Source organism: Coloeus monedula (assembly GCF_965178545.1).
Source record: "Coloeus monedula genome assembly, chromosome: 3".
NCBI lineage: Eukaryota > Metazoa > Chordata > Aves > Passeriformes > Corvidae > Coloeus > Coloeus monedula.
In genome coordinates this window covers 48,260,109-48,540,215 of record NC_138783.1, presented here as the reverse complement: position 1 = coordinate 48,540,215, position 280,107 = coordinate 48,260,109, and the positions used below count along the sequence as shown (strand labels likewise).

The window sequence follows — 280,107 nt, the reverse complement described above, 5'->3', positions numbered from 1 at the left end:
CTTGCTAATAATGCAAGTCAGCTCACCTACTTGTGCTTCTGGGAAGAGCACATGGGGTACATGGCTGCTGCTTTCATGTCACAGGTGAATACTTGAGCTATTTAAGATTTTTATTTCCATATCAAACTTGGCTGAAACCAGCCAAAAGGAGTTAGGAATCCAAGAGACTCAAAAGACAAGTAATATTTTACGGCGTGACTCTTGGGGATGGTGCTGTGCAGGGCCAGGAGCTGGACTCAGTGATCCTTGTGGGTCCCTTCCAACTCAGCCTATTCTGTGATTCTGATTCACTTTCATCTGAAAAGCAAGCCTCAGCCCAAGCTCCCTTCACTCCATCTCACCTGATAGGCCTGATCCTTTGCCACACTGAGTGCTGCCTCCTCATTTACACCCAAAAGTACGTGTAGATGAATGTTATCACAGCTTCTCACAGGTTCTCTTCTCACTGACCACATCTCCACTTCGGACACCTGGAAAGGGTGCTGGTACCTGGTGGAGTTAATGGCCAGTTTTCTTGGGAAGAAAGAAGGTGGAATAGAACCAAGAGAGTGTGCTGATACAACAACAGCATGGGAAAATATAGTATGGATGGGAAAGAAAAAAAAAAAAGAATAAGAAAATATTAAACAAAACTAGAAGGAAATTCTAGGATGAGGTAAAATAAATCCACTATTAATCTGATGCATACTTGCATCCTTCTATTAGAAACCACAGTGCACAGGCCAGGAAAAAAAGGTGTGTATATAATGTTCAGGTATTCCTTCCCAAGGATTAACCATTTGCTGAGAGGAATACTGTTCATTTCATTTCCAATAAGGAGAGCATTTGTACTTATAAAAAGAATCTCAGGGCAGGAGGTGAGAGGACATCTGGCAGTGGTCCTTATCCCTTAAGTGGTCTCCAGGCTAGAAATCAGGTTTGAAGTAAATAAACAAACCTGAGCAGGAGCATGCTCATCTAAATGCTCTTAAAAATGAGCAGTATGTATAGCTCCTAATTACAGTGACTGACATCTGCTTTGTCCTTACTGAGTGACAACTGAGAAAGTCTCTTCCCAAAAACACTTTTGACATTATCGACATAATCAGAAGTCATCCCAATATATGCAGGCAATTAGTGATAACCACATTTCAAGTAAGAAGGAAATCTACCACAAGTGTCAATATTCATCTGGAGAGTACGAATCTTTGAGTCATATTTAAATGAGTTTCCTTAATTAAACTGACAATGAAGTCAAGTTCATGTTTATGAAAGTGCACCTCTTCCTCTATCATCACAGGTTAAAGATTCTCTGGAACATTCTCTCCTTTCTTTATTAACAGCTTGTAAAATTGAACCAAGTTTGCTTTTCTGCAGGCTTGTGCCTATCATCATATGTGGGCTCACCCACATGTTTTGGATGCTCACAAAAAGAGAACCCATGCTTTGAAAAGCTGCAGCACTGCTGAGTCTGATGTAAGTAGGGGCAGGTATGAGTCTTGCCCTGCACTGATGGGCTACTGCCTGTCAGGGTATGATATAACATTGCCTGCAAGTGCACAGATCTACACTTAGATTAGCTTCTATATTTCAAAATCACATAAAAATTATATATAAAAAGATTAAGCCATGTATGAAAAGATAATATTATTGTTAGGGTAGAATTTTATAGCATTCATAAAAAGGGGCAACTCTGGTATCGAATGGCTGTGTAGCTGCACTTGCTTTCAGTTTTCAAAATATGGTGCTTATTAGCCAGAAACTATCTGATAACCAAATAAAAATGCAGAAACAGTTGCCTAAATCTGTAAATGCTGGACTTTCCTGCACAGATTTATTAAATTGAAAGTATGAATAAGGCTATCTGAGCTAATAGTTGTTTCTGCAGAGATCTGGGGAATTTTTAATGTGTCCGAGATATTAGCTCTCTGGCTAAACTGGTCTTACATACTCAGCTCAGCCTGCCTTGAGCCCGGATGATTTAAAAAGAACTATAACCTAGGATGGAATTGCAAGTCAGATCTAGGGCATCTGTGCCTGGGGTATTGTTACATTGTCTACAAGCATCATTCAATCTCCCTCTGCTGTCTGCATTCGGTCCTTGTAAATAAAGTAAATAGTGCCTCCAGCTTAGGCTTCGCTTTTTCAATCTTGAGTCTCAAAGCTGACAACAAATAGGAGGTATGCATTATCAACAACAGTCTGCTGAAATCTTGATGGAGCTATTCAAAGCAATTTTTATGTGAGAGACTGTGTTTGAGATAGGAACCTGCCAGGCCAAAGGGCAGGCTACTCTTTCTCCACCCAACACAAATCTCTCCGTTAACATTTCAATAAATGCTGCTCCTCAGTCGCCTCCTGGGAAAGGATCAGGATCCAGGACAACAGCTCTTTTTAGGGATTGTAGGAAAGAGCACATTTTAACTAAGTAATAGTTTTCTTTCAATTCTGAAGATGAGTCTGGAGTGGTTCATGCCCTGAGTACGTAATCATCTCTAGCTTTACATTTCCTGATGGATTTCTCTCTTTACACAGACTTGCATCTATTTTCAAATAATTGCCATCTCCTTTTCCTGTCCTTGAAAACTAGCTCTTGTGTAAGCTACAGTCAAATTCTATCTTCCCTTCATACAGTGTGTCATGTTGTAATTTTCTTAAACCAGCTGATGAGAGGCATTAGACACCGTTCACAGGTGATAAAGAGCCTGTTTCAAAGCTTTGTCAATTTAATTTTTACTTGTTAATTAGAACCAAAACTTTAATAAAATGTCAGCTAAGCTACGTTGATGGAGGGGAATATTCAGTTCGTTGAGTTGCTGGAGAATTCCTAACTATGGCTACACGGCTAACCGTAGATAGGAGGGCATGGTTGATACCCCAGGTCAAAAATACATCCCGGTATAAGCTGCAGAATGCCTGCAGGTACCTGAGCTGCTCCGCGGGGAACTTTCGGGATCTTCCAAACCGTTACCAGTCAGCAGAGGGCAACACAGTCACAAAAACAGGAAAAAGCTTCACAGGCTTTTCACAAACGTGTAACTCAAACCCTCGGTTCCCTCTGCTAACGCGAGCAGGATCAGGTTCCAGCCTACTGCAGCCAAGGATGAAACATTTTGTACAAAACCCTCTTTTCCCCAAATAGAGCTGATAAGCAAATGAAAGGACACATAATAAGTAAACCAACTACAGTTGTCAAAATCCCAGTAGAATAATTCAGAATTTCTGTGTGAAAACCAAGGAATAACTGATTACAGCAAAACCTGTGAGCTGGCTACACACTTTTTATATGTAAATTCAGCACGGGGATAGGATACGGGACAGACTGTAAGCTGGAGAGCTAAACAAATGGAAATTCTGGTGTGACCTTAAAAAGAAAGTTGTCAGAAAGGACTTTTCACTCTTGATGGCAATGTCACAAATACTGCACCAGACCCTGAGGTTCCAAAGTTTGGCACAATATGCTCTACACCTATGTGGTACCCTGGCACCCAAGGGGCAGTAGTATGGAGGGGTTTAGTCCCACTCTGCACCTGGGTTTTCCTTTATGGAGGGTGGAATTTGTGTCAGACTGGGGTCGAGGTGAAACAGACACACACAAAATGAGGAAGGTCAGCAGAGCTGCAACAGAAACAACAGATGGGAAACATGGCAGGACAGAGGCATCCACTGGAGATTTCTGACCTTTTATTTAAAATAGTCACTGCCTGTATACCAAGTCTCTGGGAATATGAAAACTGTATCAGCTTGGATCAAATATCAGTTATGCTCTTCTGACAATGACCAGAAGTAGATACCTAAAGAAATATTTAAGCAAGGAAATGCCTGTAGAGATACTGCCCAGAACATCCTGCCAACCAGTCACAACCTGCAGGGCAGGGACTGGCTGGACCATGTGGGCTGTGTTTGTGTTTACCAGGCCTTCACTGATTTCTCTGATGAGTCTTTAAATGCATGAAGACCTTTATCACTCTCTAATTCCTGTGGCAAGGAGTTCACAGAGCCCATAGACTGTTGAAGTATCACTTTGGGTTGTGCCCTGAAACTGCTTACCCACTGGTTTCCCTCATGTGCTTGCACTGGAAGGAGTGCTGAAAACTGCCTCCTGTTCCCTATTGTCCCAGCACTTAGAGGCTGCCTTCCTCTCTCCAAGGTCACCTCTTTTCCAGCTAGAAGAGCTGTACTGTTTATTTCTTGTAGAAAAGAAGCTCCATTCCTTTGACCACTTTTGACATCCTGCTCTGAACATTTTCCAGTCCTAATCCAATTCTTTTGAGACGCAGCTGAACTTTCTACTTCTGTATTGCAGGGAATGACTGTGAACTGTACTAAAATAACAACTGTAATTGAAGATTACTAAGGTACAACAGTATTCAGCTGCCTATCTGCCTTGTCACGATGCAGCAGAGATGTACAATAAATACTGCTATAACTTAAACAAATGACAATCAGAAGTCAAATGAAACTATTGAAAATCAGAAGATGATGAAAATCACTCCATCTTCTTTACTCCCCACCCTGGAGAGGAAAACCCTCACAAATGATTGCCTCCTTCCAATTCTGCAACACAGCATGCCGTATCTTATTCTAATGGCATCTCTTCTGATCTCCCATAGTCAGAGTGGCAGTTTCAGGTTTCCAAGCCATGCACAGCTCTCTTTTCTCATCATGAATTCTGCCTTTCCAGCATAACAGACATAATGTGGTTACTATGGAATTAAGTTTGCCTTTTGCTGTGTAAAGATGATGGGCTTTCTCATTCAGCAGCATGCTGTTCCATGGTCAGGGCCTGGAAGGGCCTCCAGCACCTGGCACACCAGAGGTAGCTGATGTTCCTCCTTCAGGTCTTTATGATCCAATTTGCATTTTCCATACATATTCTTTCCGAACAACCACTCGCTCTTTTATGTTTTTAATTTCTCTTCATGAAACACAGTCGGCCACTATGGGTTCTTGAACAGACTTTTCCATTTCTGGAATGGGGAAAAGCACGAATGTAAAATCTGTAGCTTTGGTAGTTACGCATCTGCTCCTTCTGACTGCAAGCACTTATGCAAACCCCGTGGCAGCCTTTAGGTTTGCTACATCTCCCCTACATCCCGGGACAGAGCAAGTCTGCTGCAATACGGCGCCAACCTTTTGCAGTGGAGTAGGAGGGATTCATGTTGCCGCAGGTGGGTGGATATTCCACAGGCTGCTCTCTTAGATCAATACTACCAGCCAGGATTATTTGGTATCCAGGAATAAAGTCTCCCTGTGGCTGAATGTATTGCCAACACACGCAGCATGCGAGGGGCTCACATGGTTTGCCTGAGCCAGAGCCGTGCTGCGGAACACGGACACACGGGTCCAGCCCCGGAGCGCCTGGAGGAAGTGAAAGCCTCTCCTCCAGGCACGGAAGGTGTCCATTCTTGTCCCAGATAAGGAGCGGGCTGTAGCGGCGCTGCGGCGCGGCGGGGATGCGGGCCGGCCGTGTCTGCAGGCGGGCAGCTGCGCGCGGCTCCACACGTACCGGGAGAGCGGAGGAAGCATTTCCTCTGCTCGCTCCCAGCCCCTGCACGCAGCCCGAGGATGAATCACGAGCCTACAACTGCAAGATACCAGCGAGTTTTTTCAGCTTCCTGGATGCCTCAGCCCCAAAAGAAAGCACTGAGCTGGTGGTGCTCTGCACTCTCAAGCTCTGTAAAAAATATACATATGCACGTTCCATTTTGCTGTCCCTTATGGCAGGAGGAGTGAAGGCAGAAAAAAGCAGCAATTCCACAGATGAGTTATGAGGAGGCTGAAAAAACACTGCAACTCACAAATCTAATTTTCCGAACTGTATGGCTTTTGAAATCCCTTTCAGAGATGACACTGGACAGTTTCAAAACTGATTGAGTGTTACATTGTTGACTGCCAGGAATAGCATCCCACTGGATCAAAAGAACAGGCAGCCTCATCAAAGAAAGACCAGACACAAGGGATTACACCTCACATGTCTCTGGAAACCCACCTATGAAATCAAAAGAAAACTAAAGGTTGTCAGGGGGCCTATGCTCAAATTTTATGGTCTTCCAGGATTGAAATATCAGGTTCCAACCTAAACTGTATAAAAGCACCACAATTTTCAGCTAGAAAAAGCTATCAGCTGATATGCAGCTGCTTGACTAGAAAACACTGATTTTTGTCATAGAAGGGGTAGGAAACAGTTAAAGTAACTCTGGGTGGTTATTTCTTAAAAAAAAAAAAATAATCATCCTACAAAACAAGTTAAACCTGCTTGAGTGATTAACAAGTAGAGAATCCAGGGTCAGGTTTTGTAAGGCCTGTTCTGCAGCCAGCTGCCCATGGACTGGGTGGGCTTGGGAGAGCAGAGCTGAAGTGTGTCCCCTGATGCAGCATATCTGGAGAGCATGATGGTGCAGGAGACTGATACACAGGGTAACACGGTCTCTGAAAGGTGATCTTACATTAATAGTCTTGAATCAGCAATCGTAAAGCCAAAATCTTCTTAGATATCAACAACCATGAGAATTCAAGACACCTGGCAGAACATTTTAGGATTTGATCATTGCAGCCTAGGTAGGTCAGAAGAAAGTTGTGAAATGTCAGAGTGAGATATCTCCCAACTCCTTACGTGAAACCCACAACAGAATCCCTGTTTAGATGAGCTCTGGCCAATACTGGAGTCAAAAGTACCTTCGGTGCTTTTTTCATTTCTGGAAAGATCTGTGGGGGAGGAAAAGGCTGTCCTGGGAAGTAGAAGCAAGTGGCTACACAACAGTACTTGCCACAGTGAATTAGGCAGCCGCCCATATGGCCAATTCAGAAAAACAAGTATCCCCTAGTGAGCCACAGTGCTGCTACATGACAAGGACAGCCTTTCCAGCAATCAGCTGATACAGGAGAGAGCTTTCTCTCAGTCTCTGCTTTGCTCTCAGCCTCAGGCTTTGGTGGGATGGTGACAAAGACACATTTTAAAATGTATGTATACATTCTTTCACATGGAAGTATATGAAATACTTACTTACATTTAAGGTGAATTTAAGGCTATTTGAGGTGAAAACCAAATATACTATGTGTGACCTAACATATTTTTATTTATATGTGAAAACTGTTGGCAGCAGTGTGGAGGCTGCTCTGTGCATGTGCTCCCCAAGGAGAGGGAATGGTCCTTTGGTTAGAGAAAAAAATTAAGACTGTCTTGTACTATCCTTTGGAGATTTTTAATTTGAATATCTTCATTGTAACTCCCTCTCCACGAAGGGAGATGGCAGTTTCAGTTAGACTGCCAGCAGTGTTTAGACTTATGCCCAGCACAAGGACCTAGATATGTCCGTGTGGGCATGTAGAATCAAGAGAAAGGAAAACAAAATGAGAAAGGTCCCAGCATTTACCTGTGGTGCCTCATTGCCTTCCCACTGAGGCAGCTGTGGGCTTGTGCTGGCAGAAGCATGGCTGAGGCATCAGAGGGACAGGACGCAGCAGTGGGAGGCAGTGTTGCATCATCCACATTTAAAGTTGCTCTGTTTTTCCTTCATAAACCGGGGAAAAGCACAGCTCTTAAAAGCAATTCAGAGGAGAAGACTGTGTTCAACTGTCTTTATTTTACCAGTGGGACCTTTCAGCTTTCCTACCCTATTTGAAACTATATGCTTTAGTGCTCCAAAGTCATTTTGGAAAGGGGAAAGTGTGCATCAAGCTGCATAACTTCTGCAGCAGAGAGGTCAGGAGTTGGTTTTGCATAAAGATTATGTTATCCAGTTCATGGGGAACTGTTACTGCCAGGCAGCTTCAGAGATGGAAATGGAATGGATTAGACAGATCTTATTGCTCCTGATCACATCAGTGCTGATGAACAGAAAATTTGCTTTACAGTTGCACAACCAATTAATCTAACTCCAGCCCCCTAGAAACAGGACTCCACTGTAAATCAGTCATCAGCACTCCCTTCATGATCAGTGGCAAATGGCAGGTGCTGTCAGGCAGGGTTTCACTCCCCATGGTAGCAGCCCCTGTCCTGAGACGCCACACAGCCACTGTCAGAGCAGCACCCAAAATCTGGTATTGCTCAGCTGAAGAGCCTGCAGCCAAAGAAGCTGAACACGGTGAACTCCCCAGAAGCACTTCCTGAAGTTCAAATAATTCCATTTATTTTTCATTTATAGTTGATAATCCCAAGTGCAGCTTTAAGAATGCTAGGGTCATGCAGCTCACTGTGACACATTTGCTATATTTTGTTTTCCTGGAATTATATAGCCTTTACTTCTCTCGCAGTATCTTTCCTGCATATCCAGGATTGATGCATCAGATAGAAGAACCCCAGAACCACAGTCAGGCTTTTTGTCCTTCTTTGGGATTCAGGGCAGAGAACAAAGCTACCGAGAATTGAGCCCTAGAGCCATTAAATATTAATTACTTGTGAGGTTTTTTTTTGTTTATTGCAGTTTGGTTAATTTGTACCCAGCTGATGAAAAATCACTCTTCCCAAAAATAAATCACTTTAATAACTTAATGCCAGACCATGAAATAGGATGTGTAATAATCTACCTCATCCTTTATTCAGCTGGAGGATAAAATAACCACAAAACAAAAACCCAAAACACCACAAAGTGCTTTGTTTTTCTGCTCCATCCATGTCACTGTTTGCTGGGCTCATTTGCCTGCAGGCTCTAGAGACACTGTTTCAACTTTCTTGCCTAAACAAGCTTCAGTCCTTGGGAGCAGGCAAACACTGCTCTTTGAGACAGTGAGCACTCCACAGTGATTCTGAGCTGGGCTCTGCCCGTGATGCTGAGGAGGTTACTGGGTCTCCAAAACACCTCCTTCCAGGTTCTGGTCCTTTGTGTGCACTCCTCAGAGCCACTGGGCTAGAGCTGCCTGGTTCAGCTGAACTGCCTTTCCAAGTCAATGCTACAGAGCTGCACACCCATCAAGGGAGACAGAAGCTCAGGCAGCAAACACAGACCATGAGTGACTGGATGTGTCTGCTGGCAACAATTTTTGAATGTTCAGTTCCGTCACAGCTGCTAGAAGTCAGGGGGGTGTTGATTCTAGAGCGGGCAGAGAGAAGGAATGATAGCAGTGTAACCTATAACTAGGTATACCTTATAAAAGGATCAGCTCTCTGAATCTATGGCCAAATTACTTCTCTAGCTTTTCAGGTAAGTATTTTGCACAGCTGAGAAATCCCTGACTCCTAAATTCCTCCCTTTCCCCTGTCACACGACCACAGTTGCTTTGTATTTGGAAGCCCATCTGAATTTCATAACCAATAATTTTGTCACTTATTAGCATAATCGTTCACATAAATAGACTGCTTGCATATGAATGCAACCATCATCATCACCCTTCACCTTAAGCAGGCAAGATGAGTGCAGTGGGTCCGCACTGATCATCCTGCAGATTGTTTTTCAGCCTTGAAAAACTCTTTTTCTTTGAGAAAGGATCCTGCTGTAATTAGCAGTGTACTGATATATGGCAGCTGCTGTCTCAAAGAAGTTGCCATGCCAAAAAGATCTGACATGTATTTTTAGACAACACTTCAGGGTAAATCAACAGCCAGGTAGTTTCCAGGTACCTATGATACCACTGCTTCCCTATCGAAAATGAAAGTCTGAACAGTAAAAGAACAGCTGATTGACTTTCATAACTTTTGTGTCAGATCACTAGTGATACACAACATGGAAAGTGGGATTCTTATGCATTACTTCTCCTTCTGCTCCAAAGCACGTATGACTCCAGCTCCAGCCTTCAAATGCACATTTTCACAGACTCATTGTCTCAAACGTGCCTGTGCCCCGTTAAATTCCCAGCTGTAGCACTGAAACGTGTGCTCCAGAGAGTCTGCCTGGCACTGGTCTCGCATCCTTTCAGTATGTATATGAAGGAGGCAACAAGAATAGTGCCAGATGGCAATGGCAATGGAAATGATATGACGTACATATGTGATGAAATTTTCTTTCTTTTTTTTTTTTCCTTGTGAATAAAGCATCTTGTGAAAAGAGGAATTAGATGCAGTATTTATAAGTCCTTCATAAACATCCCCAAATTCCAAGCAGAAGACAAAAGGCATGAATCATATCACAGCAGGCACTATAGCTGGGGAAGTGGCCTTTATGAAGATTGCTTCCGTAATTTGGGCTCCAGAATGAAAGAGAGCTGCTCTTAGGAGATCTGTAGGAAGTTGATAATGGCTTATTTAATTGTAGTATCACTAATAAAATCTGTGTTTTCATCAGGAACATTTCCTTAGCTAAAAATGCCATGATTCTTCAACTGTAGTTTGATCCTGTTCATTTTGTCTATAAATGATATAATGCCAAAAAAATAGATTAGGACATTATAGTTTCCTTTAAAAGGAAACTTTCAGACTGTGGCTGCAATCCACACCATACAAGATGATAATCCCATAATAACTGACTTGGTATGCAGAAATAAAACAATTACTCATAAACCAGAGATCATAAAGCAAGGAAATTTGTTCTCCATCAATTATAGAGGAAATGAGACCATAATTTGCTCTTTATGACTTGACAGCTAAAAATCTCCCATTAATTGACTCCTGTCATTAAAGGAATTCTCCCCCTGCATAATTCTCCATCAGTTTTGGTGGCAGTTTTATGCTCTTAACCTATTTGGTGACATTGAACTTGCATTGTATTCCTTGGACCAGAAGAATGTCACCCCATTTATATTAGTCATGGGAAAATCCCGAAATAGAAAGGATGTGGTCTGAAGCAGCTCCTGATGTCTACACTGAAAAGTGTAAGACCGTCTAGATTCACAGGACTGATGGACACCAGCTATCAAATCAGAGGGATCTACACATACCAGTCATTTTCAGATGCATCTGACTTCAGACAACCACAGTGGAAAATAGCAGCTATCAATATAATTTAAAAATAAAATATAAACTGCTAACCTACCTGTTTTCCCCATTATTAAACAGCAAAAGTTTGGCAAAGCTGACAGCAGATCTCAGATCATTCAGCAATGCCAGCCCTGATTTGTAGATAGACTTTTTTCCTACTGAAAGCAGGCAGGGAACTTTTGGAAAGCATATAGTTAGTGGCATTAATGAGCAGTATGTATTGCTGCACTCACACATCTGTGAGTACATTCCCTGTACACCTACAAGAGAAGAACACAGGCCCCTGTAAATCACAGGAAGGTGTAAGGCAGTGATGGCCAACAAATACCCAATGACTAGGTGCTGATAATAGCATAATCATCAGCCCTGATGCTGGCTTTGTGCCTTGTTTTGTGGGCCCTCCAAGGCCTAGTTTGTCGTTTCCTCACCTTTGTATCATTAACCTCCAGTGCAGAGGCTGCAGCTGGAGCCAGAAGATGAACAGAGGGCACAAAAGATGTGTGGATCAAAAGGTGAAGAAACTCTTCTTCCTGAACACAGACATTTTGGCACAATCCACCTTACCCTGTTTAAGGTGCTCAGCAGCTGGGCATCACTTCATAGCATTTTCCACTAGAGAAGTGCTCAAGGTCAGGGCAGAAAGACAGGCAGAATTCAGTGAGGAATCCTGCACAGTACCACTGCCTTGGTGGCTAAGCATCAGGAAAGCCAGGCAGAAGAGAATACAATGAGATTTTAATGGGAATATATCACTTCCAGCTTGTTAGGACTGCAGTCCAGCCAAGGGAAGATAAGGCTGGAGCATTCCTTTGCATTTCACCATCAAATCAAAGAACTGCAAATGACAGCTGACAACAGCTTTAAGGGGAAAAATGGATGAAAGCAGAGCTTTCTCAAGCAAAGCTTCAAAGCATGAAAGGCAAAAAAAATCCCAGAGCTGTCTAGTTACAAGCAGTATCAGACTGCCTGCAGATGACTCCAGACAATAACAGTAGCCTCAAGGGGACAGGCAAGACAGGATATCATGATAGCTGCAAAATCAAATATTGCCAGATACTACCATCCCAGTCCCACATAGGGAATAGCTGGAATGATAACCAGGGCTCCCTCATAGCCATTTTACGTACTGTGTGATATTGCATAGCATTCAGGAAATTGGAGCAAATTTGATCACATTCAACATTGTACATATTTTCATCAGTAGAGAAAAAAATTCTAAAGACAATATTTTGAAAAATGAGAAATTCCAAGTACAATCAGAAAATAAAGACTGTCAGTTTTTGCTGGCTGAAGGAATGATTGATAGGAAAAAAAATTACTTCAGGGAATAATTATTACCTTGATTTCAGTTTTGTTATCTAGCTGATAAGACACAGCAACTGAGACAGGCTTGCTGTGATAATGCTGGCAGGGTCACAACACTGAGGATGACAGCTTATTTTCTCATGACTTCTTAACATACAGAGGATTGTCTTACTGATAGACATTAATATGACAATGCTGCAGCTGCCTCCATCAGATGTGTTCCCCAGGGTTGTTGAAGCATCTGTTACTTTTCACCTTTCTGAAGTAATTTCAATTGTCTTCTACCTGCAGGCTCATCATTCTGCTGAGATATTTCTACACTATGTCCATTATTGAAGGGCAATGTATAAACATATCATCAACAAGCAACAGCCACTCGCTTTGTCTTTCTAAATTCCTTTATCACTACAGAACACATTAATGCATTGTAATAGCTACACTTGTGACCTAATCTGCATCCATTGCATTCCTTCTATTATGTGCAGTGATGATACAGTTGTTGCACAGCTATCATTGCTAATATCCATGAAATATCACAAAGTCTCTCTTTTTTTTTTTTTTTTCTTTTTTTATACAGGACCAATAGATCTAGAAATCCCACCTTGCTCAGATTTTTTTTCCATCACAAATTCATCTTTGGAAAGAATTTTCATTACATTTTAACAATCTTTTTCCTCATATGCTGCTCAAAAATAGTGTTATTGTTCAACAGCCTTTCATCATTCATTAGAAGATTGGTGGGAGAAGGTGTGGGGGGGAGGGGAGGGGAGGGGAGGGGAGGGGAGGGGAGGGGAGGGGAGGGGAGGGGAGGGGAGGGGAGGGGAGGGGAGGGGAAGCAGAAGAGGAACCTCTATCTCACATGCTTCCCCTTAAATTTCCTGGAGTTATCCTCAGTTTTCTGACCTTCCCTGCATCCTCTTAAAACTTGCTTCTTGCAAGAAGTCTGGCCACTGAAATGGATGTAATCAAAGAAGAATTTTCAGAACTTCAGTCTCCTGTATGGTAGTAGGCATGATTCTTTACATTTTATTATAAATTCCCATCATTTACTATGGGATTTCACATTACCCAATTCTGAAACTGGGCTGAATTTTCTACTCACTTAGAAACAAAATCCACTCTTGAAATTCTAGGAATAGTATCATTCTCTCTCTCATACAGTGTTTCCTGAACCCTGTAAGTACACCCATTTCTTCAGTTGTGCTCATTAAATAGGTGATTAGTATAATGGGTTTGTAAGAGTCTGAGGTGATTCCACAAAAAAAAGTATAACATATTTTATGTTGAGTTCAGTATGAATGAACTGTGAAATTGTATTTGACTTTGAAGAATTGCACTAGGATGGAGAATTAAATCAGTCTTTAATCAGTAATTTCAGGACGCTTACTTATTAAAAATATGTATTTTGCTACCTTCAATTAAAGAATGCTTGAGGCTACATTCATTTTAGCAGCTTTTCAAAGACAGGTAAATAGTAGCAATCTTACTAAGAAAGAAGAATCAGATATAGTGCAAATTAGTTAAAATACTGGTACCAAATTTTCTTCAGAAAATGTAAGAATGAGGATGAAGTCAATCTCACCTCACCCCAATCATCCCAAAATTGAGGTAGTCTATACCACATGCCCAGGGAACAGCATGGGGAGAAGAGAGATGGGAACCCCCAGGCAACCCAGCTCCACCTCAACCACTTTTTACCTCTCTTCATCCAAGATCTGACAAGCAGCCAATAAACAGCACACAGCACATTGCCTGTGCTTTGCATATGACCAAAAGAAATGAAAAGTGCAAATGACACTGCAACAGCAATCATGTCAGATCTCCTGCAACCATGAGCTGAATTTGCTCACAGCAACAAGGAACAATTTCCAGAGAGGGCCTCAGTGTAACAGCCAGTGAAGGTACAGTTTATTGAAAAGTTTCAGTACCTTTAACCACAAGCCTTGCTGTCACATCATGAAAAAAAGTGGTATTTAACTTACAGGGCAAAGGAAGATAGCCTGTGGCTGTCATATAGGCAAAGCATTGGAGTGGTTTGGTCAGACACTATCTGATCTGCCATAAATTGTATCAGTGTAAAGTAGCATTAGTGGTTTGGATTGGGATGAGGCATGCTAAAATTGAATTTCCTCTTTTATTAAACCAAGGCCTGAGGACAGTAACAGTGACAGTCAGAAGGGATTCTCTTATTCAGACATTAAAAAGAAATAGCTGAGCTTGGAGATGAGATATCACAAATCAATCGCTACTCAATTCACACAGTAAATAAGCAAAGATCTTTTAAATAGTTACATTTGTTGTCAATATCTTCTAAACATGCCAAAAAGCCAGGCCAAAGAAACACAACTCAGCTGCCACCATCTCATGAACCCAAGCTTACAGGTGGGTTGTTTGTAGACATGAGCAAGGCTGGTACCTCCTGTGCTGACAGAGCTCTTCTGGAGCCCCAGAGGAGTGCCAGCCCCTCAAGAAACACAAAGACAAGCAACAAAGGGGGAGGGGGCTCTCTACCAGATCAGTCTTGTAAAAACTAAACAAAAGCCACTGTCAGGAAATTTGAAATAGAAAGGACAAACTTCAAGCTGTGATATTTCTGAGCATGCATCCATTCCTCTCTTAAAATATTTACAGGGGGTTTTATAAAACAACAGTATTGTGATGTCAGTCCAGTCCTCAGAAAGTTTGAAAGGAAAGATGAGGGGAAAAAGAGGGTATTTCAAGTACTCACTGCTTCACATTACTGGCTTTTCTGAGGTAAACATTATTTACATTTGAATACAGTATGTATATTTGAGTATACATATATCTATGGTATTGTAAATCTGTTTTATGAATCTATTTGAATCACTGAAGATATTTAGTGATGTCTTGACTAATGTGTTTTTGTTTCAAAAATAATAGAAATATTCAGTTTTGAAAGAGGAACTTTTCCCATGCTGCCCTGGAGAATACATGCAAATTCAGGCTCAAAATATTATACCTGCAAAGGGTTTTCTTGCCAGTGTAGAATAAACAGAGCTTATTCAAGTTAAAAAAAAAAAAAAAAAAAAAAAGATGTGAGAAGGCATAATCACTTCAACACAGAGACTGGATTGCCAGTGTTGAAATGGGTGTGGATGGAGCAGGACAGGCAGAGAGCGAAACCAGCATAAAACAATAGGGAAGCTAAAGACACTGGCTGGTTTCATGGAGAGCAGCTTGAGTTGCATGGCTTTTTGGTTTCCATCTCTTTTTCATGCTTCCAAGCTTCACTCACCTGACATCCGCAAAGAGCTGGAAACAATTACTGAGGGAGGCCCAGCTGCTTCTTTGAGGTGTCAATGTTGCGGAATAAGGCAAGGAAATAACAGTAAGTATTCCCAGGCTTCAGGCATGCCAGGGAGACGAGAGTTCCCAAGGCCATCACAAGGCCTCAGCTAAAGACAAGTGGTCAGAGGAGAGAGGATGTAGGAAGCTGGGCATAAAATGCACCAAAGGAGGGTATGGGGTAGCAGGGAGTATGGAGTGGCAAAGAGGAAAACCATCACAACACAGTCAACGAGAACTGGCAGCAGAGAAGAAAAGAAAAAGAAAAAAGATCTTCAAAAGTCACGCAGTACTTTTTCTGTTTGCCAAATTAATTTTGCAATTAAATCCCTAAGTGCTTTATTAGCTGTTCTTTTTCCTATTAAGCAGTTTTAGCAGCCATGGGCATGCCATACAAATCCAGTCAGGGAAAGCAGAGAGCCCTGTTATGAACAGGAGTTTCAGTGTCTGTAAGGCACACTGTCACTATCAACTCCGTTATGCAAAAACACTCGATAACTGGTTTCCAGTTGCCCCACCACAAACCTAATTTTTGAAAGAGAAAGAAGGTGAAACTTGCTGCTCACAGTGAGACAAGCTCAAAGCTCAGCAAGTTCTGATCAGGCTAAGAAAGTCCATTTCAAAGCTATCTAAAAAATACTTGTACCTTCTCATAGAAAAAACAACCACCCCCAGGCTCATGCAAAAAAAAAAATAAGTTTTTCCAGGATATTATGTAAAGTCATATATTTATACAGCTGAATAATACAGGGCAAAACTGCCTGTAAGTAAATGTTATAGCCCAAAGTGTGCATTTTCATGCACATTTATCTGAGCAGCTTCTCCTTTTTGTTAATTCATAAAGCCTTTGCCTTGTATGCTCCCATTTTTATGCTCCTGGTTTTCATGAAATCTTTCCAAAATGCTAGCTCTATTCTTCTATCAGCACTGCAGTCCTACTGAAATAAGTATGGCCATATCGAGTAAACAAAAGTTCACCTAGTTCAAATTCCCTTCTCTAGCAGTGGCAAAAAACAGATGCTCAGAAAACAGGTTAAAGAACATTTGCTGACTGTTCTCAGGATACCTTCCCTGCTCCCAGGAATCAGCAGTTCAGGAACTTCTTGAACCAGGTTATTGGGTTTAATAGGTCCCTGAAGGACCTATTTAAGGTGCTTAACCTGAGCCTTCACACTTATCATTCAATTGGCTAAACTCAACACCTCCCCTTTATGAGCTCCAATTTCCAAAGGAATGGAGCTGTGTTATTATTTACTTTCCCTGTGGGAGCAATAAATAGCCTTTAACAGTATTCTAGAAGAAATTAATTTATGATGATGCCTAAAGCTGGATCCAAGTGCCGTAATATTTTCAGCAATATTGGCCCATCTTCCTGTATAAGAAATCTTGCAAGGAACTTGTCTGAAAACAATACATGACAAATCTGCTTCAGGAATTGTGATAATCAGAAAGAACCCGGGGAATTTTCTGGTGCTGTTCTATGGTATTTAAGAGACCACCAGGAGATGTACTGTCCCTGCAACTATTAAAAAAAAAAAAAAAAGTGTAATTGGGATAAATACCCAGAGAAAGAAGGTGAAATATAAAGCAGAATCATACCAGGAAAGGAATTATTTAAATTAAAGTAACAGGACATATTGAACATCACTTTGCAGATCTTTCTGAACAGATCTGGGCAGATGTTTGGAAAATCTGGGAAATGGTATAATTAGGTATTTCTGATGTATAGGAATAAGGACTGATAATTGTGTCCCCTGCTGCTTTGAATGTCAAGAATAGTTTTGGTGGTCAGTTGGTGGAGGAAAAATGCCATTACCACCTAAACCACAGCAAAGCAGTCTTAAGCCCTGCTTCCTCTAAAACCTTTCACAGGTTCACCTTTGAGACCATTTTCTTTTTCCCCAAGAATCTAGAACTGGAAAGAGCACATGAAATCCCTGTCTGGGATACAGACAGAGCCTCACTCACCCTAATTCAAACTCCTTCAAGTGATGAAGCCTTTGTCACTGATCTCAGGAGCTCATGCTCGACTGCACAGGTTCAAGCCTGATGCACAGTCCTGTGGGAGAACAGCAGCAAATCTCTCACTGACTTTGAAAGATGAGAACAGCTCGGCATCTGTCACCACCTTCCTGGTGATACTCAGCTTAAATACTTGTACCCTAAACACACTGCATTCTGCTTTGTATCCTAAACACACTGCATTCTGCTTAGTGGTCTTTGTGAAGCTCCTCAAAAAGCTGCTGCTTTTCTTGAGGGCAACAGTACATGATGAGTCCTGATCTCTGAAAAGGGAATGAAGATGGCCAGTCCCAACAACTTACTACGAATGAAAAGCACTTTCATTTAGCAAACGGGGAAAGCACTTTGCTCTAGCAAAATTTTAAGAATATATGAAATTTAATAGCCTCCTGCAACAGAACAGCATGTGACTCAGAGGCAGCCACTCCAGCTCCGCCTCAGCTGCTTACTTTCAGTTCCTCGTTAAGGAACTGTTTACTCTAAATAAATGGAAATTTTAAAAAGTAAAGAAACCTGCTGTTTCAGATTAAAATATGCGTCTAGGCAGAAGGATGCCTCTGTCCACTTCTGCAAACGGGTGAAGTGAAATAGAGACGGAAGAGACGAGCACTTTGCTAAGTCACGGTAACCAGGGCTATCTCCAGCGCGCTGCTGCTGATCATCGCCACGCAATACACAGCTCCGAAGGGAGGGGACAGGGAGTGGCAGGCAGCACAGCATTACCAGCACCACGAGTTATTTTTCAAAGCACGACTAAGGTTCTGAACTGGAGCTGTTAAATGGCTCACTAGAAATTCTGTATTAAGCAATGCAGTCAGACGCAAACAACTTAAATCAGCTATCTACAGTGAAGAGCTAACACATGCCCAGTACATAAATTTGGTTGAAAGCAAAACAGGAAGGAAAACAAAAGCCCAAATCACCTCAAACAGAACCAAGCAGCAGCATAAAATAAATTTCAAATCCTCAAGTAGTCTGAAAGCCAGTCACAGCAGATCTAGTAGCTCTTGTAGTTTTGCTTAGGACTGGGCAAAATCACAATGGGCTGTCTGCACAAACTGCACCTGAACACAGCATGAAGGGAGCTGCTAAATTCTCCACTGAGTCATCTAAACAGAAAAGCCACCAGTGTGAAGGGCTTTCAATTGAAATATCTAAATCTGAGATATGAAATGACCAGAGATGAGCAAGGAGGACTTGCAAATACATGAGTATGAGAGGAAAATAACTGAAAAGCAAAACCACTAAATAAACCACACCATTTAGAAATAGTTGCTGTTCTGTGGTGTGTGAGATGAGCGGCCAGCAAGAACACCAGTTCAGTTAAAACTGTCTTATTCAGAAAAAATAAATATATCCTGATGCCTTACATATGCTTGAGGATTCAAACAAGCACAAATTTTCAACACAACACTTTAGAAGAGTAAGAAGTGCCATATGGCATGGAGACTACAGATAGCAGTAGGGCTGGTGCTGTGACAGAGGTGTTCAGAACACCCCATTTTCAGGAACACAAAGTCAGTGGGATGTCATTGCCCACACCTTTGCAGTTACATCTAAACTTAGGTATGTCGCTGCAGAATTACATTACTTACTCTCGTCTCTTTCTCCCAGTGGCAAGATTTGGAGAACTTCCTTCATATATCTTTGTTTGCCCTGCTCATGGGCATGACACACAATATGAAAGGTTTCTGCAGAACTGCATTTTGTATAAAACAGACTCTCTGCCAAAAATGTGTTTCTCTTCCCTTTTCAGGTTCCTTTTTTTAATTCGTGTTAGCCGTTGTTATTAAGATAGCCTTGAAAACATGAGTTGAACATTAGTAGAAACAGTACAGTAATGTTAGTCTGTAATCCATAAATGACATGTAGAGGGCTAAGGTTCTCAGTAGATTGTTAACACAGTAAATTAAAGCCAACTCAATTTTAAAAAGTATTTAACTTCTTAGAAGGCAATTTAAATCACATTTTACATGGCAATATTATTTATTAAGGCACTATTGATGTCTTCAGTATATCAAAATGTTTCAGCAAAGCATTGCTCCAAAATGTCTTCATCTTCATCAAAAGAATCTCCTAGGAAAAAAATGTTTACAGTATCAATGATTTGTGTGAACATAATTCCTTAAAGTGCACCAGGCTTTATCTGAACATTTATATCACTGAAGGTAACAATGTCTTTGACTAGTGCTGGTGGGATCTCTCAAAAGTCCCCTAATGTTCTGAACTTTAAACTTTATTGCATGCCTCTCTTTTTGCATGCCTTGACAGATAAGCAACATACCACCTTCAAAGATCAGTAATTTGTTTGGGCTTTAGATTTTTTTTTATTGGAAGCTTAGAAAGTGCTCCCTGAAAGTCTGACCTCTACAATGAATACATGTGCTCCTTTAGTTCTTCACACATTGAGGATGTCAAAAACAAAATGCAAACCAGTGCAAACTGCAGAGCTGCAGCCACCAAGTGCCCGTGACCTTTGTGAAGCCTGTTCATGGGCATGTCACTCAATTTGGGCCAGTGTGAATACTGGTGGCAGGGGAGAGAGAAAGCTAGCTTGCCATGCATTGTGTTATTTGGAAATGCTCAACTTCAAAGAATAAGCATCACCCAGCTAAGTCTGATCTTAAAAGTCCAATCATATCTATTGCTTTTAGTTCCCCTTGCAGGGGGGGCCTGGAAACAAATGAGGGCCAAGTCTGTTCCAATGTACATGCCTGAGGGGAATATGTTGTGTCAGCACTGGAAGATATTCATGAACAGGCTTCAAGCTGTTGCACAAAGGTAAAAGGTGCTTTGAGGTGACCAGCTCAGGCTGCAGCTTTACCTTCAGCACTGGTGAGATCACAACTTTGCTGGAGTCACTTGGCTCTGCAAACCCAAGTCCAAACTTAAACACAGTTACTAGGAAGGAGAGAAGCAGAGGACCTCTCCAGAACACAGATCCAGAGCTCCACTCTTTGGCACTGGAAAGGCTATCCTGAAAGGAACTGTGCTTTAAAACAAGTTTGGCCAGCAACCTGGACTGCACTCAAGACATTTCTGTTCCTTCGTAAGTGACACGCTCTTCAGCACAGCTGGATCTGGCAAGAAACTTAATGGGGCTCTGGACAATATCCCTCTGTGGAACAAAAGAAAGTTCCAACAGGCTTAAAATTCCTTCTTCACCCTGCTCAAGAAAGTGTTAACAGCTGGATGAGTGACCTGAACAGCCCCTCTCACCTAGCAGCCTCACATTATTGTTTTGGCTTTACCTTATGACAAACAAAATGCTGTCACAGGATGAGTCAGACTTTGGACTTGGACGGGTTGAGGAGAAGGACACCACTCTCTACAAGCTGATCTCATGCCAGAGCAGCACTTTTTTTGAATCAGTCTGCCTGTGCGCCTCTGTGAGCAAGCCTATATGCTAGACCAAAGAAGCTCAAGTAAATGATCAAGGCCGCTGAGACTGTACATTGGGTTGATCCTATGTTAAGAAGTACTTGACAAGCCAGTGTTGTCCCTAAAGTTGGGACTGAATGATGTGTCACATGGCAGTAAACAAGTTAAAGCATTACTCAAGATCATATGACCCATTTACAGATAATCTGTCTTCAAATCACTTTATCAAGGAACTCAATTTTTATGAAGTTTCATGCCCTTATTTTAAGAGAGCAAATACATCAGGGAAACTTTGAAGTTCTGATGTGCAAAAGGGACTTTTTGCTGTACTTGTAATGGAGAACCACTATTTAAGACTGAAAGGAGGTCCTTTGGGAATCCCCAGCTATGGCACCTCTCCTTGGTGTACCACACCTGTGACAAGAATCATTACTCGGTGTTGTCTTGGGAGGACAGTGCAGCAGCTGCCAGGGCGTGCTCCCTGTGCTGTGTACAGCAGGGTGGGCAGAGGCTGCATCTGAACCGCACAACTGCAGGTCCGCAGCAGCACAGCCCTTCATGTGGAGCTGCAGTACGTGCCCCAGCAGCTGTTCTTACAGGGACACAGGCCACGAGGCCTTTCCCTTGACACTCGGCACCAGCTATGCCAGACCCGGAGAGAATGAGATCTATCTCTTCCCGGCAGTGCTGGGTTAATGGTTACACTTCATGATATTTAAAGGTCTTTTCCAACCTAAACGACTCTGTAATTCTCATAATGAAAGACCAGATGGTGGCTAAGAGATGTTGCTTTTACACACGCTGACAAGCCGAGAGCACACGGAAGGGGAGCAGCTATAATAAAACCTCTATGCTGTATCAGCTGAGAGCGGAGCGCACGGCAGCACGCAGGAGCAGCACGCCGCGGGCTCCTCTTCGGGCAGGGACGGCCACTTCGGCGCTGTGCAGGGTCGCGGTGCTAAACGAGGCCAGGGATGCCGCTGATCACGCAGATCCTCGTTGTGTAAGCAGCCCAACACGCCGCGGGCCCGGGGAGCGCTGAGCGGCGGCGTGCGGCGCGGTGCTGAAATGGCCACGGTGCGGATGCGTCCCGACCCCTGGCAGCGGCCCCGGCGGGGGACAAACAAACACCGCGGCGGGTGGCACCCGCGGGCACAGGGACCCCGCTCCGCCCACGGGCCGCGGCCCCGCCCGCCGCAGCCCCGCCCGCGGGCCGAGACAGGGACACCGGGCAGAGATGGCGGCACCCGGCCTCCTCCTCTCGGCGGCCGCGGCCGGGGGGGCGGTGACGGTGCGGCGGGGACACTCCTCCGCTGAGGGACGCGGCCGCCCCCGTCCCGCCTCCCGGTGTCACGGCACTGCGGGCCGGGCCGGTGCGCAGGGCGGGCGGCGGGGGCACCCCGGCGGGGCACGGCGGGGCGGGGGCGCTGCCGGGGCCGGTGCGCTCCGGGACAGCGGGGCTGGTGGAGGGTCCCTCCCCGTGCATGGGGCTGCCAGAGTGCCCGCGGCCGCTCAGGTGTTTCGCTTTCACCTCGTGAGCACTTGCGGTTTGTTTTCTGGTGCAGGGTTTGAAGCCCAGACCCAGAAATGAAGAAGGTTCTGTGCGTGGAGCCCGTCATTTTCATCTACGTTTTTGCGTCTTTCCTGACGATCCCGCTGGTGGAGCAGTTCATCTACCGGCGGCTGTGGGAGCAGGAGTACAACTCCACTTTCGTGAGCGACAGCAATGTCAGTCACTGCGAGCAGAATAAGAGCAGCCCGGCTTATATCAAACAGAAGGCAAGTGACGGGGGAGGAATAATAATTGTAAATAAACTTGCAGCCAGGAGGTGCTGCCTCAGTATAACCTCCTGTTTTATAACCTTAACCTTTAATGCTCCGGAAAGCCGTGGTTTTGTAACCTGCTCTCACTTGACTGTCTCCTCGCTCTAGTGTCATGCTGTAGGTAGTGAGAGTGCTTTAAAGACAAAGATTTGTCTGCAGGAAGATGCTGAGATAAACTCGTATTTTAGCGGGAGTTGAAAATCGCCTGAGAGAATGGGGACCAAATTAGCATTGGGCTGACATTGCAGCGAGTACAACTGGAGGCTCCTCCTCCCACGACCATTGTGCCTGTTGTGTTTGTGAGCCATCCGTTGTCTCTGTGGCTCCTACTATGCTTTGTAACCATGTGAAGTTTAGCACATGCCCTGTCGTTTTGAGGAATAAGATCTAGCTTAAAATATATGTGTTTCAGAGGAATTACAAGAATGAAGAATGGGGGAAATTAAAATAAAGATTTTTGCGGTTTTAAAACGTGGGAAAAAAATTAACTGATCTTTGCATAATCAAATACAGTTGATGGTTTGCCATTCAGAGTACTAGTCTGCCTTGTTGGAATAGAAAGACGTCAAGATGTCAGGATCCCATGGTCAGTTACATTTTTAGCACTTTCCCATAGCTCAACATGCTAGATAGCTAGTTGCTGATTGGCACCTCTTCCACTGCACTTCCCCTGCAGTTTTAATGCTACACTTAAGCAGAGCTAACTGTGAGCTGCCAGCAGAAGAGATGGTCATTCTCCATTTCCCTTTCCCGTCTCCTGCCATGTGTTGTATCTCACAGTTCCGCAGTTACAGGTTATGGTTTGGATTTGAGTGGGGCACTGATTCAACAGAAAGCTCATCTCCTATTTTGGGTTTTTTGCTTTTTGAGTGTTGGGTTTTTTTCTGAAGCAGTACACTGTTCTGGCACGCTCAGTGGCCACATGATTGATGTGTCTAACATGGGAATAGCAGAGGGAGCATATTTTCAGAAGAGGTGCAATAGAACCATGCTTGTCAACAACAATTGGCAGTTGAGTTGGATAAAGTGAAAGATGAAACCACTGTAGGGTCAGAAAAGTAAATGACTCAGAGTATAAATTATACAGAAGTTGGGGTTACAGAAACAGTCAGCTGGCATTCCCTAACACTGCTGAAAAGGTGGTAGGTACTTTTTTGAAAATTTTTGCTCACATCCCTTATTTGGATCTCTGATGTGCTGCATATGGGCAAGACTCAATGCCTGAGCTTATCTGCCTCATTTGTCATATATAAAAGGACATTGTTAACGGTACATGCTTCCAGTGAAGGTGATCAAAGAAATAATTCAGGACTTGTAGTGTGGTGTAGGTTCTTTGTCATGTGACAGAAGCTGGTCTTAGTAGAAAGAATGTGAAAGTAAAAAGGTCAATAAATTGCAGTCCAACACTGGCTGGACTGACCCATGGAGGTAATTACCAATTACTGTCTGAGTAAAGCTTGTATGTTACTCCCACAAAGTGTTTTTTAGTATTATCCATTTAGCATTAGCATTTGGGGCTGTGTCTGGCAATTTTCTCCAAGAACATCATACATGGTGCATACAATTCTAATTGCAGAGCCCATCAAGCAATCTAGGTTACAAATACATCTTTGCATTTTGCAACCCCCTCAGATTCAACCTGATTTTCAAACTGCCATCACTTATAGTTTAGGATATAAGACTTTGTATTTCTTTTTGCAAAACACTAAAGCAGAGTGCTTAATTTCTCTAATTTTTTTTATTAGATAGCATCTCTGGTGTGATGGCAAATTCACACTTTACAGGTCGTTTGGTTACAAAGTACAGCTAATTTGAGAACATGAGTCCTTCGAGACAGCGGTTGAATAATGGCCAACAGAACTTCTTCGTTTCCCTGTCCTGCCAAATTTCCATTCCCTGCATTTCAGTGATTGCCAGTAGGGCATGAGCTTTTGAACAATTACGCTCTTGTCTGGATGCCTTGCTGCATTTTTATACCACATTAGTTACCATAGCGTAAGAATTTAAATGCTCAAAACACGCATTAATTTAAGTGCAAATGGGCCTCTGTGCTGAGTAATAGTCCTGTGTATGGGCCAAAGGGTAGATCCAGAGACTTCATTCCGAACCCTTTCGCAAGGAAGTGTGAAGTAGGTGTTCTGGATCTTCCAAGACTTTCCTAACTGAATTAGGTTTATAGGTGTTGTAGCTTCTGCTGTAAGGCCCTGTTTGGCATTAATGTATAAAGAACATCTCTCTTAATAGCTAATTTAGTGTAAGTCCTTATATTCTGAGGATGAAAAAGCTTTATACTAATCTCACCTATTTCAAAGCAAAATGTAAAAGGAAATTGAAGACAAAAATCACTTGGAGCCTGCAAAAAAGGTAGAATATAATTCAAAGTGGTTAGTCTTTGCAGAATTTAGATTAATTCTTAACTACAATTTGAAAAAAAATAGTCATCTTGTATTAAAGTGAGTTCAAAGTAATCTGAATACAAGATGAAGCATTCTGATCACTGACTTGGATAATCCTTTTTTAATACCTCAGAAAGAGCTATATTATTAATCATTAAACATTATTTATCATTCCATTTATTTATTATCCAATCCATGCATTTCCCCTTGCTACTCAGTAATATTTTATCTTACGAGCCTGTCAATTTATCATGTCCTGTATATTGTTCAATCTCAGGTGCTGCACTTCTCTCTTAATTTATATCCTTGTATAAATTACTTGCTTCTTCATTTTCATTCTTTTAATTTTGAAATAGGTGATTTTATTATCCATTTCTGTCCACCATGAGTAATCTTTCAGAGTAGAGTGAATTTGCAGATTAAAACACTAGACCTTTCTCTTCAAATATATGTAGTTCCATTGATTATTTAATGGAGTTATGTGATTTTAAAGCAGCTGAAGGTGTGACCTATCATTTTCTATATTCTTTTCCTTTGGCTTTATAAAACCATAGAGTGGGCAGTTGCATACCTTACACTCTAAATGGATTTTTCCTGTACTTAAGTCTTTAGTCTTCTTGTCAGTAGACATCAAGATTTTTTATGCCAGCAAGTTCATGGTAACGTGTGGTATCTGGATGTGTAGCCATGTTTTTTATGTTGCACAACTTCTTCCAAAATAAGGACACCCAAGTATTTTTTTTTTTAATTTATTCGTTCAGCTTTACACTTCATTATGGTTTGGCAATAATATTTGTATTATGTGGATAATGTAGGTTGAGATTATACATATTAACTTTTATTTTTAATGTAGTAGCATTTGTTTGATGCTCATCTCTTTGAACATGACGATCCTAGTAAAGTCATGTCTGCAACTGTATAGAGTTCTCTTTGTCAGCAGCAGAGGAATTAAAGATCAGAACATTTTCCATCTCAGTTTGTTCAGTCTTCATGGTTTTGACCCTTCAAGGGTGACAACAGTGCTGGCCAGTGGACAGGACGTCTTGAATCCTAAGGCAGTCAGACACCATAAGGGAAGAGAGCACTTCAGAGTGCTGAGGATCTTGAAGGCTTTCTTTGAGAACCTCAGGTTCAGTTGAATTTTCCTCTTGCAATAAAACCTGGTATCTTGTAAACAAATGAAGACATTAAATTAGAAACTCATGGTCTCTGTCTGTAAATAAAAATATGAATTTATAAAGCATTCAGCAGCTTTTAAAATTGCCCGAAGTACATTCCCATACGTTTTAGAGGTTTTTGATCATTTTGGATGCTGCTCAGTCAGGATTATGTTAGCTACAGAGGAGATGCTTGAAACGTGGAGTAGAGATGGCTTGAATACAGGTTGAGAATGGCGTGGGCAGACTTGCACAGCTGTACCTGTTGCTGACTGAAGAGCATAATGCCTGCCCAAGTCAGTGTTATGCGTCAGAAAACTCCAAGAAAACTTTCAGCATGACTTTACTCTCTGCATCTGAAAGTTTAACTTAGAGAGTATAAAGGGCTTGTGTGAATAAAGTTGCTTCCTTTTTCCCTGCTGCTCTTCTGTCTGATCAGGTGGTTGTCTCTAAAGGGCTGTTGTGGCTGCTCTCTTGTCAGGTCTGCATCTGTGCATTAAAAACAAGATCTGAATTAGCTTGCTGAGTGTCCTTTAGCAGCTGGCTTCATAACAATCTTCTTTCTTTAATGAAACTTTCTTGAGTTCTTTTTTTCTGCAGCCATTCATGCTCTGTTAAATGGTTGGTTTTCAGCTACATTTTATTTTTATGCTTCTGTTAAAATGAACTCTGAAATTTTTCCCATAGTGGGTGTTTACAGTTTATTTTTTATAGTGTTAGCTGCTGTTCCTTTTGTGAATACCTGCTGTGGTGTATCTGTAGAGAAATCAATGATTTGGATAGTTTCTGAACCCAGAGCTTTACAGTGTTTGCAAAATCAATTAATTCACATATCTCTGAGTCAGTATAATACTTAAAGTGGCATTTCACATTTTTCACTGTTATTACTGTTTGTAGAAGTAGTAGTAGTAACATTGTACAGTGGGATGTCAGAGCAAATCCTGATCTGTTTACTTGCATAATATGCTTTAGTCCATGAATTGTTTCTTGTAACCCCCTCAGTAGAATTATTTGGGAGGAAAAATTATCTCCAGTGAGGAGGAAGCATGGGGTGTGTTCCTTAATCAAAGACTGGTTTACTACTGATTTCTGGGCAGTATTAAAATTGCCCAGTGCCCTTTTGCCATACCCTGTATTGAAGGAGATACTTGCAGTTTAAGATACTTACAGTTCTTTTAAGTGCATGTTCAGAAGAATTGTCTTCTCGTCTGCATTGAAACTTCTCTGTCAACACACTAATGTGTCTTAAACACTAAGTTCTGGTTTGAAATGTAACAAGGAATGTTTGAGGAATATTGAAGATCAAATTACAAAAGCAGCAATCTGAATATGCAATTCCTTTGTATTAGTGATCACTGTAATATAATGCATTCTTATATAGTAATGCACTGTATTTCATTATAGCCTAATATAATGTCATATAATCTTATAAAATTACATTGTATGTATTCTGTTTTATAATAGTATAATTTATGATCTATAAACATGTACAGTGATATTAATTATATTGCATACTAATAATTATGTATGTAATATTGTTACAGAATTTTTTCCCAATGTATTATAGTATTTACAATTATTTTTATTTTCTCTTTGCAGGAAGTTCAAGAAAAAGCCTCTGTTTTTAATGTGCAGTTGGACTTAACTAGGGCCATTCCCAGCCTTTTAGTTGCCTTTGTTATTGTAGCTAATGGGGATCGCCAGGGACACAAAAGGTCTTTATTTTTACCATCAGTGGGAGCTTTGATTTCTGGTATAAGCTTCACTGCAATATCATATTTTTCCTTGTCACTCTCTGTCCTGTTTGCAGTCGCATTTATTACTGGACTGTTTGGGAGTATGGCAACTTTCCTTGGAGGAGGCTTTGCTTACATAGCAGAGGAGTGTCATGATGAGAAGCAGAAAACAACACGAATAGCTGTAGTGGATATGATTTTTGGAGTTGTATCTGGATTGGCAGGACTGTCATCTGGCTACTTTCTAAGAGGAATAGGCTTTTCATGGACATTTGTGATAGCGTCTCTGCTCCATGTCATTAATATCATCTATATTGTATTTTTTCTGGAAGATACTGTAGGCATGTCTCAATTCCAGCATGAGGCACCAGTATCCTGGAAAGAACTTTTTAGGGCGACATTTTCTGGAGTGTACATGCTTTTTAAAACTGCCCCTTACAAAAAGAGAATTTTAATAATTGTGTTACTTTTTACATTTATGACTTATTTTTTTACTCTGCTGGGTGGGAGTTCACTTTTTACACTGTATGAACTGGATGAGCCGCTCTGCTGGAATGAAGTATACATTGGATATGGAGCAGCTGCATTCACTTCTGTCTCTCTGACCAGCTTTATAGGAGTTTACTTACTTTCCAAATGTCTCAAAGACATTTATATTGTCTTTATTGGGATATTTTCTTACATTGGAGGAATGATCATGGCTGCCTTTGCCAAAACTACCCTGCTCATGTTTTTAGGTGAGTTCAGAATCGGTTGTTCTGTGGTCAACAATATATATGAAAATACTGCTGTGTTACTTGTAGCGAATGCAGGTGTTGGATATTGAACATAACACCTTGAAAGGGTCATAGAGAGGTAAAATACACATGGTTGATCAGACTGATCTAGGATTTGATTAAAAGATTAACTGTGTGGAGAAACGATGGAATTACTTGCTTATGATTTGGTTTTAGTGCAATAGAAATATATTTGATTTATTAATTTCCCTGTGCTTGGATAATTGTGTCTCAGTGCATATCCAGTCTGACTTTTCTGTTGCCTTTTACTATTTGGGGAACTAAGCGTTCAAAAGTATATGACTGACACATTTGCAATATATTTGTAAAATCCTGTATTTTAATTACTTCAATGTCTCATGACTGCTTTACAGTGAGAGTGCCATCATTGTTTTGCTTTATGCCTATTCCTGTTCTCCGATCCATGCTGTCAAAAGTGGTTCTCACTGGTGAACAGGGTAAGTAGAATTTGGTTTTGAACAATAAAATAATATCGTGCTTCAGAACAGAGCTGTATGAAGATTACCTTTAAACAAACAGATCTGTATTGGTATTTTGAGACTGCTTTTCTTTCAAGTTCCATATAATATGACCCTGTGTCTTGACATGAATGGCTTCTGGTTCTGAATTTAATATAAACAACATTGTGTTAAAAACTACTGCAAGTTTCAACCTTCAAACGAAATACTGCTCTTTAAGACCATGGGGAACTTGAAGCAGAAGAATGCTCAAGAATTATACAAGTCTGATTTCACAAGGGCTTCTGCATTTACAAGATTTTGACATGCAGCAAAAGATATATTTCTGTTACTTAGTCAATGTCACACCTACTAATTTAGAAAGGTAAGCAGTAGGTGGTCAATCTTCAAAGCACTTGGAAACAACTGGACTTAGATCCTCAGCTATGGAGGAACCCAGCTTCATGCCTGTGGCTTCTAAACATGTCCCAAGAAATGTAACATATTACTTCTCAAAGTCCTTTCCTTATGGAACACAGAAAAAAGCATGTCAGTCCTCAAAATATGGCTATAATATCCCGTATTTTGCTTTTGGGGAGCATCTATTTTCTGGATTTTGAGAAATACCCACTTTCTATAAACATTTTCCTGAGTTGCTTTGTTTAATTTTTTAAAATATTAATCTTTGTACACTAAAACAAAGATCTCCTTGTACTAGCTGTGCTAACATACATGTTTGGTATTGCAGTTTCTTGGCATTCTTCACAGCTTTGGCTACTTGAGTAGTCTGATGCAGGAATCAGGTTCCATCCTTTTCTGCTTACCTAGTGTGATTTTGGTTATGGTCCTGTGATGACTGTGAATGCAGCTTGGGAATATGCATTCAACGAGACATTCATGGGATAGACTGCCACCCCAAAGGGTAGTTCAGTCCAAAAAATGTTGTTTGTTTCTTTTCAAAAATGAGAAGGCGATGGTTATAAGCTGAACCAGCAGTCCTGGTTGAATCAGTCTTTTCCACATAAAAGAGTGAAGATTAGAGAAGGAAGAAACAAGAAAAGGAAAAGTAAGAATGAAGAAGAAAACTGGAAGGGGTAAAGGGTGGAGATACAACAATGGAGATACAATGGTTAGTGAGGATGAACAGGTTAAACTTCATGTGATAAGCAAATCCAAGAAAGTAGGCATGGTAACACAGTAACATGTGAAGAAAATAGTTTGAAATGAAAAGAAAAAATAGTTTCCGTCAGCAAAATATGTTGTTTATTTGGTTTTTTTTTTCATTTAAAAAAACTGGCATTTTGTAAGAGTTGCCATAGAAGACACTTTCATAGCAAAATATGATCCTCTAGTGCTTCTAACTTGCATACTTGGAAAAATACTGTCAACAGATGTATCTTTTGAACCATATTTAAAACCTTTAGTACTTTGAAGAGTTTTTGGTTTATTTTGTTTTGTTAACTCACCCATTTACTTTTGGCAGGTGCTGTGTTTGCTTGTATTGCCTGTTTAGAAGCTGTGACCGGCACTATCTCACTTTCGGTTTTTAATATTCTCTATGCAACTACTGTTGCATGGTTTTCAGGCTTTAGCTTCCTCCTATCTGCAGGCCTTTGTCTAATTCCACTGTCTGTCCTGTGGTAAGTATGGATGAGGAGGGTTCTTTGACTGCCTTTGTCAGTGATTTCTATTTTGACGTGAACTGAAGCTGAATGGTTTAGTGTGGTAGTTCTCAAACTTTCCTGTCTGCTAGTGTGCTGTAGTGGCTCTAGTTTCACACCTTTTCCCTGATCCAGCTACCTTCCAACAGCTCTGTGCTGTGAATTTCCCCCAAATTGAAGTCTATCCTGAATGTACTGCCAGTGGGATACACCACAGCCTTGACTGCACGTGTGCCTTTCCTTGGTTTGAGACCTTTACATGGTCTTTCTTACAGGAAAGCCTTTCCCACAGATCACATGAAAGGCATAAGCTTAATTTTGCAATCTGAGCTCTTCTAGATGCTAATGAGGGTTATAAACATGACCAGTCACCCACTGGGTTTAATCGAAAGCTATATATCCTGGTCTTTGGTCATGGGTACCTTGTGATCCAGAGCCATTAAAATCTGTCAAAGATTTTAAAGCCCAAAAGGATAAACCTCTAAACATGTTTAAAAAATAGGCCTCTATAGCAGTTGTTTCTAATCATAATCTATTGACTCCCTAGTAATACTGACAGGGAAGTATCATTCACGAGTACTCATAAAGTAAAGGTCACTTTACATTATTTCTAGTATAAATATTACTTTTTACGATGCTGAAAAAAAATCAAAATGACAGAAGAATTGCTTTTCATTAGCTAGATTTACAGGTGGGGGAAAGATGTTTTTCTTAAGAGGGTGGCATTCTGGCTGGAGACTTGTATATTTTTTCCTAATACTTAGACTTCACCTCAGCTGCCTTTTATCTCTGCATCAGCTGCATTTTAAGATTGAAATAGGCAGTGAGAATGCTGTAGATTTAGAACATTTCACATAATTTCAAATCTATTCCTGCTTCATTATAATGCTTTACACAGTCTTTACAGATAAGCTACACTAATGGTAATGATGGTAGCAGGTAGTGATGGGTCTTAGACCTGAGGGAATTGAAGCAAAAGGGTCTTGTGTGTGTGAGTACAGTACTTTCCAGTAAAGTAACAAAATAATTGAGAAATTCAGTTACATTAACAAAGGCACAGTAAGTACTTGTTCTATTAAATATTATCTTTAGTTTAGTTCCGTGTCGTAAGGTAGAGAAAGTTTCTGTTAAGAAAGCAAACTACTGCAGAAAAGGTAACAGATATTTACCATCAATTAGTCCATCATGCAATCAGTATTGTAGTACATCATCGCCATAAATATTTGAAAGTTATTTTTCTTTACCTTCTGTCATTAGTTCCAGATATCTGACCCTTTGAATACCCTCTCTTTGCACCTTTCTTTTTAGCATGTCATGTGGTGTTACAGATGGAGAGCAGAAAGGGTAGTTGTTCCAGTCTGGAAGAGGCAGAGTGGTTTAGTACTGTTCTCAAAGGTAGCAGTAATGATATTGTCTGATTTGTGTAATTAGGGCAAGTAGTGTCATTGCTTTTGTTTACTAAGACACATCAACAGTTTGGTGCCACAGAGCATGGCTGTAGAGTGCTAGCCAATGTGTTTGTTGGTGCTGAATCAGCATGCTGTACTGAACTATCTCAACTAAAGATACCTGTCCTATCTTTGTCTTACAGCTGGCTTCTGTGCACAAGCTGGAATGGGGAGGACTTGGCTCTGCTGGTACCTGAAGAAGTATCCAGCATAGAGAGTGCTGATAGTTGAACAAAGGATCCACACACCTGGGATTTCTAATCTGACATGCAGTAGCAGAGATCGTTATGTCACACAGAAACCACAGAGATAACACAATCTCCAAGTGGCCCTGCAGCAATAAGCACTAAATTGGTACCACTCAATACCCAGACTCTTTTTAGCACTTGACTAAAGCTACCTCTTAACTATGCAAATAGGCTGGCAGTTGAGATTAATGCTGCTTCAGCATGAAGAAAAAAATAAGGTAGGATGGTACTTTTTCCACTTACCCTTTCTCAAGTTTGAGAATGGCAGCTGTGGGTTGTGATACATCTTGTATCACTCTAATTTGGGTGACAGAGATAAGCCTATCAACTCACAGGACGCTAGCAGTTCTGCTGGAGTCATTGGAGCTTGTGCCAGCTGAGGATGTGGTCCACTGTGTACATCTTGAAAGGCCTGTCTTAACAGTGAAGCCCCTACACTGTCTAAAATTAGTAAACTAAAAAATAGGTTTTTTTCAGAAAGCAAGCAAACTGGAGGCAGTACTTATGCTTGCTGTAAGTACACTTAACTGTTCTGCAGCTAGCAGAGTGTGTAAGTTTAACATATGTGTGGACCTTGCCTGTGACTTAGTTCTTGAAATGGATTTTCACACAGAACTGTCAGGAACACACTGCACACTTGCAGAGTGTGAAGTTCAGCCTAAACATACATTTTGCAGAGGCCATATTGCACATTTATCGTTTTCCATATCTTAAGGACTGCTTACAGACGTCTTTTTGTCCCAGAGATAGTTCTTGTTTTCTAGTGAAGTTGGTACTTGGCTTAAATGTTTCTTTTAGTGAAAAGCTGTGATAGCATTTCTTACCAATAGATCTTTATTTTTTAACAACCCTGAAATGAGGTGACAAAATCAGAATCGTGAATCTAATCATCTTGCCATGAATGCAGCATAATTTATGAGCACTTCAAAAGCACTTTTAATCTTCAAAGCACTTTACAAATGCTATTCAAAACGTCCTTCCATAATAGATAGTATCCTCCCTGTTGCACAGAGAAATTAACAGAGGACAAGTGACATGCCCAGAGCCCTAGTGCAAACTGGTGAAGAGTGGCAAACCTAGGAATCAGTTTCAGCACTGATTCCTCACATTTTCCCTTAAGATCTTTAAGTAGAAATTATCCTGAGTATTAGGTTCTGGAATGCACAGCACAGCAGAAGTGTGAACACCATGCTAAGGACCACTCCCATCTGTTGATTTTGTTAGGAGTTTGACAGCCAATACTGTTCTGATCTCTCAAAGCTGTGTGTCTCTTGTCCCCCAAAACAGATAGGTAGAGAAAGCAAAACAATGTAAACTGGTTGCCATTTAGAGAATGAAAACTCTACAAAAGCAACTACAATGACTTCACATGCACACAGCATAGGATAAAAATGCAGCACATAGCATGTGCTGTATAACTGATGAGCTCTTTACAGCCACTGATATCCCATCCTATTAACGGAGTACTCCTGCAGAACTCCTCAGTGGTACTCCACCAAGAGTAGTAATACCAAATCATGATGATACTATTGTAGATCGTTTGTAATGGAATGATTGCATTGTTTCCAAATTATGTATCATGATCACAGAGAAGCCTGGAAGAAGGTTCAAATAAATTAAAGGAGAGCTTACTCTATTCAGGAGACCACTGTCTACTCATCACAGGTGAAAACAGGGCCATTTATCCAGGCCAGAGGGAACATGCTAACACCTCTAGCTGGCTCTTACACTCCTGACATGAGCTACAAAATAAAACTGCTTACTGCCTTTGAGGTGGCCAATTTACTGCCAACTTGTTGGAAACATGAGCTGAATTCTACAGTAACTAGTGGGTCCAAAACATAATGAGTACTTGTAAAGAGATTAAGAAAACACTGATGTAAAGGATTTCAGCACAAACACGACATTGTCTTCCTTGCCTCTTCATTAATGCAGTTACGTAAGGCTTTATGAAAGTAACTATTTCATGCAAAACTGCCTGGAAATAAAAACACAGATGCAGAAGGGGTGTGTACCTTCACTTTCTCCAGTGCACACCTCTTCTAGCACTCGGAAGCTCACATCAAAGCAAGCCAGTTCCACAGTGGTGGTGTGTCAGTCCAACTGAGGACAAGCATGTACAGTTCAGGAATGGCTTTGTTATGATTTGATTTTACTGTACAAAGTACATGCTGTTTGCAAAGTGTTTCTGGTAGATGGAGCATTTAGAACTGGCTATAAATTTAAGTCAAAACACATGGAGGATATGGACTGTATTTTTAAAATGTCTAGCACAGTGCAAGCTGAGCAACCAATTACTAATATGCTTCAGACTATTAAAGCAAAATCTTCTAAGTTTATAATAATTTCTTTATTTGTGTATAAATACAAATTATTTTGACATAATAATAAAATTTGGGTTTTTAAACTCTGCTGCATGTGTAGTTCTTGCACTTTTAAATTTTGTTTTGACAAATGGCCAATGGCAGGGCTGGTAGAGGATTGTTGGTGTAAACAATCAGGAGCAGCACTATGGTATAATCTATTTTTTATGGTCATAACAAATGAACAGCAGAGCAGGAAAATGTGCTTTGGCTTCCCTCCTGCACCTGGGGAGAGGAAAGAATACTGCCCATAACATCAGGACCAAGAGGAGGTCGGGAGTTGCAGAGTAGGGATAGCACTGGCACCTGCAAGAAGTCATGGTAGGGGCTTGTGTTGCACCTGCCAGACCACCAGAGCTGGAAGTGCCTTCCTCCTCTTACCCTGGCCAGATCTGTCCTAGCTCATCACACCCCACTTGGCTGCCTCTGTGGGTTACTGTGTGCAGCACCTGCTTTACAGAATGAGGCTTGTACAGAATGGGAAGAATAGGTTAGGGCAAGAGGGCCGGTCCACAGTCCAACCACCTGCAGCACTGAGAAAGTGTAACCCTTCCTTTTTACCTCAAAAGCTTTTTGCCTCAGTCCTGCTTGACTCACACTTCTCTATGAGCAGCATCAATTCTTGCATGGGCCTCTTACACATACTGTTTACTTTCCAGCCTGGCTAACCCCTAGGATTAGCTTCCTTACAGACACAATGAACAATGCAACTTCCTGGCTCTGAATAGGGCTTGATCTTACCCATGATTATTAAAAAGTATACTAATCATTGAACAAAACCCCCTAGAAACTGCATGCAGCCTCCTAATCTGCTTCTGGTTTTACACTGCGCTAATGAGAAACTCTAGTAAATTACTTGTCTTGATGTAGTTTTGCTCAGATGGAACAGCATCCAACTTTGAACCAACACTAGAAAAGGCCAACCAACTCAGTACACTGAAGTGGGGAGCTATAAGGTACCAGTAACTGTGTACAATTGTTGGATGGCTCCCTGTTTTCTTGAACAGTGCTGGTAAGATGGCAGACCTCCGAAAAATTCATGCCAGCACCTTTAGCTTGTCCTAGACCTGGCAATGCAATCCCTCAGCTTTTCTGGCCTGAGCCTTGAGCAATACAAAGCCTACTGAACCCCAAGCTTGCTTTATAACAACAGTTTAGTTTTGCTTTACACAAAACTGCAGAGGAACTTGTCAATTATAAAACAGCAGCCAATTCTGATACTTAATAAAGACTATCAGCTCACAGAAGGACAAGGACAGCTGTAGAAAACAAAAATGTGAGTAGGTCTACGCTTACATGTTCAATTTATTGGTCCTATGTTTAACCTCCCTAAGGAAAAAAAACCCAACAAATTAAACAGCTTGTACTGCATAGCACAAGCCTCTAATCTCTACAAGTCTCAAGTGAAAGACAATGTCAGAAGCTTGACTTATTAAATGAAACAAGTTTATATATAAAACCAAATAAAACCCATCACTGAAGTAAGTCGTACGATCATCTTAATGTTTCCAAAATGCTGCAACATTTTGCACATAAAAGCACTATAAAATTTACAGGACAGAAACTAGAGGCTTTGGCCCACATGGATAGGGGATTTGTAGTAGCTATAAGCCCACTGAAAAGCAAAAGAGATGTTTGCAGCTGTGGTAAGAGGTTTATAGCAACATTCCTCCTAAAATTATCTACAACAGAACACTAATTACATTTAACCAAGTCATTAAAACCTGCTGAATAAAGATAGTTCCTGTTTTAGAAATACTGTTTCAAGTTCTTCATATCTGACAACAGATAACATTTTTTGAACCACAGACTTTTTTTCCTAATAAACCACATTGTATTAGCTGCCTTGTAGGATTGATATAACATATACAAATGTATGACACCAGAAATAGTTGTTACAACCCTGAATTTAAAAAATAAAAACACTCAAGCACACAAAAACCCTTCCAGTGGTCTGCTCCTTTAAAATGCGTATTTAAGTATAAATCTCTCATTCTTCCTTAATTAAGATCTGATTTTTGTAAACCCACAAATAATTATTTCTGTATGTGTACCACCGTATCTTCACGTTCTTACTGCAGCAGCTTTATTACTTTCATAATTCTGCATTCTTTCTGAATACTAAAATACCTAGACCTGGGAGCGCTCTTTTGGATTATGTTCACAAACAGATTTTAAAACATCTCTTTAAACCCCAAGTGGAACTTGCTTCCACTTTCAGAAACCAAAATACCCTCTCAGAGACACATTAACCCCATTACAGCAGTATTTCCAATGCTACACAAAAGCTTAAGGGCTCACTAATAAACAGCTGTCAACAGAGGGATACAACGTATGTAACAGGACACCACTAGCAATGCCAAAGTTGAAGACCTTTAAAGATACTGCAATAAAAAGGGACAACACTGTGTCATGAATCAGAGATTCTTAATTTAGGATTAAATATATTTTGGAACGCAACAGCATTTATAGCAAACTTTTATTCAATAGTTTAAAAAGTGTATGGAAATTTTCATGAACAAAGAGTTACGCAACGGAAAATACCTTCCTCTTCCTCCATTAAATGCATTTACCACAGTAGTCAGTTTTAAAATGCGTGGGTATTTTTGAATTTCTTGCATACATACTTAGAATTTCCATATTTAAGAAGCTATTGTCCTGAGCAGTTCATGAAAAGGCATTATTTAAACTACCTAGTTACAGGACATTTGTATGATTGATAACAAGCACAGAACAATTTATAGACTTTAAACATTTAATGTGCCTTTTCATTAAGGAAGGCAAGTGATAACTAGGCCTGCTTAACACTGTGAGTGTCAATTTAGTACCATGTACTTCAATCTGCACTAGAAAGACACACACAAAACATTTTTGTGAAGTGTATTTTGTTACAATAAACCGAGCTTGTGCTCCATCATCATGTGTGGTTCTCCCATAACCTCACTCTGGGAAGGATCTGGAAAAAGAAAAGTTGACAGCATGAGGCCTTTATCAAGCTACAAAGACCAACAACAATTAATGATGGTGAACATTTTTTTTCATTATAATGCTTAGTGCAACAGTTACTTGATTGATTTTTGACAGTGTTACAGAGTGTAGATCTGTAACTCAGAAGTCTCTATCCAAAGCATTGATCAGAGAACAAACACATACATTGTGGAACAGCTTGTCATAAGGACACACACATTTCAAGTAAAACTAACCAGTTTTATGTAAGCACATACTCCTACTGCCTGAATCTCAAAGGGATTACACTACAAGTTTAGTGTTTGAGAAAACTCAAGTGTGACCGAACGTTTTCTCCATTGTTGGCCTACACCTCTTTCCAATACAGCTTCCCTGCACAATAGGAGTTCACAGTTCTCCCTTCTGTTAGCTGGGACATACTCCTGGTTTCTCTTCTCCACCCAGCTGCCTAGTTTCACAGAAATTCTACATCTGTAAGTATCTCTGAGATTTCCTCCATTCTGTACAGTATAATTGACATTAGCCACTGTACTCAAAGGCTAACAAGGAATGTGCAGAAGACACAAGAGAGACCAATACTGACAGTATGAATTTCTTTTCCATACAAAAAAATTAAAAAACAAACAAACAAAGAAAATGAAGAAACAAACCCAGGGCCAGAACCCAGGTTGTGACTGGGAGAAGTACTTCTTTATGGGTATATCAATCATGTTTTCCTTCCATAAATAAGACATATTAATGCCTCAGATTCCTCCAGAGACAACAAAAATATCTAATCCACTTCCACCTGATAAATATAGCCTTCTCAAAAACACTTGTGACCCACTCACTCCTCAGCACTCCATAAAAAACTAACAGCTTGTTGTGAGCAATGGTAAATGACCAAATTTCTACAAATTATGTTCAGCATTGCTCTACCCCCATGGAACCACAAAAGCCCAAGATTCCTTCCCTTGGTCCCTGCATACCCATCTCAGAAAATAACCCCAGATTTACACCATGTGTCTAGATTCAGATTTGTTCCTCCATTATTTCCAGCTTTGTATCTCCCCAGCCATTTCCATTCTCCAATCCCACTTCCATGATACTCTCTGCCTCCTTCCAAGTCCTAACTACAGCTAGAAATATTTTGCTCAAAAGCCGTTTTTCCAGGTTTGTTCTATTCCACCCATACTAAAAGTCAGCAGACCACCGCACAAGTGCAGCCTGTTCAGCTCATTTGAGGGAGCCTTTCCCCTGCTGAGTGTCTGTTTAATTAGTTCTGTATCTCTTCTCTAACACCTCTTCTTAATTACAGAACTTAAAAAATTTTGCAACCTCTGCTTGTCAAAATCTGCACAAGTACTTCAGAAGTTTCTGAGGAAAGAGCATGTATAATCTACTCCTTTAGGAACCCAGCCTACAAGCAAATACTGTCTTGCTCAGTATTTCAGAGTAATTGCCACATAACTTACAGCTGAACCACATTTATTTCTCCTTCCCCAGTGCTTCTTTGCTTTTAGGATTTAATTTTGTTCTTTGTATTTTGGGAGTTTAATTCTCTTGTTCAGTACAGGCAAAGAACTTCACGGCTCCCAAATTTTACCTTTAATTGTTTCCATAACACTAAAGCCAGAATGTATTTACCATTAAGGATATCCTCAAAACCAATGCATTCATCATTTCCCCTCAAAATATCCATTGCCATGTTTGAGCTGTGAAGAAATGGGAGACGCTGGACCTGTAAAAAGAATTCAAGCAAGAGTTCAAGTTTCTGCGAGTCTGAAATTGAAAGGGTTCATATTTGGATTTCTCAGTCTGGGAAAAGTCAACAGGCAGAAAAAACAACACTGAAATAAGAGAACTACTGGCACACAGACACACAAATACCATCTTCCTTTGGTTATCTAATTGAAAAGAATACCCTTCAAATAGATTTTTAGCTTTCACTGTGGTGTAGCTACTACAGCAAGTACTACACTTCAAAAAAATAAAGAAGTACTTACTTTCTCCTCTGTAAAGCTCCTCTCACATAAAGCTGAGGAGCTTCACTGCAAACCTCCACACCCTGAGGTCAGTACTGGGTGACTGATGTATACTGCAGAGTTTGGAAACTACATTCTAAGCCTCCGACATCTCTGACACAAGTCAGGAATACAAGTGAAAGAGCTATATTGACGTTCACATTCAAATATAATCCCCCTTTTAACTAATCTAAATCATAATTACGTCTCTGATCTCAACCAATTCTTAAGCTTCAAGTCCGGTCCCAGTTACTTTCAACACTCTTCTGTACCCTTCACCCACAGTATTTCCAAAAAATTTTCAAGTGGCCCACACAGAATTCAGAGCATAAATATTCTGAGAATGCATTCAACGTTACAAGAGATACTTCTGTTAAACCACAAGAAAACTTGTATATCCAACACGAATCTGGTAGAGAAAAACCTTCTGATCACCGTATTTCTCCCACCCATCTCCCAAAACCACTTCTGGAAGACCCACTAACAGGATATCCTCACCTCCCTCCCTCTCTGCAATGTGCTAATGTACATTAGGAAGAAGATTCCTCAAGACAGCACAGCTGAGACCAAGGGATGTTTTCGTAAGTCACATCCTGACTTTTACATCTTCAGGACCACTAACTTCTGTGAAGCTTAATGCAGCTCACTATGGTTTAGTAGCACCTGATCACTCAAAGGGAGTACAAAATTGCTCTAACTCACTTGGAAAAGCTACTCTTAGTAGCTTGACTACTTTCAAGAAGACAAAAAAGTTTACTAGGACCAATGAGTTTTCTGTTTCCCTTTCTCCAGCTACCCTCAATCCTAAGAGAAAAGAAGAAAAAGGAGACAGACTGAGCTTCTCAATTAAGAGTTAAAACCTTTGAACTTAACTCCCTGTAGACCTCCCTTGATCTTACAACAAAGGCTGCGGAACAATAAGCACATAGCAAATTCTCTGTTTCAGGTTTCACATTACCTCTGTATCTACTCCCAAATCACTACCTGCTTCAGACCCCTAAGTCTCTTTTCCCTACAGGTGCAGAGATTCCTTCCCATGAAGGTCATACATTCTGCAGAGGAAAGTATTAATTTTAGGAATCAAGACTCAATTCCTCCTGCTTTTCTCTGAAGGCTTACAGGAAGCTAGTTCAGAGACTACAGCAGTTACCACTTCATCAAATAACTAATAAAACAACAGCAGCTAAAAGGCTTTAGCATATTGACTGTTCTAAAAATTAGTAACTGCACTGTTTGGTTCACTGTTTTTAACAGCAGTTTCTTAATATGAATTAACTTATTTTGGAAACGTTAAGTTTTCTCAACATCTCAACAAAGAAAGATGTGCCTCTGACAGCATGTTCCAAAATAAACATTTTTTGAAATGGCTTAAGTTACACCAGTTGGATAAAAATACCTACCTGTTTCACTGCTCTGAATTCCATCTGCAGCTTTAAAGGTGCATGGATTCCTTGAACATTTCTCAGTCTGGCAAAGTTGGTTTTATCTTGGTTTAACTGGAACTGCCACAAACAATATTGGTTTTTATTTTAGAAAAAGTTACTTTCAAGTACAGCCATAGAAGAAATTTGTGACATCCTACTTAAAATAACCTACTTACTAAATTTGTATGTAAAAAATCATTAATACTATCAAAAATGTCTCAAGTGTAGAGGAAAGAAAGTGCTCCAGTAAGATTTGTTCTATGAAGCTGTAATTGGTTTTTGCTGGATTTTATTCCAAATTAAGAGCAGCAATTTTATTTTGTTATTTTTTATAATCAGGACATGTAACACCACCAAGTGGTATAGTTTTGCACTACTTTACTACAATATTGTCTGGATGAACAGGAAGCTAAGTCCAGTTTAAAGATCACAAAAGCCAATTTGATGTCATTGTTAGTCATCAAAAACTATTTGAAAACACTTGATATACTTCTTTTCTGATCAAGCAGGAAAACAGAGCACCACTTACACTCCTTATGATTGTGAAAAGTAAATGAAAACTCATTTTTACCAAATGCTCTCAAAGTGATCAGTAAGTCAAAGAAAATCTATTTAGTAGAGGCTTTTTAAAGAATAAGTGGTCACTCATGCATACTGGAGTACAAAGTAGTAAGTTATACTTAATATCAAACCTAAGCATAAATAATCAAAAAAATACAAACCTCTAATTTTAAAATCTGTACTCCACCACCATGACAAAAGACTCTTAGTATGAGAACATCAACCCATTTATGAGAAGCGATCTCAAAAACCAACAGGAAAATACAAGTCAAAGGCATAACAAGCATTTTCTTCGTAACAACTGTACTGAAAGCTCTTCAAAAGTTAGCAGAAAATACTATTTATATGCCTCATCCTAACCGTATAATTCTGGTTACATTATTTTTCCGTTTCTTTTATTTTATAGAGATAAGGATTTTTGGATAGCAGAAACATTTGGTTTCTACCAATGCTACTTGAATAACCTTTTTAACATTTTTAGCAGTAAAAACAACCATAACTATCTCAGGCTAAGCTACGTCTTTTCCCATTCAAATATACATGAAAATAATTCTTAAACTGGCCTTAAACTTACAGAAAATTTAACCACATGTGGGAGAAGCAATTTAAAAGATTCACATACTTCTTAGGGGATAATGTGGCCTGTTTTATTTCTGTGCCTTTTTGTCTCTTCAGCATCTTTTAATTATGCAGGTTTTATATAGCAAAAGAGACTTATCAGAGTTTATAAAGAGTTAAAACTAAGCTACAGCAATCAGTTAAAAAAAATCAATTGACAAATAGCTCTGAAACATTTATAGTATTTATAAATAAGCTCATGAAGTTGGTGTCACAATAACATCACCCTGTTAATGCAAGGCAACACTAACACTGGCTAAAATTAAAACATATTAGACATTACAGTCAGACCTTGTCACGATGCTTAACCTAGCACTTTGGAACGTTCTATCAAAATAATGTCTTTGCTTCAGGATAGTTTGATACATCATATCTTCTGTGCTGACAAAACAGGCACCACAGACATTCAGTTCAACCAGCAAGTCCGGTCTCCTTCTACCTTTGACAGACCACTTCAGAATGTCCACAAGTGATGACTGAGCCAGACCAGATTGCAAACACTTAATGGCAAACTGCAGGTGTAAAATGTCTAGATGGGATCAAGCAATTTATTGAAAAATAAATTTTCACAGGCTGTGTTCACAGGCTGAAAGTCTGAGAATGAAGATACATGGTAAATCTACAGACAAAATTGGAGGATCTGCCTTCCAGAAGTGACAGGTACGCCCCTGGCCTACCTATGGAGGCTGCACACACACTTTTAGATGACTAAACCTGACCACACACAAGTCCCTACTTGGAAGGCTGCTTATGCACTTGAACTGGAGAGATATAAAGGAAGAGATTAACAACATAGAGATTTGTCAACTATTGTTGAACATCTTCATTCTCTTAAGACCCTGCTCATTATTTGTTACTGCACAAAGCAGTCCAGATAACCACATTGTTAATTTACACTTTGTAATTAGTTAAGTGTGAAGATGGCTACATTTGATGTTAAACTTACATTCTTTTCTGTCAGCTCCAGTGGGTGGCTGGGCAACAATTCATTTTTCACACTTGTAAAGCTAGAAGAATAAGTAGAAAAGACATTAACTTCAAATTAATTGGGATATAGTTTTTTAAATTGCATTTCAATTTAAAAATTGTATCTAAGATACAAACACCAGCCCACAGAGACACACAAGTAGCAAAGTCTGAACCACAGAAAAAAGAGATAGTGAAGCAGCAAGTAAAACCTCTAACTACAGCACTACCAGAAGAAAAAGCTTCAGACATCCTTTATGCTTGACAAAATAGAATGTGTTTTTCTTTCGTGATTCCTTTCAGAAAGAGATGAAAATATTAATAAATGAAAACATTACATGTTTAATTATGCCCAAGCTACACTGTATCTTATTTTGAAGTCTCCAAGCTTTCGCAATGGAATATTGTACATACCTTCCCCCCCTAATGCCAGTTGTATGACATTTAAAATTCCATGAACTTATTTTGGATTCACTACCCAAGACAGAGACCTAAGTTTTGAACTCAGGTAAAAATGGCAAACTCCAAACTATTTTTATTATATTACTTTTGAGTTTTGTCCCAATGCTGAAATTAACCATTTCCCACACTGTTATGACACACTTACATAAATGTATATTAAAACTATCAGACGTTTCACAATTATCAATACTTTGCTGTTTCTTTTCCGAAGAACAGTAAAAGAGTTTTGTAAAAGCCTGTTTGTAACACACCCTCCAAGAAACTTGTGTAAAAAGCCAACCTTTAGCATATACCGAAGTTCACCACTGTCTGTGACACAATTCAGCAAGCAAAAGTAAAGCGTACCCTCTGCGCAGAAGATCATGACCTTCAAATAGCCCTGAGGCTGCAACGTCTGTAAATGAGATACTATCCTTCAACAGAGAAGCAGTGCCTCTGGAATTCTGGAACAAAAAGAAAAAAAAAAAAAAAAAGAAAAAAAGGTGGGAGGATTACTTCAACAGAACCAGGCCACTTTTGTATGGGCCACCAGGCCAGGCAAATGAAAGGAAGTGCTCAAAGTCTCCTTAAAGTACTCCTGGACAAGCCCTAGACTTTAGGAGTTTCTTTAAAATAGAGACGAAACAAAAGCACAAACAAACACCCCAAAACATAAACCCCACACTAATATAAAATTCTTTCAGAGAGTCTGACAAAAACTAAAGGTACTGACAACATTTTTGGATCTCATTGACCCAGATCAAGTTAAACTCACACTATACCCCCTGTTTGTTCCCACCCTGGTCTGCAGGGATGGAAAGGAAAGAGGCAAGTCCTGACAGCTGACAGGACAGAAAGGAGCATTCTTTCATTTACTGCAATACTGACACAATTAAGATCAAATCGAATTTAGCCATGGTTTGAGACTGCCATAAGGAGGACAAGGTGCAGTCTAGTATGCCAGTTAACTGAAAGAAAAAAGGAAAATAGTAACTTGTAGCGGATCACCAGAAATCCACAGTATTACTAAGTACTATTTACTAGTAAACTAGGCCACTAATTTCACTCTAACCTAACCGATTTTACTGAAGTGATTTTAGGATTGCTCATAAAAATTGCTCCACCAGTAGGGCAATGTCTAATAAACAGCAGAAGGTGACAGGAATAATCTCTGGAAGGTGACAGTGACGAGCATTTCAGTGCAAGGGTTTCCTCCAGCAGCACTGTCAGATCCAACAGAAAGCTCATGCTTACAGTTAAGATCTTTTGCACCAACATGTGAGCTTTCAGTAACATAAGAGCTATAAGACAGCCCTCCTGTAGTTACATGCGTATAAAGCGTCTACCAGTTTACACACTCAGAACTGACCAGACCCTTGTGAGACTGCTGTAAATGAAAGGATTAAAGAGATACGATACCTGGGGGACGTGACAAGAGGGAAGATCAAAGTTAAAGTCACGGAGAAAACCACGTAACACTCCCCAAAAGCAGCACTCTCGAGTCACACCAGTGCCCGGCCCGTCTGAGGCGATCCCAGCACCGCTGCCCACCGCGGAGGGCTGAGGCGTGACCTCCCTCCCGGAGAGCTGCGCCGCACGAAGCCGCAGGCTGCGGGAGGCTGGGCTCCCTGTCCCGCCCCGCTCCCAGGGAAGGGCTTTAACCACAGCCGCCACGCACCCTTCGCGCCCATGAGGAAGCCCGCCATGGCCGCACCGGACCCCCGTGACTCAGCACGGTCCCGCCGCCCCCGGGGACACCGAGAGGGTGAGGGGAGGGGGGGGCTAGCAGAGGTGGCGGGGTGGGAGGCCTAGTCCGAGCCAGTCCGGCGTAAGGACACCCCCGCCTGCCCTCCCGCCCGCCCAGCTCCGCCGCCGCCCGCACTCACCATCTTGAGCCCCCACCGCGCGCAGCCACTTCCGCCGCCGCCGCCCGCTCACTTCCGCCCCTCCCCGCCCCGCGTCAGCCGTGAGGGGGCGGGGCCGCGCGGGGGGCGGGAGCGGGTGCGCTGAGGGGGCGGGGACTGATGGCGGCTGCCCCTCCCCGCCCTCAGGGGCGGTGTGAGAGGTGAGGGGTTCGTGTCCCGGCCTGTCCCTTCCTGGGCCGTGGCTTCCGTGCTCGCAGGGCTGTTTCTTGTAGGCCGAACGCACCGTTCACAGAAGCACAGAATCGGTTAGGTTGGAAAAGACCTATGAGAGCAGCGAGTCCAACCTATGACCAAACACTGCCGTGCCAACGGCATCGTGGTACTGAGTGCCACATCCCGTCCTTCCTTAGGCACTTCCAGAGACGGTGACTCCACCACCTCCCTCGGCAGCCCATTCCAATGTTAAATCACCCTTTCTGTGAAGAAATGCTTCCTCATATCCAACCTGAACCTCTCCTGACAAAACTTGAGACGATTTCCTCTTGTCCTGTCTCTTGTTATCTGGGAGAAGAGGCCAACCTTGCCTGGCTGCATCTTCCTTTAAGGCAGTCGCAGAGAGCAGTGAGGTCACCCCTGAACCTCCTCTTCTTCAGGCTAAAACTCCAGGCCGTTCTCACATGCCAGCAAAGCCCAGCTGTCTCAGTGCCACTGTGGCCCCAAGCAGGAGCTGGAGTTGACTAACACCTTCCCATAGCGGACCAAGGCAGCCATGTCTGTGGTGTCTGGTGTGGGGAGCTTTTCTTGGTCAAACCCATCCTGTCCTGCTCGGCTACAGGCAGCAAAAGCTGCTCGGGTGACACCAACAGCATCACAGTGCTGACAGCCTGAGGTGGTGAAACCAGGCAGTGATGCTTCCAGTGGTAAACACGGCCTCAAGCTCTGGCCTGGCCATGGAACCCTCCTGGGCATTGCTCTGCAAACAGGAGGTGTCAGCATGAACTGTCCTGGCAGGGACCTCAGGCAGCCCTCAGGCCTTGTCCTCAGAGACCAACAGGCCGCAGCAGGTTAATCTTCCTAAGTGAGTTTTGAGAATGGTGGATAAACGCTGCTGTGTTAGTAGGCAGGTACTAACAGCCACAGTATCTGCATGATAACAGAATTAGTATTAGCTTGCACTTAAAGAACTTTGAAAGATTTTCTGTGAATCACGAGAGAGTTTTCCACATACTTCAATGCATAGCTCCACATGTGTATCTGGGATATCTGTTTTATATGTTTCTTCCGAGACCTGTAGCTCATTCAAACCTTTAACCTTTTAATTTGGGTTACCCTTAGTAACCTAAATTGAGCTGCTGTTTTAAATTTCATATGTGGTAATTAAACACCATCTCTCTCTCACACACACACATGCACATACACACACAGAGGCAGTATTTAAGTAGGAATTTTATATATGTTTTAATGGCACTCAGATTTGAAAAAACCAAAAAAAAAGACTGAAAAATTAATACACTTTATAATCCATTTTCCTCTTTCTTGTGCAAAATCTATACACCTCTTAAACCGCTCCCTACCCCCGCATTCTCAACCCAAGTTCTGGCCCTTTGTATTCAGGTCTTAGGTTTAAAGCAAAAACTTCAAAAGATTGAGAATGGAGGACTGGAGTTTTTAAAAGAATTTTTAGGAAAATGAGTACCACAAAGGTTTCTCTGATCTTATAATTATAATGGGTACTTGGTTATTGTGGTGCTGGATTCATTATTATAGAATAGATGTGAATACAAAAAACAAATCAAGTTCCTGTTTAACTGCAGCTTACAGAAAGCTAGGTTTTGTCACTAAATGTATTTATTTATTGACTGAGTTTGTTGATCAGGATATGACTGTAGAGATGAAACATCTAACTTTCAAAGTCATTCTTGCAGGACGCAGACAGGATGCAATCACTCCATGTACATTTTTGACATCACTGTGATCCAGTCTAGGCTGCATAACATAAAAGGACATACATTGCAAGAAAGAACTGGTTTTCCTTTAGAGGCTTTCACACTAGGGAAAACTTCCAGACATAAACACAAATCACACACATATTTTTCTCATCAGATTACCAAGTATTTCAAATTGGAGCAAGGCTTGATTTCTTTCACAACCAACTTTGCTTTAATGATCTTACAGTGAGCATCTCAACAGTGGGTGGTTGGGTGCCTCTCTGCAGCCCTGCTGCAAGTAAACAGGAGTTACATGAGCAATTGTCAGGCTGGCCAAACGTGTGATCAGAAGTGAGAGCCCATGGTGAGCGATGAGCACTTTGACCGCTCAGAAGCAGTGGGTATGGCTGCTCAGCGTGTTGCAGGTGATTTCAAGGCTGCCACCAGCACCGGGGTCACCAAAGTGCAGACAGGAGCCCATAGGCACTGCACCAGGCACAGCAGCCCCAGCACACAGTGCCCTGTGTGCTGAAGCCTCCCTGCTGGGGAGTGGTGCTGGCTGCAGGGCTGGATGCTCTGCCTCAAGGCATCTCCCTGGCAGATGGTAACGTGATAGAAAGTGAGATGCAGTGACTGCAATTGCTAAAGGGGCCTTCTTGTCTGGGGACACTCTTTTAAGAGGATGTGGGCATGTTAAAATTAGTGTGAAAGTACCTATGGCTTCTCAAAATTGGTTACTTCCATAAAGTTAGGATGTTGAATTTCACATTGCCTTTAAAGATAAACTCCAAAATTTTTTTTTTTTGAGAATTTTTTTTCATCACTTTGTGTAGAAGAGGTCTGAAATGTATGACTGTTTCAAGTATTTTTTGGATATTTTTTACCACAGCATTTTTGGAATGTCAAATCTGATCTTTTTGGTTTAGCTACAGGACTTCACTGAAGATTCGAGCTATTCTTAGACTATGGATACTTTTATCTTTTAGAAATGAGGGAAGTGTTTCCTCTTTTTTTAAAAAATGATAGTGTTCAAATGGTCTTTTATCAGTTAAATTGATATTAAAAACCAAAAAACCTCAGTAAACAAAGTTTAGACAGCCTGACCTAAAGCAAATTCTGGTTCCATTTACTTAGCTTTCTTTTGCCTGGATCCCAGCATGGCATAATTTTGTGGAAGGTCTGTACATTTCCCACTGAAGCCTCCGGAAGAAAGGTGGATTCAAAAATTGTCACACAGAGGCACAACATTAGCTCAAAACCTGCTTTAACATAGCAGTAGAGTTCCCAGAAGAGAGCTACCTAACCCTAACCCCAACCCTAAAGATTTTTGTGGGTGGGGCAAAGGCTGCCACATACCAGCCTCCTCTACCTGTGGAAGAGGGGACCTGCAGAAGCCAGTTCTCTTCTGGGAACTGTACTGCTATATTAAAGCATATTTTGAGCTCATGTGTCCTGATTTTCCGCTAAATTAGGTTGTACTTTTTACCTCTCCCATTCCCAGAGCTTTGTTGTGTGTAAGGGTTGAAAGATGGAAATAACTATTGATTTACAACATCACTCCTACTTAATAGTAGCAAAAGGAGTATGTTCTCCAAGGAATTTGTCTTTATATCCATGTTTTTTAATATTGATGCAGCTTTGCCACTTTTCAAAATATAATTCCTTTGACATATCAGTGTCAGCAATCTGTTCTGACTACGTGAACCTCTATCAGAAGAAAACCTTTATCCTGTGGGACTGGGAAACTCTTTCACTGGTTTCTGTCAACAGCCAGTTATAATTTGTTAAAGTGAAAGTACTTTTTATTTGTTTTTAATCAAATCAAATAAACACATTTTCTTTGATCTTTAAGAACTCCTTTCTTGTTAACTTGCTTTATACTTTTATGTTTTGGATTCATTGTAAATCTAATTATTTAAAAAGTTATTTTGTTTTACATTATTAAACCTTTTCTGAATTTAAGATAAACAGGGGCATGTTTTGTTAAAGATTAAAAATAAATTTCACACAAAACTGCAAAACGTAGCAAAGATAATAACGTGTAGGCGTCAGAGTGTTCCAAAACAAGACTCTCTAGGGGCTCTTCTGAACACAGGCTTCGTTAAAACCATGTTCTGAAAGGGCTCAGGAAACCCCTGTCTCTAACCCACCCTTTCCTGAAGCTGGTGAAAGTATTTAGAAAAAAGTTACTGTTGCAGGGAGACAAAAAAAAAAAAAAAAAGAAAATCCCACGTATTGCTGAAGGAGATTGTTTTTTCCTGTTTGTTTATCAGCAAAATCTACAATTTGTAGGAATTTGTAGGATCTTCTTTAGTCAAAACTTTCCCATCCTCATGGTTCAAAAGCAGCAAGCAGTCCAATAGGTGACCAGAAAGAGAACATTGGGATCTCTATGTGAATGTAGATTTTTTAACATGCTGTAGCATCTAGGCATCTCGTGGGGAAATAATACTAACAATCCCTCGTTTCGTTATTTAATTTATAAGTCATCAGTGAAATTTAAGTGAAAAGATAATATATCTGTATAAGTGTGTTCAGTTCCTTTTTTGGTAAGTCAGACAAGGGAAGCCAGCTGTTTTTTTAATCCAAGTAATGTGCTTGGATTAAAAAAGGCGTCCTTGTTCTGTAGAAGTGATGACTTATTTTGTAGCTTGTCAGTGCTTCTGTAAGTCTAGGAGTACTTTATTTGTACTAATCCGTTGTTTGTACTCTGCGAAATCTGGGCTTCCCTGCCCTCTTTGTGCAGACTCTGAAAAGCAGGATGCTGCACTGGGAGAGCCGGTCACTAGGGGATGCTCAGTACCCAAACACCCCGCGCCTGCCTCCCTCAGCGCTTGCCAGCCGCCTCTGCTCAGACTCGCTCAGATGCTCCTAGCTGGGTTTGAGTACTTTTTCACTCGCAGTGCTGTGAGAATTATGAGAAAACAAGGTCAAAAGATAAAAAGCAAGTATGTGCAACAGCTGAATCTATATGGGCAATACTTGACAGAATGCTGGTAGGCTTATTTCCCAGTTAATGGATTGATAACTATTTTCAGTAAGCTCTGTTACCTCCCTGTGACAATATTAAACCCTTCAGCCTGAGTCCAGCGTTTAACCAAGCCAGTGTTCACGTAGTCAGGACCTCACTGCTGAGGTCTGAAACCAGGTCCCTCATGAGAATTCAAAGGAAAATATTTTTGTCTTTCCCCTTAATCTGGAGTGATTTGTCTCTCAGAAGCACACCCGCTCTGAACATATAGGTGAGACTGAGAGCACATTTCCTGCGAGAGTGTCTTCCTACAGGAAACCTTGAATTTAATTAATGGTAGTCACAGCTGAAAGAATTGAATGGAACATTACTTCCTAGTCCTGCTACTGTGCAGGAAAAAAAATCACACAAGAGTTTGCCAAAATGCCTAGCAGCAAAAGGGGACTCTGAGACTGCTCTGACTCATAGCTATATCCATTAAGCAGCTAAATAATCAGAAGTCACCTTAATTTCCTCCTCTGGCTGAATACAATAAATGAACCCATGATCACCAAACTGAAAATTTGGCATTCTGCACAGAAAACAGGCATTTTCAGCAAAAATATATGCATCAGTAAGAATATTTTTTCTTTTGCCTCTAAGAAGCTGTCAATCAAAAATTTTCTCCATGTGCATTTTCTGTTATTTTAAAAATGAAATTGTGACAAAGTTTCTGATCCAGCCACAATGTGCTACGTAAGAATTAGGCACATGGATATCATGGTGGCATCTGGCTTAAAAATAGTTAAAGGCTTGAATCTTCAAAGGCAATTATGTGTTGAACTCCTCAGGATGTGAGCCAGCCAGTGCCTAGGTTTAGCCAGCAAAATCAGAAGTAGGTCTAGAGCTTCTCAAACATTGGCCAGGCTTGGGTTTAGGTTCAAATCTGATGACTCATTTCTGAGAAAACTACAGTTTGCTTGCTTGTAGGGAGACAGAGGTCATAGCTTACAGTAAGCTCACATGCAAGCCCTGACACCCATAGAGGGCTTGCTCGACTTACAGAGGGTTCCACACAAGTGAAGTGATCCCACAGACTGGAGATTGGAGTTCACTGAGGGAGCAAAATACAACATTGTTTTTGTAATGGAAAGCTATTGCACTGTTTCTGCAGGAAAAGCTCTTATTGCATTTAACAATATTATATTGTAAAGGGTGTTGGTTGGTAGTTAATTGTTTCTAAGGAGAAAATAATGTATTGCAAATTTTTTTGTTGTTCCTACTTTTTTTTTTTTGGGGGGGGGGGGAACTGTTAGTATACATTTTCCATGGATGATTTTATTTGTACTTCCTTACTGCAGGTTTTCCACATAATGGGCCTAACTTGTTTTGCTCTTTGTATTGCATCTCTTAATTCTGAGTCTTTACAGCTACCTGTTCTATGGCATGAATTACTTTTTTGTTATATGTGTCATACTAACAGCTTAAGTCATGTTCCTGTGCTCCAGTTTATTGCTGTAGATGCTGATCGTGTGTTGCTGGAACTTTGTTACAATAAGATTTCCTATTGAGTTTATACCACATCATGCTTGTGACGGAAACTGTCAGTGAATTCAAAGAGTGGCAGCTTTATACTTATTAAGTACAGAATATTGCAGCGAAGAGCCAATACAAATTTTTTTGCACAAAGTTATTGAAGCACATACCATTACAAAGTTGTTAAGAAAGTTTTGAATTTAACATATTGAACTGAAACTAAAGAGAAAGGAAATAAATTAAGATAATGCCACTGGGTAAACTCTCTATTTTTAGCTCTATTATTGCAAACAAAGATTGTGGATCAGCTTCAGAGTGTCCTTCAATGGAAAAGAAAGAAAGAAAGAAAGAAAGAAAGAAAGAAAGAAAGAAAGAAAGAAAGAAAGAAAGAAAGAAAGAAAGAAAGAAAGAAAGAAAGAAAGAAAGAAAGAAAGAAAGAAAGAAAGAGAAAAGAAAGAGAAAGAGCAAAAGAGAGAAAGACAAAAAAAGAAAAATAATAAAAAAAAATAATAATTAGATTTAGGCTGGAACAAAGAAGATGCAAATTAACTGTGAAAACTTGTGTGGTTTCTTCTTCTTCTGAAGGACTTTTTTAAGTTTAGAAAGATTACCGGAAAAACAAACCCCAAGCCATTTATTCAAAGAAGCAAACAGTCCTAAAAGGGTTTGGGAAATATATACAGTGGACTTTTCAAGACAGACTGTCATATCCTCCTCTGAGGGTAAATTTGCGTGAATACCTTTGTGGTGAAGGATCAGAGTGGGCAGATCAAAGCAATATACAAGCTCAAGGGAGATGAGGAGGGGGAAGGAGGTCGACATTTGGATTCAAGGGCTCCTCTTGGCTTACTGAGTCCAGTCCACTGATGTTACAAAGAGCCATGCTATATAATTATTTTCATAACATCTTAATAAACTTGAATATTAAGTTAACTTGATCCCATTCCTCTTCCTTCTTCCCTGACTGTTCTTATTATGAGAAGTTGTGCTTGAACCTCATTGTTCTGGTCATGAAAACTTCGTGTCTGGACAGAAATCATTCAGAGCCAGTTTATACCTATTTGTTCTGGTGGCTTTTAGTTCACATGGTACTTCCTCCCTGAAGAGGACACAAAAACTCTGCATCATCTGTTCCTTTGATAATCCCAACAACCCTTCCCAGATCACGCTCCAATTTCACATTCTTGAACATGAGTAGTCTAGCAGAGATGAGGTCACATCAGTGCATACACAGCTACAGTAATACAATTCTTCTCATACCGTTTAGGATCACATTTGGGTTTTTTTATAATTGCTTCACACTGATGCTTCATAGGATACTCTCAGGCTTTCTCTTCACCACAGGTGTTTAATTGATAAGCACTTAGTTTGCTGTGGGAAGTCTTGTTTTTAATCTTTAGTCAAAAATCTTGTTTTATTCTGTTGCATTTCTATTATTCTCATGTAGTTCATGTGTGATTAGTCTGATGTTCCTCTGGTTTGAGACTTCATAACTTTCTGGGCTGTCATTAACTTTAATTACCATATTTCTATTTCTTGAGGGACCATCAGCTATGGAAATATGAAAAAAGATTGATCCTAAAAATAGATCCCAAGGAACTCCAGTATATGCCGAATCATCGCATTTCAAGGCACTTCATTGTAGTCTTCTGAGTAAAGTTCTATTCAAATTTCAATTCTACCATTAACACCTTTCTTCTCAATCTTAAACATTTTTCCTTATGATGTTGTATCAAGTACTAAACTAAAATTACACTAGATGAGAGCTGTACTTTACTATTTTCAAAACTTCCTTTTCATAGTCAAGGAAGGATATCTTATTGCAATGATGCAGCCTCCTCTTGAAAGTTGACATTTTTTTCAGTCTGTGTTATTTTCCAATCACTCAATGCCTAATTACCCTCTCCTTCAAAGTTTATTATAAAATTATGCATATTGTTTGAATCAGATTATTGACTCTACTGTTGTCTAAAATACTCCTTCCCTCTCTTTCCTAAATAAAGCTCCTAAGTGTACCACAAACTAACAGATAAAACCAATATTTGTAAGATTTATTGAAAACCCTTATTGTAAGATTTGTGATTGCTGTGCTGATTCTTTGAGAACTGAGGATGAAAATCACCTAAGCTATGACATTTTGGCTATTTGGCTCTTAAAATTTTTCTGCCATCTTGGAAATAGATATTCCCAGTTCTACAGATTTCTTCAATATTGCCACTCAGTCTTGCTGCAATGTCATACCTTCTCATTCTGTTTGAAAACTGAGGAAGAATACTCTTTTTGGTGGCTCTTCCCTGGCTAGAAATTGGATCTACACCAAATTTCAAGAATGGCTATATCTGCACTAAAATGATGGTTATTATCTTTTCCAGATTTGATTTTCCCTCTAGATTCCTACTAAAGCTGATTGCAGTAAGAGCTATAGATTTTGTCTTTTCTTTGGGAATAACACACTGACCATCCTGAAAAGATAAAAAAATCCTTTGAAAAAAGAGAGGAAGGAAGAGTGTCTGGAGCCTTCTCCTCTGGGATATTTATGTCTAAAGAGCAAAAATAAGGATCATACCCTAAATGATGTGCTGGATTGTATCCTCTCAGTGCACAAAATTTAGCTAAACGAGGCCAGATTTTTCTTTTTGTAGTAGACAGGGGATATGTGCGTCCGCTCTGTGTCCAAAAGAAACAACCTACTTTTCATTACATGTTGAAAATTAGTACTTGGATTGGGTGATAAGGTGTTTCAACTATTCTCTCTCTCTCTGAATGGTAGATGTTTTTGAATATGCTTCTATTCTGTCTTATTTCATACCCATTTTCATGAACACAAGACTAAAGCACCAGGCCTCACCATATAGATGTAATAACTACACTATGGTAGTGTTGGTCACAAGGATTCTTAAAACAAAGTATATCCAGTGTGCTTCCAAAACTCTAAAGATCAGAATTTTTCCAATCTTTAAATGAAGAGACAATTGTAAGCATCAGGTGTACTTAGCATTTTGCATTACTCTTATTTAGGTCAGCCTGCCGACATGTTTATTCCCTGAAGCAGTGCTCAGATCCAGGCTAAAATATGTGCTTCTCCACATTCCTGGGTGGTTTTCAAAGACAGACTGAAAACAACACTCATTCCTTGGTACACATTCCTGAAGGTCTACTAACTGGAGCCCACCAATTCATCCATTAATAATGAGAGGGTGACTGGGCATTGGAATGGGCTGCCCAGGGAGGTGGTGGAGTCACCATCCCTAGAGGTGTTTAAGGGAAGACTGGCTGTGGCACTCAGTGCCATGGTCTGGTTGAGAAGGTGGTGTTAAGTCACAGGTTGAAATTGGTGATCTCAAAGGTCTTTTCTAACCTACTTGATTCTGTGATTCTGTGATCTCAACTAGCTTCTTACTAGTCTGGTAGTGAGAAGCTAATGCAGTAATCTACTATTCTGTTTCAATGCCACACTTCCCAACACTTTTTCTGGCAGGTTTCCTTAAAGCCTGTGAAATTATTCATCCATCATTTCATACCTAATATGCCATGAGATCATACCTTTAGTCTAATGTCAGATATTATGGAAAAAAATCTGCTGTTAGTTGATATCTTCATCTTCTCTGCTTCCAGTGGCAACTCACACATGTAAGGACTGATAACTTACTGAGTTTGGTATCACTGTAGTTTCCCGAAAAGTTGCCCCAGATTCCAGAAGAAGAAGAGAATTCCTCTGAAGGAAGATTACAGAGATAAGGAGCATGAAGTGATGTGTTTGGCCCTCATTCTAGATACACTTATCTATTATTAACTACTGTCTGGCATATTTGAACATAATAAGATGTGAATGTTAGGCGATAAGAAGGAGAAGAGTAGATTTCAGGATTATTTCTCTGTTCAAAGGCTTTGACATCTGTCCTACCCCCCACTTCCTTTCCTAGCATTTGAAACCACAAGATACTGAGTTATGATAATACATTAGCCTTTCTAATACTGCTAAAATAATTCTATTATTGGAAGATAATGAAGAAAGAAACTCAACCCAATACATTTATTCAGCAGTTAAAAGCCACAGCAATAATTATGGAAGAGAACTCCTTGAACCTCCATCTGTGTTTATTCACAATGAAATATTAAGAAAACATAGCTGTCTTGTAGCCAAAGGAAGGATGTCATGTGCTTACTTACTGAAACAAGAAAGCTAAAAAACAGTTTTCCATTGTCTCCCACTCACATATTTCTCTTGCTTTTCTTAATTTTCCTGTAGTAAAACATAACTTGCTGACTTTGCAAAATACGTTATTAAAATTTAGGAAAACATTTCCTATTTTCTGCCATGAATTCTGTGAACACAAGCGTGCCAGATTTTCCTCGAAGCTTTGAGAGTCCAGGGAGTCAGTGTCTAAGTATGGAGTCATGGCATGTGTTATCAGGTTATCTCTATATTCTCTTACTTTCTTTATCTTTTCCAGAACATGGAGCCTTTTTCTTCTCTTGGAATGCATACTCCACTTTGGCTTTCTTCCTTACCAGCAGTGAAATCCATATTACAGGTGTACTTTAAAAGCTCTTTAAAGAGCTTTTCAAGCACAAGAGAAGCAGAAGAGAAAAAAATAAAGACACAAAGTATTTGCTTCTTGATGACAAGAATACAATCTTCTAGGTGAAGATTGTACAAAAAGTCATTTATAACAGGCTATGAGCCTTAATTACAGAGTTTGTAGGTAGGTAATGTTTAGTTCTCACACCGTAGCCTCTTCCTTCCTCTCCAGATCACTGTTCCTTGGAGCTCACAATGTGTCTGCATTTTCCTAAAAAATCATTGTATCTTCCTCTCCAGGAAGTGGCTTGTTCTTTTATAGCAAAGCCAATCTTTGTCCTCTTTAAAGGCCATATATCCTCTGCTGTCTAGGGACAACACCCCTGGACACATCTGTCTAGACATGCTAGAGTATGCCTTCCCTCTTCCTATACTGAAGGACTGACATTCCCTTTAAACAGACTTTAGAGCTAACTTCTTGTGCCCATGCAGATGCAGAACTGATTTTGAGGGGTATTTGTCCTTACAACAGTTGTTTTCATAAACATGCCTGTAAGATGAACCACAATTTTTCATAATAAGCCTGTATGGGTCACTGCTCATCCATTCTTTCCCATGCTATAAAGCACAAGAAAACAAAATAAAATACATCATGGGGGTTTTTTTTGAGTAAGCTGGACCCTAAGATTTCAAGAATAAAGGACAGCCTATTCATTCCCTGTTGATTCTTTGTGGTCCACTGGTAGGGAATGTGGGGTGTCCTATAAATGTTATTTGATAAAAGCTGAGGCTAGGCACCCTGCTGTTTTTAAGGATCATGCTGAGACGAACTGCTGGTAGGATATGCAAGAGAGCAGATTTGTTTATCCTTATTTCTCCGCTCACATCCCTGAGCACACATGGCTGCTGTTTTTGTTTTGACTAATTTTGACTTTTTTAAATGTGAGAAAAGTGGTTAAAATGAAGTCATCCCTGTCTGAAGTTGGGACTCGTGTGAAACAGTGGAAATGCTGACAGGCCTCTGGAGCAGAGTGAATAGCTGTCCTCCAGGGCTGGATGCTCTCCTGCCCTCCCAGTCCCATTCATAGAGTTGTTCTCAAGGAAGAGGAAACCAGGCAATGGCATAAGAAAGCCCACATGCTTCACACACTCTAGCTCATTGGGATTGCCTAATTTTGTAGCAACCGAGAATCTGGTGAAAAGTTGCAGTGATACATTTGCTTTTCTTATGCGCTTGAATCTACCTTATGATTTTCCCAAGAGCCAATCACTATGGGTTTAAGCATTTTGAATCACATCTGGTCATTAAGGTCTGCAAGGAATGACAGTGGATTCTGATCATTTTGTGTCCCTGATGTTACTTATCCGTGAATACATAGATTTTGCTGGTTTCTTAAGCTAGAAGTAATTTTCTTCCCATTCAGGTTTTCTGTTATTTAAAAAAAAAAGTAAAAAAATGTTGTTCATCGATAATAGTTATTTCTATTTGTGTGAAATATGCAGGCATCACAATATAAGACAAGGGTCACAGTCTACTAGGTAATGTGCATAGAGAGAATGAAAAGATCATTTTTACTGTAAGATGTTTATACTTCAAGCTTAAGAAAAGTCAAGAGATGGAGCTTGTAGACCAGCCCTACAACCTTTAATTTTTTGTGTCATAGCTGAGTGATGTGGATTTAAAATGCCCTTGGGAATACAGACACATGCTTATAAGAATGTAAGCCAGTCTGTGGTATAAGATATTCACATCATGGGTAGGAAGGCTCTGCAGAGGGATCTGGACAGGCCAGATTGATGAGCCAATGCCGCTTGTATGAGGTTCACCAAGACCAAGCACTTGGTCCTGCTCTTGGGTCACAACAACCTCATGCAGTACTATAGACTGGGGGCAGTGGCTGGAAAGCTGCCCGGCAGAAAAGGACCTGGGAGTGCTGGTCAATGGCAGCTGAACGTGATCCAGCTGTGTGCAGGGGGCCAAGAAGGCCATTGGCATCCTGGCCTGGATCGGCAATGGTGTGACCAGCAGGACCAGGGCAGTGACAGTCCCCTGTCTTTGGCACTGGTAAGGCCACACCTCAAATTCAGTGTTCAGTTCTGGGCCCCTCACTACAAGGACATGGAGGTGCTGGAACGTGTCCAGAGAAGGGCAACAGAGCTGGGGAGAAGTCCAGAACACAAGTCTGATGAGCAGCAACTGAGGGAGCTGGGGTTGTTTAGCCTGGAGAAAAGGAGGCTCAGGGGGACCTTATTGCTCTCTACAACAGCCTGAAAGGAGGGTGCAGCCAGGTGGGGGTCAGCCTCTTCTCCAAGGTAACAAGTGACAGGACAAGAGGAAATGGCCTCAAGTTGGCCAGGGAGGTTTAGACTGAATATTAGGAAAAACGTCTTCTCTGAAAGGATTGTCAGACACTGAAAGAGGGTACCCCAGGGAAGTGGTTGAGTCACAATCCCTGGAAGTATTAGAAAAATGTGTTGATGTGGCACTTGGATATGTGATACAGTGGTGGAGTTGGCAGTGCTGGGTTAATGGTTGGACTCAATGATCTTAAAGGTCCTTTCAAGCCTAATGATTCTATAACCATCTTTAGCTAACTAAATTAAGTCAGGCAAACTGTAATTCCAGGAAGAATGTCAAAGTGGAAGATATCAGCAGAGAAAGCTGTGATGGGACACTCTAGAAGCATGGTTAGGAAACTAATCTTGGCAGCAGATAAATTGGTAAATTAATTTGCTTTTTGAGACAACTCCTTACATTTATATCAATAATAAAGTTGTTGGGAGAAGAGTTTCACTCCAAGATAGATTTTTTCTTTTACTGAATTCAGGCTTGTGGGTAGAGTTTCACTTTTGCTTCTCTTATATATTGCTTCACCTACTGACTCACCTGGGGAATAATCTCATTGGGATTTGTGGAAAATGCAGGCAGACAGACCACCACTTAGAAATACAGGGCATGGCGTCTACTAAGTGTTGTATGGAAGAAGTCATGTCTCATTTTTGTGGTGATCATGGCACTCAAAGAGTGCAGCGCAAAGAGATTTCTGCTGTTTAAAAAACTTGCAAAGATCTCTGTGTTTGTAAGCAGTCAATGTACTTAGGACAGTTCCAGAGGCATTTTTTCCCAAGAATCGTTCATATTTAGCCCAAGTTTAATTGGAACCATTTGTTTCTCATCCAGAATCTTATTTCTTGGGAGTCATTGGGACAGCTGTATGATTTTAATGATCTAGTTTTTAAATACAGAGATTACAATGTGGTTTTGTCAATTCATTATTGGCAACGATGCCAAAAAAACCCATCACCAAGTGCAATTATTAAGACCCTGAGGAAAAGAAAGATCCATCCTATTTTTTTATTCTCTTCTGGTTAATGCTACTTCTGAAGGCTTGAGGAAGAAGTTTTGCATCATATCTTCCTAGGTGAGACTCTAATAACCAAATCCAGATGTCTACATAATAGATTACTGGAGCTAAACCTCCGAGCTTTCCTGTCCATGATGCTCTTATGGCACAGCTTGTCTTACAGTAATACAAATGATTCAGAACTTAAGGAGATGCATCTTCTCCTTTGCCCCATTGGAATCCACTTGTGCACTTTCCTTAAGTATTATTGAAGGATTCACAAAATCTAAGTATTCACAGATTTATCCTTTTACTTAATAAATCAGCAGCTGACTTATAGTAAGATTAAGATATTTGCCCCATATCAAAAAAGCCTATGAAAAATGTTGTAAATGACAAATGATCTCCTTGGTTCCAGTCTGGCAGGCTAGACAGAACATCCTTCCCATTTTCAGACAATTTGGAACCTGTATATAGTCACTCTCTATGTCCTGCAGCTATATTTTTCTCTTGATTCTGCTTCAGCAATAACTCAAACACATACTTAAAGGCCACTAAAACTAAACTGGATTTCAACATGTCTTCCTGCATTGTGTTTCTCTCATGATCCTGTAAATCATATCATCATATAATAATTTCAGTTCAAGGGACCTTAGGACCTCATTTGGCCTAATGAGCCAGGGCCTTGACTACCTTTGAGGATGAGGTTTCTGCAGCAGCCTCTTCTCCCACCTGGCACCTCATTAGGAAGATATTTTCCTTATATCTAATAATATCTAATAATTGCTCCCCAGCTGCAACTTGCCTCTATGAGAAGAATCTATTTTCTATAACCACCCATAAATCAGTTGTAGACAACAATCAGATCTCTCCTTTGGCTTCTGTTCTCCAGGCTGAGTGAACCCAGTTCTCTCATTCTCACTTCTTACGTCATGTACTCACCCCTTTAAACATTTTGGTAGCCTTTCTACTGTTCTTGCTCTAGTTTGCCCTTCTTGTACTGAAGATCCCCATACTGGACACAACAGATCAGATTTCTCTCATATACATGGAACAGAGGAGGACACCACTCTGCTCAGTCTGCTGGCTGTGACTGATGCAGCTTGTGGCTCTTGTTCAGTGCTGCACAGCAATACTGATGCAGAGCAAGAAACATGGAAGAGTGGGCACAAATCACAAGCACTAAGCAGGTCCTGCATTTATTTATAACCATGTGAGATTTCTGGTTTTTGCCTGAGGGCTGACTCCTGCCATAAGCAATGAGAAAATCAGAATGGGAAAGATCCACAAATTCAGCAAACACTGACTGCCTTTAAACTTTGGTTCAAAACCCTTTTTAGTTTCAATACTGCATTTGATGATTTATTCATTAGTTTGTCACTGCTTAATGCAACATATTACTTTAATGTGTGCCTTCCAAGTGTCTCCACTGAGCCACAGATTTTTCTCACTAACATTTGTGAAAAGTGCTGAATGCTTTGGGTAAAGGATGTGCTCAGTTGAATTTGGCAAACTCCAGTATCTCAGACAAAAATCAATTTGTGGTGCACCTGTTTTACATTTGGGGATTCACACCAGCAAAAAAGTATGCCTTCATGGTGTGTAGGTTCAATTTTGAGTGATACAGCTTCATTTTACCAGATTATAAGCCCTGTGTAGGAGACCAAACCATGAAATCAATCAGAAATTATGCCATTAGTCTCTTTATATAGTTGCTGGTTAATGATTGTTTTGACCTCTCTGACATTTAAAGCTAGAGAAAAATGGGATAAAAGAGAAGGAGAACACTAGAAGATGTTAAAGCTAACAGAAAAATATGAATAGGGTTCTTAAAAAACTAATCCAATGGATGGGCAAATTCAAAATTAGCAGTAGCTAGGATCCAGTTTTTCATCCCTGACCACTACTGAGTAGAGTTTCCTGGCTGGGAGTTCAGACATACTCTTTGATTCACCTGCAATCCTGCAGCCAGACAAAGCCAAAACATATTCGAATGAGCTCTATGCTCCAAACTCTCACTGAATTCCTGTCCAGTATGTACAAGATTTTCCTAAATCAAGCTCTGAAGAAGTGCACAGACTGGAGTGACACATGCCCTACTCCAGTGAGTTTCTATCACCAACTGTTGCGTTCACTGTTTAAATAAAGTTCATTCTCTTTTGGATGACTTGGCAAACATTTAAGGCTCTTTTAAATGCTTAGTATTTGCCTGTAAACACACGTGTCAATTTTTAGGGGGTGGGTTTAGTTATTGTTCATAGCCTTTTGTGGCCTCTGACTGACATTTCCTATTATTTAAACAGCTAATTAGTCCCTTTTTTATTAGGTGTAAATGTGTTTCCATGCTTTGACTGGCAAACACTAATCTCTGAACTTCAGTAGCATGTAGGAATTTATTGCCTGTTAATTGTGCCCTAGGGCATAGTGACTTTTAAAAGTGAAATAACAATCGTTACTTCTCCATATATATTACTGCAGTGCCTGAATTGTTGTAACATATGTTCAGTTGGATTATCAGTCATACACAGGGCAGCCATTCAAAACTATACTGATTTTTCAAACAAGACGGAGGTTCAGATATTAATACTAAAAAAATACAATATCTGGTTGTTACACTTCAGTTCACAAGTGATTTCTTTCAAATGGCTTTACCATTTTTTAATTTCTGTCTATCCTAGTGACAGTATGAGTGCCAAATTGTGTGGGTGTTACCTGATTTTACCCTTTACATGTAATGATTTTAAATCCTTTTACATTCTGCTGCTTCTGTAAGGGCTTACTTTTCATTATACTATATACTTGAGATATTTTCTATGTTCTGTGTCAGCAAATGTGCTTCTCAATGTGTGATTCAGTGATAACACACTGAGTTTTCATTTCACTTATCAACACATTTGCCTTTTTGTCATAAAAGCTGAAAGCTTTGTGGGATCTTATTCAGCCACCCACTTCCTTCTACAGGCCTTTTCTCAGAAACAATAAAATTAGTCAAGATTCCTCTTATTTGTCTTGAAATATATTCCTTAGTGTGACAATGAAGTCATGCAAAGGTTCATTATCAGTTTAGGGCTAATTTAATATTTATTCTCTTTATTTTCTAAGCTAATGTGCATCCTTGAAAAACATACCAGGTGGAAAACTCTGAAGGGACTAAAAGAATGGCACTGTACTCGTAGTGCTGAATGTTTTGGTCAAGGACTTCCGATGCAAGATACTATAGTATCAAATTAATGCATGCTTACACATTTTGGAATCCAAACGTGATTCCCTTAGAACTCCTAAGGAAATGACTCCGTAACTGTGAGTGATTAGATACAATATAGAGACTGTGTGTGTGATTGGAAGGGGAAGCAGTGTCCTTGATTGCTCAGTTTTATTCTTTTTGGGCTCCATTCCCAAGCATCTAAAAATATTCTGTCCTGATCCCTTTTATTCTGAGGCTATATCCTACTTGTTACTTCAGCTCCCACTTCCTTTTGGCTTACCTTCTTTTCATTCTGACCCCAAAAGATATACTGTGTAAAATTGCTTCAAACACAGATATCTAAAACCAGACCACCCAGTGGGTAACTGTGTCCTGTTGTTCCAAAGGAGGAACATTTGTACCTTCCATTAACTTCATTTAACAATGTCAATTCTTAGCACCTTTAAATGAAGGAAATGTATATTGATGCTAAGACAAGAACCTCAGTATGAACTTTTTATCCTGTGTCACACTTACAAGTCTTTTTCAGAAGACTTGAAGAGTCCACAAGCAGAAAGAGAAATGTATACTCCATATTAATCCCTCAGCTGGGCTAAAGTAGACTGTGCCTCTGCTTTCTGTTCAGAAAAAACCACCAATATTTTGATGGTAAATTTTTTTTCCAAATAATTCTATATTACTACTTACCTATTGCAATGCTGCTCTGGAAAGCTTTGGAAGGATGAGTTTCAATGGGCAAAAGAATGTTGTTTGAAAAATGAACTTGCTAAAGTTTTGCCCATGTGTTCACAGAGATGCCACACAATTTTACATGTACTACAGAGTGTACAGAAGGATGAAATCATCATAAACAGACAGATCTTGAACAGTAAGTTGCATTATCTGAGTGAAAGGGAATAGGGAATGAAGTCATACTGAATAGTTAAAAATAGAGTCAGTATAAGCACAAAAATGATCAGCAGGAGATACTGTAAATTTTTAAGAATACTTTTCAAGAATACTTTTCCCAGTTTCCTTTCACAAACGTACTTTTTGCACCTAATAGAAGTGTGCTTGCCTTTAGATCAGCAGTACAGGAGGAAAAAAAATGAAAATTGAAAAAGTTTCAGGAGGGTTAGAGAAACATTGTTCTTTTGCAGCCATGTTACAGGACAGAAGAGCACATCTTGCCAGTCCTGAGGGACAGCTGCAGATGGAGCTTGGTGCAAGGTACTTCTGCACTCAGTGGGCTGGATTGTGTCTCATAGGGGTATTGGTCAGGGCTGGAGACTGACTCTGAGATCAGTGGCTGGGTGCGGTGAGGCTGCATACAGCGTATCCAAGAGTTGGTCAGGGAAACAAAACCCTCTAAGCTCCTTGAAAGTCTTGTAAACTCCATTTTCATTCTTGGATCATTTTGTTTTAACTTATTTTGTTAATGGTCCAAAAGTCTGAGATCAAGCAATTACTACTTTCAGTAGCAGGAATGTTAGGGCAATTCTATTGTTACTGCGTGGGCTGGGACAGAATTGTTATACTTCTCCTCAAGTTTCTTCCTCCTTAGTGTAACAGCTTCCATGCTATCACCAGTATCTCTGTGGTTTACAGCCTTTCCCACTATTGCAGTCCTATCTCCTGATATTACTGTCATTTCTGGCTTCCCTGTCACTCCTACTCAAGAAATGATGAAGTAACTACTATATTTACCAATTGTCAGAGATTACTTTGTTGCCTAATTTTGCGGGCAGCTTACATGCCAGTCTCCAAAAGTCTTGAATTTCAGACCCTGCTGATTTCTGAAAACCAGATTCACTTAATAAATTTTTGTTGGGCATTTATAATTAGGATGCCCAACACCACTACTTCAGTGGTGGAAATTCTGGCTGTGATAGGCGTGTTTCTTTCCTGAATAAGCATTTTGACATAGGACAGCTGATTGACAAGGTTAATTGACAAGGTTGACAGGTTACTGATAAGATCCTTCAAGGATACAGAAGCCCATGTTATGATTGTTTTCTTCTCTATATGGCTACTTCTTGTGCTCTGTGAAGATTCTCACAGCTCCTCCACCAAAGTACATGGACCCAGAGGAATATCCACCATTACTTTATGATCCACTGCTTTAAAGATCCATTGCTTTAGTCAGCCTTTGAGTTATTGTGATAGAGAGGGTGAGATAAGTTTGTTATCAATTTTTGTATTTACTGAAGTCTGGGCTTGGCATAACCTTGTTTCAATTATAAGACAGAGGAGTCATGTTTTGTCTTTCAATAATGGCTTTGATTCTGGCTGGTTGCATAAAACCCTGTTGAATAAGAAAGTCAGGTTAAGTTAGGGGAGGTAATTCGACAGCAACCTGGGTCTGTGAATGACTCCAGTCTTCCTTGGCTAGAAAGGCATATATAGCTTTTGCTCTTGAGCTTTTCCTAAAAAAAAAAAAAAATTAGAAAAAAAATTAATTAATTTTTAAAAAAGAAAGAAAAGATAAATGATTGGAGGTAAGTAGGTATTAAAATAAACCACATTAGTATAAATTGTGCTAATTTTCTAAATTTTCTCTTGTTCTATGTTGGTAACCTGTTCTGCAAGTTCTGTTTGTGGTGCTCAGGAGTGCGTCACTAACTGCAATGGGTTCAATGAAATTCTGGGGTTGGAATAGAAGAATATGACTACTTTCTTAGTTGTTTCCAGCAACTTCCAGTAGCCTGAGCAGAAGAAAAATATTTAAGGTATTCTCCATCATTCTTCTTAGAAAAACATACTGACAAAGGATTGGTTCATCTGCCTGCTATTAACTGTCATATCGCCAAAACAATTGATTTTTATGCAACTATTTTTTAAAACTTTCCTGCTTCTACAGCATTAACTCCTGTTACATCCTTTGATTCTGGTGCTAGTGTTATTTTTCTTTCCCTGTGATTAGTTAATGACTACTTCCATTTCTGCAGCAGTCATGTTACTATTGTTTCTCTGTCATTGTGCCCAGGCCCAGTGCTATCTGTCAACACATTTCATGTTTTGTTTTTTTAATTGGTAGCTGGAAACACACAGTAGAAAAGCACAAAGTGATGTATTGGAAAATGGTCTGTGTGATAGCTTTGAGGAACTACTCTATAAAGCTGTTAAAAACAATTTAAAAGGCTTAAATATTTAAAACATTAACATTTAAAAGAGTGAAGTGAATTATGACCTGGACATTTTTCCTCTGAAATTGCAGAAACTAGAGAGATTGAAAAAAAGATGAATTTATGGTTATGATACTTAAGCCAGATGGCAAGGGCTCTATTTTCTGTTCCATGACAGAGGTTTTTTTTTTTTAATGATAGAATTATATTTCAATTTTCTTGTTCTTCTATTTCTTTCAAAAAGACAGGAAGATGTCAGGTCCCTTTCAGCTGCTTCAATTAGAATTATTGATTTCCCAGCAAGTATAACTTAAGTCCAGATATATAAGCATAATGTGAAAGGAGAAAACAATAAAAGGAAGCAATACCCCTTCTAGATAAAGTTAAAAGTTTCTATTAGATAAAAAACCAAAGCACTAGGAAGAAGAGAGAAGAAATATATGGAAAATGTCACCAAAGAAGTGAAGGAAAGAAAAGTGAAATGGACTTTCAGATCAGCAGCCTTTTGACTTGCAAATTCATACTAAATAAGATGAGACCTTGGAAATGGTTAAAAAAAAACCCCAACAGAATGAAACTATAGACAAAACACTCTTAAAGAGTGCCAACTGAAAATGAAACAGTGTACTATACACTGTCACGTTTCCCAGCACAATAGAAGTGAAAGATGCCAAAAAGAAAAAAAAAAATAGAAAGGTGCAGGTGAGGATTAACTTATGGGGAAACACTTAAATGTCCTGATGGTTGCGATGAGGAAACATCATTAAGTCTCTGTTCTCTGAAATAAAAGGAAGTTGTAAACACAATGACAAAGAAATGTGAGTGAAGTGACTGTGGCATCTGACTGTGTGCTACACACTGCTCAGAGGCAGACAAGCCTTCTACAGTACTACCCAAAGCAGAATAAAGGAAACAACTGCCGACAAATAAGGGAAGCAGAGATTCAATTTCTCAAAGGAATATCAGTTCTTCCTCCACAATTCCTCAAGCAACTGCTTGTAGGTTAATTTTAATCCTGGAAACAGTAAAGTACAGAGTCATTTTAATTTCCGTATCTATGCCAGAAGACCACATGCGTTCTCCACTCAAGCAGGCAAGTCAAATGAATCAGGGGAAAAAAAACATAAAAGCAGTTTAGCCAACTTTTTACTGAATTAAGTGAAAAGCTCTGTAACAACACCTCTAGTGATTGTCTTTTATGCCTAAAAGTTTGGGTATTCTCTGCATTAGAAAACACTGACAAGCCCAGAAACAGAGTGCTAAATGGAGGGGGAGAAAAAAAGCAGCAGCAGATGTTCCTCATACAGTTTATAGGTTTAAAGACAGCATTTAAGCAATCACCACCCTAATAAATTTGGGAATACCTTAGGTGTTATGATAAGGCCTTTTAACAAGGAATGTCATCAAAGTTTTATGTATGGAAGTAGAAGTTGTGTTCAGTTTAGATTTCAGCAGGAATAGAAATCAGTATCAGTTACTTAACTACTACTTCTGGTTTGAATTGTTGCTGACTTCACTGTGAAAAAGCATAAGTGGGCACAGAATGGATACTTCTAGAAAGTATTGATTGTGCTGGCAACACAGCATAATAAACTGACAGAAGAAGGTTTTCAGCACAAGAAAAAAAGACAGGAGAACCAGTACCAGAGATTTTAAACTCATTTTCTGAGAAAGGAAAAAGATTCAGGAAGCCTTTCAGTTTTCTTGCCTTCTGGGAAGTATGTTTCTAGTTGACAATAAAGCAACTGCATTCACCATCTTCAACAAGACTTGGTTGCTGAAATAGGCAGGCAAAAGGCCTTCCAACTTAACTGTTATTCCACCTTTGCTTAGGAGAACGTCCTAAGGAAAAAAACTATGTCTCCACAAGACAAAAGCATCCAGAAGGTAGATCCTCCTTGTAGAAACCAGGCCAAGTCCATGGAGCACTTTGCAGTAGAGTGTTTAAGTTCAGAAATAACATCAACCAAACATGACTGTACTGTTTCCAGATCTATGCTGGCTCTATTCAGTCAGCTCAACCCATTAATCTCCTTAGTATTTCCAGTTCAAAAGTTAGCAGTACTACCGGGATGAATTGAGGTCTGTCTGCATCCTTTGGTGCAGTTGTGGTTGGGTGCCTACTTTGGTCCATGTGGCTTGTGATTTCTGTTGGCTCACTCCAGGCCTTCAAAGGTGTGCAGACAGTAGAAAATATCAGTTACAAGGATTTAGTCTAAATCTAGGCCTAAATGCCTTTGCAAGTAAATTCCTTAGAAAATGCCAGGTATTAAGTGGCATTGAATCACAACACATTTCAAAAGCATTCAACAATGTCTTGGCTAGAAAAGAAGATAGAAGTATCTGAAGCATGCTAAGAAAGAAGCCTGAGGGACAACTCAGTTGTCCAAACATTGGCATCTGGTCATTGTACACAGCCCAGGGAATCCCTTCTGGATTCTGGCCATTGCTTCTGAGAGGCGTGGGCTCTCTGCACCCATGCAGCTCTGGGTGGACAGCTCACATGCCACAGGTTTTTACAAGTAGGATTAGACACCTGTGTTTGGCCCTGTGTGGGGGCCAAAATGGTAGGGTTGCTTAAGGAACATGAAGTATCTGAAGATTTGTCTCCTCAGCAGGGCTGAAGGAAGAAATAATTCACATTATGAGTCTTCAAGGAGCACTCTGTCCTGGTCAGAAGGGCTGGCAAAGACTTTTCAAGCCCTCAGTACATGTGGTCACTGAAAAGTAGGCTGGCTCAGAAATGAGTATGTTGCTCATTTTCAAAAAGTTGCAGAAGTTCATCTGTTGCCAAAGCATTCACTTTCAGAACCTCCTATTTGTTTTTGAATAGACTAGGTTTTTGCAAGCACCTTGCATTTTGTTTCTCTTGTGCAGCCATCTTTTGAAAAAGTAGGCAAATTTTGGTGGTTGAAAAACTATTTCAGTTTCATTTTTAGAGGTTTGTCTCCTGGACCTACAGTATATTTTGTTTTGGTTTGTCTTGCAATTGTCTTTTCTGCAGAAAGCTCTTCTCTCTTTGCTTGGCCAGATCTAGATTTTATTCCCTGTAGTTGCAAGTCTCACATTACAAAGCTATCTGTATATATATATACATACATATATATATATATATATATATATATATATGAGAGACCAGAAAATCCCCAATAAAACCAACTTTCAAAATTTAGTATTTTTGTACATAAGGCTTAAAATAACTTATGACAACCTGTGAGTCAACCTGTGAGTCAATCACAACTTCATGGAACCAGGAAGCAGAAAAATACAGCAACCTACGTTCTGAGCAAATTCCTCAGAAATATCTGCTGTAAGTTTGGCAATCATACATTGGCCATGACTTAGGGGGGAAAAAAAAAAAAAAAGAAGATGCATTCAGAATCTCAGAATTGTCGTGACCCATCAGTGTGAAACTGCCATGAAAAGGCATAGTGTTTTTGCATGTTTGGCAATTGAGTTTAAACTGGGATAGCTGCAGGGAATGTCTGTGGAAGCACTTCTGTCCTGTGAAAAGAGGCAATTCTAGTAAAAATAAAGTTGATTCTTTGTCTCACTTAAGTATTTATCAAGGAATAAATACCTGTAAATACAATTAAGCTTGAAGGGAAAGTCAGCATGAAACCAGGAAAATGTAATCTCAGCAGGAATTAACTTGGGCTGGAAATCGGAAGAAATTCTCTAAAGTAGGGGAATAAGTTTCTGTGACAGCAAACAATCTAAGCAATTAGCATTGTTTTTTAAAGAAATGAGAGTTGTATGAGCAACACAAATACCTACATGGTTCTTACCTCAACAAAAAGGTTCCTCCTCCCTTTGGAATCTGTTGACCAGTTTGAACTGAAACTGATACAAAGGAATAGGCTTTAAAAGTAATTATATTCCTAAAAATTTCGTGAAAATAAGGGCTAGGTAAAGAGAACCTGTATGAGAAGCAATAGAGGGAAAGTCTTTAGCGTGAATTCATGGTCTTATTAGTCACCAGCATGCCCCTGAGCTCACTAGGGCATTTAAAAGCCATGGGAAAGGCATTGAGCAGAACCCACACTTTCTCAAGTACAGGATCCTCACACTACACTGGAAAACAAGTCTCAGTAGTTCCTCTGATCACATGTAGTGCATTTCGAACACTGGAGCCTGGTACACACTGAAAGGGTTTGAACAATGTGTTTCTCTGCAGAGGGTCTGGTTTTGATGACTTCACCAAGAGAATATATTTTCTGGCCCAGTCACTCATGCTGTGTGAAATTAGACACATAATTTCATTTTGACTTCTTATATTTACCCTTCACAAAGCAGTCAAACTGACACCTTCAGCTGAATCGTACTTTAAAGTGTTTGAATTAGATGTGTTACTAACAGCAGCTTTTTTTTTTTTTTTTTGAGTCATATTAATGATGAACAGTTATTGATTTTCCCCCGTCTGGATGCAACAATAATTTCAAGCACTCTGAATTTTTTAAAAAGGTTTGTACTGTTCTGAGAAATTACAGGTAGAGGGGAGATTACCTTTTGGGTGTTTTTCTGATTCACAATAATGACATATTTCTGTGGCAACTTCAACAATAGCTTTCATGGAACAGGAAATACAAAGTGTTTATTTTTAGGTGTTCATTTGGTATGTCCTATCCCTTAGGGCTGTGCCTATTTCCTCTCTTAATAAGCCTCATCCATCTCTCAAAAATTATGGACATCTTCGTTTCTGGCTGAGTCCAATGTAAAGCGGATGACTAGCCATTTCCCAAGGTTCTGAAGTCACAAGCATGCTTTGTGTTTTGCCTTGAGGAGGTCCTACACATACAGACATGGATGAGTGCAAGGAAAGGATCCCTCCCATTTCCAACCTGTTCCCAACAGAGACCCAAGCCGGCAGCTAAAGTGTTTTTCCATGGCTTGGTGACAGATGTTAGCAGGTAGCAAACTTTTTTCCATGGCTTGGTGACAGATGTTACCATAGGCATTGTCTGATACTCAGTGACCAGCCACCACCAAAGGGGCAGGAGTGACAAACTTTTAACATTACAAATTTACTTCTTTGGTCAAGCCTGAAAACCCCTTGAAAGCAGAAGGTGGCTGGTGTAGTAGCGTGATCTTGTGCTCATGGCAATCTCCCCGTTGTTCCCGCTACTGTGTCAGACGTACTTGCTGTTTCTTCAGCGGTTTCTCGGCTGTGAAATCTTGTAAGCAGAAACTTTTCTCCTTGTGGTCCTTCTCCCAGTGAACTCCTAACTCCCGACTTGGACTTGTGAGTATGCAGATGTTGAATAACAGTAGTAGCTACAGCAGCAGCAATAATAAAGGAAAGTTTAGCGCTTTGCCTGTGTCAGACTGTGGGTACTTACGTGATCTCTGTTACACAAATCGTGAGCAACTTTGTAGATTATCAGCGGTATTTAGACAACTACATCCCTCATTCTGATGGGAGTTAGGCACTTCAATGCCTTTAAGGATTTGTGCCTCTGGGGCTTTTTCCAGATAACAGAAGTCTATGGCAGAGTTGGTGGGAGATAAACTTGAATTGCTCACATCTAAGGGCTGGGGGAAGGGCAGGCACTAACTCCGACAGAACGAGCGCAGCTTTTCCTGCCTGCGGCATTCCTGGCCTTTATAGAAAGCCTGAAAGGAGCATGGAGAGCGGGCATGCTGACTACCTTAAAAATGACTGTCTGAGGTTAGACGGGAGCTAAGGACCACGGACGAGAGTTGGGCACGGCGTTGCAAACTGTAACATAACCCAAACCTACGTCTCTGTGAAGGGGTGCAAGGGAGTGTGTGAGTACAGCCGCAGGGTTGCAAGGCCGCCAGTGACATTCAGCACCTTTCATAACCAGTTGTACTCAGCAGTGAACACCCTGCAAGCTACTGGAAACCCGGATGATCTGTTTTACATTAGGGTTTTTTTTCTGTTATGCTTTCACAACGAAGGAGACACAAAAAATGGGCAACATTTAGTTTTGTGGGGGTTTTTTTGGGGTTTTTTTTGTTGTTTTTTTTTTTAAAGGACTCTGCTCTTTGGACATAGGAAATCCCATTCTGTTTTTGTATAGAAAAGTTTCTAAATAATTCTTGAAGGTTCCTCATATTCTCTTTCCCTAAATTTCCTTTAACTCAGCCTATCTACATGTGTAAAGAGGAACATTATGTTTTCTTTTCGATTGTGAGCAGGCAGATTTAAAGAAAATGATTTGCATTTTCTCATAATGAGCCACTGTCAGTCATTAGTCGGCCAAAGTGTTTCCATCCTGCAGGCAGCCAGATGCCAGAAAACACTCAAAGCAAGAGACTGACCCTGCTGCTCTTACTGGACATAGACTTCCCTTGGAAATGGGTTTTGTATTCCACTAAGAAAGGCAGGAACTAGCCTTTAATAAGAGCTAATAAGAAAGTTTATAAGAACTATTTTAAGAATAAGAATTGTTCTTTCCAATCCTCTCTTAAGGAAAGATTCACTCTAAAAATTGTTTAACTGGCGATAGCATCAGCAACATTGAATCTATCCGTATATCCAAAAGAATCTATGTACCCCCTCTTTTGGATTGACGTGATCCTTCTAGAGTAGGAATAAAATGTCTTTATTACTTATTTAAGGGAAAGCAAGCCACGATATTTTTAAAGCCTGTGACAGGAAAGCATGTGTCCCAAACTGCTTTTGGAAACGCTGCGGCTCTTCCTCAGATGTTACTTATCTTTTCCTGCTAAGAAACTGCTGGGACTTGCAGCTGGCGTGAGCACCGTGTACCCTGTGTCCAGGTCGGTGCGGAGATGGAGCCCGTCCGCGGGGGGGATTCGGGGCATCCACACCCCAGGAGCCGTGCGGGCTGGCCGCCCCCGGCTCCCCGGGCGCCCGTAACGGGAGGCGCCGGCAGCGCCCGGCTCCCACCCGGGAGCGCCGGTATCGCCGTGCAGCCGCGTTCCCGAAGCCAGGGCCGGCCGCCGGGAGCCAGGGCAGCCCCAGCACTGACGGGGAAGGCATTAGCTCCTTCCCGGTGACCGAGGCTTTGTAATATATTTACATTAGACCGGGGTTAAGTGAGGGGGAGGAGGAGGAGGAAGAGCCTCCTAATCCCTGGTGTCTTTGTTCCGGCTTGCACACATCGGAAGCGGGGCCGAAGCCGTGTGATCGCTTTGCATGTAAGAGTAAAGACATTTGCAGGCACTTTTACGCATCCTGGCCTCCTGAGCGGAACTAGAGGAACGGCGAGGGACACCCCGGTACCTTGCTCCGCCGCCGCATCCCTCCCAGCTCCCAGCCCGCACCCGCTTTTCTCTCCACAACCCTCTCACCCCCACCCACCCCCCCAAGATCAAAAGCTCCTTGCTGTTGCAAAAGGACTATTTTCTCAGGCGCCCTTCCCCACCACGCTTTGTGAAAAGGACAATAGACTCCTGTGTCAGTGCTGTTGGCACCAGCCTTGCATAATACAGGAAGCAGCATTTCCTTTCGGGGGTGGAAAATTAACTTGGACCGCGCGTTTCTCTTTTTATTGCTGACCGTACACACCCCGGGAAATTCGGCTCGCAGGCTCTCGGGAAGGGAAGCGGCAGCAGCCTCTTCTCCGCATCCTCCCCGGCGCAGGAGGAGACCCGAGCGCGGCTCCGCTGCCGCGGTGGGAGCGCGGCCCGCCCCGCCCCGCCGCCCCCGCTCCGCCCGCCGCGGCGGGGAGTGCCCGGGCGGTGCCTCTTCCCCACGCCCGCCGCCGCTCCCGCCCCGCGCAGCGCCCCGGAGCTCCCTCTGTCCCGGCGTCTGCCTTGGGCTGAAGGTGGCACGGCGACGCACAGCCTCTCCTTCTCTGGGAGTGACAACGCAGCCTGCTTAGCTCCTTAGGGAAGGAAAAAAACCCAAACAAAAAAACCACACCAAAAATAAGGGTGTGTTTCCAGTTGGGAGAGGTAAAAAAGCCAAACTGAGAGCTCTGCCCTTTGGCAGCTCATGGTACCCGTAGCCTGATTCCACAAAATAGGTTTTAATCGGTTTCTTCTAAGGATGTTAGCCTTTGCACAATGGCTGTCCGAGGAAAGCCACACACTTGTTAATAAAACATTTGAATGCCTTTCTAATCCAGCTCTCCCCAGGAGAGATTATAGGGTTAAAAAAGACATAGCCCTGTAAAGATATAGATCTTTGGGGCAAATTTGACTGCAAAAAGACTGTGTGTGCGTAAAATATAATACACATTCCATAACTGTCCCTCAAATGATGTTATAGTCTTCACTGCCTTGTGGTGCTCAGGCAAAAGTTGGTTTGGATTCCGTGACTGCAGCCCAGTTCTGGCTTCTCCGTCTTCCCTTTGCCCACTATTGGGACTGAGGAAAAGTCAGTGCAAACTCTGACGATCTCAAGAGAACTCCTGTCACCAAAATCTTCTGGTCTGCTCTTCTTGTCTATCCCCTTTTTTTTGCCAGCAACAACCTAAACCTTAGTTTCAGGGGATGACTTGGTATCTTTGCAAGGTAAGGACATACATGAACCGTATCAGCAGGTCCTGGTACTTGTGAGGTTAGTTTGTGCACAGATCATTCTCCCTCCAAGACCTGTAATGGATTCTGTGTGCTGGACCTAGTGACATGAGATCACTCCCAGATGACATTTGTAAGCACCAGTTGGGCAGCTCTGAGGCTTGTCGAGTCAGCAGACAACCCTTTTCTGATCCCCCATTCATGCTGATCTGCCAGTTAAGGTTTTCCTGCACCGAAGGAAGCAAAGATACTCATTTCATAGCATGGAAATGACACTGTTGCATCACTGATGTAATGACTGCCCACATCACCATGAGTATCCCATGCAACTAGAAGTGAAACAATCTTTTAACTATTCCTGTCAGCTAGTTTAATTGTTTTAACACTTCTATGGTTTTTTAAAGGGTTTTTTTTTTTTTCCAAGGAAGTGTTCTGTGGAAAAGAGCTATCTTAAGACTGTTGTCTTGAAAATCTCAATTATGACTAGGAAATGAAAGAAAAGAATTTTAGTGCATTTTGGAGGAAGCTTTTACTCCCACTGGTCCAGTGGAGCTCTCCTTAGTCTTACTCTGTACAATATCATCCTTGCTACTTGCAGATGGAGCCAGAGATATCTCTGATGTGGTTTTGGGCAAACAGTGCAGCTAGAGACAGCTATGTGAGGTTCTGAGCAAACATTGTAGTGGGTCTTTTTTCTTTCCACCTGTCCAGTAGACTTGCATTGCTACTGATTTAACCCAGTTTAGCCCTGGACCCAGAGTTCCAAACTTGTGTCCTGAATCCTGTCTCCTGAAATGCCTTTCCTTGTGGTTGTGTAAGTGAACCAGCACATGGAGCATGGAGTACACTGATCCTGCTATTCGGGGCACATGTTGTGCAACCATATGCATTACTCTGGTGCTGGACCTTGACGGTGCTGTATGCATCCCACATTTCCCGGTACAGCTCCCAAGACACTTCTGTGAACACCATTTCTGTGGCCAGATAACGGTTTGCTTTTGTTCACATTTTGTATGTGATTTGTTCCAAAACAATCAGGCCATAGGCATGTGTGCACATCACTGAGTCACCAGCTTCTCTGTGAGCAGCAGCTGTGTGGGCTCCCAGCATGGAGGCCTGGTTTGTGTTACGGTGAGGGAAACACTAAACCTCTGGGGGTTGGTGCTTGGAGTGGTAAGAGGAAAAGAGCTCTACGTTGTAAGTTTGGTTTTCTTTTCATGGCCCAATATTTTCTTGGGTTGTTTTCCCTTTTTGGTTTGGTTTCATGGTTCTTTTGCTGACCTTCTGGTTGTCTTTCCCACTGAAAGGCAGTGACCTTGGCCCCATTCCACAGGGAGGATCTGCAGTCAATCCTTTCATGTGGTCTTGACTCTTTCTAAACACTTATCCTGGTACATTCATGTACTTATGGCTCCAGGAAAGGCATATGTATATCCTCTTGGATAAAGAGAAGAAAAAATGGTTGGGAACTAAATTTCAGATGCCTGGGAGATTAAGCCAAGAGCACTACGTCACCACCACACCAACCCTGCTATGCTGAAAGTAGCTCATTCCCATAATGATGCAGGTGTGAGTGTGAGTGCATGTGAGTGAGGTCCAGCATACAGTGGAAATGCTTACTAGTATTCTTCTATTGTACTTGTGTTTTTCAGGGGCAAAAAAAATCTTGTTCCACTCTTTTTTTTCCAGTTCAGTAAAATATTGCTGAATGCATATATAAAACCAATTGTGTAGTGTTTTGTAAGAAAATGTGCATTGTAGCAGATTTTGCTTTTAGTAAGGGGTTGAAATCACTGGCATTCTGCTGTATGGTCCTGACCGAAAGAGGAGATGTGGGCAGACCAAAATCATGTTGGATGTGCCAGAGACCAGTGAGGGCCGACTGATTCTTAAGTGAGCCAAGGTCAGTAAAACAGGAGATGAGAGCAGTTGCCACACCAGCAAGGAGCCAGAATGTGGAATGATATGTTTGGGTCAGGATCAGGTCCAGAGACAGTGATCAGGGTCAGACCCTGTCTGGTGATTCCCCAGTAGGGCCCCAGTGGTGGTACAAGTCTGGGCACAGATGTACCTGTGTGAGCTGTGGTGCAGCATAAGCAGGGATCAGCAGTATGGCTTCAGGTTCAAAGCAGCTCCCAAGAGCAGCAGGGGCAGACTCCCTCCTCTGGCTATCTCCACATCACCTACTGCCGGTGAAGGCGGTGACCTTGTACTGGACCAGCTGAGCTCCAGCCACTGCAAATCCTGGAAGGGGATACTCTCCATGCCCAAGTATTCCAAACTTCCCAATAAAATACCAGGTAACCTAGTTAATTGCTTATACCAGTTAACTAATTACAATGAAAAATGAGCAGCATCAAATTACATGCTCCCATTGCCTCTACTTTCTTGTTATAGTTAGACAGCTGCCTGCTTTGCCTGCCCTCAGAAATTAACCTAAGTTTGATGCAGGTGAACACTGACTGGATACAGAGTCAAGAGTCTATACAACGTAAGGTAAAGCTCAGCCTTGCTGAGGGAAAGCACCACCACAGCTGTAGTTTATGCTTCTGCATACATTTACCTGTGCATGTGCCCGGGGAGCAGGTGTAAGTAGCTGTCTCAGTAAACACCACAGTACAGAGAAGAAGTCTCAGCTTCTGCTTCTCACAGTCCATGAGAAAACTAAGGATAATGATGACGGTAAATGGGATTTAGTTGATAGTGTGCTTCTTGAACTCTGTTCCTGCCAGAGGATGTCAAAATAATGGTGATTGGAAACACCTCATTGAAAAGAGAGAGGAAAAGAGTCAGAAGGAAGGTCTTGGGTAGAGCAGACCCAGTCCATCTCACCTCACATCTTGCTCCAGGTTACAGTCTCCCCAGTAGTTGGATCAGTACAGAAAGCACCAATACTCTTCTAGTCCTCACAGTTCACTGCATCTCCCATTGTATGGATGTGCTTGCTGTAAGCTGTGCCAGTAAAATCATCCGGGTTATGTGACTCTCCATAGAAAGCATGCAAGTTACATCCTGGATTATTTCATCAAACTGTTTTAAATTGAACCCCAGAAACTGTCCTAAGCCTCAAAAATAGATACCAGTGGAATTGACAAAGGACTATGGGGATGGAGGACAATGGACAGGGAGCATTGGAACCTTTCACACTGGTTCTGCAAAAATTTTAATGTTTTCAGGTGATCACCTGAAATAGTGCTTTGATTAAATTTTCAATCCTGGAAGCACCCAGTCATCTTAAATGAAGTTGGCAGATGCAGATTCTGCAGAAGATCTGCAGAGGGAGATCCAGTCTGCTCTGCTTTGACATCTTTCCTTCTCTCCTGACAGCAAGAGCTTGGGACCACCTCAAGGACAGTCTAGTGTGTTCCTGTGAGGTGTCTACCTCTCTGCTGTGCTTACAACAGACACCATGCAGTCCCTCAGCTGTAACTCTGACCCACACAGTCTTCTTCTATGGGCAGGCACCTGCTGTTGCAGGTGCTGGTGGTGTCCTTTTGTATAACGCTCTGAACATTGGAACCAGTGCCACAGGGAACTATTCTGAGCATTGGTGCAAAGAAGGAATTGTTTCCATGACCAGAAAGAGTCAGGTCATGTTGGGAGGGTATCAGCTTCTGGTATGAATGAGATTTTCCAGGCTCTTTATTTTTGCCAGGTCCACAGGAACTGTCCAAGCAATTCCTCCCAGAAGACTTGGCTAAAGCCTTAACCAAGGAAGTTCAAGTGCCCTATTTCGATTCAGGAATAGAAACCACAACCTCAGAATGTGTCCCAGTGACTTGACTAAGTCACATCCATAGGGGAGTAGCCACTCCATCTAACTCCTGAAGCTAGACATGCAAGAGAGAGAGAGCATCGCCCTGGCTGAGTATTCAGCTATGAAAAGTCCGATGTGCTCAGGGTGATGTCTCTGTTCCTTTGTTGTGGTAGTCTGCTGCTCAATGTGGACCTAAGGTCTGAGTGCCTTGATTACCCATCTTCTCAATTAGCTTTCCTATTGCTCATTTTCTATGTTGTTCCAATGAGTTTGTTGGCCAGGAAGGGGCAAGGGATGCAAATTGGAGAGTTGGTGCTTTTCCTGCCTGACAACTTGATGATTTTAGTGTCATATGTGTGGGTTGTTCAAGCAAAAGCCTCAGAGCAGAGTAAAATTCAACAGTGCAAGGTACTGCTTGGGCTGCAAGTGAACACTGAAAACAAATATTGTCTACTGTGAAGGCTGTTTCCTCTCTCTCTTTTTCAGCTTCTCTAGTGCTGGAGATTGAGCAGATGATCAGTCTTGCAAAATGTTTGCCTGATATGTTTCAGAGGGCTTACTCTCAGCTGCTAAATTTGGCTGATTTCCTTCCTAGTATTTAGTAATAGTATTTTTAACAAATGCTAGAAAAATGTAAATTTCCACATTTCAGAGCTGAAGGGAACATAACAACTGTTATGTATCTGTTATTCATAGAAACATAAAATCATTGAATATTCTGAATTGGAAGGGACATGCAAGAATCATCAAGTCCAACTCCTGGCCTTGAACAGGACATCCTAAGAATCACACTATGTGCCTGAGAACATTGTCCAAACACTTCTTGAGCTCTGGCAGGCTTGGTGTGGTGGGGAAGCTGTTTCAGTGCCCAGACACCCTTTGGGTGAAGAACCTTTTCCGAATATCCCGCCTAAACCTCCCATGACATTCCCATGGGGCCTATTACTGGTCACCAGAAAGAAGATCTAAGCTCCTGCCCCTCCTCTTCATCTTGTAAGCAACAGACCACTATGAAGTCTCTCCTCATTCTTCTCTTCTCTAGGCTGAACAAACAAGTCACTTGAGCTGCTCTTCCTAAGTCTTGCTCTTGAGGCCATTCACCATTTTTGTCCCATTCCACCAGACATACTCTAATAGTTTGATGTCCTTCTTACATTGTATCACCCAAAACTGCCCCAAGGACTTGAGGTGAGATCACACCAGTGCATAGCAGGTCGGGACAATCCCCTCCCTTGCCTGGCTGGCAATGCTGTGCCTGACACCCGCCCAGGATATGTTTGGCCTCCTAGCTGCCAGGACTCACTGATACGAGTCACTAATGTGAGTCACGCTGCAGACCAGTCTTATATTCAACTTGCCATTGACCTTTCCTGTGGCGCTGATCTCCAGCAGAACCTGACAGACTTGTAGTTATCAGGGTCATCTTTCTTGCCCTTCTTGAAGCCTAGGACATTTGCCAGCTTCCAGATGAGTGGGACTTCTCCAGATACATGCTCGTGCTCCCCAGGGGCTCTCTGTGAGAGAGTGGGGGCAGCGCTGTCACTCCTGGCTCTGTCCTGTGCTGAGTCAGCCTCTCTTGTGCAAGCTGCTGGTTCCATGTGGGCCTGTCTTGGGTTTCCCCTGGCTCTAGAAACTCGCCCTATTCTCCACAATCCCCTGCTCCGCTGTGAGATATGCTTGTACCAGAGCTGTTTGCCTCAGTGAGTAATGGTTGAATTCCAATAATAAATTTGTCCTCACATAGGCCACCCACTACTTAGGATCAAACCAAGGCCTAAGAGTCTGGTACGAAGAGATCATATTGCCTGCTGGATAGAGCTTTGCCTGAGACGGATCTATGACTCTCTCCTTAGTGTTTGTCCAGCCACAGCACACAAACTACTCTTCAAAGGTAGTTTGCACCCTACTAGGTGTTGCAAATTGCATGGTAGTACACAAAAAAAAAATCAAGTATATTCCACGCAGCCCTCCTTTTCACACACACATTGCCCATCTGTCCAGATGTTTCGAGCTAGGTGTTCAGACTGTTTCATCCACTTTCAGGCACAAGCTTCCTACTGTACCTTCATTCTGCTTTATGAGAATATCTGCTTCTTCTTTCTTCCCCATATCTCACTACTAGGGTCTTTTCAGTCTACAAGCTCCGCATCTCATCTCTCCCTGACCTTAACATATAAAAGAGTGAAAAGAGATTAGGAGTAGATCTTCAGGTTTGGCCTCCCTGGTCCTCAGCTACTTGAGTGGATCAGGAGCTGATGACATCTGTTGGAGAAGGAAGAAGCTATGTCTTGCCAAAGAAATGTGGTCTTTGGAGGGCCATGACTGAATGCAGCTGTGATGTAGGAGGTGTGAAGAGGATGGGGAGGATCTGGTGTGGCACGGCTGCTGAGCTTGTGATGGGGCCTGCATCATCTCAGACTCAGCATGTACTCAGCACTGGGTTCACCAAAGGCAGGCACAAACTGTTCCCTGAGGTCCTTCCATAGGGGGCCCTTGCTCCTAGGGGGTCTAAGCTGTCAGGATGCCCAGTGTCCTCGTTCTTGTTGGTCTGTCCTCCCTGGCTGACTGTTTTCCCAGCTGCTGTCCTCTCCAGTGGAGGAGGCGACTTCATGTGAGTCATTCCCTTCGGGAAAGAAACCTCTGGGTTCTCCCCCCCATGGTGTGAGCAGCTGAGGGGGAAGGTATCCATGGCTATTTTATTTTCAAGGTCTCAGCTGGGGGCAGGAAGATTGGAAAATGCAGACTTAAATTTGTAGCTTAGGGTGTAATTTATGAATAGGAGTTGAACAGACTCGTGCAGGAAATATTCTCAGAGACTTTAAACTTTAAAGCTAAACAGTTCTTAAGTTAAAAACAACATCAACTTCTTATTTTTTTTTCTTGCACAGGATGGATGGTCTGGTGGGACACAGGAGGTCTGAGTTCTATTTGTGTCTCCTGTCACCAGCTTCCTATGACCTTGGACTAGCTGCCTAACCTCTCTCTGCGCCTCCGTTTCCTTCGTTGTAGAAGGGGGATGATCACATTTACCTGCCCCATGCCGACACTCTTGTGAATTATTTCATAGCATAAAAATATAGGGAGGGTCAAACTGAAGATCTGACTCACACAACAGCCTTTCTCTGGCTACACAGGGAAAAAGTGGAAGCACAGGGCTTGAGTTTTGCTGTCATGGGCTCTCTTCTCATCTTTCACAAAATAAAACATGCATGTGAAATGTGAGGTATGTGCATAGGGGGGAAGAAATATATTTCCAGCGCTGCCCTGGGTGTTATAGGGTCAGTGAAGGCCAGCAGGAGAGCTGGCAGGGCAGACTCCCTAAGCATCCTCAGCCAGTGCTGCCCCTTCCTGGCTTCCCTGCTCTGAGTGCTCTCAGTGCTGCTGGCCGGGGACCCGTGCTGGTCTGGGTCAGGCCACGCACAGGGCGATTTGCCCCGCGGCTCTCCCTCCCCAGAGAAGGTGGGAAGCAGAGCCCCGGGCCCCCGGGGCACGGTCAGCGCTTTTGGGCGCTCCGAGCATCGTGCCCGGTAGCCGGGGAACGGCTGTAAATGGCCCCCGCCCGAGCTGGCACCCGGCTCAGCCGCCGGTGACGGGACGCGGCGCTGTCGAGGTTTTCCTGCGGAGCCGGAGAGGGGCTCCGCGGGACCGGGACCCCACCGCTCAGCATTTGGTCCAGGAATCGCAAGTCCACTCCATGCTCTCCCCACGGGAGCCCAGCGACCTGCGAGCGACGAGTCGCGCTGCCCGCCCCAGCAGCGCTGCGGCCGCGGCGGCTGGAAGCAGCCCAGCGCCGGGCTCCGGCGGGACGGCACGGCCGGGCTCCCGGGGGCCGGGGGCGGACGGGGGCGGACGGGGCCGGGACACCCGCGGGGCAGCGACACCGTGCCCGCCGACGGCCGGGCGGGCGAGCGGGCGGGGGACGCATCCCGGGGAGGGCGTGCTCCCGGCGGAGGATGTGGGCGGGGGGGGCGGAGGGGTGCTCGGCGAGGGGTGGAGAAGTTATAAATTAGCGAGGCTGGGGCTGGCGGGTATCTGATGCCCGTGGGAGGTGAAGCTGGCAGGGCGGCCCGCAGCGGATACTCCGTTTCCGCAGTCGGGGCGGGCGGGTAGGACTCGGGGGCTGCTGGATGCGGATTCCGCGCCGCACTGTGCCGTTATCTCTGCCACCGCGGGAAGCGCCCGGGACCGAGGAAAGCCCGTCGGAGTCCAGCCGGCGCCTCTGCCCCTGCCTCGCCGTCGTCGGCAGGGAAAAAGCCCTGCGTTCCCGCAGGCAGGACCATGCCCTGCCAGCTGCTCTCAGGGACCGTGCTGCTGGGAGCCGCCCTCCTGCTCGCAGGTAAGGGATCGCCGGGACGCGCTGTTCCAGTCAGACCCCGTTCTGCGCCGAGCTCTCCGCGACGGGCCCCCCGTCTCGTCGGCTGGGCCTCCCGCGCCCCTGACCTGTCCCGCAACACCCCGCCTGTCAGCTGGAGCCGGCGGGCACCTGCCTCCCCTTCGCCCTTCTCCTCTGGACAGGGCCGGGGAAGTGATCCCTGCTTTCCAGGGAGCGGCGAAACGCCGCATCCCCGAGCGGTCGTTATCCTCCGAATCCCGTCGGCGTGCCCCGGGACCAGGTCCCCGGAGGGCCCGGCGATGCGGAGCCGCGGTGCCTCTCCTCCTCCAGGCAAGGCAGTGGTGTCCTGGAGGCGAGCCGCTCCTGGGCACAGGGGACCGCCGTACATCATCGGGAGTTGTCCGAACCGGTGCACCACGGAAAGAGAGCATGTCTTGGCTGCAGGGCACGCTTCTTTCCTCCGTATCTTGTTTTCAAGTGTCCCAGCTCTGCCCTTGAAGCGGCAAAGGTGTACCTTCTCTTCGCAAAAATCCGGGTCCTGCTGCCTCCCGCCCGAGCAGGTCGGCGGAGCACCGGTGGCGCTGCCCGCGGGGGTGGCCGCGGGGTTTTACTGGAGAGTGGGATGGAGCTGCTCTCCCATGCCTGCATCCCTCAATGATGCGTGTACTGGGATGGATCCTTGTAGATTTGATGTTCTTAATTAAGTTTAATTTATCTTTGAGCCAAGAGCCAGTCCCCGTGGGCCGGAGCGCCGTGGTGGGCAGTGCGTCCTAGTGTTGCGTGGCTGGTCACCTGGGAGCAGGGGTGCGTAGTGGCCGGGCAAAGGCTGGTCCCGCGTGCGGTCATCGCTCCGCGGGCCGCTGACCTGCGGGGATGCGCCGCGGAGAGGGGCGGATCGGCGGCCTGTCCGCGCACGGGCTCCCCGTGTCCCGCCCCGGGGCAGCGCGCACGGCCGCGGGCCGCTCCCGCGGGGACGGCGCTCGGCAGAAAGGGGCTGGCGACCGGCGAGGAGCGGGAACAAACCCCGGGCGGGGAAGCGAAAAGCCGAGCTCCCCGCGGGACAGCCGTCGAGGGCAGCGTTCCTGCGGTCAGCGGCGCGCCCGCCCGGCCACGCTGCCCCGCCCGAGTGCCGGGGGCTCGGTCTGCTCCGCGCCGCTGAGCCCACGGGAGCGGTCCCGCTGCCTGAGGCTTCCCGGGAGGAGGGCTGGCGGGGTCGCTCCGACGAGACGTTTTCCTGCTCGGGAAGTGCTGATTCATCAGCTTTAACAGAGATATATAGGTATTCTACTTTTTTTTTCTCTTTCTTTTCCCCAGGAAAGCGCTAGTTTCCCCACATTATTTGTCTCCGCCTAGGAGGTTCTTATGCCCAAGATGAAATAGGCACAGGCATGGGACACTCACCCTGGATACAGGAAATGTGGGTTCAGATCCTTGCCAGGCTTCCTTCACAGCTTGAGTTTGAACTTCAGCGTCCTGCTCCCACGTGGGCTCCTGCAGCGACCAGCTACGCTAGGGGACTCGCTTCCTCTTTCCTGTCGGAAAGGTTTTCCATTGTGCAGATCATGGCAAACCCACTGCCCAGGGAGAGGGTGGACTCTGTGAGCCAGGGGCTGTGAGAAAGACCCTGGATCACCTTCCTGTTCATGTGCACCCTAGACCTATCCTGGTGGGAAAAGCTTGGCTTACTTAGGAGACAACCTGGGGCTCTGGATGCTGGGGACAAGCATCCCATCGTGATGGTTGGCTCAGGTACTGTAGGCATTGGAAAGTTACTTCTCTGTAGTTTGGCTGAGTGCCCTTACAACCGTTTTGCTGGAAATTCATATCCCGCCCATGTACAAGAGATTGTGCTCAAATCAGAATTTAAATTTTTTCAGACTCATTGATTTTGTTGCTTTTTTTGCTTGTTTTCTAGAAAAGCATTCTTGCTCAGCTTTGTTTGGACATTTCAAATAGGTTGACCATGCTTCTTCTGGGCCACTGGCAAAGCTCTCCATAGTTGCGTTTGCATGGAGAATTTCAAAGTTATTGTTGCAGTTGTGGAATGTTTTGTACCATACATCTCTCTGTGCTTTTCTTCCAATTTCACCCTTCTTCACTGCTTATTTACCTACAGTTCTTACTCAGGCTGCCCAGCACTTCCCATTTCCAGTGTTCTTGATGAAATTCAGTTCATCACTGGTCCTGTCTTGTAATTCAGTCTCTGCAGGTGTCTGCTGAGCTTCCGTTTACTGACGGGTTCTAGAGGAGTTTCTCGGAAACAGTCAGTGGCTCAGAAAGAACCTAAAAAGACCTCCATAAGGAGGTGACAGAAGGAGGTCTTTCAGCTCCTATATGCCTACTTAATAATTTAAATTTCCCAAAAGCAACATGCAGCCTACAAGCTTTGAGAGTACCCATTTGAAAAATGAGATTAAGGAAATTAAATTCATTTGACATGTGAGTGTTGGGCACTTCAGGTCTCTTGTGCACATGCATATTTTGGTTAACTTGGGAAAGAACAACACTTTTTTTCTGGGTTTTGCATAGTACTCACATAGATTTTCTTTATATCTTAAATATATTTATTCCACAGATTGTATTGCATAAGCTTGCTAATGACTGTACACATAATGGTCAACATGAAAATGTGGTTGCTGTATTAAGTTCAATCTCCCAGTCCTCAACTTTGTATTACTATAATGTTAATCACTAACATTTGGGATTGTGAAGGACTGTGTTTAAATCCTGAAAACATCAGACTCTGCAGCCTGGATCAAGGCTTATGCACCATGTTTTCAGAAATATAAACTGGTGATTTAGCTGTGTTTCTGGCTACCACATAGAAGTGGTACCTCACAATTAGCAGCTAGAAGGTAAATAGACTCTATTACAGTCTTATCTGTGAACAGCACTATATGATCTCAGTTATTTCAGCTGGAACTAGAGCATCAAAATCCCCAGTGGACTTTTCAATTTCATGGTCAGCTGGAAAAAATGAAGGAAGAAATTCCAGGTCAAATCTAATCAGTGCTGACGTTAACTTCTTGCAATAACTAACCTGTCTTCTCTGAAAATGCTGTTCAGATGGAAGCTCATATGTTAAGGTTTCAATTTGGTTTGAGTACTTGCTGAAACAACTACACAGACAGAATAGTCCAGTTTGGGGTTAGGGCTGGAGTTGTTAAAAAAGTTCAGACAAACTGGCTTTCCCACTTCTTCTGCACCTTCATAGAAATGGGGCTCCCTTAAAAATTCCAAACTCTGTCCACATAAAGCAGAAGAGTTAGACACTGCTTTACAATGGAGATTTTAAAAAAATATGTGTATGGGGATAAAGCACCAAACTTTTTTAACATAGCTAAAGAAAATCACTTACACAGTTTACTGATGTTTTACCAGACAGACTGATGTTTTACTCATATGCTCCACACAAAGCTAGATTTCATTCTCTTAAAACTGGTGTAAATCTGGAGCAACTCCTTTGGGCTAGGCTAGCATCTTCTAGATTTACAGTTTGTGCTGGACAAAATCAGGACTTGACCTGTTCCGTAGTAAAGATCTTCATATCCAGAAGCACCCAGTATATTTAGAACCCTAAAAATTTGCCACTGGGGAGATTTGAGAGGTTTTTTGGTGGTGTTGGGGTTTTTTTTAACATCGGAACAGTAAAAAACAAGCTGTCTATTTTTTGTCAGATGCTTCAAAGACTGAAACCCGTAGCACTTCACACTGGGTGTATAGGACAAAAGGAAATTGTCCGGATTTGCAGCACAGTTGATAAGTCCTTACACTTTATGTGGTTTGGAAACTTCCAACACACTGTTTATCAGCTTGCTGGTTTTCATGTTCGACTGAGATTGGGAAAGGAAGAAGCTCAGCAGATGAGGGTTAAGGTTCAGTGTTTCAGAAGTCCGTGTCCAGAGGGGCTGTGGTGGGGCTTCAGCAGCAAAATTGTTCCTTTGAATCCCCCAGAGTCAGGGTTTGGGGCTTCTTGCTGCAGCCCCAGAGGGAATGGAAAGCGAGACGGCTGCAAGAGTAGGTTTTGCATGAAATGCCCACTCATGGTCACCTCTGCTCTTGGAGACAAGTCTTTCCTATTGGTGTGAGACCTTCAAGAGGAAAACTGCTCCCTCCAACAACATGCTTCATCTTTAAATCTCATCCCTGCCCCAGTAGTCTCTTTTTTTCCCCCTCTATCAATATTTGTGAGAATGTAGAGAAATATTTCTGTAGAAGTTTGAGTATGAATTCTACCCACAGACAGAACCAGGCTCTTTTCTCTTTGCCCTTGTGATGCATCCTTACTGCACATATTCCTGCAACTGGGAAGCAACCTTTCCCAAGCATCCTCAGCTGGGAATGGTCTGACTTCTTGATGCATCACAGGAGACTGCTTATCCTAAAATTGGTCCAGTGATTGTCAGGAAGGTGCCCACACAGTTTTCTCCTACTGAGATGCAGAAGTTCAGCTTCATTCCCCTATGGCTGGAGATCAGCGCTGCATAAATCCTGATGCTTGAAAGAAAAAACTATGCTGCAAGCAGGAGCTGGAAAAGGGAAAATGTAGTCGTTAGTGCTCTCTCCAAAGCCAAGCATGGCATAATATCATGCTTTTGTGACCAGCAGAATGAGCTCATGATGGAACTAAGCGAAGTGCTAACAGATTGAGAAACCAACAGTGGGGGTAAAGAGATTTGAAACTGTAGATTTCAGAGATACTTTTGTCTGAAACTTAAGTCTTGAGCCATTGAGATGTATGGAGAAACTTGGACAGGGAATGTGAATGACTGTTTCTTCTGTATTAAGTCATGTTTGCATTTGGGGTATATTTTGTGTGGCACAGTGAGTGGAGATGTGCCAGATTAAAGATGAAGAGAAGGATGATTTAGCTTGTGCTCCATCAGTGTATTCAAGAATGTTATAGATGCTTGTGCAATAGTTAATTAATTCATTAATCATCTTTCTTGGACTTTGGTTTGTCCTGTGTTAATGCAGATGCAAAAGGTTCATGTTCATGGTGAGTTGATTTTGCTCTCTGTTGTTTTTCCCTCAAATCACAGTTGATTTGTCATTACCAAAATCCATATCCACAATGTTAAGTCACCCCTGTAACATACTTAGAGCATAATCCAGTGTGATGTTGTTAACACTGATTTCTCTTGGCATGACTTTTCTGGGTGGTGGGGCTGCTTTTCCAGCATTCACTGATATGTGGCACTAAGCACATGTGCAATACTTCTTTTTGAGATGTATTCCTTCTTTTGGAGCTATGGCCTTGAAACAAGGTTCTCTTTTCTGGTGGAGCACCTGAAGGATGGGCAAGGAGCTAGAAGGCAGCTGCTTCTAGGATTTCAGTGGGTTGAAGATGCTGTGACATTATTCCCACTCTGTGCTTGGGTGCGGGTGAAGCAGGCAGGGCACAGTGGTCCTGGAGAGCTGGGGACCTGTGAGCAGATGTTTCTCCTCCTCAGATGTTCTCTCAGGAAGCCTGTGCTCTGGGAACAGACCCCCTGCTTAGTGCGTGGGGAGCGACAAGGGATGAGTGTGAGGGCATTTCTTGAGAGGAATTTCACAACTTCACATAGCTCGCTTAAGCGTCCTTCCTGTGGGATTCTGCCTTGACACAGAGTGAAGGAATTCACCTCTTTTGTTCCCATTGTCATTCCTCTGTGGAAAAACCTCTCATCAGGATCACCATAGACTAATGTTAACAGAAGCGTGAGAGTTGCCATCCTGGATCAGACAAGGGCTCTATTTAGCTTCATGTCTTGTCTTTACTGGTGTCCAACATCCGATCTTCAGGGAAGGTCCAAGAAGCCTTGCAGGAAGCAGTTATCTGATAAAATTCTCAAGAGGGGAATTTTTTTTTTGTAGTATGATCTAAAATTCAATATTATTTCATAAGAAACCATGGGATTGAGGGTCGAGGAAACTAAAATTTTGTTGTTGTCTATGTTTATGCAGGTGGATATTACATAGTAGAATTAAATCATGTTAAATTGTATAATACAGAGAATTTTCTTGTTCTGTTGTGCTGAAAGTGTTTGGGGTGAAACCCCACCTTTCTTTGTCTCATGCAGTGCTGCAATTGACAGTCATCCTAATCTATTTTATAAGTATTATTGGTTATCATTTCCCAATGTAATTGAGCTACAGGCACGCTTGCCAGAAGATTTCTCCATGTGCATGTACCTTAGAGTTGGTGCTTTAGATGTCATTCAACAGCAAAGTGGGTTTTCCTCCCAAGCCATTGCAAGGGACTCCTCTGTGCAGGCTGTTCCAGTTCCTCTCACCTCTCTATTTTAATTTGTTGTGCTTCATTATATATTTGCTTTTGTTTTGAACCCAGGGGCTTTGCTTGCAGCTCTGTTTTATAGGTTTAAGTGGGGTGGATGGAAAGTCAGTTCCTGACTTTTCTTTTTGTCTTGGAGCACTACAGGGCAGTTCAGCTGTAATGATGGAGCTTTGGAAATAATAAACAGCAGCCTTCAGCAAGGTGGAACTCCATCAATTTTGCTTTGTATTTCTTTTACATAGTTGCTAATTTGTTTCTTTGCTTACAATTTAGTGATTACTGAAGCCCCAGATGAGTTTGACAGACCTGTGTTGCTGGCTGAGCAGGTAGATTACTGGCAGGTAGGCAGTTTGTCTGTCTTTATGAAAGTCTTCCCATTCAGTCCTAGTGTATTACTTTATTTGTCCTGCCAAGTAATCTGTTACAAATTTTAAGTATCTAACTGGCAAAGAAATTTAGTTTCGCCAAGAAAATGTACACTTTAAATTCTTAGGAATTCTGAATTATTTTCATGTCAATTTTAGTGTACTTGCTTTCTCTTTATACCATATCAGCACTTTTCTACTCACTAATTAATGAGATAAACTTTTCTGAAGAATATTGAGCTGATGATTATGTGCTAGGATCTGTAAGGGTGGATTAGAGCAGAGGCACAGTACTTGCTGACACATGTCAGTCAGTAGATCTGATGTCTCACGGGCGTGGCCTGGATGGGACTCCCTGCGCTGTGTAAGCAGCACAGACTGAATGGTGTGTGGAGGCATGAAACAAGACCCCTGGGTGAGTGCCACTGGCTGATCACACGGCATCCTTTTTGGCTGGACAGATGGCAGATTCACAACCGCTTCTCATCTGAATGGCCTGAGCCGGGCCTCTATGCAGGGGACAAGACAGGCACATCAAGGTGGAGGGGCATGAGAGCCACATGGATTTGTGCTGAATGTGGCTGTGAAAGTGTTGCTATAGCCTAGCTCTGCTGTTACCAGCCTCAGCTGACCTGTTTTGTTTTGTTTTTAAGCTGGGCATTTACTCTGTTGGAGTGAAGACCAGACTAAGGTGGACACAACTGTGGTATTTCTCTTCTCAACGCACATCACATATATGTGTGTGTTTTGCCTCCTGGGTGTGGTTTACCAAAGTGATGATCCCACAAGAGTTCATAATGGAGGTGTCAGACTGTGCATTTGGATATCCGTTTCAAATTCCGTATGCCCAATGGGAAATAAAAAGTTTATGGTTATGGCTGGTTTTACTTCTTCTCTGTAAATATGTCCTCCTTATCTAGCTGATGAAATGAGTACCTGCCTCGGGCTAGATGCTCATTTCAGATCCTATATTCTAGAGATACTGCAACTTGATGGATGCAGCAGGAAACCAAATTTATTTTTCTCTCAGGTTCTCTGGCTGTTTAATATTGAAAATTACTTTTCATTGGCATTATATGAAGTGCCTGTGCTCAGGCATGGAAGTCACCTGGTGAGTTTAGGGCTTCTGATGAGCTGGTGAAACAAATGCCTTCAAGCGGGTCTTATGGGAAAGAGAACACTGAACTGCATGGCCTTGGTTGCCCAGGTATGATGGGAAATGTTAATAATTTCAATTGGTAGTAACTGGAATGAAATTTTATGTCAAATAACCAGCTGAGATTTCAGTTTGTTTAATTTCTACATCTGAATTTTTAAATGAACAGCCCCTCCCTGCTCTTTAATAGAATGGCTTTACCACAAGCTTCTATAAAACCAGCCTGACCTAGCTAGGGCAAATACTGGCAAAATGTTTGGCAATTATTGGGGAAATACATATTTGTTTACATTTGCAGCTATTGGCCACATCAGCATGGTAGTGTACTGCTCAGGGGTGTTAATGAAGTGTTATCAGAACTATTGTGCTATTTTTAGCAACCGGGTGTTTTGCTTTGCCTCTGTAACATTTACTTATATCGGTGTGTACACTAATCTAGGAACAGCAGATGCATACAGAGAGTAAACAAATTATAACTTGCCCTGAGATCTAGAGCTAAAAACGAAGTGACACGCTTGTTCGAATACCTTTCTATGCCTATGAAGGCCTGTTTTGGGCAGTTGCACATCCATTTTCCCTGCAGACTGATTTTTAATTCCACAGCATGGAGTCATGGCCAAGGCTTTTAGTCTGCTCAGAAATCATTTAATCTACTGTTACAAATCCTATGCTGTTCAGACTCTATTATGATGTGTATTATAGAGCAGACCAGCTTTGCCATCCATTAACCTATCAATTTTTTTGGCTGGCTCTTACGTCCTGGTGGTACTTTAAATTCTTAATTATAGTTGAGATTGATCAAACTTAAGCATTTGATCCAGAAATCACTTGGCATGTGTTGCATAACATCAGACTGGATAAATGGAATGTCCTTTTTGGACCTGAAAGGGATGAGCAAATGAATTGATCATTTTTGTGCATCTGTGTGTACTTTGTAAGTAAATGGCATCCAATAGTTTTCCTGGTCTTGAATGCAAAAGAGAAGAAAGTTTCAGTCACCACAGGGATATGTGCAAGTGATGGCTCTGTTAAGGAGTGATACAGCCTGAGCTGCTGCTTCTACCCTGAGGGTGTTTCTGTCTGCCAGCTGTGTGGTGCCTCTTTGCACAGGAACCAACAGGAAACAAGTACAAAACTACCTCTGAGTCCAGGGACCTGTATCTGTTAACACTTGTAAATCCCCATGGCTCTTAATTGACCTGCAAAGTTCTGCTTCAGTAGAAACAGTGGTTACATTTTGCTGCTTCAGATCATGAGTTTGCTCATCTGGACTGTTGTCAGTGTCAGCTTGGGACAAAGGCATGCCTCCTTGCTCTCACAGTTAAGCTGCCCTAGTTTCTCTTCTGCAGGCTTCAGGTGTGAAGCTTGGATTTACTTCAAAAAAGTGCTGTGAAATGAATGGAGACTTAAATGGCATCTGAAAGACCTGGAGATACTACTTGGAGTCTCAGGGTGGCTCATGGTTTGACACTGTAGGTCTTTCCCGGAGACTGTTTCTAAGTGCAGGCAATGGAGAGGGTGCTTTTACCCCCGGGAACAGGAACCAGGCTGTGCTGCCTTCTTTGTCTGTACCTGAGCATCAAAAATCCAGGTGACAGATGAGATGGGGGCTATTGATGCCATGGGGTTAGAAGAGTGTCTCCTTCAAGTAGCATTTCTTCCCAGCCACCAGCACTCACAGAAGTAGGAAGCTTCATTATCCAGGGTGCTCCCTTCTCCCTCTAGTCCTGCAGCAGGACCAGGCCAGACAGTCATACTCTGAACAGGAAAACAAAATTTTCTTTTCCATTCACCACACAAATTTTAAGACAATTCTCCCTAAAAGTTCTCCTGTTTTAATAAATGCAAGTATTAATGCTGATGAGAATCTCAGTGTTGATTAAACTAGAAGGACCTGTTGGTCAAGGCTTCTTCATGTGGTCAGATGTAAATCAGAACTTTAAGTGGCTCTTAAGAGTTGACCATTAGTTCGTCTCTCTCTATATCTTTTTTTTTCTTTAATAGAGTGAATTCATGTAATGATGTAATTGCAATTATTATGGATAGGTACAACTGTTTGACCAAGAAAAGAGTTATATTTACTTACAGAATGTCTTGAAGAACCTTTAAAAGATATGGTAATACAATAGATTGTCAAGAATAGCTCTGAAATAAAGAAAACTACTCATATCCCAGGTTTCCTTACACAATGGAGTAAAGCCATATGCTCCATTTGAGGTTAGCTGATGGCCATGTTCTGGTTAAGGTGCTGCTGCAGATCAGAGTCAGCTCATTTTCGCTGGAGATGCACTGAAGGTCGACCCACTGGGTACTGCCATGTTCCTTTACGTTTCGTTTGGATTCTGCAATTGCTTATTAGTTGCACACATGTGGGTATTCCCAGTCCCATCAGTGGAATGACTCATAAGGAAGTGCTCATATGCATGAGTAAAGTCCTGGGCTGCGTTTGAACTGAATGACAGATGTTTTAAGCAGCACAGACAGGAGAAGACCCTAATAAGAAATCACGTGAGCTCTCCTTCCAATGCAGGAGTGTCGTCTACCAAATGCATTTTTGCTGAATATTTGAATCAGGAGTAAATGATAGTTGATGGTAAAACCCTCAAAGGCTTCGTTATGTTTCACAAGGGGTAAAACACGTGCAAATCCAACAGTGACTGAAACAATTACTTCATGATGGATAACTTTATTGCCCACAGATGGCACTTTAAACCCAGAAGGTCAGATTCTTTGTACACGCTGAAGTTGCAAAGATAAACTGGTCATTCTCCTTAATCTCTCACTGTGCAGGTGAAAAAAAGATTAGTCAGCATGTTGAGGATAGCTGGAGTGGCTGGAAGAAAGTTACAGTCCCAAATTATGGAAAAGATGTTAGAAAGTCATCAAGCCTGTCAACTTCAAGGAAATTTATAATAACTTCTAATATTGTAAATGTTTTTAACTAGGTTTTAAAGCTAGCTTTTAGATTTGCTTTCTTTAGTCAAAGGTAGCAGAAATTCTCAGTGTATGAAAAGAAATTTAAAAATAGAAACTGGGAAAATCTGAATGGGAATAATAACCCAGATCATGGTCCCAATTTTATGTTCAGCAAATCTATCATTTTAAAGAGAAAACAAGATTTAGCAGAAATCAGTGGAGGGTTCATCATGGGTCCATGGTTACTCATTTGTCTGTAGAACTGGACACACATTGTATTGGAAAAATATATGCATGTTCATCTATTTTATCTTTTTTTTCATGACTTGTGATCAGTGGGTTTTTTGGTTAACAAATAATTCAAATTTTTATTTACTTAATTTGGAAGACAATCAGCTTTTTTTGAAAGGCAGAAGATAATTGAAGAAAGCTTTTTTTTTTCCCCTTGCAAATTACAGATTGCTCTCTGTTTTCATAAAAAATATTTTTCTTTCCTTTTCTTTACTTAGAATGGCTAACTTTTGCAATCTAAATTAATGTTTGCTCATTAATTAAGCAACCCCATTGACTGACTTTCACATATATCTAATAAGCCTTCCATAACAAATAAAACACACCAAAAAAAAATCATCCCTTTCCCCATGGGAGGAGATTCCTCAGTTATCAGGATTAATTAGTTCTCTTGTTGTCACATGAAAAGAAGTTGCACCCCTCAATGTAGGTCATTGTGAGGGTAGGCTGCTGACGGTCGCTTAGTGACAGGCACAATGATAAGTGAATGTGTCCTGTTGAGCCATGACCCTTCAGAAAAGACAGTGTCAAGTAAAATGCCCACAGAAGGTACATAGAAGGCATAATCTGCTTCTAAATATTGACAGTAGGAATTTCCCTGCTATTCTCCTTCCTTTTTCTTTCCTGGCAAACACGTCAAACTCTATTGCATTTGTGCTTTGCATCAGTTTTGAAGCATTTAAAAACGTAAGGAACCTAATGACCCATGAATAGATAGGATGTCAAATAAAGCTATTTTTCTTCAAGACATAGCATCTTGCTGGTAAAAGCATTGTCTCCCATACTTGTAAAAGCAACAATATTGGCTTGAAATAAGACTTCAGTTTTTTGTCACTGAAAAACTAAATAAATGAATACATAACATGGCTTGTATCTCTTGCCAAATACACTGACATTAAGTCTTCAATGTTAATATGATTAACTACTGGAGTTAAGTGTCTAAAATGTACTTGAAATCAATGATGAAATGCTGGCTTGTGTCAATGGGAGCAGAGTTAGACAAACACTAAGCACTCCTTAAGATCCCACACACTGTGCTGTCTTTTAGATATATGTAAAATGTGTAAAAGGGCAAAAGCTCGAGTATGTATCCAGTATGTTTGGGTTTCTTTTTCTGCCTACGAGATGGGGTGAAAAGGTAGGTGGTTTTGTTACATTTTTTCTTTGATTTTAGTAACTCTGAGGCAGATCTGACATACAGGCTTCCAGGCTGCTTTGTTTTTTATGCTTCATTTAGGATAGATCTTAAGATTTTCATGTCTTTGTTTATGTCACTGTAAAGTTACGAAGAGAAAAAACCTTTTAACATTTATGATGGTTTCTTGCTCATCACCTTTGGCAGACTTTGAGAACAACAGCAGCCCACATTCCCAGGGCTGGTCTCCTGGTCTCAGCATGGGTCAGACGTGGGCACGGTGCTGCATGACTGGCTTTGCTCCTGGGCATGGTGCCGGTGCCAGTGCCGAGCAAAGCCAAGCGCTCAGCACTGCAGGCATGGCCAGGCACCGCAGACTTGCTCTCCTGTCTTGCTGTCAACACCTGTCACTCACATGTATTTTTCCACTTTCCCACCAGTTTTACACAGGAAGCAACCTACACATTGCTCTCTAGCAACTAGGTTGAGTGTTGCAGCTCTAGCAGCTGGGCTTTGATCCCGATGGTTTCCTCTGGCAGACCATCGTTCATGTTTTTTTCATATATATTGAACTGCTTGTAAACACTGTTGCATGCTTTCACCTTTTCCAGAGCCTCAAATCAGGAGCAGTTCAGGGAAGCTTGAGGTCAAGTGTCCCCCTGAAGTAAAAACCAAATTCGTAAAGCTGAATATACATGCTGCCTTCTTGGGAGAGCATCTGACCCTTCAATTCTGGGATGACAAGAGGAATGCAAATGAAATGAGGGAATGTGGGAGTTTCACAAAACCATCAAATTGTTTAGCTGGAGGATGTTGACAAATCCTCTCAACTAGAGTGCCTTGGTTGCTCTCCAAGAAGCTGCCTAGGCTGTTGTAACATCTTATCTCAATTTCTCAGTGATTAGCCTCAGAGGCATTGTTTCAGAACAGTGAATGAGAAGACTCACAGACTGTAAGTATCTATGGGATAGTATCCCATAAAAGCACAGTGTGCACTTTGGGGGAACCAGCACTTCAGTGTTGAGATTCCTAAAGGGCAGGTGAGAAAGATGTATGTTTGCAATATATATCACACAACAAGTTGCTTCTTCAGTGATTTGCTGCATCAGTTTTCTCCCCTCTTAATAGCTGGCAGAATATATTATTTTCTAGTTAGAAATATGATTGTCTAGACAGATCTCAGGGGAAGTCTGTGAGTAAGTACTGTCTCACCATTTAAATCTATGCTGTTATTTGTGGTGCAGTCCAGAAGGCATCTTTGTTCTGAAAATTTGTTATGCCCTTGCTTGCAGCTTGTGCAAGTGAGCCATAATTCAGTTTATATTTATGTTCAAGTGTACCCTTTAAATCTTGCTTTGAGTAGGCACAGATGATAGAATATATGGGAAAACTACTGGAGCCACAGCTTCAATAAGATATACAGGGCTAAAAAGAAAGCTCCTGAATTTGGAGCACCCATTGACTTTGAAGTGTTTATACATCCAAATTTTTGTCACCAATCTCAGCTGGAACTGGTGTCCAAAAGTTCCTTCTCTAGTCAACAAAAGAGGGAGGTGTTTCTGATGGGTGTTATGTAGCCACCAAGTAAGGTTCATGTATTTCTGCTATGTTTGTTGCATACAGCTGTTCATACTTGGCTGTGGCAGGAACCGCTTGGAAGAACCTAAAATAGCTGAGCTCAAACTGTACTTGACTGAGTTCTAGCAGAAAGATATGCATTACCCTTGGCCATGAGATGCTGCTTCTCCCATATGTTGGCAAAGTAATACTTTCTCTTGGAGTGAAGTGGTTTGAGGTAGTTTCTTTTGCTCTCTCTCAAGGCTGAAATCTTTACAAATTACACTTGAGTCCCAATTAGACTAAAACTGGTTTTCAACTTTCAACTGTTTTGAAATATTTTCATGTTATGTTCCCAGCTTCCGGAACATTTTACTGTTAGTGCAAGGGCAATGGGATGCATCAAGCACTGTTTCTTCTCTAAGGCATGCTCTTCTGTCAGCTTGCCATGGAAGCTTTTGTGGCCATAGCCTATTATGGGGCAAAGATAAAACACAGTGTCTTTCCAGTCAGCACCTCCTGACTTGGTGAGAGGGAAGATCTCGTGTTCTTCTGGTTTTCTGACCATGGGGCTTTTTCATGGTCTTCCTAAAAATGGCTCCACATGGCCTTTGTGAAGCCCACCTGGATGTTTTCAAGTGTCCTAAGCCACCTTGTATTACACTGACACCAAGGGTTTCACCCATGCCAGAATGGTGTGGCCATGACAACATGCTTTGTTGCTTTCTTGCTTTCTCAAATAGGCAGCAAATCTGGTCTGGAAGGTGTCTTGATCTTGTTCTCAAAATTTACTGTAAACCTCTACCTTTTGACACTGCTTCACTGACAGGAAGCCCACCCCTGGCGAAGGACCATAGGTAACAGTGCTGTGACCTTCAGTCAGGAAGGGAAGATCCTTAATGCCCTGTCACTCCTTCCACATGAGTTCCAGCTTTGCAGCGAGCTGAGTGGGATTTCGGTATCTTAGAAGCCAGTCTGTGGCTCTTACCATGGGAGTGGCTGACTTTTACCCTTCCCATTGAAGGGGCTGCCATGGCTGTATTTCCTGAGGAAATGCAGCCAGTGGTGCCCAGGGGCACACTTCCTTGGTTAGATGTGTAGTCATGAGGTCCTGAAGTTTCTTCATGCTAGGTTCAGTGAAAAACTTGAGAGCAAAGTCATTGACAGATAGCTTTCAATTCTATTTTCTTTCCGGAGTAGTGCTGCTGGAAGGTTATTTGGGTCCTGAGTCAGGGCAACAGGACTTCGCTCAAAGGAAGAGAGTATGTGTGGTGAGAGAAGCACACAGTTTTCTTTTCCTTTCCAGTATAACAGCACAAATGTGAGTGGGCTGGAAGTAGAATTATTTGTCTTTGTTAATGTTTTGTTTTTTCCTTTGTTTTTCTAGGATCTAGTTCAGGATCAAAACTAAAAGTTCCTGAGCTGAGTATAAATGGCATACAGCACGTTGTTCAAGCTGGCCAGACTTTAAATCTCACCTGCAGGTAACCAGCTGAGTTGGATTCTGATAATTTGGCAGGGAGGCCATACACCTGACACTTTCTTTTTTTTGTAACTGAAATTAGAAAAAAAATTAAACCTTATGCTGTGGGGAAAGGTGGGGAGTGAACTTCAATGGCAATTGTTTAATAGTTCTTTGTTGTTTCTGTTGTTGTTTTTGGAAAACAAGATAAAAGAGAACCCCATAAATAGCCTGATATAATAAAAAAGAAAGCTTGGGAACTGAAGCTATATAATTGCAGCCCAACATAATTGTTTCTGCTTCCTTATCTGTATTTGCAGGGGGGAAATGGTTCATTCATGGTCTTTGCCTGAAACTCTTAGCAAGGATAGCAAAAGGCTGAAAGTAATTAAATATGCCTGTGGAAGGAATGGGAAGCAGTCCTGCAGCAGTCTGACCTTGAGCAGAACTCAAGCAAGTGACACTGGAAACTACAGCTGCAAATACCCAACAAGTCCAGCGAAAAAGAAGAAGGAATCTACAGTCTATGTATTTATTAATGGTAAGATGAAGTTTTTCTAACACTTCTTGGTACTTGCTCTTCAATACAACAAGGTGGATAAGTAAGGCAGTTCAGCTGTGGCTGAGTTTTGAATGACATTTTCAGCCTTGAAAAATGTTAATTTACCAATTAATGTATAAAATTTTCTTTCCCAGTACTTGCAAATACAAATGGTAGTCTTTTATCTGTTAGGAAAAAAAAAGAAGCAAGAAAAAGACCCAATCCAGTCACTTGTCTAGAGTAAACAGGAGTCCAGATGGAAGTGGACTACAAGCAAATATGTGAAATGGGTATCACAAACCATATCCTACATGACTGGATGAGATGCAATTTCTAGGCCGCTGAAGGATGCTAAAGCTGTCTATCCAGATCACTGACTTGCCTCATGCAGCAGAAAATTACTATTTGCATATGAAACTGTATTCAAAAATGTTCTCTGTAGTCCATGTCACACAGATTGAAAAAATCTAGAATAAATGGAATCAAATTAAACACAGAGCTGTGTTCAGCAAACAAGTATTTTGTAATGTATGGGAAGTGCTGGAATTAGGTCAGTTAGACTATAAAAGAAATTGCTTTCTGATCCTGTTTCCTTCTAGGGTATTAATCAGACACTTCTGAGAAGAGTTGAATTCAATAGACACAGCAATAAAAGAACAAATTATAGACACTTTAGGGATTTAATTAATACTTTAATTTTTCCTTATTCTTACAGAGTAAAATTAATAGATTACTGTAGTATTTCAGGATTCACAGATTTTGAAAGCCCATATTACAGAGAACGTGCAACTGGAAGTTTTCCAAATTCTGGGTCTGCTGCATCTAATGAGTTCACATCAGAGTGAATTAGCCTTTGTCTTCATTTTGTGACATGAAGAGTGAGACTGGCACTGTGAAAAAGCAGAATGAAGTGGACCTCTCACTACACTGATAGAAAATAAGATAGCTCCCCCCATTATTGTGTGTTGCTTTATTGAACACTATTGGCTATTTCATGCTGTTCATCCTACTTTCCTTAATCAGAAGTATGCTGCAGTGTTTTTGTTGCCCAGCTCTTTTCATTTAATTCTCTGTAAATCCAACAACAGATGCATCCATGGAAGAATAGCCAAAATAGGATATTCATTTAGTGACCAACAGCCTGCAACCTAGGAAAACACACAATTTCCTTGGATTCCCTTTATAATTTCCCATCATGGGACCTTCTTGAACCTCCCACCTTGGATGTCATTCCTGTCTGAGACCTATCCACAATCGTCTCCCTTCACCACATGAGAAGAACCTCTCTGATAAACTGAATTTAGGATACAAGAGATGCCTTTGCATTCTCTTGGTCTCTTACCCGTTCGAAGAGTTAATTTTTCTGTATCCTAAATTTTTACAAATGAGAGGCACAACTGGTCTTTCTAACTCTTCACTGCTTCCCAAGTCGTATGTGGCTTGCCTGCATCTGAAAGGCACCTTCAATTAGATGACAGTGAACCAAGGTTATCTACAGAATTCACATGGTGATGGAAGAATCATTGCAGAAATAGCTTTAGGACAGCCCGCGCCACTGCCTGTCCTCCTATCCCCTCTAATCAGTTAAAGAAGGCTGCCTAAGTGTCTTGGTTTCGTTGGTTTTTCAAGGACATTCAGTCATAAATCTTGATGTCACTGTTGAAGAGACGGCTAGATTTTTTAATTCCTCTAACCTTAATTACCAAAAACATAGTATAATGTTTCAGGAACAAACCTGTAGCAACCTTAGACCTCTCTGGCATGTTATTTTTCTGAATTTGACTATCATTTTAATTGAAAACCAATTTCTTAATATTTAAGTGTTAATTCTGTCCCAGGAAATACACTTGAAAGTTAGAGAAAACTATGGATAATGAGGGAGGCTGCAAGGTTACTGTTCATGCAAATGGCTGTTGAAAGTGTCACTTTGCCCTAAGGTGAAGGAAGGTATATTAGTCTTCCAAAACTTTCCAGTTCCAGGAAGAATTGTTGAGTAAGTTGGAAAGAAACAAGATACTGAGTATCAAAACTCACCCTTTCTGATAAGTGTAGTGTCAGAAAAAGTATTTTCTTTCTCTGTGCTATCTCATTATATCTATCTCTTCTCTATCTGTCTCTTAATATGAGTCCCTGTTTCTCTGAACATGCATGAAATTCATTATCTAGCTCAAGTGGGGTTGAGATGGGGGTAACAAAATCCGCTGTGAAGATTATCTTTCCTGAGTTTAGTTTTACTTTGCATTAATTTGTGAGTGTTTAGGAAATAAACATTTGTGAAATTTGGGTCCCTCCTAGTTTTGTATTGTTTCCTGTGGCAGGACGCTGTGTCAGTCCATTTCCCATATTAGCTCCATGTGCATCACCAAGGTGCCTGTTTCCCATGTCTTAGCATGTGGCCGATGAGAACAAATAGTTGCTATTTACAAACACAGAATCTGAATCAGGAAAGTTGATATTGTTTGTACAGGAAGTCATCACTTATTGTTTTAAAAATGTTATTCATTTCCGTAATTGGAGTGATACTGAATATGAACTGGATTTTAAAAAAAAGCCCAAAGACCAGACCACAATAAAGCCAGTAAGTCCTTTGGTTCAGTAATGAGTGTATGCTACAGCAGAAAATGAGCTGGTATAGAGAAAAACAAGACACAGGACAATGAGGATGTTGCAAGTCCCACAGGCCCCAGGATGACTTGAAGCATTTCTGAAGTCCTGCTTCTGGGGATGAAGGAGAGGCAGGCTGGTGACTTGCCTTGGAGGAGCTAATCCTGTCACCACCCTTCTTTCAGCTGGAGAGGTCACTACTGAGTTGCAGTGGGGAGCGAGTCCACAGTGTCTCGGCAACTCTTGACCCCACACAGCTCAGGAATTGAGACATTAAGAGAGGGAAATAAATTCTCTTAAGAGTCTTCAACTTTGCCACAAGAAAACTGATGGCCTGACTTCCCCCACAAGCCATGGGAAAAATCTGAAATGCAGCAAAGCCTCTTTGCCAATTTCTTCACTGTCTCGGACCCAAAACTGCTCAGAGCTTTGTTTTGTAAGGGAACTGCAGCCTAATAGTAAAAAGGAAAAGATTTGCAATGAACGCTCACTTCATACATTGCAGTGAGGCATGGGGAATTTTCTGCTTGAAAAGAGATAATGGTGGAATAAAGACATTTAAGAAACACCAAATTATCAGCAGGCCATTCTGAATCCTATGTAAATTTCCCTTGGGACAGTACTAAGGGCTTTTCTTTCTGTCTGCTTTGTCCCAATATCTCCAAGGAACTTTTCAATTGCTGGATCTCATTCACTCTCTTCAAAAATGTATAGTACTCTTAATTCTCTACTCTCATAATTTCTTGCCTTTGAACAATTGCCCCCCTGGTATGACAGAGGAAAAGCAAGTTCAATTACATTGATATATCAAAGTTAGATTTTTGCATGAAGGGTTGCTATTTTCTGTGATGAAGACAGATTTTGGCTAGTAATATACAAGAGTAAAATCTTAATTCTGCTGCAACAGAGAACAGAATTCTTCTTGAAGTAAAATTGTATTTGGCTATAGGGCAGTAGCCCATTTCTTAGTCAGTGTTCTCCCTCTCCTTGTCTTTTCTCATGATCCTGCTGTGTATGTCTTCTGGTCACCTACTTTTCCTCGCAGAATGAGATGTGCTTTAAAATCATATCTGTAGGCTGAGTCAGTCGTCTATTCTCTTCCTATACTTAACAGAGAACAAAAGGAGCTTCTGGTATGTGCTTTTCATCATTGACTTTTCAAGAAATCTGGGAAACAAGCTTAGAATAAATTCCTTGCTTTGAGATGATTTAAGTCAGGTGAGATAAACCAGAGCTGTGTAATTAAAGGTGCAGGTCCTAAGAGTAGTTGTGCTCACCAAAGCCTAGAATGTTAGACATGCCTACTAGTTTTATGTGTTTGGCTTGATATGTGTCTTGGGCTCAGCAGTCCAAAATGAAGGGCTTTATCATTAGGCAATTGTTCAAAATGTAAGCCTTTGAAATCCCAAAACATCCGGGATTCTGAGCTCATTTTCAAACTCTAAAGTTGTATGCTGCAGGTTCTGAGTGTATTAGAACTTCCCGGGCATGTCCCTGGAAGGTCCTCCTGCTGACAGATAGCTGGATCCAGCCCCAGAACTGACATGCATTTGAGATTTAGCTTGAATGGATTGACTCCTGTAATCCTAAAGATATTATTGTTGCAGAACATGGAGGGTATCCAAAGAGTTCTCCAAAAGGGTCTCTTTAGATCAGAAGTATCGAAGTCAAAATAATTCAGCAGGTAAAAAAAGCAGTAAGACACAACACCCTGAGAGCTAACAGAAAGGGAGATTTTTCTTCTTTTTCCTTTTTCTTCTTATTCACAAATAACGCACTGATAAAAGAACCTGCTAAGGCCTGGGAAACTCTTCCTCCCTGGTGCCTTTTTTCTGTCTTTGCTTTTGGCACAGTTTAACATATGAGCAGTATGGTTTTGGCTTACACCGGCGGAGTCAATACTATGATAGCGCTTCTGTTATGAAGAGGAAACTCGTTGGGATTAAACTATGTTGCAGCTGTATCAAGTATGTGGACACATTTTTAGTTTCTAATGAGGTTCCTGTTACAAAACAGAGACCTCTAGGACTTGCTGACGTCAATCGCCTGTAATTGCCGTGCTTTTGTCATTGAGTGTACATGGACTTCATATCACGGGATACTGTGTGGAGTGGAGCATGTGTGGACACTTTGGCAGCATCAAACGCTCTGCACTCACCCCCTGTGGTCCTTCTCCCTCACCAAGGCTCATAGCTCCTACTGAAACAAATACCTTCCCAGGGTGAGACATCACAATGGAGGGATACATTTGAAAGAGCGTTCCTAGTATCCATTAGCCTTTCTAGGGATTGTTTGCTGAACATAGTAATAGCTCTAGCGCGGATTTCCTGGCTAATATGACTATTTTTCCTGAAGATTTCTAACTGTGTTTCATTTGTGCCATGGTCCTATGTTGATGATAGCATAGTATAACTAGTCTCAAAGGAAAACAAACCAATCTTGCCTAAAAATTCTTGTACAATTGTAGTAGGAATTCTTTCTGTCTGAATGTGCTCTAGATATAAATTAATAATCATATAAGTCCAGGTAAAAAAAAGCAAAACAAAAAAGGAGGGTGATACTTATGTCTCAAGTTTTCTTTCAAGGTTTAGACACGCTTTGTTTTGGAAGAGTGTTATTTTGCAAGTAAGAAGAGGCAAGAGTGGAACAACCTTTCTTCCAGAATAACACAGACAAAAGGGGATAGTTTTTCTTTAAGGAAATAATGCATTTGAGCTGGTTCAACAGATACATTTCCTAGGGCATGATTCATCTCATTTTAAAGCAGATGTCTAAAACAGGTCAGATGAGTCCCATTGCAAAATTCCCCTGTCTCACCAGGACAACACTAATGGTTTGGCTCCTAGCTCAGTGAGAAATGTCTATATTGTAGATGTGCAAATGAGGCTGGAATGACTCTTGGTGCAAAAGATTCTTTTGGAATTACTTCTGAACATCCCCAATAGTTTATCTGGGATAAATAAAGTTAAGGAGGTTTAATCCCTACGATGGAAGGAGAATGTGGCAACTGGCCCATGAACTTCAATGAAGTCTGCATGTCTGTTCGTTCCTAAATATTGTGGTTCTTTTCACATGCATGAGGGGAAAGGTTGTTATGTGGATGTGATGATAATATTTCACCTCTTTTAGCCTGAAAAAAATCTTAATGATGAGCCAAGTGTAAGTAGGCATTTTGGAAGAACTTCAGAGGATAAACTTTTAGAGATTTCAAGGAGCTTAGATTTTCCTGTGGTGACTTCTCTTCTTGCAAATGTATATATAAGTCCTCTGACTTACATAGCTCAGATTGTTAAAAACAAAACAAACCCATGAACAGTAGCTGAAGCCTGTGGAAAGAAAAACCGTCTCCATCTTTTCGGAATTTGGCATTTCAGTGTTGGCTGATTTAGTTGTTTGTGCAAACCCCATAAATAGCCTAGACAGGTTACTGATACCAGACATAATATTGCTTGTGCTAAGTCTCTTATCAAGTTTTTATCTGGCTGCCAACTAGCTTAGTAAAAAGCTGCTATTTATGCTCTTTAACAATATAGCAAATGACCTTCATGGATTTTGTGATTTCATGAGTGCTCTGTGTGGGTTCATGTTGATTGCAACTGAGAGATATTGTAAGGAACACAGCCAACCCAGCACACAGTCATTCATTCTAGGCACAATTTAAAAATACACTAAGCTGACTTTTAAAGTAACCTTTAACATATGTAAATATTCTGGCTGTCCAGCTTTCATTTTGCTACCCTCACAGGCAGCTCTGAATAAAACCAACCAAAACAAACCAACAAACCAAATCAATGATTCATAAAAATAAGGTCAACCCCCTTAGATCTTCCATTCCAAATTCCAGTGAAGCTGAATGTACCTGGATGTGGTCTTCAGGATAGGTCAGTCTGTGATGTTCCTTTTATGTCTAGAGCTTTCTGAATATAGAATTAGTGGAGCTGGCCCAAAAGACTGCTGATGGAAGATTAAGTCATGCCAGATGTGCTTCCAACCAGCTACATGGGGAAGGATGGCATTTACCTCCCCTCAGGAGGAAATTGAGAAGAAATGTAGTGGGAGCTAGTGGCAATAGCTGGGGTTGTGATGGGAAGGAAGGAGGAAAAAAAAGGCAAGGAGAGCTATTGCTTGGGGGACAGAAGAATTCCATGTTGTTGGCAAACCCTGCTGATGTGGTATAACCTGCCCTGGTGCTGCCGTGTGTTCAGCTTTGCCTGATCCAGGCTCATAAAGCCCTCACCAGATTCTCATCTGCAGGCACTAAGAGTATTCCATTATGGCCTTTAAGGTGGAAGGAGAATAAAATTCAAAGGGAATCAAGAAAAGCCTCCGTGCTCATTACGAAAAAAAACTGTGCTAGGAAAACATGATGTGTATTTCTTTTAATCAAAAGCAGGAAGACATTTGGAGCACTCGGGGCCATCGATTGCCCTCTGGCCCATGGCGGAAGTCCCTGGTGATGTCAATGGGAGCTCTGCACGCGAATAGCGGGGGCACGGCGACGCCTTGGCGCACACGGCAGGGAGTGTACCAGGAGAGGCTGTGACTGAGCTTTGCAGCCTACCAAGGGCAACCAGAGCGCTTAGTCCAATTTTATACAGCACTTTGTTGACTTCTCCAGGCGTGGACATGTATTTCCACTGAAGAAGAAGAAGAAAGAAAAGCCAAACATGGTGTTTTATGCTGGTTTCCTGTCCTTGCCTTTGGGCGGGCAGGAATCCTGCAAGGTCTGAGCTGCACAACCCCCACTGCTTCGATATTGGCATCAGTCAGTGGTGATACTCTGTCTGCAGACAGCACTGCAGTCCCCAGAACAGCTCTTCCTCACACTTACAATGATCTGGAGATTATGGTACAGGAAACCACTTTGCAAAGCTTGCTGGTTTCGGGCAGGAGCTCTTAATTTTGTGACAAAGACAAATGAGTCTTTGGGGAGTAGTAAATCAGTTTGTCTGGTGATGTTAAGGGGCAGGTGACCTCTTCTGTGGCTGCAGCCCCTGAAACAAAAAAGGTTCTTTTCCCTGTGCTACAAACAGGTTCATTCTTGGTCTTTCCTTGAATCGTACTGCAGAGGAAACGTCGGCCTAACAAGTCCTCAGGGCATTTTTTATTACATATGCATCCTCTATTACTCATAAGTTCCTTTCGCTATCTCAGTGGACATTAATACCTATTATTAAATAATACTTTGTGACTTTCATTTCAGAAAGTTTGTATAACAGTTTCATTAAATGACTTTAAGAAAACTTTTTTCTGTATCCTGGAGCACATTTGAGATCCTCTGCATTAGGATTTTTACCAGTATAAATTAGAGCAGAATCTGTTTTTCTTCCTGTTTGATGTCTCAAACAAAAATATTATTACACATAGTAAGAGAAGAGGATCCTAAGGGCAGAACAGTTTGATGACACTGGAAAGTGCGTATTATGCTTTTGAAAGACAGGCAAAAGTAACTTACTTGAAGAACTATTTAAGTGAACATAGGTCAATATGCAGAAGTTTGGGGCCAGAACACTTGAATCAAGAGTTGCAGTTTGAGGTTTTATAAGGGATCGGTTCTTGCTAGCTTTACTAATTTCTTATCCAAGAAAGATTTCCATTGTTATTTCTAAGATTTTTGACTGAGTGAAAATAATGGGATTTGCCTGAAAAAACAGAGCTGTAGATAAGCACAGAATTAAGATCTGAATGTTCCACTTTTTTTAGGAGTTAAAAACCAAATCTTATGTGAATTTGGAGGTAGTCTATCTGCAATGTGAGTCAAACTGAAACTTCAGATCTGAACACCTGCAAAGAAGATTTGGAGCCAGAGCCTGTGGCTTGAGCCCCTCTTTGTTAAGTGGTCCAAACAATAGCAGCAGCAATGTTCCCTGTTCCCAGCGCAAGCTATTTATGACAATGCCTTTTGTTAAAGGGATTGTTCAAGGGACGGTAAATTACTCTGCCAAGCTTTAGTTATTGAGTCAAGAGGAATTAATGTTTTCCTGGAATTTTCATTTACCTTGTCACATAAAAAAGAGACACATAGGTATTGTGATAGTGGGAAGGAGGAGAATAATTAACTCTCTCTAGTCCGTATCCTCTGAGATGAAAATATGGCTAGATAATCACAGTAGATTCTTTCTCCTGATGCAGTCAATGTGAATTTTTCCTATCAATTTCCTTGCAGACAGCAGGATGGTGTGCTTTGTAGGGGGTTCCTGATAAGTGGATTTCAGCTCACTTCCCATATCGTTACTTTTCCTGGTGATAATAAAATACAAGTGCCATGAAGCAAGAAACACATACCTCAGCAGTAGAGATGTTGCTGTACTGGAAAAAGTGTGCTTCCACTGTCCTGAAATTTAAAGAAGACTTCAAAGTACTGATACTGATATTGAATGATACATATATTTTCAAATATTTAATAATAGTTTGATGAACATGTTTAAACAAAAGTAAACGGATGATTGATTTCAGCACTTTTTTAGCTTTCATTACGGACAGGGCTAGTCTGTTTTTTAAGACCGTATGCACTGTTACAATTCCCATACACTGTCTTGAGATTTCACATATTAACCTTTATTTTTCTTCTTTTGCAGATACAACCAATCCGTTTGTAGAGATGCACAGTGATATCCCTAAAATAATAAATATGGCTGTAGGAAGAGAAATGATCATTCCATGCAGAGTCACAGCACCAAACATTGCTGTTACTTTAAAAAAGGTACCTCTATCCAAGCGTGCTCTGAAAGTGTTACTGTGGATGATGTTTTAGTTTTTTTACAGCTATTGTAATGCTTTTGAAATATTTTAACAATTTAATATTTCTCATGCAACGTTTCTGGGTGTCAGTGTGTTCAGAAATATGTCAACCCTGGAGGCTTCATTTTGTGTCGCACAGAAGGGCTTCATCAAATCTCCTGTAAAAGGCAGGAATTTTCTGAAGGATCTTAAACTTCTCATACTTCTTTATTAAATCCTCACTGGCAAAGGTTTCTTAAGCCCAGGAAGGAATTTCTTGTTAGGAGAAGAGATTTCCTCCCACCTCTTCCCCTGCCCTTCCTCCCTTTTCCTCTTCTGTCCTCTGGAACAGCTGGTGAGTCCCTGGAGACTTGCTGTGGCTGTACAAGGATCTCTGCAAGCCTTTGCCCTACCTCACACCCACCAGTGATTTTGCTACTTCCCTTTACATATGAGTGCACTTAGAAAAGGGATGGCTTTTTGTTGTGGGGAAACTTTGCAGGGAAACTGCAGAGTTTGATGTGGCAGGACTAGTTATAGAAAAAAAATAGACATTTCCATGTTTTGGGAAAAACATTAGTCTAGGTCCCTTAAGAGTTACATGGACAGCTAACTGAATCATATGTATGTAGTAAAGTACCTGTTATCAAGACAGAGAATGGGGCATTTTTTAAAGTTACCTTTTTTTTTTTTTTGCTTAAAAATTAGGTGGAGGTGGCAATGAAGTTTTATTTTCTAAATAAAGGGAGCTATGCACATAGTGGCAATGAAAGTTCATCACTGTTAAAAGGAAAAGAGGTTTGTCTCTTTGTAGAATAACATACAGTTGCCAAACAATACCACCGTAAGATACTTGTTTAGTGCAGTAGAAGTCTTTGGTTATTCTTTGACTGCAGAGTTTTACACCAGCCACAGATTTTACCAATTCTATCAAGTTCTGCTTTGCTAATATAGATACTGACTTTTCTCCTTGGTTTTTACCTGTTAAATCCCATGAAAGAGAAAAAAATGCAAAGAAAAGAAAGTGATCTGACCCAGGATGTTGCCCTGTGAGTGTAAGTACACACCCACACAAACACACACATGGTTCTCCTGCAAGAAGATGCATAAGACTGTGTGGCAATAGAATCAAAAGGAAGTGAGACTTAGCATTCCATAGAAGGGGTGTTGTAAAGTGGGAATTTATTTGGGCACTGTAGTGTTGCATCTGAAATCTCAGCATATTAGATTTCTACCTGAGAAAACTCCTGTCAAGTTTCTCTAATTAAGCAACATTTAAGAAAATTCTCCTTATTTGGAGAAGATTGAGACATAGCTACTCTCTTTTACTCATATCAACTTGCCTTTAGCCTGGGATTGTGGTGTAAGGCACAGCTTTACACCATCAGAACCAGATGTAATACGCTCAAAAGGAGAAAGAGGAGGTGGAGCCAAGTCTTGAAAGAAAGGATTGGTTGCTTACATGTTTTGCATTCCAGGAAAAATAAATGTGTTCCCTAATTAATCCTAGAATTTCCTGAAGCATGTAAGTTACAATGCATTACATCATGTCTTTATTTATCTTCTATGACACCCTTATATGAAGATTCCAGCAAGGTTTTACTCACACAGCCATTAAGAGATGTGTTAAATGCATTCCACAGCTGCAGGCATACTACTTCTGGAGAAACAGCAAGAGCTATTTTGTGTTTTCCAGCAGTGATAAAGGAAGAAGTTGGTGTCCCCAGAAAATCCCAGCTCAATTGTCATTAGGTTCTGCCTTCTATACTGCCAGGAAGTAAAAATATGAAATATTTTAAATAATCTCTCTCTTCTGGAAGGATTCCCTACAGTTGCATGAGCACTGCCTCCAGCATTTGTTCCTTTGCAGTGCCACTTCTTAGTTTTAGTGGACCAATGTGGGAAAGGTTTATTATTCATCTTCAACACCACAAATTATTATTTTACTTGAACTGCATCTTTAGTCAAACTTTTTAAGATGCTGTGTTGTTTTCATTTTCAAGCTGAACATCTGTGCAAATTGTTAGTTTTATAGCATGGAAATCAAATACAACAGAGGAGGGGGGTCTTCAAAACTCAAGAAGCTAATAAAACATGGACTGGGAAATGGGAATGAAGCTTTTAATTCCTCACTCAAGTTCAGCCTTCAGGTCCTGCTGTAACCTTTACAGGCAGCAGCTGATGGGCTTTTCTCTTCCTTATCATATGAAGAATTGTGAAATCAGTTTATAGTTTTGATCTAATGATTAATAGTTAGATATTCAGAGTCTCTGAAACCATCATTCCTATCAACATGATTCTAGCAGCCTCATTCAGGATCCTTAAAATAAGACAGTTTTTTGCAAGTAAGGTGTGCACTTCTCTTCTCTTGCCTCTTCATTTGCTCTTATCTTGCCAAATGGAGAAAGTATCACCTTTTAGTACAATAATTTAATCCATCTGTTTGCTATCCTTTTGGATTCTCTATCATAAAAACAATGACATTCATGGGAATAGAAGTAGATAAGCTCCAGTATAAGGAATAAAACCTGGAAAAAAAACCCAAGGAATGCCGCAAATCACATATCTGGACAATCTGAATTCTTAATAATGCCACCTCATCCTTCCCAAGTTGGTGAAAAGGGAAACATGAAAGAAAAGAGAAGAATTCAAGACTCTAATATATATTTTTAATAACCTTTTAGTTGTCTCTTTCCAATACAATCTGCCTTTGGAGATGTGGAGAACTACAGCTTGACTTTAACTCTTGACCATATGTACATATGCAGTATGTGGCAGTACTGTGTTAGTGCCACCAGGTACCAAAAACTTTCAGCAAAGATTGAGCAAAGAAGGCGGCACAACCTATACCAAAAAAAGTTTCATTTGAAGCAAAGTACAAAGAAGGTAAAAGGCCAAGAATGCACTGGGAGCCACAGTGATATTGTCCACACAGATTAGCATGTGGACAATAAATTCCATGTTTACTGCAGCCGTCGCAACAAGCTGATTCTTTGAATCGCATTGATTCCCATCTGCAGGCTATTATTGTAGCTGAATTTATCCTCTGCTGCTTCAGTGGAAGTCTCACTGTTCCAGCATGATGTTTCTTCATAGGTTTTCTACTTCTCTCTGTGATGACCAAATGGCCAAGACTTTGAGTTACACTGGTTGTGCTCTGCATAGGGGTGGGACCAGATGACCTCTGGAGGTGCCGTCCAACCTAAATTATTGTGTGATTCTGGGATCCTCTGTCCTGTACCATCCGTGCAGTGATCAGCATGGTGATGAGATCGTGTTTCTAGTTGATGGCCTGAAAGCTGGTTCAGGGCAGAGCAAAACAACTGTGGTTCTCTGAGAGTGGGAAAGAGGTCATTTGAACTAGTGGAGTTGGCAGAGAACAGCATGGAGAAGAGCTGGGTAAGAAACTGAAGCAAGCAGGAAGAGAGGGTAGAGCTGTGAAGGGCTGTAGGGTGAGCGCCCAGCCACCACCCATGTTCTCATCTAAGACAAAGTCCTGGTATTTCCACCCTCTAAAAGGGACTTGGTGCAGTATCTTGGGGTTTTCCCCCTTGAGATTTGGTCAGAGACCGGCTATGTCACAGGGGTCTTTTGCTAGTCAGAGACCTCAGTTTTCCAAAGTTTTCCATAGAATAACTTAGTGTTGCATTATGCTTTCATGGGTGACTGAGTGAAACTTCTTAGTCTCAGAGCTGCAAAAATATTTAAAAAAAAATATGTAGCTCTAGTGGTTTTAAGAGGTGTCAGATGAGTAAACTGTACAGGTAAAGATCTGCCTCCAGAGCAAGTAAGCCTGCTAGATATCCAGACAACTCACAAAATTACATGTTGCAAAACAGGACTCTTCTGGGTGTTTTGGTTACTTTTCTATTCCTGGAGTAAGGCTAATACAAAGTCAGTAATCCATCAATTAAGTAATGAATGTGCAGTGAATGCATTCACTGGGAAATACAAGTCTAGGAAGGCTCTGACCCTCTGGCTTCGCTTTCTTCATGAAAGCCTATACAGAAATAAGCTCAGAAATTGTTTGATTTCCACCAAAGCAGCAAGAGGATAAATCCAATTGAAACTCTTGAAAACATAACTATGAACTAGTTATACCGAAGTTGAAAATTTGTTTTGTTTAGAACAGGAATGGCAGCAGAGCTTGTAGGGACCAAGATGTTGTTGAATGGTAGCCAGCAGGCTGTAATGTAATGGGCTTTACTCGTGTGTGTGCTACACACACTTCCCAGTGATTTGCATGCTTATTATAGCATCTTATCAGCTGTTGTAAAGATAAGGAATTCTACCACGTCATTTTGTGCTCTGTATTTATTGTTCTCTGTATTCATTTGATTCACCGTGCACTCAGTTATTTTGGAGGAAATGGGATGAGATGAGTGAATGTGAACTCAAGGGTGGCTTTCTGCATAGGCAGGCAGCATCAAGGGTGCCATATTTTAGATGGAAACTGTATCATGCTGGAAGGAGAGACATTCATGCTTCCCCCAGCCTCTGACAACCACCCATGATGGCTTTGCTTGTAGGAAGGAATGGGCTGTCCAACGCATAAGTCCCCTGCTCAAATAAAGGGGAAAAAAGAGATGAAGGGACACAGTGAGACTGTTGCACAGTGGGAAGTGATGGGCTGCAAGGTGCTCAGTTGATCCAGGGATCTTTCCTTGGGACCATAATTCATTTGAACTCTGCTCTGTGCCATCTTTAAAAAGATATTCTTTTTACCAAAAAAACAGGTCTTACCAAAGTAGAGTCACAACCAGACTTTGTACTCATGGCTGATCTCTGTGCTCTCCAAATGGTGGCATTTATTCCATCAATAATGTGTAACAAATAGCATGATCCAAAACAAGAGGTTTTGTCTGAGTTTCAATTGCTGTGTCAAGCTTTACTTTTCAGGGTTTTTATGATACCTTATTAAAATGGGGCTTAAAGTGCCAAGGATCATAATGTAGAAGATAACATGTACTGCTGACAAAGTAAACACGTGATCCCGCATGGCAATAATTTTTTTGCTTGTTTTTTAAGTCTTTGAGGTAACATAAATACGACATGCATGGAATTGAATCCTGGCAGGAATTTGTTAAAGCCACAAAATGACAGCAAATTAAGTCAATTTGTCATCTCCATTGAAAAATATGTGTTTGTTTCTCCATGGCAAAACCAGGCTACTTAATTGCAAAGGTTCAGAGAGATGAGCACTTTAGCTGCCAACCAGGAGCCAACAGAATAGCGGCCCAAGTGCTGAAGCTAATGATAGTGCCAATCTATTTTGTCATAAATTACATCCTGTTATAAATAATGAAATCTTGGAAACAAATGCAACGTCCGCATTCTTCACCCACATTTTTCCTCTATTTTGTGATGAAAATGTGACTTGAAAAACCCACATCGTTAAATGTCATCCTTTTCATGTTGATTGGCATTTTTTGGGTGCTTTTTTCCCCCATCCCTTTTTACTAGGCTACTTTGATTAAAGAGTAGACATGAGGATGATCTGTTTTTGTGATGCACGTTTGGCACTTCCAGATCCCACGAGAAACCCTAATTCCTGATGGCAAGACAATAATCTGGGACAGCATGCAAGGCTTCAGAATACCTAAGGCAACTTACAAATTCATTGGGCTCCTGAGCTGTGAGACAACCGTCGGTGGGCACACGTACAGCACGAAGTACCTAACGCATAGAGAAAGTAGGTGGCATTCTCCACTCCCTGTCTCTCAGAAAGCACCCTGCCCTGCTGGCATTACTAATTCTTCTCCCTCTTTGTCACATGCAGCCAACACAATTTTTGATGTTCAGTTAAGCACCCCGCGTCTTGTCAAGCTGCTGAAGGGAGACAGCCTGGCAATTAACTGCACTGTCACTGCAGCCTGGAACACCAGAGTGCAGATGACATGGACTTACCCTGGAGAGGTGAGTGCTGTGGTTGGAAAGGAGAAACCAGAGGTTTCCCACAGATCACACTGCATCCAGCATCCTGGGAGGAATTCTGCTTTGGAATGCTTGCCGTTTTTTGCATTCCATCATTTTGACCCTTGCTGACATGTCTCTTAATGTTTCTTTTTTTTTCTTTCTGATGCTTAATTTCATAAGTAAACATGTTTACACAATGTGCTCTGGTTATATTGCATAATCACGAGCGAATGCTAGAATTGTTTCATCTCTGGGAGCTTCCTTTCGACCTGGTGAAACGAGAGAAATTTATCACCCCATCCCAGGCAGGGGCTCTCTCTTGTGACAGAAAAGTTTTCAGTGAGGCTGTCTTCTCAACACATTCATTTCAAAGACTGGCAGACAGTCAGGCACCCAGTTTGAGCATGTTTAGAAAAGATATTTTGATTTAGCTAGCCAAAATCTCATTTGTTAAGTGTCACACGAACAATCTTCTTGTTTTGACAACTACAGGAATGATCTTGAATGTGCTTCTCCACCCCCCACATTGGGACCATCCTCATAAATATTTGTCACTTACAGAATAACTGCCAGGGAGTCCGTGTAAAACTGATAAGAAATTTGACATTAGCTTAAGGTTTACAACTCCCATTCCTTTCATGTCAGTTTGATTTATGCTGGTGATTCAAGTCAAGATCATTTATTTTGTCACTCATTGTATCTAATCACAGGCTGAAATTATGATTGCATTATATAGGGAAGATTAATGCAATTGTTTATTGCTTACTGTGGCCATTTTCCCTGGCATTTTTTCACCTCAGAAATAAACAACTTAGCAACAAGAAATGCTCCAAATATATTATATTGCGCATTGCTGCCCTACCAAGCCCTATCTGGGCACCACACTTGTGAAATTGTGCTTTGTTTTTATTTAGATGGTAACTGAAGGGTGCTCAGTGTTTGTAAGACATCAACAATGTCCTGGGTTAAATAAACTTTGAGGCCAAATGCTGAGGGGGAGTTGCAGGAAATAACTCCTCAGAGTCGCATTATCTTCAGTTCCACCCTGCTATTCCCTTGCCAAATCTAGTCCCTTTTCCGTCTGTAGCGTTTCCAGAATTCTCCCCTCCTTGCATTAATGTCCTTTTCTTCTATGTGTCTGCTTCCTATGGCACTGAATCCAGGCACCAAACTATGTGCTGCTCTTCATATCATGGCTTCAGAGATTTTTTGGAGCAGTGCTGGACAATGGCCATGGGGAGCTGGACGTGTTGATATGACAGGCTGCGCAAAAGGGAGGATCTTCCTCTGGAAAGTACTAGTTTGGATGCTATGACAACTTGGGTGAAGACAGGGATGAATTGCCCAATAATGTTACTTACATTTTTTATTGTTAACCCTCTGGAAATGTTAAGCATCTTTTGTGTGTCTGTGCTGTAAAAAGGCATCTGGGATTTTTTTATTAAGTTATGGTGGTGGTATAGCAAAATAAAAATCTTAATAATCATGAAAATTGGTTTGATTAAGCTCTTTCTTGTTAATTTCTTTTGCTTCTATAGACAAGGAGAAGAGGTTCTGTAACACAGCGTATTGACCAGAAGAATGCAGAGGCCAACATCTTTTACAGCATCCTCGTTGTCGACAGAGTGCGGGATGTTGATAAAGGCCAGTACACCTGCCACGTGAAGAGCGGGCCTTCGATCAAGGCTGTCAACACAACAGTCATTGTTTATGGTAAGAAGTGGTGCAGATTTGTAGAATACTCAATGCTCTTGTACCAAGGTCTGTCACGTGATAGTTTTACATAGGGACACAATTGGTAGTACATTCATCATGGACAGAAGAAGGGAAACGAGGGAAGGAGGCCCTCCAGGAGGGAAAACATGCACCATTTCTTCCATGGGTGCTTTGTACTGTTGGCAATGGACATGCTAATGTTCAATTTGATCACTTTTGTTTGTTAAATACTGTGATGGCACTGTCCTTAGTTCTAGCACATACAATCAGGGAAAGTATAGTTTGGGGGGAAAAAGAAGGTACAAGCTGAATTTAAATAGAAGAGTCCCACTTCCTCTTCTGTAGTACTTATGCATTGCTTTCTATGAAAAAATGAAGAAGAAATAAATACCCTAGCTCTGCATGGAGCTAGTAGCTGGTAGACCATTCAAAAAATGCAAATCTTTAATATGGTTTTACAGCAGGACCCTTAATCAAGTTCCCTGTGGTTTGCCTGGGCCTTCTGTGAAATCTGGAAATTTCTGGTATTATTTCAAATGTATATGAATAAGGACTTTTTTGCACTGGGACTCTTTGGGAAGCGACCTTCTTTGGGACATCCTGTTACAATTAGAACTATCCGGGATCTTTGGACCACCATTGGTATTAAAGACCAAGTGGCTGGTGGGTGTCCTCTACAACAGATGACTCATGGTTAGAGTATTGATTTGTTACATATTTTCAGTGGTATATCTTTTCTCTCTTACCTAGAAGTGTGGACTAGGCACCTGGTGTTGGTATTCTTAGAGAGCTATTCCAGACCATTTTCTCTATTTAATTTCTGGAATAAGCCACTGGGAGCATAGGATGAACCATGGTACCCACTTACTGTATCTTAAACAGATAAACTGAACCTGTCAGAAACTGAATTTTAGATTAAAGTCAGAGAAGTTGGGACTGTTGAAGTCAGCCTGTATTCACATAAGCAGCCCCATCTACAGGATGCCCATATTAGAAAGAGCCTGTGTGAATAAAGGTTTGCAGAATCAGGGCTGTACCTCTATAACTTGACTTGTGTAATTATACTACTTATTTGTCTTGTGCATATTATTTTCAATGTATGTGGTAAGTGTGATTAAATGTTGAGCTTGTTTCATGGATATCCACCATCCTTATGCAGTCCATCCTGTGAGTAAATATTGCACCATAGATACTATCAAAAGGATACTTGAACATTTTTTATACTTTGAATGTTTTATTTTGCACAAGTTGGCAGGGGAAAAGAGATATTTTCCAATGTATTGTGTGAATTTTGTGTTTTATTGCCCCTGGTAAAAGCCATCAACTTGCCAGAGACTTGCAGATATGGGGCAGAGCAATTGGAAAAGAGCAAATTCCAGCAGGTTGAGATTATTCCAGTGAAGTGACAAAGATTTGTTTGTTTGATGAAACAGCTTCTTTACCAATGATAAAGAAAGTTTCTGCCTTTTCCTTTGCTATTTCTCTGAAGGTCCCTTAAATCCTCTCTGGCAGAATATTTTCTTTTGGAACATTCATTGATTCTTGGCCTGTAGGAGAAGAAAGGTCATCTGATTATCCTCAATTTGGCCTCCCACATACCACAGATCACTTTATCTCTTGTGCCTTTTTTCCTGGCTGGAGCACAGTGTGAATTTGGCTAGAGTGTATCTTCTCTAAGTAGATTCATGCCCTGGGAACTGCATCTGAGTTTCTTGTATATTTGTGGTATTCTTTTCTATTTTATAGATCTTTAGGAGGTTAGGCTCTATTCTTGCTGTTGACATGTGAGAGCATCAAAATTATTAAAGATAATTTTTATTTGGAGTCGCATTTTCTTTAGTGGAGCTACTCTTTTTGCAGGATGAAAATAAGTAATACAAAGCACTTTTTTATTTTGTTTAAGATAAAATGTTCATTAATTTGAAACGTCGAAGGAAAACTGCGCTGGAGGCTGTAGCTGGAAGAAAATCCTATCGTTTGTCAATGAAAGTGAAGGCATTTCCCTCTCCAGAGGTTATATGGTAGGACAACAGTTACTTCCACATAGGCATCCTGGACCTCTTTTTATAATAGAGTTGGGGAGGTTTTTTTAAAGTTTTTCAGTTGCTCGGGATTCTAACAATTTATGAGAACATTATCTCCATTTTGCAAGTGCATGAAAGGAGATACAGAAAGTTTAAAGCTGAGATCCTCAAATAGGTTGGGTATGTCTCCTCCCGAAATCAGTGGGCGCTCCACAGCTAAATATCTTGACTGAAGTGTTACATCCAGCTTCCCTCAGACCTAGATATGAAACCTGAACTTGCTTTTCAGACAGTAAGAGAGAGAAAAGAAGGCTTTCATTAAAATAAACAATTGACTTGAGTCATACAGACATGCACTGTTAGGCAAAACAATGGAAGTTGGTATTATTATGTGGTGACCTGCAGGTTGTAGATCTAATTCAGCAGAGCATTCACTGGATCATTCATTTTGTCTCATGTATCCTGTGCTAAGAAATTTTTTGAACAGTTTTTTTTTATTAATCCAAACCACTTCTATATGTAACAACGTTATCTATTCATGATCTCAAGGGTTTTTTTTTTTGTTTAAATAATTTTAAACACCAGTAGCTCTGGCTCAATTCATTGCATTTTAACAAAGGATTTATGACAAGACTGATTAAGAAAACAAACCATACATATGTGAACAGTGGGAGTTCATGTTACAGCCAGGAATTACTTTTGCTCCAAAAGTGTTGTCTTGTTACACAAAACCTTTACATTTATGGCTCCATGTGGAAAACTAAGGGGTGAGTGTGACACTGATGCCAGCCATTTATACGTCATTTTCTGTTTCTCCAGTGTTTGAGCTTATTGATTACACATATAGGTCTGAAACTTCTCAACTAAAAAAATCTCCAAACGTTAAAAATTTAAAAAAAAATTTTAATTTAAAATTGAGTTTGGTCAAACATTGGAACAAGTAGTCCAGAGTGGTGCTGGAGTCTCCATTCTTGGAGATACACAAAACCATGTTGAAAATGGTCTTGGGCAACCTTCTGACCTTGCTTTGTATAGGGCGTTAGACTACATCACCTCTGAAGGCTTTTTTGGCTGCAACTCTTCTGTGGTTCTGTAAAATACAGATACAGTGAAATGCCTAAACCCATAAGTCCTTTGACCAAATTTTAGTGCTCCTCTAATAACATTAAGAGTTTTCTGTGAATACTTACTAAAAGCTGTGAATCATTTCCATCAAGTCCATCATCTTAATGAATCTCAGTTGCACCCTCCTACTAACATCATGTTAACCTTCTTGCAACTGTTAAAATATGCTTTAGACTGTACTTTAGACTTTGAATAAAAATGTGTTACTTCAGGAATCTGTGTGTGAGCAACAGTTAGTACTTTCTATGTTGATTTTCTGTTATCTTTAAAAACATTCACTTGATAGCAGGATATCTGATTCTCGAGTGCTTATCTAATCTACTTACTCTTCCTCTTCCTAAAATCACAGCTGTGCTTAGGCTACTGTAATACTTTGTCCCAGGATGTATTCTGAGGTCATAGAGAAAGGGCCAGTGCAAGATGATGCAATCTTTATTTCTGTGACTGACTCTTAGCCAAAATGGTTGTCTTTTAGACTAAATGGCAGCACAACCATGGACAGCTGGGATCTTCAGAGACAGAGTTGCAATTTTCAGCAACTCTCAAATACCATAGAGCCCTGTCAGATTCTTATCAATTTTAATATACAGAATAGTATTCTCTAAAGTGGTTTACAAATATCAGCAATCTTATTTGAAAGGAAAGGACAAGCCTCTGGTAAACAGAATCTCAGACTGTGAACCCAATCCTTTCCCAAAGATTGAGGAATATGATGTAACATGGGTGGTTTAAGCAGAAATATTTTTTGGAATCTTGATTTCTGGAATTCCATGAAACAGGTTAAAAGATGGGCTACCTGCTGCTGAAAAATGTGCCCGGTACGTCGTTAAAGACTATTCGTTAGTCATCAAGGATGTTGCTGAGGAGGATGCTGGAAACTACACCATAATATTGAGCATTCCACAGTGGAACTTGTCAAAGAATCTTACAGTCACTCTTACGGTAAATGGTAAGTTTGCAACACGTTCCCATGCTTCTCCTGAACATGTAAATGCTCAATTTTTTTTGAGCTGGATTGTCACCATTCTTGAACGCATCAGGTCATTGTGGGCTTTCTTACTGACTTCATGGACCCAAACCCAAGCCTCACATGCAGGGTGAAAGACCAGTCTTTGAACCAGAAGATAGACACTGGTTTTCATCAGAAGTGTTTCTGTCCTCCACAGCCACATACTTGTTTCTGATGACTTAAATGTGTCACTAACCACTTGTCTGACTTGACTTAGGACTGCTGTTTTTCTTTGTTCTCCTGGGGATTTTTCTTGCTACTCACACTGCAGGAATGTAGTATTTTTATAAACATGCAATATATTGGAAATAAGCTGGTTTTAATTGCTTTCCAATTTTTACTCTTTCCAGTGAAACCGCAGATATATGAAAAGGCTGTGTCATCATTCCCTGATCCCAATCTGCGTTTACTAGGCAGCAAACAAGTGCTGACATGCACTGTGTATGGTATTCCTCCACCTAAAGTTACATGGATGTGGTACCCCTGTAAACAAAACCATTCTAAAACAAGGTAGGACAACTTCTTTACTTTTATTTAGCATGTCTTCCATTATTATTACACTTAAATATTTTTTTACAAGCATAAAGTTGGCTGTAAACATTGTTTAGTTAATAGAAATTATCTACTTTTTATCAATGTATTTTTTAATGGGCATATAGTCACAATGCAATTTTTTCTCCTTATTTGAAGATGGAGGGCAGAGTGGTTATTTGGTATTGCTGTTTGGGTTTATTTATGGTTCACACCTATTCATGCATGCAATATTGGTCCAGAAGTGATAATTGCTTTTTCATTTTCATGGGAGAAGACAATGTCTTGCAAAGTTCACATGCTTTCACGTGGAGGAGTTTTCCTCCATGCTTTTCTCCATGAACAGTGATTCCTATATGTGGCTTCTTTTGAAATTAACAGAAAACATCTCAGAAACTTTTTCCATTATGAAGGTCACATCTGTCCTGTGATGTTTAGTCATATATTCAGTTCAGCAAGCTAAATGGGCCCAGCATTCTACAGATGATATTTAAACAGGGTAAAGAATAAATGGCACCATGTAAGCTTACTTGATGCTGAGGTGGTGCTCAGCTAATCCTCTTTTTACATTTTAGTTTTCTTTTGAACTCTGTTTCTTATGATTAGGAGTTTGTGTTGACTCACTTATCCAAAGCTCTTCCTGCATCATGAAATCTGACACAAACTTAATGATTAACACCCAACCTCCACAGTGGCATTATCCTTCAGTTGCTATTGGAAGGTTCAAACAAGCAAGGTATTTGAATCACAGCCCAATGAAGATATTTAAAAACCTAACAAGTTTAAGAGACAACATTTTCTCAGTCTCAGTTGAGGAATAATCACATTCCATAGGATGTCAGTTTTTTAGCACTTTCATAGAATTGGGATTTAGTGCCAATCCAGACAAATATTTAAGTACATGCTTAATTGCAAGGGTACAAGACATGTCATTCAACCAAATAGGACATCTCAATACTAAGGGTCTCAATACTAAACATCTCAAACTAAGGATACTTATAAGTGTTTTGATGTCAGTGAGAGAGTGGTCAGCACTTCCTAGAAGCCCATGTTATTTTTCCCACTATGTCTTTGGGATTATGGCTGTGCCCTTCTCACCAAGAGGTGGCACTAGCAATCTCTCCTCTTCCTTGAATAGGTATTACCTGAAATCTTCCATTTCAAGGACAGGTGAGGGCTGCATTTCCTCTGTCTGGTATGTCACCTTACAAGGACAAGTTGCAAAATTCATTTTTGCTAATAGATGTAAGAGAAGAGAAGAGAAATCACAACATCTTTTAAGTAGAGAAACCTTGAGAAAGGCATGTATGAAATTTTTCAATCTTTTAGTTTCTTTCAAGAGTTTATACAAATGAATACTCTGGATTGAAATCCAGTGCAGTGCTGAACAAAAGGCTGGGTCTTCCTTGGGAGTCAAGGTGGTGCTCATCTATTGTCAGATATCTCCTTCTGTTAGCAAGCACAGGTCTGCACTCCAGCGCAGGAGAGCATGTCATCAGAAAGAGGAATTAACATCTGCACGCAGGTGTTCAATAATGTGCTGAACTGTACACTCCATTAAATGCTAATTAGGAGTGTGTTTGAGCAGGTGATCAAAGCAGAAATGTAACAATTCTATTCAGCTATTGGCTCTGTTACAGCGTTGTTTCCAGAATGGCTTCCAAATTGCCTTTGTAATTGTTCTGTGATGATTCCCTTTAACCCTCTCCCCTTCCTTCTCCTTTAAGTACTCACTGAAGAAGTAGTTTGGAGAACACCATTTTTAATGCGTTGCCTAAAAGGAGTGGGATGACTCCCTCTGAATAATATGACTATTAACTATTGCAGAAAGGCAGACATGCCTGAGTAATTACATTTTGTCTCCTGCTCCAGGAAGGTAGCAGGACAAGGTGTACCTCAGCAGCTGGCACACCTTGCTCAGCCTAATGTCTCTGCAGGTTCAGGTGTTCTCCCTGCAGAACTGGAAAACCCTTTAATCCCACCTATTTCATTATACTTTTCTCTTTGTGGGAGGGGAGTTTTGCCTGAACAAGACATTTAAGGTGTGTGTACCTTGTGCAGTAGATAAAAAGCTTATCTTGTTCTGCCATTACAGCATTTTTTTGTATTTATCTACCCAGTGTTAGATTTCCAATATTAAAGTATTGCTCTACTTGTGCTCAAGTAGTGCTCGTTTCTGTACACAGATGTACCTTGTACTTTAAGTCAATAAACCCCCATAGGTTATCCCTCACTGTAAGGTAGTAGGGATTCTCAGGAAATTTCTCAGGAATCCCATGTCACAGGACAGAGTGTGCACACTGAGTAAAAAGATGCCTTTGCTGCAAAGACCTTGCAGTGCACTGTTGGCTCCAAGACCTGTTCGCTCCAATATTTATGTATGTGCTTAACTTCACACCCTTGAGTACTGTCACTGCAAGCTGGCGACTGACACACAGTGCCTAAGTTAGATGCTTTTATTTTTGAAGGACTGTTGCCTATGGCCTCCTTTAATAGCAACCATTAGGTTGTGTGGATACTTCTTTCAATTTATTTTCCAGGCAGTATTTCAGTTACAAAAATCTAAACATACCTCAATGAATTCCATTGCTTTTAAATGCAGATATAGTTTCATGCTTTGTGATTGATACAATCAATTTGCATAACTTCCCTCTGCTTCATTCAGGCCAATAACAGGAGACTGGCCAAATAAAATAATTTCCATATTTTTCTCTAAGCAAATTAATTTTTTTTTTTTAAAAAAGTGGAAAAATTGCTCAATTAATGTGAATTTTTGAAATGTGGAAAGACCCACATCATTAAAAATTGCCTGCTCTTTATTTTCTGTTACAATTACTTTGCTTGAACCAACTCTTGCCACTAATAAACTTTTTGTTAGCTAGCTAGCTAACTAGAAAGGTAGATGGAAAGATTCTTTTCTGATGTTCACCCCAGCAAGGAAACATAGAAGAGTCAAGGAAATCTGTCCGGGGCAAAAAGCAATGTTCTGGGGTTTTTTAAAGCTTATGCAGAGCTATTAAATTTCGAGATGGTAGCCAAAAGACAGTAGAGACACAATGAAAAATAAAATTAAAAGTAATTAGAAAAAAAAAATTAGTCTTTGTTAAATGATTGAGAAACTGCTTTGCCTACTGCAGCCAATGCTGCTGCTCTGTAGCAGACATAGTCTCAGGCTGGGCAGCCCCCAGGTGTTCAGTGGATATAGAATAGGACAGCCCAGTGGGACACTGGTCCTGAAGTGCCCAGCAGCCTCCTTGGCCTCTTTTCTGCCACTCTGGAGCTGTTCTTTCTGGCCTGGATTTGTCTCAGGCTGGGTTGTCAGCAGAGGTGTATGGGAGCAGACAGCAGCAGGGCTTGCTGAGGATCTCCAGAGCCAGGCAGGCTGGGATTCACCTAAACCAGATCAGCTCTGAGGCTGCAGAACAAGCGTCTGCATGCCAGGAACGTGCTTGATGTTAATGGTTCTTGACCTGAATCTCTTCAGTAGATTTTGTTTATCTTAAACTGACCTGGCAGAGATGGCCAAGAAAGGCATGTGGGACACTGCTATTGCTCACTGGAAGCACTGGCTTGCTCAGTACTTGTGCAGTGTTGTTTGGGGCCAGTTTCTCTGGCCAAACAACATTTCTATGTGGGCAGTTCAAGAGAGATCTTCAACCTCTGCCCAAGGTTTGACTGATTGGCCCTTCAGAAGTTGCAAACAGTAACACTGAAATTTTACCATGTGTGTTTTAACTCTCCCATCACCCTGATGCCTCACTCTTTCCTTGAGCTTTGTTTAGCCTCAAACTGAATGCTTTATTATTATTTTACAACCCTGGCATCACATCAGTCTGTGGTTTTTTGGCTTTTTTTTTTTTTTTTTTTTTTCTCTCCATGTGTTTGCTTGAGGGAGAGAGAAGTATAACAGTATTATGGAGTTGCTCACAAAAAAAAAGTAGTTGGATAAACTGGTACATGATTCTCTGCTCTCCTGACTGCAGTGTCAAGATATGAACTCTACTTGGTGGTAAAACCACCTAATGGTGGGATTGGAGATGAAGGGCTGAATACATGAAGTATCTGGGAGGAAAAAAAAATAGAGGTTTTCCTTGAAACTTCTGCAGAGATACAGAAAGACTGAAACTATCATAATGACAGTGCATGGGCAGACTCCCAGCAGCTTCAGTGAAAGAGGAGGCAGGCCATGTGTGCATAGCAGTCTAATTGCATTTCTGCATTGTTTATGTCAGGGTATTAATAAGGGATTGAAAGGCAGAATCATTAGGATGTGCTTGGATAGATGATCAGGGGGAACCAGATTTGGAACATCAGTGAGGTATGTAAAATGAACAAGTAAAGAACAAATGTTAATTGTACTTAATTAGGAATGTACTGAACCACCCAAATTTAATTGTTGGATGTCTGCAAATGTTGATGCCCATTAGTTTGTCCACAGCGACTGGTTTTGTTCCCCGTGCCACCTTCTATTTTCAGGAAGGGAAAGTCTGAGTCTTTGGAGCTGGTATAAGTAGGCCAGATGCCATTAACAAACAGGTAGTTCTAAAATGCCTTTGTTTAATTTGGCAGGTGGCTGGATCCTCAGCTCTACATTCACACTGGCTGAGGGTCTGGCTGGTGGCCTTTGTGCCTTCCACCCTGTGTTACAAGAAAATCTTACAGTAATCTAGTAATGTAAAGGTACTTATGGGTACACCAAAAATCATACTAGCTATTCCCTTATTTTGGTGTAGTAGGGGAAATAAATTAGTGTAAATAAAAGTCACACACTGTGGCTTTTTACATAATCTTAAAAAAATGCACTGGAACTGTCATGAGTGTACATTGCAGCAGCATGGACTTCCAGGAAATTTGAAGCCAAAGGGAAGAGAGGGGTGAAACAGCATCTGATCTGCTTCAGCCTGAATAAGCAGTATGCTCAAGGATCTCATTCTGCACTTTCGCTGGGAGCCAAAAGCCAATGCTTGCTTGTGAACACATTCTTTCCTCTGAGTAGAGCTGTATCCTTGTTTTCAGTCATTATTATGGTATTTAAAAATATTTTTTTAATATTTTGATTGCAAAATGCTGTTTGAATCAGATCTGGCACATAGATATGTGCTTGTCAAATACATGCTTTACAGCAAGTACAGTTTACTCCTGTCTGTCCTCAGGGTTACACACTGATGATTTTATTCTGCAAGTATAAATTACTTCATTATGGGTCTTAGTTGAATCAGAACCTTAAGATTTCAAGTTTCAACACTGCTAGTTTCCAAATCACTTTAAATCAAATTTTAAAAGAAATTAAAAGAAGAAGCATTATATTTTTTAATTTGTCATTGATCAATCTTCAAACATTAGAACTACAGCAAGATCCAGATGGTCAGGGATGCTCTGCTTAGTATCACGCTTTTATTCTCACTTGCCTGTGTTGGGGTTTTTTTCACTTGCTCTTCCTTTTATTTTTTCCCAGTTTCTTTCTTTTCTTCTTGTTGTGTTGTTCACAGGGTGGTCTCTTGGCTTTTCTATGTGCAGTCTGACACCTAGCCTTAAGGAAAAACACGTAAGGGTCACGTAGGTGGTGGGATGTTTCTGCTTGATCTTTTACTCCGTGTGGCCCAGCCCATAGGAAATAAAGTGTGTGACTGGCTGTACGTGGGGACTGCACGACGTGAGCGAGGCCCCGCACGCTGGCGGTGTCCGAGCCAGTGGGGCGTCCCAGCCCGTAGCCAGAAGCCTGCTCCTGCACTAGCAGGGGCTCCTGGCCAAAGGAAGGCACCAGATCAAACTCTGTGTGTGCTTAAGAGTGATTATGAATGGAGTACTATTACTGGATTGAGTACACCTTTTACAAAAATATACAAACTGTAGTTAGCATCCTCTTTCCTTTTATGTGTATGCCTTTCAAAAAGCCTTTGCAGAAGACTTTGAACAGACATGTGAGGTAGGATCGTGCTCAGAAAAAATAGTCAGTTAAAAAATAGAAAACAGAGGTTAAGAGGGAACAACCAGTTCTTGCAGCTTAGGGAGGTGATTGGTGAAGTTTTTCAGGAGCTGCTGCTGGGGTCTCTACTTGTCAACATGTTCAGGAATAACCTGGAAAAGGTGGTAAGGAGGTGACAGAGATTGCTGATGATGCCAAGTTATTCAGATTTGTAAGGATGAGGAGCTGATTGCAAAGAAACGCAGAACTCTATGAATCTGGGTATCTGAGTGAAAAGGTGGCAGGTGAAATTCACTGAAGATAAATGTGCATGATGTACATAGGAAAAAAACAATCTTGTTTTCGTATGTAAAATGCATGTTAAAAAGCTGTTGGCTGATCACTACTACTACAAAGAGAGATCTGAGTGTTGTGATAGATGGGTTTGTGAAAGTGAACACCACCATCATGAGCAGGTCAAAAAGAAAATCAAGTGTTAGGAATTACCAGGAAAGAAATAAAGACCGCAATACAGAACACCATGGTAACTCCACAAATCCATAAATTACTGACATCTTTTATATTATGAGCATTTCTGATCCTTTCGTTTCAAAGGATGCAGCCAAACTGGGAAGTACACCAGGAATAGCATCAAAATGGATCAAAGGTATATCAGGGAATGAGAGGAATGTGTGAAAGATGAGTGAAGAGCAAGGTCAAGACTCTTGCAGACTGAAAAAGAGGTGACTTGGGAGCTACAGGATAGAGACCTACAGACTTGTGAAGGACTCAGGTCTGAGGATCAGTTGTGTATGTCTTTTCGAGTTCAACAGGTAGGGGCCATTAGATGAAGACAGGAGGAGCAGAATTTGGAACAAAAAAAGGATGTAGCAGTGGATAAGCATATCTGTGAATCGCCTTGCCAGAGGATTTTGGGGGTTTGAAAACTTTCCACAGTCTTGGAAGAGAAGTGTAGAAACAGTCTATACTGCGGGAAGTTCCTGAGCTGATAATAATTGGTGACTGGGGGAGTATTAGGAGGAAATATCTGAAGTTAGTCCCACTCTTACTCATCCCCAACCATCTGCATATGGTCATTGTTGGGACAGGATATGGGGTAGATGGATCCTTGGTCTTACATGCATGTCTGTCAGTATTTTCTCTTCCTGTTTTCCCTCTAATTAACTCCCCTCTCTCCTTAAAAATGTTTCCCTCCATTCTTTCTCATCCCTTCTTTGTTTTCTGCCTGCACTTCAGTCCCTCACTCCAGTCAGCCCAGAGTTTCTCCCAGACCCGTACTTGAAGAGAAGTTAAAAACAAATTATCTTAAAAAACACAACCTAAGTGGATCAACAGCTCCTCCGTCTCCTTTGCTTATCGCTGGAAAAAGGAAAGGGTGAGAGTTGTGCTTCCAGCTTGTCAGCAAGATGAGCAGTATGAAGGACTATGCAAATAGGCTGCTAAAGAGTTACTCCTTTCTAGAACCAAGAGGATCCAGTTAGGACAGCAAAGGAAAGAAAGGGAATTTTGGCATTGTGAGAAGGAAGGTGTTGTGGATACATGGATCTTGGAATATTATAGATGTAAGGTTATGTCTAGAAGTTGAGTGAGCTATTAGAAGTGACTTGTGCAAGGAAAATAACTTACACTAAAAGGATCTGAACAGTATTTATTTATAGGGAACATAAATTGGAAATAAAAGAATTGAGTGCAGGGGTGGACATTGTATGTAGAGGTTTTGTGGACTTTCCCTTTAGGATTCTGACTGTTCAACCAAATCGCAGGATGTTCTTACTTGCAGTACTATGGACTCTCAAGATCAAACACTTTTTTCCCCTGAAAGAAATTCTAGGTGCCTGTGGAAATGTGATGTGATTTCTGTAGTTCCAACCAACATCCTGCTTCTTTGTGCAGGACATGATTTTTGCTTTTGCACAGAGAAAGTGGAGGCTGACTCACAGTGACTTCATGGGAGATGAGAGTGATTACAGTTTAGTAAAGGAAGGAATAGAGGCGTACAACAAGGAAGGTAGGTTTGGCAGAAATATGATAGTATTCTGTGTCCATGAGGAATGTTAAGCAGTGTGAAGCAGAAAATTGAGGGTCAAGAAACAAAATATAATTTTCTGATAAGACAAGGTGAGAAAATTTCAGATAACCTCAGTATGCGTAGGCACCTGAAAAAGACTTCCAAATGCTGTTATGTTCCCTAGTGGTCAGAGGTCTCAAGTACTGACAAAGATGTTGGAAGCAAAATGGGTTTTTTGGTGACCCTCAGCCTCATTTGCATTTTTTGTTGTGAGTAACTGTTGTTTCAGGGTGCCCAGGTGTCCAGTTATAGAAGTGATTTTTTTCCTGTGGAAATGTGAGTGTGGGCTGATGAAATACGTAAAGTAGGGGTAGGTAACGTTGCTGTTGATCTTACTGCTTCTTTTGAGATAGGTCAGATCAATCAGCTTTCCATGTAGCAAACTGGAATAGCTAAGGGCAAGCCATAATGTTTGGAAAGGATGAGTATGAAAGGGAAACACCATCCAATTATCTGGTTGCATATCAATAATAGCAAGAAAAGCAATGTGCAGCTATCAAATGCTTCCTTTTTCGACAGAGCCATGGAAGTACACGAGAAAGCTCTAAGTGCCATCTACCCTGCTCTTTTCAAAGATACTCCCCAGGAGAATGAGGCTTTTGGGACATCAGGGATCTCCCGTAGAGAGTGTAGGGGAGTTTCTCTCCAAATATCCCCCTCAATGGGATATTCTACATCCTACAAAACAGAAAACAACTCAGTCCTCCCTCTGGAAACTGAGAAGTGCACCAGGGCCCCATCCCAGCCTAATTCATAGAGGCCACTTAGAAATCCTCCATCTGACCTGCAACTTATCAGTGAATAATGTCTCAGCATGGTGTCCTTGATGACAAGTTGCACCCTCGCTGGAGACAGAAGAGTATTGTTGCTGCACTCTCAGAGTCATGAATGTGTCTGAAGTGAGATGGGCTGGTGAGGTCCCACCTGCTCTTCATGGGCAGGTGTTGACACTGTGATGGGAAGCTGTAGGGAACAGAGACAGTAGGAGCAGAGAGGAGAAGGAGACTGGGAGGGAAGGAACCTGCACCCCTTTCACTAGGATTGCTTGTTTGGTATCCTTTGCTAAGGTCCTAAATAAATATAAATAAACAGTGTAAAATATATCCAGTTCCTACTGCTTGTAGTTTTCCTCCTAGCCCCACTAACCCACATATTAGGGAAGGTTCTTGGGATGAGCTCCCAGCTGCAGTTTTGCCGGTAGTTCAACCTCTAACTGATTGGTTTTGACCTAGAGCAGGAACACCTGGACCATAGCTTCTTAGAATCATAGAATCACATGCACAGACAAAGCTGGCGGAGGGCCAGCACATGTTCTCCTTCCCCCACCCCCATAAAGCACGTTTTACAAACTGTACATGCTCCCTGCTACTATTTTTCCTCTCTGTTTCCTGCTTCAAATTGACTCAGTATTCCCAAGGGCACGTGGCTACACCAGCCCTGTACTACCAATCGCATGGCACTGGATGCTGAGACACAGAACAGGCATGGCCCAAGGCATTCGTATTTTTTTGGTAACTTCCAAATAAAAATCAGTTCCTATGTATTCTTTACAATTCTAGGAGTTTCCAGAGTTCCTTTCTTAACATTAGCATCGTCACCATTGCCTCTTGAAAGATGTGAGTCAGCCCAACTTGAATTTGTAGGAACATTGCCCTGATGCTGCTAGGAATTGTTGCCCTAAAAAGAGGATAGATGTTGAGAAAAGTATGGTGACTGCCATTAATCCCTCTAAAAAATGAGCGCTGTTGGTGACAGGATGGTTTCCTCTCCCTCTCAACAAATACTACCCCAGTGAATGAAAGCATGAGTGAGGCTGCCAGGGGCTTTGCCAAGAGGAATGCTTAGAGAGTTGAATGAGATGTTACACGAGGTAACAACTGCAACGGCCTCTGGAATCACACAGGAGAGCTTGGGAGGGAGAAGCTGGTAAGACAAGGAGACAGAAGATGAGTATTTTCCAACTGATGTGGACTGAGGCTCTTTCACTGGTATTTGTTGTTGCGCTGCTTGAACTGAAAACTGCAGTACTGTCTTTGGGATGGGGAAGATGTGTCTGGATAGGCTGGGTCTGGGGCTTTCAATCAGAACTGTCCTACTCAGGGTCAAACCATCCTATGAATAATGGGACAAATTGCTTACCTCAGCTCCCACGCTCTGCTATAAATCAGTGAGGAGCTTTTCTTCTGAGACCAATAGTTTCAAAGGCAGGACTTTAGCTTGGAGCTGGTTTGTAGTTTGATTTCAGTGAAATACATCAAGATGACAAGAAATACACTCTTACCCTGGAAAATTTTCCCTGTTGATAGTTATAAATACACCACACTATTGTGCTTGGCGTGCTGCATGCTAATAGAAGCGAGGGCTCAGAAACTCATTAGGAAAGGGAGCGGGCCGTGGAGCGGAGCGAGGACAGTGTGAAGCGAAGGTTGATCACCACAGCCTTGTCCAGAATAGGCCATGGGAGTTTTCTTATCTCGCTTTGGCAGGAGGTGCTGCTAGCTTCCTGTGCGAAATCATGAGCATATGCTGCTTTCCTCTTGTTGTTTGGCTTCCTCCGCTACACAAGACGGTTCCCAGCACTGTGATTATCTTTGCATCTTCAAACATGGCACACTCTGCTTCCTCAAGGGCTTGATGTATTCTTGAGTAGCAGGCTGGCTCCCCTCCCCCCATCCACTTCTCCAGGGCCCCTGTGGGTGCCAACTCCACACATCACAGACCTTTTATAAAGCTGGACTTACTTCTGGTTGCATAAGCCACCGCCAGCCTCTGCAAATTCGTGTAAATTCCCGGAGCTCTGGGCGATGAGCAGGTCTGACAGCAGAACTCGCCCTACCACAGGCAGAGCCACTCTCACCCCTCTTTCTCCCTGTGCTGGGCTTCTCTGAAAACCTTACAGAGAATTAGTGGCTCCTGTTTTTACAAAAGAATAGCCTTTTTCTCAGGCTCTTGACACAAAGGCCGATGAGTGCCTGTGCGGGTGCACACCTGCAAATGTGCACGCCAGCACGCATGCAGGCACATGGGAAAAACTACTTAGGGCGTGATAAACCTGAGAGCTCTGCTTTCACCAGCGCTCGACTAAGGCAGCAGAGTCTGATTGCCTCGCTCCAAGGTTGTGTAACTTCTAGAAACTTAGGTTTGTACACAGCCCGTTAGCACTTGTTATGTGGGATCTCTACACGTGCAGAGTTGCACCCACAAAGTAGAAATATGAAAGGGTCTGCAGGGACACAGGTGAAAGAAGTGCTTAGAAATGTGCTGGCAGATATCAGCTTGTTTATCAATCCCTGCACACACTACGTGCTTTTTCATTAACCTGGCGGTAACCCTGCTGTAAGATTTCCTGAAGATGCAAAGCACTGAGGCTCATCCCACAACAAAACACTTCAGGAATTCATGTGCTCTGGAGATATCTGGAGTAAGATTAAAGTATCTAAAATTCAGTAGGATTCCCTGGAAACACAGACAGTTCTTGCTAAAAATGCAATGGCCTTGTTATTTTACTGCGTGGGCAGTTTGAAGAAATTGGTGATTTCCTTGAAATCAGAAAAATATGTAGCTGATGTTATGTGAGGACACATGCTATGAAACATCAATCGAGTTAACCGGAAGATGATTGCCTATTTTGCTTCCAGCCAGCATAGATTTTTGTGTTTTCAGTTTTCTCTTTTTCTCTCCAAGCATCTGTGCTTAACACAAACATTTGGTTTGATGATTACATCTAAGTTCAGCAAAACCTTTTCTCTTTCTGCTACAAAATGCCAGTTGTTAGAAGGTGAGGTCACATTAAGAGGCAGGACTCTTGACTAATTTTTCCCTTCCCCATCTCTACCTGATGCTGCTGGCTTAGGCAGCGTTCTTCACATGGCACCCCGGGCAGCAGTAAGAGGTGGGATGACTTGGAGTACTAACCTGAGTAGCCAGCTCAGAATAGTGGACACAGCTCATGTGCTGTCCCTGAGCTATTTTAGTGTATTTGAGGTTAAAGTGAAGGGATTTGGCAGCTGATGAGAGAAAGCATCTGGTTCTTCACCCAAAGGGATGTCTGAGTCTTGTCCTAGACTCTGCCTGGCAGCTGTGCTGCAACTGATCTGCAAACATTTGTTGGTCCAGCAGCCAGTGGAGCTGAAGTAGTGTGTACAACAGTACTCACATCTCCAGCTGTGTGCTGTTTGATGTAGTATTTTCAGCCTGATTGTGACTCTTTTTTTATTAAAACCATGGACAACAGCTATGACATGTATTCGATTTTCTACTCTAATTGCATTAACATTGTAATTGCCAGTTCGGATATAGAATGGAATGTGACGTCAGTAGAGTTCACATATGTGCCTCCAGGGCCAATCAAGCACTTTACATGTGTTTTTCTTGTTATTGTGATGCTATTGTAGTTATGATGGTGGTTTGCTTTCTGGTATTAATGAGTAATCAGCACCTCATTGTGCTAAGCATCAACAAAGACGTAATACTGTCCTCATCCCTTAGACATGGCACACTAAATGTATATGGTCTTTTTAAGGAATTGTGAGGAAGAGTATAATAATAGCAACTGAGTCTGGAGGCTCCAGAGCTGTAAGAAAGGAAATTGGTGATGCTTTTCTGAGTTGTACAAGGAACTTCTGAATATGCATTATGCCTTCTCTCTGTCCTTTACCAATGTATGTTTCTCTGTAAGGACTTCTATGTTAAAGAGTACAAAATTTCAGCAATGTAACAAAGAAACATAAATGCATTCCGTGGGGATAGGAAAAAAAATTAGGAGGCACTTTTTGACACAGGTGAAGTGAGATTTTGTTGTCTCTATTTTCCTGTACAGATTACATCCAGTCACAAAGATGTACATTTGATACTGCCTGTGTGTCTGGCATCGTAAATTGGGTTCTGATATCTTCTGTGGCATGAAAATGTTACCAGCTTAGCCAAATTATCATGCCTTCTGCGTTTTATTCTTGTTACAGAACCAGATTTCTTAAAGCATTAAATGTGCAAAGTAAATGGTATCTACCTTTCTGAATAATTGTAACCATTTTTTCTCCTCTGAATGCAACAAGTGCCCATACTAATGCAGCTGTTTTTCATCCACCCTGGCCTCAACAATCATGTATTAGAAGTTGGCTTTTAAACCAAGTCTGAAAGAAGTGTAGATAGCCGTGCTATTGCTCCCTGTCCTCTCTCCATGCGTGAATCTCCACTGCCTTCTCCTGGGGTTTTTTTGTCTTTTCTGACACAATGATCCTTTCAATGCACATTGTGAAATTTGGGCAGCCTGAGCTAGTTTCCATGTCATTATTTCTTTAAGCTGTAATATCTGCTCAGACGTTGGCCAGTTTGACGCAAAGCTGCACAATAAAAACAAGCGTGTAAAGTTGGTGTACCATTGATATTCTAAACGACACAAATTTTAAGCAAACTGCAGAGTTGGCTGAAGGGAAATGAACCTCATTCTTTGGTCAGGATTGCATCACATTCTATTTTCCAGTCACTGGGCTTTAAAGTTCATTTCTCCAAACAACTGTTATACAAACCAGAACTATTTGATTACAGATACTACAGCCGTTATCTTTCAAATCCAAGAAACACAGTGTATTTGAAAGAACTTCATGCAGCTGAAGGGTTAATCTCTGCCAGTGAAGCTGGAACTGAACAAGCAACAACTAAATTCTGGATGAAAAACTGAACTAGATATTCTCAAAGAAGAACAGAGTCAGGCAGCACAGAAGAAGCATTCCAATGTGTTTATTTCCATGTGTACCAAATCAGACTTTAAGAAAAAAATTAGTTCTACCATGACCACACCTGAATGTTCTGATTACAAGCCAATTTGTTGCATAAGGCAAAACCATTTTTTCTCTGGGATTTCCATTCATTAAGAAGAATTTTATTTTTTTTCCAGTTAAATGATCATTTAAATCCCTTTGCAATTTAGGTACGTTAAGTTTAGTTTAACTTTGTTTTGTTAATTTGCAGGATTATGCTTATTTTTACCGTGTGTCTTGTAATCATTGAACCTCAGTATTAATATTTTGGCATTTTGTACACAGAACTAAAAAAAAAAACAATTCAGAAGTAAAAACTGGCATCATTTTTTGTTAAAACAAAAAGAACCTGCACAGAGTAAAAGAGCATCCAATGCATTATGGAATGGATCTTGGAACAAATATAAAAATAGTACGAACTCATGTTTTGGCAATGTCTGAAAACAGGAGCTTTGGAATTGGGATGTTGGTCTTGTACAGCCCTGTATTTAGGCTCTGACTATAAATTCTGACCTCTGAGTTTGCAGTGGGTTAACTGTGAACACTGATGCCAGAGAGCAAATATTCAAGGAGGGGCTGTGGAAGTGAATCTGATTATCAGGCTCCAAACCTCAAGATTTAATGAAAAGTGATTATACTTGCCTGGTCATCGCAGCACCTGTAGTTTTCCTGACTAATCACTGTTTTCAAAACAATTGCTTTGTTTTATTTGTTCAATTTCTATCACCAAATCAGTTAAATTTCAATTTTTATTGTCTTCAGGCATGGATTTTGCTTTCATACTGAAGGATCTTTCATCCTGAAAGCTGGCAGCCACGTAGGAAACAGGATCCAGAGCATCTCTGAGCGAACGGCTGTAATAGAGGGCAAAAATAAGGTATGATTCCTAGGAGCAGATAACTTTTCTGTGTGACAGCATGTGTTGAAAAGGCACTGTAAGATGCTTTGAGAACAAGGTAACAGAGAAGAAGCCAGTATTTTGATATTGTTTGGATCTGAGGACCTGCATACATGCAGATAACTTTCATACTTGGTATTTATCTGCTGAGAGGCAGAGATGTATTTTTTTCTGGAGGCAGTCATATTAAGGTAAGTGACATACCAAGAGAGTGTATCAGCAGGATTCACTGTATCTGCTCTCTTAGTCATGGCCTGAAGTATCTTGGGGTACCTCAGGAGCACAGGGGCAGGGTTCCAGGCCATCTTTGCTTCATTTTGTGCAATTGCACAATTTCATGTTGTTTTTTCTACGAGAATTAAACTATTTACTCTCATTAGTGAGTTTATTCACAGATGTGGTCCTAGATGATTAGATGGCCAAGTCTTTTTTGGAATAAATTCTGAAGAGCCAAGAGAATCCAGATTACAGAAGCAAAGTTTAAGAGAGATCTCAGTCAGAGACAGCAAGATGGGATTTATCCCAGCAGTGTTGATCATCTAAATTTTAGGTGTTAGTCTAAGTCAAGCATCCCTTTATGGGCCATGGGGAGATGCAGGTAATTCCAAAGGGCGTGTGGACCTGTAGTCTATTGGTGTCTAATGTGGAAGAGAAAGCCAATGAGATTACCTTGCCAAGGGCTAAGGAGGGCTGTCCATCAGTTAAAGCCTTCAAATCAAGGATACCCTAGATCAGCTGCACTTCCCTGGGATAGACATGAGACTGATTTGGTGTGATTGGGTGGTCTGTGCTTCTGAGCAGCTCAGGTGAAGAGGTACAATGCTATGACACTGTCACAGAGTCTGTTCTCACAGGTTAGTTTGGTTTGTGACAATAATACCTAAAGAGATTATAAATTTTAAAGCCTATCTTACTCTAGGCCTTTCACTTTTAGTGACACCAAAATGCTTTTTGTAATTCTAAGGGCACTGGGGTTATAGGTCTCTTTTCCTTGATGGCTTTTCAGTTTCCTGAATATGAAAATGGGTATAAACTGTAGTTACTCTCATGTCAAGGCCCTTTCACACACCGCAGAATAAACAGGGTTTTACGTGCGGCCAAGAATCAGATCTGGGACTGCATTTTCTCCTGCTGTTATATTATTTAGAAAGTATCACAGGTGTTCATGGCACCATTCCAGCGCATGGGAACAGCCTGGATCCCAGTGAGACATTTGCCCTATTTAGCTGTCCAGCTCTACGTGCTTAAAGATCAAGGCGAAGATGGGAGCAAACAGTTTCCTAGGGTGGACTATCATAGGAAAGCACACGAAAAGTGAAACATAAGGAGGGATTTGAAGAAGGAAAGGGAAATCATTTCAGGCACAGGAAGACACGGTCTATTCCAAAGGGGGAATGATGAACAAGATGCTAAGAATCAGTTATTCTCCAGCAGTCATATAGCCGTGCTGTGGGTGCAGTCCTACCTGTTCACAGGGTGCAGAAGGAGCTGTCTAATGACCAGATCTCATTCTCCTTGTGTACCATGCATTTTGGAGGCAGTGGAAGAGGAGTGGCTAAAATGTCAAAGCAACTTCCAGTCAACAGCAAATAAATTTCTCCCTGGAGGAAGATGCTAATAATGGGTCCTTGCAGCAGAACTGCAAGTCTTTGGCAAGCAGCCCTTTTTGAAAAATGTGCCCAGAAATGAACCAAGGAATGGTCTTTGCATGGAAGGACTTGCAGTGAAACTTACTGGTCCTCCCTGGTATTCCTTGTCTTTTTGCTATTTAGTTCAACTAAGAAAGGTCCGCCTTGTTTTGCCTTGTTCCTCCTGGTCTCTATGGGGAGCGGGAGGTTGGTGAAACAATCTCTTTACTCAGCTTTTTCACAGCTTTTCTAAAGTTTCTCTACTTCTGCTGCTCTTCCGTAGCTTTTCAAGCACAGCTGGATTGCTATTGTAAGTAAAAAATGCTCTCTATGCCCAGGCTCCTGGCCAAGCTGAGAGTTGCATGATTAGTGTACATACAGCTGCTCTAGAGCATCCAAGATTGTTCTTTTAAATCCCTGGGAGTCTATGGCTTTTTACTCTTTGCAGCGCAAGACTCACTCTCAGTCTCCCTGAGCAAACTCAAAGAGACAGTTCAGACAGAACCCTTGCCCATCTGCAGCAACATTGTCAGAGTGTTAATAGCACTGAGCTCACTGAATGCAGCACGTCATCACGAGTGCCTGTCTCTGATGGACTGCTACTGTGAGCAGTTCTACTTCTGCAAGCAGCTGTGAGCAGCTCTCTGAGGCGCTTCCACATCGGTGGTGCCCTGCTAAATAAACAGAGTGTCTACCCTGCTTCCACATCCCAGGACAGCAAGTGTGGTAAAAACAATCTCAAAGCTCAATGGAAACAACAAAGATGTAGGAGACAAAGAGGTAGGAAATGAATGAAGAATCTCAGAAAGTTTCACATTTGGGTTAGCATGAAAGGAGAAATGAGGGTGGTCACAGGATGAGATTATTGTAAGCAAGGGAAGAGATGAACAAGGAGTGATCAACAGGTTTCTTTAGCAATGAAGGTAGCTGCTTTCACCTTCCTAAAGGCATTGTGCCAGTTCCACATGTTTCCTGTATGTGCAACATGTAAGTGCCTCCAGTTTGGCTCTTTGCTGTGGTAGGTTGTTTGTTTGTCTGCAGTTATCAAGGTAGCCACAAGTATATTTTAAAGTTAGAAAAACCTCAAGCCCTGTGCCTGTGCAGTTAAAGTAGTGCAGGAAGCCTGCATTACATTATTCTTTGGTGACAGCGAAACTGTGACAACAGTGTTTTAGTAACATTTCCGCTAAAGCCTCTCTAAGCAGACATTGAGAAACTTGAGTGGTACAATGGAAGAACTTCGTAACACAAGCCATAATACTTAATCATAAGACAAATCTTGAAGTGATTTGCTTCCCCCACCCAAAGTTTTCATTCTCGTTTTGTTGGACATTTCAGTGACTTCCTACAAAGCTGTGCTATTCTTAGGTTTATCGTGTAAACAGGTCACAGGCACTCTCCTGTCATTCAACTACTAATACCCATCACTTCTCAGTGTTCCCAGCTAAAGCTAACTGCTATGTCTAACTGAGGGCTAACACTGATTATTATTCTTTTCATGGTCAGTGTTCATTAGAATGTCAATCAGTGAATGACCTGCAATAATAAGGTACAAAGAGCTGGTGTGTTCATTGTGCCAGTGGATGCCATCAGAAGCAGTGCATGCATACAGGCATCTATTCTCTCCTGAGCATGCAGGCACACACTAGCTTATCAACAGCTTTGGAAGCACTTGGTACACCTTGTGCAGGGGTGTAAGAGACAAGGCGCTGTAGGAGAAGTCAACAAGGATCCCAGGCATGGAGCATGTGCAGAAGACCACTAAGAAGGCAAGTTCTGATGGGGGAAAGCAAAAGCGTGGGCCAAGAAGAAAGAATTATAAATCCAAGGAAAGGAGACAGTAGATGAGAGGGTAGTTGAGTACAGGGAAAAGTTGGAGGGAGTGGGAGAAAATCCTCTTGTTTTTGGGACCTAACCTATAAAACCACATTTTTGAGAACCTGAAATGGAACAGAATGTCCATGACGGCCTCATGCCTCTGCTGCTAACAAATGTTGGAGCCCCACTGACCAATAGAGGGTACCATGAAAGCTGGGTCTGTGTCACAGGGTATGCCTCCAGGAATTGTGTATAAAGGATAGTAATGCATGAAATTGGGGTTTATCATGCATATATGTATGTGTGTGTGTGTGTGTGTGTGTGTGTAAATATATATATGTGGATGGATGGATGGATGGCTTTGTTTTCCACTGCATGAATACCTAACTGACACAAGTCTTTAGTGGCACTTGTGAATGACAAAGTCACTTGACTTCATGGAAAATGGAAAGTAATGGCCCTGCAACATGATTCTGTAAGACAAAATTTAGACTCACCCTTGTGCATCTCTGGCTTGGCTGGAAAAGATGGTGGTAGTATTAAAAATTGTAACCCTCCAAAGCGGAGTGCTAGATAGTCAGAGGAGTCAATCCTTCCTGGACATGACTGATAAGTGTAATCGTGCAAAATAGAATGGTTCCATCTCTCCTGCATCTTCTGTGCCAAGCCCTAAACATCTACCTGTCTTCCAAGTTCCCACATTACGGGTGAGGTGAAGAAGTCATGTGCTGTGTCTGTTCTCAGTCCTGACACATGCCAGCTGTCTGGCCAGTACATCTGTGCAGATTGGCCATCTGGAACCCAAAGAGGAAGAGAAAGCTGTTCAGCTCACTGCAGCAACGTTTTGATCTTTCTCCTCTACTCAACAGCTGGTTTTCATGAAATGCATGAGATCTTACGAGCTTTGACTTGTCAATAAGTTTTGGACAATGGATTCAAAAATTACCGAGCATGTGGGGGAGGAGAGGATACTAGCAGACAGATGGACAGGCTGGCAGGCAGATGAATATACAGACAGTATGATCTTCCTCAGAGCCCAGGCTAAAGATAGCACTGGGAGTGTCACTTGCCTCTGTTCAGCACGTTGTAACTTCTCCTGGAGCCTTCCCGAGTGCTACTAGAACTGCTGTCAACACTCCGAAGTGAATCGTTGGCAGGCACCAGCAGAGCCAAGCCCTTGGTGAGATTAAAACCAGCAGAACTTGGGGCTTGCTGCTGCTGAGCTGCACCTCCCTCCACTCCAGACGTTGATCCCCTCCCTTGGAGCAGGAGGGAGGTGTGAATGGAGCACTGCCTTGCCCTGGGGAGGAGGGCAGGAATACCCTTCGATAGTGGTCTGTGCTGTGATTCTTTGCCAGCCAGCTGTGTCCCATGGACTGTTCCAGCAGGACAGCACGGGGTGCAGAGGGAAAACGCAGCTCTGCTTGCTATATGGCAGCAGCTTGCAGAGATTTTTCTGTCTAACCTCAGGGGGAAAGTGGGTGCTCTCCTGCACGTACTCATGTCCTCCTGTTGTGGATATTCTGGTGTTTCTTCTATGGTGGTCCTGAAGATGAAACGTGTTGACCAGACGTTTTGCTCTGATGCTCCTTGCCAACATGTGAGGCACACAGATTGAATATCTGTGGCACAAACAGACCAATCCAACAGTGCGGTACCAATATTCAGATATGGGTCTTCCTAAATGATATTCCTTTAGACAAAGATAAATCCAAGTGTGTAAAGAGAGCATATTTTCATTTATTTCCTTTTTTTCTTTCAACAAGTAGTTCTTCTTAAAAGCATAACTAGAAGGGAATCAGCAATAACTGACAGACTTGCACTAACCTGCTCCATGTTGAAAGGGCAGTGTTTTGTTTTGCTTTTTAAATGCTTGGGCTGTTTCAAGAAGTCAGGTCAGCAATCTCTGAGCAGAGCAAGTTTATGTCAGTGTCTACAGAGGCCTTCTGGGAGTCACATAAGAGCCAGGTTGCCAAACATTTTCTGAAGACTCCTTTTCCTTCTCTGCCATCAGCTGGAGCACTGGGAATCCTCTATCTCAGCTACTTTGAGAAAACAGAAATTCAAGCAGACCCTCCAGGGGAAAGACCAGCACACCCTGGCTCCAAGCGCAATGATTGTGTCAGCTGCTTTGTACTCTCTTTGCCTCCCCAGTCTTTTTGTCATCAGTTTCCACCACAAACAAATCTGTAAATTCTTCTTCCATCTCTTAGGATTTCTGCTTTATGTCTCTTTTATTTGCCTGGCAAAGCAGCAGCAGTATGGGACTTATTTCCCTAGCCCCTGGTTTGAGATGAGCCTGTAACATAGTGCTTCAGCTGAGATGGTGGGAGTAGAAAAAAAGGACTAAAGGGCCAAAACTTTGGTGGTAAATGGGGTTTGTGGACAGATGATGCTCAAGATATTAAGCATGCCAGGAGGGATTTGCCTGTTCTGTCTGATCATGCCAACTCAGTTCAGACTTTCTGTATATAACGTAGTTGCAAATCCAGAGCCTGAAACTCCCTGTTGTGATGCTAGACAATACAAGATTGCAAAAACTTTCGCTTCTTTTGCAGCAGCAGCTGTATAGAGGAACCGTGCTGCACGAACTGATCTCAAACAGCCATAGTTTCTCCATAAACAACAACATGCCATGCCTAGTTTTGTACACACTGTTTCTCGGGTGGGTTTTGGCTGGCATCCACAATGCAAAACACAGACAGCACCACTGGAGGGCTCACAAACTATTTAAAGAGATGTTATCTTATCCTTGTGACTAATTTATAAGCTAAAAGATTTACACAGAGACATGTTGTCTCTGAAATATTCTGTTCTGTTGCAAAGTCAGTCTTGCTTCCTCCTAGACACTGTGGCTTGCTCTGCCTTAGTCAAGTAAACATATCAGTGTGTGCTCTCTGGCACTAAGGCCTCCTGTGCTCATAGCATTTCCCCTGCCTTCCAAAGAGACACTGCTTGCATGGGAATTGCCTGTTGGAAGTGATCCTTGGCCCATGCTAAAGAGGTATTTGGGACCGTGTAAGTTGGTCAAAACCAAAACACTGCATAATAATAAGAAAAGGCATAGTCTGTAAGTCAGTGCAGTCATACTGCTTTAGCATAACTCTATGTGCTGTCCTCAATGTGATAAAAGTGATAATCACATCACAATGGGCTGAAGCAGTAAAACTCAAAATAGTATGCACAATTTTCCATTAAAAAATAATACCTTATGGTATAAGGACAAAACATATTCTGATACTTCCAAAAACTTCTCAAACCTTTGGAGTAGTTGTGGGAGGGATAGTCAGCATGTGTTTTTCAGGCTCAGAAATGCTCTGCCTCTGTGTATAGTAGATTAAAGACAGGCGTCCTGGAGTCAGAGAGCAAGAGCTTCATTCTCCTTCACTGTGCATGTTAGGTCACAGTTGCTTCCTGGGCAAAGTTGCTGTGAGGTAATACCAGCTAGCAGAAAAAAAGCTATTTTTTGGTGGAAAGTCTGGGATGGCAGAAGCAGTTTTTAACCACCCACATTAGCCTTCTGTGGCAGACATTGTGGGACTTAGTTCTGGTCTGAGTTAGTGTTGATAAAACAGATGCAGGAATCCTGGTGCTGGGTTCTGTGTCCACACTTTAAAAAATTATGTTTAGAACCTGGAAGAAATTCAAAGAGAATGGCAAAATATGGACAGGACTGGGCCCACCCTTTATAATTAGAAATTTGTAGAGATCAGCCTACTGAATTTAGCAAAACAGAATGATTTTTTCTAAGGGCTGTAATTATCTATCTGGTATTACTGATCCTCTTCCATCTCACAGAAGACCCAAAAAGGTAGTTTAGAAAAATTATAGCTAGAAATGTTATGTAGTGTGTTAGCAGACAGGTAGTTGGCCACAGACACAGTTTAACAGGGTAGAGGTGCTTTTAGCATGACTTGTAGTGATTTTACCATAGTGCAGTCTTCTAAAACAAATAAGCCAAAATCAAATTATTTGCCTCAACTGTGTTTGCTCAAGTAGTAGGAAAAGTAATAGACTCTTTCTACTAAAGAATGATTTTTGGAAACCAGAAGATCTGTGTTATTTAGGGGCTCAACAGGAGTTTGGGGATAGCTATGAATTCTCCCAGCAGGAGACAAAAGCAGGGCAAATGTCCAGTCAGTGTTTATGTTGAAATGTAGATAACTGGTCCTTATTTATTATTGCCTCACTCTCTTGTGCTTATCTCTGAACTCCTGCAATCAGGCAGACTTAAAAGAATGTATTAATTGCACACAACTTATTTTTAAGTTTTTAGAAGAGTCAAACAATTCCAAACAGTGGGATTCTGAAGGCCCACAATTTCCTTTACCATCCCAGCTTTGCCTGTAACTCTAGCCAAACCATGTTTTACAGAAGAAGTAAAATGGCAACAGAAAGACAGAAAATGAGGCTACCAAGTTGTAACTGGGAGCACATTACACTGATGAAGTCCATGTTCATGCCTCATGTCTCAGCTCTGTAACAGAATGACATGTCAGTTGTTTCTGCATAACTTAACTCTTTTGCTTAGTGTCGGAGCCATTAGACCATGGCTTTCCATCACCCTAAAGGTATAACTCCTATTATTACAATGGTTTTTATGTTTCTTAAGGGCACATTAGGTGTTTTTGGTCCCTGGCTTTTCAAGGTCTTATCTTTCAAGTCATATAACTCCGAGAGAATAACTAGTGTGCTGGACCTCTTAAGATGGTGATAGAATATAACATAAATAAAACTGACACATTATTATTTAATTATAGAAATATTAAGTCCAAGAACAGAAAATAGTACAAAAGAGAATGGGTAAACATCTCTTTTGCTGCTGTTCTGTCTCACCTGACACATATGTGGGAAAATGAAAGAGAAAGCAAATGAGTTTAGTGCCAAACGGAGTGACTTTTTTCCCCCAGCATTATCCAAATGCCTGAGGCATGCCTCACCTACTGCCTTTGCAGTCTGGCTCTCCTACAGGCTGCTTATCTCCTCGTGTGAAACACATTGTGTCATGCTTCATGTCTTGTAGATTACCATTACATCACCAGCGAGAGATAAACCAAACTGAAAGACACATTCAGAGATTTTTGGTCATGATGGCTTTGATGATATAAGGGTCACCCAAGGAGCTTGTTTCCTGTTATTCTTCTCCCATTTCCAAAACTGTATATGATGACATCTCCTTTAAATAGCCCCAGAGGTGCCCATCACTGAATGAATGGAAAGAGTGGATCTTGGGTCTGCCAGTGGTGAGACTTAGGAAAAAGAGAAGGCAAGCTTTAACTGAACTCTTGAGCCAGGGAGAACTAAACCTCTTCTTTTTTTTTGCAGACTGCTAGCACTCTGGTTGTAGCTGAAGCCAAATCCTCAGGAATCTACAGCTGTGTGGCATCCAATAAAGTGGGAAAATCTGAAAGAAATGTCAGTTTTATTGTAACAGGTAAGATCTAATCCTCTATAGATTCAAACATGTTTCCTGATCCTGGGAGTATAACCATGGTTTCAGAATTGCTGTAATGTATGCACTCATAAGCTCATACCAAGCTTTTGGGTGATGCTGGTAGGTTTCACAGCAGCTGTTCTGAATTTCTAAGATTACCAAATTGGTGAATGATGCATTCCTCCATCAAATATCAAGCATGACACAAATTACTCACAAATACAACAATGAGTAATTCCCCATTTTGGTTAATCTCTGCAGTCATTTCATATATGAAATTTTAGTGTATTTTCATCCACCAGTAAGCCAGTTTCATGTGTGACATTTATGATGTCTACAGCCTTACTCTGTTGCCCACCTGGATGTGTCACAACACAGCATCTAGAACAGTGCCAGTGTCTGCAGCCTGCATGATGCTAGAGATGTCTGGGGTACCCCTCACAGATCTCAGGGACAATGGCAACTTACAGATGTAAAAGAGTCAGGGTACAGATTACAGAGTTTTGTTTCCTCTTCTGAGAAAGACAGCCTTGAATGTCATTTGGACCAGGGCACTGAGAATTCCTATCGTGTTATCTGTGTGCCTGAGTATGCTTTCTATTATTTTTGCATTACAAGATGTGTTTAGAGTTTTCACAAACAAATGATTTAATGTTTTACTTCAGGAATTTCTGAAAAAACCCACAATGTGTTTTTGGGAACAACTACTGCATTGTTCAGCAACGTAAAGTCTGCGCATGCAACTACAAAGGATTTGTTTTCTGTCAAAAGTTTTGTTTTGTTTATAGAGCAATAGTTTTATAAACTTAGACTGTTGGCAATTTTCAGGGTAGATCATTAAAGAAATGTAATTCATTTGAAAATATGAGAAAAAGCAAAAAGGCTAAAATATTTAGATGCTTTAATCCCCAATTCATAATCTCTGGGATTTTTATCTTGTCATTCTCTTGTTTATAATTCTGATGAGTGATTTTAGTGAAACTCATTCTATTTCTATTCTGAGAGATATCAAAAGAGAAGAGACACTCACTAGATTTAGTGAAAAAAAAAAAAAAAAAAAAGGAAAGCTACTTCACAAAGTGTTCCCCCTCCCAAACTTTGTATTTTTTAAATATTCTGACTAGCTGAATCATAGAATACCAAGTTGGAAGGGATCTCGAGGATCATTTGGTCCAACCTGTCTAGGCAAAAGCACAGCACCTTGTCCGGATGGATCTTAAGAGAGTCCAATACTGGGGAATCCACCACTTCCCTGGGGACATTATTCCAGTGGCTGATTGTCCACATTGTGAAAAATATTCCTTTTGTGTCCAATCAGAATCTCCCCAGGAGTAACTTGTACCCATTACAGCTGGTATTTTCCATGCATCTCCTTGTAAATTAGGAGTCCCCAGCTTCTTTGTAGGCACCCTCTAAATACTGGAACATGTTGATAAAGTCTCCCCTAAGCCTTTTCTCAAGGCTACACAAACCCAGTTCTCTCAGCCTCTCCTCATACAGCAGACTTTCCAGTCCTTTGATCATCTTTGTGGCACCTTTCCAGACCCTTTCCAGATTTTCCATGTCTGTTTTGTATAGAGGGGACCAAAACTGAAGACAGTATTCTGGGTGTGGCCTGACAAGTTCTGAGTAGAGTGTCACGACTTCTTTGTCTCTGCTGGTGATGACCTTGCTGGTGCAACCCAGCAGCCTGTTGGCTTTTTTTGCCACAGCAACACACTGTTCATCCTGAGCTTGTTGTCCACCACAGGTTCCTTTCCACAGAGCTGCTGTCCATCTGAGTAGATCTGTTGACCCAGATGATCTGGTTTTGTGCTTCCAGGAGAGCACCCTTTCCTCTAACTGGTAAAATAGAAGAAAAGATAGTTTGGACACCTATACTTTTCTCTGGCACCTCCAGGATTTTGTAGTCTTCCTTGAATCTGCCCAGATTCCAGCTTGAGGTATCACTCTTGCTCACACAAAAGAGCAGCAAAGAATAATAGTCAGTGCTCCTGACAAGTTGTGGCACCTTCTCAGTAACATCTCCGGCCTTAGCTACCAGAAGGCAGCATAAGTCCCTGTCATGCCAGCAGATGGGCACCTTAGTGCCCCTAAACAGAGCATCACCCACTGCAAGCACTCGTCATCTCTTTTTTCGGTATCCACTGTTGTGCTGCTGGTACAGTTTCACCTGGCAGGCTTCGTTTGTGGGTGTCTACAGCTGTTAAAGCTCCATGTCATAGCTCACTTTCACATTTAGAAAGTGCCAGTTATCTATAAATATAGAAAATTGGTAAGGAGCATGAGAAGTATAAGCAGATAAGTGACACATAGGCAGGTTGGTTGTTAAAGTACAGAAACAAGCAGAATGTCTCCATGTTCTATTAATGGAAGTGACAAGAACATTTGCCACCTTGAAGATGACTCCTGTCCCCACTCTCAGTTTTGCTTTCATCCCTATCCTCACATTGTGTCTGTTTGGACATAAAGCTGAACAGCACATAGGTTTGCATACATTAACATGCCAATGATAGTCTCATCTTTGTGTGGGTACTTCACATGAAACTTGGAGAAGTCACTGAGAGTCATTCACTGAGAATGCTGCTCTTTCAATGTGCAAGATGCTGAATTTGGCCTTCTCTAACTCTTACTCCTCAGTTTTCAAAATATGTCATGGAAGATCCTGAAACCAAATGAAGCTGTACTTTGATGGACCCCATTCACTGTCTCCAAATCTCCCTTTCAAAGTTTTGATGGTGATTTTGAGTAGTTTAGTGCAGTGACATGAAGGAGTTAGTTTTCCTGCTTAGATCTAACATTCTCAGATCTTAACCAAGGATGGAAGGAAATCCTTCTCCTTGATACTAAAGCTTGCATAAGAACATGCAGAATATTGTGACTTTCCTTTGAAGAATCTTATATTGACTGGTGTTCGGAAAGAGGAGTGCCAGATTCGTTATGGCTTGGAATTTCTTAACTTCTTGACTGGTGGCAAGCATTCTTTATAGGGTGGTGAAGTTGAAATGCATCTGTACTTTGAGCTCTTGGAGCTGAGCACTTCAGTTGTGTGACATGGAAAGTCCTGATCATCCTCTGACACTCACTTGCATTGATCAAAGGCAGTGTAAATGATACTGCAGTTTGGTCCCTACAAAAATCCAGTTAGGCTCACCATAATTCTCCTCCATTGGGCTGAGACCAAACTGCTGTGGCTGGGTACAGCCTGTGTTTCACATCAAGAAACAAACACGTCCAGAATGTGCTGGAAAATGCACTGAGGGAGTAAAAACCTGAGAGCCTTAAATGCTGATGGATGTGAACAGGACACTGCAAAGTATTTCCTTCTGATGAGTCCAAAACCAATACTTCAGGTTTTGTGTGACAGCTTAGGGCTAGTTTATCTTATGTTGTTGAGTCTGCTGGCGCCATTTGAAGTCAGTCTGAGCCACACAAAAGTGTCTACAAGTAAGAGAAGTGTCTAAGCAGGAGGGGATGATTCCTTTTAGGAAAAGGAGCTGCTGCCCTCTGTAAAAGTGACAAGCCAGAAATTATTCCAAAGAGCAGATGGAGACAAAGCCTGTTCTTAACAGGAAGATCCCTTTCCTTGAAGGCAACCTCCCTCAGCCCTTGTCCTGAGGGTGAGAAAATGCACGTACTCCGGTGGCGTGGCTGCAGTGCTGTGAGGGGTCTCTTTTTTGTAGGCAGAAACCATTAGGAAGGTGGTGGAAGGCAGAATGTGTCCCAGGAGCCCTAGTTTGGAGCTGACAAGTTCCACTCCTTCAGGGAAAGGTAAACATAAGGAGATTAGTGCCAGGAGAGAGAACCTAGGAAGAACAAGCACTTTCTTTAGTTACTGTAAATCTATTTCTGAGCTTAAATTGAAACCTGCCTATCTTTTCCTAGGAAGTTTGAGAGTGATATACATCATTTTATACACTGTGCCTGAGGGTGTATGACATGAAGACCATGGGCATTGGAGTAGCTTTCCTATGGCTTCTGTTAGAGGAAGAACATTTTTGGTGTATTGTCACTGACTTAGCTCTGAAAGCAAATTCTCGTTCAAGACTCGAAAGTAGCTGTGAAGCTTATATAAAAGCAGTGTAGAAAGGTGATTTCTGAAAGCTCTCCTGCTCACTGTATGGAAACAGTCTCTGTAACAACACCTTTATGCCAAATTTAATTCTATTAGCCCCCTTTCCTCCAGCCTGCCCCTTTCCCTACATTTTGGGCTGTTTTGCTGGCACACAGCAGGCCTATGGGTGTGTTTGCAATTACAGAGGGTGAAACAGGAACAGCTCTGCCTTATCTCCCTGGTTTCCCAATGTCACTAAGCGCATTTTATTTTGAGATTCCTGATGGTGCTTGGCAAAGATAAACAAAATCTTCCATCAGGAAACCTGGGAGCTATTTCCACAGGAAGCTTCAAATCACTAAAGTAAATAAAACCCTTTTACATTATTCCCAGCCATGTTATTTAGCTAGCCTGAGCCTGTAACAATTGGTGAGAGGTGTCATATATTAGGAGGCTCGTAGCCTTTAAACAAATGATTCTTTTGGAATCCTGTGCATTTTTCTTTTGTCCCTAGATTTATTCAGAAAATAGTCTTCACAGAAGGCACATTGAGGAAGAGCTCCAGATTTGACAACATGAAAGTAGTTGTAACTGTATGATTCTGTTGGCATGCTATCCCTTTAGGCTAAAAATAGTTCATTTGCCTCAGTCCCCAGGGATCTTTGGTTTCATCTTGAGAGTTTTGCTTGGCTCTTCTTAGCTTTTACTGAGTACTGGCATCTTCAAAAGCAAAAATTACCACTATTTCTAACCTGGCTTTCCCAACACACATCAGAAGAATTTGAAATGTACTGTGAGTAAGATGCAGCAATTCCTTTCTTCCAAGTACTTACCCATATTCAAAATGTTGGCCATTTGATTGGTTCTAAGTGTATCTGAATTAAATGCTTTTTAACAAAATCAAGTGTAGGATTCACTTCTTCTAACTTAAATCTTAAAGTTAAGTATCTCAGCCTAAGCTGATCATGTAGGATCTCTTTATAATTACGCATGAGGGACCAGGATCTCCAGAATTTGACCCATCTGAAAGGGATGGTTTGCACTGCCCTCTGGAGAAGGCTGTGTCACCCCATGGGCTATAAACTTTTGCCCACATACGGAACACAGAACATCTATATTCAAGTAGATGTTTAGATTTTGGCAGCTGAGGCTAAATATAAGGTATTCTATGTATGAAGATGTTTCATCTCAATAGCACTTCCAGTCAACATGTTCTTAATTGTGATCAGAATCTGGCACCACACACTCTTACATATGAAACAGGATCCTGATGGTGGTCACTCATAAATGAGTTCATGAAATTTGAATTTTTTTTATAGCTTTGTTTGACAGAGAGAGAAAAATGGTATCCCAGTGGAATGTTAAGTGGAACAAGTCAACCCAACAGGCTTTAATACCCAGTCTAGTATTTTAGTGTCACGGCCTCCATTAGGTTGATCCTTGGACTGCACACCTGAACTACAGCTGATGACAGGCACACACTTTGCTCCCACTGCAGGGGCACGATGAGTTCAACCAACAGAAATCAGGCCTCTCCCTGGAAGGCATCTACTGTCAGGAGAAATTTCAGTTCAGGACTAGCAGGAGCTCATTTACCCTCTGTTTAGCACTCAGGGCTAAATGTGGAAAAGAGGACATTAAGGGGAACAACTGATGCCCAGCTTCCAATAGGCAGGGATCAGTGAGCAGGTTGTACTCATGGTTCCCCTGGGAGGCAAGGCAGCCCAGTTTGCAATATGGGGACTTAGGGAGAAGCTTTCTGATGGATCAGTCAATCAATGAGAGAGGTTAATGAATATGTGGGATATTATTCACTTGAGAGCTACTTTTTACACATTCCTGCTGAAGTGACATCAAACCCGAAGCAACACTGGTAAGAATGAACTGAATGGAAGTCGGCATTAAGCTGTTCATGATCTAAGAAACAAGAAAAGAAGGTATAATTCTCCCTTACGAAAGAAGAAGCCATTCTTAGGATTTCAAGTCAAGTTTACAGCCAAGTGCCGTAGCAATTAGTAGTGAAAGAACAATTGAAAATAGCCACAGTCGATGTCACTTGACCGAGAAGGAAATGACTTTATCAGAATATTGGCTACAAATAAACCAAGAGAGGTTGCATTCTAGGAGTAAAACTTGGAAGTGCTTTCTCTCAGGAACTTACTTCTACTTTCACTGAGGTCAGTGGTGTAAGGGCCTCGCTGGAGGGATGAGCCCCAGGTGGAGGCAGCTGGGAGGCAGCTGACACCACCACAGCTCTGTACCACTGCACAGGCGGAGGAAGTTGCAAGTAACATTACAATAAACTGCAAACAGGACCTTTTCAAGTAGGACTTTCTACATTGCTGGCTAAATTATTCCTGCCTGAACCATCTGCTGTGAAGTGAAAACTTAAGCCATATCTACACTTAGTAAGTTGTTAGTGCAATGATCCTTGATTTCTGCCAGGTGAAAATACCTTTCACTTGTGTTTAATGCTGAGCCACCTAAACAAAGTATCTTCATCCGAATGCTGCCCACACACAGCTGGCCATCCAGGGCAGAGGGTACTGCTTCTGCTTGCCTCTTGGGTGGCTGACAAGCTTTAAAGGCGGGGAGGGTAAACACCTCTGTTCCAAGGGAAATCTCAGGCATGTGATCACAGATGCTGTAATTTCTCAGGATTTGAAGCATTTTTAAGAAACAGACATACTTTATCTGAATTCCTTCTGAATAGCATGAAAACAGTATGACCAAACATGATGAAATGCAGTATTTTTATACTGCCCTCTTGAGATTCCTTTTCTCTTATGCAGTTCACAAGCTGGAGCTGTGATCAGAACTCCTTTTTCATAGTCCCACTGCGCTGTCTTTAAATAATTCTGCTTTTGGTACCTTGTCCCAGTCTGTCTTGGCACAACATTTATACATACTTATTGCTTCCAAGAGCAACTTCAGTTTACACCAACTGATGTCTGAGGCCAAGTGTATCATAGCTCCAAGACAAATTATAAGAATAACTGGAGCCTAGTGTATGAAATGGAAGATTACACACTTGAGCAGGAAGACAACGACACTGATTAGTTCAAAGACTTCCTGATAAAGGGGAAAATATATACTGTGTTAATTTTGGCTCATTCGTTTCATATAAACTAAAAAGTGTTCTTGATTTTTGACAGATGTACCAAGTGGATTCCATATTAGTTTGGAAAAAATGCCCATTGAAGGAGAGAATTTGGTATTGTCCTGTTCGGCCAACAAATTCCTGTACAAAGACATTGCTTGGATTTTACCGAGGACAGTCAACAATCAAACGAAAGCAAAAAAGTCTCACAACAGGGAGTACTCCATCACCCTCACTCTGACCATCAAAAACGTTTCCCTGGCACACTCAGGCACCTATGCCTGCCGAGCAAGGAACATATACACGGGGAAAGAAGTGCTTCAAAAGAAAGACGTTACAATCAGAGGTGAGCACTGCAACAAAAAGGCTGTTTACTCTCGGATCCTCAAATATAAAAGCACAAGGAATGATTGTACAACACAAAGCAATGTAAAACATTAAAGGACTCATTAAACAGTAAGAGATGTCTCATATCATCTTGATTTTTTTATTACTGTTGCTACCTTTCAAGCCCTGAGGTGGTGCTCATTTCCCCATGGGTTGGAAATAGGAGGAATAGCAAACAAAATCCTAACGCATGAGCTTCCAGTTGAGTTCAGACGGGTGTTTTCTGCTTTGAAAAGGCACGTGGAAGCTGGGGTTTGGAAGATCCCCTGTGCTACATTTTACATGTCGTTATTTTTTCTCTTGCTGTCTCCTACTGAGCAATAAGGAAAACTTTGGATCAATCTTTTCTTCCGCTTTGATATCGGCCTCATCAAAAGTGTCAAAGCTGAATAAACTGATTAACTTTAAAAACTGCTGTTTTCAGTCAACAATGGACATTTAATAAGCTAACTTGAATGTGCAGAATGAGCACAATTCAGTTTGAGATTGACTGGACTATATATTTTTTATTTTAATCTGATCTTGATGGACTTATAAATATTACCTGCTGAGCAAGTTCTAATGCTTATTTATTTGAAATTATTTTCTACACTAAAGTACATTAATCTTAAAAACTATCTTCTAAAAGAAGTATGCAGGGAAGAAATAAAAATGTTGATATAATGCACAGACCTATCATATCATTTATAATAATGATGATTTTACAACTGACAGACGTGAACCATGTTTCTCCAAATAAATCCAGGTAGATTTCCAGTTGCTGTGTTGGTCAATTTTTAAAGTCAGTTCTGCACTAATGTAAAAAACTACTGATAAAAGTGTGAGTGTTGCTTCTGGCCTGAAGATTCAGGAGTTTGTAATGCTGTAATTATTTTATTAAGTGAGGAATGTTACACTAACACAACTGACAAGGTTTTAGCCAGCACAGTGAGTTAATACATTTTTAAAATACAAATTCAAAACTGAAGCCATTAAAAATATTCATTGCTTTTGGTATGCAAATGACAATTGGATTTATTATGGGGATTAAGAACCAGCCAAACTGCTGAAGGAGAATTAAGGGCAACCTGAGAATTCCTTGTGAGCATTTCCCCTTTTCTTTTCCTTTGTCATGATTTTGCTATGAGATGTTTCTGTGTGTTATAAATTCTGTATAAGGAAGAAGTTACTATTTTTAATAGATCTGATAACTTTATTTTTTTACAATACATAGCTTTTATTATTTTTGGTTACATTTACGATTGATCATTTATATAGCATTTACATAAGCCATAACAAAACAGACCACAATGACCAAAATAGCTACAGCAAAGGAACAAAGTGGCTGTGCTTTTAAAATAGAGGTTGACAACATGACAGTTTCTTGCGCTTGGGAACTCACCAGACTATTTCCTCCTTTAGGTATCGAGATCGTGTCCCACGGCTAAACTTGCCTTTCACGTGGGAATTGCTTTTGTCAAGTGTGAAAGGGTAAACAATAGCATTTCCCCATAATGCCAGTTTCATGGAGCCTAAAATGCCTAGAAAACAATTGATAACCTGGAAGTTGTCAGAGTAAAGAAAAGAATAATCATTTATATGTTGAAATGTCACCTATAGCCTACTTGTATACAGTAGCTCTTTTGTTCATTATTAACGTGATGGCTTCCAGAAACAATGTGTTCTTGCAAAGGGATCAGGCTCTCTTTTTTCCTAAAACATGCCTAAAATGCAAGTGAAGTCGTTGGTGACTGCTTAAAAATGGAGCAAGCGCACTCTTTAGCATTTGCAATTCTTCAGAAGAATTACAATACAGAATCCCCTTTTTTCCTAGGGTATTTTGTGGGAAGACATTTGATGGCAAGGTGGGTGGTGATGACAGGACGTTATGAATTTTCCATGGCCTTGGGAGCCGAAGCATGATGATTTGTAGCAGCCAGTTGCCAGGCAATATGAGTTTGGGTCAGAGAAAAAAAGAGATGTGGCAATTAGACTGTTCTTCTGTGAAATTGTTGTGCATTGCAATGATGTATGTCACTGCTGAGTGGATGTCCCACCAGCCTGGTCTCAACCAGCACTCAGAGGGCCACGCTGTGCAAGGATGTCATAACATCCCAATGTGGCTGTCCGTGTTGGAGGGCACAGAGAAAGCTCACTGGAAACCTTTGAGGAAAGCAGTTCTTGGTGGCAGGATAAAAACTACTGATTTTGATGTCCTCGGATGACTGGAGAATCTCATGGGTTTGGGGAGTTTCTCTGCCTTCTGTTGTGTAATATATTATTTAGGGAGAAAGGTGTGAATTATATTTCTTCTTTTTTTTTTAAGTGTTTAAAATAAAGCTTGTATTTATATTTTTGTACTGATTAATAAAAAATAAGTGAACAGACAACATAATAGTAACAAAGGGCAAAAGTGGATGGAATGCAAATGTAAACCCCAAAATTAATGAATTGTAATTTTTTTCCCTTTGTTTGCTTTTAAAAATGCAAATTTCCCCTCCCTACCATCCCAGGTCAGACAAGTACTCTGACACCAGTGTTCTGTTCTCCCCTTTGTGACACCCCTGTCACTCCACTGGGCCAAGTTCTGCCTACAATGAAGTTCCTCAGAGTAACTGAGAGCGGAGTTTGGCCAGCAAGGCAACATTTGTGGGCAAGCATGAAGGCTGGGGTCGGGTCCGGGGAGTTGCCCTGGGCACTGAGCCCCGCGCTGTGCTGGTGGCCAGGCTAGCCCCTCGGCTTTGGAGTGAGCAGAGTGGGACATTGGAAACTGTCCCCTTTGGCTTCTCTGCAAAAATGAACGGGAGAAAACAGGTGGTTTGCAAAAGAGAATAATCCTCAGGTTGACCAAGTCCTTGAAAAATCAGCTGATTGTAGCAGAGAAATTATTGAAAGTATGTGAATGATGACTTAAGTTTTAAGCAAAAAAAGTTTTTCTTAATATGAAAACCCATCTTTAGTGTATGGCTATAAACAAATTAAAATTAATCACAACTCACAGAACGTGTGATTTGCCTTTGTTTTGTCATCTTGTCCACCTTCATTTTGGATGTCTGGGCTCGGGTGTCCGTCAGGGACTGCTAATAAATGTGGAGTTCTTCTCAGCACATGTATGTGGATGTGCCTCAGATTGTACTTGATCATAGTGGTGTGAAAAATGAGAACTGAGCAAAAATTGAGGCGAGGTATCAAGAAGAAGAGGGCAGTCTTCTTGGCTGCAAGGCAAATATAGTTGACTATGTCATTGTGTAGGTATGTGATGAAGAATTTATAGCGTCTCTCATAAGCAGTGCTGTTTGGGAAGAGAGAACAAATTGTCTACTGGTCTCTAAACAACAAATATCACTGCCTGTGGAAATTATTGGCTTGCAGCTCAGAAAAGCCCAAAAGCCATAGTCATTGCACAGTCACGGCTATGTTGGGATTAAATTCAAGGGGTAAGGGCACAGAAAAGGTAGCCCACTTTAAAAGTGTTTTTAGTGCTGTGGGGCTCATGCACACTGCATAAGCTGGTTGTACATAGGGGTTTAATATTTCTGGACAGTTTTTATTTATGGCTGGTAACAGAATAATTATGAAGATGGAAATGGCTGATGGCTAATTTTTCTGTAAGGATAAAAAATAATCTTCCAAACACATAATATCTGAAATTTAGCTGATACTGAACTTGGTGTATTGGCGTCTGTTGCAGCTTCTAAGAAAATATTTGCAAAGAGTTGGTTTCTGCTTTGTTTTGTTTTGTTTTGTTTCATATTTGGAAAGCGTGTATTACCATTGCTGCTCCTGGCAGTGTCCTTGAAGGGAAAGGTTGCAAATAATCAGGGAATTTGAGGGAATCTGCAGAGCATCTCCATCTGTGACACTGCTCAGGAATCCTCCATCGCTGCTTTAAATGGACCAAAATACCAAAAATAATTATGTGAGAGTAGCAATGAGAATGAAAGATGTTGCCATATAATGTGCATAAATGTTGTAAGTACTTTGACCTTTGTCAGAACAGCTTTCGGCTCTGTATGAAGTGAGGGAAGAAGTGGCAAAGGGTTGAAATGATCATGAGATTGTTTTGTTTCTTTCAGGGATGACTTTAACATGATGTTTATACTGTGTTTTTGAAATGCTATGGTGTGGTTTGGCCAGGCCTGGTTATGTCCAGCCAAATACATGAAATGCAAAAGTGGAATAAGTTATGAAGACTTTGGTACAATGCTGCTGTGCTCATGGTTACTGGTTTTTGATTATGCGAATTTACTGGGTATGATTTGTAACTGTACTCTCTAAAGTAAGTAAATTATCAAAGTCACATTCATGGATGCCATGGTGTACGGAGCTGCAAGGTGCTATCAGCAGCACAGAGATACTCGGCTAACAAGAGTGTCCTGATGATTCTTCAAATCTTTGGTGTCACAGTTCGTTTCTTTTGATGATGAAAAACTGAGCTTTCATAGAAACTCATTGCTTTCGGTATAAACAAGCGTGGTTGGTCATGGAACTGAGAAAATCTTTTGAACACTGTCATCATTGTGTGTCTTCATGGGGTCACCATAACCTGCTATTGCTGAGTAATGGGAGTTCTCTGTACACACCAAACCCTCCTGAGCAAAGTAGAAGAGTAAATAAAATCAGTGAAAAATGAACTTAGTAGAACAGCCATAGCAGTCTCTAACACCAGTAAAATGAGTGTAGGGAAGATAATTAAATCCGCACAGTTACAAGAATGTAAAACAAAGGTGTTGTTTTGTCTTATAGCTCAAGAGGCACCAGCCCTGCTGCAGCAGCTTACGGATCAGACAGTGAACGCCAGTAACTCTGCCATGTTGGAGTGCCAGGCTCGTGGTATTCCTGAGCCCCAGATATCCTGGTTTAAAAACCATGAGGAAATACAGCAAGAACCAGGTGAGAGCTTTGTGTACTCACCTACCTCTTACAGTAGGCTTTTTATTTACCCATCTGCCTTAGGAAGCCATTTCCAGAGTCATTTGCATCAGTATCCAGATGTAAGGAAGGCAGTCAGGCACAACCCAGGTGCTCCAGGTTATTCTGTTTCACTCCAAAACGTGAGCCAGGCTGGAGATCCAGACACAATGGGTCTCTGTGGAATTGGTGAACAAATTTTCAGCTTATTAGAGTCATCTCCAGAGAAACATATTTCCCTCCATTTATTATAGAGGGAGCCCAAGGATCAGGTGTCTTAGCCAGCAGATAACTAGGCAAGAGAAAACCAAGCTCTCATGATGTGTATGGAAGTACCGGGGGAGTCTGTGGTCAGGCATTCGAAGTCTGGTTTTGAGTCACAAGCTATACAGGAGACTAAATCCATGTCTGGGGTGTCCAAAATCCAAATGCATCTACTCGTGGCAGAGGAATCCAGGTCTCATGCAACAGAAAAGGAACAGCTTCCCAGGTGGCAAGTTGCAACAACAGGAAAAGTTTGGGAGCTGTTTACTGCTGTTTCTGGAATGTGGTTTCAAAGATCAGCTAAGGCTAAATGTCCAGCTGCTGGCACCACAGTCATTGAAGTGTTCCTTGGATATTTCAGATGGAAATGAATGACAGAGGAAAAGGCAAAACCTTTCTCATGGGAATTTATGTCCAGCAAAAATGTTCAGAGGGGTTTGATTCATAGGAACTTGAATTATAAGTGTAGTCTTCTACAGAATGTTTTAGAAAGTTTGTAGTTATGGTTCTGTCTTGAATTATTGGAAATTACTATAGCATGAATAAAAACAACTGGAAAACATTCTGAGGATTTCTGCAACTGAGTTATAAGCCTGTGCAGACTTACAGCCCAGGCACTGAGCTTAATCTAGTGCCAGATTCCATGAAGCTTTGCAGTGACCCCATCACTGCAGTGTGCGTTAATAACACTATCTTCCAAAATGATGTGTTATGTGTCTAACTTGGGTGCAGTGCAACTGATACAGTTAAGAGCCTGGGAGATGTCTCCAGAGGGTAGGTCAGAGCACTATACTTAGGTGCCTGAAATAGATGGTGGGAATACATTTTGATGGGACTGAGTTCTGATGGAGCCAAACACAAGTGTGTACTTGACTGCACATTTCCTGGCTAGAAGGTGCCTTAGCAGCAGTCCTGAGGCCAAATCTGCTCCCTGCCTATTCCTTGCTTCTTGGCTGGCTTCTGGGTTGACCTAGGTGGAATAAACAAGATGTTTAAAACTTCAGGGTGTTTCAGGGTACACTGCCTGGGAAGTCCCGTTGCACTATCCAGCCCCCCTTTGCAAAGGAGCCCATCGCTCCATGCCACATGGGCAGGTGAGATTTGGAGCAAGTCTGCTGCCCATAGGGGCAGTCTGAACAGCTTTTGGAAGGGCTCTAAGCTTGAGCTGCTTCTGGGGCAGACCTGGGCCTGTAAGTGCAGTAACAAGAGTACCCTTTTTCCAAAAGCTGGAGACAGGCTAAAGCGCTCACATGGATGAAAGCATAGGCATAGTGCTAATCAACATAAACAGTACCAAGTACTTCCAAGATCATTCCCATAGGCTGAGCTTTTTGACTCACACAAGTGCTTTGTAAACACTGATTTCCAAAAGATTCACAAAGCATCCCAGTATATTTGGCTTTCCTGCAGATAACATTGGGCCCTGCAGTCTGTGGCTCAGCTTTCTTTTGGGAAGAACTTGAAGCAGATACTGTTACACAAGGGCCAGTTTTTGTTTATATCCTGACTCCCTCTCATTGCAAAATATTTCATTTCACAGGAATAATTTTAGGGCCTGGAAGCCGAATGCTGTTTATTGAAAGAGTAAAAGAAGAGGATGAAGGACTTTACCAGTGTATAGCCACCAACCTGAAAGGGTCTGTGGAGAGTGCAGCGTATGTCACAGTACAAGGTAAAGCACCACACTAAATGGGAAGAGCAAGCTTTCCAGAGGGATGTTCTTAGGCTGGAAGGGCAGGGGTATGACCTGGACTCATCTGGTGATCTCTGAAGCAATTTGAAGGAAGTTCTAGCAAGGGAAGTGTACCAGGTTGGAAAGGAAGCCCAGCAGGAAATGCTAACTCAGAGTGTGTTTACACTGACCTAAAAAGAAGAATTGCTTCAACCCAACAAAGATCAGGTCAGGGTAGAAGACAAATGTAAATTTAGTATCAGCAAAACAAACAAAAAACAGAGTAAGAAACACTCTCCTACCCACACATTTTCCCATTTTGGGTTAATTCCATAAAAATTAGAGGCCTATATCTATTGTTTATTTTCAGTGTAAAGTGAACTGCCAAATCAGACTAGAAGGCTTTAGCCTAGCAATAGCTACATATGCAAAGGTACTACTACAAAGAAGTAGTTTGATCTAGTTATTTCTGTAACCACTACTTGATTTATTTGCTATTCGTTTAAATGTCCAGCATTGTTCTGCCTTCTGACAATCTCAACTCATGCCTGTGGCAGTGATTTCTATCAATTAATTTTACATTGAATAAAGATAAAGTTTATTCAGTGACCTTTCAGTTTCTTTGAATACCCTTTTGGGTCATGAATTATGAGACTAGAGGAGTAGGTTGACATTCTCCATGTAAGTCAGTGTCATGTATGAATTAAATTTGACATAATCTCTTTTACTGACCTGGTGTTAAGTAAATAGTCCTAAATGCATTTAGTTGCTCCTTATAGAACATAATTTGACTATCACCAGGCCTCTTAGGCAGAGATTATATGTTTGTGGATGTTCTCATACAGTTGTTAAATGTGTCTGAATACTACTCAGTATTCGGATACCACCCTGCAGCACAAGAAATTAAAACAAATATTGATTTTTTGCCATGAGTGTGTAGGCAGTCGGAACTAGTGGTGATGATACAATGATGTTTTTGCTTTAAAAGGTCAGGGATAAGTATATGTACATGTGGGCTCGCCTAACTAGTGAAATTGAAGAGTTAAAGCACCTATCCCCTTATGAATAATTATAGAATCATAGAATGGGCTGGGTTGGAAGGAGCCTTAAATATCCTCTAGTTCCAGCCTGGTCTAGTGGAAGGCAGGAACACCTCCACCAGACGAGGTTGCTCAAAGCCCCCTCCAAGCCAGCTTTGCACACTTCCAGGGATGCAGCATCCACAGCTTCCCTGGGAAACCTGTGCCAGGATCTCACCACCCTCTGAGTAAAAAATTTCTTCCTAATATCTGATCTAAACCTGCCCTCTTTCAGTGTGAAACCATTCTCCCTTGTCCTGTCACTCCATGCCCTTGGAAGAAGTGACTCTCCAGCTCTCTTGTAGATCCCCTTCAAGGAATGGAAGGCTGCCAAAAAGTCTCCCTGGAGCTTTCTCCTCTCCAGAGTGAATGACTCCAGCTGTCTCAGCCTGTCTTCATAGGAGAGGTGCTTCAGCCTTCTGGTCATCTTTGTGGCCCTCCTCTAGGCTCACTCCAAAAGATCCACATCATTCTTATGTTGGAGGCCCCAGAGCAGGACTGCAGCACTCAAGATGGGGCACAAGAGTGGAGTAGAGAGGCAGAATCACCACCCTCTAAGTGCCTTGATAATACTAAGGTTTTTATAGCTGCTGTAACAGCTAAATTAATAACTTGTGCCAGGCGGTTGCTATCCAAATCATCCTACTAATTCATACTCATGGACAATGTAATTCATTATTGTATTGATTTTTAACATAATTGAAGCTTGGCTGTTCATTACAATCACAAGCATTCTGTCAGATGGCTTCTAGGAAGTCATATATCCTAGTCCAGAGGAGAGGAAAGAGAGCAGCCAAGAAGGCTTCTTCAGTGGTTACATGTCCTGAGGGACCACTGGCAATGTTCTTGTACGACTGCTATGGGAGCAGGAGGTGAAAACTACCACATTAAAATTTATGGCTTTGAGACTGGATGATAAAAAGAGAGAGAATTTTTCTTATCTACTATGATCAAGGAAAATGTCTTTCTATGCTTTTCCAACTACATGAAGGGATGTCACTAGAGGATTTTTACCCATTCCTACACTCCTCCGGAGTGTCTGTCCCTCTCCCAGGAAATGGCAGTCTCCCACCTCCTCCCTGAGCCTGGAGGGACAAGATCAGGGCTTGAATGTGGGGCTCTCTCTAAGCTTTGCCACTTTCTTGTGTCTCTGAGAAACACAGGCCCTGTGCCTGCTGCTGTGAGCACCAAAGCCTTGCCTCTGTCCCACGGCTCTCGGAACATGGGGCTGCAGATCAAGGGGAATAGAGCAGCGCCTCATGTCGATGGCCACGTTTAGCAGATTGGAAGAGTAGTTTGTGAATGAGTCAGGAAGGAAACAGTCTGCTGTCTTTATTTCCTCTGAAAAAACATTCTTATACTCACAGATAAAACAATGTGTTATTTTTGTGTCCGAGATGGATGAATGGATGGCGGAATCAAAGGGCCGTCTTTAAATAATTGTAGGCTGTGTTTGGTTTGGAAGCAGGGGTTGATGGGCTGTCTGAGGAGAAGAAGGGCTACGTTTGAGTGCATGTCAGAGCAATCTCTCTGCTTGCTCTTGGCTCAGGAACTGAAGAGGCAGCAAATCTGCAAGGACAGAATAGAAACAGCAAATGGCTGCCAGAGCACCCAGCAGGTGGGGGGAGGACTGTATCCCTAAAAGTCTGGAGAGAAATGCTGATAGGCATGTGGGGAACACAGACTCTTGGGCAGCTTTCTTTTGGGGGTCAACCTGCTCGCAGAGTTGCCATGAAAGCCATGCCCTGCCTCCCCTACTGAGGGCCCTCAGACCTCCTGTCAGAAGGAGCCAGGGATATAGTTAATTGCAGAGGTGCTGCTTTGAAGGAGATGTGTTGGCAAAGGAAAGAGCACCTTTTACAGCTCGTGCTCACTGAAATATGGACATAAACAGGCAAAGGAATATAGCAATGTGCCCTGTCTTAAAGGTGACGTTTGATAACTTAATGTGAACCCTGCTGATGAAAAGGAAAACATTTCATTTATTAAGTATTCACTGAACTATTCTGATACTATGAAAATGGTGGTAGCTTTTAAAATAACTTCTATTGGAATTATTTCTTTTAAACAACTTTCCTTTCCTTTCTATCTATCTATCTATCTATCTATCTATCTATCTATCTATCTCCCTCCCTCCCTCCCTACCTACCTAATCAACCTTTCTGACCTTGCATCTCAAAACGTTGTTGTGCCTTTTGAGTCATGCTGAAGTCATCAAGAACTTTGCCATGAAGTTTAAGTGGAATGCCTGCAGCTACTAAATGAAGCTCAGCCTGGGTAATGACTTAAGTTTGTAAGAGTGAAGGTGGACATCAGGGGATGCTAAGACTCCTGTTACCTCAGAATTCCACCAGAGAGGGTTGGAATGGAGCCCTGGTGGTCAATAGTTCAACCTCAGTTCAAACGAGGGTCATCACCAATGGTCTGGCTAAGCTATGGCGACCTCCAAGGGTGAACATTCTTCAGCATGTCCGGTCACCCATCCCGATGCTGCAGCACTAGGATTGTGAGATCACACGGATTAAGCAGGGTAGATCCCATTGGGGTAGGGGTGAGGGATGCTTTAGCTGCAGCAGATTAGCATTGTTGCCCCAGGCATGGCTTTTTCCCTGGTTGACACCTGAGCTGCACTGCAATGTTTAGGTGTTTATAGCTGAAATCCTAATGGGAAAGCCCATGTCAGCCAAAGGCTTGGGGTGGTAGCTGGAGGGATCAGCACATTAACCCAGGCTCTCATCCTGGCATACTTGCATGGTTCTAATGGCTTCTGTTGCTATGAAAAAGAGAAGATGCTGCTGGTGGCACTGCTTCACTCGCCCCCACATCACCCCTCTGCAGTCCTGCACAGACATGGGGTGGTGCAGGGGGGCTTTGGAGGGGCTCTGGGGGAGAAAGGGGGCTGCTGCTTGGGGCGGTCAGGCAGATGGGACAGAGCTGCACACTGGTAAAAGTCTTTGTCTAATGAGGTGTTTGCTGAGTAAAGGTCTGGGATGGGGGTGTAAGGGGAAGACAGAAATCTTTGGCTACCAGGCAAAGAGAAGGATTTAGTGCTGGTTACAGCCTCACCAAAGTCTGCTAATCCTAAGGCCTCTTCTGAATGTTTTTGTCTGTTCTGCCTCAAATCAAACCTTTTTCTATCCACCTGAGAGACACTCAGAGAGCTCTGACTTCAAGGCTTTTAGCAAGACTAGGAGTCTGGCATTTGATAACCCAGCCCAACCTCAGCTTGGAGAAATGCTTTCCGGTTGCCTTCATTTACCCAAACATTTCAAAGACAGCACCTTTGCGTCTCTTTGCTGACTCCTGGGCAGCTACTGAAGTGGTTAGACGGTTGCTGTCTTCCACCTCAGGCCTGGCTGTACCTCATGGGTTTTCCATATCCTGCATATGAAGCTGTGGCAACCAATGAACCTTCAGCCCCTCCAGGTTTTGCTGAATAAATGTCAGAAACTATTATCTTCCATCTGCAGGAGCACTGTTCAGAAGCAAGAGGAGGCTATCCATATGTAAGGGAATACTGATGCCAGAGACTGGGCAAGCTGCATTAGGTGTATTATTTGTGCCATCACTATGTTCCATATCTAAACCAAGTACTTAAAAAAATACTTGTGAAAAAAGAACACTGTTGGTATTTTTGGGGACTACTGTATCTCCATTTGTAGTTGCAGCCATGTTTTTCCTCAATGAGCTTTATTCTCAAAGCTCCAGAATGGACATGCCAGGGGAATCTTAGAAATGGGGCAGGAATACAAATCTGATTATCATTTTTAGGGAGGGAAGACATTATGCTAATTAAGGAACATATCCTCTGAACAAAGCTCTGTAGCCTTGCCTAAAACCAGGCAGCACATCCCTCTGGATTACCAGGTAAACCCACCAGTGAGACATAATAATACCTTATTCATTTGTCAGGAGCAACACCAAGCTGCCAGGCTCTAAAACTCTGCAAGTGCAGTTGACAAAATACTGTGAAATCATGTTCCAAATTACTCCTGCTTGTCCTCTCATGTACCCTCTCTGGAGGGTATATCAGAACAAGAGGCAGGATATGATGGTTCTTTTTGCATTTGCTACCAATCAGATGGAAAACATACTGTGGGGAGTGTGGGATTTTGATGCGATCACAGGATTTGCAAAACAAACTGCTCTGAAACTACTTTACAAATCCCTAAATAGCAGTCTGAAGTGAGTTTTATTCTGGCTTTTTTTAAGATCCATCAGTGGGCTCTAATACTTTCCAGATTTCTAATGTTCGTGTTTTCTTGCTGCTTCATTTTCAGTTGTTGTTGGTTTTGTTTTTCCCTTTCTGTGCTTAATCTGGTCCCTGGTTCTCCCAGACATCTGGGTTCTGTGAGGTGCTGCTGGGAAAGGAGGGGGTCCCGTGTTCCCTCAGGGAGCCTGGCCATGTGCTGCTGCTGTGACTGGCAAGAGACCTGAGGGCACAGAGTCTGCCAGGAGAGCAGTGGATTGGAGGGAGTGCTCAACCATACGCCCTGGGTTTCTGCCCAGTGGGAATGAGGCTCAAGACCCCTGGACCATGCTGTGTATGAGCTGAGCTCCCTGGTGACAGAACAGATTCGTCCAAGCCTTGGGAAGAAGAGCTCACGGACTCCTGCTGGCAGCACCATGAGTCTCCAAGAGAATCCCCAGCTCACACCCAGCGATGGTTTTGCTGAGGGCTGGTGGGTTTCCAGCATGTCTGGGATGGAGGTGCAGGCTGCAGAGCTCAGCCAACAGCAGGGAAGAGCTCTCTGAGCAGTGGATGAGGAAAGGCATCAGGTCCTGGACAGCAAACCCAAGCAGCAGCACTGCAACATGCCCTGGGTTGCCCTTGGAGTCACTGATGCCTACACCAGCACAAGCCCTCCCAGGAGCTTCTCCTGCACGTTAGCAGCAGCTCTCACACCAGAGTACTGCCTGTGGGAAAGGCCCAGCACAGCCAACCCCTCTGTGCAGCCTTGTCCTCTCCTGAGGCTGCAGGAGACCTTTTTTTTGGCTCTGTGAGCCAGTCCAAACAGAGATTAATACCCCATTGAAAAGAGCTGGTCCTTCCTGGTATTTTATTTTAATGGCAAAAAAACATGAAGTGCCCTTGGTTTGCAGGTCATTTTCTAATATGTTTACCACTTGATTTTCCCAGGCATATCAGAGAGGTCAAACCTGGAGCTGATAACTCTGACCTGTACCTGTGTGGCTGCGACACTGTTCTGGCTCCTGCTGACCCTCTTCATTCGCAAGCTGAAGAGGGTAAGAACAGACAGGGATCTCCCAGTGGCACCTGTGTCTCCTTGGCAGCCCTTTGCTCACATCAGAAAATTTTTCCCATGCTGCTGGGATTGCTGAGTCTACCAAAGAAAAAGTGTGTTTCACTTTCACAGCACCAAGCCTGCCAGAGCTCAAGGAGTGTTCGGACAACACCCTCAGGCACATGGCATGACTCTTGAGGCTGTCCTGTGCAAGGCCAGGAGTTGGACTTTAATGACCCTTGTGGGTCCCTTTCAACTGAGAATATCCTGTGATTCTGTGATTCTTTGATACTGCTCACCCTTGTTCCTGGTGCAAGAACCAGGCTGCTGATGGATGCTGGAGAACTGTGACTTGCAAGGCTGAGTATGAGTAAGCCAGAAAGAAAAGCCTGGGTGGGGGACAAGGCTCTGAGGCTCACAAGAATTTGGGTGCCTGACTCACACCCAAGGCATCCTCATTCCCTTATAAAAATTGTGGGGGTTTGGCATCTTAATGTCTTTGAAGATCTGAGTGAGTGGGAATGACAGATCTTCACAGAATGTGCTGGGGTCTGGTTTGCAGTGTCTGGTATGATTACATCACTTCCAAAGTAATATTTTACTGAAGGCGTTTTGATGGTGCAGCTTCAAAAGGAGGTGATCCTGTATCATCATGATGAATTTAACTGCCCCTGCAGCTGACCCTCCTTCTTGTCCGAGGCTGACTGTGATTGTCTAAAACCCCTTTTTGCTGACAGCACCCTGTCTGCATTGTATGGTCTGTGCAGGTTAAACCACAGCAGCTTTCCCAAGCAGAAAATACAGCTCCTCAGCCCTGCAGGAAGACCTCAGTGTAACCTGTAGGAGCAGATGGATTTGAGGGAAGGTACTGGGGCACTGCAAGACATGAGCTGAGAAATGGCTGCGTGCCCCCCTGTCCTCACTCCCACAGCACCACCAGCCCAGGGGTATCACAGAGCAGCACCACAGGGATCTGCTCACAGCCACCACAGCTGAGCATGTCCCAGCTGGCTGAACGAGGCTCACTAAAGGTCCACTGCAGCCTGGAGCACCATTTTATCTCAACCTGCATTAAGGCCTGCCGGTATCTTAGGTTTGGTTCTGAGGACATTTATTGACTGATGGGAAAGCAGCACTAGACCTCCAAATCAGGGTGGTATGGCAGCAGTCACTCTGCCTGCATTCCTACTGCTGCAAGCCTTAGTGAGGAGAAATGTGTGGGAGTTTGGGGGAAAAGGAAAGCAAAGGTCAGCTGAAGCTGTGGAGAAACTTCATAGCTGTAAGAGAAATTACAAGGCAAGTGGGACCAGTTCTGAATGCTCAACAGCAACAAAGAGGCAAGTTATAGCATGACTGCAAATCTTGGGAAAAAGTGAGCTTTAAGTGTAGCAAGGGGTTGCAGATCTTTTTCATTTATTTTGTTATGAGACCAAAACTTGTTAGATTGTTAAAAGATAATAAAAACATCATCATTGCTGTAGAACAAGGGACTTTAACTAAATGATGTGTCAAGGCTCCTTTCCAGATGAGCCTTTCCAGCTAGTGCTAGTCTATGTTTATGGTCTTCTCTGTGTTTCTCCTAAAAACCCTTACTCTCAAAGATTTATGTCTGGAATTACCTCTGAATTAAATTTTATGTAAAAATTATGTGGCCACAACAGAAAAAAAATATATGTTCTCCAAAAGCATTTTCTTAAAGCATCTCTGTGATACACACAGGGACAGATTATATCCTTAACAATGTTTTATCATTGAAAATGTTGCTTCAAATCTCTAATTGTGCCAAAAATTTGATATTGAGTGCATGTGAAGGAAGAACTGTGGGAAAATGTCTGAATTTTCCACTCCCCTATTGCTTTTTCTGGGATGGGTCCACTTAAAAGGCTCTTCTGATGTGATGGGTAGGAGCAGTCTGGTACACACATCTCTAACTAGAAATGCCCTTTCTGGAGCACCACACAAGTTTCTGTTTCTACCCATATCCCACTTATCCATGCCCTTTTCAGACTTAGTGAATGGTTTGGAGCCAGGTTTTAAGCCTCCTGACTTTTCCCCAAGTATCAGTGCAGTCCTTCTTGGGACAAAATTTATGGCTTTGGGGAGGGTGAAAAGCAACTAGAACAGCAGTTGTTAATTACTGTCATTTTAGTTTAGTTCTGTTTGTAATCAAGGCATGCACAGCTAGTAATATCCTTCTCAAAAAACCCATACCCGGAAATGCAGGTATTAGGGACATATTTCCAAGCTGTAGAGGAGGGAAGTTGAAAGTCATAGGAGGCAGTTAAAGCAAACAATAGAAAAGAGAGTATGTGGTTATATCTGTAAGTTTGTCATATCTGTATGTCTGTGCCCAGGTGCTACTTCCACAAGTTTAGGAAAAACAACACCTTCAGGTTCAGTTCTGCAGATTTCCCATAAATTCCAACCAATAGCCAGGAAATTATGGCAAACACTAGACCTTCTCTATAGAAATAGAAGTACTCCCATGTCAAGAAAAGTCCAGTGGATTAGAATGGCAGTCTTGATGCTCTTTGAAGGAACCTGTATTTCAAAATGGATGAACTGCAGGAAAATTTCAGACCAGGTTCATCTTTTCTTATATTTCTTATGTGAAGTGAATAATCCAGTTGCTCAGGAGAAACTAAACTGGCAAATTAATTTGAAATTTTATGGTTTAAATTACGTGTTTGAGTCCAGCTGTTTATAAATTCCTCCAGACTCAAATGATTTGAGTAAATTTTTCAGAAATGATACCAAAGAAATAAAAAAATCCTGAAAATCTGTCAGCAGTTTCTGAAGTGCATAATGTCCAGTGTCCTGACAAGTAGTCTTGCACAACTTCTAACCACATATGACCCATCTTTGTTGGATATATGGAACAAATAAACCCTGGCAGTAGAACTCCATCTGTTGCATGTGGCCCCTTCTTGCTTTGCACAATCATGAAGGAAAGTTATTCTTATCAGCAGTGTTTAGTCACTTGCTGAAAATATTTCTCCTGATTGTGCAGAGGGCCTGTGTCATAACACCATGTGTTAATACAGACCCACACGGATTTCATTGAAGAAACTGGTATGCCACATGGGAGGAAAGCTAAAGGAAGGAGTTTCTTTTATAGAAAAACTCTTGCAATATATAGAAAAGCCAAAGGGAGCTTAACCAAACCATCCACTGTGCAGTGAAAACACGCAGCTTTGTGAACAGAATGAACTTGGAGCCCTTGATCCAAACAAGAAGATGCTGACAGATAACCTTATCCTCTTTTTCATTTTGCATTATTCTTTGTTTTCTAGCCTTATTCCTCGGAATTGAAGACCAACCATTACCTGTCAATCATAATGGATCCCGATGAAGTCCCCTTAGATGAGCAATGTGAACGTCTACCTTATGATGCCAGCAAGTGGGAAATTGCAAGAGAAAGGCTTAAACTAGGTAATATTGGAACAGTTTGTGTAGTGTGTGCATGGATTGAATAAGATGTACCTGTAACTGTGGGTAAAGGGGAGCTGGGTGTGTTCTAGGCACTGCCAGGTTTGGTGTGACCTATTCCACACTGAGAGCATTGATCTGTGAATGAATTACAGCCTTTAGGACTGACCGACCACGTCTACTTGACTTTTCACATGTATATTTTGACTCCATGTGGGAAAATGAAAGTGGAACCACAGGACCATTTAGGTTGGAAAAGACCCTAAAGATGAAGTCCAGCCATGAATAATCTACCTGTTCACTCCAGGAAAAAGCTGTGGGAGACAGTGGCAAAGGCTTTACTAAGGTCCAGGTAGACAACATCCACGGCCTTTTTCTCATCCATTAAGTTGGCCCCCTGGCCACAGAAGGAGAATATAGACAAGAGTGATGCATTCTATTTTGGAAACTGATTTACTTAAAACATGACACAAACAGGGCAACCAAAGAATTCCAAATCAGGCTGCCAACTTCGATGTTTCTCTCTCTAGACTCAGGAGCCTGACCTTTGGCATTTACTGTAATTTTGGTGATTCACTATAATAATGATGAAGGGTCTGGAGGGAAAGCTGTATGAGGAGCAAATGAGGTCACTTGGTCTGTTCAGCCTGGAGGAGCTCATTGCAGTTACAACTTCCTTGTGAGGGGGAGAGGAGGGGCAGGCACTGAACTCTGCTCTATGGAGACCGATGACAGGATCCGAGGGAATGGCCTGAAACTGTGTCAGGAGAGGTTTAGACTGGGTATTAGGGAAAGGTTCTTCACCCAGAGGGTGGTTGAGCACTGGAACAGGCTCCCCAGGGAAGTGGTCACAGCATCAGCCTCACAGAGTTCAAGAAGCATTTAGACAACACTCACAGGCACATGGTGTGCTGCTTGGCGTTGTCCTGTGCAGGGCCAGGATCATCCACAAGGATGATCCTTGTATGTCCCTTCCAACTCAGGATATTATATGATTCTATGGTTTTCCTCCCTTTCTTCAACCTGTAAACTTGGAAAAATGCCTGTGCAGAAATGGGTCCTCAAAATCCATCCTGCACCCCTTCCTGTTTCTCCCTTTTCTTCTTTCTCCAGCACAATCTCCTTGTTTTCTCTCTGTGCTGCAGTTTTATAAATATTCTTGTTATTGCACCATAAAGTGCAAGAATGTGACACGTAAATACACACATAAATAAATAAATATCATTGAAAATGTTAAACCTACAGCCAGCTCCCCTGTAGATCTCCCAGCAAAAGGCATGAGTTTGGGACCATTCCTTATTAAGCCTAGTGTGCAGCTGAGGGAAGGGAAGGGAAGGGAAGGGAAGGGAAGGGAAGGGAAGGGAAGGGAAGGGAAGGGAAGGGAAGGGAAGGGAAGGGAAGGGAAGGGAAGGGAAGGGAAGGGAAGGGAAGGGAAGGGAAGGGAAGGGAAGGGAAGGGAAGGGAAGGGAAGGGAAGGGAAGGGAAGGGAAGGGAAGGGACCATATTTTGAAGATGATGAATCCCTCCAGAAACCACACAGATTTTAGCAAGAAGGTCAACACTAAAATATCAGTGATAAGCTCAGCCTTGTTGCTATAGTGCTGTTTGTTCTTTCAGGCATGCATTACATTTGTCCTACAGCAAGGTCTAGAAAATCCTTGCGTTTTAGTTAGGAGCTGTAACAGATTCCTCCTGTGCCCCAGGTATCAGGGACCGAACTAGATTAACACACAATGTGTACAGTAAGGATCACACTTAATTTGCCTGCCAGAAGACACAAGGTGACCAGATGTGGATAAGCACAGCTGAAATATATTTCTCTCGATTTATAATTGTCATACACAATTCTGGGAATGCTGGAACCTTGTGCTGGAGTGACTTCAATCTTCAGGCAATTTTCTTACAACGATGGACCAAGAGCCTGATGTGCAGACAATGTGACCACTGGGAAAGAAACAAGCAGAAATGGAATGTAAACACCAAGGAAAAACCCATGCCTTGCAGGGTTAGCGTCTGGAGTCCAGAGGTGACAAACGATGACCAGAGAATGAGTTAAAAGTGGAAGAACTGGTGTAAACAAATAAAGAATGCTGACAATGAATGAGAACCAGATTTGAAGAAGCTGTGTATGTGCAGTATGCTAGATTAGCTCAGTGCAAGTCCTGCCTACATGGCAGTTGGCTCAGTCTTTGAATAACCTTGGCAGTCTCTGAGGATTAGTGTCTCACAAACACAAAATGTTCTTCTATGGTTTTTAAAAAATATTTTTATTTAGAAATGCAACCCCTTCCAGCATCTGATGTGACTGTTTTTCTCTTTCCACCTTCTTATCCTCCAGGACACATATTTATTATAGCTTTTGCAAAGAAGTATCTCCTTTCAGCCCACATCTCTTTTTCTGTGTGTTCCTCCAACATGCATACACACAGCCCACAGCTGTGATGCAATGCTTATATAACAGGACTCCCCCTTCATCTGTAAGAGGTACAGACATTACAGGAAATTTCATATGGGCATCACTGAAGTTAGGGTAATTAACATTCAGCACAGATTAATCTCACTGAGAGCAAAATGTCATCTTTTCTTTAGGCAGAAAAAGGCTGGTGCTATAAATCACTGTCAGTGTGGCCAGTGATAACACACTGTGTTAGCTGAGCTATCATGCACTTCTTACTCTTGGGCTTGACCTTCCTAATCTGGAGAGGTGACACAGTGCCGATGCCGGGATGCAGGACCCGGGGGAGTGTGGCTGCTGGCTCCAGCGCAGTGTCACACACGCTGGTGGCCGCCGGCTTCCCGAGCCCTGCTCCCTCCCGTGCGCTGCAGGACCACGGCGCTGGCGCAGCACTTCCCACTCTCCTGCCCGTGCACAGCTGCCCTGTGTAACATAATGGAAAACATGAAGCCACATGTGGGGAAAACCCAGATGGCTCAAACCATGGAAGAGAACCTGAGAAATGAACACGCCTTTGAGCCTGTGCCCTCACACAGACATGGGGCGCGGTGTTCTCTGCTAATGCCCCAGTCCAGCAAGTGACATTCTTGAAGGACCCTGCTAAAATGGGACTGAAACGAAAACCACCTCACCCAAAACTCCTTGACCGAGGTGTATGTTCACTTTAATGCATTCTAAGCGACCCAGTAAATCCAAGCCAAGTGTGGAAAACTTAAGTAGATCATTTTGCTTCATTGGTCTGGTTCTAAATGCTGCAACATTACATACCTGAGCATTACCCCAAACATATCCAGTGTAGCTGCTATAAGGCTACGGCAGGCTGACTGCTCAGATGGTTGGGCAACTTAATATTCCTCCATTTAATAATTTTGTAGTTACTTTGTGTGTCAGCATAAGGGGCTTTTGCAGGAACAACCATAGCCACAACTGCATACTAAACTGGGGAGTTCAGAGCTACATGCCGGAAAGTTAAAGCAGCCCTGTTCTGGGCTGCCATTCAGCATGGTACAAAAAATAGCAGAGCAGCAAAGACGAGTGTTATTACAGCTTCCCATTGAATCACGCTGCTGTTTAGAGAAGGAAGTGCTGTTTCCAGTGCTCATTCTCCTTTATGAAAGGTTAGCAGCTTTTTGCAGCTTTATGAGCCCGTGTGTTTTCCAAGTGGTGACTAAGTAGGTTATCACAATGTGGGAAGTGAATTAACAGTGCTGGAAACAGATTCAAGCTATGGATTAAACAAAGGTAAGATGGCTTTTATAGGCCCTCAAGCTGCAAGTTCATCATGTAGAAACTGTGAACAGTCAAAACATTAGGGACTAAAAACATCAATTCACTAAGAAAACTGACACTTGAGTCAATGATGCTTCCCTTATACATCTGCTGAGTGAAGAATCTATATGCAGTAACGGAAAAAGGTGATAGTAGGTTTTTAGACACACACTGATTCATCTGTATTTCTCTAGCAAACACTAAGCCCTTCACAAACCAAGGTCAGCCTGTTGATGCTTTTCAGCCATGTAGATCAAGTTCTTTGTGGTTTTTATTTGTTGTGAAATAATTACAACACTTGCACATCCAGGGTGGAAATAATTTTCTGGGGTTTTTTTGGCTTAGCATATTCCACTTCATGTTTCCATTGCCTTAATAACATATGCTATTTGCTTCTACTGACAGACATACTGAGAATTACAGTTTAGATAAAGTATACATATATAAAAGGCAGTATTGATTTAAATTAATACAGACAGCAGCTCTTTTTCTCTGCTTGCAAGAATCTGAGTGGGATTAATCTCTCATTCAGATACCAACAAGGTGGATGTCCAAGTGAGAGCTAGTCAAACAGGTGTTCATCATAGGACTAGGCAATTGTCCTGTGGAGATGGTCATGTCACTTGTGCATATCTGAGAAATAAATATATGGCACATGTTATGCTTTGCTTTTATATAAAGAGCCGACTGCTATTTTCTGCTCTTCTCTACACTGCAGATCCTGCTGCCATACTCTTGCCAGCCACCCTGGTACCCGGGTTCTGATGAAGCACAAAAGCCATCCAAAAATCGCTGCTTGGAAATAAAAATTAGTGCCAGCTGATATGTTGACAAGATCTCCCTGACCAAGCCTTTGACAGCCTCTGTAGAAGGGCAGAGGCAGCCAGACCTGTCCATGTGAACACATTGTCAAAGGGGCAGAGGGTCTGTGTTATTGAAGACATAACTTGCAGCACCACAGGCTGCTGCACCATGCAGTGTGCTCAGGGCAAAGAGGAGCAAAATGTTCCTCTGGCAGAGCTAGACTGAAAAAACCAGGTTTGAAGCCAGTGTACCTCCACTGAATGGTTAATTCATTCAGTGACATTTTCACTCCTATCACTTCCTCCCTCTGAGGACTCTGTCTTCTAATTTGACTGCTTATTTTCAAGAAAACCCCAACAAACCAAAAACCCTAAACCAGCTATATGTTGGAAATATAACTATCGGACTCATTGGAAAGTACATTTTTCAGTTCATGATCTATGAAGCCATTTGCTGACAAGATTCCTTTTTTTACCAAGATGTATCTCTCCACTTTATTTTCTTTACAGGAAAGTCTCTTGGACACGGAGCTTTCGGAAAGGTGGTACAAGCATCTGCCTTTGGAATCAGGAAATCACCAACATGCAGAATAGTTGCTGTGAAAATGCTGAAAGGTATCTTGCTGCAAAGCTGCATTGGAAAAAATGATGCCTTATATAGTGGTGCATTCTTTATACAATTGTCTCAAAAGCAAAGTCTTCCCACAATAACTCTTTGAAGCCTCCAAAATGTGTACAAATCAAGTTTCAGGTCCACCATGAGTGAAATGGCAGAACTATGAAACAAAAATTGCATCCACAGTAAAACGTCATACCATTATGCTAGACTGACCCTATATTATACTGAATGCTGTAAATTAAATTTAGCCGAAGCATGAGGTCTCCACCTTGATATGAAGACACTTGGATGGAAGCTTTCATATTTTCCTTGGTCATTAGTTCCAAAGAATAATCATCTTACTGTTAAAAATGGATGCTTTATGTCTAATTTGCATAGGTTTGACTTCTGCATCTCCTTCTAACCCTTTCCATTAGATTAAATAATGATTTTTCTTCATGAAGGCCCTTTCATTAAGCTAAACACATTGAGCAGTTTAAATCTTGGTGGTGCTGTGCAGGTGTGTCCCCTCTGAACTGCCTGCAGGCTCATCACACAGTGCTTAGGATGCTGACAGCCAGGTTGTGCAATGGATTTGCCAGCACTGTTCATACACCAGTGCTCATCTGAAAGTAAAATCATCCCCCAGCTATTCACTGCCACCTTTCTCATTGGAGCAGAAAGGACAAAACTCCCTTGTTAATTTGAAGAGGGTGCTTGGGATGTTAGCAAGCAGGATGATGTTCAGTCATAGCCTGCAGCAGCTGTGATTGAATTCCCCAACCCCGAGTCCTGGTGGCATCCCTTCATATGTATTTAGCTTTCCCTTCTTTATATGTGTAAGGATCATAGCAGGATTTTTTTTTTTGCATTGCCCCAGGAGTTTATGCTGCATTGCTTATCTGCCTTAATCCCTTAATCCTTTCTGGTGCTGTCTCTCTGCCAGGACACATCCCCTATTCTGCCAGTATGGCTTGGATCCCCGATGCTCTCGCTGACTCTGTTCAGGCATGGTTTGAATAAACCCATCTTAGCCAGTGGCTCCTAGTTTCACATACGCTTACTTATCATTTATCAGGAGATGTGTAGGTGTCAATTCCAGCCCTTGGAGTGGTCTGCCAGGTTCAGGGTTCCTTTATGTACATCAGCAGGCTTCTTGTGCTAGCCAGTGCCACCAAGGCAGCAGCGAGTGCTCCTGGAACAAATGGGAGCAGACAGCAGCTACAAGAAGTCTTCCTGGTGGGATTCACATGTGCCTGTGCAGAGTAGATGCTTATATCTGAGTCAGCCACTCAAATACCCTTCACTGGCAGTGCTGAGAAACAACAGCTCATCCCATCCTAAGGCAGCTTCCTGCACAAAGGGAGCTGAGTCCTTGTTCAGCTCTGCTGACAATGAAGAGAGCCAGTGGTGACCAGAACTTCTGTTGGTATCTTCAGTATCTCACCTAAAGCGCGGGAGATCTGCCTCATTCCTTGTGTCCTCACCAGATTATCCAGGAACTTTGCAGTCATTCATAGGCTTTATCCTCCCAGAATTCCCATGAGGTGGAGGGGAAGTTCTCCACCCATACGAGCAAATAGCGGGTCACTAAGTAGAAGACAAGTTTTGTGTGGGACACCAAGACAAACTGTTTCCATTCAGATGCTGAAACCAAGCCCTTTAAGACCCAGCTCTAGGGGTTTTTCTGCAAGGCTGTTCTTGGTGTCACTAAACTGAAAAACTCCTTTTGGGCCTACACAAAACAATATGCTTTTTTTCTTGTTTTCTTAAAGAAATTAAATTCTGCAGGAAAAAGCTTTTCTCAGGGGAAATTAAAGGTTTCACTCAACACTAAATAGAATGTTTCGGATTTGTTTGAGGGACTTCTTGCATCGTTACTATTATTATTGGTCATGACTGGTAAGGGTGAGATGCAGTCAGCTCACTTTAACCAACGAATATTTACTTCCCTGGTCTATCTCCAGGCTTCCTGTATAATGAACAGAACCAGACAGGCATCACCAAGGGGTAGTTCATCTTTTCCTTATACAGATGGCTAAACTTGATGGCTGCATCAGCTTCTGGAAATACTTTGTTCTTGCCACTAACCCCTTAAGATGTTGATTAGTTCAGGCTAGAATATAACCCTTAGCTAAAGTCATGTCAGATGAAACCAGTTCTAGATAGTGTTAATTATAATCTTGAAATCCCTTTTTATTTGTTCTTTCATTTTTTTTGGCTGAAATGTCAGAACTATTCATGTGAAAAAAAATTCTTTCAGTTCTAAATATAATAGAGTCTACTGGGAGGAAGCTGAGTGCCTGACTCTTTTTATGGGTTTAATTGCAACCAAGAGGATGCTGAGCAGGGAGGAATAGAGAGAGAACATCAACACAAGAAGTACATCCAGTAATGGAGGTTATTTCAATGGAAAGTAATGAGAAGTGGTAAAGCTCAGCAGGACCAGTTCTTTGCCTTTTCACATTTATTTTGTATTTACAGAAGGGGCCACAGCAAGTGAGTACAAAGCACTGATGACTGAGCTGAAAATCCTAATCCACATTGGTCATCATCTCAACATTGTGAATTTGTTGGGAGCTTGCACAAAAAATGGAGGTAAAAAAATCTGCACTGCTCTGAAAATGGGTTTGGATTATTCCCCAGTAACAGCCAGTTGGCCATGTTGTTTTTCATCCAGAGGTCAAGTTAGTAACTTTTAATATTTGAGCTCATCCTGTAGTTGCTGAAAAAAAGAGAGGAAAAGAAAAAGCGATTTTTAGTCATTTAATGAAGTGATTAAACATTTCCTCTATTTAAACTCTCTTTTAATATTAACATGTGAAGTGTGAACTTAGGAACATGCCACTTGCTGTCCTTTATCTCACTCACTCCACTGCTCAAGCTCAAGTTAAACATGATCTGGAAAGGCTGGGAACAAGGGATATCAGCTGCTGGCCCTGAACTACGAATGACAATACAGCTGTTGTAAAATCTTTCATGATATTACGCTAAGAAAATCAAAAGGCCAGTATGGGAGATTGTTTGTTTTAGATATGTCGCCTATTTTAGTTCAACAAGTGTGTGTGGGCTGTGGGACTCCAGTCTGAACTGTCTGAAGAGGAAATAGAGGGTCCCTCAGGACCCAGATTTAAGACCCAGCTTTCAAAAATTAGGTGCTGCCCTAATTTCCAGAAGCAGTATTTTTTTGATAATGTCCAGTGTCCTTGAAGCAGCCTTCTACTCCCTTGGACATGTTGCCAGTTACTCTGGACTCAAATTGTAGTTATGGGCATGAAAGACTCTTTCTCAGAGCTGATGCCAGCTTTTATTGCTTTATGCTGCTCAAAATGCTTTTTTTTTTTTTTTTTTTTTTTTTTTTTTTTTTTTAAATTTTATTTAATTGCCCAGGGCCTCTGATGGTGATTGTTGAATACTGCAAGTATGGGAATTTATCAAACTATCTGAAGAGCAAGAGGAATCTTTTCTGCCCTAACAAGGTGAGGAGGCAGATGGTCCTGGTAGGGTTCATCTTTCCTGACCTAAGTGTTGGTAATGTAGATGTCAGCTCTGAGCTGGTCTCCTCAGACTTTCTTCTATCAAAGGAGAGAAATGACTTTTGGGTGAAGTTCACCTGACCTATATTAATACTTGGTGTTGTGCCAAGAAAGGATTCACCTTTCTCTCCCTGACTGTACAAGGAGACTGCTGTGACTCATTTGGCTGGAGCCATCTACAGCAAGGGGAAGTGAATTCTACCCAAAGTGTCCCCATATGCTCTTGCCCGGCTCCTGACGAACCCATTCCTGGTGAGCTTGAGGTCAGCAATGCCAAAGGAAGTGGTTTTGCCCACTGATTTCAATACTGCTGGGAGCACAAACAAGATAATAACAATTAAATCTCATGTCTCAAGACACCCTAATATTCAGAGATTTACAAGTAATCTTATTATTGTGTGAGGAGAAGAGCTATCAAGAGGAAGAGATTAGAGTCTTGTCCTCACATCCCACAGCCCTCCGAATCAAATTCATGGTATGTTTCTTATTACAAACCTAAATCCTAATGTCCCAGAAAATTCAAATTATTCCAGAAAAATCCTCCAAAGGATCCAGGGCTCTGAAATGAGGCTTAGGAGCCTGGATACAGAACAGTAGGTCTCAAAATCCCTGCTCAGCTGTGCCAAAAGCTTGGCAGCACCTCAGAGTTTTTTTCAGGAGGGCTCTGTGGGAGAGCCTACTCGAGAGGATATCCCCCTCTAAAAGGCTTTTGCTGAGTCTCTGTTCCCAAGGCTGTTTGTGTTGTACTCCACATGAGACACAGCAGCTGGCTCCTCCTATACGTGTTTGTTGGAGTCCTCTGCTCAGCAGGGAGTATGGCTGGGCAGGCTCCATCCTGAGTGGAGCCACTCCCATAACCCCTTCCCAGCACTACCTAGTGCTCTGGCACCCTTGGGAAGGTTGGCCAGGCAGGAAGGAGGTGGAAGTTTGGCTCTGCACCAGCATGCACAGGGAATAGAGACAGTTACAGGACAAGAGGAAAGGTAAGAGGGGGCAAGAAAATGGCCAGGCAGCCAGGCTGCTCTACAGGTAGCAGTGAGGAAGCTTTTTCCAAACAGTGTTGCATGTGTCCCATTAAACCACCCCATCACTGGCCATAAGAAGAAAGCATCAGATAAAGGCACTGAAGAGAGGCAGTCACTTCCAACAGCAGCTCTGTTTCAAACATCAAGTGCCCTTGCTCCTCACTGAAAGGGCTTACAAGCCCACACCAAACCTGCACAGGGACATAGAGGCAGACGTCTTAAGCAGCCTGGGACAGGCTTGAGATTTGAGGCAGGATTCGAGAGGTCTGGGATGCCTGCATGGTGGGCACAACCTTCCCCACCCACTTCTTTGTGCTCCTTCTCTGTCTGGGGGAGAGAAATGGGCCCTTTCAGATGTCTCATTTCAGGCTGAGGTGAGCCACAGCCCAGCAGAGAGGTCCATCCATACATCCTGCAAATCCTCACTGCGGCAGAGATAGCCCATTGCCCTGGTGCAAGATCATGCTCTGGTGCTCCCAAGCCACCATGTTTCTGCCCTCTGGGGATGAGAACCATGGCAGAGCACAGCCCTGCCACCAGCCCCTGCCCGACACAGTGGCACTGGACACCCCCACCCGTGAGCGATGTGACCACCCACGCCACAGACCACCAGCCCGGCAGAAAGGCGACTGCAGTGTGACTTGGTTCCTTTCCCACCCCCTCTGCTGCTCTGATGCAGCACCTCTTCTCCTCTGTTTGTTTGAAGGACTCCACTCTGCAGGGAGAGCCAATGAAAGAGAAAAAGGATATTGAGCCAGTGGAAAGCAAGAAACAAAGGCTGGCCAGTGTCACCAGCAGCGAGAGCTTCGCGAGCTCTGGGTTCCAGGAAGATAAAAGTCTGAGTGATGTGGAGGAGGACGAGGAGGGTAGGTATTAATTCCTTCCTGTCCCTACACGGACTGTGATATTTTTACAACATACTGTGAATCCCTGAAATTTTTTTCCTCATTTATCACCCTAATAAACATCCGTGGGAGACGCTCAGAGGGTCATGTCCAGAGGGTAGAAGATTTAAAAAAAGATTATTTCCAGGGTTACTAAATCTGACAGGAAAATGTGTGATTGTTTCTTCTGACTGCTCCTTATCTTTGGGGAAAACACAGCAGTGTCCAAAGCACACGGGGTGTAAAGCAAGCACTATTTTTGTTTCCAATGACAGTGGGTTGACCTTCAAACAACCCTCCATGAAGACTGAATTTATGGGAATAATGGGGTCTGTAAGAAAGGGGGGAAACAACTGCCTGTGAGGCATCTTTGTAACAAACCCTGCTTTCCACCTCTGCAGATGCTGATGATCTGTACAAGTTGCCCCTCACTATGGAGGACCTGATCTCTTACAGCTTTCAGGTGGCCAGAGGCATGGAGTTCCTCTCCTCCAGAAAGGTGAGTTTTGCACTGAGGGTTTTTCACTGTAGGACAGGATTCAGAGGTGAAATCATGTCTACATTGTAGTGACACCTTCCTTGGGAGAGGTCCCAAAGGAAGAGCCGTTTTCCTCTTGGCATTATAAATATAACTGTGTTTATCCAAGTATCCATAGTCCATAAACACAGGATCATGACTGAAGCCAGTGGGTCAAGCTCATTCATTTGGGGAAGATCTTTCGGGTGTGGTAGGTTTTCCCTTAATTTCAACATATATTACAGAGCTCCAAATGATTCAGCTCTTTCCCTGCAAATATCAAAGGGCTTAAAAACCTGTCACTTTCTGGATTTAGTAATTTTTTTTTTTTTTAATAATTACCACTCTTCACAGTAACTTCATGTAAACTACAAGCAACTTCCCTAAAAAATTTTAATTTATCAATAATAATAATACAATATTTAAAGGATATGTGAGACAGGAAATTTGTGGGCAGGAATAAGGAAATGCAGTTTGATTGTCACACTGTTTTATTATAGTGCATTCATCGTGACCTGGCAGCCAGAAACATCCTTTTATCTGAGAACAATGTTGTGAAGATCTGTGATTTTGGCCTCGCAAGAGATATTTATAAGAATCCTGATTATGTGAGAAAAGGAGATGTAAGTCAAGATGTTGTTTATTTACCCCAATGTTTATAACATGTCATTTCACACTGTCCACCAAAATGTTCTGTAGACGTTCACACTTCCCGAATTTAAGACCTCAAAAGCTGTCATGGTTTTTATGTGAAGATGAGCTATCCAGATGTGTTGTGGGTCTGGAAAGCATTTCTATCCTCAGGCATAAGGCTTAGACATGCTAACTGCTTCACAGCTTTGCCCTGCTAATACTTTATTTTTTAGACATTTCTTGGCTGGCACACCAAAACCCCTTTACTCTGTAAACTTCCTTCAAGGAAACCAGTCCCTCCAAAAGAAGGTGTGATCCCCAAGAATATCTCCAGCAGCATTACAGCATGGTTGGTGCTCGGATGCAGGGTTTTCTGCCCTGTCTCTGTGATGCTGGCAAGAGACTTCGGCTCCTACATACCCCGACATCCCTGTAAGGAAAAGGCCTGGTCATGAGTTTCCAATGTCTGGTGTTTTGTGCCACAGGTTTTTTAAAAACAGCCTTTTATTCCAACAATTTGTTAAGTGTATGAATGACTGTGGGTTTATCTTGACTGCCTGTAAGGAAATCCCACAGGTTCCTGCTTGAATGGTTAATTATTTACATAACAATATATAGCTGATACATCTATGATTAAAATCTTTTGGGCTTTGAAAAAGTCAGATTTGTCCCTTTTTACTCCAGGCTCGACTTCCTCTCAAGTGGATGGCTCCTGAATCCATATTTGATAAAATCTACAATACAAAAAGCGACGTGTGGTCCTACGGGGTCTTGCTGTGGGAGATATTTTCCTTGGGTATGTTAACTCTGCACCCCAGGAGCTTGACAGTAATGGGGACTGCAGCTTGGGGAAAACATCCATTACCTTCAATGATCTTTTGCTAGGTGTTTCAGAAAGACCTAAATCAGTCAGAAGTGAGGTGTGTGGGTAGAGGCAGAGGGATTATCGTGCCCCTGTGAACTAGAAATTTTGGTGGTTGTAAGAGCACTGAAAGCTCATTTGCCAAACTGAAAGCCTTAGCAGATAGCACAGCTGAGAACTTTACCACCTGCTTCTGCCATGGGCAAAACCTAAGCTTCCCTCTTTTCCCTGTAGAAACCTTAGGTAGAGGATGCAGAGCAGCACAACCAGAGCAGTCACAATGCTTTGACTGACGGCACAAGCCAGGAAAACAGGGCAATTTTTAAAGCATTTTAATTGAATGTGGAACCCTGTGGGATAACACACAGCTGTTATCCTGGGTCATCAACTGCCCAAGACCAAGGCACCACCTCCTGTGCCACAGACAGCATTGAAGACACCGAGCTCCATGAGCTGGGTGCTCTCCCAAAAGCTTCTTACTCCTCTTGTGGGAGCAAGGGTGCCAAACCCACAGTTTGCATGTCTCAGATTCTGTCACCTCCATTTCCAGCCCGAGCCCAGGAGGTCCCCCCAGCGCAGGAGGGATCCAGCAACCCCTCACCCAGGCTACTGACATAGCAGGCGAAAAGCATCTGCACGGATGCTGCAGGAGGAACTAGAGCATGCAATCTGAAATTAAAACCCAGTGAAGCCTTTTTTTTCCCCTTTCTTTCATGTGGAAAAGGCAGGATACAAGATGTACACTGAGTGGAACAACAATGACCATCAGAATAGAAGAATCTTAATTGAGTTCAACACAGAGGCTGACAAAAGAGGCAAACAGCAGAGGAAACAATACTATACAATTCTCAAGACAATCAATCATTTATTAGTTCAAATACGTGTTGTTGGTCAGCCTGCCAACTCTTGTGATTTTATGGTCAGCCTCATAATACCTGCTATTTTTTTCTTAAAGCACCAGCTCCTTGAACCTGGTAACTCTCTGACTCCATGAAAGGTCTTTTTTTTTTCCTTTCATTTTCCCTTTTCCTGATGTTTTTTTGTCTACAGAAAAAAAAAAAGACTAACAATACAATCAGGCTGCATCTGAAAAACACAGAAAACAGAAAAACAGTGCAAATGTACTGTGATCTGATCTAAAACAATGATTTTGAGCATTTGGGGTTCGTTAATATTGTGCTCACTAGAATTTGGAATAGTACAAACCAATAGAGAGATTAGACTTGGCTTTTCAAGGGATAGTGCTCAAATCAAATTCATGTGTATTTTTTTCTGTTCAGGCCAGGAAAGCCCCACCAATAGTTGCGGTCTTGATCTTGCCCCCCCTCCAAAGACTGGGGCTTGGAGCATGATCTGCAGTAATTCCCTGCCTGTGGCAGCTGGCAGGGCCAGACCCTGCAGGGGGGTCTCCCCCTGACCCCCAGCTCTGCAACCTGATGCTGCACACCCCAAGTGTTTGAGGGAGATGCATAGGGCCACAGCTAGGTCACAGGTACTCAAGGCACGTATCTATTCTCCAAATGCCACCTGCAGGTGCCTCTCCTTACCCTGGAGTCCAAATAGATGAGGATTTCTGCAGCAGGCTGAAGGAAGGCACAAGGATGCGAGCCCCGGAGCAAGCGACTGAGGAGATGTAAGATGCCTTTGCTTGCCTTGTGTACCACTGCCCTCCTGGGCTGCCCTGCAGATGATGTTCCAGTCTCTGTAAAAGCACCTTGTGCCAGCCTAAGGAAAAACAACCCAATCCTGCATCAGTACCTTCTTGTGCACCCCCCACCCTGGTCCCTGGCTCTCCCATAGAGTAGGAGAGGGTAGGGAGCAACACAGACCCGAGCCCAGTGCAACACCAGGGCTGGGCTCTGAGGGGAGCTGAGCAAGGAGGAGGAGAAGGGGGAGGAGGAAGGTCATTCATTCCTCATGAGGTTTAACATTTACTGACATGCACACAGGTGAGTGCTGGAGGAATGTGGCATTATTAACACTGTCTTAGGAAGTGACAGCAGAGGCTTCCTCGCAATCACTTGGGTAATGAGGGCCCACCCTTTCCTGCACACGATGTCTGATGGCAGAGGAAGGTGACGGGGACCTGCAGCCTCCCCGCCCGGGTTGTCTGAGTCCTTCCACCGCCACATCAGCTGTCGCTCCCTGCTCCCCGGCCTTCAGGTGCAGTCTCAAGCTGCTGCTGCATGGCCAACATCTTTCTGGAGACCCAGGTGGGTCAGGACAGAGCACCTTGCCAGGGGAGGCACATGCAGCACACTGAACATGCACCCTGTGACACAAATCATTGAGGACCACGAACATGTCCAGGGTATTTTATCTGTGGAGGCAAAATCAAGTACGTGTGGGTGCCGTGGTGCCTTCCCGAGTGCTATGTCATGACTCTAAATAGCAACACTTACCAAAAAATAGTTCTGGCAGAAGAAAAGGATGCGAGACAGCCATACCTATCTGGGAGTACTGCCCATTGACTAATTTTATTATCCTAGTGACTGTAGATAAGAGCTTTTTTTTTTTCTCTCTTCCACATATTTTATTGCAGGAAGGAAAGCTCAGCTCAACTAATACAAGGAAGTGACACATCCATATAAGTCATCTTAGGATGCCTTTAGGATACCTTAACCTAAACATTGCCACTTCATAGACGTTTAATACAAAGGTTTAATGCTTAATTAGGAATGAAAAAAAGGAAGTATGACTGGTTGGCTGAATTATCCTTTTGATGTGGTTTTCCAGGGTGTTGCAGGACAGTTTTCTTTTTTTGTGGAAAGTTTACTATTTTACTTTTAGGAAGAGGCCTCGATGGTATTAGAGAGAATCTTTGTAAAACCAAGCAGGTTGAGGAGGTATCATCTGTATCTATCAATGACAAGCTGTCAAAGACTGTGCTGCCTTGGATCAAACTGAGCTGTAACCCCACCATGTGCTCACTTTGCTGTTGTCCTCGCAGTTACCAAATCATGCTGGACTGCTGGCAGAACAATCCCAATGACAGGCCACGGTTCTCTGAGCTGGTGAAAAAGCTGGGTGACCTGCTGCAAGCAAATGTCCAGCAGGTATTAATGTCACAACCACGTGCTGTCATTGAGACAGGGGCGACTGGCCACGTGGACCCAGGAATAATGCTTTCCTTTCTTGTTCGCCTTTAGGAAGGCAAAGACTACATACCCCTCAGTACAATATTTACAACAGAAAGTGGGTCTCCCCCTGCATCTGATCCTTTGTGCAATGAAAATTTTCCTGTTACAAGCTCAAGTTGTGGAAGCACTGAAAACATCAGGTGAGATAAGCAAGATTAAGACTGGGTTTGTTTGCTGGGGGTGGTAGCTCGCTGCACAGCCTGCTTTGGACCTGGATGGGAGAAAACAGTGACAGCCCCCAAGTGGCATGAGTGTCCCACCAGTTGCCAAGTCACCCACTGCTGTGGGTCTTTGGAGTGCCCCTGTCCAAGGGGACCTGCAGGTCACAGGGTTCAGGCACTGTGAGAGGGGCAGCTGTGTGTACCCCAGGACTGGGGAGTGAGATTTGGGTGGGGTCTGGTTAACAAGTTCTTTTTATATGACCTACCTCGATGGCAGTTGGGAACTGCCTAAAGAAACAGAGAAATACCCAACACTTCCTGCTCGTGCACTTCACACTCTCACCAAAAATTGTCCTGCTTCTCTTGTTGAACAGATACATAAACACTTTCAAAATAAACCCCCCCCAGCGCATAAAGACATTTGAAGAGCTTCCCATCAAGGAAACACTTGTATTTAACGTAAGTGACTCCTGGGCCAAATGGTTTGCCATGCATTTCTTTTTATTTGTGTGACAGATTTAGAGAGGGATAGTGAAGACAGGGGGTTACTGCTTTGTCAGCTCTGATACGAGGTGCAGGATTAGCTGTGCTTGCAACAAGAGGTTATCCCACTGTCCTACAAATTGGGGTCAGAGATCCTGGCTGGCTATGCCATGGGCTGCAAACACTCCTTCCCTGATAAGAAGTGGTCAGTTCCAGTAGGTCTGGACAGTATAGCTACCAGAGTCCCACCTGAAGCCCACTGGTGTGGGAGAAACACAAAAAAATCCCTTGGATTTGCACTTTCATCTGAATAGTAGTGCACAAAGGAGAATCGTGAGTCACTTTTCCATCAGAGGGCCCTGGTAGGAACAAGTCCTGTTATCAGAAGGACAAGCTGGAGCCATGTCTAACAATGGGACACACACCCAACCCTGGTGTGGGTGGGCATGGGTGAGAGGATGGGGCAAGCTTTCAGTGAGCCAGTTGAATGCAGTAAGCAGCAGGAGGTGAGAAAGGCACAGTGGTCCTTGCAGGGTTGAACTGGTGGCCAGCCAGAACCTCACACTGTGTGTAGACGCTTTTCTTCTAGCACTCTGCATCTGCATTAACATTATGTGTCTGCTGCATCCCAAGGCATGGGTGGTTTGGAAAGGCACCATTAAATACCTGTGCACTGCAGCACCTCCAGCAGTACAGAGCTGCTGTCTCCTAGAGCTACCTGAGTATCCATGACCAGAAGGATGCTGGAAATCAGACCAAAGAGGAACGGAGTCCTCTGTAAAATACAGTTAACACCTAACAGGACTGCATCTTTCTTTTTTCTTCAAGGATTATCAAGCAGACAGTGGGATGGTGCTGGCTCCAGAGGAACTGAAACGCTTCACATGGACAGGCAGCAAGCAGAAACGGACACTCTTTGGGTCTGTATTTTATGTTCCCTTCTTCTCAGGTTTAAGATGGCAAAGGAGAATTCAAGGTCTTTGTGCTAAATCATGCCTCGTGAAAGTAGCTGAGGTGTTCCCAGTCCCTGCAAACACGCTTGCTGAGGTGTGTCCTGCTTGGTTGAATCAACTGTCAATCATATTCCACACCTATGCCTTTGAGGAAGCAAATGAACCTCAACCCCTTCAATGCACATCAGCAATATGATTTACTAGCACTTTATTGATCTACCTGATGCTCAATTTAATGCCAGGCTGGACAAGTGAGTGCCAGAGAGCACTGAACTATGGTAAGAGGCAGGTAACTGTAGGAAACAAGCCCTTAATAATGGGGGAGGAGGAATGAGTGGCTGTGAAGGATTTGCAGTTGTTTCTGCAAGTCCCAAGGGCACCCCAGCTGGGACAAGGCCCCCTGTGCTTGTTTTTGCCCTTCTTTTCCATGACTCAGCTAAGCATGGCCCATTTAACACCCATGGGCTCAGGATGCTAAAGTGGCAACTTTACAATAGATGGATGTGAGGGCCTCACTTCTCTTCCTGCCTTTAAGCACTTGAATATATTGGCCATCTTCCTCCACCTAATTCCTGACAGCTGCCCAAGCAGGGAACTAGGGCTGCTGTAAGAAACGAGTTGCACTGACATGAACTCCCTGTAAATGGGAAGTGTTTATTGTCTCAATGCCAGCGCTGTATCAGTTCCCAGCTGCTGCAAAGCTGGCAGTGTCCTGGTTTCAGCTCACTGCTCCCAGCCAGCGTGGAGACTGCCCAGACCCAACCCATCGTTCATGTCATGCTGCCAGGAGGTCAAGGCCAGCCTGCCATCCTGCCCGTGCCAAACGTGTCAGTGACTTGCAGTCGGGCAGGCTGGGAGTGTAGCATTGTCTCAAAGAACAATTAAGAGCGGCTGAAACGTGCGGTCAAGGCAGACAGGACTCGCTTCACGAAAGATTCCAGTGCCCGAGAGGCCGTGGGTTGAACACGCAGAAATACGTGTAGGAGAGCACACCCGCTCACACGGCTGGAGAGCACGGCCTGGGTGAACGTGCTGCTGGCAGCAGCCGGCAGTGCAGCACTGCTCATGCGTGGCAAAGCCAGGGCAGCACAAGCCACTCCAAACAAATGCTGGGAAACCCTTTCTCCTGCCTTGACCTTTCAGAAAATAGGCTCCTCAGCCAATTTTTGGTACTTCAGCTCTGTTGAGGCGTGCTGTCTTTGGAGGAGGCAGGTACTACAGAGCTTGGAGTGTATGTGGATATTACAGGGTTCCAAAGGATGGAATGTTCCCTAGAAGTGGTTTAACTCATTTTTTTCTCTGGGTGTTTCAGAAGGCTGCTGTCAGCCACAGGGGCAACATGGCAACCTCCCCAAATGAAATTTATGAAATGCATTTTTCTTTGCATGGCAGAAAATGTATGGAGTGTGTCCCAAGCAACCCTCTGGAAGTGCTTTAAGGGGGATTTTCAAATGCAGAAGGAAAAGGAATGCTTGGATAAGAAATAATGATTGAACGGAACAGTGGCTATAGAACATAAATCCTTGGGAAAATAGAGCAGTTGACTGAGATCACACAAGGTCATCTGGCCTGCAAGCTAAACAAGTGGTACCGCAGCGCTGTGCCAAAAAGCACTCATGTATGTGAATGCAGGCAATGACCCTTCAGTCTGCACACATTCCTAAAAGTGGCAGCTTCTTAGCTAAGCATCCTTTACTTAAAATTAATCAGAGCAGTAAATAAATACCCCTAAAATTCGTCAAGGTGGAGCCTGGAGGGGTTTGAGACGTGTAAACTGACCTAAGCAGATGTACAGTCCTGCTTCTTCCCTTGCATCTCAGGCATGCTGCTCTGCTGTCCTGTGCTCGCTCTTGTGCTGACGCTTCACCTTGGTTTTTCTTGCAGAGAGTTGGTTCAGGTAGCCAGATTGTCAGAACAGTTTCTGAGTGAGCAGTAGCAGCTCACTGTCAGGGCAGCTGGTGCCAGCACGAGGCTGAGGAAGGGTTTCAGCTCCCTTTGGCAGCACCTTACCTGTGGTTAGATGCCTTCGCTCTAACAAAGCATTGGATGATTCAGACTGGGCAGAGCTGAAGCACTGCACAGGGTGGAAGGAGCCAACCCCAGTGCATCCTACCTGTCTCCAGAAGCACACCCAGGGTTTGTTTCAGAGGAAACTGATCAGTTGACTGCAGGAGAGAGCCAGCATCTCTCCTGAGTCTACAGCATGTGCAGTAGTGCTTACTCAGTGTGACCAGCCTGAGAGGCAGGCCCAGGGCAGAGCAGAGCAGAGAGCCAGCCTGACAGTGCAGGGGCACCCCACTGACCCCAGCGAGGCCCCTCCTCTTGAGCTTCCACTTCTGCTGGCTTGGGAAAGGCACTAATGCCAAAGCTCACCCCTGGTTTCACGATAGGAAAGAGCAACAGCCCAAATATTGGTGAGCCCCTTAGGCCCAGCTCGTGGCCAGGAGCACAAAACATGAATGGCTGCAACACGTCTCGGACTTGCTAATGCCACTGAGATGTAAAATGATATTTTGCACAGCAGGAAGAGAAGTAAGATTTTCCTAATACAAGGCCTCAGGCAAAAAGACCCCAGTAGAAAGGTTTGGGGGCAATCTTCTGAGCTGTGCTCCTTTGCAGGTGCAAAGGATGCCAACTGCAACCCTTTTCTAGCTTTTCACTATTGGTGAAAAAGCCCAACCCAAGTAAGCCAAAATCCTTGGGCTGAGGCAAACCCTTGAGTCAGTGTAAATTGCAAAGCCAGAAAAACAGCAAGAATCCCACCTCCTATGAGCTGGAACAAGCATCTCAAGAGCTGCAGCCAGCCTCTAATCTCGCTCTGGTCCTGAACATGGCAGGAAACCAGCAGCCATTTCCTCCAACAAACAATCCCAATTAAAGACCAATTAAATACAGTCTCCAATTTACATTCCTAGATTGGCAAGAACATAGTCCACAGCTAGAGAAGCCTCTACTTACTGTAAACTCAGTCTCAAATTGAAGCCTGACTACAGATGCCAAAATCTCTTGAGCTCTCTCAAAGATCTTTGTGGGAATGCGTGCCCAGGTACAGCAGTGCACTCCAGGTAAAATTAACAGATGCAGCTCTACTGGTATGAAGGTTTATTAAAGCAGAAGCCAAGTCTAGCTCACAAGAAAAATCTCAGGATGCAAAAGCCTGATGATGATGAAAGGATCATAGCATGATGGTTTTTATGCTCATAACTTCTCATGCACACTCCACTTTTGCCAGCTCCTGAAGACTCACAATTACAATGTAAATCACAGAAGCATTTCTCTTAAAACCCATCATAAAAAGTCCACTGCATCTGTGACTAACCTTGTCATAGTTACGGAATTTATCCCAAGGCAATTACTTCTCCATCTGCCAACAGATGCAATATAAAAATATGGGATGCATCTGCAATCCTCATCACTAGGGCTCCTCCTCATGAACTCCATTCACCTACTAATAAATGTAATGGGGACACTACATCTTAGGGGGACCTTCCAGTTTCCCAGTAGGACAGAAGACAGAGACCACACTCCCTAAAAAACCACACAGGCTTGTGAGTTAAGAATTTGAGAAACTGTGACATCTAAAAGGAACTGTTGTAATCATGAACGGTCCTGTGCTACTATTTCTGTAGTTTTACTTAAAGACCTAACAGCGCAAAACAAAATGAAAAGCAAAACCCCAGGCTCTGAAAGCCTCAACAGATGCTCTGTCTTCTCTGGAATTCAAGACGAGAGCTGCCAATGTTCCTGACCTTATAAATGGAGAGGGGTGGATTGTCCATGAACTTACAAAAATACAGGGGAGGAAATCTAATTTTAGACACTGTGGTCCAATGTGTTTACTTTAGGATTTCACATGTAATCAGCGATGGAAGAATGCTCTGGCTTGTCCTTTGTCGACAGATAAATCTCTGAAATCCAAGTTCAACAGTGTGAAAATTCTCTTTGCCTTAATTTTCTTCATTATTGGAAGAGCCCTTTTAAGCACCGTGATCTCTGAATATGGGTGAGAAAGTGCTGTAAGGCAAACAGTGTCTTTAAAAGTGGCTTCACTGAGAAGACATTAAACCTCTCTTTGTGTAAAGGGCATCTTATAAAAGGATAACTGGTCCTTTTATGGGACAGGAAAACTCTAATTCAAACCAGCAGTTCATGGCAGCTGCCAAAAGAAGCCAAAAAAAGAGGAGATAGCCAGACCTCATGCCCTTCCTCACAAACATCAGCCATTTATATTAGAAATTCATCCCAGCATTAGGCTTTGGGAACACTGACACTAGCAGTTTTCTACTTTTGCCTCAAGGCTTGAGACCTTTCATCACTTCACTCCTGCTCAAAAACCCCTATTCCCTTAGGAAGAAACATTTAGATGTGGGGATCTAAATCCACCCTGGCATCAGCAGAGATGCCAGACACTGCCCACTACTTCCCCCTGCAATAAAGTTTCACTCCCCAGCACCTGCCACAAATGAGCAATTAGAGCTTAGGCTGAGCAATCAAGTACTCCCCCCAAGCAGCAAGACTGATACAATGAACACTAACACCTTTAACAGTGATGTTCACTCACAGCACCTCTGTTCCAAAGGGGACTCACAGGGAACACAGAAGGGCTCCTTCATTCCTCTGGCCTGCACTTCCATTGAGCGAGTCCATCTGCATCAATGCCCCTCCCACCATGTGAGAATAAACAAAGCTGCTTCTTGTGACCTGGCTTTGCTCAAGTCACTAAAACAAAAACCTTTACATGTTAAGAAAGCTCACAATATCACTGCTCTCTTACAGCATTAAAGGTGCCAGCAGGAGCAAGGAGTCAGTGCTTTCTGGGATAACCAAGCCAAGAAGCTTCTGCAGTTTCAGCTGTGACCAGCTCAGTGACTCCAAGCGAAGATACACCTATGGTTATGCGATGCTGGAGAAAATGAAAGCCAGCCGTCCTCCTCCTGACTACAACTCTGTTGTCCATTACTCTCAGCCACCAGTTTAAGTACTTCTAGGCCAAGATCTAAACATGCAGGTTCTTATGAAACACTGTCAGTTAAAAACTTAGACCCAAATTATTTTAGTTACCATAAAATTTAAGAAGTTATCACTGGCTTAATCACAGTGATCTGCTTTTCTACAGATTGCGGCACACATATTCAAAATACAGCAAAATATTATTGCTTAAACCTCAGCTTTCCCAAATGCTCAACACCAATAGCTTTTGCTAAAAATGCCGAGTGCTTCTGCATCCAGGAAAATCTGGATGGTCATTATTACAGCCTCTGCTCAGACTTGGGTGCAGCACTGCTGTCCTGATTGGGAGAGGCAGCTTGGAGCCCTACAGAGCCGGGAATCTGCACCAGGCACTGAGGTATTTGCATCCTATTGCTGGAAAATAAAGGATTCTTCAAGAAGACAGAAACTAGAAACAGACCACAAACTAAGTTTTTAATGAAAACTACTTTGAGAAACTTGTGGGAAGGCTGATGCTCTGGGGAAGCTGAATAATAATCTACTTGGGGATGGGGCATTGTATGGATCTTACTGCTCCAGATGGCAGACGCAGTAGGGAGCCTCACAATGCAAGGATTTAAAATGTGTTGCTAAACACAATTGGCAAGGATAGAGGAGGACTAAGACCAGATCCAGGGCTGTAACAACACATATCAATTCAGTTTGGACAGTCCTGCTGAAATCAAGTAAATACTGAAGTTTTGCACTTTGTCAGTAAGCCAACATGCACACACTGGAACCAAACCACAAGCTAGATAGGTTAAAGCCAAGCTCTGTCCATAAAACCTCACAGACCTTCTAACACTGCACTGATTATATTTTATTTATGAGAATCTGTCTAAAAGACAGGATGGCTACTAGACTGCATACACTTTAACTGATCACTAGAGAGTTTGAACAGATTAGTTAGAAATTACAAGACAACCTGTAAAGTTAGGGCAGCTTTTCTATGAAGACAGCTAAATTTCCATGTTAAGTTACCAGTATGTACAGGAATAAAAATGTATCATTCATTTCCAACAGACTTTTGCACAGCATCTCAGAAAGGTCAGGAGTGTTCTTTGCTTGAGAAGCATTAGGATGCACCCATTCCCTTTCACCTCTGAATGCAGTATTAGGATGAGAGCTGGACATTTAACGCAGTAGCACTGATATCTGCCAAATCAATTACTGCCCACTCCCAGCTTCTCGTGGTCCACTAAAATAATATATTAACTCAAATGCTACATGTTATATGATCTCTTGCTCTCTTAGAATTCAGCTAAAGAGCTGTGAATGTAACCCACTAACAGACTTTAAGGCAAATGACCTTTTGCATATTTACAAATAAAAACTATCTTAGATATTCAAGTAAAATAAATATGTACCACTACTTCTGAGCTAAGTATCTCTGTGCAAGAGATCATCAGTTTTAAGTATCTATTGCACTGTCTCTTGTTGGTAAAGTGTATTTGACCTTGATCAAAACAAAAGTTTCAGAACTGTTTTGTAACTAGAATTGAGCAAAAATAGTTACAGGATGATGCATCCAAAAGGACGTGTTTGCACACTGTAAATATATAAATATGCTTTTTGTGCATAAATATTTAAGAAAACTGGACTACAAAGATTACTTTTATATGAACCCCCAAGTGTCTTCAGATGTGAATAACTCCTATTTTGTCTTGCATTTTCTGTCTTTATATAATGTATTTGACTGCTAAATTCATATAATAAAGTTGGCTTTTGAAAAAAAAATCAGAGTTCTACCAGTGTCAAAGACTGCTGTGGCACACAAGTCAGCACTGGGCAGTGCAAACATCCGGCACACATCCATCCCACAGGCTGGTTTTGTGAGCAAAGGAGAACATGGAATAATCACACAGAAGGCACACTTCTCGCACAGCAAAACAGGTAAGGTGACAGACACCTGTCACTACTCCTTGTATGGGTGACATCCCCTAGGTTCAGCATATTTAAGATGTGCTTAACTGCTGTCTAGAGGCAAAAATGCAGCTCAGCCTCTGGGAGAGGCAAGGTTTCATGGTGGGGGAAGACAAAGCAGCACATGGATAAACATCCACCCAATCCTCCACACTTCCGGGATCCTTCTGCAGTTAGAAGATGCACTACAGACAGAAGGACAGCAAACAGAGCAAGGCATCCCCAACAAAGCCTGTTCTGAAGCTACTGTGACACCAGGTAGCACCTTAGGCCTCGGTAGAGACTCTCCTTCGGACAATCCCCACATCTCCACACCATCCACCTGAAGCTGGAGATGCTGCCTCCACAGAGATGTTCAGTCAAGTGCTCTGTGCTAAACAACATTTGATCATCTGAGGGGCTCTCCAAGCACTGAAAGGAACCGGAGATGAAACTTTCTCTGGGAAAGCAGAACATAATGGGATGGCAATCTGCTGCAGGAGCTGTGTAGCTGTTACTGCACATCACTAAGGAGGAAACTGGAGACTGGATATGTGCATCAATCAAACTTATTGCAGCTTACATAATAACATTTCTAAAACACTGCAATTTAAGGGATAATGACTCCATGTTAAATAGGTGCAGGGACTATTGACAATTTCACATATATTACACAAAAATTCATCTTCCATAAGCATGGTTGGGATTGGATGGATAGGAAATTTTATCCCACCAGCAAATCATCTAACCTTTGCTGGTTAAAAATACAGAAAAAGAACTCCTTGAAATGAAGAAGTCATGACTCCATGTGCAAATTCTCAGAGAAATTAACATACTTTGTTATTGAGCAAAAAAAGCTCAATAAACATGAAAGTAAGGGTACTTGAGCAGAGTTTTCAAAAGTAGAGCTTATTGAGTAAAGCAGGCCTGATCAAACTGAAGCAGATGGGATTGGACTTGGGAGTTAAGGAAATGTGCATTAATACAATTCTAGTGAACAGTATCTCTAAGTTTTAGGATATCTAATACACTCTAAGTGGCAAGCACTAAACACAATTGGTGACTCTTGTTTGCTTAAACTCTGTACTGCAGACAGAATGAATACAAAAGAAGTACGAGACAGAATGAAATAAAATTCCGGCACCAAAGTTGAAAACCCCTGGATTCAAACTTCAGAACTTCACATTGTCAAAATAAGGCCATGTTACTTCTGGTATTCTTTATTAAAAATACTGCTGTACACATGAACAATGAAAACAGGATTAAAGATGAGTAACACATACTGGGATCATGACATTAGAACTTAACATACTGGTGCTTTTTAGGGGAAGCAGTTGACACCTGAATTACTGAAACAAGGGCAAATCAAAAATACATAGGTACCCTCAACAAAATATTTACAATATAGTAAATACAGCAACAGAATTTAAAACAGGTACAAAAATTAAAATGACCAACATCAGATGATTTCAAAGGTTGTCCCTTCTGTGCTTTTAGCTGTAAAAAATAGGAAGGTCAGAAATAAATTTCCCATCTGGGAGGGCACATCCTGGTGACTCTTCTTTTAAATACAGATATACAGTTCTTCCTATGAATGGATCAAACTACAACTTTAGGACAACCTTCTAAATGGAATTTAAATGGGGTAGAAGGGCTCTCCCCAAAAAAACACCCAAGCTGAACTTCAGACTGTTCAAATCATTCCCAAATACAGACCAAATAAAATAAATAGAAAACAAAGATCAACTTCTTTTTAATTTTATGTATTACCTGACACCAAATATTTTCTGGCTGACATTATGTATGAAAACTTATTAGCTGTCTACCTTTTTATTTTTAAACCAAGTCCTGAGGTTACTAGGGGCTGAAGCAAACTGACATTATGCAAATACACACAGGTTTGCAATTTAGACATGTCTTGCAGAGGGTGTGCTGGTCTAAAAAGGATGAGAATTCAAGCCCTATTTTACCCCTGCCTTACACTTCCACAAAATATTGGTCCACAAATTAAATTTTCAAAGGTTCCCAAACCCCACAACTGAACAGATGATCCCCTTTCATTTTCAAAGAAAACAATACTGGAAAAAACCTCAGCCCGCTTATAAATTAAGCATTCCATATTTCTTCTAGAATACAAGTACTTCTTTTTTTGTACAAAAGAATTACAATATGATTTGTCAAAAAACATAGAAAAGACAGCTGCTCTTTTCCTCAAATACATGAGCTAATGATAAAAGACTGTTCTGCATGTTCACTTTTCAAAGTTCCTGTTCCTTTTATATTAAAAAGAACATTCTGGCAACTGTTATCGTTTGAATATTAAACATTATGTTCCTTTTAAAATTGCAACAATAATTGATTTTTAAACTCAACAACTGATGCTACCTAACGTGGATTCAACCACATTTTCTAAAACGTGTAAAGCATGTCCCTAGTCTTCAAAGCTTTCGATGTGAAGAGAGTTGCTTTTTTCTTGATGCAAGTCTCAAGGCGGAGAATCATTTTAAAGCTTATAAAAGTGGACAGAGAAATATTAAAAACTTCTCTGAAAACTACAAATATTGAGAATTATTAAAATTGATGTCAGTAACATCAGTTGCAAGTGCTTAAGAGTCTGTCCTGACCTTTTGAGTTTCCACATTTTCTTCATGGTGAGCACCCAGTGCTATTAAAACATTCAGTGCTGGGAAAGGATAGATACAGTCTTCACTACTGCTTTAAGAAAGGAAATTCCTACATATTTGGCAGTCTTCAGTATCAAAGTGTAGGTGTTTAACTAGAAATCCCATGAATACCCAAGTTTGGAGACAACTGCATGTCCAAAAATTAGAAAGGTAATTGAGGAGCAAAATTCCAGACTTTTGAGACTGAATTACTTCAGGAATATTCATGTGTTGAGTATTAGCAAAAGTAATATTACTTTGGGCTAAGCAGTGACTGCAAAGGCACAGCAGATCATTATCCCTCCAGATTCAGGCCGTAAAACTTGAAAAGCTCTTGATGCCAGACAACTGCTGTGTTTAGTTAGTCTTCTTTTAACAGTGTCTTTGTATCTGTATCCAGTGTAGCGTACCATAATAAAGCTGTGGTTCAAAGAACAGAACTTTATACAAAAATTATACTGTAAATAACCTAAAGTAATACACTCCTGAAACTTCAGGCATTTAAACAATTTCTTTAAAAAAAAAATCTATTAAAAAAATTGCATAAATGTAAATGCTTCTGACTACCAGGAAAACGTACAAACAGTTTTTAAAAGGCGCTGGTTGTGTTTAGAGCAAGTTTGATATGCTCCTTAAATTATAGATGTTTCCCATTATGCTGTTTTCGTCACTTCGCTTAGACAAAGTTTAAATCAAATGACAGGGGACTTTCTTTCCTTTTTTGTCAATTCACCAATACTTCACTCGACTGGTTTGAAAATGTTTCTTCTTCTCACATTTCTTTGAGCTAACAGTGGGTGGCATACAGAGCTTGCATACAACACACTCTTACAGAGGTTACGAACTAAACGGTCATTAATAGAACACAATTTCTATTAAATTATTTACCTGGTCCTTTATGCTATTCTGGGTGCAAATAATATCAAAAATGAATAAATTTTGCTATATCCTCAGTGACAAAAATGTATCCCAGAAATGTCCTTGCAAAGAGTTTCCCTTAAGTATACAATGTGGCAAAACTTCAGAGATCAGAAAAGTCTTAAAAAAATTAAAATTAGTGCATATACAAGTGGAAAAAATAAAAGTAGGAACATCATGCACCTGATGTGTTCCTTAATCTAAAATAAATTCTTCACAGATAAAGCCTCCAATGGCAGCCTTAGCTCTAGGATAAGTGAAACATTCTTCCCTTCAAGTAACAGTGTACCTGACTGAAGTGCAAGCAGCTTTGCTCATCTCCTGTTTGTTTCCCAAATGTGAAATGAGATGACAACAACAATTCAGCTGTAGTGCAATTTGCTATTGGTTAAGTTCCTCAGCAATGTCCTGCATGCTTTCAGCAAATACTACAACTGACCATTTGCGGCTGCAATCAGTTCTTGAAAAGTATTTTCAAAGCAGCGTTTTAAATCGCTGTAAGTTACCACAAGTACACTCTTCTCATCTCTGGAAATGAGGCTTATTTTTTCTGGCACACCAGCATCTAACTGTAACAAGAATGCAAAAGATAAAATAAAAGAAGTGTGAAAGAAATGGCAAAACATTTCCCCAACAACAAAAGCAATCAATTTCTTGGCAAGTACATTGTTATGGTGCAGTTCAAATCTGCTAACAGGACACAAAGGAAGGATCTGAATTGCACCACAACAATATCCTTGCCAAAAAATTGAGACATTTTGGTCTTAACCTGAGGGACATTCCAGACCTTAGGACTAGACAACAATTGTTTTCTTCCCTTTCCCCAAAGCTAATAATCCTGCAATGCTATATTTCCCTGTGTAGAAAGCCAGGCTGAATTTTCATGTACCTCCTGAAGAACAAAACTAAATTTGACATTACATTTGCACGTAAGATCCACAAGCCTAAATGTAGGGTAGGTAATTTACTTCTTGTCCACTCTAAAATGAGATAACCAATGGATCAGCCCCAGGTAGTCTGGTAGAAACCCAAACCTCACTTTTTTCGTAGTACTGGGAACAAACTAGTTCCTATAGCTCCTAAGCTGTATGGTACATTTCCTCCCTTAGAAAGAAAAAATTACTTTGGTGTAATCCATAACCAAATGGATAATTTGAGGTTGAAGATCAACATTTGTTCCACATTTCTTTTCATGCTTTGTTCTGACTTCTCAAATTTAATATGTACCTTATTTATTATATACCATTAGATCCTAATTTCTAACAGAGGAATATCCTGCTTTACATGCTGAAGCCCATTACATTAGTGCTTCCTATGTTCTTCTCACTTTGCAAGAAATGTTCATCAATAGAGAACTGCTAGACACTCTTATAATGCAGAATTTTTGTAGTTTTGTTTTAGTCAATACGTTGATATTTCCACCACAGTCTCCCTTATTCCAATACAAAGGCAGGGCAGAGACAAGTGAGATATGACACTACCAATCCATTCTTTGGAAATACAACCCCAGCAGGTTCAAATACATGTATTATAAAATGTTGTACTGAATAGAAAACCAATTACATTTGTCACAGAGATGTGACATTAGCTGCTGTGACAGCGAGTTAGAAATTTCTTGCATTTGTCATCTAAAGTAATGTTTTGGGCGTAACATTAAAAGCTGGAACCTCCACATTTTAAAGCTCCTGCTTTGCAAAGTTTCAGAAGGACAAAAAGCAAGCCAATTAGCTTCTAATTTTTGTAGAGTAGGAAAAAACCACCAGTGTCTTCCAACATCCATTACAAAATATTAACACTATTAAGGTGTTTGTGAAATACTGACCACTGTTCATTCCCATTAGCATCATACAACAAATCAATTACCTTAATAATGTAGGACATGGAAAACCTGTATTAAGAAAGCCACACTGCTAACTAGAAACATCAATATTTATGGCTATCTTTCTCTCCCCCTGTGGAGGCATAAATCAGTATTCTCAGCTGAAAAGATGCTCAAAACACCCCATCGAAAAGAAAGGTTTGTTGTTTGTTGTTTTATTTTTAACAACAGAGTAGCTTTAATTCAAAAAGAATGCTTTTGGCAAGTAGCAGTAAAGTCCATACAACTTTTCTAGTACTTCTGTAGTTTCTGAATCCCTTTTTAGAGTGTATTTCCAAAGGAGAGTTCTGTAAGCCTTACATTTTTTGTGTGCTGAGCCCACAACCACAAAAGAGAAGAGCCTCTGTTTAAAAAGGGAAGCCATGAACATCTATAGAACAAGGCATTCTTTGACATTGTCTCTTACCTGACCTATGAATTCAGGATTGTCCCCTCTTGCTACAGTACTGTATGAGTCACTGCTTTCAAATCATGATGGCATTTCAATGCCTACTTGAATGTCAACATGCTTTCTTTTTGATTTAGCCTCAATCCCTTTAATGTCCTTTTTAAAGTGATTACAGACACCAACCAGAAAGATAAAAAGGAGGTTAAAAAATGCACAGCAGTGGTCTAATAGGAGGTTAGAAACCCTGACAATTTTTAAAAAAGATTTAACTGTACAGTTATTACACGTCAAAGGATCTGAACATATTCCATTTTCTTTGGAAGGGAAAGTTGGCTATCCTAATCCTAGAAAAGAAAATACTGGGCACTAAAACTGTATTGTCAGTGTCTGCATCACCATTTTCTACAGAGCAAGTGAAATTACCAAGCAGCTACAAAAACAATAACAAAAAAAAGTAGCAGCATCTTATAGTCTCCCATGAATTAGTGAAGCTTGGCAAAACAATGTAAAGTAAGTCGAAAGCTGATCTACCAATAAAAAAAAAAATCAGTTCAAGTACTTCTTAATTTATGGAACAAGACATGTTCTTCATCTACTGAAGATGTTGTGGTCTCTCACACATCTGCTATTAATCATGAGAGTGCTCAGATAAAATTTTGCTAGTGGTGCAGCTCTTAGAAAACTGCAAATAGCTTTGTTAAGTCAACCTTGGAAAACAAAGGGCTGGGGAGGCTAGGGAAGTTATTACAGAAGTGGACTTAACATTTTAAGTCTCAGAAATTTTCCAGCACTGTCCTAGACGGTAAGGATTTTGCACAAATTTCTGTTGCAGTTTCCCTCCTGTCTCCTACTCTAGTCAGCACAGTCTAGGAATGGATCTTGCCTTATGACCATCCTTTGTGATAACTATCAGCAGAAACCTTCCCCAGTTAAAGGAGTATTATGGATCCTTTATGCTGTGTTGAAAGACCAGAGTAGCATAAAGGGACCAGCATTGCTTATCCACAGTAATCAATGCATTCTAGGATGAAAAGTTAATACTGTAGCTCATGCTATATTAACAAATTTTTAATATTCATGTACTAATTTTATTTAAAATAGCCATAGATGTTGGAATATTAGCTTAGTGAATACATGGTTTTAATCCGAAATGGGAAAAATAACCGCCAGCTAAACCAACGGCATTAACCTTGCAATGTCAGCTTGCTTTGCAGTGGAATACTCTGTTAAAAAACGTTAACATATGTTTAAAAGCTAACCAAAGTACAGTGTACCTTGTTAAGACATGAGATAATGTGACTGAGGTCAATCCAAGGAGTACCCGCTTCTGTCACCTGATGGAAAAGGTGATCTCGAAAGAGCTTTAGTAAATACCTGTCTCCAGTTTCTGACCATGTTGGGTCCTTCTGAAACCTGGTGTGAAACAAAGGCTCATATTAAAGCTCAGTCAATTAAGAAAAACCAAACCCCACAGATATAAATGACACTTCAACATCAGCTGAGTAGTCTTACTGCACCACTGATCTACCTGTTACCAACTGCAATTAAATTAGTCTTCCCCTGCCACAAACAGAAGACAACTGTAACAGAAGATACTCAAAAACTTTCTCAGCTGCTTGAACACCTAAAGCTAATGCCTTCCAAGAGCCACAGAAAAGCAACAGAAGAAAGCAAAAATTATCTGCAACAAGTTTAACACGTAAATGTTAGAAGCCTGCATTATAAACATAACTCTAAGTTTATGCAAAAGGATGGAAAACAGACCATGAACACTTTGTTTTGATGTAGCTAGTCAATAAAAAAAAAAAAAAACAAGGTGAAAACTCACTAGCTTAAAACCAGTATCTACATCCTTTGCTTCAGTTAAAGGAAGCTATGGATTTCCTCCAAAACTACTGCCGCTCACAAGAGACTGCTGAGTGAAACCATACTAAATACAATGAAGCAACTTTGGCATAACTATTTGTAGTCTTCTCTTGTCTATTTAAAGTTTTGGTCAAAGTTGCTTATCTAATTTTTCTCAGGGCTTCTGAAATACTCATTTCACCAGGGGCAAATATGGAGAAAAAGGTTTAGCTTAAACTTATGAAGGAAGAAACAGTGCATTGCAAACTGGGTTATACATACTCTAAACGATAAAAACAAGTATTTCTTACTCTGGCCTCTCATTGATTGTTCCCAATTTGGCTAGAAGCCTGAACAACCTTCCATTTTGCACCTCCTAGAAAACAAGAAAAAGGTTATTAAGAGTTTCTGATACAAAATTAAGACATTTACTTGAAAAAGATACATGGTAATAATGCCAATGAAGCACTATCAATTATAAAGACTTATTTATTCAAAGAAGAGGGTATAATTTTTTCAGACAGAGATCAAATGCATTGTTTTATGTATCAGTAGTCCAATGCTCATTTTAGCTCTTCAAATTATAATGTGAAGATTCAACAACTAATGGTACCTTTCTGCCCCAGCAGAAAGTCTAGTCTCTTGCCACCCTATACTCACAGGTATGCTAAAATACAGTAAGTTAAACAAGAAGAACATGGGTTTTTCATAGTTTAACATAGTTACCAAGATATGCAGAAGCATGCAGTACACCACCTTATTTTAGGCAAAGATGAGAAACAGTCTACCAGATTTGTTTTTCAGAAATGCTTTGTAGGCCATTATTAGTAAATATTTAGCAATAATATCACTGGATCAATACTCAAATGATAATTGATTGAAGAAATAACTTTGAAACAAGTCAAAACAGCTAGAATCTAAGTCTTAAAAGAGTATAAATGCTGAGTCCATAAGTGACAGAAAGAAAGCAGGGACAACGAGGTCACACAGAGGCAGAACATTAGAATTATAGATGTTTAGAATATATGCAACTGGAAGTTGATTTAGTATGTTTTTCCACATCACTTAGGATGCAGTAAAAACAGTAACATCCTAGCTTACATTAAACAAAAAATTAATTCACAGTGTAAATCAAAGTTGTCAGGAAAAGATTCTCTCCTGGTATTATTCACATCCTCCAACGGCTCAGCTCTACAACATTATTCACGCTAAGATGCATCTCATTCCATGCATGATCATATTGATTTCAAATTAATTCAGTCTTGAGTAGATTACTGTGCACAGCTGGATAAATAAAGTAGGTCAAGGTGATAACAGCTTGACCTTGGACAACCTATGGGTTGTCAATTTCTATTTATAGTCTAAAAACACACTGGAGAACAGCTCGTATCACAGCAGTTGCTACACTTAAATAAACGGACATGGAAAACCAACCTTGTCCAGCTAGCCAAGGTCTACTATTTGGTCTAACCTCCAAATTATTTTTTGGTATGTGGTCAAATACACAAAAGCCAAAACCACATTTGTGTGAAGGTCACTGCCTTGCAGATTCCCAGTCAGTGGTGACACAGCTGAGCAACAACACAGGCACTAAGTCTCCAGGTGGCCTCTCTGCAGGCTTAGTAGCCTGTAAAGAGGGAGATATTCTCCACAGGGCTTGGATAAACTGAGGCTTTGGCTGCTACTACATCAATATGTTGAATATACAAGCGAGGAAGGAAAGGAATAGCATAATACGGTCATTGCTCTATGAAAAGTGAGCATTACGAAGATATTAACTGCATACAAACCATTCCCAGCATCAGAAGTCCCTAAGCTACAGATGAGTGCACGCTTGGACAACATGAGGAAAAAAAAAAAATCACACATGCTAGTCTTTTTCCAATACTCCCACCACAGGATCTGCTTTGGGACAATAACGAAGAGATGGTACTAAGCTAGATTTAAGGGATACTGTAGCTCTGATGTTAATGGAGGGGAGGGATGTGGTAGTACAAATGAGTTACTGCATGAAAGCTAATTAAGAAGTGGTATTTATCACTGCCACATAAGCAGTTATTGCCAAACTGGGGCCAAGCAACAACTTGGATTTGTAGTAGCTCCGCCCACCTGCTAATGATAAGCAACTGCTACAAACAACCTGACTAAAAATACAGAAATCTTAATGCTGATCACTGGGCAATCTCCATCTTCGCTATGGGAGAGAGTCCATCTGCCCAGCTTTGTGCAGGCACATAGGCCACCTTAACAAGAAATGATCTTAAACACCTCTGGAGAAGGATTAGTAGTTGATTCTGATAAAGTGGGCACCCAACACCTAGAGGTACATAGATACTGCCTGGCTCTTCTACAGCTCCTTACTTCTGATAGATTTCAGCGTCTTTCATTACAGAGGGGAAAACTGCTCTCCAACAAGACAACAGTGGAGAAATCAAGAGAACTGAGTCCACCAGAATACCAACCACTGGCCTACTGTCTCTTAAAAAGTTCTCAATGAGGCGTTATAATGGAGTGGAATCACAGGAGTTAATTAAATCCTTGTGTAATACCCTATCCCACACATTTTCAGGACCATGTAAGCATTCTGTAATGTATCTCAGAGATTATTTCTAACCTCCCACTAGAAATCCTGCTGTCAGTGGCTTCTGCCTAACAGACACTCATTCCTGTTGAATGAATACACTCCAACCTGATACAAAGTACATATTTCCTTTACAGCTACCACTTGATACCTTAACTGAACACCACAAACTAACCAGGCCCCCACAGCAAGAGTGCACGCTTCAGGAAAGCTGAACACTATGTCTCCATGAATTAGAATTCATTTGGAAAAGAAAACATATGAGAGAAGTAAAGGGACACCAAAATGCAAAAACCTAAAAATTTAAGGGGCAACATTTGTGGCTGTATAACCTTTAACATACATTACATGATATACATGATGTATGTCATGATCTACATTACATACATGGCCTCATTTACTCAGAATGCTATTTTTAACCATGCTATAAAGAACATCATTTCCCTAAGTCTGCTGGTTAGAAATGAAGATGTTACTTCAGTTAAAGCACAGCTGAGGACATCTTAAAACTAGGCATTCTCAAAGCTTTGGGGCTTTCAAAAGCCCAAGCTTAGAGTTGCCAAGCCTTCAGGCAGATTACTCAGGTTAATAAACCAACACAAGGAAAAAAAACCCAACAGAAACCAGTAGAAAACATTCCCTTTTAAAGTACAGCTCTAGGAATACTGACTACTGGTCTTTCTGCAGGAATTACTAAAATAATTTACCTTTGCTAGGTCTTCTTCTATAACATCATTTCGCATCTGAGCAGCATCCAACTGAGTATAGAATCGTGCACCAATCATAGGCATGATATCATTTACACTGCGAAGCCTGTTTTGGTCGGTCAGCAAATACCTGCCAAAATAACCCAACCCCCAAAAGATTATATCCTGCAAATGCCAGAGATTATATTCCATTATGATTTTATAACTATTTGAATTTTGGTCAAATTTAACGCACAAAGTTGACAATTGTTGTGTTTCTTAAAAGAAGATACCACCAGGGAAAATATATGTTCATTTGCATGTATACAACAAGTCAGTTATTTAAACAAGACAGGAGCTTACTTTCATGGAACTGTGCAGTTCACCCCACTCAAACAGCAAGAATAAATACAAAAAGAGAGAAGGATGCAGGTTCAGACTGTAACGCTAATGAGGGAAAGAGCAAAGACTTCTACTTCTCCCACTCAGGATGCAAGGGAAAAAAGGCTGACTATACTGAAACTACACTAAAATAATAAGCAGCCAGAAAAAAATAGCACTCAACGTTTTGGCCAAAAAGGCAATGTGCCATTTCTCAGTACCTTCTGAAACTGTAAGATAAGACTAGCATATTGCTATTGCAGAGAACACACAATAAAACCCAGTATTGAAGACAACCTAAAATGCTTGTTTTGTTTACACTCCTAATTCTTACTAAGAGCTTTACCAGCATTATACAAAAAAAATTTATATCAATGTTTAACAGTGCACTGACCATGCAGACAACTCAACAGCTGTAGATTTATCTGTAATCTTACTTGCATCTAAAAATACCATTTGATGTTTGCATTTGTATACGTAAAAAAAAGCTGCAAGTTCCTTTAAAAGATTTATTAAACAAACTTACAAAATCAGATTCTTCAGATCAGAGGAATAGTTGATTGTCACCAGTTCCATTGCTTTCTGCAAATTCTCTCTCTGAATTCCTGATAAAGAATTGCAAGCCAAAGCCAACACAACTTTCCCCAGGGAGATCAGATCTGCTTGCTAATAGGGAAAACACACACAAGTAAGATTCTTAGTATAGATAAATACTACCTATGGTACTAGATGGTGTTAAAGAGAGACAGTTCTTCAATAACCTTATAAGATTTTGAGCAACTACAGTAAGTACTATTCAAATCATAGTTCAATATGATTGTTCAAGTTACAGTAGTTAAAATGTACAAAGGAAAATCTGTCCTGACACCTAGCAATTTTTAGGCACTATATTTATCTTTGAATTATTAAAATTTACCTATTTTTAGCTTAAGGACCGTACCAGAGAGAACTGTGTAGTGAGCAGAAGCTCTGTAATAAGGTTCTCTGAACCACCCACCTGCTCGATCCTGACAAGTCAAGGAGCTGGTGGCAAACAGAGAAAGTCTTCTCAATATGAGGTGTAGAAATAAAAGGATTATTTGTTAAACTGAAACCAGAATTTTCTGCATCCATATCTTTTCTAACTAGCCATCCAGTATGAATTCCATACTGGAATCCACACCACATTCTAGCACATGATATTACCACTTTAACAAATTGCTCAAATATTTTCATCTCTGATGGACAGTGTGAAAAGATCTGAACTGTGCAAAGTAAGTAGACAGGTCTATATGGCTGACAAACTGAACATCATCATGTGTTATGAAGACACCCTTGCATTACTAAACACTTTCGTTAAAAGCAGAATTGCTCTTAAAAGATGAATGCTGGATACAGCCTGCTTTGCCGTAACAGAAAATTCTGCCAGTATTAATAGCCAGCCATGAGAAATGATTTTGAAAAGCTGTAATAGATTTTAAAGTCCACTGCTAAAAGCAAGAGCCTAATTTAGTAGCAAACAATGACATTCATAGGAAAAGTTGAACTGATTCTTTCCATGGAAAGGCTTTCAACTGCACACAACTTGGTCAAACTTAAAAACCCCTGCAGCTTTCCATGCTGGATACATGCCTCAGAGTGAATTTAAGTCAGCTAGAGATACAAAATTAGAATTTTCCTGAGGTTTTTTTGGGGGGTTTTTTCTTTTTAGAAAATAAGATATTTTTGCTAAACTAAAAACATAAAAGCTACTAGTAATTGAGAATGTCAGTTCCACAGCCCAGAGCAAGGCCAAGCCATTTAGCAGAGAATGCAGTCATACAAGGAATCCACCTTCTGTCATTTCTGTAAGAAAGGCTAAAAATCTGGCAGCACTGCAACATTAAAGGTTCTGGTTAGAATTTGGCAGCTTTAGGAAAGTGCTGTGATGGTGAATATGCCACAGCTCCTCACAGCTCTTCCACCCAGAGACATAACCACACTTGCTGCCTCTGGCTGCAGAAGCTGAGCAGAGCCTTCCCTGAAGCCACATCTCCCGGGTACTACAGGACAGGGAAAAATACCAAACCTTTCCAGGTCTCTCAATGTCCCTGTTGTTCCTATATCAAGTATGATTAAGCAGCACAATTTGAACATGGATACACAACATGTCAGAAGCTAAAAAGCATATTATTCTTGTAGCTAATGAAGACAGACAGGATGTGGAAAATGAGACAGAAATAAGGACAAAGTGGCTGATAAGGAGGTAGGACAGGCATTTGCTAGACTCTACTTCCTAAGCAACATGGAATTTCTGAGTTTCAGCATTCCTTTTTCCTTTGGTAAAGAGAAGTTAATCAGAGCAATAAACCCCCATTTTGGTGTGAACTCACTTCCACTACCAAGCGGTCAATTTCAGCAGCAGGGAATACTGCTGTAGTTCTAAACAGAGGATTTTTGTTGATGCAGTATCTAGAGACATGTGTCACCTGAAACAATGGCATTTCCATTATGACTTTTTTCTTCAAAAAGACTTGGAAGAAACATGCAATTGTATTAACCACAATCTTACTTCTTTCTGCAGTCCCTTACTTTACACTCAGTATCTTTCTACTCTTAGTCATTCATAGGAATATATCCTATATAAATTCTGTATCATCACACAGCCCTGAGACACTGAAAATATATGACTTCAGGCAAGACCCTATGAAAATGCAGTCTTTGCACAGGTGCTTTCATAATACAGATTGCATTAGATTTTAGAAATGGTTGAGGAAGTCTTACATTTAACATCTGACAGGAAATTCTAAATTTGAGCTTTGTGAGGTTTTGAGCATTTGACTTGCAACCTTAATTTTTTGTTTGTTTAGCAAATTATATCTACCAGAAGAACTGGCAGAGAGGATATGACACCCCAGTGCAGCCTCAAACACACAGTTTTCAGATTACAGCCAATGATTAGCTTGCTTTAGACATGAAAGTGGCTTGGATTCATCCCACTTATTTTAGGAGCTTTGAGCATTTAGTTGAGAGACTGACCACTTTAAGATACATCCGTAATTCTGTAAAACAATTCAGATTTTGAGCCAGCTGAACTGTTCTCTGGAGGCACTTCACTACTCACTGATAGCTGAAATCCTGAAAGAAAATGTTATCACAATACCCGATGTCTGAAGTTTTACAAGAGCAAAGGCAGTATCTCTCCTGTCTGACTAGAGAATATCTCGAGCTGGAAAGATCCCATAAAGTTCAGGATTTCTGAGAGTCAGATTACTGGTTTAGAAGTGACTAAATAACCATCCGCTGACCAACTCTATCTATTCACAAAGGGTACATGACTTCCCAGAAGCTGGGGTACACCATTCTTTCTGCAAGGAAGCAATCCACATATGCCTATTAAGTCCTAACCTCTCCTCTCAAAATACCAGCAGATTCAGCTCTTACTGCTTCTAGGAAGAGAAAGGTTAAAGAAGGCACACAAGAACTACCAGACTTCCTTGCAGCAGGAACACCAGAAATATATGCTGCATTCCTGTAGTAGCTTTGCTAGTGCAGTGTATGGATCAATACTAGGTACAATCATTTCCCTGTTTATACTCCCTACTGTGTTTGCATGCTCCTATGGATCACACCAGTTCCTTTTGCCACAGATCTGACAGAAACCTCCTTCTACAGTAACTATCAACAGTGACTATGAAGCTATACTAAGTCAATTCTTAACTTCAAGGAAAAGCTTTACACCTTCTAAGTACTGGCAGCATTTTGTTCAAAAATGCACCTTGCATACAACTAATAACCATTTAATTAGTGATTCAATTCATAACTGCAACCTGTACCAACTTAATTTTTTATCTCTTGAAAGCTTTGCTAGTAAAGATTTTATCAGCATTTAGTTTATTGATAGAACTGTTAAATAGCTAAAAACCGGCCCTAGGAGATAAACTCAGAAACAGCCCCCTTCATTACCGTCTCCCTGTTACCAAGTCAATTTCAAGTACACCGAGTAATTTAAAAGTTAATTGCATAAGTACCCTTTCTTAATTTTTTCATATTAAATCTTTTTGCATTAAATATAATGTCCCACTATGCCAAATGCCCTTGAGATATCTCAACATTTTATACACTTGATTTTACCATGTGAGCTATTCAAATAGAACTTTTTTTTTTTTTACAGGATCCATTTTCAAGAAACTCTTTGAAACCAACATTATTTTTTCTTTTGTTTTGTTTATCCTGTTCCACTGCTATGCTTGGATCAGTATCAGCTCATCCAGACTCCAGTTCTGTGGATTCACTTATCCTTTTAAGTTCTGGAATTGTCCTTAGAAGTACCTCCAAGTTCCTACTTTTTGGTGGGTTTTTTAGAGTCAATAATAATACTTGAGATGCCTCTTCAAACTAGTCTCTCTAAATTTGGGGAGGTGCATGTGAAAGTTATTTTGGTTTGCTAAATTGAAAATATTTACTTTAAGCAAAAGTAACCTTATAGCCCTTGTTAAAACAGTAAAACTTGTGTTCTCGTATTTTTGTAAAGGGGAGGATTCACATTTTATTCCAAATACAGAAATATTTATTAAACCTTTTCACTGTTTCGTACACCACCATTTAGTTTTCCTATCTGTACCTCGCAATTGACTGACACAAGACTTATGGACTGGGGGGACGGCAGGAAGTGGTGTGCTGCAATTTATACAGGTTTTTAATGCAAGTGGCTATTCATATTTAATTTACTTCTTTTGAACTTCTCTTATCATTGCCTTAATGTAACTATTAAATGACCACAGAGATTAAGGTGTTTAACACAGATTGTAAAGAACAATTGCATTCCTTTTACATAGCGCCTCACTGTTTTGGCCAAAATCTCTCTCTATATATTAATCACGGGAAATAGCCAGAAAATGGCAAATCCTAACAAACATACCTTTCTCCATTGAAGACAACAACAAGGAAATGCATATTAGCTGGGCAGTAAACCAAGAGATAACCTATGTTTTTAACAGTCACAGGAGTCCCAGAGGAATTCAGGAACTGGGTCATGGATCGAGAGGAAAAAGGACAAACAGCAGCTGTTACTTTGTAATTTTATCTGGCATGGGCAAACAAAGGTAGAGCATGAGAAACAACTCCTGAATTTCAAGGAATGAACTCGGTCTGGCACCTCTGAAGGAAGAAAACGGGTAGTGAAAGCCTAGCCCTTCTAGAAAAAGCAACAAAAGAAAATGCCATACTGTATTTACTAATTGCAGTTTAGATCTTCCAAACAAAGTATTTAAGAGTACTTTTTTTCTGGTTTAGCGGTGCAACCTAAACAATTTGAATATTAACAAGGTACAAAACATGAAAAGCCATTCCCCCTAAACAAAACTAGGCATTATCAAGCAAGTCAGCTATGGTGCTAAGTGCTTTTGACAGATTTGTGTACCTGCAAGTATTTTTAGATTTGTATCTCCAAGTATTTTAAACATTTTGCTTTACTTGAATGTCATAATATCTCAGGAGAATCCCTTTCCAAGCTGCAATTAAAATAGAGAAGAAGTACTTAGATGAAAAAAAATCTCATTACATTTTTAGGCATGAAATCCCTTACTTATATGTATTTTCATCTTCTCTCAACTGTTTTCCACTGAATTATTACCAAAAGCCCACTGATATGTAGCTGGGTGTGTGTGTGGGTATGTGTGTGGGAGCCTGAAATCCTTTGGTGTACTCCTCAAAGTACACTGAAAACTGCTTTACTGTATCATAAAAAAAAAAAGTTATGTTCTAGGACATGGTCTCCAACAAGCTAGTTTCTGCTGGCCAAAGTTCAAACATTTCAGTTATTACTTGAAGACTGTGAATAAGCAGTTCTCACAGTGTTATATAAGCTCAATTAATGAAAATAAATTAAATCCAACTCCCTACAGTAGTCTTTCACTCCCAGTACAGACAGGGTATGTGATCACTGCTGAAGTAATGTACTTTACCCTGAGGGGAAGTTAGGGAAAGAGGCACTCCTGTACACAGTGATGCTCCAGATGACTGTGGAACAGTTTTTGTTAAGTCTAAAGGGGTTCTTCTTAATTCAGGAATTATGCAGAGTCCACGCTTCAGAGAACACCAGGAGAGCACGGAAAAACTAGGAGCCCAAAATAAAGATACACTAGAATCTTTTAGGCATGAGGAGAGGGACTAAACGCAGTTACTTGAAAGATCTTACCCCTCTCTGAACAGGAATTCAACACTTAGTTATTTATGCTAAAAATCACAAAAGACAGAGCAAAAACTATTACTGAATAATTATCTTTTATCTCTAACACTAAATGTAAGATTTTTTTTCTCCTTAGTTTAGAAATTTCTATTTCCAATTGTTTCTCACTTAAGTTTGTTAAATAATAAAGATCAACCTGTTTGGTGAGCTTGTGAAATTTTAGAAGCAGAAGATATCAAAGTGAGTATTCGCATTTCTAAATTACAAGCAAGTTTGAATAGTGTATGGCAGAACCAAGATCAAATCAGAAATGAAAAAATACAGTTATTTACAGATAGGTAACACTGGACTACAGTTTAGTTAAAGTACTTGTCTTCCAAAAAGAATCATACTGGTTTGCAACAGTCCCTTTGCCAAGCCACCAACCTAACTGTGACAGTGTTGTCTTACCTGAAACTGAGCCATTAATGCCAGTGGATTATTTTGACTGTTGTCAAATGTCAAAACATCAAAGATTCCAACACAATTAACTCGTAACCTTTAGGAACAAGAAGAGAAAACGAAGAATTGCCATTAAACTTTATTGGTTACTCCATTTTTCCTCTACCATTCATTGAATGGTTTGACATGATAAAAGCCATCAGTACTTAACAAATTATTTATGCAACAGAAAAGACTGATTGTACTATTTGATAAGACGCACAGACAGTATTCAGTTTACAAATAAATCAATAAATTTCTGAACTGACAGTAGTGGGTCTGATCTGTAGTTTGAAGACAATGCATAACTCTTCCCGAATTATGTTTTAAGACCTTTAAAAAACCAAAATTCCAAGCTTTAGCACACTCCTCATGCCAGTTAAGAGCACTTAGTAGCTATTTATGTATCAGGTGCACAGTCAGCAGCTGCCATGAATGCAGAGCACAGTAACACAGTGAGACTGAATGCTTTCATTACCTTGTTTTGCCCGTTACCAGAATCTTCGTTGGATCCATAACTCTGCACGCCAGTCCTGCTGTGTGAATGGTCCGTAAGGCAGAGCTGAGCTGCACAATATATGCCCATATCAAAGACTCTGGAAGCAATCCCGCGTGCTGCCGTGGCAGAGGTCCATCATGCTGACCTAGAACCAAAACATTGTAAGCATCAATAGAAGGCTGCTGTGCAAAAAAGCAAATGACAGCATCTTGAATTATACAATTAACTCACATATTCATTTCATTTAACTCTTAATAGTCCTTGAAAGACACATCTATTGTGCTTTAAAGGTGAGTTTGGGAGTAGATTTTTCTTTGTTGGTTAGTTTCAGTTGTGGTTTTCTGAAAATGTTGAGAATTCGCTAGGCATTATTATTTTCACTCATATTCAGGGAAATGATGCTGATTTTTTAAGTTTAGAGTGAGCACTGGTTGGAAATTGCTCAAAGTGGATAGTACATCAAAATATGCTGGTACTTCAGAAGTAAGAACACCAGTATCCTAAGACAGAGTATGCACCAGAATAGCTGCAACAGATCCCATTTTACCTCCTTTATTGCAGGTAGGCTTTCCAATTAAACATTTTCTATCCTCTAATAAGAAAAAAATAACAAGCTAATTTCAAATTATATGGGCAAATCAGACAAAGATTTGGTGGCTAAACATCTTTGAACACAACTTCACATATGTTCTGCTGTGACACAGCTCCCTGACAAGTCATCACTGCATAACCCCTATTGCATGGGTCATAGGAAAGCAATGCATTGCTCCCCTTCCAAAAGGATTTGTAGATCTCCTTTCAAAAGTAAACTCAATCTTTGCAAACACACACTCAAATTCTACACTGCGAACAGTTTGAGTAATGCTGAGTCACAGATCAAAAAATGAAGATACAAATAACAAATGTTATTTTTAGTATGATGTGTGTAACTCAAAGAAGATGCCATTGTGCAAGGCAAAAAAGCAGGAGAAAAAAATACATCCAGAGTAAGACATCAGAGTACACCTCAATTTTACAAACCACAACAGAGATTTCAAGAGATTGTCTAACTACTGATTTTGCTAATTCTGAGACCAGTAATACCATCAGTATTAAGTAAAATCACGTTAGCATCTGATTCAGTTTGGTTGTAAACTGACTGCACTCTTCTCTAAACACTTCTTTTTTTTTTTGGAGGGGGGGCGGGGGTTTTGGGTTGTTTTGGGGGTTTTTTGTTGTTTTTTGGGGGGGTTTTCTTTTCCCCTTTCCTACAGGACCATATCAACATCTGTGCATTTGATCAAAGTAAGCGTGTATATGCTTGCATGTGTACACACACACAAAATATACGCACAGTGAAAAGAAATGGAACACATTACTGATAACTTCTTACTTGGAAATTTTACTGACTCCGGGCAGTAAATGGGAATGTTAACCAGCTTTCATTTCTGAGCTTTGCTTAGTCCATTTTTAAATTTTAGTTCCCTTTTCAGGTTTAAGGTGCTTTGGTTTAGATTATGAAGATCAAGACGCTGACTCCTTTAAAAAGCAGTAAGCCCAGCATGTCTACTGAAAGCTGAATATAATGAGATATTGTTTGTTTTTTCTGGCCTCCTAATGAATCATTATACAAATCACTTCCCACAAAACCAGCATACCAAGTCTCATGTAGCAAGCTTTTCCCCTCATAAGTCTCTCTTCTTCAGCATGACAAAAATTAGAGTATAAAATGACTGAGGAGATATAACATCACGTATTAGTTGAGACTCTCTCTCTTTACTACTTGCTGTAGAATGCACTTTATATTTGGGGAACGGCAATGTGAGTAGTAGGGTTAACAGGGATGCACATGGATACTGTAAGACAGTTACATGTGTATGCAGGAAGTCCAGAATAGAAAAGTTGCTATAATATTCCAAAGAGAGAGAAAAGCCAAAACTTGGGAGCTATTTTTCTGCACGCGTAACAGCACCTGCCCTTTGATTTTCAAATTAAGGCAATGTAACCAAGAGAATATCCAATATACACTGAAAGAGCGAGGTGAACACAGCTTCTCCTCATCTATCAGAAAATCGCAAGCAATGTTATTTTACTACTGGAAAAGCTAACTTGAGGCTACAGCCAAATCTAGGCTGCTGCTTTCACACCAGCTGGCTGCACCCCATATTCACATACACTAAACGTACAAGCTAAAACATGGGAAGAAGCAGCTTTGAAATGCCTTCTTATGTATCCTTCTGTTCAGAATAAACCCGAATAAAAGCAGCTCAATCTGCTGCAATGATGACTATAATGTATGTCTCAAGAGGTCCATCAGACCTGCCACAGACAGCACCTGAGCAAGGACCCAAGGAGATGAAACCCAAAAGCTTGCTCTTCAGGAGGAACCCACAGCTAGAAAGCTTTCCAAACAGTGCTGAACACAATGAAAAACATCACAAGAATGTAAGTAAATGTTACCAAAACGATCAGAGTATCACTTGAAAAAGTGGTATTTTAAGAGATTCCATGGCTGATTTGCAAAGGCTTCCCACTACAGGCTGAATCCATGGCTACAAGAAGCAAAATTTCAGACTGTGTTCTTCTTACCTACTGCAGGGTAGACTCACCTCTCCCAATAATTTCATCTGAGATGTAGAACACAGACACTAATGGAAAAGATTAAAAATATAAAACCTCCTGTTTCAAAAACAGGTTATCCATTATTTTTCCTTGCCACATTGGGATAAACATAAATAAATAAAAATGCTGACAGTTATTTTTAAGTTCTGTGGTATGCTGATCTCAACAGAACAAAAAAATTTACCCTTTGCACCAGTGTGCATGTGTATATTAGGTTTTTGCTTGCTAAAAAAGCATTCAAAAGAAATTCTGTTCTCCAGAGCAATTATAGATCCAGGAAGAGTCCTGGGATGGAAAGTAAGACCTGGGAACACCAGCATTAGAACCTGTTTCATATCATCAGGAACACTGTCAGAAAGCATGCTAAGAACCAGCAATTCTCACACAGTTATGGAGGAAAATAAAAAAGGCCCAATAAACGATTTAGTCATTTACTAAACTGAGCCCCTCAGGCTTGTAAATCAGTCTTCATATTTAGAACTGAGAATTGTTCAGTGTTCACTTGGTGTTCCTTAAGTTAAAGTACTGAAAACAAGGCAATGGCAGTAGCCTTCATTTCTCCTTCAGGGAAACCTGGGGTTTGGTTTTACATTTCCCAGTATTCAATATACAAGGTTCTGAACTACTAGAGTGCAGCAGTATATTTTGTAAAAATTCTGAAGCTACTGAAAATTTGAACTTATGCTGAAAAAGTTGCAGCTTTTGGCAAAGGTACTTTAGGATAATTATTAGTCACGTATTTCGTCTTCAAAAACATCATGCTGACTTTCAATATTCATATATTCTTACTCCTCATCACACACTATTCATCTAGTCATCACACAACTTATTTCTTTTTCAATGGAAGGGATATCTTACGAAAAAACATTCAGCACGTGGGGATGCAAAAATTGTAAAGTCAGCAATGAAGTCCATTTTTGTGCATTACATACTACTGTGTCAAAAGGAAAGCAATTTTCCCGGACTGTGTTTATCTTCATCAGAAAGTATTTGTTTGCTGAAGAGCAGAGACACTGCTGCTGAAAACTCCTACTACCAGCACGTACACTAACTTTTAATTACTCAGTATTTAAAAGCAGACCAAAGGACATATCAAAGGCATGCTTATCTCTGCTAACCACAAAAACTCATCAGGACAAACCTTTCTGGCAGCTGTCAATAGTCACTGATAATTTGCCATGATTTTCTAGCTGTTAAATTTTAAAGCACATACATTCAGAATTTGGTTTACCATTCAATTATTGAACTGTTAAGAGCAACATTTCAGTACTTTTGAGTTAACTTGCTAATGCAAAGAGAACATAATTTCTGCAGAGATAAATGCACTAATGCGTACTATAATCTGAAGCTATAAGAAATATCAGAAAGGTGGAAGAAAACCAAAAAAGTTCCAGAACAACAGATTTAATGCTTAAAGTATGAAGAAATGTTTTGAAGAAATATAAGAAGTGAGAATAAAATAAAAAGAAACTTTTCAAATAAATGTGCTTTGAGTAGCAATTAAATGAAAATTCAGATTTGTAATTTTAAAACTTGTGCAAATTTAGTAAAATACGACAGAACAATGTTAGATTATCACACTGTATCACCTGAAGGAAGAGGAGGTATTATTGAATAAAGAACACAAGCAACAAATTCTACTGCATCCAGAAGTTAGAGACATTAGTTTACAGTATAAAAATAAATGTAAGCTGCTATTTTTCTCCCCCATACCAAATCTCTACCAAGGTAGTTCTGTAACAGGGTCTGTAAATAACAGAGCAAGAAAACACCCAAGTCTGACCACATTGACACCAGCGACATGCAAGACAGCCATGTAATCCTCATCTTTTAACTATCAAGGTCTCATGTTGCCAACTGAAGCGTTCAACATAAATAAGGTTGCATACCTGAAATCAAATTCTCTGAGATCACTGATCAGGTTCACAGTGTTGTGCCTCCTAAAATCTTTAAAAGCAATTGTACTAATCTGGGCCTCATGCTGCAGAGTACCCAACTTCCATCCATTCCCCTGCTTCTCTTGGGAGTCTCCTCTAGGCAGGCAGACGGCCAAGAAACTCTGTGAGGGGATGGAGAAAGGATCCATGAAGGCAGGCAATTCTGAGAAATCAAGTTATAGGTATGCAATCTTATTTTTCTCTCTTAAATTGCTCCTTCTACTGAGAAACAGACTAGAAAGCAGCAGTTATCAAAAAAAAAAAAAAAAAAAAAAAAAAAAAAAAAAAGCCAAAGCAAAGATGTGCAGAAAGATTTGGCAAAATTTGGGAATTCGCGTGACTTTTCCCCTAATTTATCTAATAAAAAGATTGAAAGATCAGGTAATAAGTGTCATAGTTAGGAGACAGTTATCTTCCCTAAATATCCCTGTAAATTCTGTTGTGACAGCTCATTTTAATTAAACAATACTTTGGTTTGAACAGACGTTGATGTCTTATTTCCAACTTCCCAGATTATTCCTGCCTATGAAAGAAAGTTGAAATAGGCCAAATAAAGGGTCCAGATAGCCCATGAGCCTGTTTGAAACACACATACACTAAAATCAGCTTGCAATGAATACTGAAGTGTATAAACAAACAAGCAGAATATTCTATTAGCCTCCAGTGATTTGCAGCTCAGAGGTAGATACCATGTCTTTGCAGTCCCCAAATATTTCTCCTCCAGGAGTAAGCCCACTTTCGCCTTGAACCTAGGCAAATGTCCACAATAATCTGTGAAAGTTCCATGGCTTAATTATCTTTACACAGGCTTTGAATTTGCTACTTGTCTAGTTTCATTGGTCAGTCCTTAGTATTAGGCTGGAAGAAATAACAAACTCTTTTTATTCATTTCTTCTTTATTCCAGATGATTTTTCAGACACCTACTACATTCCAGTCATTTTTAACCCCATTCTATCCCTTTACATCTTTAGAAGCATGAAAAGCACTATTCCACTTTGCTGTTGTTCATCCAGCTGTTCCATGCCTTTGATCATCCCTGTCATCTCTTCTCAGCTTCTTTGCTGCTCTTTTACACCCTTCAAAATACATGAGGAGGACCACAACTACAGATAGGAGTCTATCAGGCACACATCTTGAATACAATGTCTTCCATTTCATTGCTCTTTTCTTAATAAGCTACATCAATCTCTTTCCTATTTATAGCTATTCAGCAAGAGAAAAGTATTCTCCTCAATCTACTTAACTATGGTTTCAGACCTATTACTGAGTGGCAACAGTCACAGCAGAGACCATCACTGTATATTTAAAGCTAGAGTTACATTTTTTCTTTGATCACATTGGTTTACATTACATCACCTGCTATATTATTGGTAGGAGTTCCAGTCTTGTAAAATCCTTCTGCAATCAATCACAACTGGCCTTTGTTTTTAACAATCCAAATAATCTGGTATTACCAGCAAACTTTGACAGACTATATGTCTTCAGTGCAAACAAGTGAATGTGTTAAAAAACACAACTCCCAGGACATCATCTTGTGAGACCTGTCAGTCAGTGATCTTCACTGTTCACTCTGTTTCCAATATTCTAACCAGGCATTAACCTGAGAACCTTCTCTGCCATATGATTACTTAGGTTCTTTTAAGGACTCTGTTGAATTTCATTGAAAACCCCAAGGTTTTATCTACTGGATCTTCCTTTAAAGAACTTTGATAGATTAATGAGACATGACTGCCCTTTATAGAGCCAAAACTTAATTATTTTCCAGTGTGACAGAAGAATGTGTTCCCAAGAATTTTATTGTAACTTCTATTATTTTATCTAGAACAGACATCATTCTTCTACGATTCTCTAGAGAGATCTCTAGAGAGATACAAAAACATAACAAGGACTGATTTACATGGAAATTGAAAACTGTGACTGGGAAACACTCAGAAGTCTAGCCCTGCATGTAACAGTCATTAACCTGGCAGTAGATCTTCCAGTTTCATCTCACCAAATTAGTTCCACATCAGGCTCATTGAATCTGTAATTGCACTCTGATCTGCCAAAGGATATGACACATCAAACTGGGGTTTCTTCTGTCTGAGATATTACCACCAAAATCAGTGGTGGAAATCAAATTCCATCTCCACTTATACTGGTCAGCTCAGCGCAAAGTCAGTGAGAATTATGCAGTATATACAGTATCCACAAGTCTTTGAATGTATCTAAGTTTACATTCAAGTCTTTGAATGTATTCACACACTACCAAACCAATATACTCTGATGTAAAAGATAGCCAAGTAAAGTTTTACAGCTCAACCTTTGAAACAGTTTGAATTCACAGCTAACAGCTCTAATTTCCAAAGGCACAAGAAAGAAAAAAAACTTAGCTTCTGTTTCTCTTCATATGCTGGCAGCCTAAAGACATTTAGGGAAAATGTCCTCTAATTAAAAAAAAACCCAGGCCATGTCACAGTCCTCTGGTCATCCCTAGTGCTGGATCTAATTTCAGGGCTGGTCCTGCATCAAGCAGTAAGTTGCTCCAAAGAAGCTCTGCAGGGTACCTTTCTACCCTAAGTCTCTCTGGGACTCCATTCGTTACCACCTCTCTTTCTCAGCATGGCACTGTTGTGTTCCAGAGAACACCTGACTGCAGTTTGCAAGACTGCAGGGGTCATGAACTGGTCCTAACAGGAAGAATGATTGAGCAGACTGTTCTGGAGAGGAAGTGGTTTTAGCCACAATCATATGAGCTCTACTGGGCTACTTGCTGAGCCACAGACCACGCTGTGACAGATTTTATGAATGTTGATGCAGTTTTAGTAACTCCATTGAAGCTATAGTATAAACATGACTTAAAAAAAAAAAAAAAAATCAGACCTAAGATAGGACGTTAGTGTCTGAAAAGAATATCCAGATATTTCAATCCTTTTCTTAACTAGCACTTCACATTTCAAACCATCAAATAAAATACTGTCTAATCACTCCTCAAAATACCTAGTGAGGAAAAAAATAGAAAGGTAGGACACCTAAACAGCAAGCATCAAATTGGCATGTCTTTTGAGTTTTGGAATCATTGCCATTAAATGTTAGGTGTTACCTGGTAACAGACCTGCAATAAGGACACCAGAGCTCCTGGCTCCCAATTTTGTTCCATTTTATTTTTCTTTCAAAGAGCCTTACACACTGACATGAATTTTATACTTGTTTGTTAATCCAAAAAAATTTTACAAATAGGAGGTGAAGAAGAGTTCTCTCATATCAATCAGCTTATGATATGACAGAACTGATTAGCCAAGAAATTAGGCTGAACAACTAATTCTGACCAGATGTTTACTGCTGAAGTATTGGAAACAGTGTACAGAAGTATTACATGATAGTGTAGTTTCCTTACCCCATTTCCGTTTTGTGAAATAGGAATCAGCACTAGGGTCATTGAAGTGTCTGCTCATCATAGTCTCTCCTCCAGCATGAAAATCATATGCAAACACAAGAGCTTAAAAATAGAAACAGGTGACATTTATTAACTCAAGTGCATTTGAAAAAAGTATCAACACATCAGCTGGAGGGAGGGGAGGAAGGGCAGAGGGAAAGAAAAAAGAAAAACTTACAATGTTCTCCAAAAGCTTTAGTGGTAAACACTTCACGCAAGGTTACTATATTTGAGTGCTGAATCTTTTTCCACATGTCAACCAATACCATGCACTTTGTGTTAACAAGACGAAAACCTAGGGAAGAAATTAAACCCACGGTTTGAAGTATAATGTTTAGGATGAGAATTTTTTACTTTAACATTTCATCTGAAACTGCTGAGAAACAACCAGACATTCAAATATGACTGCTATGCTTAGGAATGCTCATCCTACTGAGACAACTCAATTTTTCTCACCATGTATCCTCCGAAGGCAATATGGCAGGTCATCTTTACTATTTACGGCTTTATAGCACGATGTAATGTACCCAAAGTTGCTCGTTTTCTGTATCCGATTGGGTGGTGGCAGTGGTTCCAAAGGAAAGAGACTGTGGTAGCTGTCCACTTCCGCAGGAACTGCTATAATCAGTTTAGACACAAACACATTAGGTCTCAGCTGACCTTGAGAAAGTTACTGAGCAGCAGAGAAAACTAAAATGACTTTCACAAACATGTAAATTATCTCGACTGTCTTTTAGATGCATGTGAAGTTAAAATTCACTATTTTTGTTTTAATATCAACATACTGGTAGGTTCCTAGAAGTGATCTCACAGAATTAAAATAATTGTCTTCAGAAAAACAGTTACACCAAATAAAGTCAACAGAATAGATGCACAGCTGCATCTGCCATTTCCTCATTTACCTTAGAAATTCACACTTATGAATGACATTTCTTTGGTGCTTTTCGTACACTGATTCATTAATAAGCACCAATTTCCATGTAGGCTTCATACCATAGTAAGAACCCCATTTTCATCAGGAAAAAAAAGCAAGTATCAGTCATATATGTTTTAATATACTCGTTTAGAAAACAAGGAGAGAGAAATGCTAAAGGTTTACAAATCAGATTATGAGACTACCCTTGCACTTCTGGATTAAAATACTAAACTGCATTTTTTTAACTGCATTGTTATCATATATGCACACATTTAGGAAGTAAAGATACTGCAACCAAAAACTATTTAAATCAAGCCGAGTAATGTAAATTGCCCAAAAGCCAAATCACGTTAAATAGTATATGGTTCTTTAGCCTGACAACTAGTACAAAAGCTTTCTCTGGTATACCAGCCAATTCACTTCAAAACACATTGCTTTGCTAGTTTACATACAACCTTTGAAAAATATATGCATCATTTAAAGAAGTACCTAATATCTACAGAGTAATATAAAACTGTTCTTCACAATGCTTTACTGCCTTAATGATTTTTCCTTTCTCAGCAATTTGAAATATTCCTAACCATTAAGGAGTTTCAAAACAGAAGAAAATTAGAATAGAAGAGAGAAAAAGTAATTCATATTTCTAAAACACTTTGCATTTGGTTATCCACAGCCCAGGCTGATGATTAAAGCTTCATGAAAAATTAAAAACAGGTGGCATTTCTTGCAAGATGTTGTTAATATTGATGAATGTGCACGGTTGCAGAAAAACATGATCACTGTTTAGATTCATAAGAAACACTTACCAGGAATATCAGCCTGATCAATCTGGGCCATCGTTATTAAGTGTCTGTTGATGAGTTCCTAAAGGAAAAATTAAGTCAAGTTTTGAACATTATAATTCAGCTCATCATTTTTGATAACTTGAGAACACTGTCTTTGAAGCACTAGCTACCTGTACTAAAATAAGAATTGCTACAAGTGTCCAGGGCAGAGAGGGTCAAAAGACCACTAGCTTGAAAATTTGCATGATGAAATACCTAAATTCTGGAAGGAGCTTCAGAAGACATTTGCTATAACTGGCATTGACAAAGGCACCTTCTACAGTAAAGCTGAAATAAATAACACTCCCAGCCAGCCTTGAGATGATGAGTCCTGAGAACAGCTCTTCAACTAACACCTGCATACACTTTCATTTCAGTGGGTGACTTTAAAACTGAGTAGTATTGCAGCTTAAAAGAATGCTACAAAAATAAACCCATGCACACCAAAAAAATACATCAGTAATAGTGCTCAGCTGAATAGTAAATCATGGCATGCAGATTAGATTGCAGTCATATGTGTTGTAACTTACCTGCACCCGCTGTTGTACTCTACCTATTACAAGATTTGATTTTTCAAATTCTCCACAGGGAAAACTGACTGCACGGATTGCAAGTGTCTATTTCTCTTCTATCACTACCAATTTTGTATTTTTTGCCAAGATATGCAATTTTCCTTTAAATTCTCTATCATCTTACCTGTCTGAGCTCATCTGCCATGAAGAATGAAGGTGCATTTGCTTTTGGCTGCATGTAAGCAACATGAGGTGCAGCTGGATGGTAGATGTGGTAGTTTGGAAATACCTAAAAATAAAATATTTCAAGAAGCTTTTTAAAATCCTTAAGGATAAGGTAAGTAAAGAGTTTTCTCACTCTCTCAGTTCAAACTACAGAACTATGAAATCTTCATGCACAATACAAGTTACAAATAAACTGTCAGATACGTTACACCTTTTTTGTGTGGTACTCACTTCTACTGATTTCAAGGGGGAGGGAGGTGTGTGCATATATGTATGTACATAGCTATTTTAACATTTTTGTAACAGCCTTTTCCCTGTCACTGTAAATGTAAGAGCTATTTAACCTATCAGAAAGAAAAACCTGACTTCTTGATGTTTTCTCATTACATATGTATCCACTAAGACACACAGAATGCTTTCTTTCTATTGCTGTATTAACACCCCACAAAGCTCTACACAGCTGTAAATTAAAAAAAACATAAAAATTTCTCTGGTCCTCATATTTCAGTGATTTTTGGAGAACAACCAAAGTAATTAAAAGGCCTAATCTTCATGCAGAATAAGCAGTTTAGATTGTTAAAAATAGTATCTGTAGCATGAACCAATTCAGCACTTAAAAGCTCCAGAAAGTTGTGTATTGGAAGCCAACATACCATTCCTGTGAGAGGTGCTGGAGTTGTATCAGTGTAGAAGTATGTTGTTCCACCCACTGTTTCCTTCTGGATCACCTGGCCAGTAGATGGAGGCTGAGAGACAGCATTAGCGACAGACGCAGAGGCACTAGTAGGCACCATATAGTTTGCTGGGTTAGGAGTATGACTTCTTCTTCGAGGAGCAGGAGACGTATGAGGAGTTATTTTGGGAGAATGGAGAGGTGAAGATCCTGCTGACAGTGACATTCCTTAAAGAAACACAAGTACATATTGATCAAATCTGTCACCAAAAATGTTTAGCAATTTCAGAAAAGCAGCCTTCACTACCAACAATATTCTGAGCAGGTGAAGACACTTAACTCTTCAAATAGATAAAGAAATCCTTGAGAAATAAACCAGTAAGAGCATGACTGAACAGATGTATTTTCCCAAAAATCTTTGCTTAGTGCAGAGAGATAGGGCTTGGGAACTTATGATATACACATGAAGAACTGAAATGAAAAACACAGAAGTAGCTGAAAGGGGAAGACAAGTCAAAATAATGCTGTGTCTAGAAGATAGATCATTAAACTGCAAAAAGATAAAATATTAATGACTATATAAGTGAGTGTTTACTTAAGTTACATGAGCAATCAATGGAGTTTGCTAAGATGTAACTCACTTCACCTGATTATGCATGTACCTTTTATTAGAACTCCACAGCTATGAATGTCTCCAGCAATACAGCACACAAATAAGTGGGAGTAATCACCTATTTTCCTGTAATTACTATATTCAAAAGTCATCCTCCAACAGTCTATTTGATATGTAAAGATAGGTAGCATCTCATGATATGAAGTCAAACAAACATTCTTGCAGGGATTTTCTAATCTATTTGAAACTGTTTTATTGGCTGGTGTTCACCTTCAACATTACAGAGGCAACTCCACTGAAACGTGAGAAACCCTGCTTCTAAACAAAGTGCATCAATGAGAAAAACAAGGGCAGCTTTTTTGCATACACACTTTTTAGTTACTAAAAAATTGAATTACTTCAAGAGTTATTGCATGCAGAATTCTCAGATTTGCTTATTTATGAAAATTTAGGTGTAAAATAGACATTCCAGGGTGCTGCTGAGGAAGAGGTAACTCTTCAAACAAAACTCCTTGCAGTTACTAGCAGATCTGAGATACTCAGGTGTTCAGATTAACACCAAGGAAAACATCTTTGACATTTATTGGTGCTCAGTTCAGACTGGGATGCACTTTCTCTTTTATACAATTAGAATTGCATAAGTCATACTAAATCCTTTTCTTGAAAGAAGATACACACCTTTCATATTTAACGTTCTATTGACAGCTGAGAATTCTTCTCTAATTAAGAATTCTGTTAGTTATTACTCAGGTATTTGATTAAAATAATTCCATAAACTCTAGTAACCAGGGCAATTTAAGCAAATACTCAGCTAAAGAGAGCAAGAGCAATTTTTTTTGCATACACCCTTTTTAGTTACATAAACTAGTTTATTTCACTTCAATCACAAGTTACTGTACGCAGAGTTCTCCAAATGCATCATCAGTAATGTGTAGGAGTGATTTTACACTCGTATCATGTCCCTTAAGTAATCTTATCCCTCCTACATTTCATTTTTTTTCTTTTTTAAACAAGGCAAAAGCAAATAACAGTTTCGGTATTAACAAGTAAGCAGTAGCTTGGGAAAAATTATTTTGAAGCTATATTATCTTGACAATATTAATAGAATATTTGTAACCTTTCATTTAGCTCCTCTCATTTACCCCTTTGACATATCAAAAACCATGCTTATTAATTCAGCACGATTCTCTTTTATTCCTCCAAAGTGAATAGTTCCAACAGAATAAACAAGATTTTTTAAAATCTAAACTGTGGGAAAATCACATGCCTTTCTTTTTAATTATGTCTTTAAAGTCATTTATTCTTTTTATAAAAATGCAAAATATAAGAAGATGAAAGGAAAAAAAGTCTGCACTTTTCTAGGTCAGAACTTTTCTTTATATTAATACATGTACATGTGTGTACACACACCTTGTATATAAGCAATATTGTAGAATATTGCTGATTAGTATACTAACTTAAAAAATATAGTTACAATAGGCACTTCTAAATGGTAACATAGTCTCCTAAAAATCTGTTTAGAAATTAACTCCATGACTGTAAAACTTTACACATTTTGATAGCACCAATTTATGCTACAAAAGAAAATAAGTTTTCGTTAACATAAAAGTTACCTTGACTGACTAAGTAACACTTCAGTATTTCAACAGCTACTGTAAAGATTGTTACATTTTTAACAGAAGACTAGAACATGAATGCATTCTTCATCCACTGGGGGAAAAGATCCATTTCAAAGGAAACTATATATTAGTATTAAAAGTTGGAGGATGACTAAAGTGGCCATTAAACTGAAGAAACTCTACAGTTTATGATATCCAAGAGTCCTCGTCATCTGTGGAAAGCTACTGACATGTCTTTCTCACTCTATTCCAACAGAATAGAGTGAAATAGAAATAGAAAGCAGTATTAACTGAAGTCCTTGAAAGCACATCATCTCAACCCAGACAGGAATAACTGGCCTCAAGAATAACTGCTTCAATAAAACAGTCAACTGCAGGGATCATGACATAAGAACTCAGCAGCCTCATATATACTGATGGAAAATTAACTGAAGACCTCTGTGCTTTAAAATAAACACTATATGTACAAGACACAGTATACAGTAAATAATACCTTAAAGAAAAGTGCAGACTTGCAACTAGCTAAAATCATACTGTGACCTTCTACTGCAAGTTTCCCAGAAGAAAAAAGATCTCTAGTGGTTTTTACGGATACAATTTCAAAAAATCTCCACTTTAAGATTTACTTTTTAAAAAAACTTATTCCTGCCAAAGAATAGCTACACACATAAATCCTTAATGTCTCTGCACAGGTATTAATGCAAGACTGAAAGAAAAGGATCACAGCACATCCTCTCAGATGGCCTTCCAATCTAGCTAGGTCTCATTTTGAAAGGACACAGAGTTCAGTGAAAATCATCTGGCAGACAGAACATATGGGCTCCTCATTTGCCAATATGCATAGTGACTTCAGGAGATGAAAGAAGCTTGACTACGCTTTGGTTTTATACTACTAGAACAATATACTACGCATGCTACAAGAATTTAAGAATTTTGCTCCCAGTGCCATGGGGTACAGACAGGCTGAGACAAATACTGAAGGTGATAGATTCTTCTGACTTGCATTACATTCTACACAATCAAAGTATTGAAAGCCCAGTATAACAACAACAACAAAAAAACCACCAAACTTCTAATACAGTGAAACTTATGCGTATTTCAGTACTTAAGGCAATGAATACAGTGCACAAAGTCAAGCAGATATCACCAACTTCATTAGTATTTCAGTCAGTTAAAAGCACATTAATATTTAATCATAACAAACAGAATTAGAGGAAAATAAAGGAACATAGCTATATTAAAAAGTGAGTATATATTCCTACTGATTCATACTCAAGGAAAAAGATATTGCTGAACATACTATAGTAACAATAGAACCACACCTCACAGTATTAGGCTGGGTTTAATAGCACAGTTTATATAAATGCCTATTCACTTAAAGGCCTAAGAAAAAATGGGCTTTGAAAAATCTATTTATGATTTACACATATATATAGAGAGATATAGATATATCATACCAGTGATCTTGACAAATACCATTAGGCTTTCTCTATGAGAGGGTTCTAGATTCCCTTATATCAAAATTCAAATGCCAACAGGAATACTATGACAGACACCAAAAAGCCTATTTCAAATCGTCCCTCCTGAGACTTTTCTACCAGCAAAGGTGGCTCTCCATTCCTTGTCTTGGGGAATCTACACTTCATGAAGAAGTCAAATACAATCTTAAAAGATGAACTGCAAGAACAGGCTTCTTTCACTTCACTGTTATTTATATTTAAAAAGAGGTAGCATGGTATGCAGCTGTCATGGTGTCACACCAAGGTGGAAATGGTTGTGGGATTCACAACATCCACAGTGATCGTGCATGCTACCTACACACACCTGCAGCTCCCGATGCCATCCTTTTCCTGTAAAGAGAGATCATAATTTACATATCTCTCTTTATTCTTGTATTTTCATTTCTTGCCTTGTTTTTTATTTTCATTGTGACTGAGGAAAGGGAAATGGCAGACTTTGACATGCATTTGAGGCAATGCTCAAAGACATTTAATGAGATTACTGCTACTAGTAAAGCTTTGTAGCACACAATGTATTTGAATTAAAAGCTAGGTTGTATTTTGAATCTGAGAATTCACACAGATAATCAAGATCAAAGGGCATCAAGCATGATCTCTTAATGACTCGGTATCTACAACTTTTTGATTTAATGAGAATTCACAACTTAGTGAGGCAGGATCTCATTAAGCTCACGTGTATGCAAATTAGCTGGCCTACAACATTAAAGGTTTAAAAAAACCTTCAAGTTTTGCCTACAAATTTACTAATCTACAACTATATCCCTATGCCTCTAATGCTTGTAATGCATCCATTTTATCACTTTAATGCTCTGTACTTCAGAGATACCCCAGAACTAGGTAAATTTTGAAGAATGACAAAGCAAAGTAAATTATAAAATCAGGTAATTTCAAGAACTTGAAGTAGCATCCTTAAATGCATTAAATATTTATTTTACTGTAAGCTTTCTATCAGGTCATTAGCATTGTAGCTGTGTATTTTCAAGTTAATTAAATCTGCTTCATTCCCTAAACAATTTAAATCATCAATTCTTCCTCTTCAGTTTTAATTGGGGAAAAGATAATTTTACAGTCTCTTTGCCTTCTTCTGTTCTTACATTATTCTGGAATGCCTGCAGAACTTCCTCTGCACTATACTTATCCAGGAGGAGGGAACAAGCTCTTGGGGCTTTCAGCCACACAAACCACCTCAGCTGAAAGTGCTCCATCTCCAGCTGGGGCTGTGGGCTCTGAGAACTACACTCTTGCAGCTCATCACAAATGGAGATGTGTCAACTGAACACAAGCACAACGCCTTTGCACTCTGGCTCCTAAGCCTGCAGGTTCATACTGGCAGCAGAAACGGGATCTCTTACATTCTGCATAAGCTCAGAACCTGACTTAGACTAAATACAGAAGCAACAGCAATTTGCAGTCACTTCCATCAGTGACAAAGGCATCATTCTTCAGCTATAACCTAGCTTTAGCAAACCCAAGACAGACAGATTTTCGCTGTTGGGAGCTATACATCTGTTCTCTCTCAGGTTTAACACAGCAATGATGTCTTATCACTTCGATGGCATTCATGAATTTCTTTCATACACTGCATTGAATATTTTAATGACATTAATACTCTAAAACAGCTACACAGGACTGGGTAAGAAGCTTGTTAGCAAGAGTGCTGTTTGAAGATTGTCAACTCCTTACTAAATTTTCCACACAAATGACAAACAGGGTGTGTTTCCTAGCAAGGAAAGGGACGAGCAATAACATAGTATTCATATGAGTTTATGGAAAAAGAGCTTGGAAATGGTGAAGGAGAGATGTTTACAACTCTTCACTGAAACAATTTTCTCCCACCATTTGTGTAAGTTGCATTTTATATCACTCTATTTCCATATTCTATTAAAGGCTACCAAGATGAAGACAGATTCTGTGTTGAGATTACCCTAGAAAGCACTTACGTAAGTAAACGTGTGAATGTAGCAGTAACCTTCTTCATGCTACATCCAAATGGATAGGTCAGGCATGGATTCAAGCTATCCACTAAAGAATTTTAGGTTTCCCCTGTCATATTTTTCAGTGTTTCTGCAGTACTGTTGACAAGACAGGCAGAACAAATATTTTCCAAGGATAATTGAGTTGAATATGAAATACTAGATGTCAAAAGTGGTTTTGATTTACACCTACCTTTAGGGAAATCTCAGAAACTAGATATGTAAAAGAACTTCTATTTTTCCATCATCAAGAAGGAAATCAAAGGACTATTTTCATGATTTACCTACTTTGTTTTGGGTGAATAAAACTATGGAAGTCTTAAATTATTCCTACTACATTTTCTTATGTCTTATGAAATCTTAATTTCCTCCAGTACCCTGTAAATTACTATAAGCAATCTTAATCTCACAGAAATACTTCAATCTGCAAAGTTATTCTACAGGAGAGTATGCACCCGTTAACTGGAAGGAGACTTATCTTTATTCAAAGGAAAATTCTTATAAACTCTTTATATGGGTTTCATTTGTTTTCACTTATTGAAACCTAACAGGTCTCAACCATTTTTTCATGACAACTTCTGAACGTATTTAAACATTTTTTTATTCTGTTATCCAGCATGATCTAAGTGGTGAAGCTTCCCCACACAAAGATACTGCTTTCTTATTTAAGAGCCTAATTTTTTAGAAAGAGAACCTCCTAGCTGACCTTGAGGTAACAGGAATTTCTGTGGATGTATTCTGTTGACAGCTTTAATGTTGACACTTAAATAAAAATAAATGTCTATGAGCAGTATTTACATAGGACACTTAGGTTCAGAGAATTCTGCACTCAGTGAGAGAGGAAAAAAGCTTCTAGAAAAATTCAGAGAATCCAGCCAAGATCCCTACTTTGAACTATATTTTCTTTTTAATTATACAGGAAGAGCAGGGAAACAAGCCAACTCGGCCTGAAATTAGCTCTTATGAATACTCCCCCATCCCTCTTGTCCATAAACAAACAATAGTATCTGAGGCTAGAAAGTATGCAGCATTGGTATCTATATTTATTTCTAGGAGCTGAAATTGTTGTGCGAACTTCTTTCATCAGTGTTACTTATCCTTTCAAGTATTACTTACAGATAGTAAAGAAATGGGACTGTGAAGGATCCCTCTGAGACCCCACTGGACACTTTCCAAAAGCAGATCATTTTACTGTATTCTATTTAATCCTTTATACACTTTTCAATCCAGGTGACAAGGCTGAGAGGCATATAAACACAACAGTTTTCCAATAAGATGGTACAGCACAATATAGCATCAAGCAGACACAGAACCACAACATGTTCATTTGATCAGCAAAAGTATCAATCACTTTCCTAACCTGCTCTGCTAAGTTTTTACATGCAAGCTAAATGCTGGCTTCTTTCACATTGACACTGGCATCAAGAAAGACTGAAGTTCATTTTAATAAATGGTAATTGCCAATAGATGTTTAAAAAAAAAAATCATTTGTAACATTTGTCTGTCTGCCTTTTGGCAGCTACCTAATGCTTCTTGTCAGCTGCAAGAGACTGCTGGACGTTTAAGATACAGAAACTCATTAAAGAATCTGCAGTGTGAATATCTAGATCTGCTGATGACTATTTATTGGAAATATTTTAATTTTATTTAAACAGAATTATTAGAATTAAGTTAATATTTTAAGATCAGAAGACTAAAAGATGCATGAAGGGCTTCAACTTTTCAAACGTGTAAAAAAATCTGTCAATTATATGACTGCATGAAACATTTCAGTAAGAGTTTTAAACCTGGGAAATAACAATAAAGTGGTCTTAAAAGTTTGAGATTACATGTGACAGATACAATAAAAATTAATACTATTTTGCAAGGCAAAGTATTTTAGAATTAGATTGTCTTCTACTTTTTGTTTTTAATCCAGATCTTAAAGTCCTCATATACACTCATTAATATTGCAAAAAATTACTTCTACATCACACAGTCTAGAAACAAAAAGAGCAGATCAGTGTATGGTAATCCAAGATCATATGTATTTTAGACTACAATGCATTTCTAGACTATGGGTAGTTTAAATCACCTTCAGGTATTGTTCTGGCAAGAACCACTTAAGACACAGTATGTGATAACTCAGCAATCCTTTTCCCCAAAAGGAGCAGAGTTCAGTTGTTAATTTCAGTGCTGCTGTGGCTGAGCAGATTTCACAGCCTGCAGTGTGATTTCCATACTACTGGAAGATAAGCCCAAAGTTCCCCTACTTTTTGAAGATCGCCTTAAAATTAAGAGCTAAAGTAGGAGGTAGTACATTTATACCCGATAAATCTGATAACTATATATATATAGAGTTATGTTTGACAAAACAAACCACTGTACAACAAATCAGTACTCTCAACCTACCTGGTGCTAACCCAGCAGCAGCAGGACTTCCCATGGAGGGGTGAGAGAACAAGGCTTGAGAGAAGGCAGACATACTTGACTGGGATACATTACTCAGCCTGGAAGTTGATCCTCCTTTGGGAATAAACTCACTTGCAGAAGGATTTGGTGTCTGTTCAAAAAAAAATAATAATAAATTAAATGTTTATTTTAAATGAGAAGGAATTGAGAGCGTCTACTTGGTAGAAAATACTTTCTAGAAAGGCCTACTAGTGCAGGGGTTATTTTTAAGGTACATACAGCTTGCTGACAAGAACAAAGAATACTGGAAGCTGGTCTACATGAACAAATTTAGATGTATTTTTAGCTTATGTCTGAAGTAGTATAAGCAAACCTTCCATATGAACAGCTGGTGTACAAATTCATACATCTTGCAAAGGGCTTTCCATAAGCATTACACTACAAGTTGGAGAACAGACTCGACACTGAGAAATCTTTGCCACAGCTGCATAGACTGTTCCCCCAGGACAGCAATTTCATTTCAAACTAACTAGCAATTTCAAATTAAAGGAGTGAAAATGATTCCCACTAGAAAAGTCATCCCTGCCTCTATTTCAAATAGATCTGTATGCTCAGATTTTTTGTAGAGTTAACTCTTGTTTTAACTATGTGTGTTTCATTTATCTAGCACCTTTAATAATAAAGTTTAATTTGGTGCCACAGAAAGAAGTAGAAGCAGAATGATGGTCAAACATCCAGTATTTGTTAGTACATAAAAACACAAGCAATTTTTAATTTCTATTAAAATCAGTGCAGACAATTTTGTAGTTTGGGGTTGTGGTGTTTGTTTTGAGATAACGTTTTTGTTTGATTTGGGGTAGGGAGGGTTACAAAAAGAAAATCCCAGTTAGAGCTCAAAAGGCAAAAAAGCTTATTATTGGACAGCCAATTACAAATGACATGAATGGAACAAAAACTACATTAAGCCAAGAAATAAAACCAATTATTGCATGAACACTCTGAAAAGCTAGAAGATTATTAAATTACAGGGTTTAGCTTATTACGTAACCTGCAGAGTACCTCACAAAAGTGTCTAAACAAGTTAGGTAAAATACGAAGACAGCAACAGCTCCCAATAGACAAGGGATACTGTTAAGATAATCTATAATGTTTTTTTATAGAAAATTATATTGGAGTAGTTTGGTTTCAGGCAGTTTTAAAATGACTAAATATATCAGCAGTTAGTTAAATTACCTGTGTTGATTTTACCAATATAGTGGCATCAGAGAAAGTAAGTTAGTGCCAAATTAGAAGCGAAGTGTGAACATCAATTTAGACAGTAAAGAAAGTATTTGAAAAGAGTTCCTGCTAATTGGGTTTTGATACCCCTATTTCAATATTTCTGCCAAATATCATAGTATTAATGTATTTCAAAGCACTGAAAAAGAAGATTCTCAAAGGTGTAAAATTAAAGAAGATGCCCAGGTTTAAAAGCAAATAGCAAAAATACTCTACCTTCAATCACGCAGTAAATTTTAACCACTATCCACTTTATGATATCAACTTTACCACCTTGTCATCTTACATGTACATGTTTCTGAATATTCAAGGAACATCTATAAGCAAGTATGTAGATTGTAAAGTAAAACACTTATATTTAAATGCGTAAAGAGTTCACATGAATTTTAAAACTCTTTAATCACAGTTAAGGAATGCCTATTAAGCTATACACTAATACAACAAAACAAATGGTAAGTTGAATTATACAGACTGAAAACACATAACTGACACATTTATACTCAAAAGATAATATTCTGGACTTATCTGAATTTAGGTACAGGAATAACTAAGAGAATGGTGTTCCTCTAGATAAAAACTGGCATGCAACCATTCAGCAAAATCTGCACTGAAACTGGAGAAAATTACAGAGGTGGTAAAGAGTAATGTAGAACTTTTCCAAACAGCGACAGAGCTAAATAGTCATCAAACACAACAACTGGGAGAGCAAGGGACAGAATTCATAACATCTTGCTAAAAGAACAAAATTCTAAAGAACTACAAAGTCCACATTTTCCCACTGCTAAAAGCAGCAGTGACACATCCATAGCTCTATCACACCTAAATTCTGTGTCAACCAGGCGACAAGGGCAGGACATGGCATAAGGTTTGAAGCATGCAAGCAGAGAGAAAAAACACCTTCGGGAAGATAACTCAAACTTTCCTAGAGCAACTGAGAAAGTTCCCAAAATCCCATCCATGGCATTCTGGATAAACTCTTCCCATTTTCATCCAATGATTCAAACAACTCCTACAACACAGAGATGGTTCTTATTTCTAAATGCATTCTGCAAGTTTCATAGAGACCAGTTTTGGCATCAAAAAGTTATTTATTTACTAAAAAGTTACTTACTTACTAAGTCACTTATAACCATCAAAATTTTTAAATGCAGCTTCGCTTTTTAAAAAAGAGCTCCACTTTAACTGTAGGTGTTTTAATTTATCCAAGTGAAAGAGTCAAACCCAGGAATCTGCTAGGGCTGATCTGGTTTATGCTACAGAATTACAAACAGCAGTGGGTCAAGTCTGATGGAAATTCAGTTTCATTCTATTTTTTGATATCACAATTCAGGATGAGCATCAAAGCCTGCTAAGATTAAGTTGTTTTTACATAACTTTGATGAAAACATTGTATATGAGTAAACAGCTTTGATTTACAAAGATAGACCCTATACTATGAAAGCCTGTTTTACTTCTCTGTGATGCTACGAACATGAAGCTGCAATCCAAGACTTTCCCCACTGGTAAAAAGTGTTTTAATTTTGGGTTACAATTTTAAAAGACCCTTCCACCTTCAAGTTGTTTCCTAAGTATAGAAAAATACTCAAGTTCCACAGTCACTAGCCAGAATAAACTAATCAAAGTAATACAGCAAATTTTAGTACCTGGTAGTCAAAACTAGCAAATACTGTCAGATAATTTGAAGCTTAAGCCCCAATCCAGATTTAAAGTCATTACATTTATGTAAAGCTGCAGTTCTTAAAAACTTTCATGCTTTTGAAAACATTTTATCTGAAGTAAAACATTAATTTTTCTGAATACTATTTTCTTCCATGCAAATAATTAAAATAATTAGGCCACAATAAGTGACTAAACTGAGGTAGTATAATATTACTATAATTTTTTTTAATTTTTAATTTTTTAATCATTTTTTAGTCATTGTAGATAACCATTCTGCAGCAATGACCATGCAAATATGCCAGAATTATAAAGGCACATTCTTAATGGCCAATGATTCAAAATATTATATTCCTGGCCTGAAAAAATATCCTACTTTCACTCTGTCATCTCATAATACAAAGTATAAATTCCAGGTTTAGTTTTACATTTGGATCAACAGTAGGTTTGAAAACGGGTTTAAATGGTAGCTATGTTTTAGAACCTGACAGTATTCTTACAGTTTTTGCCTTAGAGTCCAACCAAACTTCCCAAGATGAAGTAAAAAAGAAAATTAAACTCTTATAAGAATGAAAATAATCTAGATCTTCTAAGTGAAAAACATTTTCTTCATTCTGTATTATGTTTAAATTTTGCATAAGTACAGCTTTTAAACAAATTTCATTTAATTAGTAATTAATTACTCATCTCAGAATAAAGTAACTTACGCTAGATGAGGCTTAAAATTTTAAGTCTGAATAAATCAGGATTGGTAAAATATGTAGAGAAAATTGGTATTGAAAACTTATTAATTTTCAGGAGTAACTAAAAGAATGGACATGCAAGAATCATGTAATGATTATGCAACACTGATGTCAAAAGGCAGCAAATGTACTTCTAAACACGAAAGAAACAAAAACTACTAGCACTGTCTGCACTGTGTTAAATAAGCCTATTTTCAGTTTCAAATGCAAGTGTCCCATAAAAAGGCACATACAAAATTTCGAAATGCTAGTAAACATGTTTTCAAACAACAGCATTAAAGAAGTATAGCTGAGCCAGCTATGTTATGTTTTTCTAGCAAACCACCTAAGGCAACTTCTAACGGATACCTTTGCTAAAATTGCCATCATTCCCTTTTCCTCTCAATCTTGCCAACTGAAATCTCATCCCCCTTCTTCCAGTATATTAATAAAAATGCTGTCAAACTAAAACAGTGAAGCTACTTCCCTAATTATTACCTGAATACCTACATCATGCATTCTCAGAATGATTCAGTGAATAAATTTCATCAAAATACCCTATTTTCAGATTCTTTATGTCCATGCCTCTTTTCAGTCAGCTTTGCAAAGAAACTTCCAAAGACAGTCCACAAAACTGAATCCACCCAGCTCCACTTACAAAAACAATTCCTATACTTCTGTACCTCAGAGTGAAAAAAACTTGTCTGGTGCTTTTCCAGGTATGAAAGGAAATAAAATTAAAATATAGCATGGAGGGGAATAACCAAAATATTCTGTGACTACCACAAAAAAAAAAAAACAAACAAAAAAAAAACCCCAACAACAACAACAAAAAAAAAACAAACAAACAAAAAAAACCAAACAAAAAAAACCCCACCAAACCGAAAACAATTCAAGGCTCCTTAAATAAGGTACAGATGAAAGTAAAGAGCAAGCCAAGGAGCTAAGCTGAAGACCATCACTGGAAGGACTACACAGCAGCATGTACCATTACTGTATGTTGAGGAGTTGCACATAACAGATTTCTGTAATCCAGAAATAAAATCAAAATTCCTGTTTCATCAACTATCAATTTCGATACATATGATATGTCTTTACACTCCTGAGTGGTAAACTTGTAAGGCCCCACTGCTGCAGTAACTAATAATGAATCCTCAAAGCGCCTTTAAGTACAGAAGTGAGCTGGAACACAGGGACATACAAGTTATGAAGCCTTTGGAAAGTCACACAGGGATCCCACAAGAACACTGGATACCACCCTTCTCTCTCTCTCATTTCTCATTCAGCATCTCTCAAGACAGCATGCAGCTGTACAGCAGCAGCCGCAGCGATACCACCACATCAGTCTCAGAGGGTGTAATGCTACTTCATTAGATTGGTTCTGGTCCCACATTCAACCAAAGCCCAAAGCCAGCTACCTAACTCCAAAAGTAGGCCAATCTCAATTTGATTTCAGAAGGATGTGCTAATGCACTTACCATGCTAGAAACTGGATACAAGCCTCTTTGTTCTCTTTTTATGTTCTCCCTCACTTCCAAATTCATGCTGATCTGTTCTGACATCCCAAATTACATAATCATGTAATGGTTACAGAAAACCATCACTAACCCACATCCATGTTATAAAGCAGAGCACTCCTTTACCAGTCTATTTTTGGCATAGTTTTCATAATATCTCTTAGGAACACAGAAACATGCAGAAGTCTTTCTTGAGCTTAATATGTTGTTATTTTGTTGCTGTTGGGTTTTGGGGTTTCTTTGTTGTTTTTTAATGGGCAGGTATGAGGAGATTCACTTCACAGAGCATTGTTGCAATTCCTCCAAGATTTCCTTGAGAGTCATGACATCAGGAAAGGATGCATTTTGTGATGTCAGAGCAACCCAGATACTGGAGGTCGCCAACAACTTCAAAGCAAATCTTTCTCTCCCACCACTGAATTGGTGTAACATGCTACATTATAATTACTGTGACAAATCATCGCATCACTCCAACAGTAGGCTCTAAGAAATTTCAATTTGCCAACATTATTAGTTATATTGCTCTACTGCTCTTGCAGAAGAATTAAGAGTCAATTTCTTTAAAACTGGGTAAAATTTGTTGGCTAAAGATCTATTGGTTTATAAACCAGAACACAGGCTCAGACGAAACTACTAGCAAAGTCTTGTTACAACTGGCAAGTAGATCTCACTAAAAAGCAAACTTTAAAAGATTTGGAATATTTTCACATTTCTTTAACAAAATCCTTCAAAGTACTGTAAAAACATCTAAAGTTTTAGAAGTCCATACTCCTAATGCAACATATTTGAAAATTTTCTTTTTCTCTGATTATTTTTTGCTCAGGAAACAAACAAACAATCAGTTATTGATGGTGAATAAGAACTGATCTGTGTAACTAAAACATACCTATTCCTACTATTTTAAGGAGCATTACCATTTGCTATTATAACATGTATCATGTGGTAGTATTGTAGCTCAGGACACTTCCTAATGTAAGGTAGGATACATCACTATAAAACAAACTCTGGTTTGGGTTTTTTTGCTTTTTTAATGCACAACCCAGAGTACAATTCACTCTGCAGACTTCACATTTAATCATGTCAGTGTAACACCATACTTAAAACAGATCCAGATTATAAATTCATAGCCATGCAGGAGTAACAGTTAAATTATTTTACAAAGCAAGTTCTAACACCCTTCCTTCTTCAGTCTTGCCAGACTCCACAGTTTCTCTTCAATCCCTCCTGTTTCTCCTCCAATTCTATTTATTATGGCTGGCACATCCTTCTGTTTGTGTTTGCACCACATGTGCATATACATGCTTCGCTAAAGCCCACGTCTCCATGGGAAGCTATGCAATTGCATCATGTAATACAAAATCTTACGCTGCACGCACTTTAAATCAATTCTGTAGCTGGGACTCTGCTGCAATAAAGGAGCCTGGAACTGCACTCTTCAAGAGAGATGTGCTCTGCAGCCAATCCCAAACAGCACCAACCTCAGACAGCATGGGGACCTTAAGCTTCCTTCCCTTTGCCACACTTTGAATGCTACTTCAGAGTGCACAGGTACTGAGAAGACAACTGCTCCTGGCAAGAAGCTTCAAGTTTCAGGCTACTGCCTCTCCAGCCTCCAGAAGCATTAAGTTCTTTTGCTTCTAATCTAAATGGAGTAGATTAACAACAAAGCTTGTTGCATCACTGTACAGCATGAAAACAACACAGGACAGGAGTGCAAACAGGACTTTTCTCGCCCTCTAATGCCCACCTGAAAACTTAAGACAAATTTTCTGATTCTGTCTTCTCAGAACAACTGTCTTTAATTATGGCTTACACTATTAGATACACATGATAAATTCAGTTTGTCAATCTTCTCTCCCTTCAAAATAGTACTGCTTCACAGGCTCTCACCATTGTCCTTCAAGCTTACCTGGTCCTTCTACCAATGTTTCCTTTAAGCTTCATCTTTTCTCCATGAGTGGCTGTGCTGCTTCCCCAGCAGCAAAAGGGCCAAGATAGACTGATGGTCCAACTGTCCCTAAACAATGTAGCATCAGTTTGCCTACATCATGCTGCTCATGACTGCCCATTTCAGTAACACAGAGACATCCAAACATCAAATAATGTAAAACTACTATCAGTGTGGAAAGGAGCTCATACAAGCATCATGCTGGCCCCTAAATGGCAGAAATTAAGTGAACTGAAAGAAAATATTAAAGTTCCACAAGTTCTAGTTCTAAGTCTGTTGTCAATTTACCCGTTTCATTCACTTAGAAAGTACCAAAAATAACATAACCCTCATAGGAAGACAAAAATAACAGTCTCTGAGGAATCAAAAGCACTACATAAGTGAAAACAGTATTAGCAGCAGTGGTGCAGTCCCAACCACTGTAATATTTCCATCTAAACTCCATTTTAAGGGACAAGAAGCAGATTCATCCCAGACTATAATTATCCTTCATTATTATCCCAAGGATTACCTGCTACTTCAGTAAAGAGATATTAAAATCCAGCTGTACCAACCCCTCTTACAGAGCTGAAGAAGATTCAGGAATAAAGTATAATGATGGTAAGAGTTGCATATATTTCTCAAACAAGTTGAGAAATATAAACCATCCCAACATAAAAATTAAGAATTGACACTTCCTGATCATGGCAGTAATGTCTTCAAATTCCATACTGAGGGCATCTATTTGCATTGTGTCAATCATTTTAACAACAATCACTAATTTTACCAGTAGAAAACTTCCTAGGATGAGAATTAAAGGTTGTAGTTGTTTGCTTTTAGAATACATTAAATGATTACTTTTGCTCCTTTTCCTCAGATTATACGAAAATCAAGTAAAGTACATAGCTCAGCAATGGGTGAAGATAGCATCTGCAAATCACACTCTTAAATGGCCACTACACCTATTTTGTGAAATTAATATTTGATTTGATCTTAACTCATGGAGTAACTAACATTTCCCAAAATTTAAAATAAAACATCCAAAATACTGAAAAAGTGACTAGTAAAAAATAATTTTACCTGTAAATTGTTTTCTGTGACTCTGTTCCACCAAACCATATTGATGGGTACTCCTGTTTTACACCTGTCAGCCAGACAGCCAATAGGGTTCTTTGATTTTCTTGCTTTTGATCCCACCGGAACTATCCTCTCATCCAGCATCCCCAGTCGATACTTCCTGGGCTATGAAAAAGAAGGAGAGAAACCAGGCCACTCCTAACAACCCTCATCTAAAGCTACACTAAAATAGGTATTACACTGTGATATGATTCTGGATTGGTGGAATAGGAAACAATTTGCAAGTAAAATTTAACTGAGACTGTTTCCTTTCAATCCTGACTATTTGGTTATAATAAACAATGCTTAAAAAAAAAAAAAAAAACAACACCAAAAAAGAAAAAACTTCAGGGACTACTAATTATTTGTAAGCAAAACCATCCATCATGAGTCAGCCACTAAGAAATGGACATAAATTTGGGAATTCTGTACAAATGAGGAACTGTTTAAAAAAAAAAAAATCCATATTTTCAAAACAGATACCTTCAATCACATCATAGTAATGAACACCTCCCTTGAAATTTCTACCAAAAAAATTTTAAATTCAAATTTGCCATGACTTATCTCCTGAAAATTTGCTTTTGAAAATCAGGTGGAACTGAGTAGCCAATTGCAGCAGAACTCAAGGGAAAATATTTCTCTCAGGTTAATGTTTAAAAAAAATAACTTCAGCTACCGTCTCAAGTGAAAACAGACAAGAATTAATACGACAAATGCATTGGGAACTGTCATACAATTGAGAACATACACATTTAAGGAAGTTAACATGCAGGAATTACTTGCACTTCATTAACAGTGACATTTCTATTACATTGGCAGTGATCTCTACAAATGGAACTATTTATAGAGAATAATATGAACATTAAATTCAAAAGGCACACTGTAAAAAAGAAAATCTGTTAAATACTTTCAAACAGGTAAAGTACAGAAGTTTTCCAGATTTCTCTGTGCTTTCAAACCTATGTGTATCTACCTAAATAGTAAATATCATCAAAAGAAATATTTTAGCATCTATGCATATTTAGACCTTCTATACCAATTATATCAATGACTGGATCAAACTGCAGGGGTTGGCTGGTTTTCTTTTGCTGTGGGGTTTTGTGTGGGCATTTTTATGTGACAGTGCAACTATCATCTGGATAAAGATCACTCTATGTAATCAAAGCTTAACTTACCTTTATTCAGATACCTACTTCACCTAGCACCTTAGAAATCTTAGCAACATGTACCTTCACACACATTTTAGAAATTATTCCTCAGGAAACAAGGCAAGAATCTAATTGGAGAAGATTTCCCACTCACACAGAAACAATTTGTAAAACACAGGAAATAACTACCATAAAATGGCTGCAAAAACAAAACCTAAATAGATTCTCTCCTCTACTTCCCGGAAGCCTTTTAGGTTGAAAGCTTTGGAAAGAATTAAGACTCAGTAGAGTCAACAGTACCTCATTTGCCTAAAAAACCCAAACAAACCAACTCCTCCAAAAAACCCAAACAAAACCCACAAACAAAACAACAAAAAAACCCCAAGGATACCAACATGGACTATGAACTACCAAAGGCAATAAACTTCATGGAGGAGTTAACCAACCTTAGTAACAATCAACAAGACTGAATTTTACCATACCAATTAGAAATCTGTGATGGGTAGCACAAAGTCCTCCTGCAGTTCAAACACACACCTGATCATGGTAAATCTAAGTATCGGTTCTTTATTTGGAGAAACACTCAACTATTGGGCAACTTATTTCAGTAAATCAGAAAGACTACTAAAATCCTAACCTGCAAAGCTGTAAGGTCTGAGAAGCTAGACATTCGAGCAAGATTTGACTTCAGGGCAGGGTTTGAATACAGTATGTATTTCTCTTAGGCCAACTATTGGAAATAGCACAATGAAGAGTAACAGTTTCCATGGAAGCTTTCCATCTCTCCCTGCTCTACCAAGTGCAGGGGCACAGTCTGCCTCAGACTACTGGACTATAACCCAGTGCCCAAACATACTTCCATTCATAAACGGTTCTTCTAATCTTCCATAATAACTGGTTTTGCTTCTGTCTACAAATATTTAAAAAAGGAGAACCAAAATGAAGGAGGAAATGAGCCAATCTGGAAGAAGGCTATTTTGGTCACAACAGGGTTCAGATTCCAGACAATAGGATGAAACTGTATTTTAGGCCTTATGAAGGACCATACTGATAGCTAGGAGGCAAAAAATGGTTAATTCTAAACCCTAAAGCAACATAGAGGCAATATGAGTTCATGTTCCAGTAGTTTTTGGCCTACTTGTATTAAAAAATGAAATTAAAAACTGGATGAGACCAAAATAAAATTTTTACTTTCATTACCCATCATAAAACATTAGGGGATTACTAGGGCAAGATTTCATTATTTAGACAAACATTAGAAGATGGAATATACAATATTAACATTTGGAAATAAATTTTAGTCTATTTGCACCAAAGTAATTCTAAATAACACTAGTTCTCAGTGAGTAAAACGGAATCTGAATTTAACACATATCAGAAAACAGTATCTGCCAAGAGGAAAGATGCAACAGAAGGGAAAGCAAATAGAGAAGTTTGAGAAGTTTAAGTGTATCAACTTTGCTACATCCTTGACCTCTACACAAAGTAGCAAATAAAGCAACACAAAACAGTTCACCTTAAAATGAGCAAGAACTCACCAACCACTGATTATTTCTGAACTTATATATGCACATATATGTATATATATGAACATGTAAATACATCTACCTAAAACACAGAGGGCATGGTGATCTGGACTAATAAACCAAACTTTTATGCCTGGGGACAATTTCTCTTGGATGCTTACAAAAACAATTGCATTTTTACCATCCCTACAGTCCTTCCATGAGGTAAAAAAACTGTTCAGATATAGTAATTACTGGCTGCAAATGTTTACATGAGGCAGGGAACAGCTAACCACCTTTAATGGCTAGCAACAGCTTAGCTTGCCCCAGGGTGAGAAGGGTAAGCATTTTCAACCATAGCTAATAATTATAACCCTTGCCCTGCAGAACCAAGCTGCTGCCAGCAATTAATGATAGGGACCTACTGGTTGACACAATTATTAGGAAAGATAAACCCCTAAAGTCTGAAAAACATTACACTTGAAACAAAAGAAACCCATTCCAAAAACAAGTTCTTCCTAAGTAGCATCTTCACATGAGAACACTATTAACGATTAACTTCACTAGCCCATGCTAGAATGTATTCCTCAAGTCGGCTTAATTACTTGGTTCTCATTCATTCAACAAGAACTTTGGGAGAGTGTTCAGCAAGTCTATTTTCTTCCTACTATTTGCTATAACAGTGTCTTTGCCCCTAGTTCCTCCTGTTTCAAGAACAGCAGGCAATATCACACTTCCTTTTTTAAATTCAGGATTAAACTGACCTCTAGTGTAAGATGTTCCATGGCTATCCTAGAGGAATACATTGAAACAAGAAAATATTTACAAACATTCAAACTGTAAAGACTTCCCCATCTAATAACTTTCATGTAGTATTTAAGTCTAGATAAGCTGACAAACTATACAATTGAAAAGTTTTCTTCTACTGAAGATCTGCAACTCAATTTTTTTTGGGATCATTAAGGTCCCAAATTACATTTCTGTTCCTTAAAATGCGTTTAGCTCTAGCAGGTTTTGAATTTCAGATTTACAAGACCTTGTTAGTACTAAAACATACCCAGTGAAATCTGGCATACAAAAACATGAGCAGGCTATAGTCTTTCAAAGTCTGTGAAGAGTCTGAGCTATGGTAATGCTGTCTATATGCTTCTACCACCAAACCAAACAGAAGCGATCTTAAGCCTTCTCCATCGCAGGCTAAATGAAGCAGCATTACCTTAAATTACTATAGCTAAAAGGTACCACAGCAACATTAGCTAGGGCTCAACTGTTGCACATTGAGTTGACTGTATCTGCACATACAAACAACAAAAAAATATTACATCATCAGACAGAAAAGATCAGCTATACAAACTCACACTTTCCTTGTACTACTGAAACCAAAATTTAAGTGAGATACACAATTTTAAATTTCAATACTGACTTTTGGAAGACTTCATTTTTTTAAAAATTAATAGCAGAGAGACCATTGGAAAAAGAGGTTAAACACTCAGTTTACTGAAAAAGAACCAATTTCTGTTTTATTATGCCTTTAAAACTAAAACCAAAATAGAAGTTCTTGGTGTCATTATTGCTATTTTCACCCAACGATCATAGCTGATTAGCTGGAGTAAGACAGTACTCGAAACACCCAGCCATGGAGATGAACTTCAATATGTTACTGAGCCCCTATACAGGCACAATCGACCAAGAAGCACCTTAACTATGAATACAACTCTGTAACTGTGTTCAGTAATACACAGTAAAGTGTTACATCTGAACATTAGTTATGGTCAACAAGAATATCCTAACAGATTTGTAAGATGGAAATATGAAAAAGAAAAGCTGTCTTTTAAGTTTAACTTAAGAGTTAAGTTTTGTAGTCAATAAAGCTGCAAAACCCCTTCACACGGATTGGGTTAATTGCGAATCAAACTACCTTGGTACTTACTACTACTTTTCCTTTTTTACAACCTCCCACAGGTAGACATGCAGACCACATGTTTTTTGTATTTCAGCTTCTGAAGGTTGGAACCAATTTTTTAATTTTTGATATCCACAAAAAAATTGAATAGGAGCTTGGTCAACAGCTTAAAAATAATTGTGTGGTTGGCAGGTATTTGTTGTTGGGTGGAGGGTTTTTTCCCTTATGAAAGAAGGAAGACTATGCTAACATTTATAATGCTTATATGTTTATAATTTTGAAGTTTCCAATACTATATATGAAGATTAGATGCATTTAACAGACTAGCCACCCGTCCATCCAGATTGCTTATGAAAACTTGGGTTTGGCTGGGGACAGAATTCCACTAGCTCAAAAGTATCATACAGAGAGAAACAAGAAGGATTCTTCTACCCAAAGAAAACTTAAGTGTGCCATTTGGCATTGAAATATGTCTTATTCCAGAGCAACACATCCAACCATTGCAAAAAAAAAAAAAAAAATTCTTGGTTTAAGCAAATTTTAGAGTAAGACATGCAATAGATCAGGCACTCTATCATGCATTTTAAACCATAGTTAAGGGAAACTTTTCAGGTGAACGTACTAAAAAGGTTTATTTCGTGAGTATGTATGCTGAAGACATGAAAATCTTGAAGAGTTCAGAAGCAGGAAAACTGACATATCAAATCTTCTCACAAATTCTGCAGTCTAACTAGATTGGGATGAGATATGAACTACCACCACAACTTTAAATCCTGGCATGGATGTAGTTATACCAACAAAGTTCTTTACTTAGAAATTCATATCACTTGTTGAATTGATGTAAACTGGTGGAAAACCAAATTTTTTTCTACTACCATTAAAGCAGATAGTTCTAACTGTAGTGCAGACTTGCCAGACAACCACCACCCCATGATGTATTTTCAAAAATTCCATTGCTAAATGAACACTATGAGCAAAACACAGGTTTTTGTCAGGTTTAAATGTTTCTTTTACTAGGACAAATTTTTGTATTACTTAGCAAAAAAGTGGAAAACAATGCACAGTTACCAAATATATAGGTAAGAGGGTTAAAAACTGATGCAGTTTTTACTCTGGTCTTTAATAAGCATATGATTTCCCCAAAGTGGTATATTTTCTAGCTGTTTTAAATATTTGTACAGCGTCTTCAACTAATGTGTGCACAAGTTTAAAAAGTTTTTAATTATTTTACTGCAGATCATTCTTGAAGACTACATACGCCTTGGCATAGAAAGAATCAAACAAAGCTTGTAAACATAAGCGAAAGCATCTCACGTATCAGTTGCATTTGAAGTTATTTGACTTCAAATACAGAAAAGGATGAGGCAACAAAATGTAAAAGCGTTACATATTTCTAAAGGGACATGCTTTTATAATTTGATTTATGTATCACAATGATCACTAATGCACACACAAATAAAAGCAAATAATATATTCTCTCATGTCACAGTTTGAAGTGAAAAATACATTTATCTAAGTAGTAATAACTAAAATAGCAAGAGCAAACAACCAAGGAACAATTCCAATAACTATCTATTCCAAGGAAAAATGCAAAGTAAATTAGATTATATTATATCCTTGTAACACATTTTAGACCACAGTACTACCTACAAACAGTTTTCTCAAAAAGCATAGTCTTTCTGCACTGCTGCAACAACTTTTTTTAGCATGACTTATCCACTAATGTTTTACTATTGCAGTATGGGTGCATAAATCCTAGAAGGAAAAATTCAGGTTTGAAATCTAAATTTAGCCCAGGTACATTATACAGTTTGTGCAGCCATAATTCTGTCTCTCACAGCACAGTGACATGATGCTTGATCACTACCCCTCAACTTATCAGAACATGATTTGTGCTTCTCAGACTGTATGCAGGAGGCTCTGAAAGGTGAAAACTGTCTCGACACATTTTCATTAAAAGTACATTCAGCAAGACCAAATATGGCACACAGGGCTTTTTAATGAACACCACTGAACTAGATAACGACCAGGTATCGGAGGTGTCAAGACAGAGCTGGAAACAGGAAGCTGGAGAGAAATACAGCTTCCCAAGAGGTAACAAAACTAGATGAAAAGCAGGACACTCAAAAACAAAATAGTAACCATTTAAGTCTTAAGAATTTAATATCCACAGGACTTGAAATTATTGGTTTCTTTTAACTTGAGAGGTCAAGCTTTTCCCATCCTCATTAAAAAGCTTGCATTTATGCAGACTAGGCTTACAGGTAATCTTTTGTTTCAAATAATTTTCTATGCACATTTATTACTGCCGATCAAAGTAAATTAATTAAGTCTGCTGTCCAGTCTCACTTGCTGTAAGTCTCCGCAGTAGGCACTGAACAGCTGCACCCTGTTTGGGGTGAACTTCAGTTCAGATAATCTCTCCTATACTTTCCTTTCTAATCTAGAGTTTTTGACCTTGCCTTTATTCACCTAAAATAATGGAAGGCATTCCAGAAAAAAAAGCCTTCAAAATACATAAACAGCAGCATTAAAATTGTATTTGAAGTTGTTCAGTACAGCAATTAGTTCCCCCCTTGCAGCCTGGGAACTGAAGTTACTCTCACCTTAATGGACCTCCTTTAGGTGTGAGTGAACAATTAAAAAAATGAAATGGAAATAAGTCAGTGTTAGAAACTTTTTGTAAGAGTTCAGTTTTCATGAGGATTGAAGGTATGAAAAAACAAAGTAAAATGTAAAAATAAATCCTTTTCACTACCTTGTAAGGCTGACCAGTGACAAGTACAGGAATCTTTTAGCCTGGATTGGTGGCAACAGTCTCAGAACAAATTTAAACAAAAGTTTCATAATATCTTTTCTTCTTGGTGCATTAAGTTGTCATGTCCCTGGCAGCAGATTCTGATCAGTTATGTCACACAAGCTTTTATGAACTGTTTACCAGAACCACCAAAAGGAAAGCAAGAATTTTTCCAGACAGATCATTTCAGGTTTAGAGAGGAGCACTTTTCTAGATAATGGCTAAAGTCAATTTAGGAAAAACACCCAAGAAGTTCAAGTTCAGAATGCCATCCTATTTTTAACAAGCATAACATGTACTTGAAGAAAAAATTAAATAAGCATGACATTATTCTTGGGAAAGTGTGTTAGTCTATTACTAACTCTAGTTTTTGTTCCATGCTTCACAAATCCTATTTGTGCATTGTAGATTAATACTTACCTAAAAATCTCCTATAGGAAATTCACTTTAAGGTTGCTTGTCTTACTGCATGTGGAGTTACAACAACCGGACAGTAAATCCAGAAGGTTTTACAGTTGACAGAACCTCCACCAAGGCTCCATCTACAGAAATACTTAGCTCCTTTGATTTCATTTTAAGTATCCTATAAAAATGTCTTTAAATAGTAATCTTAGCTTTCCTGAAATCTAAAATTGAAATGCAGTTTAATAATTTCTAAACAGAGATAATTACCTCAAGAATGTTCATAAAAATTCAAGGACTATGTTTACTTCTTAAACAGAAAGCAGAATATCTCTAAATATCAAATAATCAAAAGCAAAATAAATAGCTCAGTCATACTAACTAGTTTCAAAAATGGTGTCTAATTAAAAAGCAAAGATATTCAGAATTACAATCATCAACTTATCCTTAGTATTTTATTGATATCAAATATTCTCCATATGGCTTGCCCATTGTTAAGGGGCTGCCAGCATAACATGATCAGCAATATCAAGAGACAATCAATGAACTTGCTTAACACAACTACATAGAACATGCTTTTACAGAAACTATTCAGTTTTACGTGACACAATCATGCTATTTTTATAAAGTTCCAAATAACTTACTATGTCAAAATATTACAAATTAGAATTGTGATTTTTTAAAGGAAAGTAACTGTTCTTTATTCACTTACCAAGACTGTATTATATCTGTCCTCCAAGTCAGTGATAAACGAAGGAAATGCTGGTTTTGCCAGCTAGTTCAGAACAAACAAAACCTTAGAGTTGGGCTCTTAGTAAGATAATGGAGAATTTTTTTCCAAACAGTAGATGTTGTAAACACCTGCATTTGAACTAGTCACCAAGGCTCCCTTCATACAGCAAGCACTGAGCACTGGCTTGATAAATCCCATTGTTCAAGCTCTAAACAAACCCCAGTTAATGGCACAGAGGTGAATCACACAGGTTTTTAAACACCTGGCTCTCGAGCATTTAGTGCTTTTAAGGAAATCACTTACTACAATTTGGATATTGTAATAAAAAAATACTAAAAATATTTTAAAACTACATCCATGACTATTTGCAGTGTATTGACTGGCAGCAAAAGTCAGTCAGCCACAAAACAGTAATTAATTTCTCATAACTTTAGCCATCAATTTTTGTTCACTTAAAGCAATCACCAACATCTGGTCATTTCCAAAGTATTTTTCTCGGTGTGAGCCAAATGTTTCTTTAAGCTACTCATCTCTCTCTGCTGACTATAGAGGGAGCCTGGATGCCTAGATTTACACAGCTCAAGCAATATTTTACGAAAACTCCCCCATTACTAGAATTTAACAACCTTTAATAAAAGCATATATTACAAAATAGCAATCATAATAAAAAATAAATTATTAATATGCAAAGAAAACTACAAAATTCTTTCAACTAATGCAAGTTATAGCAGAAGTGCTAACAAGAAAAAAAATCCAAGTTAATCAATTTCACAGATAAAACTTACTCTTAATACTATTTTAGCAGCCAGTGCCTTAATTTGCTTCTTTTTCTTGAGGAAAAAATGGACCAAGTCAGAAAGCACTCTGAATTAGTATTTAAGCTTTGAGATATTTGTGCTTTACAATAATTAAACGTTATACTGCTTAACTTTTGAAGTAATTTTTAGAGACAGTGGCCATTCCTGCAATACTTCTGTTTCATAGCTTATTTTCTTTGGTGCATGTGGTTCATACACATAAGCACAAGTTTACACACACGTACATACATACATACGTGTATATATTGGCTCTCAAAGCCTATGTTAAGGAGGAATGTACAATTATTTTTCATTTTTACCAGCCTTTGTAAATGGATAAGCAACACATTTATAGTTCTTTACATCCAACTTTCAGTGCACTGTACTGGCATTAAGGAAAAGAGCAATGCAGATATTCCATGTACTTTGGATACATCATAATACTAGAAAATTAATGTTCTACAACAGCACTTATATTTAAAAAACAGTGTGATGGACCAACTCTAGCAATTATCTTTAAGCTCAATCTTCACCTGCAGGAATAATACAGAACATGCTGATGTAGCCTGCTTTCATTATTTACTGCAAGAAAGCTCAGGATAATGTGGCTAATATCAGTGAAAGTAAAACTCAGTAACTGGTTGGAACAAGATAATGTCTGTTTGGTAAGTGACAGATCACAAAAATGAGAAGGAACTCTTGTGCAATCAAACTTTTGTCTCCTATTCCAGCCACTGAGCGTGTAACCGGAAAATACCACAACCTGCTCAGCTGCAGGTCAAAGGTATTTAAAGACGCTGTCTAGCCCTCAGCAAAAGAAAGATTTCTCAATACAAATTAGAGGGATGGAAAAAACCCCCAAACCCTCGCTTCCCAAAGATAACAGTGTCTTTTAAATTAAATGCATTTCAAACTGTTATAATTATTATCACATAATGTACAAATAAATGGGAGAATGATTCTTAATGTATTCTGAACTTGCTGCCATAAAGGCTTGCAGGTCACATGTCCCTTAGTAGAATAATTTGTTTTCAAATTCAATGGACTGCATACTACATTTCATATTCTATAAACTTCAGTTTACAAGTGCCTGGAGTATTTCTTAATAGCAGCAGGAGTCTGATGTAGCAAAAATGAAGCAGTAAGATCTTATTTATATCAGCAGCAACATATTGAAATAAATCTAGTAACATCAGAAGAAATGCTTATTTCATGTAGCATTTCAAGTTGTTCCATATCTTCTTCCCCGTCAACTCATATATAAATATGCTACTCAAGATTTAGTTGTTGCCTACCTTCCTCCTTTGAGACACGCTGAGGGCAGCAAAGTCATTAAACAAGGATGAATTTGGTGAAGTTAGTGGATCTATAAAATCAATGTAAAACCAATACGTTATATATATATATATATATATACACACACACTACTAGAAGAAACTCTGTATTTTTTAACTTAGATCTGTATGGAAAAAATCCTTTTGACAAAGCTAAGTTTAGCAGTCACACTGCTAAAACCCACAGCATTTATTAGATTCTGTGCAACTGCTTAATTGAAATGGTGCTCATTAACAGAATTCAGTAAGTTTAATTGCTGTTGACACTATTTAAAGTCCACCTAACATTTCGCAGCCTTCATCTGATCAGAAAACCTGTTTTAAGTGCTTCTTACATTTGCATGTTATTTTTAATCCTGTAGATGATACATTAGAATGTTTCCAATTCACCAGAAGATCCTCTGAAAGGGCTGACAAGCATTGGAAAGTGCATGAGTTACCATCCCTAGGGGTATCATGTAAATGTAGTACTGAGGGACAAGCTTTAGTAGTGCACTTGGCAGTGCTGGGGTAACAGTTGGACTTGATCTTAAAAAGCCTTTTCCAGCATAAAGGATCCTATGTGATCTCCAGCTACCTGAAATTAGCAATCTTCTGTGTAACAGGTCTTAGAAACAATGATGTGGATTTTGCTTGTCTTGTCACTGTTTTGCACATCCAATTTAAATCAGAACCAAGCAAAAGTCCACATTTCGTTAATAACTTTTTATTGCTTTTCTTTGTTCCTATTCATCATTTCCAGAGTTGAAGTTTCAAAAACTGTGTAACATTCACAGATGCAACTGAAAACTGCATGGCTAAAACTGTCAAATTAGCAATGACTGCCAGCTGTAAACATCAGTGTTTTGATGAAACACTTTCTTCAACATTAAATTCTTAGAAGACAATTTATCTTAAATTTGTTCAACAATAAATATTCCCTAAAAGGGCAATTCTACAAGAGAAGCATGGCTTGGCAGAGCAAGGGGGAGAGAGAGGGGGAAGGATCTGAGACACAACAATATTTAAAGTGGTTTCCAAAAGTTGGTCTGGTTTCTCTCCTTGACATGCATCACCATTACTATTTGGCCTGTCACAGTCAAACTCTGACTGCATTTAAAACTGGAGACCTCCATTGCCTTGAATAGCTAATTGTTCAGTGGGACAAAAGTAGCAGACTCAAAGCCTACTGGAAATAAACTAGGAAGAAAAAACAAAGAAACACCCACAAATTTCGACTTTCAAGCAAGTTCATTTTACAGTAGTTACTACCATGCTTAAAAAATTATAATCCTAGTAAGTAGACTAGCTGCAAGGTCAGACATGCAAACGTAGTTCTAGAGTATAATTTACACAGCAATTTTCAAAGCAGAAATTTACTTTAAATGTATATCCTTGCCATAAGGAAGCAATACCCTCTTCTTTAAAGAACTTAATTTAACAGCTACAGCTGAAATAATCTGCACTGATTCTGAAGAGCCCATTACAAAGCTCAATACACCCTCCACAATCATTTAGCGAGTATGTAGGGGCAAAGTACTGCTTGCAAGACAAAATAGCTATTAAAAATCATCAGTTATGTGACATTTATAGGTATTAAAAATCATCAGTTATGTAACATTTCACAAAATCTACACACTCTAAATTTAAGGGAAAACACCTGTACACTGATCTCACACAATAACTTCTCCAAGAAGCATAATAAAAAGGGTGACTACTATGGTGAAGCAACATAAATGCTTAAGCTATCAGTGCTTTACAGTGGATATCCAAAATAACATTTCACTTGAAGTGACAAGACTGCTAATGACTTTTTTTAGTTTTTTCACCCCACAGCAAAGAGAAGCTTAAAAATTTATGAGTTCAGTAACACTTAAGCTTTCCATTATACACTGTTAAAAAAATAAAGTTCTGCTGTATCTCAAATAAAATCAGAGAACAAGTTAACACTTCCTTAAGCCTCAGTTTTGTGAAAGTGAATCTCAAATTTTCAAACATACTTTTAAACGTATTACTTTAAACATACTTACCATGGCCTGCATACTGCTTGGCACTGTCATTGAGAAGGCTAGGGGAGCTGCTGCTATTTGTCATCCTCTGCAAAAATACAAGATGAAAGTGTACATGTAAAATAAAGCTGTAACAGATTAAGTGAGGGCACTGGGGACAACCTTTAAGAAGTTTTAAGGACAGACTATGAAACTTGTGCTCATTCCCCATTTAGTAAATACGCTGAGCAAACAGACTTACAATTAACAAAAATGTTTAGTAAAATAAAGCATTTTGCACAACAGAAATGCAAACCAAAAATTATTGTATATTAAAATTAAACACTATCTTCATTAATTTCTTCTAAATGAGAAGTGTCTACCAAACCTATGGTTCTCTTCCTGCATGTTGTGAAAGCATTAGATAACCCAATTACTTATCTCCTTAAAACAGTCTTTTACACTGCACTCCTGAAACAACTCCTCCCTTTAATAAACTATCATCACAACATGAAACTTCTCCAATGAAAAATACTTAAATTAAGTATTTGTTAGATTCTTTTTAAAAACAAAAGAACCTTTTGAGATCTTTCAGCAAAACATCCAATTCTTCCAAGTCAGCAGGACATCTGAAACCCTTTTAACATTCCTGCTAGGCTCTCCTTGCTTTTTCTACATTCCTCTAGAGATATCAGCGAGCAATAAACTGGAGTAAAGAGAAGCAGTGCTGCTCTAAGAGCTACTGCTTCTTTGATAGAGAAGTTTTAAAGTGTCTCTTTTTACTCCTGCTTATTATTTTATTTCACCAGCCTCCCAACAGGAAGAAACAGTGCAAGAAGAAAAGGAAGGCAAGGTCAGGAAGGGTTCTTCATCACTGAGAGACAACCACTAATTTGTTAAAATACTCCCTGGCATGCTTTTGGCACACATCAACCCGGAGTCTCCCAGCCAATTTCCAGGCACTATTCAGCAGTGAAAAGGTTTGAGAACCCTTCAAATAGACAGTTTGCATGCAGACTCTGCTTCAGTGGGTGAACACACACCAGCACAAACAGGCCATTTTGTGCCAGCTGGCCCTAAGCAGCAAGGAAAGTTTCCAGGCATGTTTCATTTAGTAGTCTAGACACAGAATGACTCAAAACTGGTCACTGGATTTGCTCTTTATGGTTATTTTTTTCCGTAGCTAGTCTCAATGTTGGTGGCAAAGGGCAGGAAGCTTACTATGTTATGTTCCAACGCCATTTCATCTAATTGTTGACCACAAAGATCAGTATTCTGGAACAATTTTGGTAAGAACAGAGGACAACCAATAGAAGCTGGAGCACTATCCAATTTGGTAGATCTGTAAATCTACTGCAATTCAAGTCTCCCAACACTTGCAGTTTTCAGAGCACCACGAACTTCACCAGAAGCTGCAGCTTTAAAACTTGTATCTAAAAGAATAGACAGTGTAAAGTAGCTCTTATGTGGAATGCTTACACATGTAAATAGCACATAAACCTTCAGCTTTTTCAAGACTTCAAGCAAGCCGTCTGCTACATGCTTATTCCCTTATTTTGATGTCACCTGTCTCATGCTCCTATATATACTGAACTGACACAATATAAATATCACTAACTACTTAAGTGATAAATACTTAATTCTATACACAAAAGGCATGCATCTAGTGAAACAAAGTTGACTTATTTTTACCAAACAAGGTACCACTTTGAGAGACCCACACTAAATTGACAATCTTTGCCCAAATTTAAGGAAGCTCATCCTACTGCTCAAAATCATCAAAATAAGAAAAAAAATACATCAAAATCACTTCTGGATTATGGTAGCTCAAGTAATCATATGCCATATTCCCTTCCTAAGCAATGGAAAGAAGTTGAATCGTTTTCCACAAACATTTAAAAAGCATCCCTGTTATGCATCTTTTTTTGGCATTTGATACATCCACATTGACCCTCAAAGCAAAGGGGTTTAAGAAGAAATTTCCTCAGGCAAACTTTCAGATATGCACAAAATTTGCCCAGGTGTAGATAAAAATAGTATTAATGTCTATTTATAATACCAGATTTAATAATTTTAATGCAAAAGGTAACAATCTGTTGAAATAGGAATAAATATGATATTGAGAGCTGTGTTGGTATCAAAGCTGGTTAAGCACACAGGTTAAAGTTGGAACCAAGTATTTTTGTTCCATCAATATTCTCTATCCTAGGTAAAGGAGTTAAATATTCAACCAACAGACTTTCAATGTGAATAGGAACCTGAGACGATGAAAGCCAGCGCTGACACGATCATTGAGAACACACAGTGCACACACAGCAGAATGCAACAGAGCACATTGTTCTGGATTCTGAAAGCACAGTGCAACCCAAATCTGTGAACATCAAGTGTGCTTTTAAAACATCAAGTTCCCATTCAAGGTGCAAACATATCTTACACACGCCAGGATTCTGAAAAACCAAAGATTGGCAGCTCTCGCCTTAACAACTGCTTGTAATCTGTACCTTGAATAGTTAGAAACCTCTACCACATTCATGAATTTTTTGCTTTGCTCACTTTTATTACACATGCACAAGCTTCTTACCTTAACATTATTCATAGAAGACCTGCATGTAATCAGTAAAGGCTTTTTAAACTGTTTTAATATTAAGATTTCTACCACACCCAAATGCATTTAGTCTTAATGAAGGTTACTCCTGTATCTGATTTTTACCAAAAAGATTTTGAAATAAAAAAAAAAATTAAAAGAACATACAAGTGCTGCTTGTCATTTGTGTTTTCCAGAACGCAGTTTTGATTTTAAATAACACTTCTCAACCTCTTCTAATGATGTTGAGCTATTTTTCATACAAACTGAATTTCAAGAAGCCTGTAAGCACCTCAAGCCTAAGGGATGAAAGCTCCAGAAAGGCAAAAGCAATCATTCACAGGGAAAGAAAATTTAATATTAAGTCTGACAGGGAAGGTAAGCACACACATATGAGAGCTTCAGACTGTTTTAGTACATCAGGGCTTTTATCACATGGAAGTTAATGTAGAAAGACAATTTTGTCATAACCAAGTGCCACACTCAGTTCCACAAACTTCTCTTCTCTGCCAGCCTATTGCTATGATTTACTGAGGTTCTTTAAATACTATTCAAAATTCAACTAGGATGGCTGGCATACATCCTGCCCCTCTCCCTTCAAAGGAATTAAAATGTTGTGTGTCTTAGCTTTTCTTCACAGGAGGGATGCTCCAGTACCTACACCATCTTTGTGACCCTTCATTGGGCTCTCTTCAGTATATCCATGTAAAGTGTTACAACAAACACTCCCACCTTCTAAAGGTACACACCACCTTGCCTCCACCCTTCAATATTCAGTAACAAACCCCAGAATTACAGCTGCACTTAAGGCAAGTTTGCTTTATTTTCATCTCCCTCCACTAAAGGCTATATTACAAAATTCTCATCAAGATAAAACATGAATAAAACTTTGAGGCAGACAATTACATCTAATTTTACATAGCTTATAAGACTTATCTTGAAGTGAGTGTTTTTCCTTTTTTCTCCACCACTTCTTATCTCCAAAATACATAAGAGATGATATTTATTCTTTTTGTCTCCATATTCCATGTCCTAACCCTGAGAAAGTAAGGATTTTCCTCATGGCCATTCCATGGTGCTAAGCATACCATCTCAAGTATTTTGCAGTATGACATAATGTAGTCTCTTCACCTTACTACTGTTTTACTGGAACTATATTTCAGAATACTACTTTATAATTTTTAGAATAATGTTGATTGGAGCACAAAAAGTGATTCTGCAAAAGATTGATTTGTTTGGCTGTGACATTGTTTAGTTGTCAGATTCTCTGACCTACAAACGGTGGTATCTTTTGCTTTTCTTTATAAACAATCTAAAACCTGTCCTTGACAGTTAACATGTGTGGCACCGTCTATAGCACAATCCACTCAAATGCTGAAACTAAAGCAACTGGATTTCCTCAGAAAGCATTATGAAAACAACTGCATAATTTTATATTTAAAATAGCACATCTGTAGTAGCACTCAGTTCTCAACAGTTTTAAAAACTGAAGACATTTACAAGCTTCTGTGCTATAAGGAGAGTTTTATTACTTGACTGTTGGCAGATGCAGCAATGGCAACAAAGGTCTTCATGTTTATTCAGCTGCAAGGCTTTGAAGTGAGCATGGTTGCTACTTCTCAGGCTATTCAAGAATGCTTAGTACACCAACATTTGCATGGTGAAAGGAAGCAAAACCAATTCTTCTCCATTGCTTGGCCTTGCCAATTTCAATGCTACAGACTGTTACCCCCTTATTATTTTGATTAGGGTGATTTACTGAGAACTTTAGATTCTTCCTTGCTATGTAACCTGCAGTCAGATGGAATCCATGTAGTCATAAATCTCATCCCATCAAAATAAAGAAAACCAGATTTCTGTGAAGCAACATGGATGAAGGCACCTTCTACTGTTTTATGCTCTTACAACCAAGTTGTTCAATTGTAGTAAAACGTTTAAAGTTTTTAACATCAAGATACTTCTGTGCCTCATCCTGCTATAATACCCTTTTAACAGGCCAACATTATTAAAGCTTCTTTCCGCACCACCTGCGTCTTTGGTCAAGCCACAAGTTAGTCAAAGGGCAGCACTAATGCCAGAGGAACAGTGACACCAGCCAACCAAGCGGCACACACAGAGCAACTGAGCAAACAGCCAAGCATTACAGGCATCCCAGCCAGCCAGCTCCTGCCTCCTCACTGCTGGGAAAGCCAAAAGCAGTGAGCTGCTTTTTGAACCACACCTCTGACTGTCTCTTGGCAGCTGCTGCTATGCCAAAAAGAAAAAGAACAGCTTTGAGGACAGCATGCAGCCTGTAGGCCATGTGTTGTGCAGGCCTGCTCTGCAGTCCATTAGCATTACCTAGAGAAGGGGAAAACAGAAAAAAAGTGCTTTGATAAGATGGAAGACAATACTGTTAATAGAGTATATGAAAGCATATGTAGATTCAAGGAAGAAGAGACACATGAAACAAAACAGTATTATGGAAAAACACAAACCAGAGAGGACAGAAGACTATTAATCAATAGGAAACCAGGTTAGTAACAACAGAAGACGACAATGGGGGCCAAGGAAACGTTGGCTAACAGCAAAGACCTTTGAAGCAGGAGGAGTGGAAGATGAGGCAAAGAGATACCTTTCAGAAAGGAAGAAAAAGGAAGAATTAGAACCATGGCCACTTCAAAAATCCTGCCTCTTAACTGTGCCGAGTATTTTTACTGTTTTCCCCACTGCAAAGTGAGTATTGCCATTAATTGCATCTTAACCACTAATCTAAGCCCAAAGATATGTTTAAGATCTCATAAAATACTCTTCCACAGATATAAATAAAATCTGAAAGTCAGAAATAGCCATTGTACAGAAATGTTGACAGCTATTCATCTACATTATTTATGGTCAAAGCAGTACATCCACTCCCAATTCATCATGATGTTAGCCACTTCCCTCCCTTTCGCTGCTTACTGAACACTGAGTCTTAGCGATCAGGCACTGCACACAAATGTGGTAATTGCAAACTTTGGATATAGCTTTGCTTGATGCAGTTCAGTTCCGTTATATATGCATTATGATAACCCCAACATATACAATCACACACTCTTTTCAACAAACCTCTGTTTTATGTGCTGCACATGACAAACACATTCTGGAGATTAGATAGGAATAGTCACGACAACTCATCAATTGAATACCTGATGATTATGTTGAGAGGTATCTAGTGAATAAAACAAGGACAGCAGAAAGACTTTCATGGTAACAGAAATGAGCAACACCCAGAAGGGACTGACTTTGTTACTATCTTTGCTAGAGTGAGGCCAGTGAAGCAACATGAACCAAGTATTTTACTGGTGGTTATTAATTCCATTCCTCACCTTCCAACTGTAAAGATTAGTTTCAAAAACTCAGGTCTCTTGTTTGCCAGCACTGTTGGGGCATTGTTTGTTTAATTGCCATCCTTTTCCATCCCATGCATCTATAAAATGTAGACTACTTTCTTGTTTCATAAGGAAAGCATTCCACAAAGTTTGATGGAATAATTACAACGGCACCCGAAAGTGCACTGCCAACTAAGAGTCTTCGCAAGGATGCGAACAGCATGCAGGAATAAAGCACAGAAACGATGAGCATTTAATCAAATATCGAACAGGTGCTCAATACACATGGATGTGCCACACATCTTGTGTTCTGAGTAAGTCCCACTAATAGTTTTCCCACTGAAAAAAAAACTACACAACATTATGAGAAATACAACTCTATATATAACCTCAAGGCTGCACTCACAAGCTAAACTTACCATTTCCTAACATCTTGCTGCATCTTACTAGTGTTTTTCTATCAGTGTGTTTATTTGCATGCATTTGCAATTTCCCAGCTTTAAAAAACAAGCTGAAGAGCTTGCCTCATATTGTGAGCTACACACGTTCACCAGAGATGACAATGCAACTCAGATGGAACTGGTATTTCCATCTGCAAAAGCAAAACTGAGTTAATCAGATACTTTACAGAAGATGTTTGATGTTTCATTGATGGCAGAACACTGCATTTTTAGTATCTTTAGGTTGATTCAAGAACCTGGAGAGAAATAGGAACATGGATTTGTTCTCTCCACCCTACTTTGTCCTGCCTTTACCTTATGAAAACTTGTTTTCAGTTTCTGTGTATTGCATTTGTACCATTCCAGTCCCCATTCTGTGCGTGTCCCACCAAGGTCTCTTCTCTGCTTCAGTCCCTTTGCTCAGTCTTTCCTGGTTTCTTGTTTACTTATCTTCAGCTCAGCTTCTCTAAGCCTACAGCATAAATCTCTTTTCCCTTACCAACCCCTCTGCTCCAATTAACACAGATACAGCTCTCTTTCATTAAATATAGATCCACTTCCATGCTGCTTCAGTCTGAAGCAGAAGCAAAGAGGGAAATGAACCTGATCAGCGTTCCTTCTCAGAGTTCAGGCAAGGCCTAGATTATGCCAGAGCTGCAACTGCAAAAACATACTCAAGCTGGAACATGTCAGTGCAGATTACATCCTTGGGAAATTATCTAACATCTAGGAAGTCTTCAGTGGGTTTATATAAACCAGTTCTGCAAAGGTTTAATCGAGTGACAATCTGTACAAATTTTCAGAGAAAGCAAGCAAGAGGTATATCCTTGACACAATAACCAATCTATCAGATTTAAAGTCTCTGTTCCAAACCATAAAGAACTAGTATTATTTAAAGTCAAACCCACTAAAAGTTCTCCCTTGCCTTGTTCTCCAAAGGGTTGAATCAGACAGAAAATCTCATTCCAAGTAGCTAACCTTTGTCAGTATAGACTTAACCTAGAAGCTGACATACAGTCAAAACAGACAGCATTACCAGCTTTACCTATGCAAGCAAGAACTTGAAATACAGGATTCAAAGGAAAAAAATCAATATAGGAATGCTTTTCAAACTGCAGTTTGATGCCTGTTAGCACATTCTCAACACGAATAAAACCCTTCTTCAGAAGTAATTTTCTTTATCTTCCAATGGGCAAGAGACACACTGATTTCTTCTCAAAAAGAAACAACAATGCCTTGACTGTAATCTCAGGCATTAGTAAAGTATTTAAGAATCCTATGAGCATTCATGTTAGATGCATGCCTTATTGTCTGTCTTTCTAGAAGAAACAGTGATAATTAAAAATTGGTGTTTAGAAAGACACCAGTGTTTCTGCAGAATACCATTTAAGGATACAGAACATAATAACCTTGTGTTAAAATTATAGGACCTTAGTGATACAAAAATTTGTAACTGCCAGCTTGAGCTTTCAGCTCAAAGTACACTTTGAGATCAGAGGTTAAAATTTTTCTTTTTATATCATGCATAACTGTCAGTAAAACATTTCCATACTTCTACAATTCTGTCGAATAAGAAAATCCAGCCTTCTTGAAAACATGCAGAAAAAAAAACCAAAACAAACAAAAGAAAAGAAAAAAAAGGAACACACCTAATTAATTCCCACCTTTTGCTGAGTTATTTTTCAATCCATAATACAGCCACAATTGAGATCAAAGTAACCTCATAAGGAGAGTTTCCTCGATATAAAAGAAGAGAGGTGTTGTCAGGACTCAGTGTGAATTGTTTGACTTGTGCACTCTCTCATTTACCAGAAGTTGCTTTGTTTAGTACAGGACAGAGCATCTTCTTTTCAGGGACAGACTGTGCTGCTTTTAAAATGCATAACACTTTGAGGGAGTTATTATAGTACTTCATGTGTTAATTCAGTAGATACTCATTTAGGTTTTAAATACGACAGACATCTGTTGCAAATTTTGCATAATACTACCTACACAATAAATTCCATCTCATAGGAGTTCCTATGCCAACCTCTACAGAACACTATAAATACAGGGAAATGTTTCAGAAGATTTAAATATGAATTCAACATACTACCACCAGAGTCTGAGCTTACAAATTCTGAAATTTTTGCCTAGTAATTTCAGGTTCAACAGTTCATATTTTGCTTCAGCAAATTTTGATATTTGAAAAGTTTCAAAATGTGATTTTTATATATTTATCGAAAGCTATGCACCTAAAAAGAAACCTAGAAATTCACATTCAGTAAAGAAACCTAACACAGAGTTAATGTATGCAGCAAAGCTCAGCACAACAAGCTCAGGTAAGTGCTAACAAAAACAGATTAATTTTAAAGCAATGATACTGTTTCATTTCCATTTGCAAGATTAAAGTGAGTATATACTCTGGAGGTCATACAGGATGACACATTCCAAAAGGCTCCATTTGTCCTGCCTCTTGAGCAGTTTTCCCTTTTTGGTGTAACACCAGCCGGGCCAATGAAACAAATCACTGCTATTACCTGCATCATGGGATACTTTGTTTCAGCAGGACTTCCAAATCCATTAACGCCAATGAAGCTGGTGCTAAAGTACGAATCCGTTAGACTAGCATCAGCTAAGCCACCACCATCCATGCCGGGAACTAAAAGGAAAAGAAAAAAAAAGAAAAATGCTTCAGAAAGTTTCCTTTACCGTGGGTTTATTCGCTAGAATCTATTAGACATATTTTTTGGTAGGGGAATAGAATAGGAAACAGCTGGTACTACCGTCTTCTCAGCAAAACAACCAAAAACGTATTAGTGCATAGCATGAAAAAGGAACTTTATGAAAGAAGTTGCCAAATGAGAGCATCTGTAGCATGAAGTTACAGCACATATGCAGAAAGAAGCAGAGGAGTCTGATCTTAAGAAACAAGAATAACAAGGACAGTAATGATATCAAAAAGAAAATAAATCAATTAAAAAAACCTAGAAGACAAGCTTATTTTATGTAAACCCATATTCTTGCATGCCCTTCTCGGAAATACATGAGTTAAGCAGAGTTTTGAACTGGATGCACTGGTTCTTTTAAAGGGTAACATGTAGAAAATGCACACTTAAAAAATATCTCAAACCCTTTCAGAGAAAGCACAAACACTTTAAATGCTTCCTTAAGAGCTTAAGAAAATTTTCATCGTCTCATTCTTCATAAAGTCGCAACAATTTCCTGAAATGTAGCCAAAAAAATCCTTTAGATTGAAAGCAAGTGTGAAGGATGCAAGAAGAAATTCATCCCACGTAGAAACAAGGGCCTCCACATACAAAACTTTAACCACAAATAAATTAATTCAATAAAAAAAAACTACAAAGAACAAGATGGTGTCATAATCAACACAAAACTCTCAAGCAGGTATTACTTTGACAGGAAAAAAACAACATTTACAATGGTATGCAAGCTGCAGTTCAAATTAACCTTCTGTAAAAGCACCCACAGTAAATTATAAAGACACTAATCAGTATGGCCAGACCACTGCAAGCCAACAGGCATGAGTAATGGGTAGCTTCAAGGTAGGAAGGCACACATCCAACTCAGAGGAACATCCTGTACCAAACTATCCAACTTGAACTTCTGGGAGGACTCGCAGCCAGGTGGTGACACCCGGAAACAACTTCCTGATCCTAATCCTCAAAGGAAATAAAATGCAACTTAGTGGCACAGCTAAAGGAATGCATATTACAAACTGTCAAGTTTCATCAGAACAGGAATTTTCCCTACAAAACAGACTACATAACCTGATGAGCCCTTTCCATGTGTTAGGCACAGAAAACAGCAAAAGAAGTACAGTCATAGGCAACCACAGGAAGGGCTGAAGAGGAGGATGATGAGTAGCACGCACACCACACACAGAAGGAAACACTGCCCAGCGGCACTTCCCTGAGACTGGAGCTGCATGAATCAGCCCACTGAGGGTAACACCAACACCAGTTCAAATGGACAGCTGTATGTGAGACACCAAATAAATGGAATATCTCAGTGGCAATAAACAGTTTTGCAAGGGAAAAAGATTCTTGAAGTTTTGCTGCCAAATCTAGAACATTATTTGTACATTCTGTAGGTTTGAAGGAAATAACTAAGAAACTTTAAAGATGCTAATTATTAATGCATTGCTACTTCTTTTTACAGAAGTTTTAAAAGTTACCTAAGAGAATAGGAAAATAAAACTCCCTCCACTATCCATGCCCTAGATCCTCCTTCACAACTTTAAATAAGCAGCCACATAGAAACTTCAGATGTCCTCTTGCTACAGCCCTAAAAAAGACAAAACTTTTTGGATTTGTCTTCTAAATGACTGTTCCTCTTTCACCTTCATTTGGCAAAGTCACATTCAGAAGTCTAGGAAAAGTATTTTATAGTTCAACCACTGTACTATGGAAAATAGTAATATCTGCAATAATGCCAATTACTGTCCCATGCTTCCTGCTACTGTCAGTCCCTAACTTACACTGTGAAGGTTAGCATATTACATATGGTTTTCTGGCATCATGAAAAATACTAGGACAACCCATTCATACATGAAAACAAAAAGATAGCATATCCATGTCTAATTGTAAGCAGTTTCAGTCCAGTTTGCTCATAAACTATTCAAGGTTTTCACTGTGTTTTTTATTTATTATAAAAATGCATTTCCAATGTAGCTTTCTCTGCCTACATTTCAGCCATTATCAAAAACCCCTGCAGTTTTTACACTACACCTTGACTGACCAGCAAAAACTGTTTCATTTCTAGGAACAGTTGTCATTTCAAGGTACACTATAAAATTTCAGCAGTATATCTGCTACTTCATCTTATACTTTTGCCAGAAATTATAGAATCTATCCAATTTTTAGCAAACTAGCAAGATACTCCCTGACACCATCAGCTTTCCAAATCCTTTGGGCTTTATTGAAGAATTAAGAAAAAGACTAATTCTTCCTGCTTCTCCCACTGCTCCTCACTATGCCAGAGTCATCATGAGACTCCATGTACCTTCATTTCTCCCTTGAATAAATACAGTTAATGCACAAAATCCTTCAAACTGGGAAGAAGCAAATGAAAACTTGCAAGTTTTGCCACACTGAGAAACCCCAGAGCTGACCTGCAGTAACTCCAGACAGGTGGTACAGTAGCTCAGTCACCCGTTATCCAAACAAAGCCCTGGAACCTGTGACAGTTACCTCGCTAGGGCACAGATAAAGCACCAGGTGCTCTGCTCCTGCTCTGGCTGAAACACCCTCAGTGACAGGCAGGTCAGGCTGGAAGCATGAGCAAGCTTTGGGCAGCAACCCCAGAGCTGAGCATGCTGCTGGGATCTTTGACACTGCATCCTTTCTACTGCTGGTATTTACTATGCCAGCCTATCCAAAACACTTAAAGCTGCTCAAAGCTACAATTTAGGCTATTGGCACAGTGATATCTAACTGGGCACTCCAAACAGCAGAAGCTACTCCAGAACATTTTCTTTTATCTAGCTGCAGGAAGACCATCTCTGTACTGAAGTGCTGTGGTTTGGCCATACCAATCAGCCTCCTTGTGCCACTCCAACAAATTGCTGTACTCCACTGCTGACCCACCTTCGCAGCGCTCAATTCCACTCGTACCACAGCAATTTCAAAATGGCTTTCAACTCCAAGGATTTTTATTGTCCTCTTCCAAATGGTCTAGAAACATACTGCTAGCAGAGGGACCCAAAGCACAAGATAACGCATTCCACAGGAACAATCAAAAGAAAACCATCAAAAATACACTCACAGGAGCAGAGGACAGTTTTCTTGGCAGTAGCTCAGGTTTAGAACAGAAAGCTCTAGAAGTGGCAAGTATAACTATTGCCTTCAAAAGAAAATTCAATACTAGCCTCTTTAAACTGACTTCCCTGTAGCAATCAGCAAGAAAATTAAGCCTGCAGAAAAGATAAAAAAAAGTAATTCTTGCATTGCTTATAGAGTGAAAAAAAGAAATGTTCAACACATACTCCATTTGTGTTCAAAGGGACATTCAGTTTCTACACCGTTGATAGCCCAGCAAATACCTAAACAGCCAAAGCATTTTTACTGTATTTGGCACCTGGCCTTCCCTATGAGAAGTTGATAACTTTCTCCTGCTTCTGCCAAACATTTAGCAAATCAGAAATTCTCACTTGCTTCTTGAAGACCACAGTAGTTCAGAGAATGTAAAAAGAAAAATTATTCATCATAAGCAACCCATAAAAGGTCTGCAGAAGTGGGCGCACTTCACCACACGAGCAGTGTGATATTAAAAAAGTGGAAACCTAAGCTGGAAAAAGAATATCTTAGTCCTCAAAGTTTTTATTCTCATGTGTTTACTAATTCACATCAGTCCCTGCAATTGATTTATCCATCCATATCTTTCTTATAGAACAATTGCAAGCAACCACTTTAAAACATTCCCATACACCATGGTATTGAAATAGCAATAAACTTCTGGTGTCTGTCTTTTCTCTTTTAAAGCATTGATTATAACTTTAGATAAGTTTAGGCAATTTTAGGAAAATCCTGAATTCGCTATTTTTTGTTAAAGGAATAAGCCCTTCTGTTGTGTAGCACTATCCAGGCATTGAAGCTGTATATATTTCAACAGGTTCTTCTTGGAGAGAACCAACAACTTCCTTGTAAAAAGAGAAAGGCTGACCAGGCAGGTAAGAGAAAAGACGGATGTGCAAGGGAACAGCAAAGAATCCAGGGGGGGGAAAAAATGCTAACACGTTATGTAAGGACCTGTGTGAAAATAGAACAAATTTCTCAATTCCATCAATATTCAAAACAGAAGTTGCATCCTGGCAATTCTGGAAAGAAATTAAATAGAACATCTTGAGAAATTAAGATGAAGCCTTCTACTTTTTATACACATATCATCTAATACACTTCTTGCTTGGTGAGTAACACTGCAGCTTAATGTGACAACTGCAATTAAAAATAAGTATCTTCTTATATAATTCCTCTCCCACAGAATTTTAAGAGAAAGTAGGCTTCCCGCCAGTGGCACGCACCAACCAGGGAAAAAGAAAGAAAAGATAGTTACTTTTGCATTACAATGATATTTTTTAGAAACAAAGTATCTCACCACAGCTTAAGTGCTTGAGTAGTACTGCGATGAACTCAACACATATGCTTCAATTGAACGCGTCAGTTCCAGCAAATTTTAGTTTAATACTTGTCTAACACCGGCACTATCTGAACACTAATACTATCTGGAAAGATTTTTTGATTTTTTCAGTCTATGCTTTCACTAACCAGTAAACAAATACTGTATTATCCTAGACTACTTCTTTTATGAACCCAGTATCAGCACTGACAATCTCAGACACTGTTCTTCATATAAATAAGGATCCTTTCCAGTAATGTGATATATTGCTCCCAACACGAATGGGCTAAAGCAAGGCCACAACAGATTTAGCTGATACTTTTCAAAACAATATTTTAAAGATTTCTGGCAAGGTAATAAAACATGGATTTAAATAATTCATTTTGCTATTACTGCTTTTTAAAATGCACAATTATTTTTAGGCTGGGTAAAAAGTTTATACATAGTCTTGATTTAAACTCTCAGCACTGCAACAGTGCACTTTGCATGAGCTGGTAAACTGAATCATAGGTTCATTGTATACATGTGCATCCTAAGGACAAGGTGCTATCTCAGCTGGATATAAAGCAGTAAAAACCACAGTGCCATATCTCCGGAGGAATTTACAGAGATAGCCATCCTTATATTGAGACAAAAACAGTAAAATGCCTATACAAAGCTTATCTAAGGCAAGTCATTTAAGATTTGTGTCCTTTTAGTCACCTAGAAGCATTGAGGTGTCAAAGGAGCTTATGCTTGTCTTCCGTTTTGTACTGACATGTACATTTCCACACACCAGGAAATCCTGTGCTGGTGGTACTAACCTCACTTGTACACCTCAGTGTTATTTTCTCTACAGTGCCACTACTTGGAACTTGTTAGGGAAATTGGATTCTCTGCTGTTTCAATGCCTTTCTCATTTAATGCAATGTTTTTGAAAAACAGACTAGGACTCTCTGAAATAGAGGCACCAGACAAAGACAATGAACGACACTCCCAGGCATGAGAGGCAAAAATAAAAGCACATGCCTGGGTTAGGATGCTGTGACAGAGTGCAGTCAGAGGGCAGACAGCACAAATGAACCAAGTTAGCTGAAAGGCAGACAGGAAGCAAAACAGTTTGGGAAATGCTGCTTTATTTACAAACACTCCCACTACACACAGAGATATTCATGGGCAAGCAAAGGAAAACAGCTGTCTTTACCGTAATTTTAAATGGCTGAGCTGTCTTCTTTTTGTATACCTAACATATCTGATGAAGATACCATCTGATGAAGACTGAAAAACAGCGTAAGTGCCATCCTTCTGCTCTGTTTATTACAGAGTCTAGAGCAGCTGGACTCCTCATCATGGATCAAGTCCAAAAGCACAGTGATAATACAAATTAAAGTTGATACTTTCTCAAAAGAGAAAATCAGAACTATTCTGTTATCAGAAACAGCAATTTAAAGTAGTGCAATTACTCAATATCATGGCTTTCAGAGCTAACCCTCTCTAAGATCTTTTACAACTCCTAAAACATTGCACTGACCTATTCAATAAACTGCATCAATTTTTTCAAACATTTAAGCTTTTGTTTTAATAGCCTCCAATTAATACTCAACATTTTATAAAAGTAATTGCATGAAGCATGTGCAGATAACCTGGAGAGAACATTAGGATATTTTTCACAGCAGCTGGGGAGAATGCATAAAAGAAAGGAAAGGTTTTCTTGCCATCGGCCTCAGCATTAGACCAACTGAAGTTGAGCAACTCTACCCATAAACTACAGGAATCACACATTTTATGATCGACTTGACAGCAACTTGGACAATGTGGTCTCTGCTCTCCCTTTTGTATATCTGTGCTTTGTTTCTAAATTTCCAGTCTCACATTTAAAAAAGGTCAGGAGTAAAAGGCTGTTAAAAAGCAAATTAAAAAATACAAGTAAGTTCTAAGCACAAAATATCTTTGAAGATCAAACAAGGCAACCACACAATCGGAACTTTAACTACTGAAAGACTCATGAAGCCTGCACACACACACAGAGTGTGATCAATTTCAACTCATGTCCTATACTCATGTCCATACACAGTGATTCAGCACACACTTTTCTGATGGCATAAAGCATTACATCTTTACTAGAAAGCAACAAATCAGGAAAACATCAGCTTACTATCTAAATCCCTCCACTGACCCCTTTTCATCAGCTGCCTCACAACCAAGATTATTTTTTCCGCTTTGGAGGTTCTACAGAAATGCTTGTGGTCTATCACCCCACCCTCACTTAGCATTTATCCATTTTTCCCACAGCAGTCTAAATTTGCTTCTAGCTGGTTCCTTACACATGGAAACCTTTCTGGGCTAGTCCTCAGAGTCACTAATTTCTGGACGTTCAAATCATTCCTGAAGGCCCACTCCTACAGTGATATCTAAAACAACCAGTTTCTAATACCTGCTAGATAGAAATTAAAATGGGGTGTTCTGAATCTTGAAAAACAAGCTTCCAATTATTAAGACACAGCATACAGTTTGCTCATATAGTGTAACTATCCTCACACTCACTCCTTTTCATGTTTGGCTTTGAAGCAGGAAAACGACAAGAGTAATAGTGCTACAGTATTCTTCAGTACACAACACAGCCTGCGTTCTACCAGAAACAAGTGATTGCAAATACTCCTCTGGTATCCATAATTCTTGTGAATTTTTTGGACTTTGAATGAATTCCTATACAATAAGAAAAACTCACAGGGTATATAAACAGATAAAATCAAAGCCAATTACTAGTGCAATTTTTTTTTAAGTTTCACTGCCCTCAAAATCCCAAATAACCTTGCAGATTGAGAAATTTTTCCTTCTCTTTCTTTTTCCTTAGCTCCCCCAAATAATTTTCTTCCTACTGGCTATTCAGTTAACAGTTGGACTCAACGATCCTTGTGGGTCCCTTCCAACATAAAATATTCCATTATTCTGTTATTTTCACATGAAACACACAAAAGCAAAAAGAAATCCGTGTCTAATTGCCTGATTTCTGCATCTGACATATAAGACAAAAAGTGATTAAGTGAACTTAGTAGTCTTCATTTCCTCTCATGCATCTCTAACCAGTTATTGGTTTTACTCTTCAATTCTCAGTTGTATCTGTCTCCAAATGTCCCTTCAATGCTCAGAATTGTTTTCCCATTTCTTAAAAATATTCAGAGCAAAAACAAGATGAAAATTGCATGATCTGTCAACTCCTGGAAAAGGCATAATGAAAATTAAAGGGGAAGGCACCTCTAAAAGAAAAAAAAACCCCACAACTGAAGTACACAACTAATACAGCATCACTCACAATAAGTACAAACATGTTTGGAAAAAGAATTCTCAAGCACACACTTTTACCTGTTTTCTCCATAGAAGTGGAGAAGAAACAAACCCCAGGAAAAGTGAAGAGTATGTGACATACTGCAACTATACTTGTACTTAAAAGTTTCCTGTAACTGTCTGTTTCTAAACAGTTTGATCTGTAAATAGTGAAATGCTACCAAACGTAAAAAAAAAATCCACATTTACAATAACCCTGAGCAGTTTAACTGCATTAAGGAGTGTAATCCAACAGATTACCTTTAGTATCAATTTTGCTGAATAGCTATCTTTCCATTTTTTCTATATCAGCTGCTTCATTTTGTTTAAAAAGGAGTGTACTGGCAAAGAATCAAACACCTTTTAAAAAGCAGAAAATTCACATATGTCTATGTCTTTCCACTCCCAGCATACTCAGGGATTTCACAAAACCGAAGGTGCAATGCTCACTAAACTAACCACGGGGCGATTGCATACATATGGAGTTTCTACAGCAGTGACGACTACAGCCCTGACTAGACACAACATGCAGGTGGTTGGCTGTAAAAACAGAAATAATGCTTTTATTAGGGCTGTGAAAACAAACAATGCTTTTATTAGGCCAACCCAACACACCCCAAGTCTTGAGGTCCCTTTCCACCTTCTCCGCAGGCTGGCAATAAAGTCTATTCACAGATGGGCTTTTCTCAGCAGCCATAGGAAAATACCACCTTGCAGAAACACAGGCCTGTTTTCCAACTACAGATTTCCTGGGAGGGCTTTGCAAAAGGCTTTCTAGAAGAGAAACGGATTCAAACATGTCACAATGAAAGGGTGGGCTAGGCTCTGGCACTGGAAACTCCTGCAGCAGCAGCACTGCTGCTGTGGCCAGCTCCTCACAGGCGGCTCCGCAGCTGCCACTGGGCCCAGAGCACACCTGGCACTCCTCAGCTCAGTGTCCCAGTGTTTTATAGGAATTGGAAGCCAGAAGAAAGGGTGAGTACTATGTATTATCAACTTCACAGCAAAAAGTGTGGCAGAAACTAGCAAATGTTTGGAACCATACTTCAGCTTGTATCTATAAATATACGAGGTCTACATGCAAAAGAGTATTACACCTGTTCAACTACCTGAAAGCTAACAAACACAATGGCAGTTGTCCATGCAACTTTAACTTGTCTTACCTAGGTACAGGCATGATACACTTTAATACCACATTTCCCTCTAGATCCTCCCTCAGGCAGCACTGAGAAGGGATGGCGGCCTAGGACCAAGCCCACAGCATGCAGCAAAGGAGACTGCTGGTCTGCTGTTTACAGAAGTTGCAAAGTGCTGCAGAGAACAGAGGGCAGATATAAGAGCAGAAATTCTTCATGCTACTAGGCCCTCTACTCATCCTTCCATAGGCTACTCCTTTAAATCCTGTTAATCTATCGTATCTTTTCCCCTAAATAGCAAGTACCAATCATTTCCCCTCCTCTGCTCCTTCTACAGATTCAGTCCTGTTGTCACTGCTGCTCACTGGGCTGACACATGGGACATACATCTATTAGAAAAGCGCCACGTGCAGATTTTAGCAGCTACCAATTTTGGAGAAAATGTGCTATTTCTCTTCCCCCTTTTTGTCACGGAAGTTCTATGTACAAAAGATTAATTTTTAAAAATAAAATTTTAAATAGGCAATATCAGCTATGTTCCCTATTCTGTATGCTGTCAGCTGGCCACGTTACTCTTGGAAGGTGAACCATGCAGAAGGCTGAGCACTCACAACTCTGGTGGAAGAAGCAGGAATGATGCTTTGAACACATGCTCCAAATGTCAACTAGTCTAGGGGCACTGGGCAGCAGCACTACCTTCGGAGAGTGGGTGGAGCTCATGGGCATGGTCAGTCTTGCTCCCCAGGAACACAAAAAGCCACACCATCAAGCCAAAGCCACATTAAGCCCACTACCTCATCCGGTATCGGACAGCAGTAGGTATGTGGACAAAAGCACACGCATGAGGCAAGGATAAAGCAAGATTTCCCAGCAGGCTTTCAGCCATATATATGTAGGGGAAGATGAGTCTGATCCAGAGATGGGGAGGTTTTGTATTTAATAACCTCAAGCAGAGTTTTCTTCCAAGACTCTCTGATCACTTCTGGAATTCTGTCAGATGTTTGCATTCAAAACATCTATGGGCATGGAACAGCTTAACCACACATCGCCTGAGAAATTCCTCCTCGTTAGCTCTGACGACGCTCATTCCACTTCATACTCTGAGATACTTCCACACTGGAGATTTCTTGCATTTTCACTGTTCACCATCTCCTCATCACTCAACATTACTACCACCCATGTTGTGAAAATAAGTTGGTATTTGGGAGCCCTTGTGATTAACACAGAAAAACCTGTAAGTAAATTAATAATCCTGTACTCAAAGCAGGATTAGAGTAACACGCATGTTAGAATGAGGCACTGACCCACTTTTAACAATAAATAGGACTACCCAGTTAATTAGTCAATGAGCATTATCTGCTCTGTGCACTGAATGAAGCTGGTGTCCAGTGAGGAAGGAACAAGAGAAGGTGGCATCCACAGTCACATTAAGACTACCAAATACTTAGAGAAGACAGTCAGTGAGACTGTACAGGCAGGTGATTCTTGGCAAATCCCAATTTCATGTTCCTAACCTCAGAACATTTTTAATACGACTTTATGTCTTACTTCCTACATCCACAGAAATAAAACTTTCATTCCATCCACGTGGAAATCATACTGTTAACACCACAGGCAACCAGCAAGGTAAGGAATTTAGATATTAGCTTGTCAGTACTTATATATATCAACTTCAGATTTTGAAGAATTATTTTCCTTATTTTTTTCACAAATGCATCCCAAAGCAAAGGGGTTTAGAAGTGAGACTAGGCCCATTCTCTGGCTCTTCAACTTAAGTTTCCCTGTCTTTCATTCCCAGGCTCTTTTTCCTAGCTAGTGTCCTTCAAGATCTTCTACCAGTCAAAGCTTTTGCCCCCTACAACAGCTGATACGGCCTTCCCAGCAGACAACCACTGACAACCTCATAGTGGGCTTCTCCATTCTTGGTGCCCTCACTCATTAACTGGGTACAACTGCAGCAAGCGCATTCAATAGAAGCAAGTGTTTCAAATAATTTAACTGCTCAGCAGTATCAACCCCCAAGCACACACAAATTCTGAAGATTTTTGTCTTAGATTCAGAGCTTGGGCAAATTTTTTTAACTGTTTCTTAGAAGAGTATCCTTCATATAGGAGCTTTTACCTGCAAGCTAAATTATGCATCCTCTCCCCAAGTCTGAATCCCCTAACCATTTTCTTTCACACAGGGGAAAAAGTATGTTTCATATCAAACTCTGTCCAAAAGAAAAATTAACAAAGATTGACTTATTGCTGCTGAATCCCTCCAACACATCTCTATTTCATTAAAAAAAAAAAAAATAAAGGCAAGACAGCCTTCAGCTTGAATAACTTAAGTTCAACAAAAATCTGGTAGACTTTTAAAAGAAAGCCTTACGCAGTAGTATATTAAAAGGCTCCCCCTGAAAGGGGAGACAGGACAGTCTGGTGTTAATGTAAGACACTGAGAAGCTACCAACTACAGTTCATACTCAGCAGCACAAGCTCACCACACCTGGCAAAACAGCAATTGCAGGATCCCAAAAGATTTATCAAGCACTAAAAACCTACATACAGGATGTTCAGCATGGTTGCATCTTAATTTCAGAAAAAAAATATAGTTGTGACCATTTAGTAGCTAAAGCATTTAATGTAAATAAATGCCAGGCTTGTGTCAAAAATCAGTAATGCAGCCAAGCTTAACATACTCATGAAAAGAAGCACGACTTTTCTGAAGGGGCATGTTTCCATAGCCTGCCAAATGCTGCTTCACCTAAAAACGAATGGTTATTAAAATCAGTTTTCCGCAAGCTCCATCTAACTATGGGCCTGCACATCAGGAGGATGCACAACCGACCAGCAACAGCAGTGCAGCTCTGCATGACATACAGGCTATCTGAACTCCCACCATTTGAAAATGGGCTGCGCATAAGGGCTGAAAAACCTGCGGAAAAAAAATTGAAGCAACTTCTGCTCAGAGTAGTAAATAACATAGATATCTATCCCAGAATCATATATTAAGGCTGGAAGGGGTCTGGGGATCATCTAGTTCAAACCCCCTGCCCAGGCAGAATCACCTAGAGCAGGTTACACAGAATCCATCCAGGTAGGGTTTAAATATTTACAGACAGGGAGACTCCACAAGCCCTGGGCAGCCTGTTCCACTGCTCTGCCACCCTCAACATAAAGAAATTCTTTCTCATGTTGAGGTGAATCGCTATTTACAATTCTTTTCTTGTAATTTGAACACTGTGTTTTAGCTGGAACATTTAAGACTTTCAAGAGCCGACACTCAATATACGGTGCTCGGAAGAGCCCATCCAAGGGTACCGCTCCGGAAAGCGCTGCCTCCCTGCTCCCGGCCTGACTTCGGGCAGGGAGTACCTGTGAACCTGCACCAAGCCTAGCGCTAAAGGGACGGATGGACAGCTGCCCAGGAGCCCCTTTAAAGCCACATCGGAGGAGCCCCTTCCCACACACATCTGCCCGCTCCTTCCCATCGGTACCGGCCGGGTCCCCTCCGAGCAGCCGGCCCAGCCCCGTCCGCCCGTCCGAGACGGCCGCAGCCGGGCGGGCGGCCCGGGGTCCCCCGGCACCACCATGGCTGTTGTTACTTGCTTCCGGCAGCACCGCGGCGTGCCGGGGATGAGGAACAACGCGCCGCCCGCCTCCCCCTCCCGGCAGCGCCCCCCCACCCCACCCCCCGGCCGCCCCGCCGCACTCACTCGCCAGCCGTGGGCCATCCAGCCCCCCGCCGCCGCCGCCGCCGCCTCCGCCTCCCGCCCCCAGTTCGGCTTTCTTAGGCCCCACCACCGCTGCCGCCGGGCCCGAGCTGGCCCCGTGCGCTGAGTAGCCCGGTCCGGCGGCGGCGGCGGGCGGGGGGATGCCGAGCGGGAGCCCGCCGAGGGGGGGGGCGGCGGGCCCTGGGCCGGCGGGGGCGGCGCCCGGCTCCTCATGCAGGAACTGGCACTCCTCGCCGTAGAAGCAGGTCTTGTCCTTGGCGTAGTAGCGGCAGAACTTCAGCTTCACGGCCCCGCCGCCGCCGCCGCCGGCCCCCGCCCCGCCGGCCGCCGGCCCCGCCACGCCGACCCCCGCCCCCGGCGGCGGCCCCACCACCGGCGACGGCGACGAGCAGGGCAGGCCGCTGCTGTTCATGGCAACCGCCCCGCCGCCGGGGTCGGCACCATGGGGAAGGGGGCGGGCAGGGGGAAGGGGCGCGGGGACCGCCGTCACCCCGGGTCCGGCTCCGGAAGGGGCAGGAGGAGGAGGAGGGGGCGACTCCGCGCCTCTTAAAGGGGCCGCGCGGCCCGGGGCGGCGGCGGCGCCTCCTCCTCCTCAGCGGTCCCGGCGCTCGGGGTTGTTTATGCCATTTTCCTCTTCCTGAGCGGCCGCGCCTGCGCCGGCGCGGAGCATCCTGGGTAGCGCCGCCGGCCGGGCCGGGGAGGCGGAGGGGGAGCCGGTGCTGCGGGCGGGGGCAGGCAGGGAGGGCTGGCGGGATGGAGCGCGGCGGCCGCGCAGCCGCGGGCGGCCGAGAGCGGTGTCCGGCGGGGCGCAGCGGCGGGGCCGTGGGCGGCGAGGGGCGTTAACTGCCCGCGCCAGGGAGGTGACCCCCGGCAGGTGACCCCGGCACACGGCCCGGCCCCTGCCCCGCGGCCGCTCGGCTCTCGAGCGCGCTACCAGCCTGGATCTCGAGCCTTCTCCCCCATCGCGGGGTCGAGGTCAAAGCACCGGCGGTCCCAGCGGGATTTCAACCGGCTTCCCCCCGCAAAAGTCTCGTACCTCTTTCCTGCCGAAAAAACACAGGGCAGCCTGCTGGCCGTGCCTTGCCGGCTGGCATAACAGGAATGCAGCCTGAAGGATTCTCCCTTTCCAGGTGACGAGACGCAATTTTTAAGAAAATGCTTCAAGTCTTTTCCCCGGAGCTTGGACAACTTTGTTACGTGAATTTTAAATGACTCTCTTGCAGGGCTACTCAAGATTTTAAATTTTTCGATTTTTACTCAGTCAAGTTGTTGACATAGTTTGTGCAATCACTGAAATAGTGTGTATATGTAGTTGAAAAAATGTAAGTTAAAGTGCACTTGACATTATTTTGGTAAGAAAAACATTTACTGTGGAATTAAGATTACTTGTTGTCTATCATAGCCTTCTCTCTTATTAAAAATGAAAAGAAAATCAGGGCCTGCCTAGAAGATGCTTTGACAGTTTGTATGAAAAGAAATTTAAAAATAATGAGTGAGCTTGTCTCACTGGAACAAATCAAAGTCTTTCTTCATCAGATGGAATGTTCAAAGACCTTGAGAAGTGCCTTAAGCTGAAATCTCAAGATCTAAAATTTTGGACGGAAAACTAGAGAAAGGACAAGACTACAACAGTCCAGGCTTCAGTTTTAGACTGTATACCAAGAAGATGGTGAGGATATAATCTCTCTGTCATTCTCCAACTATTTTCAGCCTTTTACTTTCTTTCAACAAAGAGCTCACAGCTTCTGTCTTCCTCCAAGCTTGAAAAGTAGGCCAAAGGGTGGAAAGACCCTGTTGGTATCTCCATTAAAATCTTGGTGTTGGAGCTCAGACAAACCACAGTAGATTCCACAAGGGAGAAAGGCCTCCTAAATGCCTCAACCATGGGAAACATTTCAGTTCCAACTTGAGCCTTCTGAGATAACCAAAATCAGTTTGCTTTAGTGCACAGATCGGTCCCGTCTGCTTCAGGTGAGGTGCCCTCAGTGCTGCTTGGTTGTGTATCACTTAGACCCCTGGCATTAGTGTTATGCCTCTGAGGAGTGAAAACAAAGGCTTCCTTGCACTGTTGCAGCTACACGCAGGTACCTGCAGTACCTACTTCCCTCAGCTGCTGCAGTGAAGAGAGAGTCTGGGAGTGCATTGTTTTCCCTCCCTTTGTCTGGCTGATTAGTGCCCTGGGAAAATGCCAGCAGAAGGTGGAGGTCTCAGGGAGATGTGTACTTCAGGGTTCATGGGTTCATAGAGGGGAATAGGAGGTAGAAGGTGTTGTGTTGAGATGATGCCAGGTGTGAAGGGGAGAGAGGAACCCAATATCATCCTCTGCTTAAGCCTGATTATTATTATAGTCTATTTATCACCTCTTATTCCAGGAATGATGTCCCTTGGAAAACATCCCTTCTCTCCCCAGAGGTCAGACTGAGTAGAAAAGTTATATGTACATGTGAGGCAGTTTGAAGTGGAGGCACAAAAATGCTAGTAAGGGAGAAGAAAAATCTCAGCTTTCACCCAGAGTTTTCCCAAGATCGGTGGGTCTTTTGTCTGGAGCTTTAGTGTTGTGGATTTAATGGTATCAAATTATCTTAAAAGAGATTTGAAGATACACATAGGGTAATACCTTTTCTGGGTAAACTGGTTGAACATGAAGTTTATTCTTCCAGGCAAAGACTTGAGATGCATAGCCACTCCCATCACTGAAGTGTATTCTAACCTTGTGGATCTGCGTTTCCCACAGCTCTTTTGCTGATCTCTGCATATGTCTAATATTACATGTACACAGTGAGGTTAGGAATAAGGACACAAATGGGCTTGTATATGCACAACCCACATTTATTCTATCTGCATGCTGTATGTCAGGTTCAAAACATTCCCACTGGATGTGGGAAGAGCTGAGGTAGTGGACTGGGCAGTAGTGCATGATCCTGCCAGCCCGAGTACCCAGCTAGCAATGAGGTGTGCAGTATGGTGCCAAGAATGTTTGGGTTCTCCCCCACTGAAGTCAGCCTAAGTACGGTACCTGAGCCACTAAACAAACCAACTTGGAAGTGTCCCTCATCTTTTCTACATTGTCTTGGCCAGCAGAGCAGAACCGATAATGGGAAGAGGCTCAAGGTGGCATGAGCCTCTTTTTGTGACTCTGGCAAGCTGTCACCTCTCCTGTCTCTTCATTTCTGTTAACTATACACAAGGACGTGGCCTGGAGACTGACCTGCAGTGAGTGTCCATATGGGAGCCTGACATCCTCTCATTAATCATGTGTTTCCCTCCAGATTCTGATTTTTATTGCCTGTTCCTGCTGGTCAGCCAGAGTGCTGAGGAGCCCTGCAGACCATTCTCCGTCTGCTTCAGCTTGCTCCCCTGCTTTGTGTAGTGCATGGAGATGGACAATGCATTCCTGCAAAGGAGTGGTTGACGATGTTATTTTTTTTCACAAAACTAGGTCCCCTGATCATTGCAGCTGGTACCTCTGAGGAGAGTGTTGCTGTACTTTGCATGAAATTCAGGAAGCAAGAGGAAAGAGAAGCAGATAGATACCCCTGGGTCTTGTCCCACTTTGTAGTTAAGTGATAACTGTGGTGTGCTTTTCGACCCAGAAATGGGGAAATACTGCTGTATGCACACATGCAGCCATGGCCAAGTGATAGAGTTTTTATGAGCTGTGCCAGAAAGGCAGAACCAAACATTATGAGAGGGGCGGGGAGGGAAGCCTTGGAAAGGAAACACCTGCCAAGAGCTCTTTTTTTCCAGCCAAATCAGCTTGCAAGTGCCAAGCAGCTCCCCCTTAACATTGAACCACTGTTGAGAAAGCCATGTTTGCTATTGAGAATGACAGTTTCTCTTTGTGTCAACCCAGAATTAACATGTTTATTAAATCATGTGGAAACAGATCCTGAAGTGCTGGCTGGCATCAGATAATGCAAATGAATAGCAATACTTTTTAAGGGAGTTATTGTAACTGATTTTTTTTTTTTTTGAGTTATAGGCAAGACAAGTTTTGTAGGTAGGAATCTTGTTTAACCAACCAAGTAGTTGAAAAAAGTAATGTGTGAACACTGGGTTTTTTCCAAAAGTACCAGTTGGTATATTAGAAGATACTGTCTCTACTTACAAAACTGGCCTTAATATTATTGAAACAGATGAAAGGAAATACTTCTAAAAAAAGTTTTCACCTAATCTGAATTTAACTTTTAAAGCCTATCATTATAGTATATAATTAAGGAAAAAATACAGATATGATCAGGGTCCACAGTAATATTAGACAAGAATTTAGTATTTACTCATTTATTTTTCAGTGAAAGAGTAATAAAGCCTGATACTTCAGATCTACACTAGCTGCTGTCTGAAGTCAGAGGGAAATTGCCACTCTTGAGGAGATTATTCCACAAAATTAGGGAATTTTTTATCTGCCTTTGAAATATTTGAGAATTACTAATATGGCAATCAGGATGTTGGACTGCATGTGCTGAGCTGCGGTGGCAATAGTCATGGGTCCCTAACTGGACAGTTGTCAGTAATTAACAGTATCTGGAAGAAACCAGGTGTTGCTCCCAGCCGGACTCCCATTCACATGCAAAAAGAAATTCATTTCAACTCAGTGAAGTTTTGAATTCAACTCAAGTTGCAAATCAGGTGTTGACCCTGAAGTGCTCTTCCTAACACCTACATTAAAAATGTATGCTAACACCTATATTAATAATGTATAGGGGGGAGGTCTAGCCCTAAGCTAGAATTCATATTAGTACAGACACTGAAATGTAAGTTTAGTTACACTGTGCTGGTAATCCGATCATATGGTTTAGCTGGAGAATTTCTCATCATGTGGCTGCTCCCACAGGCATAGGCTTTATCTACCTGTTGCAGTGAAGGCCAACCAGGATGGGACATGAGTTGGACAAAATACTTGATAACAGAAACCACTTTCTCATGGTGGAAAAAAGCCCTGCTCACTCAAAGAATCCTTTACTGTCATATACATGTGTATGATTCATGCATTGAACCCTTTCTGACTCCCGTCCAGCATCTTTATGAATAAGTCAATTTGTCAGAATTTATAAATATATTTTGGCTTAGTCCAGTAGATATGAACTGTCCTAGCTGATGGCATCTTTCACAGAAGCTTTTACGCTGAAAACCTGACATACACATTAAAACTTCTGATACCAGATCAGCTGAATCACCAGCAACGGATTTTCATTATTAAACGTTAGTTTCTCCTTGTCTGAACCACAAAAAAGCAAGTATCTTCAATGGATACCTAGCAGCTACCAGTGCTGAATGCATCAGATGGAAGAGAAAACAAAGCACTTGGGTCACTTCCCAATTTTAAATCAAAGGACAAGTATCCACTTGCCTGGTAGATAAGTAAGTATTCAGACAAGTCTTTGTCAGGCCACGCGCCTGACAGTGAGCTCTCAGTGGCTGGGGTAGATGTCTGTTATTTTCGGAACAGAAGCACAAACTGTCTACTCTCTGTTTTCTGAGGGCAAAACCTGTATATATGCGTACGGTTGAAAGAGGTACAAGAAAGTACAAGACGTGTTATTGATAAATAACATGTTGAACCATTTCAGACCCAAAACGGATCCCTCAGGAACGCCCCTCGTCACTGCTCTCCACTTGGACATCAAGCCATTGACCACAATTCCTTGAGTGCAACCATCCAGCCAGTTCCTTATCCACCGATTGGTCTCTCTGTGAAATTCATGTCTCTCCAGTTTAGAGACAAGGATGTCGTGCAGGACAGTGTCCAGCTCTTTGTACAAGTCCAGGTAGATGATGTCAGTTGCTCTTCCCTCACACACCAATGCTGTAACCCCGTTGTAGAAGGCTGCCAGATTTGTCAGGTGCCATTTGCCCTTAGTGAAGTCATATTGTCTGTCACCAGTCACCTCCTTATTTTCCATGTGCCTTCTCATAGTTTCTGGGGGGATCTGCTCCATGATCTCAACAGACACTGAGGCTGATTACACTGACTACACTGGTCTGTAGTTCCTCAGGTCTTCCTTTTTTCCTAAAGATGAAAAGGGATTGGGGTATATATGAGAAGGGGGTGAAGCGGCTGGAACTGTTTAGCCTGTAGGGTTGGGGGGAACCTTATCAATATGTATAAATATCTGATGGGGGAGCCAGACTCATTTCTGTGGTACCCAGTGACAGGGCCAGATGCAATGTGCACAAACTGAAACAGGGGAAGTTCACTCTGAATATCAGGAAACACTTTTATACTGTGAGGTTGTTTGAGTACTGAAGATATTGCCAGGAAAAGTTGTGAACTCTCCATCCCTGTTGGTATTTAAAACTGTACAGGATGTGCTCTGGGGCGACCGGTACTAGCTGATGATGTTTTGAGCATAACATGCACTGGACTAGGCAATCTCCAGGGGTGTCTTTTAAAGTCATTCATGCTATGGGACTGTGTACCAGTGCGGGCTGTGGAAAAAAAGGGACAACCTGCCAGCCAAGAAAGGTTGTTGCCATCATGGTATTTTCATGTTTGCATCAATTTCTTTAATGCCCATGCAATCCTTTTCTCATTTTTGCATCTTTGCAAATATGTACCTCCCTAGTTTTCATATCGTTCCAGCTCCTTCCTTCGCACTGAAAAACACACAAACTTGTCTTCAGCACCACAGTACAATGCTATTGACTCAGTCAGTGTTTCTAAGGCAGTCTTGTGAGAGATCATGAGTTCATATCCATGAACAATGCTGGCCTCTGTGCCCCATTGCCCCTGCAGTTACCTTTAGGATGTTTTCTGTGTCTTCTTTTAGAGGTGGTATGCCTGTCTAGCTCTGGTCCATCTACAATTTTATTTTGACTTCTCTAATGCAGAAGATATTTTATTATTGATACCAGCTACCAATAAAAAATAAAAAATCAAGATATCATCTCTGAGATGTTTCTGAGAACACTTTACCAACACTCAGTTTATTTGCTTAGGGATTCTTTTTACCCAGGTTCTGAACAATTGCAGAATGAATGCTTAGCTTTTGGCAAGTGAAAATAACAACTGAATGAATAATATAATAAAATATAAATTTATATATAAAATACAACAGCCGAGCAAATAATAAAAATCCCCCAGCCTATCCTGGGGTATCATGGGGGAGATGCTCCAGCTTAATCCTTAGAACTGGATCCACTCTCTGCCTGGTGACTGTGATACATAGCTGTGCAAGGTAGGGAGATCTGTCTGCCCCTCTGCGATATCCTGTCCTGGTACAAACCAGAGGGGCTTGCTGGCGCCAGCAAATTCAGCTACACCTGGGCCAGTTCCACCCCTTACACACCAGCAACCAGGAGCCGATGAGGAGGCAGCTCCTGAAGCACTATGCTCCAAGGAAGGTGGCAAGCAGGGACAGGCTGAGGGCTGAGGGACTGTGCCCCTACAGGCACGCATCTGAGCCTGGAGGCCTTTATTTTTATCCCCTGGACAAGTAATCTGTGTAACAACTTCAGAACAGCTGTAGCTCGCTTTGAACCTTCCTGCAAACAGTGCTAGTTCCCTGTTCCCCCTGGTATAAGTACAGCCCCGTGGCACAAGCTCCCTGCCCGCGTGGCAGCCCCCGGGCTCTCGGAGAGGACTGCAGCAGGTCTTCTGTCACCAGCAGAGTAAGTGCTCACCAAGCATGGGAAACCTCCCCCAGCCCACGACGACAGATGCGCCAGGGTTTTCCCGTGGTGTCTCACAAACTTTGTTTGGATTTTTCGGGTTTTTTTTGGAGCTCTTTAGCTTAGCAAAACACTTGCTCTTCCCCTCATCAGGACTTGTAAAATTAGGCTTTCTGCCAGCACGTGAAAGCAGAAATTGTAACTGCTTCAAAAATAAGAGTTGAAGTGAGACAGCAAAAAGTCTGCTTCACCAAATTTACAT

General features: G+C 40.7%; 4 protein-coding genes across 13 annotated transcripts; 2 read left to right on the top strand and 2 right to left on the bottom strand.

The window, feature by feature from the left end:
• The first annotated feature begins 22,075 nt into the window (after positions 1–22,075).
• On the top strand, positions 22,076–37,229 carry SLC46A3 (solute carrier family 46 member 3). 4 transcript variants are annotated; one of them, XM_082278287.1, is made up of 6 exons: positions 22,076–22,136; positions 22,411–22,624; positions 27,822–28,695; positions 29,109–29,192; positions 30,676–30,832; positions 32,445–37,229. In XM_082278287.1, the coding sequence occupies exons 2-6, from the start codon at positions 22,433–22,435 to the stop codon at positions 32,530–32,532; spliced, it is 1,395 nt and encodes a 464-aa protein (XP_082134413.1). In that variant the 5' UTR covers positions 22,076–22,136; positions 22,411–22,432; the 3' UTR covers positions 32,533–37,229. The 4 variants fall into 4 exon arrangements, 3 of the variants coding, with proteins under 3 accessions (XP_082134413.1, XP_082134412.1, XP_082134414.1); XR_014226282.1 differs by lacking the exon at positions 22,076–22,136 and having other exon boundaries at positions 22,179–22,624; positions 32,445–33,822; positions 34,246–37,229; XM_082278286.1 differs by lacking the exon at positions 22,076–22,136 and having other exon boundaries at positions 22,179–22,624.
• Positions 37,230–37,374: 145 nt separating this feature from the next.
• POMP (proteasome maturation protein) lies at positions 37,375–45,837 on the bottom strand. Of its 2 annotated transcripts, XM_082278290.1 has the most exons (6): positions 45,779–45,837; positions 44,259–44,356; positions 43,432–43,492; positions 41,283–41,384; positions 39,506–39,599; positions 37,375–37,868 (listed from the first exon to the last, which is right to left on the bottom strand). In XM_082278290.1, the coding sequence occupies exons 1-6, from the start codon at positions 45,779–45,781 to the stop codon at positions 37,801–37,803; spliced, it is 426 nt and encodes a 141-aa protein (XP_082134416.1). In that variant the 5' UTR covers positions 45,782–45,837; the 3' UTR covers positions 37,375–37,800. The 2 variants fall into 2 exon arrangements, with proteins under 2 accessions (XP_082134416.1, XP_082134415.1); XM_082278289.1 differs by lacking the exon at positions 37,375–37,868 and having other exon boundaries at positions 39,411–39,599.
• Positions 45,838–82,610: 36,773 nt separating this feature from the next.
• Positions 82,611–191,890, top strand: FLT1 (fms related receptor tyrosine kinase 1). 3 transcript variants are annotated; one of them, XM_082278686.1, is made up of 30 exons: positions 82,611–82,893; positions 97,975–98,071; positions 98,370–98,590; positions 107,773–107,897; positions 113,444–113,606; positions 113,694–113,830; positions 115,369–115,543; positions 117,450–117,567; positions 119,475–119,644; positions 120,055–120,214; positions 134,751–134,865; positions 143,658–143,766; positions 150,976–151,266; positions 156,033–156,179; positions 158,002–158,133; positions 164,353–164,459; positions 167,752–167,890; positions 172,925–173,029; positions 175,497–175,610; positions 176,403–176,491; positions 178,280–178,439; positions 178,859–178,956; positions 179,475–179,597; positions 180,292–180,403; positions 182,003–182,102; positions 183,420–183,525; positions 183,619–183,749; positions 184,145–184,229; positions 185,082–185,173; positions 189,983–191,890. In XM_082278686.1, the coding sequence occupies exons 1-30, from the start codon at positions 82,836–82,838 to the stop codon at positions 190,182–190,184; spliced, it is 3,981 nt and encodes a 1,326-aa protein (XP_082134812.1). In that variant the 5' UTR covers positions 82,611–82,835; the 3' UTR covers positions 190,185–191,890. The 3 variants fall into 3 exon arrangements, with proteins under 3 accessions (XP_082134812.1, XP_082134811.1, XP_082134813.1); XM_082278685.1 differs by having other exon boundaries at positions 178,253–178,439; XM_082278687.1 differs by lacking the exon at positions 150,976–151,266 and having other exon boundaries at positions 178,253–178,439.
• On the bottom strand, positions 175,607–272,819 carry PAN3 (poly(A) specific ribonuclease subunit PAN3). 4 transcript variants are annotated; one of them, XM_082278691.1, is made up of 20 exons: positions 272,217–272,819; positions 259,481–259,602; positions 250,630–250,696; positions 248,582–248,652; positions 246,469–246,531; positions 237,966–238,127; positions 229,786–229,936; positions 221,650–221,897; positions 220,956–221,060; positions 220,242–220,299; positions 218,976–219,137; positions 218,698–218,814; positions 218,481–218,582; positions 210,545–210,710; positions 210,037–210,124; positions 203,965–204,104; positions 203,079–203,208; positions 200,102–200,166; positions 199,220–199,358; positions 175,607–175,737 (listed from the first exon to the last, which is right to left on the bottom strand). In XM_082278691.1, exons 1-20 carry the CDS (start codon positions 272,644–272,646, stop codon positions 175,711–175,713), a joined length of 2,613 nt encoding a protein of 870 aa, XP_082134817.1. In that variant the 5' UTR covers positions 272,647–272,819; the 3' UTR covers positions 175,607–175,710. The 4 variants fall into 4 exon arrangements, with proteins under 4 accessions (XP_082134817.1, XP_082134816.1, XP_082134815.1 ...); XM_082278690.1 differs by lacking the exon at positions 175,607–175,737 and adding an exon at positions 193,308–195,180; XM_082278689.1 differs by lacking the exon at positions 175,607–175,737 and adding an exon at positions 193,308–193,594.
• Between the last annotated feature and the right edge of the window lie 7,288 nt (positions 272,820–280,107).

Bases quoted from the DNA above. Each gene is read 5' to 3' on its own strand.
- FLT1 (XM_082278685.1), top strand. From the start codon at position 82,836: ATGCCCTGCCAGCTGCTCTCAGGGACCGTGCTGCTGGGAGCCGCCCTC. The intron at 175,611-176,402 runs GTAAAAAAATCT...TTAATTGCCCAG, and splicing joins AGCTTGCACAAAAAATGGAG to GGCCTCTGATGGTGATTGTT. The intron at 180,404-182,002 runs GTATGTTAACTC...TGCCACCTGCAG, and splicing joins GTGGGAGATATTTTCCTTGG to GTGCCTCTCCTTACCCTGGA.
- POMP (XM_082278289.1), bottom strand. The intron at 43,493-44,258 runs GTACGCTTTACT...TTATTCTTCTAG, and splicing joins CATGATCTTCTGCGCAGAGG to CTTTACAAGTGTGAAAAATG. The intron at 39,600-41,282 runs GTAGGTATTTTT...TTCTTTTTACAG, and splicing joins AATTCAGAGCAGTGAAACAG to GTCCAGCGTCTCCCATTTCT.
- PAN3 (XM_082278688.1), bottom strand. From the start codon at position 272,646: ATGAACAGCAGCGGCCTGCCCTGCTCGTCGCCGTCGCCGGTGGTGGGG. The intron at 238,128-246,468 runs GTAAGTGAATAA...TCTTTTTCATAG, and splicing joins ACAGATATAATACAGTCTTG to CCCAGGAAGTATCGACTGGG. The intron at 229,937-237,965 runs GTAAAATTATTT...TTTTTTGAACAG, and splicing joins TCACAGAAAACAATTTACAG to ACACCAAATCCTTCTGCAAG.
- SLC46A3 (XM_082278287.1), top strand. From the start codon at position 22,433: ATGAAGAAGGTTCTGTGCGTGGAGCCCGTCATTTTCATCTACGTTTTT. The intron at 29,193-30,675 runs GTAAGTAGAATT...TACTTTTGGCAG, and splicing joins GGTTCTCACTGGTGAACAGG to GTGCTGTGTTTGCTTGTATT. The intron at 30,833-32,444 runs GTAAGTATGGAT...TTTGTCTTACAG, and splicing joins ATTCCACTGTCTGTCCTGTG to CTGGCTTCTGTGCACAAGCT.